This window comes from Lonchura striata, chromosome 2 (genome assembly GCF_050655825.1).
Source record: "Lonchura striata isolate lonStrDom1 chromosome 2, ASM5065582v1, whole genome shotgun sequence".
NCBI lineage: Eukaryota > Metazoa > Chordata > Aves > Passeriformes > Estrildidae > Lonchura > Lonchura striata.
Genome location: NC_140704.1, coordinates 43,602,288 through 43,890,645, shown reverse-complemented (window position 1 = coordinate 43,890,645; position 288,358 = coordinate 43,602,288). Strand labels below are relative to the sequence as shown.

At 37.5% G+C, this 288,358-nt stretch overlaps 8 protein-coding genes and 1 long non-coding RNA gene across 24 annotated transcripts in view; 3 read left to right on the top strand and 6 right to left on the bottom strand.

Annotated features, from left to right (window-relative positions):
* Nucleotides 1-22,576, bottom strand: part of TMEM108 (transmembrane protein 108) — a 162,709-nt gene extending 140,133 nt beyond the window's left edge. Inside the window, exons 1-2 of one of the 3 annotated variants that reach the window (XM_021531248.4) lie at nt 22,181-22,433; nt 14,668-14,798 (exon numbers count right to left, since the gene is read on the bottom strand). The gene's annotated coding sequence lies outside the window, so the exon portion shown is untranslated. The other 2 variants (XM_021531249.3, XM_085573271.1) reach the window with 2 other exon arrangements.
* Nucleotides 22,577-105,080: 82,504 nt separating this feature from the next.
* NPHP3 (nephrocystin 3) lies at nt 105,081-134,990 on the top strand. Of its 3 annotated transcripts, XM_077786862.2 has the most exons (28): nt 105,082-105,550; nt 106,149-106,274; nt 107,473-107,623; nt 108,383-108,535; nt 109,767-109,900; nt 110,151-110,311; nt 111,728-111,875; nt 112,397-112,471; nt 112,968-113,147; nt 114,487-114,590; nt 115,278-115,392; nt 116,449-116,592; nt 117,132-117,229; nt 117,704-117,806; nt 118,427-118,509; nt 119,528-119,666; nt 120,466-120,630; nt 121,110-121,207; nt 122,042-122,164; nt 122,505-122,694; nt 122,837-123,078; nt 123,479-123,554; nt 124,725-124,852; nt 126,484-126,724; nt 127,748-127,873; nt 128,193-128,308; nt 128,501-128,677; nt 134,833-134,990. In XM_077786862.2, exons 1-28 carry the CDS (start codon nt 105,197-105,199, stop codon nt 134,834-134,836), a joined length of 3,954 nt encoding a protein of 1,317 aa, XP_077642988.1. In that variant the 5' UTR covers nt 105,082-105,196; the 3' UTR covers nt 134,837-134,990. The 3 variants fall into 3 exon arrangements, with proteins under 3 accessions (XP_085429376.1, XP_077642988.1, XP_021386918.2); XM_085573250.1 differs by lacking the exon at nt 128,501-128,677 and having other exon boundaries at nt 105,081-105,550; XM_021531243.3 differs by lacking the exon at nt 134,833-134,990 and having other exon boundaries at nt 128,501-129,464.
* Nucleotides 130,894-140,159, bottom strand: UBA5 (ubiquitin like modifier activating enzyme 5). The gene is made up of 12 exons (XM_021531245.4): nt 139,930-140,159; nt 138,902-138,947; nt 138,718-138,807; nt 137,903-138,012; nt 137,405-137,491; nt 136,762-136,846; nt 135,821-135,925; nt 135,525-135,652; nt 135,001-135,136; nt 134,453-134,528; nt 133,531-133,637; nt 130,894-132,957 (listed from the first exon to the last, which is right to left on the bottom strand). The coding sequence occupies exons 1-12, from the start codon at nt 140,112-140,114 to the stop codon at nt 132,874-132,876; spliced, it is 1,239 nt and encodes a 412-aa protein (XP_021386920.3). The 5' UTR covers nt 140,115-140,159; the 3' UTR covers nt 130,894-132,873.
* Nucleotides 140,160-140,231: 72 nt separating this feature from the next.
* Nucleotides 140,232-168,637, top strand: ACAD11 (acyl-CoA dehydrogenase family member 11). Of its 2 annotated transcripts, XM_021531239.3 has the most exons (20): nt 140,232-140,469; nt 142,410-142,509; nt 142,733-142,858; nt 144,198-144,359; nt 144,812-144,976; nt 146,682-146,829; nt 147,388-147,509; nt 147,928-148,034; nt 148,172-148,295; nt 149,959-150,036; nt 150,434-150,572; nt 150,691-150,798; nt 151,531-151,629; nt 162,851-162,917; nt 164,431-164,516; nt 164,708-164,779; nt 165,324-165,478; nt 167,197-167,313; nt 167,729-167,838; nt 168,288-168,637. In XM_021531239.3, exons 1-20 carry the CDS (start codon nt 140,333-140,335, stop codon nt 168,400-168,402), a joined length of 2,337 nt encoding a protein of 778 aa, XP_021386914.3. In that variant the 5' UTR covers nt 140,232-140,332; the 3' UTR covers nt 168,403-168,637. The 2 variants fall into 2 exon arrangements, with proteins under 2 accessions (XP_021386914.3, XP_085429384.1); XM_085573258.1 differs by lacking the exons at nt 142,410-142,509; nt 142,733-142,858 and adding an exon at nt 142,554-142,697 and having other exon boundaries at nt 140,250-140,469.
* ACKR4 (atypical chemokine receptor 4) lies at nt 153,482-158,606 on the bottom strand. The gene is made up of 2 exons (XM_021531242.3): nt 158,195-158,606; nt 153,482-155,436 (listed from the first exon to the last, which is right to left on the bottom strand). Exon 2 carries the CDS (start codon nt 155,416-155,418, stop codon nt 154,357-154,359), a length of 1,062 nt encoding a protein of 353 aa, XP_021386917.2. The 5' UTR covers nt 155,419-155,436; nt 158,195-158,606; the 3' UTR covers nt 153,482-154,356.
* Nucleotides 168,638-169,569: 932 nt separating the features above from the next.
* On the bottom strand, nt 169,570-227,153 carry DNAJC13 (DnaJ heat shock protein family (Hsp40) member C13). Of its 4 annotated transcripts, XR_014953263.1 has the most exons (58): nt 226,940-227,131; nt 219,025-219,105; nt 214,666-214,741; nt 214,034-214,183; nt 213,647-213,688; nt 211,719-211,919; nt 210,458-210,664; nt 210,277-210,372; nt 210,045-210,136; nt 209,078-209,244; nt 208,899-208,978; nt 208,650-208,819; nt 207,727-207,826; nt 207,370-207,477; nt 206,701-206,856; nt 205,910-205,966; nt 204,578-204,699; nt 203,325-203,400; nt 202,190-202,285; nt 201,916-202,059; nt 200,735-200,749; nt 200,139-200,221; nt 198,860-199,013; nt 196,696-196,799; nt 196,458-196,617; nt 195,442-195,504; nt 195,000-195,101; nt 194,748-194,852; nt 194,161-194,363; nt 193,631-193,715; nt 193,014-193,168; nt 192,043-192,088; nt 191,711-191,865; nt 190,947-191,148; nt 190,172-190,287; nt 189,253-189,331; nt 188,541-188,676; nt 187,242-187,426; nt 185,766-185,840; nt 185,448-185,567; nt 183,987-184,166; nt 183,477-183,644; nt 182,740-182,853; nt 182,289-182,405; nt 181,577-181,754; nt 180,420-180,511; nt 179,970-180,069; nt 179,007-179,081; nt 178,731-178,843; nt 178,149-178,318; nt 177,759-177,801; nt 176,658-176,831; nt 175,510-175,689; nt 175,119-175,259; nt 174,536-174,679; nt 173,616-173,715; nt 171,805-171,916; nt 169,570-170,412 (listed from the first exon to the last, which is right to left on the bottom strand). XR_014953263.1 is itself a non-coding variant. In XM_021531237.4 (57 exons), exons 2-57 carry the CDS (start codon nt 219,090-219,092, stop codon nt 170,315-170,317), a joined length of 6,738 nt encoding a protein of 2,245 aa, XP_021386912.3. In that variant the 5' UTR covers nt 219,093-219,105; nt 227,033-227,153; the 3' UTR covers nt 169,570-170,314. The 4 variants fall into 4 exon arrangements, 3 of the variants coding, with proteins under 3 accessions (XP_021386912.3, XP_077642977.2, XP_085429373.1); XM_021531237.4 differs by lacking the exon at nt 171,805-171,916 and having other exon boundaries at nt 227,033-227,153; XM_077786851.2 differs by lacking the exon at nt 171,805-171,916.
* A 52-nt stretch (nt 227,154-227,205) lies between these two features.
* LOC146768211 (uncharacterized) lies at nt 227,206-253,006 on the top strand. 5 transcript variants are annotated; one of them, XR_014953271.1, is made up of 4 exons: nt 227,206-230,094; nt 235,346-235,469; nt 237,169-237,286; nt 237,862-253,006. It is a non-coding gene; the product is annotated as an uncharacterized LOC146768211 (long non-coding RNA). The 5 variants fall into 5 exon arrangements; XR_014953270.1 differs by having other exon boundaries at nt 235,346-237,286; XR_014953268.1 differs by having other exon boundaries at nt 227,206-235,469.
* LOC110471066 (prostatic acid phosphatase-like) lies at nt 236,715-264,431 on the bottom strand. 4 transcript variants are annotated; one of them, XM_085573277.1, is made up of 12 exons: nt 264,229-264,369; nt 258,788-258,892; nt 258,327-258,422; nt 256,294-256,380; nt 255,246-255,398; nt 252,756-252,854; nt 251,821-251,925; nt 250,700-250,832; nt 249,216-249,298; nt 247,425-247,531; nt 246,687-246,856; nt 236,715-245,896 (listed from the first exon to the last, which is right to left on the bottom strand). In XM_085573277.1, exons 4-12 carry the CDS (start codon nt 256,372-256,374, stop codon nt 245,778-245,780), a joined length of 1,050 nt encoding a protein of 349 aa, XP_085429403.1. In that variant the 5' UTR covers nt 256,375-256,380; nt 258,327-258,422; nt 258,788-258,892; nt 264,229-264,369; the 3' UTR covers nt 236,715-245,777. The 4 variants fall into 4 exon arrangements, with proteins under 4 accessions (XP_085429403.1, XP_085429402.1, XP_085429404.1 ...); XM_085573276.1 differs by lacking the exon at nt 258,788-258,892 and adding an exon at nt 261,719-261,891 and having other exon boundaries at nt 264,229-264,368; XM_085573278.1 differs by lacking the exon at nt 264,229-264,369 and adding an exon at nt 261,719-261,855.
* A 4,797-nt stretch (nt 264,432-269,228) lies between these two features.
* On the bottom strand, nt 269,229-287,343 carry LOC110471065 (prostatic acid phosphatase-like). Its single transcript, XM_085573279.1, has 11 exons — nt 287,028-287,343; nt 285,655-285,750; nt 283,017-283,103; nt 282,246-282,398; nt 279,980-280,078; nt 278,786-278,881; nt 276,266-276,398; nt 274,918-275,000; nt 273,933-274,039; nt 273,288-273,457; nt 269,229-270,921 (listed from the first exon to the last, which is right to left on the bottom strand). Exons 1-10 carry the CDS (start codon nt 287,139-287,141, stop codon nt 273,301-273,303), a joined length of 1,125 nt encoding a protein of 374 aa, XP_085429405.1. The 5' UTR covers nt 287,142-287,343; the 3' UTR covers nt 269,229-270,921; nt 273,288-273,300.
* Nucleotides 287,344-288,358: the final 1,015 nt, after the last annotated feature.

The following is a 288,358-nucleotide window of genomic DNA, read 5'->3' as shown; positions in this document are numbered from 1 at the left end:
TCACCACCCTCACAGTAAAGGATTTCTTCCTAATATTGAACCTAAATTTCCCCTTTTTCAGTTTATACCCATATACTCATGGCACAGGAGACTTTCAAGAAGAAACGTTAATCAAAGTACTTAAGAGGTCTGTTTGTCTTTTGATCTAAAAAGCAGGGTCTTTCAGCTCAGTGTGAAGAGTCTAAAGCTTACCCCCCAGTAGTCAGGAGGTCACCATGGGCCACTCATCCCACAAAATGCTCTATCTGGGAAGAATGGTGTTTGTCCACTTTCAAGCTCTGACCACCTTTACCTTAGGTCCCCAACTGTCTCCCTTCCCTGAACATTGCTTTGACATTACTTATCTTTCTTTGACAACTACTGTTCCCTTGTACCTTCATGGCTTCTTACCATTCCTTTCATGCCATCTGTTACCTCTTGCCTGCATCCCTGCTGACACACACCAATAGGCTTCTCTCTCGGTGTAGCAAAAATGCTTTCAGGGAGCTCTCCCTTCTTGCTTTTTACTCCATCTGAACACTACTGCCACAAGGACACCAGAAACTGAAGATGAATCTAAAGGAAAAATACGTGGAAGATACAAAGCAAGGAGAATGAATTCTATAGTGCTGTAGAAGAACAGGTTGGTGTTATTTTTGGCAGATCACTACAGCTTTAAATAGTTTTTAAGACAGAGTCTTAAAATGTGCTAACCAGTTAAATGGTTTAAAAACTGGGTGATTTGCAAATTGAACTGATGACCTACAGGAGAAGCAAATGTTCAGAGAAGAGCTGCTATAATCATGTAAAAATTGCCATACTAAAGCTGACCAGGGAACCATCTACCCAGTACCGTCTTCAAGAAAAGCATTTTTGAAAAAGCCTTTTTATTTCTCCTCAGGATATAATTTTTGGATATTGAAATTCTTTCATTTTAAATGCCAGTGACTTAACACTCTAGAGCTCTATGAAACGTAAACTTTAAGGAATTTAGAGATTTTGGAGGAGCTAAGATTTTAGTTAGAAATAAGCCTTACTAGAGTTAATTAAAATAATAATAATAAATGAGTAGGCCTTGATGAAGTTACAAGTTAGTAGTTAACTAATAACTGATTGCTTGTCAGCACAATGTTTAGTTAGCTGGGTTTATAATGAAGAATATAGAAACTGACAAATAGCGTTTAGGAACATAAGACAATTGTGGGCCTCCTCTATTCTGAAACCAATTGAAGACAAGAAATGGGAGTTCTACCAAGAGTTCATTTGTCATATTTGCATTGAAAAGGTAGAAAGGTCAGAATGAGGAACTCTTCATTTACTTCCTCATTTTGGGACCCCTCCCCATGAAAGGGACCACCAACCCATTTCAAGGGACAAACTACGCATGCTTAATAGCTTTTGGAGTGATTAGCATACGAAGCGGGAAATGGGATGTACCAAAATTATGAATATGTATTTTATTTTGGGTATTCAATACTTGTATGGATAAAAAGACTCTGTAATCACCTGGAAGGTGGGGTGTGTATTTGGGAGCTATACCGCACACTGCCCAGCATTGAATAAACATACACTTTCTAACTTTAAACTGTTAGAGTTTTTGTCCGTCACAGTTGGATATCGTTACTAGATCAATATCCATATTTTTTAATAAATCATCTAGAGGTGAGAAACAATGAATTTTGCTTCTAATGACAAGTTACAAAGGAATTAAAAAACCTCAACAAATGATCCTTTCTCCTCACACTTCTGTCTCTATCCATACAACTAAGTTGCATATCACCTCACATTTGTTGCTAGACAAAAGCAACATCTAGTGCATGTGTGACAAGATTCAAAGAATTCTTTAACTGCTTCCAGGGAATTTCTTTCAGTCCTTTCCACTGGTAGCAGTAATGCTGTGCTCTGTAACTGCAGTAGACTAAGATGCATTTATTTATTTTTACATCTGTATTTATTTCTGCATCTATACCTATCTAGCTATAAATCTTCTCATTCAATTTTCCCAAAGCATTATACAAAATAATCTGCAGAACCCTTTATTAAATCAGGTAACATAACCTTCTTATGGATGGGCATACTGAAGAGCCAAGGTACTCTGTCACAGAATAAATCAGTTAAACTGATAAAATCAGTCTATCAGCTGTGAAGTCAGAAACCCTGACCCCACCTCCTCCACTTGCTCAGTTTGCCAAGCCACATGCACATCCTTCAGTCCTATTAATGTTGCCTTGCCTCTCTCCTTCCATTCCACTTATTTCATGAGCAAAGTTCTTTTGTTAGCACAATTCCTTAATGATAAGAACATATGGGAATGAATATCTAACATCTGTTTTCAAAACCAAGCATAAACCATGCTTTTTGCATGTTTGCCTTCTTAGGTTTGTTTGCATTTAATCCTACAGAGATAATTAGCTGGCCAGAATTGAGAAGACCAGGCAAGCAGCTTTACTTTCTTAGTGAAGAAGGGAGAACAAAATTCAGTGGATGGATCTGCTAACCAAGCAAAATAAATGCTGGACTGTACATCCTTCAGCCATCACTTATGGTAGCTGGTTTAAGAGACAATAAAAGCCACAGAGGTTCAAGTTTTATAACTTCTTCAATGTTTTCCTCTGTTAAATAAAAGAGAGTGGAAAAACTTTTTGCTTGAGGAAAGGGCTCACTTGAAGCACTTTCACACTAGAAATTATTTCCGAAAGAGACTGAGTGTAATTTTGCAAAACGTAAAGGAAACATTTTTAAAGTAATCTTTTAAATACAACTAAAGGTTTAGTTGAGGAGTAAGTCTGGTGGGCTGTGGGATAAAAAAGAGAGGATAAAAAAGTTTTACCTGGATTAAGGTGACTTTGTATGAGTAGGAGGGACTGCCAATCCTATCACACAGATAGTTATGAAATAGGAAAAGACTCATACTACAGAGCCATGTCTCTCTAGATTACAAGGTTAGTAATTCTAGTTAAGAACTACAACCACATCCATAATGAGGGACTAAATTCATAACTTTTCCTGGCTAACCAGGAAATCTACTTACCACTGAATTCTCCCAAGAGGTTGGAATACAAATCCAAATGTTTACTGTAGTCTGTAAAACAATCACTTTAATAAACCACCTGAGAAGACCTTCAAGAAACTTCTACTTTTTCAGACCCTTAGAAGTCAAGGGGTCACATGCTTTCTCCTCCAGTTGCACCATCCAGTCATTAAAGTTTATAAACTGCTCCATTATTACACAAAACATGTGGATTAATCTCAGTAAATGTCATTTTATATTGATGAACTTCTGACTGCAACAAAAACTCATTAAGAGACTCAACCTTACCTAGACAGGAGGAGGAAATTAGGGGCAATCTGTCCTTCAAGTTACCAAAAAGTGTACTGGGCAACGCAATGGAAAATATGACACGAGGAACAATCCTGCTTTGGCACAGCAAGGAATCAAGTTATCTATGATCTTTTCATCATCTGCTGTTGAATTATGTGAATTGAAAGACAGTATAAATACACTGTAATTATTAAATTTAAAAATACATTATTAAATTACTGGTATTTGATTTCACATATCAGGACAGATAAATTATTTTGAAACCTGAATCTGTACTCCTGTTCATACCAGTGACCTTCTGTAATAACTGGGATAGAATATCTGAGAGAACAGTGGCTTAAGTATATAGCCTTGAAAGTAGATGGTCCAGAATCAAGAATAAGTACAGAAAGTTGCCTAATTTTTAAGGTAATTTGTTATCTTATTAGACTTCCATGGCACTTTGAAGTTAGCTATTAATACATTTTGAATTACATCTTCATGGAACAAAGAATAATAAAAATATTAATAGTTGAATTTTTCCTTCCTATGAAGGAAAAGGAGTAAAGAGAAAAGCTGTGGAGATTACTAACTAATACTCATTATTCATCCCTGATGTTCCTGGAGTGTTCTGATCTGAAGTAAACTATAATGTGTCAGCTTTTTAAATAAACAGAAATTATACTGGAATCAAGTGATGGTGTTCTTCAGACGATTATAAAAATATGGCAATGTAACATTGTTTTGCTGCAAAATGATAGAAGAAATTCTGAGTTTGAACAAAATATAATTTTCTAATGTGCTAAGTAATACTGTAGTATATAAAATAACAAAAATAAATTCTGAGAGGACTACAACTAAAAGCACTGCATAAAAACATTGCAGTTAAAACTATTATCATTAATAGCATAGGATCAAAAACCCTCACACTGACTCATGAGTAAATGGGAGGAAGAGTAACTGATTCATGTTTATTCAAATCATGCCAAAACAGAAACAAACAAAAAATAAACTTCTTTATCTTGATTAATGACACCTTCTGGAGAAACACATTTTACAACAGCTTTATCCACACTTTGAGGTCTAACTGTTTTGGAGAACAATAAACCAGTCTCATGTTCAACAAAAATCATGCCTACTTCAGTGATCTCTAGGGCCATTGCAGCATCCCACAGTTCCTAATTAACTGTTTTCTTGCTATTATGCTATTAAATCTTCATCATTCTCCTGTGATTAGTCCTGTCCAAATCATTGAAAACAACTGCACAAAAATACCAAAACTAATTTCAACCATTAAGTCAATAGAAAGTTTACTTTTAATTTCAGTAAGAGATCTCCCATAGTTTTCCAAAAATATACATGATGTATTCTGTAATCTGCAGCCAAGATACAGGCACAAATTACTAGAGATTGCCTCATACTAAGCGGGGACTTAATTATTCTCACAGTAGAAAATGCTGCATAAATGACAAAATGCCCCTATGGATTCTCTTGAGGTGGCATCTCCAATACCAAGTTAAAAAGCAAACTAAACCAAAATTAAAAAAAAAAAAAAAAAGAAACCTCCAAATCACACAAAACCAAAATGAAATTACAACTCAAAAATAAATAATTAAACTACAGCTGTAACAGCTGCTACCCTTCCCATGCAGCACTATGGTATCAGCTCCTATTACTGTTCCTGACCAGAATTTGTGGTCAGTGTGTTATTCTGGAGTAGTGAGTATGTTATTTTGAATGATGGTGATGTTAAAGCAAAGCAATGGGCAGCCTGGTCCTTAGTAAAAGGAATTGGGCAAGCCCTCTCAAAACACAAACCTAAGCTTTCATTGGCTCCTTTTCTCATCACACTGTGTATGCCAGGAGGGAGATCTGAACAGAACTCACCTCTGCAGCTAGATACTGTATTTAGAATGGGTCTGCAGTGCCAGAATGCAAAGAGATGGATTACATCTGACCTTTACCTAGTTACATGAATTCCCAGCTGTCAGCTACAGCTTGTAAACTCCAGTGATATGAAATCAGCTTTAACAGTCCTTTGGTCATCATGTTTTGCAAGTTTTGTTGCAATTAGAATGCAAAAAGTATTATACAGTATAGAAAAACCTGATTACATTTTACGTGATAATCCAAACAACAGCAGGATGAAGTTGAGCAGGCTCTCTAAAGACTGAGAATCTTAGCTTATAACAGCTACACAAAAAATTGAGGGCTGTGACACAGGGATGAGTGAAACAAAAAATGGTGTTGTGTTATGGTTGATTTTCAACAAAAAAAACTAACAGAACTCAACTGCCTTGCAACATCAGTAAGGGCATTCCATTCCAAAAAGGTGCTTGAATGTTTTCAATTTTCATGCAGTATTGACTACACAGCAAATAGTTCAGTATAATTCCTAGTATATCTAACTTCAAAAGAAAGACAATGCTAACCCTATGGAAGAGATGTATTATTGCAACTAACTTCATTTAAAATATTATTTAGAGTCAGGCTACTTCTTTGCAACAAAGGTAGAAAGCAGGTGGGTTAAAGCAAATACACAGAAGGTCCTAAGGGAAGAGACACTGCCCAACGATGAAATCATTCTCCTAGGAGTTGAGACTCATAGTTTCTATTTGTGTCATTCCTGTTATCATAGTGTTAAGACCTTGGGAGGAGGATATATGGTATGTGATGGGGCCAGCTTCCATGATTTCACCCAACACTCATACAGCTAAAATAATTAAAATATAACTACTCACTGAGCACTGCCTAACACAGGTCAGATGCTGCCTCAGAAGGGTATTGTAAAGTTTAATTATTGCACGCAAAACACTGGGAAAGCCTGAGGCTAGGTCATTGCATCACTGCAAGATTGTGTGCCACAGCCACTGAACAATATAACTGGAAGGTTGAAGAAAAATTGTTAATGATTCCATTGTTGCAATACAGGTCTGAGTATTTATCATAACCCACTAATGTATTCTATATCAAACAGGAATAATGAAGGCAATTCAGTAGGACAAAGGGTTAAACTGGAGATAAGAAGCACTGAAAAAAAGTGTGTGAAAAAAAATTTCACAGCTACCCTTCCTGCAATGTTTCAGTGAGCTCTCTTCTTGTCAAAGAACAACTTACAATTAGTCTGTGAACATCCCCCGAGGATAGCTATCCATGTCAGATTTCAGGATATTAGATTAAACACAGAGCTTATGTTACTTTTGCAGAGTGTGAAAATTATCTTCCCACCCCCTCAACGCCTTCCCCGACTGTCTCTCCCAGCTCCCACCTCGGCACCAAACTTCCACGGCTGTGCTATCAGACCGAGTGCCAGACTGGTTTTGTACTATTAGTTGCTCATACCTAAAATCACCTTTCCTCTTAAGAAGAAGTCACTTCTGGCAGCCATCTATCTAACCTAATTCTTAGGGAGCTCTGCTGGTACTCTGTACCCTATGGTGCTTGAAAACTAAACACACATTTGGGAAAGTAGCCAATTATTTCTTTTTTGCTCCACTGAAACAGATGCACACCTTAGAGATATTAGAGGCTGGCTCCTCTAATATCTGAGGTAGTTAGAATTTTCTGCAGTTTTGCAGGGAAAGATCTGCAGAATGGCTTCTTCTATGCCTGAATTGATCTACTGATCAGTCTAGACAGTCTCCATACTTGAAAGCAAACACTCTAGGGAAATTTTAAAGGGATATTTCCCTTGTATCAATTTTCTTTGCCTTTTCTACCTGTGCAGGAGAAAATCACAGCACTTCTGTCCCAGCAGCTGCTAATGTGAAGAGAGAAAGGATTGCTATTTCATTAGGACTGCTTTGCTCTGATCTGCCATGTGTACAGCATATGAATTTCGGTCTTTTATTTCTGAGCTTACTTTAAAATACATGGTACCAGTTACACCAGAGAGAAACCAAGCATTAAGTTTTCTCAAACTATTTCTGGCTGGGTTGTTGAAAATTACCACCTCCACTTCTTGCCAAAAATTTTTTAACAAGTTCCAGGTTTCCTTCGCTCTTCTAAGCCTGGAAGTCAGGTGTTCTGCAGCTTGAGTCATGAGACTGGCAACATTAAATTAGAAAAGATTCTTTATGGAACAAGACTGGAAACTCAGCAGATACCCAGCTGAAAGTCACTGGGAAGTTTTATACAAGTGTGTGAAGAGCACAAAGCACAGGTTTCATATACATATAAAATTGATGCTGCAAGAGACAGACATGATGTTAGCCATGCCTACTAAGTTTAACACAGGACTATAGCAATGCTAGAATTAGATTAAAAGACACCATGTGAATCTCTTTGATATGCATCTTTTGTCTTACCCAAGTAAGACACAAAAAAAGCTACCTACTAGCATGAAAATGTGTTTGATACTTTCGTGATCGAGAAGCAGAATATTTCTACTTTTTCAAAGAGCAAAAGTTCAAGGGATGAGACAGTCCCAGGAGGGAAACACAAAGAAGATTCCCACTTAGTGTAAAGCTGGATAAAAAAAGATTGATCACCTGTAAGTAGACAACTAAAATTAACCTGGAAAGGTGCAGGAAGCTCAAAGAAGAATTTCAACAGCCTAAGGGGAAGGAAGAAAGATGTCACATCCTCTAAAAGGGAAAAGTCAAGGCAAGACATAAATGATGCCTTGCTTTAATGAAAGATGAAGAAAGATGCAGACTACTACTGAGAAACAGAAAACTGAAGAATACAGTATTATTAAATTGCCAAAGAAAGTACAAAATTGAAGTGTGGTAGTGCCTGCCAATTGGTACCTGACAACTTCCGTTCTGAAATCTATTAGGTTGTGTGACAGAATGAGGAAATAAAATAAATGTTGTCTGCCTAAAACATCATGTTAAGAGAAACTGTACTCAAAGGCATGAAGATGACATTTCAACACAGAAAGAAACAATTGCAAATTAGTATATTTATAGTGATAGGTAAAATATCTTTCAGTTTAAAGAAAAGCTCTGAGAATAAGAATTTATATGCACAATTTTTGGAATTGACTTTACTGAAAGATAAGGCATGAGCAGCTATTAATACCAAATGAGAAAGAACAGAACAAGGTGACTCTCTGAAGTCATTCTTGGATTTGAAAATCTCTTCCGGACAATGGTGTGGAAAATTAAAAAAGGTTCAGCATAAAAGGCAGAGCAGCTGAACTACCTGAAGTTTTTAGACAGTATATCCTATCTTCAAAATTTGACTAAGCTGAGCAAGGAAAGTCAGCACTGGATGCAGCTAAATGAGCAAGAAGTACAATTCTTCAGAGTATTCCAAAAAAAGGATTAGGACAAAGAACATAACTTTAAAAAAAGGAGCAAAATTTTCTTTGAATAGCTATAAAAAAAGAACATGAGTTATGACATTGATGCATACAAAAGACAACCACAATACAGGATTTAGGGAATTAAATACTTATTTGGTAGTTCACTAGGATGCCTAGACAATGCTGCCTGCTGATCATATTGTTCAAATGAGACCGAAGTTGTATAACACCAGCAGTCTACATTTTTAACCATCTGGAGCTTCAGCAACTGCACATATATTTCCACCCCGTCATTTCATTCCCAAAATCAAGCTATTACTCTATTCAACCAAAGGAAATATTTAAGGTGGATAATTAGGAAATTAGCTAAAGCCACACAAAAATACCCCAATCAGATACTGCAGGTTAGATCATGTTCAGATCATCTTTCATCTCACTTTCTAGCAAAAACTCACCACTGTGGCTTCTTCTGATATAGTGTATGGTATTTATCAGTTTCCCATGTCTGTACACATTTAGAAAAAAGCCAACAGTTTAACTTTGAATCCTACACTGAAATGCATGCAAACAGACTTTTACAGAACATTTAGAAGTCAAAATCTTTCCCAACTTTTTAATCACTTTGATTTGACAACTCGGCAGTCAGCAAGCTTTTCACAGCCATAAACATCCCCAGCTAGTTGCAAAAGAGGATGCTGACTTCCACTTGTGAAATTTCACTTGAAGTGCTTCTCCCTTCCTACTTGCAGGCATTCCCTTGACTTCTTAGCACCACTGTTGGCGTGCTAAGTGCCGAAAGACAGGTTTTTAAAAAGAATGTTACTTTGCCATTTGCTTTTGCAAAAGCTTGTTTTTAAGCAGTTTAACATCTAACTAAATCTAAGCAATCACCACATGCATGTAAGGAGGAATGAAAAACCAGAGGAAAACAAACAAAACAAGAAAAGGTGAAATCACAAATAGAGGTTTAAAATTCAGTTCTAGTAATCTAACATGCAATTAATAGCACAGATACAAAAACAAATACACAAGTCACCCTGTATAGATTTTCTATACTGACTTAATTTCTTTTATGAGGATCTTCATTTATAGAGACCTCTTTAGCACAAAATTATGCTATCTCAGCTGCAATTTTGCCTTTGCAGACAGATTAGAGTTTAAAAATTGTGTGGCCTGCTTCTTGAAAACTGAGTCTCTTGAATTTCTGTAGCTCTCTGTAGTCCATTTACTATTTTCAGTTCTCTTCCTGAAGAGCAAAGAATTGAAGTGCGACCTTTTTACTCACTTTAAATCTGACCTAGAAATGCACAGCTGAAATTTAACAGACTGATCCTTAATCTGAGGACAGGTATGATACGACCCACTCATTCTGCAGAAAGATCAGTCCAAGCATGTAAAAGTATAGCCAGGTCTGGTGCTTAGTTTTAGAAGTGGAATTCAGTTCTCTGCTTTGCATGATCCTGAGCTAATCTCAGTGGCCATCTGTATGAGGGGTGGGATAAGGGCATTTCCCCACCCCACAGAGCTGATACAAGGCTGTCCTCAAAACTATGGCTCATTATGGATTGTGAGGAACCTGAGGCTAAATAATTAAATGCCTAAAAGTCTCCCAGCATTCATTTCTATGCTTGGTGAGAAACCAGAAGGAACACTATGACATCCTGCATAGCCAGGTTCCTACTTTCTTTCTGCCAGTACTGATGGACCTTCTTAGATTAGTCTCATAGCAAGTTATCTTTTTATCAGATTTCACAGTCTGATTTTACACAGTATACAAGTTTATTTTCCATACCAGATACTGAGCAAGAGACCATAATCCCAAACTTCCTCCACATAATGGTGAATTCCCCACTCCACTTGACAATATTTAACTGCACCCAAAAGACTTTTCATCCCCACTGTCTCCTACCATCCCAAAAGCAACACTATCACTTACTGTTAGAAATAGTAATCAAACTTGTCAGGGCCAGATCACAAAGTAGAGTGAATTATGTACATTCAGTGTCACCAACAGGAACAAAATGCTATCAAAACAACTTTATTTTCCACCTAATCATCAAGAAATAAATGCTGCATCTTACATGCAGCTTGACTAGATGAATAAGTAGCAACAAGTGTTTCGGTGTTCTTTACTAAAGAATACTGAATACTTTTCTTTTAGAAACAAATTGAAAACAAAAAAATGCTTTTTGCATGTTTCAGTGTGATGTTTTTCATACCATTTTCCTTTTGATGGATTTTGAATATAATATTCTGTGAATAGTGACCAGCGTTAGTAGTAATAGAGGTAAGAACAAACACACCTGATTATTGGGTGGCTCTGTTGTTACTTCTGTGTCTTAATGTCTGCTTTGGGAGGACTGACTTGTGAAGCTGACTCCTTCAGGATTTAGCTCATAAAGGATCAGTGACTTCTAGCATGCTCTTGAGTAGCAACAAGGGAAAAACCTGGCATTGCTAGCTGCTATCTCATCTTTTTACTTCAGGCAGCACTGGGAAACACTGCAAGGCAGCATTTATCACTGGGGACAAGGGATCAAGAGGGCTGAAATTAGAAAAGACATTTTGGCTGCTTTCAGTTCAAGTGGAAGTATTATGAAAAAGTGTTCCAAATTATGTCACACGGGGCAAATGTCACTGCAGTTAGTAAGAACTTACTGTGCCAGCAAGTGTCAGGACAAATTACACAGCAGGACAGGCAAGCTGTACGTCACATTCACTTCCAAAAGGAAAAGGCTTACCCCCATTGCCAAGAACCTACTTCCATTTCCAAGCTGATTTAAATCAAATTGCTCTTATTCAAATCAAAACAGCATAGATGGAGTACTACAGTGACTCGATGTGCAGTTTTTCGGATCCTTCCCCATTTCCATGGATGAAAGGCTTTGATTCTCCAACACCTTAAACACCATAACCTCAAGGCTACAGAGTTGTATATGTAAATGGCTGCCTGCAGGCTCCTGAAGGCACTGCTTACTATGCCAATGAAAAATGTCTCACTGTCCCTATGCTCCTGGGTCATACCCATCTAATCTTTCTTGCCTCTTTGATCATATATTCTTTGCAGAAAGATGCATTTGAAATTTACATGGGATCCAACACAGTATGCAGAACAACTGAAGCCACATCAAGGCCTGGGCATTACTAGAAAAGTGGAACATAAAATTCAGTGCATGAGAAAGGAGAAAGACAGGACTAAGTCATTAGAAAAATCTTTATTTCTTAAATTTAAGTATAAGAAAGTCTTTCACTGGATTGCAAACTCCTAGCAAAGTGAACTCATTTTGATTCAGCTATCCTTAGTTTAAAACCAAATGTTTCAATTAAAAATTACCAGTGCTTCAATATGGAGAAAAAACATGTTCCTTATGTTCTACAGAGGAAACAAGCAAACAAAAAACCCACAACAAAACTAGAGCTACAAAATAGTTGGATGAGTTAAAGAAAATATTTATTTCATTTTTGACTTTTCTAATCTAGGACTTTTCAGAGCTTTTCATGTTTTCATTTTCATGAAATTAATATTAAATTAGACTCACATAGCTTCTTGTAATATTGGAATATCTGTGTTGGGTATAAACCAGAAGGTCATTTGTTCCTTCAGTTTTCCTTCCTAAGTTCTGGTGTTTCAATCATTTCTTAGCCAAAGCCAGACAAACAAAGCCAAAAGGCTATCAAGAATAATGCCCACAAATAAATCACAATTTAAAAGCCCAAGAATTCAAAGTCTGGCTTCAATTTAAGCCACTATTACCTCCAGTTATTTTTTTCTATCCAACATCTCCACCCTACCATCAAGAATCACTATACAACATACACTATATAAAGTATACCATATATACTATACCAATACCAATAGTAAATCATCTCAGGTGCTTTAAAGCAGGGGGTGCACAGCACAGAAGAGCAATGAAGTTTTAGGTGAAGATCAAGATGGTTCACAGAGGTAGCTGAGTTGCAAACTCACATTTCCACACAGCAAGACTGCAGGGACAACAGCCTTTGGCAAATGAAAAGTAACAAAGCAGCTCTGGGGCTCTAACAACATTTCTGCTGTGAAGCAGCACCAATAAATCCAGTTAACTAAGACATTGCAGAATACTCTGACCCTGTACATTTTTCTTAGCCACTAGTACAAGTTCTTTTCAGATACTCAGATACTCAATTTGTGTGCAACTCTGTCATTGACTGGTGTTCTGAATGGCTGGGCTTGAGCTATGTCTGTGTAAGCACAATTTACCTCCATGTATTCAGCCTGTATCTCCAGAATGGCAGCTGCAAGAATGCAAATCCTATTTGGAAGGATTACTTGCCACGCAACAGCCAGAGGCCCTGTCCATGGCTGGGCTCCCTGCTGTGCCAAGAAGCACAAACTCAGGAAGCTCTGATCCAGAGAAGGACATGATTAAAGCAGGCAAGGTGGCACAGGAAATGGCATTGTCCCTCCACACAGGCAGAACCAAGCTGCCACTCCCCACCTCCTTCATACACTTGTGTAAACGTGTTCAAGCAAGAAAGCACAAACCAGCAGGCATTTGTGCTTGTGGGAGCTGGCAACAACTGGTGGCAATACAGATTCCACTGGGGCACTTGAGTGTGGACGCCAGGGGTTACACAACCATCTGGTAGAAGAAATAAAACTCTCTAGAGAAATGTCTGCTATCTAGACCAGATCCTACAGTTTTTTATGATCCATGTACATTCCTTCCTAACAAGAGTTGTGGAAAATTACCAGAATGTCTCAACTACTCAAGAGTTTGAATGTGTTTTTCCTTTTAAGTTGTATCTGCTATTGCTTACCTTTGCATTTTCTGAATACTTTATACATGTCAGTCCTGTTATTTCAGTATGCAAGGGAGGCCCCCCCTTCCCCCTGCCATATCTACAGGATGCAGTGCCACAGTCTGTTACATTCCCCACCTAAGGATCTCTTCAATTTAGTTCTTCCACAAAAGAAGGAGACTGGTTATCTCACACTTGTGGAAATGGCAGACTGATAACACTGGTGGTCATATTTCCATACAGAATAGAAGCAAAGGCAGAGGACTGCACAGGATTGTTCCCTTATCATTTAATACTGGCTGGGGAAAACAGAGAAATTAAGTGTTGCACTGACTTGAGCTGAAGGTATTCTCTTCAGCCTCTCCAGGTTAAAGCAGAGACCCAGTTGCAGCTGCCTCTTTTTCCAACTGCTCAGTTGCCTGATTTGAGCTCTTGAGTAACACAGAGCTGGTATGGTTTTGCATTTGCTTTGTAGCAAACTTGTTTTGATCCAAATTGGTAAAATACGAAGTCTCACATAGCCATTCCCCAGACATGCCAAACTACATCATCTCAAAAATGAGAAATGCTACTTTAAAACAACTTCAGTTCATGTATTTCTCAAGTGTATTTCTCAAGTGTTTCAAACAGTTTCAAGTAGCTTTTTGAAAGCTTTTTGTACCTTCCCTGAAAACAGCCCAGTAAAGGAAACATTCAGAGTAAGTGAGTACATCTGGGCATCAGGCAAAAGAAGCCCAGCAAATCTATCAAGATCTCCACCACCTTTAGCTTAGACCAGTAAGTAATTATTTTTACTGGTAGGGGAAAAAAAGGAAAATCAAGCAGTTTTGTAAACAATCCATATAAAAATCCCAAAAGTGAAACACTACAACTGTACAAAGAAAATGGCACAGCTTGCATCTCCAATCAGAGACATTTTCTGGCATATAGTTTAGAGAATTTTTCTCCTGATTAACTGCTACACTATGTACAAGTTTTAAGTCTACTTCAATCTGCAGCAATTAATAAGCACATAAAAAAGATGCCTAAGGTGAGCAGGAAGGTCTTCTGTTAGCACGTGCTAAAAATAGACAACCTATAGAGCTATCTGAACAGATACTTCATATAATAAAACTTTGAATTTTACAGGCTCCAAGGATCCAAATTTATCATTGGCTTTTGAAACTTTACGCTTTTTTGGGTCTGCATATCATCCATTTATGTTATTAATAACTGGCCACAGTTATTAGCAGTCAGCCACTAGGCTATATAAGTTTTGGAGAGCACCTCCACTGCCATCTTGGGCAGTGCCACGAAAGAGAGCTGCGCCACATTGAAGAGACACAACCAGCAGAGAAATCCATTTGTGCTTTACCTTGTAAGGGGAAGAGCAGATGCCTTCAAACATATCTATATCCATACAGTCCATTGGTTCAGATCTTCCTGGTGATCAAAACTCTTCCAGCTTCTTGCTTTCTTATTTTTTAATTTGCCAGCTAGTGCAACCTGTAAATTTACAGAAGTGGGTGTGTTATTCCAAGATGTTTATTCATCTCATTTTATAAGGCATTCACTTTAAATACATGTGGCTCTGTGCCATGTGGCTCCTATTGCTCTCCAGAGCTTTCAGTGTAATGGATTACAGACCACATTGTTTCTGTAGGTTATTGATTTTTGGGTGTATAAGTAGAAGACTCTTTAGGATTTCTTTGCAAGCTCAGATTCTCCAGACTGTCACATTCCATATGTGTATATCCTACAGATTTCACAACATGCTCCTAAATTTATGAAATTCCAACACTTAACAAAAAACATGACACAACTTGCATCTCTGAATTGTCTGAATTGTCAATTTCTTTGTTAATTTATCTGTTAAAGGCTGATTCTTGTAGAAAGATATGAAATTAAATTTAAATACTAGTTTCAGAATAAGAAGGCTACTAATCTGAGAAACTGGAGGTTGACAGAATGGCTGAGATTTATATTCAGCAATAAAGGTAATAAAAAAGAAAAAACCTTCCCAAAAAGTGACCCTAGCCACTGTTCAATGGATTTCAGGAACAAAATGAATTAGTGGGACAGTAGGGAAATTCAGTCAAATATTTTTTTTTAACTACTCAGGGAGTCACAGTGAGATTCCTCAAATGTATCTAGAGCTGCAGTGCCTTCCAGGTATCTAAATTTGGTCATCTGAATCAAAAGACCTCTGAAAACCAAGCAAGAAGTTCTCTGCTTATATAGTTTTTCTCCGTGAAAGCTATGAGGCAGTCACTTATATGTGCTTGACTCCCCACAACAGATTGTTCAGCATATAAAGTGTTACCTCTGCACCTGACACCCCTCCCCAGTATTTTGATCCCTATATGCACATTTTCATGGTGGATTTTACAAAAACATATTGCAGTTTTCATGAAAGTTCAATTAAACAATGGAGTGTAATTGTTTGTTTACTGGCAGACAGGCAGCCCATGTTAGTTCAAGAGTGGTTTTGCTGGGCTGTATTCAACTACTCAAACTGTTTCATTATGAGATTTCACCAGACACCCCTGGCTCCAGCACAATGGCACAGAAAATGGGATGCATATTTGCTGCTTTCCACATTTTGGCTCCTGCTGCCTCAAAGCCGTCCCTGGTCTCCACAGAAATTCCTTATGAGTATTTCAAAGGTTAATATAGTTTTGTGTATAAGGAGTTCGTAGTATACACATCCTCTGTAGGTTATTCTCCCCCTCCCCCCCTTTTTTTTATTATGGAAAATTGAAAATTAATTCACTTCATTCAGAATGTCTCAAAATCCTAAATGTTGACACTTTATACTATGTGAACTACTTGTAGTCTTACATCCTGATGTAAATTCTCACCATGAAGGGTGGCACTCAAAACCACCCCATTCCTGCATGTCACACACTGATGGCACATGTTACATCTGATTTGATTGCTATTCAAACCTGAAACTCTTGATGAAGCCAGAAAAAGCCTTGATCCTAGGATGTGTTTTAAGGCATGTGTGCCTCTGCCTTGATGCAGACAGATCTCAGACCTGAAAGGTCACACACAATTACTCAAGAAGCCTTGATTTTGAATCTCCGAAAAATAACATTACACAACATTTTACTCCCAACAAGTTTCAGGACTTGGTTTCTATGAAGTAAAAGGTTTGTCCTTCAGTAATACTGGATAAAATGACAGTCATGACCTTACATGGGGAAAAAATACAGCACACACTCTTGCAAATTAAGCACCACAATGCAAACTGCTAGGAAAAAAACCTGAAAATGCCACACTATGCAGGTTATCTGAACATTTGCAGGCTATATTTGTATTCAATTCATGATTTTGGACCTCTCTAATTAGAAGAAATCCACCTTCTTCATGACAGTGGAGCATGTGGAGACTGGCATGAGGAAGCAGCTTGCATTGCAATTCCACTATATATTACAATTGCTGCACCATGCTTGGGCTGGGATTTTGGCATAATACTGTATTACTCTTTCAGAATACAAATCCAACATAATGTCAAATACAATATAAGTGAATACTTGTACTTTATACTTATACTTTATACTTTACTTCACATAAGTAAATCTGGTCTTAGCACATTAAACCCTCCTGCAATTTCAGACCACTTGGATGGACCAGGGCCTGTAGGTCAGGAGAGGCAACCAGCAAGTCTTTCTGTAATCAGTCTCTATTTCCCTGTAACACCAAGGAGTCCTAAAGCAAGCAGGTGAGTGGCTGCTGTCCTTTGAATGGTGGGCCAGAGGAGCTTCACCAAAACATGGACTAGGACCACTTGACTTGGCAGAAAGAAGCAGCAAATCAAGAAAAGAGACATCGGAGACACAGGCTTTGGCATGTGCCTGAATGAAAGTAAAGAGAATTTTGATCACTGTTCTAACACCTTACCATGGATCACATCTCTGGTGACTTTGAAAAGGAAAACCATATTTTTTTTTTCTTGGGTGACTTTCAATCTTCTGGAAGAAAAAACCAAAAGTACAAAGGGTAGACAGATACTGCTCCATTGCCTTTGAGTGACCTATTTACAGTGGATGTGCATATGGACTAATGATAAGTCCAACCTGCAACTACTTCTGAGCTAGGAAAGACTCTCAGTTTGCCTGTGTGATTTCTAAACACCAAGAAATTCTATGCTCCGGTGTGTATGTGTTATGAAACACCAGAATCAGCCTTTTTGCACAACCTCCATTTTAAAACCACCATAAAGAACTCCTAAATGCAGTCCTGCAACATCTACTCTAGAGGACTATCACTGCATTAAAATATGAATGCCAGTGACCCTTTAAGTGACCACAGAAGGCTTCTCTCACCTGTGTCTTCCATAACTAAGATATCATACTGGTGGTTTGTCATAAAACTATTGTTGTTCCTTTAGGCATCATGATGTTTTACTGAAAGGCCATTCCTGGAAAAGGCTGCTTTAATAGGCTTGATAAGGCAAAGTGAGCTGCCCAGCCAAACTTTTTATTAAATCACACCAAAACTGCCTGAATTTATGCCATTGCAAAAAGACTGTTGGGAATTCCTGGCTGCCCTGAAAGCGTATGTATCAACCTCAGAGAAAAAACTCACACATCCTTGTTGATTCATACTAATGTCATTGTTTACAACGACAGGATGCATTAAATCCTGCTTCAATTACCAGGCATAAAAGCACTTGTGGATTGACATGTGGTCTTGCCTCAATAGCACCAGAATAGGGCTGAGGTAAACCAGCCTGCTGCAACCAGCATAACGTCTCCAGATGCCTGCATTCCTCTGCACACTCCCACTCAGCTCCTACTCTTTTCCCTTTGCCATTTTTCTCTTCTTCCCACCTTTCTATTTAGCCCTCCCTCTCCATGTGTATTAGCAGAGGTTGGAGGGCAACTGGCTAGCAAAATGGATTTGCAGAGCAAGACCTGGGACTCTCAGTGGACAAGCTGACCACAGACAAGGAGTATGCCCATGTGACAAAGAAGGGACAGCAAAGAAGAGGAAGCCAAGCTCTCCTCAGGGGCCCACTGAAAGAACAGGATGAAACAGGCACAACTGAAAACACAAGCAACTGCCTTTAAACAGAAGAAAACTCTCACTGTGAGGTTGGCCCAACACACATACGGGTGACCCAGAGAGGCAGCGGAGACTGCCTCAGAGACTGGAGACATTCAAAACTCAGCTGCACATAGTCCTGTGCAACCTGTTCTAGATGTTTTGAGCAAAGGGTTGCCTACACAACCTCCAGAGGTCCCTGCAACCTCAGCAGTTCTACAACCCTGTAAACAGAGCCTTGTTCCCAAATGTACTCAAATATTATATATATATATATTTTTTTTTTAATAGGTTCACCATAGTAAGTTACTGACCTGGCCAAATGAAACAGTTGATCCTGAACAGTGGTACAAGAATTTCAGTTGAGGTCTCCACATTTCACAGATGGAATGGACCAATGCAAAAATTACTTTGAAAATGCACCCAGATTTTAGAGATGCTTCTTACTCTAAGAATTGTGCAGCTGCTTTTATGCTTCTCTCAGAAGAAAAGCTCCAGTGGTCACTGCTGCCTGCAGCAAGATCAGTACTCCTACTTTCAGCATTTAATGCATTAGCCACTTGTAAAATTACATTTATGTCTTGCCCTTTATATCATGCTCCCAAATGGTGACTGCCAAGGCAATTTTCAGCAAATCTTTCCCTCAGTCTCCCAGCCCATTGAATAAGACCTGCTTTTCTGATGCAGAAGAATGAAGAGAAAGCATAGAGAATTCACTGCCATAATAAAGAACAAGTTAGACCCTTACCCAGCTCCAGAGAGTTTTTCAAAGGAAAACTGGCAAGCATGCCAGCTCATACACTTCTTTCAGGGAATGCTATCAGCAAACCAAAGGTCATAATGAGTGTTTTACCTATGGATTACATATATCATCATTAATGGCAAGGATTACTCAGTACCAAGAAGAGATGTATCATGTTCTTGCCCAAAGAGATGTCTAAGTGTTTTGCATAATTAATTTCTTCCATTAGCCAGGAGAAAGAGATAGGTCATTCTTTCCTATACCCACCACTCCTTATTTCAACAGTTACGACACTCCTGTTACTAATGATCTATTGGTAACACCTCTAACCTCACCATTCTGAGCCCTAGTATTTTAAACTCAAAGTCTGAAGAACTTTATTTAGAACAGATTACAAAGCAGATCCAAAGTTATAACCTGGGCTCACTCCTGTTTCTTTTTAAGAATAACTCAGACAAGAGAAGTCAGACAAGAGAGTTGACAATGAATCTTTCTCTTTATGGATGTTAAGTTAAAAACTTAACAGAGACTTTCATTCTTCCTATTTTGTATATTTACTGTGGCCAGCACATGCCTCCAGATGAGTCACTCGTAGTTACCCCACAGTAACTGGTCCTAATGGTTTCCTTGAAATAATTCAGGGAATAACAAGATTTTTGGTTCACTTTAATTTCTACTGATTTTAAGCTTTAAATATCTTCAGTATCATAGTCATAAAATTGCTTCCTATCACTCAAAGGAGATCTGTCATAGACACCAAATTGTCTTTAGTTGAGCTCCACAACACAAATGAGCTTTGGATGCAAAAACTTAGTACCTATTCATAAAAAAATCATAGGTTGCATATAGTTGTTTAGTAAGCACAGTTAGGCATACCAGTTCATATTTTGCTCAAGCAAGGATGTCATAGTCAGGGAAAGTTTTCTACACATATCCACTAACTCTGACAAGAATAAATAATTTGCAAACACATACACTAGAATTTATTCAATTAATTTCCCCTATTTACCTGGCAATCGATTAATCCAATTTATAGCATGGCCAGAATTTCTGGTCTACCTATAATCCAATGAGCTAGACTGGAGCATGTGTTGGTTGGTTTTCATTGATGCAACTGAGGTCTGTTGCATGGCCACCGAGAGGTTCAGCTTAGCAGAACTCTTGCTTTGGGGAAGCTGCAGACTGTGAAGAAATGTAATCTGTGCTGATTCAGCTTATCTGTTAAGGCAAAACTCAGTCCTGGCAAGACCTCCAGTGCAAGGCAGCACCAGAGGAGATGCTACAGCACAAGCACTTAGGAATATTGCCTGCTTTTGCCAGGAGAGGAAAGATTGCCCAGTGTTTTCAAACTTTTAAAGGCAGTGACAACACATAAAATCTCTTTAATGTATGCACAATATTGCAGATATGTCAGCAGTATATTGACACATACATTTTATTAGCAGAAATAAAAGATTTTGTGAATAATAACCTTGTGTTTTGTCTTATTCTGCACTAGGCTGTTGTAACTGCAGATCTTGGGTGCAATCACATAATTGCATCTCTACCATTGTAACACCTATAATTGGCTTCCCTCTTTCTTTAATCTCTCCAGTGGAAAGACGAAAGTTCAAACTATTCCATACCTGGCATTAGTCTAGAGAACATCAGTTTACAAGGGTAGAGCAAATTCCATCAGTTATAATAGGATTAAAGGTGTTTCTGAAGTTTTCAAATCCTCAGAAGTAACACATTTTTTTAAAAGGAATAACTGGTGTTCAAATAGTTGATTAACATGGTCCACCACAATCAGAATAGCTGGTAAGAAATTTAGCAGAATAATTTCACTGCATCTGCAGGAAGTATTACTTAATGATTCTGACTTATAGTAAGTCTGACATATATTAGAGGGGAATAGGTCACACTGGGACAACAGAATAGTAGGCAACAGCCTAGCTTGCATGTATAGCTTTAGATCTAGGTCTAGTTAAGTTTTTAGGTCTCTAGAATATCTTCAGATACAGGTAGTGTCACTGTTACTATCCTATTATCTATTCCTACAAATTATCTGGTTATAATCACTCTGCAAACATCAGAGCTCACTCTGATGAACTTAAGATAGATTGGAACAGTTGCATCTGTCTTCCAGGGATAGTGATGCAAAGCATTGGTAGAAAATGTTTCTTAAATTTTCTTTGTCTTTTGAATCGCATTCCTTAATCTACTGATTTGCACACATTCCCCTCTCCCCCTATCACCCCCCAAAAATAAAGGCCAAGTGTAAAATGACACCCTCATTCATCAAAAGCACATTCTTATTGCTGATTTACCTTCCCAGGCAGTCAAAGGGTCATTTTTAAACACGAAATTGTCAATAGGATAAAGATGAACTGAGTCTACTTGCTTTAATTAGTGGCTTTTTCCACAGCAGCCTCTCCATATAAAGGACTCCCTCCACAGACCTTGAATGCCTGACCGCTTTCTGCAGTTAAGAGAGGTGAATTTTCACTGATACAGTATATATTTTGTGGTACTGTTGCACAAGCATGATCATTTATTCATAGCACAGTTCAATTTCTTCCCCAGTTTCTCCCGTATAAGTCTGTTCAATCCTTAATTACTTATCCATAGTTGTTTTATGTCTGTTACAAGCATCTATGCAATCTGTGCTTTAAAATATTTTGCTGAAACAGTCGTCTGGCCCCTCCTACTACATGAGATAAATATGTGAAGGCTATCTCTAGTAAACTGCCTACCACTACTACAACAAGCTTTTTCTGTGGTCACACTTCTAGACATCTTTAAAAAATAATGCCGTCTTATGTGCAGTGTTCTACTTTAAATATAACATGCAAGGCACAGGCTCATAGTTCATTTTGATAAGGAGCAGTCGCGTGCCTTTGGCTAAATATTACCAGTACACATCTCTGCAAACTGGTCGTGATAAGCACCTGGTCGTTCCTGCTTGACAAACAAAAAAATGAAAAAAAATCTTGCCTTCTACCTGAGATAAAATGCTTTTCATGCAATGATAGATACTAATGTCACCTTCCCTCGCAGCTCCCACCCATTCGAAAAGAGTGGGAATAATCCAAACGCTATTTTCACTACGTACCTGCCCCTGAAACTGCTTATTCACATAGAACCGAGCCCACTACGCCGCAGAAGGACAGTTAAAACGCAATGCTCCTTAAACTACCGGCGGCACCAGGCTGCCGCCACTTCAGATCATCTCTCGTGAAGCAAGAAGAAGACAAACCGCGAAGCGAACGCGTCTCACAGGCGGAGCCCCATCCGTCTCGCACCCCTCACTCCGGAGCTGAACCGAGCCGCGCAGCCCCGGCGAGCAGGAGCCGGCCGCCGCTGCCGCTCACCTCCCCTTGCGCTGCGGAGCGACCGGCGCTGCTGCTGCTGCTGCTGCTGCTGCTGCTGCTGCTGCTGCTGCTGCTGCTGCTGCTGCTGCTGCTGCTGCTGTCGCCGCCGCCGCTGCTGCTGCCGGGCACCCTCCGCCGCCCGCCGCTGCTGTCGCCGCCGCCGCTGCTGCTGGCCCGGCGGCGGGCGGGGCTCCGCCGGCCCGGCCTCCCCGGGAAGGGTCCCTGGCTGCGGCAGGGCGGGGAGGCGGCGGCCCCGCCGCGGGGCGCGGAGCGGCGGCGGGCGAGGCGCGGGCGGCGAATGTCAATGAGGAGCCGCGGCTGCGGCAGCGGCCTCAGGGATGAGGGGCAGGGTCTGACCGGGGCTGGGAGGGGGCTTAGCCGTGACTGCGCCGAGAGGGAAGCCCGGGGTTTAGGGGGCCGGGCTGGAGAGGTTAAATGTACGGCAGAAGCTGTTGGCAGGAATATGTTACGGTGAAATTACAGGTGGCTGCCACAGCGGTTCGCTCCACGCAGTCCCTTCCGCTGCGAGCAGTGGGTTGTTTGACATTCTGGCAGTGTTTTACCACTCATTTACATCGGGGCTCGTGTGCTGTCGGGGCAACTCTTACAGGTTTGAGCCTGACTGGAAGAGACCTCCAGAGGAAATTTGCTACTGATGAGTTAGGATTTATCCCGTAGGCAAGGGAACGTTTTGTAGGGACATTGGTGTGGCTGCTCCAAGAGAACCTGAGCCTCGGAAGTGCAGATCTAGAAACAGCGGCAGCTCCCAGCCCAGGTCTGTTCCAGTTCAATGTCTTACCCAAAGCACTGCTGCTTCCTGAAAATTTCATGCCGTCCTTCCTCTCCGCTCATTAGCCACAATCATTATTGGTTGGTATTGTTCTGTATTAACCAATACAGGGGAAAATGCTACCTTTTTTGGTTAGCTCTTTTTGCCTGAGATTTGCTACTGCTATATAATTATTATCAACCAATACAAACCTGCTACATCTGTCTTCTGACAGTGTAGGCTATCTTACTTTTTATTTCTTATTACTTCAGTGGAAATGTTGAGTGTGTCAGGAATTTAAGACTTAAGAGTGCAAAGTAGTACACAGAGCTTCTGGTGTATAGAACAATCACAGAATGGTTTGGACTGGAAAGGACCTTTAAAGGTCGTTTAGTCCATCCTCCGTGCAATGAGCAGGGACAACTTCAAATAGATCAGGCTGTTCCAAGCTCTGTCCAACACGACCTTGAATGTTACCAGGAATGGGATGTCCAGCATCTCTCTGGGGAACTTGTGTCAGTGTTTTGCCACCCTCTGAACCTACCCTCTTTTAGATTAAAACCACTACACCTCATCCTATCACAACTGGCCCGATTAAAAACTTTGTTCTTATCTTTCTTATAAGCCCCCTTTTAGACACTGAAAGGCCAAAACAAGATCTCCCCGTCTGCCTGGTTGCTCAGCACTTCATTCAACAGGTTTAACAATCTTTGCTGACTTCCTTCCAATTAAAGAAAGAGTTGCTGATGGTGAAATATCACCAACATTGAAACTATGGATTATTCAGTGAGATTTTACTTTGTCAGTGCAAACCAAACTACTGCCATGTTTTTCTGGCTTTCCTTTCTTATTTCTTCTTTTGCCCAATATTTCCTTCAAGTTGCTGCATGAATGGCTGAGTCCATGTCATACACCATCAACTAACAACATTTGCAGTTAGTTGTTCTCAATCGCAGTACAAATATTAAATAAATAGGCTAAATAGGCTAAATATGATAATGAAGCGGTAATGGCAAAGTAACCTATTCTGACTAGGAAGTGTCACATTTTCACATTCCTGTATGATAAGCAAATAGATATGAGGAGAGTTTCCCAGGCTGGCAGCCTCAATTATGTCTGCCAGTCTGTGGAAAATCTGGTTCATAGTCAAAGAGAGGAGCATCAGTCTGCCTAATCTCCCTGCTGCTTTATAAGTATAAACCAACAGCCTGAAGTTAAATAGACCCCTTTGCTGCACACAGAGGGGGTTTGTTTGGCAGAATGTCCATCAACTCTGCCAAACTTTAAAAAAATTTTTTTTTCTGTAAAAGCCTTTTCTTCCATAGTTGCTTAGGAGGCATTTTTTTCTTTCAGGAAGAAATTTTGGCTGCTAAGAAAATATTATTCCAGAGTTCACACAAACCACATATGAAAATCATGTTTCAGAGAAATAACCTGTCTGCCTATGTTTTTGCATACTGAGCTTAACCATTTTAAGGCAGTTTATTTAACTAGCCAGCAATAGATATTTACAGGTTAAAAGATGTTTTTTGAAGAAGACTAAAGTTCAGCCACTTCAGAAATCGATGCTTTGAAGAGAGGTTATGGCTTGTCTCAAACACCAGCAAGCTTGGCTCCATTGAGGCACTGTAATTCATAAGTAATTATTAAGGACAAACAAAAAAGATTGGAGGTTCTTTCTCACAGAACAAAATTACTTTTGATGTTATAACTATAGTTATAAGAAATCTTCAAAATCTCATGGGACTGGTAGAAACATGTGTCATTATTCATCTTCTACCTAATGAAAATTTTTTTAAAAAATACTCATTTTCATTTTCAAACCAAAATGAATGTAAATCTTTAGTACATAGAGAATCCAAATTGAACTGGTTTAGATATAAAGTAAAATTTATCATTGCAAAATGAATGGAAGTTGTAAAATGGAATGAACAAGTTCTACACAACAATTCTTTGTCCTTGAAGAATTCCTTAGCACTCAAGGGAACTGAAGCCTGATAGATGCCCATCAGCTTCAAAGGATCAGGATGAGGTGCACAAGCAACACTGAGCTGCCAACTCTCAGAGCTGCAGCCACGAGGAGCCCCAGATGAGTCCTCTGACCGTATCCATTTCTTCTCTCTGTAGGTCAGTCGCATGGTGGGTAACCAACACCTAGCAGGAGCTGAGATATTTGCTGTTTTTAAAAATGAATCAGTCTGTAAATGAAAGGAAAAACTATACACAACTTATTACACAGTATTTTTCCACCCCCTTCTTATTCTAGAAGGGCTATAATTATTCCCAGTTGTAGAAGCTGTACAGTAGTAATCCCTCTCCTCCTACATGCTTCATTAACAACCTGAGAGCTAACAGCATAATAAATTTTTAATAAATTATACTAAAATATTGTGGCACTGCTCTAAAAATAAAACCTGGAGATGAGTTGTTAAGACTATGTTCCTTAAACGCATAAAACTATCCCTGAAATATGCAGGATTTTTTACAAAAATGTCTTGACTTACAAACATCTGTGATCATAAATACTTCTGAGAAAAGCACTGGCAGCGAATCTGTAGCATTTGAGTCACTTTTTTAAAGGAGAAAGCTTTTCCCTTTTTACTATTAATCTCTTTTCCTTTCATCTCAAATTTAATTCATCTCTAGGTCTTTACAAAGTCATGAAATTATGCATATGCTAAGAATGATGAGTTAGAATGAAAGAAGGAAGGATTTACAAAGATTCGATAAAAGTAATGATAAAAAATACTGGAAAGAGTAAGGAAAATATTATAGTTTCATTCATTCAGGACCACAACATTGGCCTGAGCCATTTTAGAAAGTTTTAAAAATAATGTTTCTAATTTTGCACCCACTGGATTAATTTTGATTGTGAATTCAGATAACAGCAGGCAGTAGAGTGTTCTTTTACTACTGTAATTTTGTATTTATGCTTATGCTTAACATTGGGTCCCTGAATGCATGGTAAAATATTTAATTACATAGTCTGGTTTTCAGGCATCCTAAATGTCTGCCTGCCTATAGAAGCCATAAATACCTAGCAGCTCAAGGATTGAACACTCTTTTATTAAATGTTTATATAAGGTCTTAGAAATCCAAGGTTAAGCCTACAGACTTCAAAACCCTTAAATTTCATATCTGGGGTTGTCTAACCTCTTTTGTTTCTCAGAAGCATCTCATACTTCCCCAGAATTTGTAAAGAGAAAGGAAAGGACTGAAGAAGGAAAAGTTGATCAGCTATGAATGCCAGTCATTTACACATAAGGCATTCTCATATATTGAATGGTTTTAGGAAAGTGCTCAGAGATTTCGTTTTGATGCATATTGATTAAGATGGGCTCTCAAAAAGGCAGCTGTTACTAGGGGAAAGTTGTTCTTGTGCTGCTTGCATGTACATAACAGAAGTCACCAAGCAGTAAATTAAGCAAGATGGAAAAGAAGAAATATATTAAAAATACAAAATCTTCAACAAAACAAAAAAGTCCTCCTAATGCTTTAAAGGTTCTCCTAGAGGGAAGGAAAAGCCTTAGGGTTTATAGGAGAATTCAAAAGACTTTGAGATTACTTTTCATTGGGTAGAATTGTAGCTGTTCAGGGATTTTTGCAGAAGATCATGGAGTATACCACTGAAAAGAGTAAACTAAAATATAACATTTTCAAAGCTTGCCACAATTAGTTTAGATCTGTATCTAAATATTACATATCAGGCTTTGGAATGGGGATGCTACTCTTATAAATGTGCTGAATAGAGTATTCACAACCAGATGTGTTGAGGATATGTGTATGCTTCACCCATACCTTAATGAAACATGGTTTTGAGGAAGAGCACTGGTAGCTGAAAGTAAATTTAGGATTATCTGGGGTTTTTTTGTACAGAGCAAAGTGAGTAATTCACAAAGAGAAAAGATTTTTTTTTTTTTAAAAGTCAACAAAAAGAAACCTAGTTTAAAGTAGCCCTCACCCATAAAGAATTCCTAGTACTGCTTGAGTGATCACTACTGGTGAGAACTGTGTTCCACACCAGAGCAGTGGAGGCTTAAGTTCCATTTTACCATGTGTCTATCAGAGTCAGAATTAACAACAAGGGCACAGCAGGGAAGAAGCTGAGGCAATCTGGACGGCAGGTGACCAATAAGACCTCCCCCCACAGCATATCTAAGTCTCTTCAACAAGCCACACATATCCCACAAACTGCAGGGAGTCATTGCTGTTTAGTTGTTGCTGTTGCTGTTGTTGCTGACTTTCCCTTCATTTCAGGTGTTTCCCTAGTTTATGTCTGTATGGTCAACAGAAATGTTCCACCACCAACTTTAGGCTGGGGTGTGATTGATATGTTCTTTCCAGCAAAGACCTCAGGTGATGTACATCTCATGGAAACTTGGTGTGGAAATTAAATTATTCTTCTTATGCCCAGCTCTTAGAAAGAGGAAAAAAAAATTTTAATGGTGCAAGTAAAAGGGTAAATAAAACTAAAAGCAAATGCAGGAAAAGATGAAAGAATATGAAAACTAAAAAAAAAAAAAATCTAAGATTATTTTCCTATCTGTTGCAAAATGCTCTTAACTAAGTACTTAATCCTGCTGTTGAGTTTTAAGAAACTGGTATTAAGGACGTTGCTATTGTGTTAGCATTGTGATAAAAAAAATTCAGGTGGCCTTTCCAGACATCATGAAAACACCAAAAAGATAAGGCTTGCTATTTTCTTAATGAACAGCAAATAAGATACAAACTTCTCATGTATTTAGAACCTCCCTCCTGTTCAGAAACTAAATTCATTGCTTCATTATAATTAGGACCTTTACAGATTTCTTTATGATTGCTAATTACTTTTTAATCTCCCTGGCAATTAATAGATGTTCTAAACTTAATTGATTTCACTCACTAGGACTAACAGATTACCCAAGATTATGCTCACCATCTGTCATGTAAACACAGGTGAAGTAAAATTTTCCTTGCTTTTTCTTCCTAAATTACATCTCATTTACTTTGGAGTTGTTGTGACCAGATTTATAGTATCACCAGCAGTTTTTGCTTGGATGCATCTATTTGTAAAATAACTTTCGAGAAGCAGAAAGTATATATACAGTGAGGACTTTCAGTAAGTTGCAAAGGGTTCTATTAAGCTAAAAGTTCCCCTGAAAAGACAGTGCAGTTCTTATTCCTAAATGTAAAAATCTCTAAAGCTACAATCATGTTCCAATTAGCAAGGTGTTGGATTAATTCATTATTACAGTTCTCCAAATTGAGAAGACTAAAATAAGGTGAGCTATTTGTCTTCTTCTGACATTCTTCTGTGCATTTAAGGAGAGAAGGACTGGATAAGGAATAGAAAAGTCATGTTTCCAACCTCAAGGGTTGGGGCACTTTATACTGAAAATTAATTGTCTCATAACTTACAAGTCTAGGAAATGAGACTTCAGAAACAGATGTTTGATTAAAGTTGTTTGCACTGCCCCGATTCAATTGCAAAACTACCCTTCTGCCATCATGGCACTGTTATTTCTGGGTTTTATGAAAATATAACTATGTAGAGACTACTGGATCTCTTCTTTATAGCTGGATGAAAGTATTTGAACTACGGCATTACTAAAACAGTTTTATAAGTCTTTCTCAGGGGCTATTAATTCAGCCATGTAAATATTGGCATTTTGTAGAGATTTTAAAGTGCATTTGGTCAAAAAACATACTGCTGGATTTTGATTCAGTGGTGCATTACTTGTCTGATGGTGTGGCTCCTTGAAATGCCTCAGTCAGTGCAGCTTTCCAGATGGGTTCCACAACAGCTTCCATGTTCTGACAACAGTATTTTTTTATCACTTTTTCAATAAAAAGAAAGAAAAGGTTTTTTGTCTAAATATGACTTCCAGTGAAAGTGTGAAAGTTTTTCAGCCAAATAAAAGATATGGCCAAGGTATGTGCCTTTTGTTTATTATTAAAATAAATGTGGAGCATTGACAAAGCAAATTAAATATGGCTGTTCTCTGTGAAAAAAAAAAAGAGTAAAAATATGTATTATGTGGAGAACTGGAAGGTGAATTCTGTTCTAGTATATTGATTTCTTTTGATTGTTTTTATTCAGATTGTGATTTTTTTTTATACTTGACAGGCAGGAAAATAAAATAATTTTCAGAGAATGCTCTCCTTTCTTTTAGTATATTCCTGGGAAAAAAACCCTCTTTTTTTGCCACCCACCTTGCCATCCTCCTTTTGCCTACCATTTCTACCATTTGTGCTTTTATCCCTGTTTGCAAAAGGTTCTCAGCCATTTTTACAGGGCCAACCTTCTAAACAATCTCTGCCCACCAGTTTCCTGTGGGTTCAGGTGTTCAACTCTTCCGAAATTCTGGAAAGACCAGTCTGTAGCTTTGCAATACAGATCTCCAAATTCTACATTTGCCACATCAGTTTTGATAATACTCTTTGGATATTTACCTCATAACGTGTATGAATTAGTTATATTAATCAACTTTGACATTAATTGTCAGACACAGAACTATTATCAGAGAGATGAGTCCTAAAGAGTTCCATTCCCTGTTTTCCTATTGGGGAGAGTGCTAGACTCAGGTGATGCACTGTCAGGACATTCCTCAGGGACTCATAATAACCCTCCCACTGTCAACCAAATGCAGCCACAAACTGACAGGTCTGCAGATGTCTGTCTGTAAGCAGGTCTTTAGTCTGTTGGCAAGCTCTATCACCTTTGAACATCCAATAAAGCAAGAACACCATCCACTTTTCTAGATTTTAAAGCAATTACAAGTTACTTAGTGCAGGTAGCACAATTGCTAATATTTGCATGGATCATGTAGGGATTTCCCTAGAAAGGAAGGGTCAGCAAATGCTTTGTCTTCTTACTTATGTTCAGTAAAAGTGAGGATCCCAAATATGGGTGGGTTTGTTCATAACGTGTCACACTTCAAGGTGTTTGGCTGAACACACTGAAATGAACAGTATCCAATGCATCAGTATGCCAACAGGCCAATCCTTGGAAAGAAAATAGGTGTATTTCAGCTGTGAATTTTGTAGTAATTCACCCAGCCCTGTGGTAGCAGTGTGAGGAATCAGTCTGGTAGCTGCTGAGCTAGGACTGAAAGCTAGGGCTTCTTTCACCTGAGACAACCTGCCCAAGGGATTCACAGCAAAGTATGTCTGAGTGTGAACGTGTATATGTGTGCAGTAGTAAATAAATGTTGTGATTTACAGCTCAATTCCAACAGAGAATCCATGTCCTCTTTCATCAGTGTTCCCAAATAAACCATTTTATCAGCATTAGCATCAAGCTTTCCAGCTCAAAAGCAAAGGAGTTTTCTTAAGCCATTGAAGAGTTTACATTTCTTCCATCTGTCCTGTAACTTCCTCACTGTACATGGAAAATGGAGGTTTCCAATCTATGTGTCTGGTTTTGTTTGTTTAATCCAACCTTGCTATTAACCCTCTAGCAACTCACAGTCCAACACACATCAATCAAGATGATCCTAATGGTTTTACAGGCCCGTGGCCATATTCTGAGACTTTGAAGTTAATCATTTTGCTTGAATAAGGAGTTCCAAAATGTTCAAGCTTTTGGTTAAGAACTGCAGACACAGGAACAAAAAATACAATGTTCCCTGCATACCCCTTTTTCTCTTGAAAACAAAGTGGAAATATTTCCCTCATTCTTTTCACTTGGTCTGCAAGTATCTGCAGTTTCACAACGTTTACATCATTAAAAATTCTCCTCTAAGGCAAAAGTTGTAGAGCCAAATGAACGGGGCTCATTTTCAAGTCAATGAGTTTCTATTTGAACAGTCAAGTCATACAACTTAAGATAGTGGAATAAGAAAGCAATAATCTAGTAATAATGAAGTGGGAAGAAGTGTGAGTACTTATTAAGCCTTGCTCCCTCAGGACTCAAAATTACGTCCGAGTTTTCAAATGTGCTGAGCTTCAACTTAAGTCATGTGCATGTAATGGAGCAGAGAAAATTGCAACAGATTTACAATATTAACAGTTTACTGAATTTTGCACTTGTGTGAGTGGTACCTCAGTGTATAATTTATTTTTCCTAAGCTGCCCTTCAAAGATAAAATTAATTAGAGAAAATGTAAAGGCAACTCTGTGTTCTGTCAAAAAGAATGAGTATGTTTTAGTGCTGTTCTTTTTTCAATTTGTTTTGTCTTAAAGGTGGACCATGGGGACCAATGGAGGACCATTCCACAACAGTTATTGTTGGAATGATGGAAGGAAAAAATGAAGAAATGAACAGAAAGAAAAGGGCATTTGTAAAACTAATAGAATTTGCCCATGGATTTTTAGGACTCATGCAACATATTTTTGAATTCAAATGAACATTTAAATTTCTCTTTCTTGGTCTGAAATTTTTTTGGGAGACACTGACCACAATTCAGCCTTGATATAACCATTTTTATCCTGGGTAACTTTAGTTCTGTCTAGTATACTAGACAGCTTTAATTATTTAGTACCTGTGTCAGACAGCTAAATCTTCATAGTTATCCTCCTTCAATAAGAAATCTCTATACTCATTCTTCCTCTACCTCTCCAGCCTCATCACAGACTCAAGTCAAACTTCAGCCAATCCATAATCAACTTCTTCTAGCTAGTGGTTTTATTTCTTTGGTGCCTTTTGATTTATAATGCCATTCAGTGTGGCATCTGCCTCATCCCAGCCCTATTCAACCTTCACCAATGTCTTGCTAGGCACTTGCTTATTTATCTCCTCAAGGAAATGCTTTACCTAATGGAGAGTTGTAATTCTCCATTTCTCTAAGTAAGCTGTGAAGGAACCTGTTTTTCTTTGTCAGATGCATGCATATAGTTATATGCCTATATATTTATTTTCATTGCTCACTACAGATTTTTCCAGTCACAAAAGTTTCTCTGTCTGTCAGGAAAAGTTTGAGTTCTTACATTATCTATATTAATATCAGGTTTGACTCCATCAGTATTAAAGCAAACTAGAACTGATTCTCCTCTTTCCTGTTGATTTTTATTTCTTTACTGTCCTAGGCATCTGTCCTAGGCATGGCAAGAAAGATCATATGGGAAACACAATACACTCAGGCAAAAGAAAATATAGTCTAAAGAAACAAACCTGGTTAAAAGTCTGCCAGAAAAACACCAGAAATTATTTTTTAAAAATTCAAAAATGAAATACAGAGTCATGGTTTACATAATGCTAGCCTAGCAGTATTTTTGTACTTCAATTGCTGCTACTGGCTCTCTCATCCTTTTTCACATTTGCAGAGGCATCACAAGACCTCTGGCAGTGGCACCATCCAGCTGACGTCAGTATAAGCCCTGCTGTTGACTCCAAGGATCAAGTCAGGATTTTGCTTTTGAAACAATGTGGTTTTTTCTAGCTTGAAAAGTGGTTTTACCTTCTCTTTACCTGTTACTTTCTTCCTATCTTGTTCAGTTGAATGACTAAAAATAATTACTAGGTTATAAATAACTAATATCCCGGAATGCAAGGGGAAATGAAAAGAAAATGGAGACATCTTTTGCATTAGTTTAAAACCTGTTCAGGATACTCTCCTCTGGAGTGCAATTGTAATTGGTCAACTTTGTGTCTGAAGGTTAGGAAAGACATAGGAATTAAAAGTAAGGGAAATAACCTACATCTCATTTTGAAATGAAATTTGTTTGCCTGACACAAACAGTCTTGGTTAATAACTTTATAGCAGACGTACAAACAGTAAGGGGATATTTTTGTCCATAATGCAAAAAAATTAAAGAGAACTGAGCAATGAAGGTGTAAGGAAATACTAAAAATAGCAGAAAACTGCGCCAGTCAGTCATGGGACCAACAAAAGTGCTAAATGTTGTACAGAAGGAGTAAGAAATAATTTCTTTAGAAGATGCAAATTCCCAAATGTTTTGTAAGTTATCGGACTTTTTTTTGTCTGGAAGGACATTATGCCTTTGCAAAAAACCCCTATGTGTTTATTACTGGCTTTGAAGCAGGCAGTTTCCTCTTGCAGAATTAATTTTTCTTGCATTTTGCTTAAAACGAAATTTTATGTTCAAGAATGTTTTCTAAAGCAGAAAATGATTGTGAAACATAAAGGACATGAATTTTGTGTAGAGTCAATTTTAATGAAAAAGAAGTTGCTTAAGAAAACACACTTGGAGTATGGTCTAGCAATGATTAATCATTCTTATCAAACACCCTTGATTACAACTGAAAATAGATAAGGCACAAGTCATACTAAGTTTCCCGGTCTTATCACTACTCTTTTTAGCAACTGGGATGATTCAAGGGGATGACCTAGGAGGAATTTCCTGTTCATCAAGTTACAGTGCCTGCTGGAAGAAGGATTCTGCTTCTTCATACTGAAAGAGCTGCCCAAGTTCACTAAAATATAAATGAGTACACTTGTAATTTTTTATACACTACTCTTGTTTGAATGGAAAATATGAGGGAAGACACAATTGAAAAACAGACCTAAGTTTGTTCAAAATGTGGAAACAAATTTACAAGTTTGATATGAATGAAGATAAATTTTGAAGGTTGTGTGTGGTACAGTAGAACAACACAGGGGAGTCTAGAAGCTCAGAGTTTCTTTGTGAGGTTCTGCCTAACTGAATGTACAGTAAATGCCACTGGAAATAGCAGCAACATGATGATAAGGTGAGGCATTCTTCATGCATTTCTTTAACAGAAATGTACAGGTAAGTTACCACTCCATTCACTAGCCAGAAGCAGTTCAATTCCATCTCTCTCATTTTAACTTTGTCAGCCTCTATATCTTGGTTGTTAAAACACAATTCTGCCCCTCCATTCTGCCTTGTTTACATTATTTTAAAAGCTGTTTCTCAGAAATCATTTGCCATGATTAAAATGCTTCTATGATTTGCTTCTGAGAATGCTTCCTATTTGTCATATCTTTAAAGGGTCTGGAGGAAAATGTTAATAATAGTATTGAGAAATGGGAATGAGTTATTCTACAAAAAGAATTTAATTTTTTAAAGGGAAATAATTTTCAGGAATTTGTGTTAAGAAGGAAGATAGTTATGTCAGTCATTACTTGTGATACTAGTTCTGAATTAATTAATGCATACACAGTGCTATTATCAATTTGCTAGCTATCCAGTATGAAAATAATAGTAGTGGATTTCAATGCAGAGAATTATGTAATCCTAGCTTTAATTTACATAATCCTTTATAAAAATTTAGATCAACTGTAATGACCTCCAACTGCACAAAATATTTCAGAGAGAAAGAGGTTGCTATAGTTCAATTCCTAATTTTTTATCCACTTTGCTAAAAATAAAAGATGACGATTCTGACACATTTATTCCCATTGCAAGTACCCATCTGCAGGTGCTGCTCTACTGAAGAATAGAAAGGCATGGTCCTGGTTCATGCTGCAATGAACATCTGATTGCAGGAAAAATTCCACTAAGTCTGCAGGAGCATGGTTACAAATAGGTTGTGCTCAGCATAAGTCAAGCATGCAGATTTTACCCCATCAGGCATAAAAAGAAGTATCGGTTCACTTTATATTCTCCATCTTTGTTTGGATGACTCACTTCTTAATCCAATACAGGCAACAAGCAATTAATATTTTTCCCATGCTCTTATTCCTGTCAGTCCCATTAACAGAGGGCTATGCCTTGTTGTTTCTTTGGATCATTATTGAAACGGATTTATTCATTGCTGTCTCAGGGTTGATGAACAGGTGTATCCTTAAATCTTCATTTAGTTTTCAGTGAACCATATGGATGTTTTAGTGTTTGATCCCTCACATCCATTCCTTCATGTCATTCAAATTTACCCTGTGCTGACAGTATTGCAGTGCCAGATTAATTACTGTATATGACTTTGAGTCATGAGTTGAGGAAACTACAATGCATAAAAATGTATTGTTACAGTTCTGATAAAGAAAGGTTTGTAGGATGGGCACAATCCTCTTACTAGTTCAAATGATTCTGTTAGGAAAAATGGACACATTTCAAAGCACAAGCATCTGGAGCCTGTGTGTCCCAACTGTAACAGCTGATTTAATGCCATTCTTCATAAACTTTGTCTCTCTGTCATGCACACACACACAAACATTACACACACAGACTACTTATTTGTGCCTTGCACATTAATTGCAAAGGAGGATTTATTGATAAGGCCTGATTTCCAGGTTTTGTCAAGGAAAAGGAGGGGAGGAAAATAGGTAAAAGAAACAGTTAAGAGAGAAGACTGAACTTCCCTGAAACGGAACAATAGATTTTGTTGCTTATGAAAATTATTATAGAGTAGGTATTGGTGCACACAATTGGCTGCAAATTTCTTTGTGAGATGACTGTGATTGAAGTTCAAGTCTATAGACCTCTGGGCTTCATAAATTTATATCATGCCAGATTTTGAGCCACTCTGTGTTAATTTACATTCTCTCGGGTTATTCTGTTTTTGAGATGTTTACTGCTTGAATTTATTGGTTTGGTGCAACAGCTGGGGAGAAATAAATGGGAAGTGTTGGAAATGTTAAGAAATTAGTCTGGGAAAAGAAAACACCTGTGAGAAGAGGACAACATCCAAGGTTCTTTCTGACAAAGAAAATGTCACATTGGAGAAACCAGCCAAGAAACAATATATAACTATGGAAAGACAAAATTCAATGCAGCATATCACATCTGAATGAAATCACACAAGTATTTGGGAACACAGAATAAAAATAAGTACTACAGATGCCCTCTGCAGACATTTCCCCACAGTTTTTTGCCCTGACTAGGATTTCAATCCCCATGTATACCAATGTCCTTAGGCTGTCATTCATCTGCCACTTTATCATCAGTGGGTAAGATTTAAAATATTTTTTTCTAAATCTTAAGTAAAAATACACCCTATTTCTGAATGTCACTAGAAAAAAAATCAAGAAATTTGTCTATTATGTCCTTACCCTGACAGTCAGCACAGAAGTTGTCACCACTAAAGACCTATTGCTTTTAATAATGATTTTTCTTGGTGAAATCAAGAAATACTTGATTTATTTGTAGAATAACTGGGGAAACAATTAAGTGACAAAATAGTGAAGTGGGGTTTTTTATGTGTCAGTCTGAGGCAGAGTGTGTGCTATATCAATATTATGTCTAACATGCAGATTAAAGCAGAGGTTCTACCAAAAGAAGAAAATAATTGGTATACAGCAGACTATGATTGACCATTAAGTTGCTGGACACTGAACTGGTGATTCTAAAGGAGGTCTCAGGCTGATGGTGTTATAGAACAGGAGACACTTATGCTGCTAATGGTAAAAACAAAACAAAACAAAACAAAAAACAACAATGAAAAACCACCAAACAACTTGGTAATTTTCATCATAGGATCAGGCAAAATTACCAACTGGAAAATTACTTCAAAGAAAAGTTACTCTGGGCTCTGGGGAAACCAGTCTGTCTCAACTGTTGCTGTTCCAAAAGGAAATGGCACATCTGAGAAACTCAATGCTTTTTGTAAACAAGGCTAATATTAGCAGGACTTATACCACACCACAATAATGCAGTTGACAGAGCCAAGATTAAAAGGATATGCAAAGCATAATTTACTCAATAGGACAATAGAAAATGCTATTTACTACTCACGTTTCTGACCCTATTATTCATTAGAGTAAAGCATGGTGGTTTGTTTGAAGCAGTGAGGGGGAAGAAAGCCTTGAACAGATTTAATCAAAATGTAAACTTCCTGCCTATGTTTCCATACATGCCAGTGTTGCTTTCAGATCACTCTTACAGGTTTTGAGCACGGCCTGAAAGGTTCTTCTTCCATTGTTTCCAAAGCATACTCAGGCTCTGCCTTCCTCCTTTTGCCTAAGATTCTGCTACATCATTAGAACCCTATGAGGAAGGAATGAGATTTGGGAGCGGTTGATCAGCCTGGAAAAGAGAAGACTCTAGGGTGACCATATTGCATCGTTCAGTACCTGAAGGATCTTACAGGAGAGCTAGTGTGAGACTTTTTACACAGGCATGTAGTGATAGGACAAAGAATGATGGCTTTAAATTGAAAGAGAGCAGGATTGGATATTAAGAAGAAATTCTTTGCTGTCTTGGTGGTGAGATACTGGCACAGAGATGTGAATGTCCCACCCCTGGGAGCATTAAAGGCCAGGCTGAATGGGACACTAAGCAACCTGGTCTAGTGAAATTGTCCCAGCTCATGGTGGGGAGAGTTGGAACTAGATGATCTTTAAAGTCTCTTTCCAACCCAACCCTGCGTCTCAACCCAATTTATGATTCCATGATTTTTCATTACTAAATTTATTTGCTAACTCTATGCATTAGCAACATTTACAAAGTTCTCCATATATCATTCCCACACAGCTGCTTCTTTTCCATGTGTTTCAAATACACAAAGAAAATTAAGAATGAAATTTATTATATATGACACAAAGTTCTAGTATTCTGATGTATTTATTAGACTGATCCTACACTGTTGTTTCTATTCTGACCATGAGGAACACAAATGCTGGTTTTTTATGTCCATTAGCCCTGTGCTTCTCAGAGCATTCATACTGAGCTGTCTGATCAGCATCCTCCTCTACTTTGGTTGGCCCATGTAGTGCTTACTGCAGATAAGGAATGACAAAATTGTTCCTAAATGCTATGTCCTCTGCCACACAGCAACAAGCTCTAGGGAGAGACTGCTGCCCCTTCATTCTCTAGCTCACTCTCCTGTGGAAAACATGAGGCTATGACTTTTGTTTCCACAAGCTAGGGAGGATCAGGCCAGCACCAGCCTGAAATCACAGGACTGTCAACAGTTACTGCACCAGATCAGCACCTACACAGTTCCTCATCACCATGGCAATGGGCATGATTGTCATCCAGATGATGAAACAAAACTAATCCTTTTGGCCTTTGCAAACCACTGGAATTCTCAATTGCTTTCATGAAATTGCTTTCATGTGGGTGAGGGTCTGTAGTGACACAGAGTCCCCAGGCAGGTGCAAAGGAGAGCCCCTTTATTGCAAAAACCAGGCCTTTTTAAGCAGTTAGGACTTTGTATCAGTTACACCATGATGTGAACATGTAATAGTTATTTAATTTGTTTTTCTACCTCTAATTCAGCTGAGTCACTTTCCCATAGTCCTCTTCTACTTAGCTGAAGTAGCAGGCCAGAGCCATGATTTTACAATGGGTAACAAGGCCCTTATTTTATAAAGTATTTATCTATATGCAACACTTGTGGTGTGATGGAGATCAGTGATGTGTGCTAAATTTGTTTAGCTATGGAGCTGGTGGCTTTGTGCACTGATAAACCTGAAATGCTGAATGGTACATGGCCTAAAAAGTTTAGGAATCCCTTTCTCAGAATCAGACCAATCTGGATAATTCTGTTCTGGAGATTTAAATTGCCAAAAAAAATTAAAATAGTTATTTGGGGTATATTCTGTCACTCTGTCTTCTAAGCCTCCATCTCTTTGGTATTTCCTATCAAATAGAAGGCCTCATATTTATGTAAGACATTACTCACACATGCTACTATGTTTGTATACCTTTTTGATGTGTTTTGAGATGAAAAACAGTATTTAATGTGAGATCACTATCTCTTCTTCAATAATAAATCAAAGGAAAAAGGGATCAAAATGTACTGATTTCATATAAAATCACAATGAAAAGTCTCTGCCTTAATGTTTTGTCTACCAAGTTATTTATAACCTGTAATTATCCCTGCCTTTTCCATGACATAAACAGGTTGCACATGGTAGATCATTAGAGTGATTATTCTGTATTGGTCAAGCCTTAAGGCCCTAATTAATTCCTAGTACAAATGAAATTATTAAACTCAGTCACAGATTTATCCTCAAATGGAGCAAAACCAGACTATTTTCTCAGCACCTGGCCTAGTGCTTTATTTTACAGTTCTATTATCTGTCTCTTCACTGCTTTATCCAACATGAAGCATTTCCACTGGCTTTGCATGAGAATAACATAGATGTGTCATCCCTTGGAGTAGCTTTGCCAGGACCACCTAAGAGAAACCAGCACAGCCTTTTGGTACTACACATCACTCTTTTTTTCCAGAAAAGGTTGCCTAGGTAAGGGTGAAAAATCAGAAGTGATTTGAGGTTCTTATCCAGCTTTTAGCAATCACCAGAGTTTAAGGAGTAAACTGAGAGAAACCATCAAGGGCAAAATGCACTGAAGTGAGACTACATGATTTCCCATGCTTTAAATTCAATATCTCAGTAGCAACAGACAAGTTTATCCCTTCATTAAATATCAAGGTCAGTTTGCATAGCAGATTTATTGAAAATGATGATGGGAAGCACAGCATGAAAAAATGGAATGCAGCTGGCAGGAGCTGCCTAGTTTCTGGGAATCTAACAACAGGGTACACAATGCCTACCTTTTTGAATTGAAAGCTGAAAGAGATAAAGGGAGCCTAACTTAAATCAAAATATCACATCTGAACTCTGAATCTAAATTTGACATCCATATCCATACGTGCCTTTTATTTACAGAGTTTGCTGTTCCAGAATTCATGATTTCAGTGCTGTCATATGTCTTTGACTCATAAGGAGAGTTGAATGTGAAACCAGATTCAGATTTTTTGACTCAGCCCAAACCCCAGTGCATGGCTGGTAAAAACTTAATTCATTTTACCTATTTTAGCTATCTATACAGACTAAGTCCCATATGCATTATAAGTAAAATAATAAAGATAAACAATCAAATAGAATCTCAGAATCTTCTTACACAGAAATACTTCAAAAAATAAATGTTTCGTCTGCAGAGTAGCAGTGAAAAAAAGAGATTGATTTTTACTGCTTTCTCAGTACATGACAAGTGTTTCATGTACTGCCTATAGGTTGCCAGTTTTCCCTTAGTCTACATGGTGAGTAAAATCTGATTACATTGAAGTCAAAAATGTATCACAGGATAGAAATAATAGCTGTAAACCAGAACAGACATCCTTCTGATGAAATTATGCTAAATTACACATCTATCATCTCATGGTCATGCAGACATCAGTGAAAATTGCAATGACCTCCACTACTGTACCCACTAAAAATTATGAGATCTGAACAGTCAGCAGTTAATTTTGAGCAATCCCAGTGCTGTTTTTTTATTATGTATCATGTTTCTAAATTTCTTGTTGTATCATTGTGCAGACATGACTGGCATTCTACAGAAGATACAAATTTATTCTGTATCTCCCTTAAGGATTAGTTTAGTTATGGAGAAAGGAGCAGAGTCTGTGCTGAGCAATTGTAACCCAATAATAAAACGTATTGAAAATGTGACTAACTGCCTTGAGTTTATATTCTCTTTGAAGGAGAATGATAAAAAAAGATAAAAAGTCTTAGTGCATTGCCCTCACAGAAGAAAGAATGAGTTTGGCAGTGAGACAAGAAGCAGAAGGAACAGTGGAAAGATTAGTTACGCTGGGGTGCTGAAGTCATGAGTATCATCCTGTATTGAACCACTTGAACGTCTATGCCATGGTGCATATTGCATATGTCACATAATTTACAGAAAATATTTCTATATGATCATTGCATTGTTTAGAAACCTTTTTTGGGAGTGAAGCATTTCTACCTAGATGGAGCAGTAACTATGAAGACAAGGCTCAGGTCTTATTCCCCAACAAACTGCAGGGTTTTTCACATTCTTAGAAGTACTGTGTAATTAAAGCCTATTGCCCTTACAACTGGTTGGAAAATGAGAATGCATTAAAAATTCTGAGATTTCAGTCATTGGCAGCTCTTTTTATAAGGAATTGCCAGTATTTTCTTAGGAATAAGAGAAACATGCTGAACAGAGATTATTTAAATCAAGGCAGCCAGATCCTAACACATGAGAAGCACAGATCCACTGTCCTGCCTTTCTTGAATCTCCCATATTCGAGGCAGGAGAGAGATCTAACCATCCATTACAAGGGTTAATATCTCTGCTGCCATGAGAGGTGGAGTTCTTACACAAAGCACAGGAACTATATCCAAAGAGTCTGAGAGACTTCCATCCTGGAAAAGCCAATAATTTTAGTGTAAGGCATTCATCAGGTACAATGGCACTTGCTTGAGCCCTTGCTCCATATTCAATATACTGATTTGACCAGATCTATTTTTAACCCAAATGAATGTCTTAGTTAGTGGCTATTAGCTACTCTGGGGATATTTCTTTTCCTCATATGGCCCTTTTGCAGCAGTCTGTTTCCTGAATCCAAAAAGCTTCTAAAATTTTTTCCATCGAATTTGGTACATTTCTATTTTATTGTTTCTTTCTCAAAAAGTCAGAATTTAAGATCATATTTGTGCCATATTTTCCTTAACAATCAGTTTGAAATAGTAGCAGAAATGTGAAGGAGATGCATTAGGGAGGAATACGTAGTACATTTGGCACCCTAAGGCCAGCAGCAAATGTATTTCTCACCTAGTGCACAGATTTGCTGGGCAGATTGTATTAGTAATCTTTGCAAACTTTCAAAGGTACTAGTCTACCATTAGTGAACACCACCCTAATTTTAAGAGGCTGCTTACATCTCTCTAATAGGTTCCAGAGGGTTCCTGTTTGTCAGAAACATAAATTTTTAAAAATGTGAATGACAGTATAACAGAAGTTAGAAAGGGAAGAGATCTATGAGGTTCCACAACACATTCTCCTACTGGGAATTCATCTCTTTATTCTGATTTATCTGACATGTTCAGATGTGTGCTAATTTTAGCATTTTTTAAGAATATTTGAAGAAATTGATTTGCTTTTACAACAGTGAGATATATTGGAGTGTTTTACCTTAGAGAGAGGGGAGTCTAAACCATCACCAATCTGTTCCTGTGTTTGGAAATCACTTACCTACCACCTGGGAACATCACAAACTGACATATGGTACTGTCATTGTCTGCCTCCTGGAAGCTAGCAGAGAGTATCTACATGAGAGGAAAGTTTAGCCTAGTTAGCACCAAAGAACACTATAAACAAGAGAACTGTATTTTTTCCTAAGTGAAAATTGCGCTCTTAAATAATTCTTAAAATATTGAAGCAATAATTAGAGACCAGGAGAAACTGAGCTTGCCACACTATTTTTAAATGCAGGGACATAAATAAGAAACAAAAGAGAAGAACAATTTAACAAAGGAAAATAATTCAGCAGCGGAACTGATGGCCACAGTAGAAAAAATGTATTAAGAGATTCAAAAGATTGCTAGACAAATTCAGGCAAGAACAACCCTTAAATGGAAATCAAATAGTATTATAGATTGCAATTATGGATGCAAACTCAAATCTAAGAGCTGCCTCTAATGTTTTAAATGACAGAATTTGGGAGGATATACTGATAGTAGTGTCACTGTGTGTTTCTGATTTTTCAGTATTCTCTCTAAAGCATCTGCTATTGGACATTGCCAAAAATATCAGGGAAGGTCACCTTCTTGTCTCACCTGCTGTAGCTCTTCTGTGTAAGAAATGTTATTTACAAAGCCATCGGTCATCATGTAAAAGCTGCAAGTCTAGAAATAGCAAGCCATGTACCTTTGTTATCAATTTAATCATGCACTTCTATTTATGTGCCTGAATATGTGTCAGATTTTAGGCTTTTGCTCTCAAAACCTTTATTTATACAACTTTATAAGCATGAAACTCAAGCTTGTTGTGTAAAAAATGGATGCATGGCACCTTATTTGAGATAGTTGTGACTTAATTTTATGCGTCCAAATTTATTTCAAGACCTTTTAACATCCTGCAGCCTGTCTTTTATGTTTATCTGCCAACACCTGTTCTAAAAGGACATTTCTAATCTACAGCAAAATATATTTGCTAAGCAGCAGATATAAGCAAAAGTTCAGCTAATATCCTCTGCGTCATCATCTGCAAATCTATGGTGGACACATAAAACCTGTTTTTTTTGTTATTATATTGATGGAACTAGTTAAATAAAGTAACTTGCATACATCTGGAGAAGGAATGACACTAACAACATATGTCTGATGCCCAAGTGCAAACCAAAGGTTCCTGTTGGTAACCTTGCAGCCAGTCCAAAATTATACAGATGAACCAAGAATTTCCTAACATTTCAAATGCAAATCTTTTCTTGATCCTGAAAGACTGGATAGAAGATGAATGTGACAATTATATTTCTGGAACTTCAGTGATTTTATTGGTGAAGAGCTCCAAGCCATGGGGCAAAAAAAAAAAAATTCCACTAGAATGGAGTCAAACAAATGTTCCTGCTGAGCAAGCAACCTTTTCTTCTGTATGGCACACCTAGTTGTCTTTAGAGGGAAGAATACTGCAAAGGATGCAGAAAAACTTAGTCCTAAGAAATCTGCATTATTTACTTTTAGTCTGTCCTTTGACTCCCATGTCTTTGAAGGACTAATGAAATCACCATTCTGTTATACGAGAAATTTATTTGCAGCTTGCCTTAAAAAAAACCCTCTTAGCAGGTATCTTTTCTTTGCTGCTTCAGAGCAGCAGTCAGATGACACCAGCAATGGTGACTCCCTCCTTGATATGCAATCCTTCACCATACTTAAATGCTAGCTAGCAGCAGAATAGATCTCAGCCATGTAAACTCCTATTTTGACTGTTTCCCACAACTCCAACTGGAATGGCAGTTCCATATGCTCCAGCCTCATGTGGAGATAGCAGCTGACTTCTGAATACACACAGCAGCATAACCTGGCCCTGTGCTATGTCTAAACTGATGCCCATGTGCAGTGAGGCTGTTCAAGCCCATATCAATGGTCTTGCAGCTCCGGTGTGCCCTGCTCTCTTTAGTGCTCCTCACAGAAAAGTCTCCATTTTGAACAGTGATGATAAACCATTACTGCTGTTGGTGTACTCTAATTGGAAGCCTCTCCTTGAGAAAAAGCATGGAAAAGTAGGATTAGGGGGCTAAGTCCTTAACTGTTTTTGATCCAAATAGCTCCAGTAATGTCAGTGGATCAATGTCCATTTCCATTACCAGAAGATAAGCCCTACTGCATGTGTGAGGAAGCTGTAAAATTATTTTCTCAAAAGAATATAGTGCTGAACATAAGGAATTTGTAGTTCCTGAGCAAAGACCCAATTTTCTCCTTCCTGATCTTACTGTGCTTCAGTACAGGCACAGCCTTAGCCTGCTCTTTCATGACCACACAGTATCAAGTTGGACTGGGATTTAAATGGAATGCTCATAGATAACATTACCAGCCACTGTGGGGAAAGAGATAGGAGTCAATCAGCTAATGAATTTGTCCATAATGCAAGGAGTGCATAGGGAAAAGCAGTCAATGGAGTAAAACAATATCTGCCTGATAGTAATACACTTTAACAGGCAACATCTTGCAAAGAAGAACTAAATGACTCCAGGCTACACTCCTGAGTGTAGCTTCCTTGAGGAAAGTAAAAAGGGAAAACACTGAGTTAAAAAGCTAATGGATCAAAAGTAAATATGGCAGGGCAGAAAAAAGCAAGGGGATTGGAGGGATGGCAGTAGGAAGGGGGTGGTGGAGGAAGAAGAAAAACAGCATTACTTACAAGAATTGAAGGCAAAGCTGGGCTTGTGCTATATCCCTCACATTAGGAAAACTGCATTTTCTCTTTGAATATACATCAGCAACCCCAGAAAGCACTTTGAGATAGGCAGGAAATGCTGTGATATGCAAGAAACTCTTTTGCTCTACACTTGTGTATCCAGCCCTTTTGCCTGTTTTTTTTTAAGCTTGATTTTCTGTGTAGACAAGTGAGAAGCCTCCAGGACAGAAGTTAAATGGAAATGCTATCTTATTTTTCTAGGGTCAGTGGCCTCCAACACATTCCAGAAGTTGTCTTTTGGGATTGTAGATACAGACTGTTTCATACCAAGTGGCTGCAGAGTGACAGCAACAAAGAAAGCAGCCTTGAGCAGAATTAAAATAAGTTGTCCTTATTTCTTTGCAAAAGGAATTATTTTTCCACCATCACTCAAGAAACAAGACCTTAAAAGTGACACCGGGTGAAGGAGGGAAAAACAATCACTATGAAGGAATGGGGAACAAATGTCTCTTCCTGTCAAATAAGAGCTCCTTAAAACTTGACCATGGCAAACAACAACTTTATTGTACTATTTTGTTTTCTGCTTTGTATCAAAGCACCAGATTTGCAATGACAAACAAGCAGCAAAATCTTATTGTAGCCTGATTTTCAGGTGTGGTCAGTGGAAAAGCGGATGCTGCCATTGTCCACAGTGAAAAACAAATCCATCAACTATCTTTTACTTTATTAGATTGATAGTAGAGGTAATATTGACATCAGAAGGTCTTGAGCCAAGGAAATGTAATGTAATTTCAATTAATTTTTTCCTTTACATTGGTGCAATTTAAAGGAGGCTTAGGGCCCATGCTTTCCTTATTCCATCTTGATAGTATACCCAAGCTTTACTTTGGTCTCTTGCAAAACAACAGAGTAAATGTATTGAGATGTAGGACCAAAAGGGGGAATTAATCAAACGGGATGCAGCAAATAAAACCACTTTTATGTCTTTAGAATCTGATGTGTTAAATTGGGAGAGCAGTAAGATTTATTTCTCTATGTCGTATCACTCAAAACATGCATATCTCTTTCCAAATTTGCAATATTATGCTAAAAAAGATTATTTACTTTCTACCCCTCCTCATAAATAAAGGACATGGTCTAATTTCCGGTTCAGATTGCTGATGTTAAGATTAACAGCAGTTTATTCACTTTGGCATGTGGATGGGAGAAAGCCAAAGGGCTGTTCATAAATAGAGATTGTATACAGTCTTTTTTTCTGTTCTTGCTGCTGTTGCTACAGCTTTGGATGCAGCCCTGAGAATGCCATTTTTTAGTCACAATGTCTCTAGCTGGACAGAAGATCAGGTTTTACCTAAATTGTTATGGAGGAGGCAGTGAAGCAGGAATACTGACATATCTGCACATCTGCTCCAGAAATCCACTGTACACAAGTTGCTCCGTGCAACTAATACTTTTTTTTGATTCCAAAAAATGCAAATAGTTCAAATCTTTTGCACAAAATTAACTGGTAGACAGGTGAAGAGCATGCTCACTTTACCTCATCTAGCAAGTAATCTATTGCCAGAGGAATTATTATTTCTTTCAGGAAAGAGTTGCTCGAACTCTCCCATCCTTCATGACACCAGAAAAGCACAGCTTAGAAACTTCAATATCAGCCTGTGACACAAGTATAGGTTTCCATTGAATTCTGCTAATTTATACAAGGAGGAAAAGGAGAATAGAGTCAAAGTGGTTGGAGGCTTATCAAGTATCTAATTACAAAAACAGAAAATCAGTCATGATACAAGGAAAATGTTCCATTTCGTGAAATGTACAGCATTTTGAACAGATAACTAGAGAAACATAAAGAACAGAATGGTGTTTCCTTTGTTGACAAGACTGAAGGAAAAATCATCATGTTTGACTATATTTGATGACAACCTGATTGACAGTCAGTATCAAGTACTCAAAAAACTGAAAAAAAAGTGTACCCTTTTCCCTCTCTTTTTTTAAAAAAGAGACCTCTCCCTGACAGGGTCTTGTTCTTGGCTGCTCCTTAGCACTGCTGGGTGTTATAACCATGAAACAATAATACTGTGAATTGAAAAAACAATTAAATTGATGAGACATTAATGAGTGGGCACTGATCTGGACCTCCTAGACAGCTATGTGTCACTTGCTTAATGAAATTCAGAGTATAAAATAGAGCCAGAAGCTTATGTTCTTACTGAAGAAGTTGCTCACATGAAAAAAAATTCAAAGAAAGGATGATAAATGTGACACAATTAAACAAGCATGCTCCAGGTGAATAGCATCTGTCTGCAAAAATGGAAAGATAAAATGAGGAAAAGGATATACATCTAATACCCCACATAATTTGTATTTATTTACTAGAGCTGTTGCTTAAACCATTTCTTGCAGACTTTGAAAAGGTAGAAAAAGACTGAGGTGTTTGGCAATAGCTTTCTTCACGTGTATCTATCTGATTGTACCCTGTCCTTTACAAGCATTTTTTGACATCTGAGTTAAGTTTATAACTACAAATATTTTGATTTGCTGGTATTTCGTCTGTAGCCATATATTTTTATGACAAACCAGGGCAGAGGTATTTGAATTTGCATTCTCTATTCCTTTCTCCAATCTAAAATCCTATTTTAAGGTTATTATGGCTTTTTATGGCCATAGAGAGGCCAGAAAGTTGTGCTTCAAAGGCTATTGAGTCAGGAAACCTTGGTATCATTGCAGTTAATAGTAAATCACCACTGGAATGGGTGCTGTCCTCATTTCAAGTTAAGCAGGTTCTCTAGTTCTCTCATAACAATGTTTTTTCCATGATAGCTCCCAGCCATGTAGGCTCACCATAATTGCTGTGCCTAAGATGTCCAATAAGCAAGGGAGGGAGTACATAATGAAGGTGTATTGCTGTTTCTTGGAGCAAATTACTGGCTTTTTTATGTCCTCTGAGGTGCTACGTTTAGAATAACAGAGTGGTTGGACCCAGAATATCTCTTCTTAAGCAACCTTTTTCCTGTTTGAAAACTGGTATAATCTTGCCTCTGATTACTCTTCTCTGGGCTATTTTTCACATCCTCCTTGTGTAGACTTCAAGGGGATTTTTCTGCTGTGTGTATATTTTTGGCAGGGAAGGAAGCCATTGCTTCCATTACTCATGCGGTATTATAGAAAATGCACATTTTAATATGGAAATTCTTTATACCATGATTCTCTGTGCCACTCAGTGAAAAGGACACTGTTAGTCTGCTTGTTTTACAGAGGAAAGAAGTTCAGTCCTATAGCAAATGCATTTATTAAGGCTAGGAAATAATATTTTAAAATCCTAGAGTGGATGTTGCTCACATAACCCCCCAAAACTGCAATAAAACATTTTTTTTTAAATGCAACATTACTAGGTTTAAATCTTTCATATTTAAGTTCTGTAATTATAATGATATGAATATTTTATCCTCCACCATATGATCACCCAAGGCTGTTTAATTTTAGACCATGAACCATATTTTAACTAATACATTAAAATGTAAGATATCATACAAAATTACTTGGGTTTTTAAATACATTGATATATGGGGTGTGAACCTTACAAGACACTTTCACTGTACCTCCATTTACTGTGAAATCCCTGTTCTCTTCAAGCTTATCACATTGTAAAACTGTATCAGAATTACATTACCACAGAGAAACCTGCAGAACTAAAAAGGTTTAATTGCTCAGACAGTATCTGCCTGTGTGCAAATCCTTCCTATTCTTGCTTTTTTTCTCCCAAAGCTGCTAGAATCCATGCCTCACTTTGGCAACCTCCATTACCCAAAGTAGGAAAGATAACGTCATTGAGCTGGTGCTCTTGCACCCAGATATTTCGATGCTTCAGAACACCTCCCACTGCTTTGTTTTCTTCCACCTATTGGCTTTTCATCTTCCCTCACTGTTACTTCTCTTTCTTCATTACAGAGGGTGCCGAAGGATTTGAGCCTCTTTGCTTATGCAGGCTACAACTCAAAATGTGTCCATCCCTAGGCATGGCAAACAGGGTCAAGCTCGATGAATGCAAGCCTTGCTTTGCCAGATTTTAGGATGCCAGGGAAGAAGATCATTTGTGTGCTGTGTTTCTGATTGGAATAATTGTTCCACACCTCTGCAGCCAATTGCTATTGACTGAGAAGACTCAACACTTTCTTAAGACCTTAACTAAAGTACCTCTGCAGAGCACTGGGCTCTGGATTAGTGCTCAGGGTCATCTCTGCATAGAGCCAGACCCTGCAGAGATGAAATTTCACTCTCCAACATTACAGTTACTTGTATGATCTTCTTGTTAGATCAATCCAGCCTCCTTCACCTCTGCACCTCCAGGCTCACCTGGATAATGGCAAAAAACTTTGCAACAACTGTACAGACTTAGAGATGGTCTTCTGTGTCTGTCTTGAATATTGCAGACCTTTTCCAACTCTGTTCATCATCCATGTCTGTGACCATTACAAGGAAAGAAAAAAATCTGCATTCTTGTATGTATATTCCCGTTGTTGAGGAACCTATAATGCAGACAGCCAGAGGACAAAATACTCTCACCAACATCAGCACTTGTGTGCTCCACTGTATTAAACTGTTTCACTGGATTATGTCATATAACCAACAGGAAATTCCTGCCTCGATGGTAATACAAATAAAATGTTATAAAATGATAATCAGCACAATTTAATGAACTTCCCTCCTTGGAGTCATGAGAAAATACTTTTCTAGACTCTTTTCAGAGCATCTCTGTACAACACAAATTATTCAAAAAGCCTAGACATGTTAGCATGCAAAGTAATTGCCCTCTAAGAGCTCTGCTGCTGGCTTCTGGTCAGATGGTCTCTCTTGGAGAAATACTCTTTGTGAGATCTCCTAATGGATTCTCAGAACTCTAAAGTGCTATGTAACACTTTTGTTACTGCCAGCCCACAGTCCCTAGGAGGGAAGTCATCTGATCTTTTACATTTAGGGTCACTTACTGGACAAGTGCAGCCCTCAGTCATGCCTGGGAATTCTGTACAGAGAATACCAGGGTATGAAAATTTGTGCAGGTAGGTTATGCACAACTTTGGGTCATCTCCAAGGCTAATCAATGTCCTATAACAAATAAAAAGTGAGTACTAGCTGTCCCAAGAATGTTATTTAGTCAGCCCTGAAAGCCTCCCAGAAAAAGCAAGTATGAGGATTTTAGGATAATATCCCTCAATTTCTGAAATACATCTTTCCGAAGTACACAGGGGTTTTTTAAAATCATTTCACTTAAAGAGTTCCTTATACATTTGGTGACAGTGAGAAGCAGATGTCCTCAGTGGTAGAATACATTTGGTGACAGTGAGGAGCAGATGTCCTCAGTGGTAGAAGGCATCCACATGCATGAAGTTTTCTCTCCACAGAGGTGCCCAATACTCCTGTGTACCTCAGAGCTGAAGCACACAAGAACATTGCTTTTTCTTTCATTTGTGTGAATCAGAAACAGATAGTACTAACCAGAGAGAAAGACAAAATGTTCAGCCTTTGAAGTGTTCCTCCTTGCAATTAATTACTTCTTCCCTTTTGTGTTGTGGTTTGATTGTTGGTTTTGTTTTGTTTTGTTTTGTAAATCATAATCTCTTGGATCAAAATAGGAAAATAGTGACATACAGTATCCCCCTCCTTTGAAGTTCTTTTTAGAATACAACTCTGGTGGGAAACAAAAGCATAATTCAAAATCTGACTGTGTTCTGCTGTCATATACTTTAAAAGTATCTTTTAAAATGCCATTACAATTTAATTAAAATGAGGCTCTAAAAATTACTAATATCTTGCCTTGTCAAAGTACTTAGAGGAAAAATCTCCTTGCAGAAAACCCAAGAAAAATAAAGCCAGACAATTATTTGGTTGAATTTACAGACTTATTTTAGCACATACAGTGACTCAGCTGCTACCTAGACTCCATATTTTCAATTGCTGTTATTTTGAATGACTTCCTCTCCATTCTTAGCTCATTTTCCTAGAATGTCGCCTTTGTATTTCCAGAGAGCATTTCATTGTATGCTCCCCAGTATTAACATCTGTGTTAGGAAATACAGTGTATTGAATGCAACTATTCCCAAATGATAAAAGTTAAATTTTTCTTATAATGATTTTAAAAGACAGGGTAGGAATCAATTGTTCTTCATGACAACAAATATTATCTCTTAAAAATCCAACTCTATTGAAACAAATATTAAGTGATACACAACTGATGTCCTGTGGTTGTGCTGCAGTTTCTACAGAAAATTTCAAGAATTACACTTCCAAAATAACCACTAAACTTATTCAATATCCATCTTTAGAAATATAAAAAATCCATCACTGCAAATTATTTAATAAATAATAATATGAGGAGAGTCTCAGAATAAGAAAGCAATATATAAGAAAGAGCCTTTAGATGCCTGTGGAAATGGAATAATTAATGGGGAAGAGTATTATTGCATCTTCCTTAAGTCTACCCTTACCCCACAGTTATTTCATAAGTTTAGTAGCAGTAGTATGTACATTGTCATTAGTATTTTCTTCTCCAGAAAAAAAAAATGGGTTGGTATCAAACTTTTAATCTGGAAGTCTTTTTTAATCTACTAAATGTACAGTATGGATAAATACCACCTAATTGCAACTATATATCATTTTCAGGAAATCCACAGAGATCATCCCTCAAAGTTGTGTCCCAAAACTCACTTAATGATTTCCTCTCAGGTTCTGGGAAAAAAAAAAAAAAAACAAGTTATTTTACCACCATGTTTTATATTGAAATTAATGAATCTCTTTGCCACAAAAAGCACACTTTACTGGGTTTGTGTTTGCTCAGATATTATTACCCATTGTCACCAATATGTACTTGTAAAAAAAGCCAATAATCTGAAAGAGAATTTGACAGTACATAATTGGAAATGCAGGTAACAATACAACTATTTTACAGAAAATGTCCCTTGCCCCTCCTTAAGAAATGGATAATATAAAATTTAGAGTCCAATTGCACCAGTTAAATTGGTGACTTTATAATCTCTGTTTACAATGGAAAATTACATTCCCTTGAAAAAAGAATAATTATCATTTCCAAGCATTTCCCCTAGCTCCTAAGACTTACATCAAACCCTAGCGAAAGATGGAATTGCCATAGCAACTGCCAATCTGTTTTCTTTTTATTGCTGTTTTTGTTTTCTCACTCAGAAACCCACATAATAAACCTGTTTCATCAAATGACCAGCCATGGGAGACTGAAGTCAATGCTTTCAGAGAAGACAATGCTTTTCTAGCAGAGCAAGATGTTGAAAGATGAGAAAACAGCAAATGCAGATGGCAATTACAATCCAACTGCATTTGGAAACTTTCAACAGAGTGAATCTTTGGCCAGAAAGATTGAAGATCTGGTCATTGAAGTATCCAAAAACACACTTGTGCTGCAGAAACATTTCTGTGTATTGCTTTATAAGCTGTACTCTGCATCAGGACATTTCCATTGGACTACTGGCCTCTGGTATATTCCAACACTGGGACTCAACAAAACCAGAGATTATTTTTATATTCCAATTCAAACTATTCTAGGATTCTATGATTAAAAAGCAGATTATTGGCATGGAAGAAGGACATTTTTTCTTCACTTAGGCAAGTTATGCCCATAGAACACAATAAGTTCTCATCCTCAAACACAATGTGTTTTAGGCAAAACCATGGGTAATTTCTGAAAGGAATAATAATGTAGAAAACAACAAAGTGTTAAAAGCAGGCTTTTAGGATTCCTGACATACACTCTTCTATAACAATAGCTCTGAGAAGGCTATTATATGATTGAGCACTATGGTATGTAAATCTTACTCTGCCTTGCCACTATGAGTACTTTTGATAGAAATATATTCTTAAGTTGTACATGTGTTGATCAAACAAAACTGCAAATTCTGAAGGTTCTGACATTTCCCTAGTGAAAAATCATATTCTTGCTTTGCATCTGAGACAAAGATTTACTGGTCATTTATTCAAAGGCTGTCACTCAACACTCATAATGAATGAAACAATTAAACACTATTAATGTATTCCCCTGTCTAAAATTCGGTGTAATTTTTCCATGTAGGATACTTTGCAAACTTATCTAGTTTATTTTCAGCTCCCCTTATTGTCTCCATTTATTTATATCATGTCCAAGAGCATGGGAGTTATAAGTTGGTTCTTGAAAACAGGACAAATGTGGGACTGCAGAGAAATATTTCAAAAATATCAGCTGCATATAACATGCTATGATTTAATTTGCCATATCAATCATTCCTGCGAGGCAGCACAGTGTCAGTTTAACTGACAACCTATAAAAAATTTCTGTGACCTATTTCTGAGGTTTTGGGCTCATGATAGTAGAATAAGGAGTTAAAAGTGAAGTGCTTAATGGCATATTCATCCTTTACCTGTGACCAAACTCATCCAGCACCATCTTCACAACACATTGGGTTTGGATCCTTCTCAAGCATGGTCATCCAACCAAGCTTTTGCTATTTATATTCTTAAATAACCACCAGGATGGTAAGAAAACATCAAATTAAATACAACAAAATTGTTTTAATGACTGTGAAATCCAATTAAAAAATAGAATAGACTTACAAACAAGTCCTAGTTTTACAAGTAAAGAAGGAGAAAAAAGCATCAGCATATGCCTGAACCACCAAACATCAGTGGCTGATTTAATAATATCGAGGAGACATGACTCCTACAGATACTGAAAAACTTTACAAAGTAGAAATGGTGTTATAATTGTGCTTCTAATTGCTAATTTGCATTTTTGTGTATATGCTGGAATTATCAGAGATTAATTTATGTGGTTGGGACAGTGCTATCTAATAGAGTTTTGGGGTTTTTTTTTAATGTTGAACATATATTAAAAATTAAGAATTAAACAAGATCCCTTTGACTCCATAAGGGTCTTAGCTTCATACTTCATCCATTTTGGTTTTAAAACGCATCAAACTTTAGTGCCTTCTCTTCCAAAAACAGCTGCAAACAACCTTTTTCATCACCTCTTCTTTCTGTGGGAAAAAGAAAAGCCAGTCTCTCAATTCACCTTTTTTCAGAAAACAGGTAAAAAAATATCTAGGGAACAAAACAGTGACCTGACTGCATCCCCAGTAGCACTGGTGATTATCAGCTGGATTATTTTGCATTCAGGATGCATCAATCTTTTGTTTGACTTGGGGTCCTATTTGCTGACAGTTGCCTCATGATTCTGGACTCCTACACAAGTCGCAAATATCTCTATTTATCTGGAAACATGGAAAAGCTGAATCAAAAAATGATACATCTGCATATGGATATCTGATTTCTCTTTTTATGTATATTGTGTATATTTTTAAGATATCTGTATGTTGATCAAAAATATCTTTGCAGTTTCTACTGTAACTACTTAGAACACCATTTTTATAAAATATATCATGTTCTATGACTTTTTGCCAATGAGTAGAAATTCTAGTCGTTAGGGGAAAATCCAGAACTTTAATAACATTTGCGTTTAAAAATAAATATCCTAATTCTCTAGTTCCTAAAAGTCACTTGGGAAATAGATGCACAATTTGTTTCACTATGATCAAATACTCTTTGCTGAATCACCTTATTGGAAAATGATGTCTACTAGGTACTTTTTTTTCCTAATTAAGTAGTATTTATGGTAACTTTGTAAATCACACTTGTAGTTGTATTTCAGTTAAGAATGTAAATATTTTAGATCAGAGATTAATACTTTGCATTATACTTCATTCCTAATTTACATGTAAAAGTACTTGCTAGCTATCAGTGAGGTATTATTACTCTAGGTAGTACATACACTACTCAATACACCAAGTAACACAGTGTTGGGGTTGTTTTCATTCAATCTGCTCTTTTTCTAAGTGGATGGCACACTTCATGTACCTCAGTAAATGCAGAAACAGGACCAAAGTCCATTTCTGTTACATACAGTAGAAAAAAAGACCCCAAACTATCTGGAATAAGTAACAGGATGAAGACTACAGTGTACACTATATATAGTTCAAGAGTAGTCTGATATTTGGTAATGGAGAAAGATACACAGTAACCTTTAAAATCCCTGTTTCTACAGAAGAGATGCAATATCCCCTGACGCACTGCGCTGTCTCCAGCAAATGCACCTGTCTCTGAAGACCTTGGTGATGGTTTACAATTCCCAAAATGCCAACTGTCTTGCACCTTGTTCTCACTGAACATACATTGCTATTCTGGACTGGCACTGCTCAATTAAGTTTGTCCCATGTGTTCTCCACAGAGTCTTTAATGAATGCGGGCTGCCTGGAAGAAAAGCCTTTGGGAGCACAAAGCAAACGAAGGAACAAACTTTTAATCAAAGAATCTAAGTAGGCTCAGAGCTTGGCTGTGTAGAAGGTAGAGAGAGCTGAGGATTCTCAGCATCCCACAGGAATGTGCAAACACAGTGGAAGGTGAAAAGATTGCAGCCAGAAAGTCAAGATCACCCATTCTCAAAAATTGGGATTTACAATGCATACCATGTCAAGAATTATTCACTAATAATAGCTAATTTGAAAAAAGAAAGTATGTGTTTTATGAAAATAAAACCCTAATTAGAACTACATTAAATGTTGAGATGTATAGAGCTGTAGTCTGAAAAATAGGTTTTAAATGCTAGTTAATGACTTTCTGATATCATTCCCTTAAAATTATATCAGAAGTCGCTTTTTGCTCTTCATGTATAGACTTTAAAAGAAATTACACTTTGCAAATTCAGGCAGAAAGATTATCAACCTAAGGCCAACTGTGGAATTTTCAGAAATGTCTGACAATTTTTCTGGAATCAATCATCTAGAGTTGCAGTCAAGCACGTTTTGAATCCCTATTGCTTAACCAATGTTTTGCAGTAATTTTCTTAGGCTTAAAATATTCATGTGAGGGCATTTCTTACATCCAAACCCCATTTTATGATAGTTTTTACCAAGGAGAAAAGAAAGAGAATTTCTTTCTTATCTGAATATGTAATTTAGACAGACAGGATTGCACACAATGGTGAAAACCTCATCACCCACCTAGAATAAAATGTATTATCCCCAGGTGATCTTCATATCTGCAGAACAGTACCAAAAGGTGAGATTTCTGCATCTTTACAGAAGACATTTCACAATAACACTCTGCTGGATAAGATCTGTTCAGGGAAGAACATGTTCCCGGATACGGCACCCAGAAAGGGATATAAATCCTCAGCACTATTAATCAAAATATGTAATTACCCTCAAAATCAAAGGCACGTGTTCAACTCTCCCTACTCCAAAGCCAGTCCCCTCTGCAGTACAGAATGAGCCAAGTGTTGGGGCAGATAATTCCTGGGAAGCCCTATGGCATGATTCTAGGTTATATCTAGGTCTCTGCACCATCTCATCAACCCAGCAAAGTAAGCTCTGTGCGAAGCAGAAAGACACATCTGTACTGCGATGACAGTGATGATAGCTTAGGTATGTAATTAAATTATAGTTTAATCAGTTTTTTAGAATTAAGATGCATAGGAAATTTCAAAATGCAAAGCTGTAATGACATGGAACTTGGTGTGTGCCACAAAAAACTCCCAGGATATGAAATGAAGACGTAAAGGGTATTTCTGTGTTGAGCCTCGAATCAATAGCCAGACTATCTAATTTATAACTAATTTCATTGTGTTCACAAGACCAGCACTGCTGCAACAAAACCCACATAACTGCTGCAGGATAAATATCCACCTGAGCTGGCAAGCAGAATGGTATGGACAGTGCAAGTTCTGTGTGCATTTAGCAAAGGTTTATGCTGGTAAGAAACCTGTGTCTGGGCAAGCACTCCCTTCTAGGGGACCAACTACTTCTATAGCCAAAATTTTAACTTCAACTTAGTTATTTAAGCTATCCCAAGATCCATGCTGTCACAAAGAAGGGGAGGAAAATAGTTTTATTCTTGGCTGCCTAATTTAAGATATAATCTGAGAGTAAAATAGACATTGTACAGGTTTTCCTTATAAACAAGTTTATGATTTTTAAACAACTCAATCTCTTCCAATTCTAATGAAAATGTGAACTCCCATTCTGCTCATGTGATAATACCATGCATAGTCTTTGCATTCCACTTTTAATCAACTTGTTGGTTTGGGGCCATTATCGAGTTTTCTGAGCGTCTAGAAATGGGAACTGGAATCTATTTTAAAACATTTTTAAAAATTAACAGCATAAAGGTTTAATGAACTAATAGCAAAGTACTGATATCTTGCTGAGAATTGCAGTGTTTTACAGCAGCAATTTCTGCATCTTCGATAATTTTAATAAACACATCAAACAGAGAAAATTAAATAGCTAGTGTTTTGATGCTGGATAATTGTTCTTGTTCATATTTATATTATATTTAATTAATCTGTAGCTCAGAAAATTTGCTGATACACCATTTTTTAAATATATCATGACAGGTTAAAAAATTAGGAATCACTCTCATGTGTACTCAAAAGATGTGCTTGACTACTAGACTTACTGATTTATTTTTATAATACTTATTTGAAACCCAGCACCATACAATGACTGAAAACAATGAAATTTTGAATGTAAGTGCAAAGTCACTTTCATTGGGATACTGTGAGCATGTGCACCTGAAATAAATTTCACTTTCTGTAACAATTCTAGATCCAAAGGTATAAAATGCTGAGCATAGATTTTTTCTTGAAGACTGTACCCAAAAATTGTGTATATAAACTGTTTTCAACCCAAGGTCTTTTCTGTTAGCAATCACCTCTAGCTTTAAGAAAGCTGTTGGTGTGGAATGTGCTGCACCAGATGCCCTCCCAGAGTCTTCTAACATTAAATATTTTAGTATTTTATTTTAAGGCCAGCAAAATTCTGACAGAAAACAGCATACTACTAAATACAATGGCACATAAAATATTCCAGGATATCAACAATTAATGCTTGGAAGGTAAATTTCTAAGCACTCAGAAAGGCAACTGAGAGGTGCAGGTCTGCACTAGAAATGGGCTCAGCTGTAGAATTCAGATACAGAATCCCTAAGTCTCAGAAATTGAAAGTCTATGTTTGGAACTCATTTGGACATACTTGGATTTCAGAATTATGTACTTAAAAAGAAGAAAACCTATATGTCTAATCACAAATAATCAATTTGAAACCTTTTGTCTACACCTATTTTCCATTGGGATTTTGAGCCCAATTATACTCAGCTGTCAGTTGTCTGTAGTACCTACTCTGCAACTAAATCTCAAAGCATCAATTATCATCACAGTGTTCTGAGAACTGTATGATTACAAGGTACCATCCAAAGGGGAAGGAAAAAGTTCTTCATAGATTCTTTTACTCTCTGGATTAGTGATGACAGATCTGTCTTTCTGGCTCCTGCTTGAATATATAAATTCAGAAATACAAAGTACCTGGCTTTAAGCCAATTATGATCAACAGGACAAAGCCTATTAATTCATGTGTCTGGAAAGACTCAGAGATGACAGTGGAAGATTACACCTCACTCTGACTAACCCAGCCAAAGAGCAGCAACTAATGATGAGAAGCCAGGAGGCCTGAATGTAAATATTTTGTGCATCCTCAGCTACTTCTGTCGTAACTTTCTGTGAATGTTCTAGCTTGGACACTGCTTCCATCTTGAATCCCTTATTCTGCTCTTGCTCTTCCCAATGGAGCACACAAAGACTTTTGGAAAGTCACTATGAATTTTATAACTGGAACTGAATTCGTAGCTCAGAGTGCAGACTAGCTCTCCAGGAAGTCATGAGTATATTCACGGATTTTGAGTTTAGGGGATAAGGGCACTGGGCATATTTGCAAATTCTACTCTTCATGAGAAAACCCTAACTTCATTTTACCTATGGAATAAGGCATTATAATTTAGCTCATTGAGGGCTTTGCTGAAAGTCTGCATATTTAAATGTGGTATGTGCTATGGAGACAAATAACTTAACATGCTACTTTCCAGTTAGTTATTTGCAGTACTTTCTTTTTTCTAGCAATAAAATAGGAAATTCTAATAAAATTTATTAGTTAGACTGTGAATTTTTATCCCTTGAGAACAAAATGACCTAGCTTCAGGTTGTCTTTATTTTATTGTGACTTTATTCTCTGACCTCATTCTTAAATAAAAATTTAGTTATAACTAGAATATATAAAGAATTCTATTCCATAATTAAACTACCACAGAGAAGTTGCTGATGTCTAGGAAACAACTTCACAAAGAGTAATTTCTGTAAATGAAGCCTGCATTTTATAAACAAATTGTCCCCATTTCAGAAGGACTTAGCAAGCTAGATACTTTAAAATTGCAGTATGGATGTTCCCAGTTAATGCAATTGTGCCATAACACACTATTCTTAAAATGAAATATTCCATCATTTTGAGCACTGCACTCTGAGCTATAAATTTGGTTCTGGTTAGAAAAGTCATAGTGACTTTCCCAAACTCTTTGTGTGCCCCACTGGGAACATCATCATCAGAATCAGGGGTTCAAGATGAAAGCAGTCTCTGACCTAGAACATTTGGGGAAATTACTACAGAAGCAGCTAAGGAACTACAAAGGACTTGAAATCAGAGCTCCTGGCTTTTACGCTCACTGTTGCCACTGGGGGCAACACTAGTCAGAAGGGCGCTTGCTGAATTAATGTGGAATAAAATTACCTATTTAGAACCATTTGGTCTCTTCCTTGAAGATGTTGCAGAATTTTAATTCTTAATTATGAATAGCATAATTTATGTTGTTTTGAGCTTTTTGTCATCTTTCCAGCTCATCTCAGCCTCTAACAGGTTTCAGAATTAAAGAGTTTTGCAAGAAAACATTCTTTTTATGCCCTTTTGTTTCCATTTATTTATGACCGTATTTACTACAGTTTTATTACCAACTCTTGAAGAATATTCTGAACTATCAGATACTGAGTAGCTGGGCTCTGTCCTATGTCCAAAATCTATTGTGGAACTTATTACACATTCTAAAATTCACCTTGATTTTTATTTCTGCATCTACAAACACCTAGAAGTTTACTGGTCTGAATGACCTCCTCTTTATAATTTGTCTATATATGAGCTCTACCTGGGCCCAGATATTAACAATTTAAAAATCTATTTTAAAACTCCCCTTTTTTACTCTTTTTTTGTTATCTTTTAATTCTCTATTTTCCTTTTTTTTCCCTGTTCTTTTCCTCTTCTTCATTGTCATGAATACCTAGTAACTCCATTCAGTTCAGTGAATTAAAATTTTTCTACATCCATATCAAAATCATACTGTCACAAATCTTACTTCGATGCAACTTAAAATTAATAATATCCTGCTATGAGTCCAGGTTTGTTTGCCCTGCAGTGAACATACCTTTAGTTCATGGGCTCTTCCACAGTATGGAATAATTTATCCAGCAAAAAGATAAAATTCAAATTCAAATACTGGTTGGAGCCATTATATATCGTAAGAAATTGTTGTGTCTGTAAAGGAGTGAACTGACTGATCCAATAAGATATTTTCAACTCTGACTCATGTCAGAGAATACTCCAAGTAAATTATTCTCCTTTTCTGAAGTATAATTTATATTATTTGAGAAAGAATAAAAAACATGGTGAAATTAAAATAAACAATGCTATAAAATATAGTGCTAGAAAATACTGAAGTAAAAAGTATGATTTCTATGGCACAAAAAGATGTACAGTGAAAGAATAGACCTCTTTATTATCTTTCAGACTGCCTTGTACTGTTTTGTCTTATGAAGAAACAGATTGTCAATTTGTGTAATTACTGATCAATTCCAGGAACTTACTAGTTACCATAGAAAGGGGACTCTGGCTGTTAATGGCAGGTTCCTGGCTAGATTGATTTTGCAGCAGTTTTGACATTTTTATTGGCCTTATGCTAGAGATGTGTTCTCAGCAATGTCAATTAGCACAGCTCTTCTTTTAGGTAAACACAACTATATAATTTCTAGTGCAGATATCCCTGCACAGCATTGTTTTATGCTGGATAGCTGCAGCCTTCTGGCCTGGAGAAATGCTGCATCTTTTTATCACACTCTACAGTTTTCAGATGACTCTGAAATTTATTACTTATGTGAGACTGTAATAAGCATAAAAGCATGCAGAGCAGGATGGATGTATACTAAAAGAAAAGAATCTCCTGTCTGTAAAGCTTTGAAAAATACCACAGAAGAGAAATGAAATTGTAATATATGGATTAATAATGATCCATCATATGCTCCCCTATATAAACACATGCACAAAGACATATACACACTCACACATGAAAAGCTTTTCAAAATAATTTCACAGTGATCTTTCTTACCACACCTAAAAATAAAAGCAAATAAATATATCTTATCAGCTCCAGGAGGTAAAGCCTCTTATTGTGTCCTTGAAAATCTGAAGCTTTTAAAAAGTAACTGTTCAAAAATAGCATTGAAATAATTTTTTTTCTACAAGTGTCTAGAGGAGGGTTACAAAGATGCTGAAGGGCCTTGAGGGGAAGCCACATGAGGAGCTGCTGAGGTCACTTGGTCTGTTCAGCCTGGAGAAGAGGACACTAAGGCAAGACCTCACTGCAGTTACAGCTTCCTCCTGAGAGGAGGAGGAGGGGCAGGCACTGGTCTCTTCTCTCTGTTGACCAGTGACAGGACCCAGGAGAATGGCCTAAAGCTGTCAGGGGAGGTTTAAGCTGGGTATCAGGAAAGGTTCCTCACCCAGACAGTGGCTGGGCATTGGAACAGGCTCCCCAGGGAAGTGGTCACAGCACAAACCTGACAGAGTTCAAGCAGCATCTGGACAATGCTCTCAGGCACATGGTGTGACCCTTGGTGTCACAGGGCCAGAGCTGAACAATATTTTAAAGCAATAGATTGAAATAGAACAAATAAAACCAATATAAAATTGCAGCACCTGCTTGGACAAGGCAGCTGTGTTAACACAGCTAAGAATTATGTATTTGCCATGTATTAAGGTTACATCAGTACCTCTTTTAGTACACTGAGTAGTTTCAGGGAATTTTTGTCTTTTACTAGTTCTGCATAGACAGCTGTCTGCTATCAGAAAATCCCTTCTATCTGACAGGATTCACAAGTATACTGATACTCAAGTTAAAGTGCATTATAATGGTCAAAACACCTTATGCTGGTTCTGGACACAAAAGATTTCCAGTTCTTTTCTTCTCTAAGTTCTAAGGTTACAGTATAAGAAAAAAAGATCCACAAAAAAACCCAAGAAACTTCCAGATAAAAAAAAATAAAAGCTATATTTCTGGATTTTGTCATGTTAGAAATAGAAAGAAAAATCCATCACTTTCCCCTTGAAAAAAAAGTGGGCTTTTCACCCAGTGGGTCACAGGTCTACATTTGACCTTTTTACAGGGCAATCAAATACAAAATAAACCACATTTTTATCTCTTTTTCCCCTTGGATGTTTTTGCAATGTTCAGTTGCTGTATCTTCCAGCAAAATTACTGTTAAACAGATGACAGTTTTAAATGTCTCTCGATAAAAAGCCAGAAAAGCCCATCATCACATCTCCATAGGTTTTAAATTATTTGGAGTTTATCGTCAAAATTGCATTTTCCAGTTCAGTGAATCTTTTTGATGACTATTGCTCCAACATCCTTGTTTGCCATTACCAAATGGAAAGTCAACATATGACTCATAATAAATTGGATTTAATTGCAAAGATATGACTTTGGTCCAAATGGATAGTATGGGAGGATGGGGCAGGGATATTATTCCATATCTCTAAAGCAATGATAAGATTTCTTTTAAATATTTTCAAATCATGTTCCCCCAGTTCTGAAAGTCCTTATTAGATTTCCTCCAATCTAAAATATTCCTGGGGGTTCTCTCTTGTGATGTTATTGCTTAATAAATGGTGTGGAAACTTGGAATCCTTCATAAAAGATCCAACAACATGAAAACAGTTTCCATAATGAATAGATTTTAAACTCTAACTCCCTCTGTAGAAATGTTTTAATCATGAAAGACAGAATGGAGTTCTCGTGGGGCTGTTATTTAAAATACTAAAGAAAAATAATTCCATCTATTATGCAATTGTGAAATATGGCTTGGTGCTTTGTTTATAACAGGCAAGCAGATGTTTTTTTTATTGAAAGAGTTGACTGGCATCTTTCATGGTATTTTGGGAGGGAGTGTATTTGTGCCCTGTGAAATCCTCATATTTATGATAATCTGAAAAATTATATTGTTCTGAGTCTATAGCTTGATATTATTTGAAAGGAAATATTTAGTATTTGGAGTAAGAAAGAACCTTTCCATATAATATTCCTCACATGTAATGGAAGCAATGAATAGCTCATATAAACAGCAATATTCTATCAAATACAGTATTCTCCCATATGTTTATGTTATTGTTGTCTCCAGAGTGAGGATAGGGAGGATTGGGCATGAGTGTGGATTTCTCATTTTCCAAGTTCACATTTTGAAACACTGAAAATAGAAAGAATATAAAAAGGAGACCAAGTTTGCAGATAATACTAAACATCTAAATAACATGAATCTTGACTCTACCTACAACAACAAAATTTCATTCCAGCTGTGCATCCTGCATTTATTAGCAATTAACACCATTTTGATTTAATTTCTAGCTTCTTCTATTCCTTCTTACATATGCAACATGCACCACACTAGCATTTGAACTTAATCTTCTCATGAAAGTGATTAATATGGATGTGATGGGAGGTTCATGACTCCATAGACAAAAAAATCCTCTGAGATTTGATTTTATGTATAATTAGGTTGTGAAAATATGACTAAAATTGAGCATAAAATTTCATTACTAATCTAATGTTAGATGCATAAGAAGGGAAAGAGTAACAATAGCCTTATTGATACATGGAGGTCCCTGTGACCACAAAATCCCAGAAAGTTCATTAATACCAACCAGTTTACTTGGAGATAATTTTATTAAACTATAGTTGGCTTTGCATGGAAAGAATTAGATTTACTGGAATCTTTACTTAAAACTGGTATTTCAATATAACCTTTAGTTTTGGTGAATTTTATTTTTCATGTCAGAATAATTTACACTGAATATAGTGACGTATTTTATTTTGAGAAATTGTTTAAAAAGTTCTCAAGATCCTCCTGAATTAATCAATAAACAGATTGAAACCTGGGATAAGCAAGAACAACAAAAGGGGACAGATTCAATCTACAATAAAAATCAAACATTTGCCTGGGGGAAAAAAAACTCAATACCTTAGAGAATTGTTTTATTCAAAACTTCAAAATAGAATATATTTGTATCATTAATTAAAAGCTTAGTGAGAGCAAAAGCTCTGCCAAGTAAGTGCAAATAAGTAAAATTTTAAAAGGTCAGGTTTCCTAACTTTCATTTTCCAATTTTAGTTAGAAAACCATCAAATGCCAAGAGCAATAAAGGATTTGGTACAGTACTAAAGATATTTCAAATCTAGGGGTACACATATACTGCAAATTATTCAAGATTGAAGTGGCATCCACTAAGACAGAAATTGTGCTATACTATCATATTTTAGGAATGTTTTCCATCTGTTTCTCTCTATTTATAGGGTCTATTTAAAGGGGATTTCTAAAATTTATGAACATTTTCTCATTTATTTTCTCCTTGAAAGTACATTTTGTTATTAAAATACATCATTATATTTTAGTGCCCCCGTTATGGAAGGGATTTTTACAATGCCATTTAGAAAAACATCAATTTTCCATGGTGTCTTATCCTCTTGATTTGGCAACTAAAGTTCATCTAAAAATAAAGGGTTACATTAGGCGTAATTTAAAAGCCCACAGGGGATAAAAAAAGGTCAATTTTTAATAAGAGAAACACGGTTTTAATAATAATGTATGTGGAGGTTTTATTTCTGTTAGCTTGCACAAGGCTTTGCCGTTGGGGTATCATATTGATCTCCTAACTCCTGCCAAAGTGCTGCATGCTACCGTACTGCCAAAGAAGGCAGCAGGATAAAATGCTCAGGAACCTTTGAGCCAGCCATTCTGAAGAGCTCCACCAGGACCTATTATACCAAAGCAATTGGATGTTATGATGATCATATTAAATTGAAGGTAGAAAAAGTGCACGGCAGTGCACCTTGGAAAGAACAATTTAAACTACTCATATGCACTGATAACTTCTGAATTAGTCATAAGATCCCGGTGGAAAAAAAAAGGAAAAGGAGTCGCCAAGGAGAACTGAATAAAGAGATTTATTCAGTATTCAGTCAGTACCTAAAAATCAGGCTGTCACACTTGGTTTCATTAAGGAAATACAGCGTTAAATACATCACTGGTATATCCTCACTTCCAATATTACATGCAGGTGTAGAATTTCATCCCCAGAAACCCCAGTACAATACAAAGAGAACTAAAAAAAAAATTACTATTGCCTCATGAACAGGTAAAGGCTGTCACATAATCTTTCTCAACATGAAGAACCTCAAAAGAAAATAAAAGTAGAGGTAGAGAAAAATAAGACTCCAAAGTGTTTCCCACCATTCAAATGGAAGTGTCTGATTCTGACCAGGGCAGGGTTAATTTTTGCAGTAGCCAGGAGTGGGCTATGACTGGGACACTGAAACTATTCTATACCACCTCATGCCATTGCCAGGGGTGGGGGAAAGGTACTTTCTTCCAGATGGAAGGGGTTTCTTCCAGTCAAGAAAGTTGTGGATAGATGGGAGGATCAGGTTAGCAGGGTGCTGGTCCCAAACTGGAGAGAGCAGTGGAGTGGCTGTGGATGCACCTGGGTCAGATTGGGCTCAATGAGCATTTTGCATGTGAACCACTTTCTCTTCTGTACAGTTTTGTTATTAATATCGTGATTCTTACTGTACATTTTCTTATCTCATTGCCATTTCCAGTAAATTCAACCCATGATCTTTGTATTTTGTGCCTCCAATTCTCAACTGCATCTCACTGCAATGGGAATGGGACAGGAAACATGGGAGTGAGAAAGCAGCAATGTGGTTTTGAAAAGTCTCAGTGGGGGACTAAATTGTGGAGTTCCATTCCTAACAAATAACAAAAACAGGTTTTCATTGTGTGTAACGAACTTTTGGGGGAAGGAGGAAAAAGAAAAAACTATGCCAGAAAAACAGAAGACACGAAGGAACACCGTCAGACCTCCTAAGCTACCTCTCATATTTTAGATATCAAAAAATACTGAACCCGTTCCTCAGCCTCTAAAATGAAGGTCTATATTTCATCCTTGCCTGAGACTTCTACTGTACTGCCATCCCAGTGGCATTAACACGATAGCCAATGGTGGTTTAGGCCAGAGATGTTCAACCCTCCCACCAAAGCCAACAAAGCAAGAAGATTACATTGCTCCTAGTTCTGTAGAATCCAGCACCTTTGGGTAAGGCCATGGTTTGGACATTCAAAATCCATGACATTCAGATAAAATTTGACCACAGCTGTCTATTAAGTTATCAAATCTTCAAAAAGGTCCAGTTAATATACTGCACAATGTCCAAATAAATAGCATACACTTCCCAATATTTTAAATACTTATATACACACATTGTTAACTAGCACTACAAGATATTGCAAAAGCAGAGTCCCACAAAGCTTTAGAAAACAACTATGGTTAACCAATTAGTAATCAGGAACTGCAACTTCTGCACTATCTTGGATCAGCCCATCCTGTCCCACAGGCCATTTCTCACACAACTGGTATCTTTTTCCCAGGCAAAGCAACACATTACAGGAAATAAAAGTTTCAGTATGCACCATAGCATGCTTCTGAGCCAGTAAGAAACTTCTACCCAAGTGTGAAATTTCCTTAGTCACTTTTAGAGGCACTCTTAAAAAACCACAGTGCCAGGTACACCATAAAAGCCTCAGAAGATTAGGTTAACCAAAAAAGGTCCTTTTCTATCATTAATTATTTTCACAATCACCTAAAGAAAGCTATAAAAATAATTTCTACTCAATCCCTTCCAAAGAAAACAACCTCACAACCAGTACAATCTTTAAATAAAACTAAGATTTGAAAATAAAGGTTGATACAGCTAGTTATTCTCATCTTGATTTCTTTACTATGGTTCTTAGTTTCTATTACTCGTCATTTCTGGAGTAACATCTTGGAAGTAACAGTGTTCCATGTTATTTTGAGCTGAATGGGAGAACATGAGTGTCTTGATTGTAATTCCCTTCTGGAATTTATTTGTGTTGACTGCTGACCAAGCTGTCTGAATCCTAACAATAGAAAGGCAGGAATTACTTATTCACTGTCTCTTTTCTTCTGTGCCTGTTTCAACTCCAGACATCTCTGCATACACTGAAGATGAAAGGATGTGATTATTTCCCTGTCTGGATACAGCCTCACAGTTGGTAAAATATTTCTTTCCTAAGTAGACAGATGGGTAATTGATCTGTTTTATAAGGAAAAATGAGCAGCAAATGTCAGACTCATGCAAATTTTATCAATATTGGATTTTAAAAACTCCAAACACAACAATCAAAATGAGAAATGTTTGCTGGAAAAATTATGCACAACCTCTCCTCTGTTGCAATTATGGTCTTGCATCAATGGATTTCTAAGAATTGCAGCTTGAGGCTCCAGCCACTTCTATATTTCTACTACTACTACTACAACTACTACTTTATAGTTATTTTTCCAGGATTCTTCATTCTTTCCTTTCCTTTTTTTGCAGGTTTCATGTTCAAGAGGATTTACTTCACTGAAGTAAATATGAACAAATGAGGGAACATAAAAATTGAAGTTCATACGAGCAAAAGAGACCATAAACAAAGAAAATATTAACTGTCATGGCACTGTCCTTATTCTATTGCTAGGGCAGAAACAGCATCTACAGGAAGCTGCCCTTGAAAGACATAGATGCCACATACTTAACATCTGTTGATTTCTTTCTACTTTGCAAACATTTACTTTTGAGAACCTTTCATCAAGTAACTTTATCTCAAGTTTTTCTGAAATTGTAACTTGAAGAGGTAAAGAAAGTAAAATAGTAGTTTGTGGAGAAGTGAAAATATCACTGAAGTTTGAATTTTGGTTTATATCTCATACATTTTGACAAATCAGCCTATTGGTATTTAATATTACAGCTTTCAATATTTCCCAAAAAAGTATCTTAATTCTTATTTACTTTGCTGGCAACCTGGCTGACAAATCATTTGTGCTTGCCTCTAGGCTAGTATAATGCTGAGAATGCTCTCCTCAACTTCTATTATGTCAAAACTTACAGAGTATATTTGATCTATATGAAGCCAAAGAGAACTTTCTGTAGCTCTACTACTTGGCTGACCAGGGAAAGAAACATCAGGATTAGCTCAGAAAGCAGACAGTCATCTGTGTTGACAGGAAAGCTGACTTGAAAGGCTAAGCTGGACCATATTTTCAAAACCACTCTCCCTTTGTTTCTGTGGGAAACTGATACTATTGTGACCATGTTTTTACTATCAATCAAACTGCCTCAATCTTCAAATATTGTTACTTTTCAAGTTATTAAAAATCTGAGCATTAGCTAGTGTAGGATAAAAAAAAGACTGCACTCAACTTTAACTAGTTTAACTACAACAAGCTTTCCTCAAGCCAGTATATTACCATCTTAGCTGTACAAACATTTTTGTAGACAGATTCAGTTGCAGCTATAGGAATGAGGTGGCAAAAAGCTGCGAGAGATGCAAATAAAAGCGATCGTGCACATGAACCCAATGGTAATATATTTCTGAACTGCATATCAAAACCTTATGAGTAAAATGGTACTTTCAGGCAAATTCAATGGCACTTTATTAATTTCAATGGAATTGTACCCACTTACAGGAATACCAAATCTTATCCATCCATTTCTATTGTCAGCATTTTTCAGTTTGTAGGAAAAAACTATAACTTCTTCTGGTAGCTGAAAAACAAGGCTAAAAGGTTAAGACTGGGTTGATTTCCCCACCCCTTGCTTGCTGAATAAATGCAGAGAAGCCCAAAGAGATGGGAAATTCCCTGCCATTACAAGTTTTAACTACAAAATATCTGGCTTCCTAAATGTATTTAGTGAGTGAATTACTGATTACAGATTTATTATCTGTGCTCTGCACTAGGAATTATTAGATCATCCAAATGCCCATTTTGATTCTGCACTCTAAGCAGCTAATCCTGGAAGCAAGCCAATGTAGTTACATATACTTCCAATACACCTAACATGTAATTTTAAAATGTCTTCTTATGCTTTACTATTCTTAATACTCTTCTTATTTTTAAGCTTTACTATTCTTGATGACCATATTAGCTGAGCTACTAATAGGAGACTGTCTTGGAATACCTACTTGGTCACCAGAATTTGGCAGCTTTCAAATTAGTTCCTTGGGGAGGAATAACTGATAATGGAAGCACAAGTAGCTTTAGTGCTATTCTTATATGTATCCAAAGGAGTGTAAACTCCTGTTTCCCTGAAGCCCAGGGAGTAATTCCATGCCTTACTGCAGTCAGTGCTCAGCCCAAGACTGTGTCTCCCTTAATTTTTTAAAGGTCATTGTGACTTCGGCTTCTTTGGTTTTAGTTTGTCTGCATTTCCTTTTCCGTCTCTCCTTTCTCCAGTCAATCCTAGTTCCTGCATGTTTTATCATTTCCCAAGAAAAGGCGTTAGCCAAAATGATTTCTGCTCATTCTTACCTGGGCCTGTGTTCTGCTTTTCCCATTTTTGCTATGGCTGAACAAAAGTGAATAATTTGTTCCTTCATTTACACTGAATTGAAAGGAAGCTGTTTCTATAACACCTTCAACCCAAACTATAATAAGAATTATTTTTTACACATACATGCATTTCCTTTAAAGTTTTCTTTTTAAAAATCCTTTATAACATGTACTTTTCACACACTATATTTTGGAACTGATTGATGTCTGATGGAATAAAGCAGTCACTAGAATTTATATGAGTATGCTGTCTTATTTATAATAATTCTATCAAAGCCTTACTTCTAGCATTGGGATGCTGTATAACACTTTAGCAATGTAGGACACATGGCTTCTACTAATTAAATTTTTCTGTATTAAGAGGCAGAGTTATAAAAAGTCAATATACAGAGCAACATACAAGTATGAATTTACACTGTGTGATCCATTCTGCACAATATGTATTTCACCAGAGACCAATCCTACATGTCAGAAGAGCCAGGCAGAATGACAATTATCAACACCAATATGACTCTAAAAATTGATTTGTAGACATGGACAAGAGAATTACCATCCTTATTAGTTAGTGTGCACCCCTTTTTCTCCCAAAACAACTGTGGGCAAATGCTACTTCAAAAATAATTCTAATAGGACTTTTCAGTGAAGGCAGAATGGAAAAACTATTTTCTTGGTTGCTAATTTAATTCAAGTAGGTTACACATCGTTGTTAGATGGGGTTCAAACCAAAAGCACTTTGAAATTTCTTCAAAGCTTGTCTATTTAAACTTCTAAATACATCCACCACCAAACCTCTAGAATGACTGTACTTAAAAAGAATGTAAGAGGTTTATAATGCATTCATTGTTAATGCAAATTAACACCACCACATAACAGCATGTAGCATTTCCATACACTGTGATGTTTCTCAACAGAATAGCTTCCGCTAAAATTATTACTATCTTCAAAGTGTCATCTTCTTTACACAATAGTAATGAGAGGCAAATCTGCTGTTATTTCAGGTACATAGATTGCACTTTTCACATTTCAAAAACATTCACAGAAAAAGATTGTGTTCTGAATATAGTCATACAGTTATTATTTTTAAAACCTTAACATCAATAAAATTTATAGAAAATATAGGCCTAAATCTTCAGGTCCCTTACAGAAATTTAAAAAAAACTGATAATACTTTGTGTGTCATACATTTGGCTGGTTCCTAAGCGTTCATAAAGACATATATCAATAGCTATGTCTTTGATTTTGGAAAGAATATATAACCAGCTGGCCAGCTGAATTGGAAAAGCATGCAAACATTGAATGTTTCACAATTAAAATACAGCTAATGTTTTCAGCATTCAAGCAGATATAGTTTTCTTACTGAATACCAGTTCTGTGATGGCTATTATAAATCAATCTCTTTAAGTATACTTCTACCCCTTGATCATATCTCAGAATGATAATATATATCAGTGACAACAGCTACTATAATTTTCAGTATTTTGGAAAACATCTCTGCATTTGAAGGCAAGCAGGAACTGCAGAAATCAAGTAAAGAACTTCAGCAGTCTGTTACATCAATTCTAAGTATATAGCAATCATAAATCTACGTTCATAAATTTTATTTTTGGAAAACAGATACTGGGATGATACAACAGAAACTATAAAAAGCAAAACACCTTTTGGATTAGTCCAACATCAGAAAATGAAAATTACAGTCTTACACAGCAGACAGAAACTGAAAATACCCTCAAGCCAATTGCGCAAGAACTAAAAAACAACTTGTCTGGCTCAAAGAAAACTGATTTCCCCAAAGGAAATTGCAATGCAGAAGCAAGGAGAGCTGGAAAATACAAAACCTCAAACAAGCTTCATTGTCAAACTTTTCAAGAAATCTCAAATACCTCTTCACCTGGTAAGGTCTTTAGCTTAACCAGTCAAAAGTGATCTCATCTAACTAAAGGTTAAATAAAAAGATACACAGGCTTTCCCCCGACAATGTTTTTCAGTAAAGACTGCTAAATAAAATACTTATGAATCACTGAAAAAGAATTACAGCCAAATTCATCTAGAAATAAAATTATACCTTCAGGCTTACAAAAATATAGATGGCAGGATGATGCACAAGATATTTTAAATATCTGACTTTTCTGAAACAAAGAGTGGGGAAACTCAAAATTATCTTGTTTTCCAGCCAAGATAGAGACTACTTGGAGAAAAAAAGCACAGAAATTAAAATTAACACTATGATGGCAGTATATTCATGTCTGGTTTCCTACAGAATCTTTGAGAGTTATATGAGTAACTGGCATTCTTCAGTCACTGTTCAACCCCCCAGTTGACATTACTTCATTATGACTTGGGTATGTCTTGCACCTACTTATCAAATGTTTAGAAAGGAACATCTGTGGACCCTGCAATACTTTTATGTTTCTGTGTGATGTGAGTTGGTTGTGTCTCTCATAAAAAATCCCTGACTGGGGCAATTAGAAAGCGATCAGACATAGATCTCCTGTATCTTGGAATAGAAAGTTCTGAGTAGGATCATAGAATCATATATGCTGGAAAAGACCTTTCTGATCATCAAATCAGTTGTTACAAAAATCTTCCTTCCCCCCATCTCTCTCTAATATCCATATGCTGAATTTTCAGCACAAAACATACAAAGAAGGAAAGTCTTTTAGCTTGAGAAACAAAGAAGGAAAATCTTTTAGCTTTGGGAGCTGGAATCTAAGAAAGAGCAGGCTTTCTAGTTGCCTTGCATTTAAAATAGTCAGTTATATCAGAGCAGAGACTTGAAGACTGAATAAAAAAAAAAGTATCTTTTGTAAAGACATGACTAAACAGGACAGTGGCACACAAAGAAAAAAATAGGCAAAAAGAAAGCTAGACCAAAATAATCTTGAACTAAATGCATTGAACTAAATGTATTGAACAAAAATAGATTCTGTTTATTCTTTAAGCAATCATGTTCATATGCTAAGAAAACTAAGAAAATGGATGAGAGAAAATGGACCTTAGGTGATTTAAATGCAGCACCTAACAAGAAGAAAGTGAAATGTGTGTCCAAGAAATAAAGATGTTTTGACATTTGAAAAATTTGTTTCTATTAACAGTCATGCTATGATCAAAGTGTGAAAGCTAAAGACTAAGTATTTGTATCCATAAAGATTTAAAATACTTCTTTATGTTTCAAGTACTATGATTGAAAAGCAATAACAAAGTTCTCTCAGTTTAAAGATACACTTTAAACAGAGGTTTCCATTTGCATGTATCTCTGCAGAAGAATCTTCAGATTCTCCACTGAAGTAGGTAAATCATTGTAGATTATGGAAAAAACTTAAACCTAATATTCTATCAGGCCTCAGAAGATCTTCCCAAAAAAAGTCTTTTGGACAGCCTGAACAAATTATACCAAGCATCTTTTGATATTTTGCTATGCTATTTAAATTGTTCATAACAAGCCTCTTCCCTCAAAACATACACAGGCTCTGACCTTCCCTCTATGAGTATTTCAGTTGTAATGGCACTATTTCAACAGAATCATGGTAACTTTGAGGAGTTAGTTACTTTCTGGACACCAAATAGACTAATTTACTTCCAGCCCCTATTCTTCTCCTTCTTTTCTATAGCTTTTGATGAAGTTTTCAGAAAATGGAGATACAGTTGTAGCAAGTTTTGTCAAAGCTCATATTGTAATTCTTAATTTATCATATAGAGTGCCCAGAGCACTCAGTGAATGGCTGCAGATGGATTTTAAAAAAACCTAGACAGATTACAAAAAATCAGATATATTCTGTACTCATTCTACATACAGAATATGCCTTTTCTATTCTTTTTGTGCTGAACTGCTGTTAAACTGGATTAAGTATGATTTTTGGAAATAATTTCCACCTTGAGCATAAATGTAGTATGCATCAGACCCTTCAAGGTCTTTCCAGAGTCAGACTATATCATCATTTGCTAAATGCACTAGGAGCTAATGTGATTTACCATGGCATTTTTATTATATTTCAAGACATGTTACTTGAATATGAAATAGATCTGCTACCAATGCAATGAAATCATTACAGCAATTCACAAAAATATAGTTGTATAAAATCCTGAAAAGCTGAGTGGGACAGTGTCTAAGACAAAACAGAGAGAACATTTCCGTCCAAGCAGACACGGGCACAAACGCCATGTAGCAAAAAAATGGTACCAGGCTTAAGGAACTTGGCACTGTCCCAGGGTGCTACAGAGCTTACTATGTCACAAACCTAGTCCTACATAACTCATTTAAAATTGCCTTCCTGGGAAAAAAACTTTCAGGCATTTAGCAATCCATATATTTTATATGCTGCTCTATCCTCAGCATGTTCCAAATTCCTAAACTATCCCAATCATGTGGAAGCAGCAAGAACAGGAAGAGAGAGAAATGTGATCATTGACATAACTAAACCATCCTTGGTTAGAGATTTGCTAATAAGCAAGGGAATGGCATATTGCTGTACATGGAATATACTACCGCAAGGAGTTTTACATGATTGAAGGGAAATGTCCTGACCTACCACAACACTTTTAAGAAGCTTTTTTCCTCTAAAAATCTTGCACTCTTTGTCTAGAGTCATAAGTAAGCCACTGCTCTGGATATTTTGTCCACATCATCGTTATGTAAAGTAATTGCACAAATTCTTTTAGGCACTACCTCTGTCCTTGATTGCTTTGAGTCAGTTTGTTCTGGATTTGTGAACTGGTTGACTGGTTGACTTTTTCACTCATGTCATCCATTCCCATTAAAATGCAGTCTGCTGTAGATTTGACCTAAGCAATGCCTTCTTCCTGTGTATTCAGCAAACACAGAACACTCTTCTCAAAGAGATGTTGAAGATTTTGATGATGCAGGTGCACAAACCAATAAATCAAATAAAGATGTTTTAATATTAAACTCAGTTTGAGATGCAAGGGAGGCGATAATGAAAAAAAAAGAGGAATCTCTGATAAATCTAAAATAATTAGTGAATTAATTTTTTCAGGCTCAGAAATTATTTCCATAAATTATCAATCAATAAAAAAACCTCAAATATCCTTAAAAATTTCTCTAGCTGTACCCTTTTTGATGCTTCCAACACACTTTAAAAATATTCTGACAAAAAAAAGAAGAAAAGCATAGTCAGGGCCTTGCAGATGCCACGGTTCCTGTACAGTTTAAGACCAGCTTCCTGCAGAGTAAACAGGTCTTGCATATTCATAACTGATTAAAGCCAGAAGCTCCTTTAAAAATTAAATGCCTTTTTTACTCTAAATAATAACTAAGCATCTGAAAACTAGAGGCAGTGAATGCACTGAACCTTGTCTGCATTACTCTCGGAGTGTACCTAAAATGCTGTCACTGTGCCTGCACATTTGGGAACTAATTCAGACACCAACAGTGGCTGCATGTGCAGAGGTACATATTTGGACTTCTAGACAAAAATAGAAACTGTGCTATCAATACCAAAATGAGTAAGTACAAAGCTGGTGCATATATGCCTCTGTGTGCTATAGCTGTCTGAGTACTGCTGGCACTGCATCAGACAGCGTTGTTTTTGATGGGAATGGAACTGGTAGGAGGAAACGGAAGATGAAGAGAGACCAGAGGAAGAGGCAGAAATAAACTAAGAGTTGTAAAGACAAAAAGGGAAGAAGGTAAGAGAGATCAAAGAAAGTAAAGAGGGAGCAACTGAACAATTTTTGTCAGATTTCATATGCAAATGATTTGTGTGGGATGAGGAATAACACAGTGTGATGGAGAAATTATTTACAAAGGCTCTGCTACCCTAAACCTATAGTCCTCTAAGAGCAGAAACTACAGAAGGGAACTCCCAAGTGGCGAAGAGCTGGCTCTACCACAGCTTCATGTGATAGTGAGTGGCTAAAGAAGAGACATCGGTGTATGCATTTTTGGCAACTGAATCATTAGCTTTGATATTTAGCACAAAAAATAGTGCTAAATAGTGCAGTTTAGTTTTTTTTAGCGGCTGATAAGTTTTTTTACTGTCAAAGGCCCAGCAGAACATTGTTTCTGACACACTGCCAGCAAAATGAAGCAGAAGTAATGAAATAAAGACAGAGCAGTTCTAAAGAATGTTTTGAAAGTTGTAGTTTTGATTTCTGCACATAAAAACCACCCACATATGTACACCAAGCTGTAGCCATATTAATAGTGTTACTATTTTTAGCAGCAAGGCTACAACAGGACATTCTCACACGCAGAATTCTATTTTATTTGAGCTAAGGGAATTAGCTCTGAAAAAACAACAATTATGAAGCTTCCAGTTCCTAAGGGGATTAATATCAACCCATAGTATTATGGATAAATAATACTAAATAAATTGATCTATCCTGCCACAAATTAAGGTACCTTATTCCTGAAGATAACCATTGTTTACATCAACTGTTTGCATGACTGAAGAGGTGTAAAAAGCAACAGGACTCTTTAGGCTCTACTGTCATGGTACACAAACTTGAGTTTGGACAGTATGCCAGGCTCCTGTGCTTTATTGTATGTGACAATCTTTAAATAATAAGATGGATAAAATGAGAGATATACATATGATCTTATGTTTACTGCTGAATAAAAGTATCCTTTGAAAGTACTAGAGTTCTTGTTTAGAAACACAATGAGATATCTATTTCAGTGTTTGTGTGAAAAAATGCCAAATTTCTTCCTAATTAACGAGCATATTCAAGCCTGAAATGCTCAGATAAATTCCAAATTGTTGTACACTGTCGAATAATTCAAGATTAATGAAACTCTTAATTTTTAATTTTTTTCTGTAAGGAACAATTTTCAATGTTGAAAGAAGGCAAAAAAAAAGGCCCAGCTTGGTCGGATAAAAAACATCTTTAAACATACCACTTTCTGAATTCATAAATTAAGCACTGAAAATAAATATGGGCTAGATGGAAAAAATACCTTTTTCCATGCATAAACACTTTTATAATTCAATAATTAAATTGCAAAAATAGCTAACAGATGGATGCAAATATTTTGCAATGCATCATGGCACAAGTTTCTACCACATACAAAAATTTGTAACTGCAAGAATCTATGAATGTGAAGCGCAGTATATAGAAATATAAACAAGGAGCTTTAATTCCTGATCTCAAAACCATTTCTTGGATGAGACAGAGAAATACTAAGGTTTTTATAAAGCTATGCAAGCAGAGCTTGCATAAAAATACCTTTTTACAATGTGTATCTCACCTCCACCTTGTCCATCTGTGAAACTGAGATCTATGCAATGCTTGAAGAGAAACAGCTAAGTGACTAGTCATAAACTAGGATATTTTCCTTATTTTGCTATTTTTCCCATTCTACTGCCCCAGTAAAGATTTATTCAGGCAGTACTTTCACTGGAAATATAAGTATCTACCCTGACTCTGTCCAAAAGGTCCCACTGAGTTCTGGAAGTGGAGATGTACATAAGAGATCTTTCATGTAGCTACAACTTGGATACAACTATGAGTTACACTGCCAGTCACCTCTATAACATGGAGAAGACTAATAAGATAATGCTATTTATTCAAAAGCTATGAAAGGGTTTAAAGAAGAATTTCTGCTTTCATTCTTAGATTGCATCACAAGTATTTTCTAAAACTGCAACATTTTCCCTTACACACTGTCATATAATATTTATCAGGCACCTCCACCTCCACCCCTGGAGTGCTTCATGTGCAATTAAAATGCAATCATCATAATAAAAAAATAAATAACCTTAATTAAAACATTGCACAGGAACCTTTCTCAGATGCAGCGCCAGTGGGGAGCTGTCTGTCTTCATGAGATTTTACATATGTGTCAGTCAGACTGGAACCCAGATGCAACATCTGGTTTCATGGAAAACATCTAGATTTATTAAATCCCCTGAGAGTCATGGATTAATCTCCCCAGTGAACAGAGGATACTCAATGCAGATTACTTTTTTTTTTAGATAAGATTTTTTAATTGTTTAACTTAATTAATGTTTTTAAAGACTTCTGGATTTGTGGGCCACACACGATCTCCCCTACTCACCTACCACCATTCGTATCCTCTCTGTTTTGAAACAGCACCATCTCTTCACCCTCTTAAATTTTGTTTTTCCATCCAAGCATGTTAGATAATAAGTTTTGGTACTTCCTTCTATCATTCCCTCTTCAATGCTGTGTTTACCAGCCCTTCATTATTCCAGGCAAGGAACATGCAAAATATTCTCCCCCTACCCATCACCTACCAGGAGGTCTGGACTGTTCTCCATGAAGTTGTTTTAATCCTCAGTTTTTCAGTGTAATATTCCCCAAAAGAAGCAGAATACCACAGCAAAAAAATACTGCTCTAAAGTTTGGTTACTTTCAAAAGCACTACACTGGCCTTTTCTGTGTATTAAAACTCCAACACCAACGGAAATATAGAAAAAAGCAATTGATTTACTTAAGTGCTTGGGCACAGAATCATAGTTCTTCCTGGGTCAAAAATCCCATTTAATAATACAGTTTGGTCTCCAACTCCCAAAACAATTTTTTGTGCTTTACTTGGCATTTTGCTTACAATCTTGATACAAAATTAGCCACTCCTTTTAAATACTTTGATACATACTAAGGAAATTCTTAACAGGTTCTAAACCAAAATGTCAACTTTGTGACTTGCGCTTTTAATGCTCTAACCTAACTACCACAGAACATGTGTCTAACTCTGTCCTTCTAGCCTAACACCAGAACATGTAAATCTTCTGATAATTTTTTAGAGCAGTTGGTAACAACCATGGTCCTAGAATGGCCCTGCCTGAGGTACTGACCTTGGTGCCAGGGTCCAGGCCCATTGAGGATGGTGATGTGCTCTGTTACAGCTGTAGCTGTGATAAAGTCTACTTTCAATGTAAGTGTAGTTCTTCCATCCAGGTCCCTTTCCCATGCAGCTACAAGTTCCATGCAAATAGGCAGCAAAGTTTTCATGAAACCAAGGGAGAAAGGGCATGACTGAAAGGAAGATATCCCTCAGTGAACACAGAGGCACAGAAATTAGTACAAATGGCTCTTGCCTGGAGTACATTGTTTCCACAGGTATGTGGAAAGACATGTATCTCACTTCTGTATCTTCCAAGTCTTGCAAACTTTCTTTTTCTTTGAATGAAGATAATTCCACTCAGATTGAAAATCACACTGCTGAGTTCAGCTAATGTTTACAATTAAAAATTGCTCTATATATTATACATTGCACCTTTCTTATGCTTTGATTATTATATTTTCTAATTTTATCTGTACCTATTGGTATTCACTAAGGACCACATAGACTCATGGCTCTCAAGCTTAATATTGAAGCATTTGGGTTCTAACTGATGCATTTTAATTTCAGGAGCTCTCTCAAGTTCTACAGAGGTTTCAGAAGAGTGAAATACAACCGAGTAACATAATTTTCTTTTTTTCCAGGAGGAATTCAAGGTATCTCCTTGCCTAAGGCATTTGCTAATTATTTTATATTAATTACTGGGATTTTATGGACCAGGCTTCTTCCTGTTATAACTATGTTTAGAGCATATTCTCCTTTTCTGAGAAGTCCTTTTATATTTTAGCATCTCCTCTGAACTAAAGGGGAAAAAAAGAAAAATAGCTAAGAAGTAGCAACATCCATAAGGGCAACATGAACACAGGCAGAGTTATTGTATCACATTGAAACAAAGCAGCTTTGTGTGCTGTGATCTGGTGTACAAACAGCTCCTTTTGCAGATCTTCCTACAAGATTGCAATTGTGCTTCGGTAAATACAGCTAAAACTGCATTTCCTTTTCTGAATAGAGCTGTATTTGTTAACTCCTGACATTGCCCTTCAGTCAGTTTTATAAATTAAAGTAATGGGCTGATGAATAGAAGGTGCTGTAGACAAGAGGATGTCACATACTGCTGCATTTTACTTTGTATGTTCATGAGTGTGGGCTACTGCTTCCCCTCTGAAACAGCAAGGCAAACTCCCACCAAAATTCATGTCACCATCACTGTTCTCTGTGAGCCCTCCTGTCATCTCAACCTGAAGCAGCTGCAAAGGCTGCAAGAAGTAGCGAATCCTCCATTCCTTATCTTTGTTGCAAACAGATAAAAATATTCTCTTTCCTAAAAAAAAGCAAAGCAAAAAGTTTTACTCTTGCCTTTTATCTTTTCTTTCTGAAAGAGTACATGAAGATCAAACTCAAAACAGTAAGAGTGATGGACTGCAATTGTTCTACACCATTTCATAGCACACTCATTCTTGATCACTTATAAAAGAAATAATCAAGATATGGGTGCAAGAGGAAAAAATAGAAATTCTGTATTGTGTAGAATCTACATAGCAGAGATTGATGGTTTTATGCTCTAGATATTCAGTCTGTCAGTAAAGAGAAGACCTTAAAGCCCACAGCTTTTTCTTCAAAAAACAAAGTTTTTCCAATAATATTTTCAGGTGTGTACAAGAGACACACATTTATGAGAGACTTCCCATTTGTCTATTATCAACTGAATAAACATTTCTGCAGAAAATTTTGTTATGGATTACTGAAAACTGTAATCCAGATCATACTAGAAATCAGATTAGATTGAAGAGGCATGATGCATTTAAAAATCCTACTGGATTTTTAAACAGCTAGACACTGATAGTTGTTTAGACCAGCCTGTTCTTGCAACCATCTTGTGAGAGCATGAAGTGAAGTTAGTTTTGAAATTAAAATATCACTAAAAATTTGGTAACAGATATGTATGCATGCAGAGCACAATGAATTTCATAATAATGAGTAGGCAGAAGGTCTTTTTACATCTTGAAATGCAGCAGCAAATATAAAGTTTGAAATTAGATCTTCTTGTTATAGATTGTATCTTAGGTACATATAAGGGCATTTATATGCCCTATAGATATGATGTTGGTGTATATTGTATGCAATGTATGTGAAATGGTCAGAATTTTTGTAATAAAGCATTTGCATGAACAGAGGTGATTTAATGGGAGTATCCACCCTTGTCTTTATTTATGTGAAAATTCATGGAATTACAGGAAGGAAATGCAAGACTCTATTGACTAGTAAATTCTATTTTAAAGTGAGCCTGAATATGGGTGTTTTGTTCCTCTGTAGCCCTGTTTAGATGAGGAAGTCAACGGATGAATTTGAAATTCAATAGCTAATACACACTAATTTCCTCTGTTAAAACTATTTCCTGTATTCTGTACACAGAATAAGTAGAATAAGTATGCAAAATAATGTTTCACACAAAGTAAAGAGATACCCAGAGTAGGAGACAGAGTAGAATTACAATTTAAAATTACAGTTACTGGTACAAGTGAGTGGGATACAAAGAAAATTACCTTATATAATGTAATAGCATTCAAGCAAGTTCCAACAGAATTATTTCAAGATTTCCAACTTAAAAGGATTTATTTCACAGTAGACATAAGAAGAGTTAATCTAAAAGAGAGAGAAGCTAAAGGCTCTAATCTAATAAGCAAGATCTAAATAATTTTAGAGACAGAGCTCTTAAATATCTAAATATTTTGTGTCGGTTTATATTACAAAAAATTTAAATGAAGTCTATTGTTAATCTAATTTAAAAGTAATTACATGGTGATTAGATTTATCTCATACTTTCAAGTCTCTGAGTTTTTAACAGCCATTAATTAATAAAAATATTGCAAAAACATTTCTCTGTGTGAATCTAATAATTTTTTCAGTTAAAATTAAGTGAAGTAATAATTTCTACATTCCCCATTATTTGAATTGTGGAAGCCTCCAGGTGCACCAATTGATTTGAAAATATGAAAACAAATGGTTCTTTATACCATCTAATTTTACTCATGGCAGTTTCTTCTTGCCTTAGCTTTTCTTCAAGCAAAGAAGCATCTTACCATTAGTATTAAATCACTCTAGGTTAAAAATAATTGCTCCTTAGATCCATGCACAGTTAAAGCTTTTAACTTGCTTTTCAAAAATTATATGAGTCAAAATATTACTGAAAATAAGGTTATTAGCTGTTGTTGTCCTGCCTAACATCTACCTACAAATGAGAAGTGAAAAAAGATTTTGTATTTCATCCCATGGCCTGTTGTAAGTAATTTATTTCCATAAGCTGGGAGAATTGCAAAGACTCATGTAAAGATCATCAGAAAAATTACAGGTTTAATTTATTCTGTAATTGAATTACTGCAGCTATAAAGTATATAATGAGTGAAATAGGAATTCAAAATTAAAGTTTTAGTTCATGTTAATGTCTTAAATTTTGCAGTGCAATACTTGAGCTGTAGCTATAGTCCATATCCAGATGACTATATTTCCCAGGTCACTGTGAAATACGCTTGGTTATTTTTCTCATCTCGCCTGCAAATGATCAGAATTTGTTTCACTGAATTTGTCTCCATTGTCTTCAAAGTTGCACTGACTTCCAAAATATATTCTTGCTTAGAAGAATAGCTTGTTTATTCAGACTACAACTAGACAATTTTGGTTTTAGTGCTCAATAATAAAGTCTGTTTAAGAGCACTCATTGAAGGAAAGTAGAAAGAAAATTTTCCTATTCTGTTTTCTTTCTGAGAGATTTGATTTTAAAATCTCAAAGTGTTAAAATTAGAAAGTCACAAGCCTCTGGAAAATTATTTTTGTGTCTGCTTCCTTTCAAGAAACAAAATGGTGATGAACATGGTTGGGTTTGCATAATGGGTTTGCATAATGGGTTTGCACTCACAATATTTAAAGGTGCAAATAGCAGTCAGCCAAGAAAAATAATATAAACCAAAGTGACATAGAGGATCTATTTTTCCATGCTTGTAAGAAATGAGAAGTGACATTGACCTCTCCACTCCACAAGAGGAAACTAACAAAGTTGAGCGGGTTTTCCATTGTAATTAATAGACTATTTTAATTTAACTGTTGTCATTAAGGTCTAATTTTTCTCCTTTACATTGTTGCTGCAGGTTGGTAAGCAGGGAAGCAGCTGACATGGATGGCAGTACCCACCATAAATTTACAATCCTGTGATGATTTGCCACGCTCCCTGAAAAAACAATGCCTTGCATCCGCTGCATTTGTAAAGCTGCAGACTGCCTGAACACAATTACTCTGTAAATAAAAATTGCCATTCCATGAGACAATTAAATCAAGTCTATAGCTGGACCAGGAACCAGAACACCAGGATTCTGCCTGTAAACAGTGTAATTTTTTAAATTGCCTTTGGGAGGCCTGGACTTAAACTGAGGAATAAACTGACCTAACATAGAAAATTTTCTATAAATAATCAAGCATACAGCAGTTATGGATCACTGTCAGACACGAGATCAGTTTCAGTAGCATTGCAACTTCCCAAGTCAATGCAGTTACAGTCTCTTACTTATATCCAATTATAGTAATCAATAAGAAGAGTGAAGCATCTAACATCAAATGATGCATTTTGTAGTAAAACTGAAATGACCATACAATTTATTTCCTGACAGTTTACAGAAAAAGGGAAACTCTCCTATCTCTTACCAATATAACTCTGCAACTAGGAACAAAGCAATCCATTCCCTTGCTCTCAGGACACATAAAGGGGTCAAATATATTAATATGTGTGTGAAAAATGAACAGCTGTGTGAGGAACTACATCCTTCCAAGCTACTGCCTTGTAGATACAATCTTTCAAGACAACATACTGCCTTAGGCTAAAAAGACAAAATATGGCTCCAAACCGGAAAGAAAAGGTGGAAGAGGGAGAACAGAAGTAAAACCGAAATATAAAACACTTCAAAAATCCAAGCCATGATGCAAACCTGGCATTTCCTTTATTCCATTAGTTTCTGTGTATGAATATACTGGAATTACAGAAGATAAATAGTTTGCCAAAAGTCAATAAACTCCTTTTATGACACAGGGACATCACATTAAATTTCTAATCTGTGGAGCCTTCCCGTTCTGAGGAGGCGGTAATCTGATTTTAAGACTCCTCCCATGGGACGCCTGATAAAACCCCACGGCACTGGGTCTGAGTTCTCTGGGCTTTGCTCAGGCTCCCGGGCCTCTGTCCCCCTGCTCCCCCCAGCACAGAGCGGGGCAGGGGGGGATAAAATGGACTCCCCTGCTAAACAGCAGAGACTTGTCTCATCTATTTTCCCTGTCACCCTTGTGGACCCCTGGATCATGATTGTCACTGTAGCTATGCGCTGCTACACCAATCCATTTGCTTTTTCCCTACATTTGAACTACATCTCATATCTATAAATACACAGGGGGAAAAAGAATATATATAATGAATATCTAAAAGGAGATTTGTTGCACACAAATAAGGTAATGGAATACCAATTACAGAAAAAGTATGATACATTTATATATCTCTTAGAACTTACTGTCAGTTACAGTTAAATGAGCAATCAGGATGTCAGATCAAAAGAGATACAATATGTAAGCTACAACAAAAAGAACATTTGGTAGGTGTTGTAGACACTGAAAGACATGGACAGTTTCTTTATAGGAAATATTATAGTATTATAATAGGATCTGATCCTAGAAATCCACTGAATTCTTCAGGAAATAATTTGGTGGTGCTGCTGCAAAATTCTGTTCATCATTAACTTGAGGAAAAACAACAGCAGAGAGCCTGAAGGACTGACTGTAAGGGAGCAATGCTCTCACAAGGCATGCATTCTGCACAGATAGACAACAAGCCACAACTCATGCCTACACATCTAAATTAGAAGACTCATAGATCTGTGATTCATGAGTATTGGTATCTGAAAAAAAGATGTGTGACTAAACTAGAAAAATTCAGAAAATATTTCTAGAAAGTCAAATAAGAAGCTAGAAGTAAAAAGACTACTTCTGCAGTTAAAGAAGAATAAATTGTCTTTCTTAAACTCTTAAAATAAGAAAGTGATTTTCCATTGTGAAGCCTAATTAAGGGTGTATATATATATATATATATACATACACACACACACACACACACATATACGTAAGTTGCCCTATACAGGAACACAGGATAGTCAAATTCAGAAGAAGACCATCAGGGAAAGCAGTAGGAATATTAAGGTCAAGGGGAGTAACAAGGATAGAAGTTGCCTTGAGCCATTTTATTAGTATCATTAGTATACACCAAGGTCCCTGAATACACCAAATAACATTAACTACAAGGGCATTATTTATCTATAATACTGTTATTATAGATTTGAATTAAAGCAACAATGAAGGTTAATCTGAAATCTGGTCTGAAGAACACTTTGTTTGCAGAAGCAAAGGTGAGTCGGAAAACAGACACCTTGTGCTGCAATGGCCTAAAAACACTTACTAAATAATTTGTCTTGAGTTTCTTAGTCATGATAAGAACAAAGCCTGAAGTAGATTAATCTAGACTGTCCAATCTTTTTTTTATTTTTTGCTCCTACTGAACTTCAACAAGAGGAGAGACAGCTCTGCAACCTGTTCATTACATCCTCAGGGATTTGTTTCCCAGCAAACTCCATGTAACTCTAACAACTAGGAGTCATATGACTTAATCAGCAGTGAACCCAGATGCAATAAGAAGGGTTAAATTTCTTAAAGCTGTTTAGGTTTCTCATACTCTATAAGTACAGAAAGTGCTGTCTTAAACGGAGAATGTCCAGGAGCTATTAAAAATAGCCTTATAACAAACTCAGTATAATTGTCTTTGGATAGCATGAAATTGAATACACTAAGGTCATTAACCTTCAATACTCAAATTCTGTTTTTCTATAATTATGTTTTCTGATCACAGGAACCTTGCATATCAAAGCCAACAAAGCCTACATTATACTACAAAACAAAAGCTGAAACCACACGGTCCATTGACCTTCACATTTAACATTCATAGAAAAGAATACTTCATAAAGTAAGCTTTTTTTCATTTAGACCACTTCCCCTGCTGCTAGAAGTAATTTTATTCTTAAGAATTATGCTGCTTTCCTTCCTTTGGCATGTTTTTTGCCCTTAACTATGTAATAAAAATGCTAGTGCAATTCTTACTGCATGGCACATATTAACTGTTTTACTGCTTATGTTATGTTTGGAAATAAATATATATAAACTCAATTTATCCATCCTATATGTTGCAATCTCACAGGATTATAGCACTTCATTTAAAATTCTGTGTGTAGTTTATAGAGTAATAAGTTCATGAAACTGCTGTATTCTTTGTGATCATCATTTCAGAACATGAGATATCAGTTTTCACCATGACTTTCCATTCACTTACACTTAACTTATTTTTTAATTTTTCTTTACATTACACAGTCAGCACTTGATATGCTTACCGGTCATTTCAGAAGAAAACCCACTCCATGGGGACAGTTTGTTTCCTACACATTATTTTGAGAAAAGTGTTGCTTTCTTTCAATTTTTAAAATTCAATTTAATCCAGTTTTACTAATAGTAATCAAATATTATGGGCCAAAGAAATATTGTCTGAGTAAATGGCTGAAGATGACACGAGAAGGACAAAAGGAAGAATTATTGCAAATCACTGATCAATTTAGATGTCTATATAGTAGACAAAAAAACCACAAGGTGGTAGAAATCAGGTGGCAGATGACCAGGGGTGTGAAATAAGAGATGCAAATGTATAACTCAGCTGCTTCACATTTAACCCAGTTTGTTTCAGGAAGATAGGGGAGAGCAAAGAGGGACACTGACATTAGCTTGCACAGGAAGAATTTGTTCTGAAGCCTGAAATGTGGATGAACTCACTGAAATAATACAAATGAACAGGAAAAAGAAGAAAAAAAGGGGGATCTGTTCTGGAAAGGTTACTTATGAAGCCAAATCATCAAAATCAGATAAATCAAGATTTCTGCAGGTCTTTTGCAAAATCAATCAAATCAAACTTGAGTGGTGGGAAAGAGGGATTTTAGCTTGTTCAGATATCTCTTGGGGAAGGAACATCTTTTGTCTAGTCAATTCTTGAAATGCATTTGTCAAAAAAAACTATGCACAAATATTCCTCAATATTTGTGTCTGATAATAGAAAGCAACTACTGGAGAACTCTGAAGTAGAGACATCTTGGTCTTCAATGACTTTATAGGAGTATATAGACAAAAAAAATTGTTCCCATGAAGGCAGTCAGCTACTAAAAGATGTTCAAAGAGGCTGCAAGATCGCTCTTTTTTTTTTTTTTTTTTTTTTTTTTTATTAAAGACTGGACAAAGCTGCTAGCAACCTGATCTTGGTTGGCATTGTTTTGAACTGGGGTTTGAACCAGGGACGTCATCCAAAAGTTCCATACAAGTTTTATAATTTACTTAGTTCTAGGATCCTACATTAAATGGCAGTGTTCTTGGTCCTCAGAAGGAAGAAATGTGAATATACACTGAAACTGAACCTCAGTAACTTATGAACCAATCCAATATATACCTAGCTCAAAATCCTACCTTCACCAGTGACTGAACAATTAAGTGAAGTGACTATGTTATCTTTGCATGAGCGGTATGAAAGATAGCTAATATGGCAAAACAGGGCTGAAGGAGACATAAAACCTGCAGCAAAATCAATTCAGATTAGGCTTTAGAAACAATACTTTATTGATAAAGGTAGTGAATCAATAATAGATAGGTAAGTAGCAGAAGTAGATAAGCTGCAGAAACCAAAATTTAGGAGCTTGTTTAAGAATACATTGGACAACCATGTATTCATCCAGTAAGATTCACTAATATGAGTTAAACTGAATAACTCAACTGTCTCCTTCTGTCTCACAGATTCATCAACATGAGTAAAACTAAGACATTCTTTCATTTTCTTTTAATCTCTCCCTTCTATTTCCTTTGCCAATCACCAAATCTCTCTCACCAGTATTCATTACAGCGGCTGATCACTACTTTGGAGTTAGAGTTCCCTCTAAAATCCTCACACTCACATTGCATCTGAATCTCAATAAAGTTAGAAATTTCCACCCTGCCTCTAAAATTCTGTGCATGCTATTAAACCATAGGATCTGCATCTCATTGCCTTGCAGTACTGCAACCTCCTTTCTGTTGGGCCTGATCAGTGCAAGCTGGCTCTGCTCATACATATCCAGAAAGATGTTAAAAAAGTAATTTTCCTAGTTAATATTTTAGCTGCTGTGCCTTTGCATCCTTTCACTGGCTCTCTTATTACAAGAAATCAAAAAAGGCTGGTACGCATTTTCAGAGTGTGCACATGTATCTCTACCTATCAAACAAATTTACTAACATGGTGATCTGTTAATGCTGAATTCATTTTAGGCTTACTAAATGAACAGGCAAGAAAGCAAACAGCAACATCATTTATGCTTTCCTTCCTCTTGTCTATGATACTATGGGCATATGTTAACCTTAACATCTGCATAGCTGCCCTGTTATTCTCCTGACATCTCTCTTTGCTATACTGGAAGGCTAACACAGTGGGCTATCAGATTGAGAAAAACCAGCCCACTGAAACCTTGTCCTTTTTGGTCTTTATTTACACCCCTTCTATAATCCATAGACTTGTATTTAAAAATTAATTTATAGGCTAAACGCACAATTTTTCTTCTCTGTGTGCACAGTTTTTAACAAAATGAGACTCATAGTATAACAACACTCTTGCTATTAGAACCTGTTTTCTCAAACATATTTTTCTACCTGAGGATGTGGATCTGAAAATCTATAGTTGCTTTTCTTAGCATTTAATGTCACACAATAAATACAAGGCAAGTTATTTCTTAAATTCTGCTTTCTAAATGAGGAAACTTTGGGCTTTCCATCTACCTGTTGCAAATAATTACAATCTTCTGTACATGCTACGGCGTTTAGGTATTGTAGCTCACTGATGAGTTACTTACACTATTTGAAGATCTGTTTTCATAAAGACATAAAAAACAAGTATAGATAAACAAGACACCTTCAGAGCACGGTAAAGCCAAAAGAAACCATTTTTGTAGGCATACAGTAAGTGCTCAATGTCCTCCTTCAAAGAAGAGGTGCAACTCTGGTCTTACCAGTTACAGCTGGTAGGTTTCATCTGCCTGCAACTTCAATTGCCCATTTATCATGATGAAGAGATTTCTTCCCCCTCTCTCTCTGCAAGGAGAAAAAGCCATGTTATGAATGGTGAGCCAGAAATTAAGAACAGCATTTTTTTCATTTCATTATTTTCTGAAACAAGATTAAAAACTCTGTTTGACACTGACCTTATTTTGTTAAAAGGGCAATTTTTGTGGTATCAACCTTTTCTTTAGCTTCTCCTATATTTGTCAATTGTATTAAGCCTAGTTTTATATAGTTAGATACTTGTGGTCTTCTAAAACAAATAGAACAGATTATAAACTGTGATATAAAACCACTCAGGTGTACACCAATGATTTAAAAAGGATTCTTCATAGATACATAAATCTGAGCTATCACATCCCAGTCAAGGGTCAAGGCTTTACTGTTGGAATTCCATAGGGATGCTAAACAAACTCTGCATTAGCAGCACTTGACTTACAGGAAAGGCACTGAAAAGGGTTTCGTTTTCTCTCTCCTGTACTATACGTGTACTGAGGCTCCCTCCTGAAGTCAGCTTATTCTTAAGAAAACTGAAGGCACCACAATGAAATGGTTGCCACTCCATCTAACTTATACCACTATTGAAAAGAACTCAGAACTTGGAAATATTTTAAAGATTATATTTCTCTTTTATTTAATTAAAAAGGTACTTTATTAAAATACTTCATATCCATATTTTAAGAAGACATATATAACATGGTGGTCTTTTCCATATTTAGAAAATTTCTTTCATAAGTATTAGATTATTCTGTTTATTTAAGTATTAAATTATACTATATTAACTAAAATACTGTGTACTGAAATATCACAGCTATTATATCCTAGCACACTGCTTCAGTACATGCAGCACAATAATTTAAAAATGTGCAAAAAGATTTAGCATGATGGAATGTGTAAGAATTTTTATTTCAGTAAACATTATCTGGCATTCACATCTTTCTTGCTATACAGTGCCACAACTTTCACAGCAAAGTACTCAAACTGAAGATGCCTCATTGTAAGAGTTGTGAACATTCTCCAAAGTTTTCAACATTCTCTGATAAACAACACTACAAGTTTGATGTTCTGTGAACCACTCAAATTCACTTTTTTTTTTCCATTTGAAGATAGCATCAGCGAAGATCATTGCATCTTAGAACATACAGAGGGCTGCAGAACAGTTCATAGGGCACAGCTTTCTTTGATTTTTGCCTTTAAACAAAACTGCTTTTAATTTTGCATTATCCACTGATGTATGACATTTAAGGAGGTGACAGCTGTCTAAAACATTAGGTTGGGTTCTTCTTCACTGACATTAAAAACCAGCAAAATTAGACCTTGTTCATTCAAAGGCTTACTACATATGTTTCGTTTTAAACACTGTGAACAGTCTGTGCTTCAACTATTTCTGCCTGCTGGGGAGTTATGAGCCTGTATAAGCCCAAAGTATAACAGTCCCCTTATACCTTCTGTTAAATGCTTACTATTGAATATGTTCACTGAGTGACTTTGCTTTGGAAAGCTTTATGTAGCTGGACTCTTTCTTTTCACCCAGTTTAAAATTATGGAAATAAAGCACCATGAAAATCAGCCCCAGAGATTATTTTTGTTCCATACAGATGATGGAGGGAAACAGTTTTCAAAAGGCATAAAATCAGCAGGGGAAAAATGCAACAGTCAAAACTCTGATATGGTTAACCAGAAATATAAATTACAATCTATGGAAGTATTTCAGTACTTCTTTAAGTAAAATCAGAAAGGTTTGAAAATCACACTGTACTTGACTGTGGTCAAACACAATAATCTTAAATTAGAAAAGAGGAAACCTCAAACATGCGTGGGGTTTTGGGCTTGGGTTTGCTTTTTTTTTAATTGCTAGCACTTGGCTCTGTAGAACTACCATTAATTTTAAGAGTCAATGCAAATCAGGAAACTGCATTTTTATCTACTTCATCAGCAAAGAAAAGCTCTAATCATTCATGCAATTTTAGGACCTTAAGCCATTCTTCTTAGCCAATGTAGTAACCCAGGGCACTCATTGCAAGTCTAATATACTTTGTAGCAGTTTAACTCATTTCAGTCTGTTAATTCTTTTATGATCAGTGATAGTTCATAGATCCTCTCCAAGGAGAATTTACTTCAAACCTCAGAAATATCTGGAGAAATTAATATTTGCTGCACAAATACTCAAAAGCCTTTTAATACTACCTAGAAATCATACAAACACTGGATTCCAATTTACTAGAAACTTTGAGAAAAAACAAATTGGTATGGATCCAAAATAATAAGTTCAAATAAGGTATCTCTATTAAATTAATACATCCTTTTACTAAAGGATGGGAAATGGAGTAATTGAACATTGTAAAATTATCAATTTTACAAAACAAGCCAGCAGATTGTTGTTCTAATTCGCTGGGCAATTAAATTCATTGCCATTCCTTGATGTAAAGCAAAGCAAATGAGTATGTGAAGGTTTTTTCCCTTGGTAGAATTAAGGTATGCAGTCATGTGCTCTGTTTACAGGACCCATGGTCAGCATACATAAAAGTAAATAAGGTGCTCAGTAAGATGGGAGTGTGCACTTATCATTTCATTACTTTTTCAGTCAGAAATCAGATAAGCTTTTTTGTAAAATGAAGATCTCTCATCACTCTTTTTTTTTTTTTTTTTTTTTTTTTTTTTTTGTTCTGGTGCATTACTGTTACCCTTCTTGGCATCAGCTATCAGGTACTCAGGTACTTTGTCCAAACACCCAAGCTAAACTGAGACTTGGATGGATTTAAGTCAGTGGAATGATGATATTTTATATCAGCTAGAAATCCCTTTATAAAAATCAATCTGGCACTATGATGTAGCAGTGTTTGCCATCAGAAGAAGCAAAGTAAATCATATCAAATATACAGCTGTTGTTTTATCTCATGACAATATCTATAGCTAATTGGCTTAGTAACTAAGCTGATAAATTTAATTTGGTATTGTAGAAGTAGCTGCATTATTCAAAATGCATTTCATAGCTTGCTGGGCCCTAGGCATTTCTTCATTTTCTTGTCTTTTGATTGATATCAGGCAAAAGAAAGATGGGATCAATTCAGCTCCATTTGATGGAACCAGTGTACCTGAGAAGTTGAAGGCTTGGGCAGCTAAGTGCAAAGCTTGGTTCTGATGAAAATGTGCAATGTAGCAAATTCTTTTTCAATCAACTCTGCCCCTTGCACTTGCTTTTGTGATCTGTCAGATACATTCTTCTGACTTTCTGAAACTGAATGCTCATCTATATCCTTCTTAATCTCATTTATTTTATAATTTTCTCCTTTCATGCCATTTTGTCCTCTGCCTTCATTTAGTGGTTTCTAACTTCCCAGTCCCCTCCCGATTTTCAAGATCCAGTATCCATGAAGAGAAAAGAATTTACAATCATGTCATCGGATGCCAAGATTTAAAAAAAATAATAATTATTCTAGATATTACAGAGCAGTCCTTGAATCTAGCGCAACATTATAGTTGAAGGAAATTAGTTGACTAAAAGAAATCTAATGCTGACTGAAAAATTCAGAGTGATGCAGAATTGCTACCCTAGAAAAGTTCTGATTAATTTACATCTGTATTTGCAAGAATTTTATTATTAGTCAGTCTAAAGGAGATATGCTCAAAGTGATGAAAAAAAGAAAGACATATTAAAAGACTGAGCTTCTGCAAACACAAAAAAAAAGAACCCAACTGATGTATGAAAATTGCAAAATCTCTTTTTGGAAGACTTTAAAAAAATGGTAGAATCTCACTCTTCTTCCAGAGTATTCAGAAAAATACTACAACTCCTGAAGAGGTTTTTGGGTTCAAACACGACCTTGTACAGTCAAGTTAAAGAAGCTGCATTAACACAGGATTACGTTTTCTGTAGAAAATTTATGACATGAACTGTGCAGTTGAAATAATGCTGCTTTTTCTTTCTGAAGGTTTTCTTAGGAGAGAATTTTTCACTTCTCTTTTTAAGGAAAAGCAGTTTTCTGTTTATATCTTTTATTATATTCAGTGATGTTGCTAGTGATTCTTTATGTTTTTGTGAAAAGTTCTAGAGTTTTCCACAAGCCTCTTTAAGTTTTTAATCTGTTTTGTTAAGAAACACACACTTGCTTCCATAGTGGGTATGTATTTGAGTGGAACACTTGGGAGTCACTTCTTTAAGAGTCAACTTCTTTTGGATATCGGCTCCATGAATAGGTGGTTTAAAAATGGAATGCAGTGCATATTTTTCCATAATGTTCAGGAGGTTTGAGTCAAAATAAGAATAAGCAATATGAATGTTGAGCTATAACAATTCAAGTATTTTAACAAAATTTTTCTTGAAAGAAGTGGATAAATAAAGTAGGCGGTTTTCTACAAAATTATGAAATGTGATGAAAATGGTGCTATGTGTGATACTACACTACAATTTTCATCCAGCCCACAGAATATGTAAAAGAGTTATTTACATCAAGTCTGAGCTTTCCCTTTGCAGAAGTAGAAACATAAACTGTAGCAAGTCCTTTTCTGTCACAGCCTCACTTCAAGGTGACATGTCACTTATGGAACTGTTTGGGTTCTGTTCTGTCTTCACTGATTTTAGGCTAATTTGGGTCTGCAGGAATTACTTCTACAGGAAGAAGAAGGAAGGTCTAAAGAGCAAAGGCTGTGAATTGCCAGCCCTGTTAACTGCACCAGCTTTGCAGAAAAGACATGGATGAGTGACTCTTACCTATGTCTGTTCCCAGATGCTTCAGCAATATTTGCACTACTTAAAAATGGAGAAAAACAAAGGCTGTTGAAACTATATCTGAAGTGGATGTATTTTATCTCAGGACCAAAATCCCAGAAGAATAACTCAAATCCAAATATTATGTAATCTTGCCATTCTTTATAGCTTTGTTATACAGTATTTTTTTGTCACAACAATGTGTCAGTAAATATCATAACTGCATTTAAGATTTTGCTACCTTCCTAGAATCTTCCAAATTTATTCCATATTTAATTTCTCTTTAATATGTACTATTTAAAATACTTACCTAAAGGATTATAACAAAGTTAAGCAAGAGGGATTGAAGAAAAAGATTAGCTCCCCCCACAGAAAATGTCTTTCATCAGTGCAAACATGGTATTTACAACAGACATTAGTGAATATTTAAAATGCAAGGTTCCACAGTCTGAGTAAATTATAATGTTGACTTTTAAGATATAAAAATTAAGAATAGAATAATCTGTTCAGAGGTTTTTTTTTTTGGGTCTAGGAAAGAATCATATAATAAGAAAAATGATTCTTCACGGAACTCAGTTTCTTTGTTCTGCCAATATCACTTCTTACTTTTCATTCTTACAATCCAGCCTAAATTTTTTAAAGGAAAAGTGTAAAAATAATATTTCTCATTTTCTACATTTCCTAACAAACACTAAGATTCTTAAAATAAATAATTATGCCTGCAGAGGAGACACTAGTATTTAGGCCCCATTTTTGCACTGGCTCAAACAAGGTTTGAGACCAATTCAACATTGTTCTAAGAAATCTAATGAAAAAGTAAGTTAGATTTATAAGTCACCTAGAGGTCTTTTTAATATTTTACCTGGTATTTAATGAAATATCATAAGCCAGATAGAAAGCAAGTCTCTGCTTCATTATGCCATGGTCTGGAGTGCATCTCTGAATGAATCAGCTCCAAGCTGTAATAGGAAAACATGATTCTGAGAGCAGCAAGCACACAGCTGTTTAACCATATGGAAGTGTAGCTGCTTGAAGCTCTGTTAATATCCAGTTCTCACCTCCTCACTTACATCCAAATGCGTTGCTCTGGGGCAGGCTCCTGCTTCCACCTTTGCTCCCCTGCAGCTTCCTCCTCTTCCCATCCTTTTGTCCTGCTCTAATGCCTCAGCCATTCCAAGAGCTCCTGCAGGTCACCCAGCCATATAACCTTGAACACTGCCAATCACCCTACCAAATACTACAAATCCCGCACAACTTGTTTTAGATGAACATTAGATGTCTCAGGTAACCAAATATACATGCATCACTTACTGGAAAAATCAATCCAACAATTTCATGTCCTTTCCATGTAGCTTGAGCCCTGCAAAGAGACAATATCAATTCACAGGGGATATATGCTGCTTCTTTCAGTCACTTGAACACGTTTACACATTAATATGATATGATCCTCTTAGTTTTTAAGTTTACAACAGCAAAACTTTACAAGAAGATATACAGGAACCAATGTACAGAAATCTATGCTTTGAAAAATAGATCATAAATTATGCGTGTGACAACTAATGAGGAGCAAATATATAAAAGGAGAAAAACAGCTGAATTAACATCAGAAGCACAAAGATACACAGAACAATTGTCTTTACCTGAAAAACTTACTGATAGGTTTCAAGTTGACAATTTATTTACCACATAGAAAGACTGATTGCTTTCTCAGTTGAATTTGTCACAGATTTAAGTTAATTCCTCATTAATTAGCACAGGATTGTGGAAGGAACTTTTTAGTACTGACCTGATTCCTTACTACACTTGTTTTTCACCAGTTTGTTTTAAATAACTGACAAAAGAAGACTCCAATTCTTCTCCCCCAACCACAACTATGCTATAAGAGAGCAAGATACTCATACATTCAACAAAATTTCCCTACAGTATGACTAACTGAATAGGTATCTTCTTGAATCTCATGAAAATTCATAACTCCACTGAAATACAAAATCAGAACCCACTATTCAACACAGTCTCTACCCAACTATCACAGAAGAAAACACATGCTCAACTCTGTTGCTCATTCCCTGTGGGCTTCAGGCACTGCAACCCATCTGTGCTCTCAACATTTGTCTGTGAGCTGTGTTCTTAGGCTGGAATTCTGCTTTCACACCGTTCTGAAAGTGCCTGGTGCCTAAGGAGACACTTCATATGGAATACGTATTTGCCTGTGCTCTGAAAAACAAACCATAACCACGTAAACACCATTCTATGTTTCAGGCTAACCAAAGGCACATATTGGCCTTTGAAAAGATGTATCCAAACACTGCACTATCCTCTCCAGGGTAGGTCCTGGTTGATGACAACTTGAACATGAGTCAGCATTGCCCTGGCAGCCAGGAGGGCCAAGTGTGTCCTGGGGTGCCTCAGGGACAGCATCACCAGCGGGCAAGGGAGGGGATTGTCCTGCTCTGCTTTGCACAGGGGCAGCCTCACCTCAAGTGCTGGGGGCAGTTTTGGGAGCCACAACATAAAGACATTATGAGAGAGTGTCCAGAGGAAGGCAAAAAGGAACATGAAGGGTCTGGACTGGAAGCCTGGTGAGAAGTGGCTGAGGTAATTTGGTTTGTTCAGCCTGGAGTAGAGGAGACTCAGGGGAGACCTCACTGCAGTTAGAACTTCTTCATTAGGGGAGAAGGAGGGGCAGGCAGTGATCTCTTCTCTGTACTGATCAGTGACAGGACCCAAGGGAATGGCCTGAAGCTGATTCAGGGGAGATTTAGATTAAATGGTAGAAAAAGGTTCTTCACCCAGAGGGTTGCTGGGCACTGGAACAGGCTCCTCAAGAAAGTGGTCACAACATCAAGCTTGACAGAGTTCAAGCAGCATTTGGACAATCCTCTCAGGCACAAGGTATGACTCTTGGGGATGGTCCTGTGCAGAACCAGGACTTGGACTCAATGATCCTTGTGGTTTTGTTCCAACTCAGTGTATTCTGTAATTCTGTGACATCACTCTGTGTTAATGTCATGCATCAAGGAGACAACAGAGACATGGCCTTATTTTCATAGCACATTCTGCAGGGAATGGACTCTGGAATGCAATTCTGAAAAGGCATTGCAACACTGCCAGCATAAGGAATTGGGAGATGTTTGGTTCAGAAATCTAGCACATGAGTTTGCTATTTACTAGATATGAATGCCCCACACTGGCACTCCTGATTCCCTGAGGAAGTACTACCATGATACCTCAAAGCAAAGGTACTTCACTTGTGCTCAGTTAATTTCCAAACTATTAAGGTGTTGTGGGGGAAAAAAAACCTCATTGCTACCTGACTTCCTGACACAAGATGGCCCTTAACCCAAAAATTACAGTTATTTTCTTCCACCACCTGTGTAGCAGGAAGAAAGTTGCTTTTGCTCTCAATTTCCTTTCCATGCAGCTTAAATTTCAAAGAAATCTCTGAATATTTCAAGCATCCTTGGGCATTTCTTTAGCAGGTACACAAGAATGAAGTGACAGGCTTTAGGGAGGATGGGGAAATAAAGTAGTATTTTGAATGTTTCCTTTACTGTTAGCTATCAGTACTGTTTATTCTAATGCATCCTCTAATCTAAAGGCATGTCGATTGAAAGGCTTCACCAGAGACTGCAACAAATTGTTTACTCAATAAAGGTCATTCAATTGGTGCTGTTCATCATTTAGTTCCATTGTGAACATAAGCTCAGCTATGACATTTAACAGTTTAAAGCTAGGTAGAGTTACTGTTTTGAAGACTAGTCTCATTGCCAGACAGAATTTTAAAATTATTTTGAAGATGTAGTGGGAAATACTTCTTCTGATTCAAAGGCAGTATGCTTTTGACAGGTTTGAGCTATGTATTTCATGGCTTTATTAACTTTGCTTAAGACTGAAGTGTTATTTTACGGTTTATAAATACATTGGAAAGATATTTTATAGCCTGGTTTCCCTTTCAATTAATTAAGGTCTTTAAAAGGACTTTAAGAGGTCTTTAAAAGACTTAGAAAAAGCCAGCTTTCTTTGTTCTTAGAAACTGCCCTGGGGAGTTAGGTCTTTCTTCTCATTACTGCTTGCTTTATTTGTGCAGAGCAGAAACTTTCAAAAAGAAGTTAGGCCCTCATTATTGCAGACTCTTTTCTAAAGCACTTGAGATACCAGGAAGTATTAAAGATTGTACCTCACATCAACCACTTCACCTTGTCTTTTCCATGATTTTAAACACCTGTGCTCTGCTTCCTACCACAGAGATATTGATGGAAAAGACTGCAGTCTCCCAGTTGCCAGAACGTGCTTTCATCTATGTTATCTATGTTGACCATAAGGCAAAATGATACCTCTCATATTTTTCTGTTTTCTTTATCATATGTGATGTTTCTTCAAACAGCAGTTGTTGGATGTCTTTTTTGGGTTTTTTTTTTCTTCTTCTTCTTCTTCTTCTTCTTCTTTTTTTTTTTTTTTTTTTTAAGAGAGAGAAGAATAAATTAGGACCTGAGGGGATGAAGTCAGACTTGTGGTGCAGAGCAAGACCTAAGAGAGTGAAGTGTCTGACCATTGCAGCACTCATACTTCAGTATCAGGAGTGAAGAGGCCCTGCTAGTGTCAGACTATTCCTTTGGCATGTACTGAAAGATGGTGAAAGGTGACATGGGAATTAAGAGATGGAAGAAAAATAAATTTGTATAGGACAACTGGGCAAATAACTTGTCAGAAATGAAGTAAGAATTATGTGGTATGTCCTTTCTTTTGAAGTCTTCAAGGCATAAGCTGTAAATTAATTTATTATATATCTGATCCCGAAATCCTTCTTCATTTGAGTCACATTTTAAAAATTCTATATATTAAACAGAGTATTTGCAGCTCCAGTGTTCTCCAGCCACTCCTATTATGCAATGGTTATCTAAGCTTTCTGTATGCCAGTCAGGTATAGCCTCAGGATATTCAGAATCTCCTACAGTTATAAAAAGAGAAATGTAATTTGGTTTCAATACATGTCTCATATAGAGAATTTAAACACAATAGAAAATGAAGTACTAAAAAGAACTGCTACCAGTAGCATGAGAAAATTTTTAGGAAACTACATAGACCTACTCAAAAATATGCCACATAATGGTTTAGAGATAAAATTCTCCATCATGAGGTTGCCAGTTTCAGCTCATAAATGCAGAACTAATGTAGCACACAAGTAACTACATTTTCCATGGAAAATAGCTAACATTCTTTATTCATTTCAGCAATTTCCACACTATCCAATTAATTTCTTAAAATTGTATCCTGTTTAGCAGTACACATAATAAAATATAGCAGCACCCCTGTAATAAGCACTTCAAGCTACATAATTAAAACTGGGAGGATCAATAAAAATTTAAAGGAACTTAGTATTTAATTTTCAGCTAGATGAAAAGGACCTGGCTCTGAAAGTTCAGAGCATATAATCCTTTGACGGGTCTCATTCAGATCTGAAATCAAAGTTTCAAACTAAGAACTTCTGGGAAGGTTTCTAGTATTTATTTTCTTAAAGATGGGATCCAACATCCCACACACCATGCCTCTTCTGGCACTTCCACCCTAACCTAACAATGCAGGGATTTCTGAATAAACTTCTCACAGAACTTCAACATAATTTCTTCTGCATTTGATCAAGTTGGAAAAAAAAAAATCTCTGTGGCTGTACTTATGACTCCTAAAAACAAAATTGCTTGTGTTGAAGATAAGGATGGCACCAACTGCAAGAAAAAATGTCAGGAAGGAATTAGCCCCTTGGATTTCATAGCAAATACTGACATGATTACAGATTAGGCATGATTAAGGACACTGCTAAATTGGTACCTTAGAAAGAGAGTTAAATATAACATCTTCTAGTACTGTAAGACCAAATTTTAAGCCTCTTGCCCTGACAATGCACTCTGTGGCATTAAATGTCTGACTTCTATAGAGACTACAAGAGCAGAGTACACTTGACCACAGACAGAATACAGAATGACAAAGACAATAGTTATCTAAAGGAATGATGAAGAATTACTATGGCTTATACTAGATCACTCTTGAGATCTCTGGTGCTTTCCAGAATCAGGCATCTAAAATGAAGTAAGAGTTCATTTCATCCTCATCTGGGTATAGCTGAATACATCTGGAGACAGAATACATTTTATTTTAGCTTGCAGGAAGAGAAGAGGACTCTAGAGAATCATGACTCCTATAGTTCATTATGGTCCCATAAAACATGCACTCTGCTGTATGACATACTAGTTCTCCCCACACAGCTGCTGAAAGTCTGAGCCCAGTCCTGGCTATAGCCCCTTAGTCAAGGCAATCTTCTGGGAAACAAAAGATGCAGGATTTAATTGCTCTAGGATTAAAAAAAAAGCTAAAAAACTCACTCAGGTACCAAACTTTCCCAGTGGCAGTGCCATTTCTATGTGTTTTCAAAAAAAAATTTGTTGAGATTTAGGATGGCTAATTTGCAAATCCAAAACAGGATAAGTTATTGGGACATTCAGCTCTGCCAAGAAGGCAGATGTTCTGGGGATGAACGATGCAGCATGGAAGTATCCATGAAATTTCACTTGGGTCCTATTGAATTTCACATTCCCACTAACACAAGAAGTTTTTTTAAAGAGCATTTGTAAGTGATCATCAAAATTATTAGGTGCAAGTTTCAGCAAATTTCTCTATATTCATTCCTTGCTATGCACCATTGTTATTTTCTGGCTCTAGGCAGAAGCAATAAATAGCATGGCAACAGCAATTGCTTGTCATTAGTGTGTCTCTGGTTTGCTGTTTGTTTGGATATTTCCTTCACTTTCACCCCATCTTTTTGGTGAACAAAATTAGTTGTTCTTCAGCCTTGTGATCATATATATTAATCCAACTGGCCTGGAATAACATGACCATGAAACTGCAAAATCTGATATGCCCTTCTCAGTTCAGTGATGATTCAGTGATGATTCAGTGATGATAAAATAGATGCTCAAGAGCTTTTCTTTCTAGGATTATAACTCATTGTGTAATTTTCAGTTAAAACTCAATTCAGATTTATGACAAACAAAGGCCACTTCAAGGAGGCTTTTGAGCCCTTAATGGAGAAATATCACCAAGTGACTTACCATAAGGATTAGAAGAGTTTTCTTGTCTGACATTCTAAAGCCATGAAGGTGAAAATTTTGACTTTGGTCATGAATTGCACTGTTCTGAATGCATTTCCTATAGTTTATGTTGAAACCTTCAATGAGTCCTTGCATAAGAAGTAACAGACATAAATAAGATAAATAGGCGTAGATGCAGAATATTCCTTTTCAATATGTTCAGTCTATTATTTCTATTCTAAATAACAGATTGTCAGAACCTTTCTACATAAGGGTATCTAATTTATTCATCAAAAATCAGGACACCTACAAGTTATTTAAGATTTCAAAGCAAAGCTCTATTCTGGCTGAAATCAATACAAAACTATATATGAATTAAATGGAAAGAGCATATAGCTCTCAAAGCTAATTAGTATTGTACTTTTCAAATAACATCTATAACTGATAGACAAAGCACTACATTAAAACTTCAGCTTTTATTTATCTGCCTCCTTCGTATTTTGTCTTGAAATATCTTCTAAAACTGACTCAAACTTTAAGAAGATTGATTATACCTAGAAGGATGTAACTTCTGAACTAAGGGTTTCTTAACTCTTGTGTAAGCAATTTCTCTCCTTTTCTCTCACCACCTCACACAACCACATTTTCCTGAGATCTTGCTGTCCTCTAGTGGTAAAGGGCTATGACTTGTAAAAGTTGTGGGAGCATTTGAAAGCAGATGTCCTCTCCTTCATTATGATTTTCATCATGTCTGCTCCTTGTAATTTTCAGGCCTCTCAGCAAATGAATTCTTGAAAGAAGCACATGATTTCAACTTGCCAGACTGTAACAAAGTTACTGAGTGAAACATAGCAAGTTCAGTAGCTATTTGAACTTAGAGCAATGCCCCAAGGTTGCATTTGTTAAGCAGTCTACAATTAACCACTAGTATTTTAAATTACTTTTAGCTTGAAAATAAAAAGCAGATGCACTAAATATTGTATTAGATACTGTATTAGATGTATTAGAGACTCTCATTGATATGCCTATTGAAATAAAAAATTATCTTATCACTTTAGATGGGATTTTCAGCACATTTCTTCAGACTTCAATAGTACGGTCCTACTTCTAAAAAAATTTATGACTAAGTCATTCTTACGAATGGTAATTTCTAACTTGCTGAGCTAATGATGAACTGTTCTCAATTTCTTAGTTACCCTGCCTCCTATATTCACAACACCTCAAATGACTCAAATCCCAGTTATACAATTTCATGTTGGGTCACAGAAAGATTGCAAAGTGTAAGCCAGTCATAACAACGGACCTAGCTACATCCATGATGCAACACATGAAAAAGGGAAGAAGACATCTACCTCTCCAGCATCCAGCAGCCATCACCTCAGCTACACATGGCTCCAGAACCCTACATCCCAGCCAGAGTGGCTGGTGAATCATGGAACTGCAGATGCTTAGCAATAGAGGTCTCTGAGGAGGACAGAGGCAGATGTCCAGTTGTCTTTCATGCAGATGAGCAAAATGCAGATGTCACAACAGGCCAAAAAAGCAACAAAGTAATTCCAAGATTTGGCAGTTTCAGGAACAACTAGTGTACCAGATTCAAAACAGATTCTCTCAATTAAAAATCATCAGGCCTCGTTATATATAACAAAGAAGCTGAGTAAGTAAGTATTCAGATTTGCACTCTGTGCTCAATGTACAGCACTAGGGAAAGACATCAAGTTAATAAAGAACAGCACAATTGCAAGTCTCCTTTTAGAGCTTATACCATAGAACCACAGACTCATGAAAAGGTTTGGGTTGGAAGGGACCTTAGAAATTATCTAGTTCCAACCCCCTTGCCATGGGCAGGGACACTTTCCATGAAATCTGGTTGCTCAAAGCCCCATCCATCTTGGCCTCAAACACTGCCAGGGATGGGCTATCCACAGCTTCTCTGGGCAACCTGTTCCAGTGCCTCACCACCCTCACAGTAAAGAACTTCTTTGTAGTATCTAATCTAAATATACCCTCTTTAGGTTTAAAGTTATTACCCCATGTGCTATCACTCCATGCCCTTGTAAAACGCCTGTACAATCCAGGACAACAGCACTTTTTTAAGAATTACATTCTACATATTTTAACTCTACATCCTCCCTAGAATTCCCTTATCATGTTTCATCAGACAAAGACATTTTTGAATAATGAGATAATAAAATGTTTTCAACTCCCTTCAGTATAGGCAAAAACAATTTAATATTTATTTGTGAAGGATTTTTAACACACTTTGCTTGTGCCTGCAGTATACAACCTTAAAAGTCACTCCAGCCTCTGAGTTAACAGAAAGAATGTTGTGCAGAAGTTTGGTCACCTGTCTTTCATTTAAAGCACCTTCTGTTTTCAGGTCATGATCACCATTCATTCTAAACAAAGCAACTCTCATTTTTACTGGTTAATAAATCTGTGACAACTTATCATCTTCAGCCTTCCTAAGCTTCCCCTTATCTTGCCATATCTTGACCTTATACACTAAATTTTACTGGAATGCATAGGTATCAGATACATTCTTTTATAAAATGAACATCTGCTAACTCAGAGCTGAACTTAATAATGCATGTATAAAACCAAACCTTCTTGCAAAGGTCTAATTCCTGCAGTTGTACTTTTCACTATGGGACAGATCCTTAGATCCACAGAACTTGTTTGTCAACAGTCACCAAAAACTCCTAAAAGGAAATAAAGGCAGGAATAAGAAACTTCAACAATACATCATGTAGTAATAAGAGCTGGCCAAGGTTAGCCCAGCACATTTCACTCCTAGAATGTTTTAATAAACTGTCTAAATTATGTAAATAATGGAAATGGCAAATAGGAAGCTGCTCAACTACCCCAAATATCTTCACTGACCAGTGAAGAACTTTGTAACACAATACAACCAGCATCAATATGCTCAAAGGACTAAGGATTTGGCTGGTCCAATTGACACTTAAAAAAGCTGCAAAAACATGAAGAGAAATTTTTAAAGAACTTGATAAGGTGCTTTCTCCAGCAAATGATTTTGTATGGCAATTCATTTCTGAAAGCTAAGATAGCTCAGATTCACACACTGTTTCCAATATTTGTGCAATGAACAGTTGGATTGCTTTTTGAATAGTCCTAATCAGTGACTTAAAGCACACTTTGTTAGTTTACAAATTAGATATTGAAGTAAATGTCTCTAATCTCTAAACATTAGGAAAACCAACCCAGGAAGCAATAGGGAAGTAGTGTATTTTTTCTGTTTAGAAAGGGCTGTGTTAATATGATCTTTATTATCCATAAAAATTCCATAATGCACCCAGGGGCAACATTAGAGAAACAGCATTTACACTTCTTCCAATCTATTTGTTAATGTCAAGTGGAGTATTAGAAGGAATACAAAAGCTCTTACAATACTACACTTTTTATTCTAGGCTTAAAGCTTGCAGATTTTGATATTCAAAAACTCAGAATATGAAAATAATTCCGTTCAAGCACCAGCATGACTGTATTTTCAATTGTTCCCAGAGCTCAGTCAGCGGTGAAGTGGAAAAACTGCCTGATACCAACACACAAATGAAACCAAGAGCCTTGCTTGTTACAGAATGGCAGACTTACTCACTGAATCATCTAATACTGTGCAAGCTATGTTACTGTCAATATTAGAGAAAACATAGAAGCACCCTTCTCCTTCCCTCTATTGTCAGATATTCTGTATCTGTCTTTTTCAGTGAAGCAGGGCTTAAATGGAATACATCATGAATGTAACTTATCAATAAATTATATCCAGAAAATGAGTTGGTTTTTCCTCATGCAAATAATGGGGTAAAATTTGGAGAGGAAAAAAGCACATATTTTCCAAACCCAAAGTTTTAACTCAGGGGGAAAAAAGAGACATATTTTGTTCTATTTCTACTAGTGTACACAAAAGTAACTTCCCCCTCCAGTAGATTCTGAAACTCAGGAATGTCTCATTGAAAAGACATCTCTAAGATCATTGTTAAGAAGAAATGGCACCCTTGGTCATGGCTAACAAACCTGGCACATACATGAGGCAAAATCTTTTTTAAAGTTTTTGTGAATGACATTTTTGTCATTCACACTAAAGGTAGGGCAGATTCTGAGATTTGGGAACAAGTGGATGTTCTCTTCAGCCACGGGGATTTGCTGCACTGAATTCCCTATGATAGGTGAAGGAACCAAACAGCGTTTTTTGAGAGACAGGGATGGAAATGCCATTAGGACAATTTAAGGGATTGTTAACCCACAGTTTTCTTATTCTTGGCAGGGAAGGTCTTTGAACAGGGAGTTCACAAATTTCATAGGAGGCACACAAGGTGCAAGCGCCGACCTCGATCACGACATGGCACCATTTCCCAGCGCTCACTTCTAGCTGGTGCCACTACCAGCTCTTAGCAGCTCTCCTTGGAGAGTGCCAGCTGGTCTCAGAAGTCACAACTTCTGACCAGTGAGGGGTAATTCCCCCTCCAAGGTCTCTTCAAAACCAAAGTTAGTGGCAAAACCTGAGTGTCCCTGTCTGCCAAGGAGAACAGTTTGATGTAATCGTGTAGATCAGCTAGGGATGCGGCGCATCCTGAGGGCTCCGCGGCAGGTGACAGAGAGATTAGAAATAGACACTTGAGAAATAGACGCGGTGAAGAGAAAATGGGAACTTTTTCTTTCTTTTTGATAAATCCTCCCCGACGAGGCTGAGATGGTGTCAGCGGGAATGGGAAAGTTGCTGGGACCCCGCATTAGCTCGTTTTTAGCAGCAAAACCCTAAAACGTCGTCACTTTTAGCTGAGAGCAGCAGAATCCCGCCGCCAGCCCCTCCGGCTCTCCCTCTCTGCTTTTCCCCCGGCTGCAGCGGCGGCTGGCGCTCCCCCATCCCGGGCTGCTCCAGCCCGGGAGAGCCGGGAGCCGCCGCGGGACGGGACGGGGCGGGAGCGGCCGGGAGAGGGAGGGAGGGAGGGGGAGAGGCGGCCCGCGGCGCAGCTTCCTCCCGCTCTCCCTTCCCCGTCCGGCGGCCGCAGGGAGCGGACCATGGCCCGCGGCCGCCGCCGGGGAGGCTCCGCGCCGGGCACGGCCCCGCCGCCCGGTCCCCGCGGGGGCTCCGAGCCCCGGGCTCGGTGTTAGAGCCTCGCCCGGGCGGACGCGGGCCATGGGCACGGCGTCGTCCCTGGTGAGCCCGGCGGGCGCGGTGGGCGAGGTGATCGAGGACACGTACGGCGGCGGCGGCGGCGAGGCCTGCGAGATCCCGGTGGAGGTGAAGCCCAAGGCGCGGCTGCTGCGCGGGTCCCTGCGCCGCGTCGGCGGCTCCCGGCCCGGCGGCCTCATCGGCGCCAGCTTCAAGTCGACGGCCTCGGTGCAGGAGCTGGAGTGCGTGGCCGAGTACGAGCGCCTGAGGAAGGAGTACGAGATCTTCCGCGTCAGCAAGAACAACGAGGTGGCCTCCATGGTGAAGAAGGAGGCCAAGCTGGACAGGGAGAACAAGCGGCTGCGCGCCGAGCTGCAGGTAGCGCCCGCTGCCCCGCGGGTGCGGGCACTGACAGCCAAGTGGGGCTCCTCCCGCTTCCTGGGGAAAGCCAGGGCACGGAGGTGACGGGTGCGAGGGAAGGCGAGGTGCTGGGGAAGTGGTGCCCCGGTGCTGTCCTGCTGTGCCATCGGGATGCTGTCAAAGTGCTCTTCTGGGCATGGGGACCGCACCCTGCGCGGCCGTGGCAACCTGAGACGGGAGCGGCCTGAAGTTGTGCCAGGGGAGGCTTAAGCAGGATGCTAAAAAAAGGTTCCTCACCCAGAGGGTGGTTGGGCACTGGAACAGACTCCTCAGGGAAGTGGTCACAGCAGCAGCCTGACAGAGTTCAAGAGGTGTTTCGACAATGCTGTCGGGCAGGTGCTGGGACTGTTGGAGTGTCCTGTGCAGGACCATGAGTTGGACGCGATGGTCCTTGTGGTTCCCTTGCAACTCAGAATATTCTCTTATTCTGGCTGCCCTACAAGTAAGGAGAGATGTAGGGCACTGAGATAATATTGTAGTCAGACCCGAAAAGTAATTTAAAACCTCTTATCGGTAATAAAACTCTGAAAAAAAATGAAATACTAAATGTTTTCAGGCACTTCAGAAAACATACCAGAAAATACTTAGAGAGAAAGAAAGTGCATTAGAAGCTAAATACCAAGCCATGGAGAGAGCTGCTACTTTTGAACATGATCGAGACAAGGTCAAAAGGCAATTCAAGGTATGGTTTGACTTTTCTATTCCTGGGAAAATGACCAAAAAAAGATGGATGTCACTTGTTCACATTCCCCAAATGAACCCTTCTCCAATAGCTTTCATGAGGGCCTTTCCTTCTTAAAGACACCTTAGAGTGTCATAGCTGTAGCTGCCCATTTCCATTAAAATAATCCTACTGAAATCTCTCTGTAATACTAAGAGGAAAAAAATATGAAATAACTTTATAATTTTTGAAAGAAGAATATTAAGTCATACATCATAAATTAAATTTCTGCATTGAATTTGAACACAGAAGTATATTCATATTTGAGAGTGACAAGAAAACGAGCTGCAAATTGATACATGCCTAATGAATGTATAAACACAGAGTTCCATTATTTCTGAATAATTTTGTATCTTGTATTGTAAGGTGCAATGCCTCTAGCTTACATTCCTCTAAAAAATGTGTATTGGTGCATCTCTTTTGACTGCAAAAATATGATAGAGACAGTTTGCACTCTCTGCAGGGATGACTTGAAAGGCCAGGCAGATGTTTATGCTTTTCCTTTGCTGCAGATGATACTTTTGCCACTCAAAACAGGGCAGTAGGTCCTAGTTTTTCACCATTTTCAAGATTCTTTATGTCCTTCATTTTAGTTGTCGGTAGCTACATGTAGTTCATGTTTGTCAGATATATAAAAAGAGGATTGATTCCGATCTTATTTAAGAAAATGAGACTTGAAGACTACTTCATTTCTTTGAATTTAAAACTATATTCATGTTTTCTTTCCCACATGATGGTAATAAGTTACAAACAGGACAGCTGGAGATGCTTGATCAATTTCTGACACGAGAAATTTAAATTTCTGCAACAATAAAATGTAAATTCAAGATCATATGTAATTGTAAATAAATACATGGAAGAATAAAAGGGAACCTTTGAAAGGTTATATGTAGCAATAGAGTCTAAAAAGTAAAAAGTTGTTTTAATTTTTAATGAACATGCTAATGGAGGCTTCTTTAGCAATGGTATGCTAAGGTTTACAATGGTAAAATTTTAAAAATAGATAATTTTAAATTATGGTTTCCTGCTCATTCCTGATTCATGATGGCTTCAGATTGACATTTTCATGCCTTTGTCTGGTAAATTAATTACTTTTCCTAATGAAAGTAGATAACATGAGCTCAGGAATATACTGATTTTTTTTCCTTCCTGCTGATAGATTTTTAGAGAAACTAAGGAAAATGAGATTCAGGACTTACTGAGGGCCAAACGAGAGCTAGAAGCAAAACTCCAGAGACTGCAGGCCCAGGGGATCCAAGTGTTTGATCCTGAAGAGTCTGATTCTGACGATAATTGTACAGATGTTACAGGTGAGAATTTCATTCCCAACATTTTATGTTGGACCATGACTGAAGTCTCCAAATAGTAAAGCAGAAGACAGATATTTATGTTGTTTTGAAAAAAAAGTTTTATTAATCCAGATGAAAAGCAACTTAAAGTAGTTTGAAGGGTAAAAGTAACAAACCTGGCAAACTTGGTTTAGATTGTGGGAACCTCACATTTCTAGTATTAAAAATGAATAAATTAAGACAGAGTACTATGTAGACACAGTTACTTGAACACTTTTTAATAGTTGTTCCATGAACTGTTCTGAGTTTTCTAGTCTTTTCTGGGTTTTCTAATTCTGTATCTGAGAGATGATTCTCCAGCATATCCAAAAATCACACCTGAATCTAGAGGGAATCTTAGACACCTTGGATGATGACATATGCCAGTGTCTGCTGCTGTGTGTTCCAGAACAGCAGAATTAGATGTTTAATAAAGAACAAGTAGATACAAATTCTTATATATGCTGTATGAGGAATTTAATAACATGGAAATGATTCAGATGGGTATATGAGCAATCTCTGTAATAGCAAATATTAGGCTATACCCTCAATCTTTGGTGTCATGGATTCTCATTAACTTTGGACAAGCAACCATTTAGAGCTACACACACAAAGGTGTGAGAAAATCTGCTGAAAGAAAAAAATTATGGTCAATGGCATATGGCTGGAGTATTTAGCACTGACAATTTACCTTGTGTAGTGACAGTGAAGAGGGTTGTTTGTCCTTTTTCCAATTCTTAGCTACAGGGGCACAATCCGAATACTGGAATGGAGGAGTGTTGGGAAGTGAGCCATCCATGGGTAGTATGATGCAACTTCAGCAGTCTTTCAGAGGTCCTGAATTTGCTCATAGCTCCATAGATGTCGAGGGACCATTTGCAAATATAAACAGAGGTAAGTAATGGTAATTTATCTTGCAGGAATTGTAGGTGTCTGTGGAATTTTTTCAACTATGCTTAAGTAACTCTGTTCCTTCTTAGATCCTTTTCTGTCCATTCTTGGGTAATTTAGCCAAAGGATTATTTGGAATTCTTTGTTAAAAATAAAATAAAATGTAGCGAAGTTATGTTTAATATATGAATGACTATGGTATGTGCAGCAGTGATTTTAGCAAACAGTTACAAGTGCTTTGTGTTCCTGGGTATGAACATCATATTTGTACCAGAATAAAATATACTCCTGTTTTGTTCATTGATTTTGCATGGACTTTGACTTTGCTTAGGAGGCCACTTATGGAAATCTGATTGTAAGACCAGGATGTACAGTTGTTATGCAAATCAATCCTTGATATTTTCTTGTCAATAATTACTGCTTTTGAACTTTGTTTCCCAAGTGGCCTCTTGTAAATCGGCTTCTGATGCTCTGGTTTCCTTCACTGTTGTCCTGGCTCTGGAACCTCTTCTGCATATAGCTGATTTTGGTGGCAGTTTTCCCCTTTTTAGTTCAGTCCTTCAGGCTCTGTCTGATTCAGAATTCTGTGCCTGCAAAGTGGGAGGGGTGGGTCTTCCCTGTGATGGATCCAACTTCATATACTAAGACTTTCATCAACCTGTGTGGTCCTGAGAAGAGGACCTATTCCTATCTTGAAAGAATGACCAGTCACAAAATGAAGAACCTAAGAAAGTTTTAAAACTCATTGCTTCTGTAGGGAATAAACATACAATGCTACAGGAAGCAATGGATTTTTTTCTCCAGAAGAGGAAGTTCCCACAGTTTTTTGCTGTCATTTGTTCACATGGTCTAATTGAAATATACATAGATCTGAAGGAAAAGAAATGTTTGGTTATGAGTGAATTTATTACTCCTGCATATTGGTACTTCTTTTACAATAATGCTATCAGTTTAATTTTGTGGAAACATTTCATCAATCCTTTTTAAAGGAAATAACATTGTGATGATAATATAATTAACACTTTTATTTTGCCACATTATCAAATTGTGTGACATTACCAAATGATATGAGTTCTGAAAATTTGTAAAATTTAAATAATTGAGTAAAAACACTACTACTATTTTAAATAAAATGTAGTATTCTTGATGTTAAGAGGTGATGACAGCTGTTATGCAGTATGATGACATGTGAAGATGTCTTAAGACTTCATTTTGGGGCTTTTTCCATTGGCAGATGATTGGGATGCTGCTGTTGCCAGTTTATTGCAGGTTACTCCTCTGTTTTCCCACTCACTGTGGAGTAACACAGTAAGATGTTACATTATCAGTACTGATGAGACTCAGCCAGAAGTGACCATCTTCATTAGAGTGAGTACCCCTAAACCTGTGCTCACTTATATGCTGTCTTGTTTCCAGTGTGATGCTGGTTCAGAAATTTGTCTAATACTTTGTGAAAGCCTTAGTAGGTATAGTCTGATTTCAGTGAAATCAGTGAAAGTATTGTCGAGGGCTTCAGGGGAACAAGCTTCTTAGATAAAAGAAACTGAGATTTGTTTGGTAGATCCTTAGTGCTATGCATGGTTAGTAATAGAGCACTGTTGCTCACATTTGCTTTCAGAACTACTCCCCAAAACTTCAGAGAGTCTGTGAAAAAATGGGGTACTTCTTTCAAGTTGTTAATTTTTCAACAGAGAATGAAAGGCCTCTTCAGGATGTAAGAAAATGGGAAATTGAAAAAAGTTCTTTAGTCATTTTGCTCCTGCATTTAACTTTGCCAAGGTGAGTATTTTCCAGACTGGTGAAACAAATGGCAACTTGTAATTTATGCAGACTGCATAGCTTATTAAAATGTATGGGATGCTATGCTCAGTATGTTTCCTAAGCTAGTTACTTCAAAGTGATACTACTTCAAACTTCAGGTTTGCTAGTGCAGACACTTAAAAGAATATATCAGCTTTGTACCATTTTATTTTTCTTGTAGCTACAAATTCTCTTAAAATACAGCTTGAACAATGTCTTAGTAACATACAGAAATGTTTGGTTTCCAAGAGGATCTCTCTGTTGTGCATGTGGCTATGTCTTAGGAATTCAAGATGGCTGATGTCAGTGTCCTCCTTGTTTTTCTTTTGCTTATCTAGCCTTACACCTGTCCATAGTATTTGGGGTTTATTCTATCACATAGTTCCTGGTCTTGGCTGTCTTTCAGACTAATGTCATGGCTCTCCTGTGTGTTACCTTATGCTATCTTTTGACAGTTTTGATTTACTGAAGTCATGATGTTTCATGACAAATAGTGATGGAATGTGGTCTGTTTGTTCAGTGAGTAATTTCTTAACCTTCTAGAAGAAAAAGCATGATTCACTAAAGAAAATACACCAAAGGAAGGATATTTTTAAATTGTGTTAGGAATGTTACTGTTATGCATTATATGCTGTTGCCAAATAACCCAGTTCTATGTATATGGAGCACAAATGTGTAAGAACAAAATATGCAGGGAAAAAAAATCCCAGAAGTATTAATTTAGAGAATTTATCTTACAATAACTCTGATGAAAATTGTGGTGCTTGTGTAAAGATGATAATATTTGAACAATCCTGTCTGCTATTGTCAGCATCCCCAAGTAATATAGTTCCTTCTGTGGAATAGCAATAAATAACCATGGATATCATTCACATATATAAATACAAAGTGCTTTTGAATTCGGAGGTGTCAGATTTGCCTTTTAAAGTACTATAAATTGAAAGACTGTCACCCAAGACATCTGACAAATACTAAAGGACTCTTCCTAAAAAGATCAAAAATAGAACAGAACCTTCAGATAACTGATAGCAAAGCATATCTATGATGCTTATTAATTGTATGTGAAACCATGTTCTTTCCATGCAAGGCAATTCCTTTCACTCTGTGTATTGGTATGATGGGAAAAACAGCTTTACATTTACAAATCAGTAATCATAAAAATTAATACATGGTTTTGCTGCGTTTGGTACAAGTAGCATAAATCTCTCTTTTAGCTTTATCTTGCTTCAGAATTTTTCTCAAATTCTCTGTTGAAGTATTTGATTGCTTTTTGCTATAAATAGATATGACTTTTGAATTAGATTTTGCAGTGAAACTCGTCTTCGGAGCTTGTGTTGATTGAACTGTTTACTACAGCAGTGTAATATAGCACAAGAATGCTGATTTCCAATCTAGTTGTTTGTTGGAGGACTGTGAAGAAGCCTTCTTGAGAAATCCAGAAGAAAAGCCCCGGTTAATTTACCACAGAAGGGAGGATGGCAAAGTCAGTTCAGTCTCAGTGCAACAGTTAATTGAGCAAATTTCTTGCATGAACAAAGCAAAGGTATGGCATTTAAAAATTGCTATAAACAACACTACATGCTAATAGTCCCAGATTTTAGAAGAAATTGTATTGCACTCGTTGCTCTGGCTGCTCATTCTTTGAGCAGATTGATGAAGCTGAAATTTATGAATGTTATGAAATTTTTATTAGCAGGGGAGAAAAAAAAGCCACTGCATTTTCACTGAAAAAAATGGCTATGCTTTAAGGTTAGAACTTCCTACCTGTATTTAGACATTCAAATGGCAAAGTGCCTCTGTAGCCACGAAAGGGAATGAAGTATACATGTAGAGAGAATCCTGCTGCCTAAATATAGATCAGTTATGATCTATTTTCCTCTACAGAGACAAATGTTGAGAATAGCTGAAACTAGATGCTCAAAGTTCTTAAGCAAAGTGAATCTTACCTAAGGAAGGCAAGAGAATGGAATTTAAATGTGTTCCAGAATGTTTTTGTTGGAAGTCCTAAATATTGTTCTCAGTTGGATTCAGAGTTTTGTCATGCTTTTCCATTTACTTTTTCAGATGATTGACCATATTGGAGGTATGGAGGAAGGAGCATATGAAATCTATAATTGTGTGGAAAAAATAATTAAACAGGTAAAATACATCATGCATTTTAGCTTTTTATGTCTATGTTGATTTATGATTTTGAATTACATCAGTGTGATTACTATGTGGTACTTAGGTGTGATACAAAGTATCGCTCCATTTTATTGTTAATATCTGCCAAGCAAGGAAATGTGCAAGTGGAAAATAAAACCCCAAACTGAACAGTGCTTTTATGGACAGAAGCACTGGACCATGGGAAAAGGTTCTATTTATGGGCCTAACTTAGTTTTTAATTTCTGTTTATCCATATCATAGATATGTTCTCTCCTTGTGGTTTCTACTGTGAGATATTTAAAATCATTGTCTTGAGACCTGTGCATTCAGAGTTGACTTAGTTTCATTTAATTGTTTATTTATTTATGTTCTATGCTACCCTGCAAGGCAATGAGCATATTGGTGTTAGAGCCACACTCATACTGACACTGACAGCAAATGTGCTTGCTATATAGTTGCAGTTTTCTCCATGCAATTTTTTTTTACTTAGGATATATTGGGGTGTGAAATGACAGACCTAGAAGGCAAGGATTTGGGTAATAAGGAAGACTCCACTGCTCCTGAAGAAGAAGTTTTTGGTGATGTATTGTGGGATGCACACGATGAACAAGAACAGATGGAAGCTTTTCAGCAGGCCTCTAATTCAACATGTGAGCTGGGATTTGAGAAAGTGAGTACATTGTAAAGGTATATGGATGAAGAGAAAGTAATCACTCACTTTTATCCCTTGTTAGGCAAGATGCATTTCTACAGAAGCTGTGTCTGAGACCATCCTTAAGGCTATCACTCCCTGTGCTTGAAGAAGCCATATGTCTGATATAGATGGCATATTTCTTTTCTGGGAGAGATGCCAGTTGGTGTGTTGTTGAATGACATTGATGAAGAAGTAGTTGTGCCTGCACTGGAGAAAAGCACTAAAACAGCGTGCCAGAAGCAGAGCATCCTCTTAGATGTTGGTCATCAATAGGAAACACTCTGTCTATTTTTTCTTCTTCTATTTTTTTATTTCTCTTTTATTTTTCCCCGAGGAAATCCAATCTCTTTCTTGACACCTGGAGTTAGGTCTTTTGGAGATAGTTAATGAAAAGATTTCATCTCATCATACAGCTGTAAAAGAATAAAGGAAACTTTATAGGGAAAGCTGCTGAATACCTCAGTACTTACTCATTACTGGAAATAATTTTCTTATACTTTGCAAGTTGTGAGTATCAGGAATAGTTACATGTTGGGAAGATATGAATGTAGGAGGATAAATGTTAAAGTTATCACATAGTGTGGTGTAGTAGTTTATTTTGGCAATGTAACAAAAGCATGCATTTAAATTCTTAGTACCCTTATTTTACTAGCACAATATATTCTTTTACTTCACCATTCCTATATTGATAATGGTTTGGAGGATTGTACCATCTTTAGTACGTTCTAGAGCAATCGAATAACAGAACATTAAAAAAAAATATCAATGTATATCTAAATACACCTTTTACTTTGAAGACATATTTCTCCCATGCAGGTGAAAGGTGTTTTGCTTTGGTCCATTTTTGTCATCTGCTGCAATATTTTTGGACATTAATATGCCGTAAGAATGACTTCTTTTGTATGCTCAAAATAGTCATTCATGGCAGATGCCAGCTTTTTCCTGGCAACCATATCCAGTATAGTGGAGTAGTTTGGGGAAAGGGAGGGCAAGGAAGCCTGAACAAAACCAGAACACTGTTGCTTTACTATAATAACACTAATTCAGTTTATTAACACTGAAGATTACATTTTAAATAGAGTTTTGAATAAAGTGTTAATTAATTATACACTTTTTTAAAAAGAGAGAATAAATTCTGTGGTTTAAGTGTTTCCTTGCAACATCTGTTTACACTTGTATTATATTGCATTTCAGTAGTTGCTCCTTTACCTTGATAAACTGGTACATGCATTTTGAATTGAAATGGTTTACAATACCAGGCAATATTTCTTCCTTAAACACTGGACTATTTATAATGATTGCTTCTTTTTTATAGTATTTTGAACGTCTGAATGACCTAGTAGCAGCACCAGCACCAATTCCACCACTGCTTGTATCAGGAGGACCAGGCTCTGGGAAATCTCTCCTTCTGTCAAAATGGTAGTTTAAATGTATTTTTCTTTATATGAATGAAATTTAAGAAAAAAGTTTCCATTACATTTCAAGCATTGTGTCAGTAATAAGAGGTAAAATGGGAGCATTTACAAAGTGCTGATGTTATTTAAGCATGCTGGAATGATTTGTGTTATTTGAGTTGCTAATTTCATCTGGACTGCCTTTTAACAGCTCCCTGACACCAGCTGCAACACCTTATGATAAGACATCACTTACACATCTGTCTTTGCACAGCATTACAATGTGGTTTTGATAGCTTAATAGCATTGCCCTTCTGTAATACACAAGAAGAATCTGAAATAAAGAAAGAATCCTCATAATTTATCATAGACCATAGAATTTTATGGTCACTTGTATGCTATGACAAAATTTGCTGTCATAAAAATAAATTGATGGTGTCTTTGCTTTTTAAAAGCTTAGTGGCACATGACTATTCAGTGCCAGGAAGGACACTTGCTACTTGCTATCAGTAATGGTGAGAGCAAAAATGGAATCTGGCATTAGAAGTTCAATTATTCCTCAGGAAATGTCTATCCTGTTTTGTAAGATAAACATGGAACATGTGTAGCTAAGATACTCTATCTACTTTAGCAAAAATGATGCTTTTTGTTGGAGATCTATTTGCAAAATTACAGTCTGTGAGTCTTATTTTTTCTTCTCTTCTTTCATTAGGATTCAATTACAGCAGAAGCATTCACCAAACACTCTCATTCTTTACCACTTTGTTGGAAGGCCCATGTCTACCAGTTCAGAATCTGCATTGATAATTAAGCGCCTTACTCTGAAGGTAATGCTAAATACATGCCCTGAATTGCATCTTTCTTTGTGTGTCTGTGTGTGTGTTTGTGTGTGCAAAGATAACATTTTCTGCAAATTTTTCAGCATCAGTGAAAAGTAATACAAATGTAGTGGAAAAATATTCAGGTTCAGATCAGTCTGGGCTCTGGGAAACCTGGTCTGGTTGAAGATGCCTCTGCTCATTGCAGGGAATTTGACTAGGTGGACTTTTCAAGCTTCTTCTAATCCAAACTCTTCTGTGAGTCTATAAAATGTAAGGCATTATAGAATGAGGGGAATCTGATCCTGTACACTTAATGTAGCTCAACTAAATAGCATCTCTGGGATATTCATAATAGATCAGCATTAGCAGTTAGGTTTTCAGTGACCTATATCGATGACTTACAAAACCATATAATCATACTCTTTCCAAAATTCCCTGCCATCTGGTCAATGAGAGAGGCAGGTCGTATGTCTTGTGTCTGTGTGCTTAGAAACCTGAGGCTGTATTGGCCACTTGGCACCATCTTGTTCCTAGATTGGGCTTTCTCCTATATTGGTTTATTTTTAATTGTGTGCTGAGTATATGGGGAATAAGAAGGATCATTTTTGTGCCAGGGTCTGAACTTACTTTTTCCATCACAAGAGTGGCACTAGGGCCTCACAGTGCTAAAACCTGTAGAAAAATGAATTCAGTTCTGCTATCCATGCAGTTTTCTCATGTATTAGATGTTTGCCTGTTTAATCTGTGCAACTTCAAGTCCTTTAAATCTTCATATTTCTTGTCTGTTGTGTAAAGGTTATCTCTCTAGAATTTACACACTGGTTTCAAGAAATATTCTTTGTTCTGCATATGCCATCTTTCTACATAAACTAGAAGAAAATAATTCTGTGTAAACTTGACTAGAAAAATTGCCCCCAAATCACATAGAGTTTTTTTGGGGGGGAGGTTAGTTATGGGGAGAGAACTGCTTTTTTCCCCCCTTTTGGGTATTCTAAGACTTCTTTCAACTATCCTAGCTGATTTTTAAAGTATAATTTCGTGTACATGTTTATAATTCTGCAGCTTATGCAACACTCTTGGTTAGTGTCACCTCTGACTTTCGATCCAGCTAAACTTCTGGAAGAGTTTCCCCGTTGGCTGGAAAAACTTTCTGCACGCCATCAAGGCAGCATTATTATAATTATTGACTCTATTGACCAAATACAGGTATGTTTTCAATATCTTTGCCATTTCTCAGTCTAACAGGAGTCTTGACTATTATAATAGGTTCAGTCATAGCTATGTAAAAAAAATATTAGTGTTTGCTTTGCTCTGGAGAGAACATAGAGAAAATAGTTTTGTAAAAAGAACAGTTGAGTTATTTTTGTAGATAATTTTTTTAGGGTTGTTTTGGTATTTTTCTTCTAAATTTTATCTTTAAACCTTTGTTTTTGAGCAGTCTGGTTACATTACTTATCCAAAGATTCAAGGCTGTGAACTGACTTATTGGGCATATAAATAGCCTCATTTTTATGAGGTGAACATTTCAACAATAGCATTCTATCTGCTTTATTTAGTGTACAGTTATGCTGATATGTATAAGTGGGTCATTTAGTATTGCCTAGAGGATCAGATCATGGAAGATTTTAAGGGACACTGGAGAATTTAAGACTCCTTTCATTGGATTGCACAGTTAATGAAACATAGCAACTTCTGGCATTGTTTTGAACAACCTCTGTGTTAACAAATGAAAATTTGCTTTTAAGCAAGCTGAGAAGCATATGAAGTGGTTGATAGATCCACTGCCAGTGAACGTGAGAGTGATTGTATCAGTGAATGTAGAAACCTGTCCGCAGGCGTGGAGGTATGTTATATTTCTGTGATGTGTCAAAGTATCCTGGCTTAGAATTATTATTTCAAATTGCAGTTACTCATTGAAGAGCAGATAGATTTGTCAAGATGTGAAGATTTAATAGGATAAGATTTTGCAATCTATGAGGAAAATGAAAGCTTCTCTATTTTAGCTGCAATGACAGATTTTAGCTGTTGAAAAACCAGATTTTTTTTTTTTACTGTGATGGATCTATCCACATAACTGTATGAAAAATTATACTAAATGCAGTCAGATGCACATCAAGAACTGCAATAGCATGATGTAGATTCAGGATAAGGCTAAAAGTGTAAATTCTACTTCAGATGAATTTAATAGTAGAAGGGAACAGCTTCAATTACTGCTTTGATATAAATCTTTAAAAAGCCCTGGAACTCTGATGTCTTTTTTTACTTTTTTGTGCTATCTAATAAGGTTCAAATATGACTTTGTTCTCTCTTACCAAAGGTTATGGCCCACTCTTCATCTTGATCCACTGAATTCCAAAGATGTTAAATCTCTCATTAGTGCAGAATGTAACTCTGCAAATGTTAAATTGACTAAAGAACAGGTATGTCTGTTGCAGTTTTTCTAAAATACCCTACTCTAGTATAACTTTTAATGAAAACACGGAAAGATTAAATAAGCCCAGCTGCCAGAGTAAAACATTATATTTAACTAACTAAATACGATTGTTCAAGATAGCATGAAGTTTGAGTATTTTCACCCCATGGCTCATAGCCCTGAAACACAGATGGAACAACACAACTTTTTAACAGAAAAACTGTGCAGTTGCACATACTGCTGTAAATGTGATATTTTATTTTAGAACACCAGAAGGTTTAATTATGTTTTAATGAATTCTTTTTGCATAATACTGTAACAATCACTGAGAGATTGGGAAAGTCAGTATTTTACCTTTGCCTTTGAGACTGATTCTGTAAGGTAACCTTCATGTTGAGATATAATGTTAGACCCTAACTCTTCATCTTAAATTCAGAGACTTTCACTCATATGCTCCTATAGCTGGAAATGTGTGCAGTATTTTGTGTACTACTTACTATGGTATAATCTTCAGAAGTTGCAGATAAAAGAATATCTAGAACTTTTGTTTTCTTCTCAAACAGTGAGTGTTTTATTTGTATAGTTAGTTTCATCTCAGTTCACAGATAATTATTTAAAATGTTGTAGGAGAAGAAGCTTGAGAGACACTGTCGTTCTGCCACGACTTGCAATGCTTTGTATGTTACTCTCTTGGGCAAAACCATTGCTTGGTAAGTTGAGGTGTTTTGGAAATTACTATGGTCATCACTAGATTAGAAGGCTTCAAGTAGGTTAGCCTTTTGAAATGCTTTCATTTAACACAGGATGAATACTGTTAAGAAGAAATGATGGAGAAATTTTGCTCTTCAGTGACTGAATAGAACAGGAACAGAAATCAAAGATTATGAAGTCACCAGCTTGATACTAAGTGAATCCAAGTAGTTATATGTATTTGTTTTCAGCTCTTCTATTTCTATTTTATCTTAATTTGTTCTTCTTTATGTGTGTATCAGTTGCTTCAGTGGTTTTTAAAGGTACTTGGAGAATGTTGGTATTGTGTTGTTAAACAGTTAAATTCAGGTGTGTTGTATGTACTGATGTACACAGAGTTTGCCCCATAGATTTTTAACGCTACAAGGAAGTTCAACAGCTGCTTAGTTTAACTTCCTGCATATGCTCCTTAGCCTTGTAATTCCTGCTGTGGAGAAAATTAATCTTCCCTGTTGTGCAAGAGAATACCTAATAAGTGCATTGGCTTCTTATTAACCTAGACTTCATCTTGTTGAGAAAGATGCATTTTTAGTTAAGAGACTCCCAGAAGATGATACACTAATTGGTAATTTACTCCGGGTGACTGATTTCATTATTTTTGTTCACGTTTTGTGTTCTAGAAGACTTAATTTCTCCTGAAAGCTTGCTTTGTAAATTCATTAAATGAAATAGCAGCATGTGGTTTTATCTCTATCCATCCTGATGTTCTTTCTTGTACTCCTGCTGAAGAAAAGAACACTGCATCCTAGGTTTTTTAATAAAACTGTTGCAGCTATTTAGAAAAATTAGACATATGACAGAAATTGGCTTGCAAGAACTCACCTCTTCTGTGTTTAAATCTCGCCGGGTGCTGTGCACCTTTTGAACCCTGTAGGAATCCAGAGAATATTTGAGATAGAGCTCTTCTGTAGTTTCAAGTCAATCTAACTCAGCCAATTTTAATATGTTAAACTTTACCCTTTTTGTCCTTCTGCTCAGTGTTGGAAATACAGGAAATATTGATGAGATTCTTCAGCAGTGTTGCCAGTGTCAAGACACGGTGTCACTGTACAGGCTTGTTCTGAGATCAATTCAGGAATCATTGCAGAGTGATAAAGAGAAAGATCTTTTGAGAGAGGTAAGCAGAAAATGCATCATGGTTTCTATGGGTAATGAATAGCCCTGTAAAGATCTTTTCTTAACTTAAAAGTAAATACAAATTTATCTTAGTTCATATGTATGATTCAGAGATTATTGTATATTATTAGTATAGAAGGGACAATTTAATTAATGTGATTACATCTGTTGCATAACTATAGAATGTATGACTGCTTTGTGTTAAATATCAAGTGAGCTGTTGTCTCACAGAATAAAGCAGGATTTTTTCACTATGATGTGATACAGAATTAGCACTTCCTTGCTGATTACTACCATGATCTAGTGATGAATTACAATGAGCATAGTAAATGCAATCAAAACATGGTGGCTTGTGAATACAGACATTGCTTATTACATTTCTGACTCCTCTTCCTACCTTTGCAGAATTTCCCTCTTGTGCAAAACATTTTTTTTAATTAGGACACAATACTCTTACTTGCTACTTTTTTGGTTCTGGCTGCATAAAGACCCTCAGCATATTTTACTTAGATGAAAGTTCCTCATGATAATGGAGTTACTCTCTCCCAGTGTGATAGAGGAAAGTCTGAGGAGCCATTTTTTTGTCCCAGAGTGTCCCATTTGGTTCTTTATCTATTAGAATATTAAACTATTAACACTGAAGTCTCTTCTTTGTGTAGAGGGAAAGGGTGTGTATAGGCAGGGTTTTGGCTATAAAATTATCTCAGTGATAAACAGTCGTTTTCTTGATATTTCAGTGTAACTAAGCTCTACAGGAAATATTGCTAACTGTATGAAATCTTGTTTACTGCTTCATGCAGATACTGTGTGTCATTGGTGTCAGTCACAATGGGGTGAGTGAATCAGAGCTGATGGAGCTTTATCCTGAGCTGACTTCTGCAGTGCTGGCCTCGCTCCTTCATAGCCTGCACAAAATGTGTCTGCTGACATATGGCTGTGGTTTGCTGAAGTTCCAGCACCTCCAGGTAAAGTTTGTAATGCTAAACATGTGCAAGTGAAGCTCCAACACTTGACTCCAAGCCCTGTTTTTTTAGATAAGTTCTGTTGTTAGGTACTTAGGCCTTGAAATGTATGTTTGCTCATCCATTCTCCTTAACATCTGGTCAGCTATAGAAACATCTTAAAAACTACCAGAGCTATGATAAACCAGTATTGCTGAAAATCTGGCCTTTCAAACCTTTTGTAAATTTCTAATCTATTAATTGTTAACTCCATGCATCCTAGAAAACATTAGCTTCCCAAAAAAAACAATAATCGAAGGAGAAAGGAATATTGCTTGAATAACCACACCAGAGCTGTGGTATAATGTAAGACTGTTTGTAGTGCTTTTGTCATTGAAAGATTTTTAGTTCTACAGCATGAGATATGTTTCATCACCCTGTTTATCATCAGCACTTAAACAAATTAAGTGCATTCACTTTCTTTTACTTATACTCTCTTTCAGGCATGGGAGATGGTAAAACTAGAGTATATGGAAGCAGGTGAAAATGTTATTTCTGCCTATAGACAAAGACTAGTGGACTATTTCACCATGCAGTTAAGGTAGGTCAGAATTCTTCAAGAAGTGGTAAATTGCAGATTTCATACCTCACAGATATTTTGGTTTCTTCATATATTTTCTTTGAGTTTAGTAAATTATTATGGCAAAATAACTATGCAAAATTGTCAGTTTAAAAGTTTACTTATTGATAGCTTTTAGTCTTGGAAAAGAATGAGGTCTGTGAAAGGGAATGGGTGTATGATGATGAAGTGATCATGGGGAAATGTAGGGCATGAATTAATACCATATCAGTTATTTTGTGGTTTCCAACCCCCTATGGATTTTTAACTCCCAGTAAATGCTAGGAAATTTGAGTTTGTTTGGGACTTGAAGCAGAAAACCACTGTCTTCAGCAAGCAATTAGTACATAGATAAGAGGAGATCTGGTAGAACAGCTGAACATCTGCAAGTTCATATCCAGTTTGAAAACTGATTTGCATTTACATCCTGTGTTACCTGAGTCCCAGCTGTGGGCTGCTGTTTATTGCTCCTCCAAGCATCTATTGTTGCATAGCAGGAAGCCAAGAGGGCCACAGTGTGCCAGACAAAGGAGGCACAAAGGGACCGTGGGCTCCTGCAGGGCTGCAGTCCTGCTGGCAGGCACAGATTAGTCCATATGGGATGGAGAAGTAGCTTTCTGTGGAGTGCCTGGGGGTTCCAGTGCCTTCTGAAGTGAAATTAAAATGAACATATAAGAAAATGGAGTACACAGGTCTTACAGTAATAGGTTCTGATATTCAGGTGTGGAAATTGTATGCTTGCCTAGTTTTCACAGCAAATTGACAAGATGTTAGGCCTGTTGGAATTTTAATTTTCATTTGTTTTTCTTTCAATAGTCAAGACCGAGTGACTTGGAGAAGTGCAGATGAACTTCCCTGGCTCTTCCAACAGCAGGGAGATAAGCAAAAGCTACACAAGTGTCTTTTGAATCTCTTTGTATCCCAAAACCTTTACAAAAGGTACAAAGGTAGAAACTGCTTTGGCCATTATAAACATTTCTTTTTTTTTTTTCAATATAAATCAGAAAGTGACAGATTCAAATAAATAGTAGAGCTGAAGTAATAGTAGAGGCTGAAGTGCTAAATGCTGTTTCCATATAAATAATGTATTTTTTCTATTCTGTTACACCCTGGGGCTGGTAAAGGAATAAATATTGCTGTTGAATAGTGTTATTCTTCATGGATTGTCTCTGTAGATGCTGTAACATAACAACAACATTTGTGCATGTAGACCTTTTTTCCTAGCATTGGTCTGAATAGAGGGGTATCAGAGATAAGATTCTTTTCCTTGTTAAAACAGGGGACATTTTGCAGAATTGCTGAGTTACTGGCAGCTGGTTGGGAAAGATAAGAGCTCTATGGCAGCTGAGTATTTCGACTCTCTGAAAGAATATGAAAAAAGCAGTGAGGGAGAGGAAAGTATGATCTGCCTGGCTGATCTTTATGAGACCCTGGGACGGTTTCTTAAGGACCTAGGTCTTCTCAGTCAGGTAAGTACATTTAGAGATTGTTGTAACAGCAAAAAGGCAAATGAAGCAGAGCTCAGTGTGTGCTTTCTAAGGCAGTAGTTCAGTTATTGCAGCATAGAGGATGCTGCCTGCTCCCCTCATGCTCTGGCCTTGGCTATTACAGGCTGTAGCTCCTCTGCAGCGCTCTCTGGAGATTCGAGAGACGGCGCTGGATCCAGACCACCCCAGGGTGGCACAGTCACTCCACCAGCTGGCAGGAGTGTATGTTCAGTGGAAGAAGTTTGGAAATGCTGAGCAGCTGTATAAACAGGCATTGGAAATCTCTGAAAATGCCTATGGAGCTGAACACCCTCAGGTGGCCCGTGAACTTGATGCACTTGCAACCTTGTACCAAAAGCAGAACAAGTAAGCTTAATTACACTGCTGGTTTTGTTTTATGTGGAGATAGTACAGAAAAAAATTAACAGCAAAAATTTTCATCCTGAAGCCAGAATTTTTCTGGTTTTTTTTCTTTTCAAGTTTAATATGTTCAAATGCAACCACAAGCATCCCCTCTCTATTTTTGTAGCAGGTCACATAGGAGGGGCCAACTTTTGTGTTTAGTTTAACAAAAAACTTGTAGAGATAAAGGAGAAACATTGTCTGTCCCTAATAATTTTGTAAATTTTGTATTTGAAAAAAAGTGCATTTATTCTCAAGAATCTTGAATTTTCAAATCTGTATGCTTAAGTAACTCAGAATCTTTCCAGGATGCTTATTGACATTACATTTGATATTCTTCTCACATCCAAATAACTACTTTCAGATATGAACAAGCTGAGCAACTGAGGAAAAAGTCCTTCAAAATACGCCAAAAAGCAGCAAAGCAGAAAGGCAGTCTGGTAAGGCAGTGCTTGATATTTAAAAAGGTGTACAAGGGATGTTGCAGTTGTGCTAAACAGATGATAAATTGTGTCCTCAGAGCTGACAATGCACCAGGGTTTTTGATAATTGTGGGCATATGTAGTGAAGTACCTTAGTAGCAGCTTTGGTAACTGTACTTTCAACTCTGCTGGAAGTGAAGATGTATCAGTACAACTGGAATGGAGTTGAAAGTAGTGGAAAAGAAACAAGTGGATATGTACATTTCAGATGTGCAGAATTACAGCCGATGCAATTGTGTGTCAAAGTCACAATGGAAAAAGGTGATCTCCAGAGTAGTTGAGGCATTTGTCCTACAAGTGAATGCAGTGCTTACTGCAGTGGAAAATCCCAGTAAAAGTATTAGGTGACATACAGAGTTTTCCCTGTTTTCTTCTCCTGTGTTGTTTTTCAGCTACAGGGTTTCTGTTGTCATTTTTGAGCTAAGAGTTTATCATGTAATGCCTGTACTGTAAGAGTCCAGCTAATAACTCCAGAGTTCAAGTTGTAGCTCTAATGAAAGTAGTAAAAAACCACAAACATGTTGCTATTTCCATAGTGATTAAATAAGAATTAATTTGGTTCATGAAGATTTGATCTATTTCTATATTGAGTTCTTCTGCAAAATTATTTTTATCAAGACTGCAAAGATCAAAAATAAGCAGAGTGCACTTTTTACTTTATTTTGTTTTTACTTTATTTTGTTTTACTTTATTTTGTTTTTAAGTATTAACTTAATTTTAAACAGATTGATGTGAAGCCTGGAGTAATATTTTATATGTGTTTGTATGTGGTGTTTAGGATTGGAGGTTAAATTGATTTTAAATTTTGAGGTTCTAAACCTAAGAATTTGATCTGAACTGGTTATTTGAACTGTGGAGTTTAAGCAAATTAGCATGTCTGATACAGGGAGAGAGGTGTGACTGCACAATTAACTTGTATTGCCAGGAAATTTTCACCAAAATTTCACTTTTTTGGTGAAATTTGCTGATATATTTTAAGAAAGCATTTGCCATGTAGCTTAAGAATAGAACTTAAGGAGGATTATTGTGCTACTTTGGCACCAAACTTAAGTATTTTGGTTTTCTGTCTTTAGTGTTAAACTTCAAAGGTACTGGTTACTGGCTTACATTTCCTTCTTTTTGCTGTAGTGTGGCTTTGCTCTCCTGCGTCAAAGAGCCCTGCAACTGGAAGAGCTCACGTTAGGCAAGGATACATCAGATAATGCTCGAACCCTGAATGAGCTTGGAGTTCTCTATTACCTGCAGAATAATCTTGAGTAAGTTGTACTGATTGTGACACATCCACTGAGAGTTCTCAGATGTCTGAATGGAGGCAGAGCAGTGAGATGTAGCACTAAATGCAGACAAGTAATCAAATACTTATCCCTTGTTCATACTACTGGCTTTTGTTCACTGTGAAATTCACTCTTATTTTCTACTTGGTGCTGTTGGCATGTGGGTATTTACCAAGTTAGTGCACTTCCTGCATTCAGAATTGATGTCCCACAGTTAATTAGCCTTTGTTGTAAATTCCAGTTTTCTCTCAAACTTCTGCCTTCTCTGCTCATCTCCACTATTTTGTGACTCTCCTTTGCAGTGTTCATCTTTTACCAGCAGGATTGTTGTTTTTCTATGACAGTATTACAAGTCATGTCCTAAATATTCGTTGTGCTTGTGATCCATCAGCTTTTACCCTGACGTCCTGCTAAAAGCCAGAAAGGCCAGAACAGCATGAAGGTGTTCTAAAAGCAGTCAGAGATAAACAAGGGTGTTGAAGAAGGGTAACAAAAGGTGCAAGATAGTTCTGATTGTATGTTCAACCACTCTTCACATCAACTTCTTTAGCTGACAGAAGAATCTAAGCTATGTGTTATGAGGGAGTTGTAAAGTCACCTAAATCCCATTCTAGTGAACTGAGTCTTTTCAGAGAAGAACAGAAGTGCCCAGCAAAAAAGTACAGAGTGAGTTCTGGAAGTATTTTTACTTCCAGTTCTTCCTGTACCTGATGTTTTAAGGCCCCTTTTGGATAGCTTTTGGATAATTACAGAAGTATATAATTATTTAGGATCTAATTACAGATTCATGATCTCTGCAGTGAAAAATTGATTTTGGACATGGGGCGTTGTTGGACATGGGGAGTTTTCATCAGTTTACCCTCATGAAATGACTGATTATCGAGGGGTAATATTTTATCTAATCTCATACAAGATTGTTTAATATTCTATGTTATTCATATGTAGTTCCTGTTAAATGCAACCTACTTCAAGAGTAGCTGTATCTCTGCTACTGCATAGGTGAGAAAAGGTATAAACTTTCTAGTACAGTTTTAAGGAATTTCTAAAAATATATATCCCTGCTCTGAACCAGCAAGTCCAAGACTTCATGTAGTTAAGATGAAATCAGTGGCAGAAGGGTATGTCACTTAATGAGTAATTATTTGCCACACATGATCCTCCAGCCTTGCATAGAGTGAACACCTTTTGACACTTGTCTAAGAGCTTCAGAATTGTACCTACAGTTCTGTGTATAAATGGTCTTTTTTTTCCTCTAACGTAAAATAGATTTTCCCGATTTACTAAGCTGACCTTTTGAGAATAGTATGGCAGGGTTTGTGTGGATATCATGATAAGAAGCTGCCTAGTAGTAATGGATGTTATCAGTCTTATGGGGGTATCACCTGTAGTTTTGATAGAGGAGCTGCTGTAAAGCTGAAATGAAAGCTGAAATAGTAGCACCTGACTGTAGTGAGATAAAACATGCTCTTTGCTTCAGTGTCTTTTCTACTTTGTCAGTTCTGAACAGATTCTACTTTGAGTTTCCAAGGTTGAGTTTGTTGTTTCAAACAGGCACTTCAGCCTGTACCGATGTTACCAGCTTTAAAATATTGATGAACAAATATGTTGTGTAGGACAGCAGAGCTTTTCCTGAAGCGCTCCTTGGAAATGCGGGAGCGAGTCCTGGGATCTGACCACCCAGACTGTGCGCAGTCCCTGAACAACCTGGCAGCCCTGTATAATGAGAAGAAGCACTATGACAAGGCTGAGGAGCTCTATGAGAAAGCTTTGGACATCAGGAGGAGAGCCTTAGCTCCAGATCATCCCTCTTTGGCTTACACTGTGAAACACCTAGCAGTGCTGTACAAAAAGATGGTAAGCACGCACCTGTTACCTCTTCTGATCACTTAAATTAACTGTAATGTCTTTGTCTTAATGGAAAAAATCATGTTTTAGGGGGTAGGAATAGTTCTTTTTACACAATGACCTTGAACTTTACAGTCAGTTTAAGGGAAACTTTTAGAATTATGAGGGAGATAGCAGTTTACAAATAAACTGTCTGACTGAACCACCTTCAGCTTCTGTTGACTCAGTGAAAGATGAGCATTACTGGTGTGCAAAATGCACTATGAGGAGTAAAATTAACAAAAGTAAAATTAACTTCTGCATTTCATAACTTCAAAATGTGCTATGAATATCTGTGTTTTTAGGTGTTGTTCTAACTGTTAGGTATTATTAGTTTAATAGTGATATATTGTTTCCAGCAGTTGAACCAAGATTAAGTTCAGTGGACTATAAGAATTTTATTTATTTTATATTTTCACATTTTACTATTCTTCAAAGAGAAAAAAATACCTTGAAGATAATCTCTTAGATCAAATTTGCTCATGTTTTTGTGAAATTCTTCCCTGCTATTGTCTGCATTAAATGGTTTTGGGTCACATTATTTTCTGCTCACATCAGCTTCTAATTTTCATGCTGCTGGAAGCTGCAAAGCCACTCAATATTTGCATCAAAAACCTCTTTGCTAGTTTGATTGAGCGCAAATTAAAAGTCGGCAGAGACAATTATTTTGATAAAAAATACAACTTAAAATTCTTTTTACAGCCTTCTTAATGAGACACTCATGGGGGAAAAAAAAAAATAAGAAAGGAAGAAATAGACCTAGCTGAGAAACACATTAACTGGAAGTTGAATATGCCCAGTATTTTGGAAAATTAGGTTCTAATAAATAGTCAGGATAAATAATCTATGCAGAATATATGTATTACTTAGCAAAGTTTATCCCCTTATTCTAGAAACAATTAGATCTTCTCCAAGGCTTTTGTTTAAAATAGTTTTTCCTGTTACCATCTTGATACCAGAAAAATGAATCATTTTTTTCCCTGTTATTTCTAGGGAAAACTTGACAAGGCTGTTCCTCTGTATGAGCTAGCAGTTGAAATTCGACAGAAGTCATTTGGCCCAAAACACCCAAGTGTAGCAACTGCTCTGGTAAACCTGGCTGTCCTTTACTGTCAGATGGTAAGTTTTTCATGCCTAACACTTATATTTCCTGTCTTAGGCTTTTTAGTGACCTATACTTAAATGAAACAAAAGAAACTTGTTTGTATTGAAAAGGGAAATTCCTTATAGTTTTTGCAAATGCTTGGGTTCCATTTTAAGTATTGAAAGCGTATTTGGCAATAAAAACGCAGGCAAGAGATAACTGGTGTGAATGGTAGGCATGATACTGCGTCTAGGATGCATTGATACTATATTGGCAAAAAAAAAAGCCCATGTAATATACATCTGTATGAAAGAAATACACATCTATAACAAAGAAACTTTCTGCTACCCAAAGAAAAAACAGATTGAAGCTTTGCCTCTCTATGAACGTGCACTAAAGATTTATGAAGACAGCTTTGGTCAAATGCATCCTCGTGTGGGGGAAACACTGAAAAACTTGGCTGTGCTAAGGTAAGATTATATGCTTCAACATTATAAATGCAAATTACTGCATGAAACAAAACATCTGGGCTTGTGTACTTTCTAGGAAAGTAGGGACTTTTAAGTACATTATTTTGATAGTATGGTGTATATTTCAATTTAAATAAATAGAGAAACTTGTTTTACTTGCTTGTTACAACTTTGTTTTGCTCTTTTCCAAAGCTATGAAAGGGGAGACTTTGAGAAGGCAGCTGAACTTTACAAGAGAGCTATGGAAATAAAAGAAGCAGAGACTTTGTTGATAGGTGGAAAAGCAACTTCCCGACACTCATCAAGTGGAGACACATTCAGCTTAAAAAGTGCATTATCCCCAAATGCTTTGTTGGAACATGGACAAAGGTGATACAAACTGGCTCCAAGAAAAGGCAGTCTCTATTGATATTAGTAGACAGAAATGTACTAAGACAAATCCATTTTTCTAAGGATTATGTACTGTTTTGGGACTGATGCCTGTCTGCATGAATTCTGCCTTAACTTTGCCAACTGTATGGGGCAAAGTGAGCTTCTTTCATTGTACATGGGTACACACATTAGTTACTAGCTCAAGTTGTAGCTAATAGCAAAAACTTGATGCCTCCTAGCCTAAGTGCCAGGACTGTAACAAATTAAGTTGAATCACTTGTATAAGCTCTAAGAGGCATTTCTTATTTCTGTGTTGTAACAGCATGGCTTAGAGGATTTGTGTATTTTTTAATCATCAATCATTCCTGCCTTTTTACAAGCCTTTAAAGTTGTTTCTGAAGAAATGGTAATTTTGAAAAAAACTTTGAAAATACTGTTTAACCTGAAGTTTTACCTGCAGGGTTATTTCAGCTTAAGCAAACTTTCATTCAAGGGAGTTATGCAAAATTAAGTGGTTTCCTTGGGAAACTGGGGTATCTAAATATATCATCATCATGTACAGATAAAGCTGTTGTAAGATTCCACTCTGTTCAATAAAAATACTTCCAATGAGGAATCAGAATGAGGATGATTATGGCCAATTTCCTGTTCTTAAAACTTTAGCAATACTTTCACTGTGATTCTTACTGAATCCTTTAAAATATAAGAATGTTTGTATTAGCTGGGGAAAAACTAGTGATGCACAATAGTTTGCCATCAGATAAAGAAATATTAATCAACTCTACCTGCCTGTTGTATTTCTTACTGTCTGAGTCATTGGAAGAATCAGTCTGAGTTCTATTCTCATTCAGTCCATAAATGTATGCATCAATTTAAATACATACTAAAAAAAGACTTTTTTATAAAAAAAAGAAATGTAAGTAGAAAATTATTTGAAACCCTACTATAATATTTCAGAGGCAACTAATGTTAATTTGATCCAGTTTCAGAAATGCAAATGGCCTTCACTTCAAAGAAGTACTTGCCTTCCAAGTGTTTTTTTCTCTTTTATAGTAGAATTAAATATTACTCATTCCAGCCCTTGTTCTAATTAGGAGGAATTTAATATTTTGGTAATGCAGTAACTTTGCAAAAGAAAAGGTATATAAAACCGACACCACAAATATAAAATCCAAATGTGATTTTTGAGGTTAAGGTTTAATTGAAAACAAAAATCAAAAATAGTTATTGAAGGTGTTATGATAGAGCACTAAGAGTTGAGACTTTGTAATAGCTCTCTGAATATTCTCCTCTTATTAAGAAAATAGGTTTGTAAGCAAAGTAAGGGTTTGCCACTCTATTTTAGCCACCTTGAAAAGTTTTGAAAATTGGAAAGTTCTTTGCAGGATTGTCACCAGCTAAGAATAGAGGCAAAAGGAAAGACACACAAATACACACACAAAAAACCCCAAACAAAAATACCCAACCCTCTTCCTCTCCAAAACCTCAACCTACTGTAATTCTCTCCTCTAAACAATTATCAGATGTCTGGTCTAGCTTGTCCTGTCTGATTTTATCATCAACAGTGGTACATCTTCCTTCCTAAATAGTTTCCCTTATTGTTGCTAGTTTAAATAAGAAGTTACTTTCTTGATCCTCAGTGTTACTGTTGCTGAACTGTTACTCTTCTTGCATTGGGTAACTTCTCTCCAACTTCCTCACAGGCTGCAGGGTTGGTTTTGGAATAAGAAAAAATTAAAATAAAAAATTGGTAGCAGGTCCAAACCATCCATTTTCCATTAGCAAAGAGGGTGAGGAACCATGTGACTATCTGGTGAACCCAAAAAAAGCTTATGAGACAGCTGCCATGGAGCTGTACCTCACGGACAGCAAGGAAAAGTCATTTCGATGTATGTGATATGCCAGCTAAAACTTCTGTGTAGGACAACTCCACCTCAAAGCAGAGGGTCACCAGTTTCAATGGAGATTTAATTACACTGTCAGAACATCAACATCTTCATAATGTTCATGCGACACTGTAAAAACTGAACATTTTTACAAGATTGCCCAATAAACAAAGCTGGACTTAATCATGGCAATGTATTTGTTACTTCATAACCAAAGAAACAGTAAATATTCTATTCTGTTTTACAGTTAAAAGTAAATGTACTTACTTAAAGTACATTATACTTGTAAACATCTTTTAAATTAAAAAAAAAAAGAAGCCTTAATGCTGCTTTTTTGGATGCTGTTTATTTTTAAATAATTTTAACCATTGACACATAAATAATCTTTTATTTATTTTGTGATTATTTCAAATTCTTCTTGTATATACAAGTTCAAAGTCTAAAGTAACACAGGAAGCATTTTCTGTACTCTCTAACAGGGCATACAAAAATGTATTAATTCCCTCATAAAAGTGTACTTGAATTTGCCTCTCATAAAGCTGTCAATCCTGTGATAGCAGCCAAATAGTTTAGAGTCAGGATGAACTGAGCTGTTGTAGAAATGATTCGGCCATTTGCCTCAGGATCTCCAGATCCACACAGCTGTGTGCGTGACCTCTATTGTTCCCAACAGAAAGGTGAAAGTCCCACAGAAATGTAACACATAAATTGACAGTGGATCAAGCTAATGTAGACTTAGTGACACAGATTCAAGTATCTACCTTTCTAATGGTCTCATGAATCTATTTCCTGTTTCTTTGCAGTTCATTTCTAAAACCTGGTTTCTCCAAAAGAGAACTCAATCTGAAAAAGCCACTTTAATTTTACAGTATAATGCCCCACACTCAAAACCACCCAAAATCTCCCTCACTGGTTTTAAAAATTATTGTCCTGTGTATAATATAATTTGATGTCAGCTGTGAAGGAAACTGATTTTGAATTTTGTAACCATTACTTAGAAATGAAACATTTTTTTAAACTAATTATTAGTATAACTAACAGGTATTCATTCAGCTGCCCTAAGAAACAGAAGCACCACCATGGTATTGCTGTCTCTTTTCATTTTAGTGGAATACAACTATTACTGCCATTACTAGCTGGCTCTGTGTTGGCTGCATCAAACTGTGGAAAAGTTTTTTAAAGAGCCCAATTTGGAAGTATTTGTATTATACTTCCAAGGCTGAAATAATTACCAAGTTCTGGATCAGATGCCCAGATGCCCAGTAGTTAAAATATTTGAAACTGATCCTTCCAGTTCTGCAGGGTACTGGTGCCCCAGGACGCAAATATTTACAGGTCAGTTTAACATGTGTCCATTTAAAAGGTTTTCTGACTGTACTTATGTCATTTACAAGACAAATACAACAGGTGAGCTACTCCAACGAAAATATTTGCAAAACTAAACATTTATAGCATCTTACTTTAGAAGACTTTCTATGCAAACTCAGACTTAATATAGCCCATGTGAAGGGGAGTGAGAATTATAGTTAGACTTCCAAAATAATATTTAGATTTCTGAAACTGAAGTCTTTTCTCTCCCTTTTTTTTTCAAATATTAATCATAATTTTGTCATGAAAAGTATCTGTCAGACAAAATAGTGGCATGCTGCTAATGTAATAATAACAAAAGACTTCACCTTCTTACAGTATACTCAAAAACATCACATAGAAAACCTAGGCAGCTGTTTAAGGACAAGCAGGAGTAAAGTTGCATTGACAAAGAAAATTCCATCTCAGGGATATTTAAGGCAGATGAAAAGGCTTGTATGTTCTCATTACTCAGAAAAAGTAGCCACAGCATGATCCATGCCAAGACTTTAGACCAGTGAATGACAACCAAGTAAAAGTGCCTGGAAACTCAGGAGCAGCAACATGAGAGAGGCATTATCATCTGCCCTTCACCCACTCAGTCCACTCCAGCAGATTTCATCTTTCCCTTGGCCTGTTCTATGTGCTATTCACATTACATGATAATGTGCTGTGCCTGCTTTTTTTAGTTTATCCAGGTCCACTGAATATCTGGACACTAGCAATGCTGAGAAACTAAAATTTACAGTAGCACAGCTCTATCTGTTAATAAAGACATGATGAGAAAACAGAATATGAACATGTAACTCTGTGTCCTTCCTGCCCCTGTAACCGTTCTGTTTCATCAGAAAACGTAAGCTTCAATGGAGGAAAAAAAAAGGAAAAAAAGTAAGAAGTCTGGTCTTCCCAAAATCCAATGTCCATCCAAACTCATGAAAGTTGCACTTAATATTTGTTTTTCTACATGTTTCTCATTTTGGCCATGAGTTCTTCTAGGCTTTCTTCAGACTCTGCTACTGTCTCCCCAGTTATTAAATTCTCTTCCTGTTAGGAACAGGAAGAAAAAGTTGTCAACAAAAAAAGTAAACAAGAAACCCCCACAAATCAGCTTTATTGCTGTTACACCACACATTTTCCTAGAAGCAGGCACTCAGTTGTGAGATTAGGCCTAAGTGATTAAAAGCTTCAATTGTAAACTATTTTGACTAGGAGTTAGAATGTTCTTACTGCAGGACATTCAGATTTTATGTTCCCCAGGTATATTCATTGCTCTTTGACTACATACAGTTTTTACAAGATATGTATAGTAAAAAATAACTAGTCACCAAAATATCAACTGAGAAAGTGGTATCTGCTGTCCTTCACCCAGCACCCAAATGCATTCATTCCTATCATCTCAGCAGTACATTCAAACTAGCATCCCCACTTAAAGAAGTATCTTTCCCAGGAACACAAAAATGGACAATAAAAAAGAATAATCAAATGAACTGAGGTGACATTTCACTGGAATTGTTCAAGATGGAATGCTGTTTTAGGTTTAAAGGGTAACCAAGCTGGTTATTATAAATTTAATCTACAATGCGTTTTTCAAAAATTCATAAAGAATAAATACATTACCTTGTCTGGGATAGTATATGCTACACTAATTCCATCAGGAAGCTCAGGTACTGGGCCAGATGCAGCCTTCAGTTCATCTTCTGAAATTTCTGATACTAATTCTATGCCTTTGCATTAAAAGGAAACAAAAACTCCATTAAAGTTCTTTAATCACCAGGTCATCACAGTAATAGGAAAAATGCAGCTACTTTGCCAAGTAAGAAAGAGGAAAAATGCAACTACTTTCCCAACTATTTTCTAGTTCCCTTTGTGAACTAAAAACACCTTTGATTTCAACAACTTCATTCCATTATCAATAGAAAATATTTTCCCTTTACAATATACAAAATAATTCTATATAGACAACTTATGAACCAGAATGGCATCTCTTCCTTGTCCTTGCCATTTAAACTTTACCATAAGAACACTTCTCCCAGCTGTAAGATAAGATGATTTTCTATAGCATGTAATAAACAGAACATATATTTCCATTCTTAAAATGGCTATATAAAACACATTTACCATTCCTTAAGATAATTCCTTCTAATTTAAAACCCTTTGAGGAATGTAAAAATCCATGGGATGCCTCAGCACAGTACTTATGGAAATGACAACTGCCCTTTAGTATATTTAAAAAGAATATGCAGTTAATACATCTTCTTATATCTCTCTCATCTACAGAACCATCCTCTGAGGAAGTTTTGTATTCAAGCATCAGTTACATTTTGAGCCTAAAACACCATACTGCACTCAAAACATTGCACTCAAGTTGTAGTAAAATTACTTTAAAAACTTGTGAAAAGCCAACAGTAAAGATATAAAAAAGCCACAGTGTAAGTTATGAAAAACAGGAACTAGAAGAATTATATCTACCTTAAACTGTGTTCACCCAAATTGAATCTCAGTGTTGGGAAAATAATTTAGTCTCCAGGTGACAACTTACCCCAGTCATTGTCTTCATGTACTATTTCTTCTTCCTTTTCAGTTACTTCTTCTTTTGGTCTTGCAGCTTCTTTTTTCTGGAGGGAAAACACAAAAAAAGAAACCCCTCACTAACCAAAATTTAATAGTCCAATTTCCAAAAACAGCAAAGAAGTTGAAGCCTAATATTCACATTTCTTCCAATATGTAAGATAAAAAGGTTCTAAATGGTTCTAAATGGTGACTGCTTAGGAACAAAAAGGGAGAATACCTGCAAGTTCAAAAAAACACCAAACCCATTAACACTCAGAAACATATGACTGCTAGAGAAGTTTGTATTCAGTTAAGTAATATTTTCTTCTACATAATTGCTCAACATTTCTTCCTACCCTTTACTTTCAGGTAACTGTAAGTACTGCATATTTAGAAACACGTGCAACGATCTGAAGATGACTGCAGCAAACTGGAGGAGCAACGAACATTTTCTTTTACTATAGATTTGCAACTTGCTTTGTTTGCTAAGAAAAGGGAAATAAAAAAAATCAACACACAAACACAAACCATTTTTACCTTATAATTTTCTTGTTGTTTTCTGCAATTGTGGTCGCTACATTGGGGGTTCGGCTTCATAGACATAGTTGGGAAGAAATCCTGCATTGCATTGTAACCAAGATAATAACTCACAGTACCAAAATTTAACAGGTATCTAGAAACACAAAGAAGGAGCTTGTAATACAGGTGTAAACCTAAAACTTCAGTTGTTCAATGAATAATTTTTCCTCAAAGAACTTTTAGAATACACTTTCAGACTCATGGAGTTGTAGAGTTACTGTAATTGCCCTAAATCCAGTTATGCTGTAGTCAGCTGACAACAGAATAACTGGATCAATACAGAATCCCATCTTCTCATGGTGTGTGAGAATAACTCAGCTACAGGCAAGAGAATTAATTTATTCTTTGTCCATGTGCAAAATTCCAAAGACCAGTCAGCACTGTAGCATTTTTTATGTATAACTTAATGGTGCCAATCATAGCATGTTTAAATATTTAAATATTTTGTTGTACACATCAATAGCAACAACTCAGTCACTTACTTGAGAACATTCTGCACAAGCATTCCTGCCACAACACCCATGGTTGTAGGAAGACTGGCTGCACAAACTCCTTCTCTTTTCAATGTCTTCTCATCAATATTTGCAGCTACTACCAGGGGAGGAGCACACTGAGGGGCAATAGAGAAATTAAGCTGTAAAATGCATTCAAGAAATCCCACAGAATTTTAAAGTACTGCATCAGCTGAGCCAGGATCACACTCACAAGGCCCGCTAATCTTCACATTCCCAGTCCTGCTCTAAAAGGCAAGTGAGCAATTCAGCAGAGCACCACATACCGCAAAACAAGCGGATTCACCAGGGATGATCAGCTGGATGTGTCCTGACACTGCATTTTCACTCACTCCAGACTCCATCCAGATTTGTCCGAGTTCATTGCAGGCCTTATAAACACAGAAACACACATCAGCACTGCAGAAGTTTAATGAAAAGAATAGGAACCCAAAAAAATGGGAGTCACAAATTCATCCCTCTGCTTTCAGGCAAAGGGGCTATGGTCAGAAAAAGGTACACGAAGAGATAGAAGATAAATAATTTATCAAAGGACAAATCAAACAGCAAATTAAAGTTGCCCTTATGAAGCCAGCCATTTGTGTTTTCCTGAGGACCTGTGATGTTCTAACACATACAGACATTAGTGACCCAGTCACAGCACACTACAGAATATAATTCCACAAACTATTTTTAGAGGCTTGGGTACAGTGTTATCTATGTGCCTTCCCTGCCTGCAATTTATGGATCAAGTCAGCTGAACAGAAAATATACATTTGGCATATACCCTACATTGGCTGCTACTATAAAGAAAATCAGTTTGATTAAATAAACAGCATTTTTAGTATACAAAAAGTCATGTGAATTACAATTAGCTATAGAAAATCTTTAAAAGTTTGTAAGATTTAACATACCAGCCTTTGAAAATGCTGTTATATAAACTCCATATAATTACTGTTAGAGTAATTAGAAAAGACAGAGTTTATGATGCTTCCATCTTTTACTAACCATAAGTTGATAGTAACTTTCAAGTCTTTAGTGATATTTATATTTATACACATAAAATGGGTTTATAAATACTGGGGAAAAGCTCAGATTCCTCAGGCCAAGGGGGACATTTCTTAGGAAATTGTTTTTAGCTTCCTGTCTTTTCTACAGTTCCACAATTCCTGACATTATTTATAGGAGAAAGCAGACTTCCACAAGCTTGTGCCTTGGGTGGCCTTACCGTGTTAATGGCCATGCGAGCTTCAAAGTTGTCCACACAACTCAGAACCAGATCCACAGGCTTCCCTTCCTCCAGTGCACCATTACTGAAACAAGCATCAGAAATTTACAGGAAATTTCCATCAGAACAAAACACCAACATGGCAACCAACATGATGCTTTAGAGTACAGAAGGCCAAGAAAAGTGAATTTCTAACAAAGCTTGTGCAAATGCAGTAGAGGACACAATCAGCATCTTAGATATGCAGTAGAAACAACACCATGCTGAAGCTGGGATTTAAATATATGAGCATTTTAGACTGTTTTATATAGTATGCACTCACAATACAAAGTACTGGAGAATTTTATCTTTGTACAACAGAACTGCAAATGGTGCAAGTCATTTCAGATCTCTGTGAGATACACTACTTTCTCCTTTCATTTTATAAATCATACCTGAAAACTACTACAGAGCACTCAAGATATGATCTGATCTGTTTTTCATAACACATCTAGACAGGAATGTCTTCACATACATGTATTTCCCAAAGGTTTTCAATTGGAAGATATTAAATTGAAAAAGAGCCCCAACAAGAAATACATGAGGCTGTGTAGAACCACACATCAGCAGAATTTAGCAATATACTAAAGTTGGGGGATTTTACCTTATTCTATCCATGAAGTGCTCAAAGTTGTCCAGTGTGGTGATGTTGTAGTTATGTACTTCAAACTGAACATCAGGATTAATATCCCTTATGGAGGAAATAACAGGAATCAGTGGTAAACAATACAATGATAATTTGCATTCTTCTCCCTAACTTCACAAGTGTTGCTACAGTCTTAAATTTCCACTCTGAACTCTAGAATTCATCCATATTTGTAAAAATTCAGATTAGGTAAGAAAAAAAACCATAAAATATGGAAGTGACTTTGTTTATACCAAACTTCTGAGCAAAACTGGCTATACTTAAAAAGTATACTCACATTAATGTTTTGGCCAATACAAAAATGTCTTTGAAGTATCAGTAATCCCCACAAATATTTCATACTCAAATTCCCAAATTAGATCATTCTCCTTTGCAAATTATTAAGAGTGAAACATTGGTTTTCTGGAGCAGCATCCTGGCTAAATACATTTTGATACCCACTTCTCCAAGTTATACCTCAAAGTATGTTCTGCTGCTTGCACTTTACTTAATCCAGCTTGATGAGGTTGGAAGAAGAGTCTATTCATGTTTGCCAGTTCCACTTTGTCATAATCAAACAGAAGCAGCTACAACAAAGATTGTTTTAACATGTGTAAATCTCCAGAGATTCTGCAAACAGAGCACTGTGGCAATTTTGAAAAACAAAACTTAGACCAAAGCCATAGAAAACTCTCCCAACCAAACTCCGTCCCTTCAGAAGCCCATTCAGTTCACATACAATAGGTACTAACATCATAAGGGTGTGAAAAACTGAACCAATCTTTTAAGTCATTAAAACTAAGAATATTCAACAGATAAACCCATATGAACAGTATCACCTCTATTATCACCTTCCTACTTGCTGCCAGACAACAAACTAATGTTTGTGATAAAGTTTTCTGTTTGTCATCTACTGCATTTCAATTGCATGTTATAAACTTGGTTCTTATAAGACTTTATCTGAAATACCCCCTCGTTTTTCTTTATTTTGTTTTCCTTTGGCAGTAATCCTTTTGCAGCATCAAGATTAGAGAGATGGGTTCATAGGAATATGGATATGATAAACATCCAAACAAGAATCACCCACATGATACAGAATCAAGACCTAAATAAATCAATTTTACCAGTGTAATAAAAATACAGACTCTTTATGTGAAATGCTTACACAAGTGCTGTTCTTGAGTGCTTTCTTCACAACATTTTTTTATTTGGGTAATATCAAATCAAATTATTTACAAAGAGGACTGGTCCATCTACTATAAAGATAAAGAAGAATAAAAAACTCTCATTACCTTACCAATGCCACACCTTGTCAGCATTTCAGCAGTCACACTGCCAACGCCCCCTACACCTACTACTGCAACTGTGAAGGTACGGATTTTCTGTGGAAAGAAATAATATACAGATGTGTATCTCAAAAGTGATCCTCCCAGGGAAAAAAATTCAAGTAATGTTTCATTACACATAGAATCCTACCTCATAGTCTTTGACAATTCCCATTCTTTTTAATGCCATCAAGCGACTACAAAGAAAAAATAAATGCAACGTTACACAGAAAACGTTCTTTATGTTTCTAAGAACAACTTTGCTTTTCAGGTATTTAAAATCACTTTTGCTTTTGAAATAACCTCACCAAGCAATAAACTCAAGCCTGCTGTTTCCATTACAGTTCTGATTGCCAGCTAGGTACAGTCTGAGTGACAGAGTAGATGCTTTCCTATTTGCACCAGAGTCCTAACCCTGCAGAAACTCAAGCAACTATTCCTCTAGTAATATTGATGAACTCAGGAAGACACAGATATTTTTTGTAAATGAATCCCTGACTTACAGAATGAAAGGTGACACTTTATTTTTTTTTTTTTGGTAATGAACCATATGGCAGCAAACTAGTGAAGACTTGCACTGTTTTCGATCATTTTGATTAGATTAACATAATATAAAAAAAATAAACAGAGGCTATCAAGTTTTGAGGATAACTGAAAGGATTTTAAAGTAACATTTTGTCCCTTTATGGCATTTTTCATGAAAGTACGAGTATCAACACGTATTAAGGAAAAATAAAACCAAACCCAAACCAACAAAACAAAAACCAAAAAATCATCAGATTTCTAGAAGGGAAGGGGTCTCTAAGGCTCGAGAATTCTATAAACCAACCTCTAAAATAGGCAGTTTGGAAGAATGAGAATAAAACCTCATATAATACCAACAGCTGTCCCCTTTACTACCAACCTAGCTGAAAACTCACAAGGTTTCCTCTCCCTCTCAGCCTGTATTGTAAAGCAAGATAATACAAAGTAACCCTGCCAGCCCAGCCAGGTGGGAAATCCGAGAGCATCCCTCCCGGAGCAACTGCCTCCTGCAGCGCCCGACACCCTCCTGAGCACACCCAGCCCCATCCCCGGGACTCCCACCCGTCCGAGCCTCCTCCCGCTCCACCCCGGCCCGCCGCGGGGGACGGGGAAGAGCCTCCCCCTTCCCATCCTCCGCTCGCTGACAGAGCGCACCTGTAGGGGTTGGAGTCGGTCACCTCGGCGCTCATGGTGTCGATGCGGGCCCGCGCCGCGGCCCGCCCGCGCCGCTCCCGGGCCAGCTCCTCCTCCAGCTCCCGCCCGCGCCGCTCCCGGGCCAGCTCCTCCTCCAGCTCCCGCACGCGCCGCTCCAGCCGCTCCAGCCGCGCGGGCTCCGCCATGGCAGCGCCACGTCCGCGCCCGCCCGGGAGCTGCCGGCAGCTTCCGGGAAGCGCCGGGGCCGCCTCCTCACGGCGGGCGGGGCTGAGGGGCGGTGCCCGCCTCCCGGGAAACGTCGCGTCCCGGGAGGAGCCGCCGGGCCCGGCAGCCGGGGGGCTGCGGAGCGCTTTGCGGCGGGCCCAGGCGCCTCCGGGTGACCCGGCCGGGGCGGCCTGCGAGCATGGCGGCGGAGCCGGGCACGAGCGAGGTGCGGCGGCAGCACCGCTTCGACCAGGGCAGCCTGGAGCGGTACCTGAGCGGCCGCTTGCCCGGCTGCCCGCGGCTGCCCGCGGGCGCGCTGGCCGTCAGGCAGTACAGGTAACACAGGTGGCACTGGTCAGGCAGCACAGGTGGCACTGGTGACACTGGTCAGACAGCACAGGTGGCACTGGTGGCACTGGTCAGGCAGTACAGGTGACACTGGTGGCACTGGTCAGGCAGCACAGGTGACACAGGTGGCACTGGTCAGGCAGTACAGGTGACACAGGTGACACAGGTGACACCAGTGACAGGGCACGGACACGGGTGGCAGGCCCCGCTCCCCTGCCCCGGAGCGCCCGGGGCGCCGAGCAGAGCAGCCGCCCGCCGCCTGCCAGGGAGAGTGGTCAGAGGTGGAGCTCTTTGCCGTCGGGACGGCGGGCAGCAGCCATCCATGGATTTTTTATGTGCATTCTGACTTAGTCCAGTTGAAGACGTGTCCTAGCTCACCCCTTGAGCTCCTGGAGAAGACAAAGTTGGCGGTGGCGGCCAAAGTGACCTTTGTCACGCTCAGTCTGTGGGCGGGCTGTGTGTTGGGTGGACTGCCCGCTGTCCTCAGAGTACACCCGCGATTGTGTTTTTGCTTACGCGTAAATCGCAATTGACCTGCTCCATCTTTAATTGCACAGCAAATAGTAATGTTCATAAGCACACACGCGGCTTAGGAAATCAATGGTAAAAGCGTTAGGCTGTCACCAGGTAAGCAAATGCACGAGAACAGGGCAAGGATGTGCCGAGATTCCCATTACTGGAGCATTATGCGGTGTGCCAGGGAGGTGCCACACCCGGGCTCCAAAGCCTCTCTAGTCCATAGAGCCCTGATTTCGTTTGCATTCAGCAAATCAGTGGTGTCGCTGCACGACTTCATGTCGGGAAATATTAGAAGTAACGTTATTCCAAAAATAAGCATGAATTCCTTTGCAAGCATGACCTTGACTAACTTATCTGCAGCTATTGCTAAGGAACAGGGAACAATTTTTCATTGTCTTCTGATGTAAATAGAAAACATTAACTCATTCAATCTGTCCTAATCTTCCTATGTACCTCAGTTGAGAAGATTTTAGGAGGGGCCTTAGGAGAGTAGCTAATAGTAAAGTCTGCTAAAATTTTATTAGTATTTATGCTTTTACTTCTTTGTCTTGTAATTACAGTTCAAGGCTTCAGCTGGCCTAAATTAATTTTGCTCCAAGCAGAGTATTTGTCAGTTAAACTTTTCAAACTTTTACAAACTAAGCCCTAACTGATTAGGGGAGAAAGGAAATGTAATGGGAGGAATGATGGCAAAAGTTAATTTGATTTTTATTTTCCAATAGTTGTCTAATCACTTATTGGATTAGGTCAGAATACATCTTAAAAATTAACCAGAATAAGGAGAGAAAAGCATACAGATTAACACAGAGCTTTGAGGAAAATAAGGACCAATGGTTTTGATTGGAATATGATAGACAAGCTGTTATGAAGTGTTTAACTGCTTGTCCTTCTCTTTTACACGTGATTGCAATGGCTAATTTTCTTTGTGCCTTCAACATACATTCTTTAAAATTTTACAGTTCCTATAGGCTGTACCTTAAGCATAATCTTTGTGTGTGATAATCAGGCTGGCAAACAGTGGGGCTTGGTACTACAATCATCAGTACTTTAATCATAGAGCAGAATCACAAAGTGGTTTGGGCTGGAAGGGACCTTAAGAATCATTTAGTTCCAATCCCCTTGTCATGGGCAGGGTAACCTTTCTCTAGACCAGGTTGTTCAGAGCCCCATCCAGCCTGGGCTTGAACACTTTCGGAGATGGGACATCCTCAGCTTCTCTGGGCAGCCTGTTCCAGTCCAGATTTGAAAAAACCCACAACACAAAACAGCTCTGGAGAAGATGCTTTCCTCCATCCTGCCATTTTGTTCAGATCAAGTCACAATGCATTTTGCAAGTATCATTTCTGTTAGAAGTTTACAGATTTATAAGTACTTGAATTTTTGAATAATTATAATCTTTCTCTCTGCAGCTCAGGCCAGTCAAACCCAACCTTTTACCTTCAGAAGGGTGGGAAGGCTTTTGTGCTCAGGAAGAAGCCCCATGGTCCCCTTTTACCTGGAGCACACAAGGTAAGTAACATTCTTCACTAAGCTCCAAACACTTTGTTTTGCAGGTGACCAGGGTCTATACATGATAGTCCAACACGCTGATGAATGTGTCCAGAAATGCAGTGAGTTGCTGGATTACTTCCCATGTTCACATTCTGCATATAATTAAACGTTCAAGAGGATTCACTGTGCTCATTTATGTTTTGGAGGTATAATTGAACCTAAGTTTCTTTGTCTTCTTCAGGTCCATAGAGAATATCGTGTGCAGAAAGCCTTATTTTCAGCTGGGTTTCCAGTGCCTGAGCCCCTTTTGTATTGCAGTGATGTTTCTATCATTGGAACAGAGTTTTATGTAATGCAGCATGTGCAGGTTGGTCCTCCTTTGTGAGAGATTCTTTCCTTCTCCCTACTGCAAACTGCTTTTAAATTGTCTAAAGCCTTTGTGTTAGAGCCTTGCTCTGCACAATTTTGTGATACGAGAGTAAATAATCTCCTGATGTTTTGAAGAAGTGCTAGCTATCAGTGATTCTCATAGATTTCAGCTTCTCTAGAGCTTATTTCACACTTTGTTGAATTTTTTAGCACAATATTTAACCCCTTGTTCTTGTTTGAGCCCTTGGAAAGATATCTTGAAATGAGGCAATATTGCTTCTCTGAAAAACATACAGAAGTTAGAGGGAAAAAATCAGTCTGTAAAAGGAATCTTTGGATATCTTGGAGGCTTTTTAGTATTGAAGATAGGAGCTGACATACAATCACCTATTCTTGAAAACAAAGCAGAATTCCAGTTCAAGCACTACTTTCAGAAAGAACACAGCATATCTCCATCTGGGGGTGCTGTAGCTGAATTAAAACACTCTTTATTAGATTTTAGTGATTTTGAGCATGAGTCTGCTGTATTGTGTCTTTTTCTTTTTTTTTTTTTTATCCTCTGGGAGGAGGAGTTGAATTCAGGCCTTTTCTTTTTCATTGCATCCTGTTCTGTCATTAGTTTCACTGGGAAATTAGAAATGTAAGTTTGTGGGTCAGTTTCTGTAGATTAGGTGAACCAGGTTAACTTTCCTACAAAAGCTGTAAATCAAGGGTAATAGAATGTAAGGGCTGTGAAAAATTTGAAACCAATTTCATACATCAAAGATGGAGAAATTTTCTGGTTTTGATTACAACAAAGTGATTCCTTAAAAATAAACCTTGTTATATTTCTAAGTAAGAAAAAGTACGATCTGTCCATTCTATGATGGTCAGCACTACTCTGTTTTTAACAATTGTGAAAATGGACCAGCAAGCCCATCTTCTAAATGTATCCAATTGCTTTTAAGGAGAAAAACAAGTGAATTTCTTTGGACTGTTGGAGTTTTTGTACCCACAACCCACCCATTACCATTTCCCCAGGGGTCTTCATTGGTATTTTTTCTGCAATTTAGCTTTTGAACAATATAGTAACATTGTTTTTCTGGTGCTTTCAAGCTTGAGGATACCTGGATTGAGTGCTTCAATTCAGAATTTCCTCTGGAGATGAAATATATATACTATGGCCTGGGTTAACTTCATTGGCCCTGGCTGAGGAATAAAATAAATAAGGAAGCAATTTTTGATTGCAAAGGGAGTGTTGGTGCACTACATTTGGTTTTGGATGTGGAATGTATAGCTATACTTCTTTTCATCTGATGTGTACGTCCCACCAAATACCTGATTTATGGTATTTCTAGGGTCGCATTTTCCGAGACATCTCTCTGCCTGAGGTGGGCCCAGCAGAGCGTTCTGCTCTGTATCTTGCAATGATAGAAACTCTGGCCCTGCTACACTCCTTTGATTTACAGTCATTGGGCCTCCAAGGATATGGTAGAGGACCAGGATACTGCAAAAGACAGGTACAGCTCTTAACATTCTCTTGTTTTGTCTGGTCTTTGAATGTTTATTTGATTTGCAAGCTAAATTGGTAATTATAAATGATCATATTTTATTAAGCTATAGCTATGAAGCTATTAAACCTTCACTTAGTTCAATGAATTGTGCACAATCTGAAGATACTACTACATTCAGACTGATCCTGTAATGCTGTACTTAGGGAATGATATGCGTTTGCTTTTGGAATAACATTAGATTTAGGCTGTGTAAATAGGATTAAAATAGATGTAGTTTTCATTTCATCTGTTGATATCTCAGTTCACATTTGCAAGTGCAGAAGTACTGGGTTTTACTGAATTTTACTGAATGCAATGTGGTGATAACCAAAGCCCAGAAGCATGTGCTTCAAAGTTTTGTACTCCTGAAAAACTTGTGAATCAACTGAAAAATCTGTTGGCGTGTTTGTATTTTTAAGGTATCAACTTGGAAAAAACAGTATGACGCAGCTGCTCATACAGATATTCCTGCCATGAACAAGCTGGCTGAGTGGTTAGCAAACAACTTGCCACCTGATGATAATGAAGAAAGCCTGATTCATGGGGACTTCAGAATAGATAACATCATTTTCCATCCAACAGAGGTACTTGAAATGTATTTGTACGTTTAGTAGATTTTGGCCTTCCATTGGTTTGTACTCCTATCATGTAATGGGACACTTATATGTGGATTATTTTAGTGCATGAAACATCTTTGAAAGAAACAGTAGAAAACTGAACTCTTCTCTGTACTCTGTGTGAGGTGTTCAGGTACCTAATACAGTCCTGGATTTCTGGAGCGAGATAGAATCAGTGGAACCACAGAATCGTGGAATGGTTTGGAATGGAAGAGACATTAAAGATCATTTATTTCCAACTCCTTGGCCATGGGCAGGGACACCTTTTACTAGACCAGATTGCCCATCCAACCTGTCTTTGAGGGATACTCTATTTATTAATTAGTTTTAGCCCCTGCTTCAAAGTTCGGGAAGAAATAATTTTATATGCATAGATCCTATTGGATTCAGTGCAGCTGAGGACTCACATCATTGAACTACATAAGCATCTGATCTGAAGCCCACTGATGTCTGTTTTATGGCTTCAGTTAACAACAAGGGCTTTTGGAGCAGGAGCTGAATGTATGATACATGAGACTAATGGAAGCAAAGGAAAATCTGCCAAAGCTGTTTAGTTATGGAGCACATGTAGATCACAGAGACCCTGAAAGTTCTCCATTCATCTTTAGGGGAAAAAAAGAGATTTTTGTTTGTTTGTTTCTAGTTTAGGGAAATAAATTTCTGCTACCTATATCAACACAGTTGCGTTTTCACTACTTTTTTTCTGTGCTACCTGCTGAGTTGTGACCGGAAGACATGCCTGGAACTTGTGACCATGGCTGCAATGCCTGCTTCATGACAGAGCAACAGATCCCAAAGATTCCTAGAGATTTTGTGCATAGATTAGTTGAAAGACATGATTTCTAGGCTTCAATGTGCTGATTGATTCCCTGAGCAGGGAATTTGACTGTCTTGGGGACTATTGCAACTGTTCCTGATGGAACTGAAGGAATTGACCAAGTTGTACATAGGTTATTTTAAGGCATCTGTGGAAACTGTTCCTGAATGTGCAGGATTGACTATGTAGGAAGGACTTTTCCATGTATTTCAAGTAGCCATGGATCATGAGTAGGCTGGAGGGGTCATTCAGGTTGACAGGACTTCTGGATTATAGGAATTTATCAGAATGACACTGCAGGGAGTCTCAGAACACCCTGATGAAGACACTAGGATGCTTGCAGGAGAGGCTCACTCTGAATAGTAATTGACTTTCTGTTTAAGAAATTCAGTTCCCCATGTAAGTGTTAATCTATGGACAATGTTGTGATAAATTAGATTTTCTGATGCATGGTCTGTCTGTTAATTTCTGTGCCAAAGGACTGTGCAATAGGACTGGGAAAGAAACACGACAACTGTCAGTACTGCTGTTCTTTAGGATATTTTAATTCAATCATCTTTTATACTAGAAGAGTCTGGAAGTTTCTGACAGGAAGGACAGTACTCAAAAATGTAGATTTAAATTAGATTTTCTTTGGAAAAATGCCTGGCTTTCTGTCCCTATGTGAGTGTTAATTTTCTGCAGATCCTACATAGTGCCAAAAGGAATTCTTTTTGCTGTTGACAGCTAGTGTGTGTTTTAATTTTAAACACAAAGTAGCCAAATAAAACACTTGGATATTGAGTGGGTTGTGCATTTATGCATAGAGAGAACATGTCTTCTAGCACTCACTTGAGGTTTTTATTTTTATTTAAGGCTCGTGTTTTGGCAGTGCTGGACTGGGAGCTTTCAACTACTGGTCATCCTTTAGCAGATTTAGCATATGCCATTCAATTCTACTTTTTGCCTACATCTATTAAGGACTTCGGTCAAGGCACTGTCTTGGGTTTCAAAGGCACCATAGGTATGAAACTAATCTTTTTTTTGAAACAAATCCTAGGTTTGATTTCTATTTGAAATGTTGTAGGAATTAAGTGGTAAATTCACAAGCATGTAGTTTTGCATTTGTAATGAACTTTTCCTTTTTTTTTTTTTTTTTGTTGTAGCAAACATGCTGATTGTGAGACTTTAGATAATTCTATCAAGCTTTGTCTTAGCAACAACATGCTACTGTAAAACCTTATTTTGATCCTTTCTAAGAGATAATGGGAGAAAAAGGATATGGAAATGTAAATATATAATTTTTTTTTAAAGCCTTTTTTCCCCCAGGTCAAATTATTTGCCTGACTGGAGTGGAGACAAAGGGCAGCAGGAAATGTTATGGTGATCTGAAATTCTGGCAATTCGTACTTCCTTTGGTCACTCCATATCACAGTTACGTCATGACAAATGATAAATTGTGGTGTTTACTATGTAAAATAAATACCTCATAAAGTTCAAAAATGCTCAAATATTTGAAGAATAAGGTGGGAAGAAATTATGGAAAATGTTGAGCATTCTAAACAATTTTTTTTTTTTGTAGAAACTCCTTCCTGTGAAGAACTGGTTTCCATTTACTGCCGCTGCCGACGTATTTCCACTACTTTACCCAACTTGAACTTTTTTCTTGCTTTGTCCTGTTTTAAAATGGCAGGGATAGCCCAGGTAATACCCTCACATTTGCTGAAATGCCACATACCTTTGTGTGTTTGTGGGTAGTTCATTTAGTCATGGGTAATAATCGTATATCTATGCTATTGTCAGTTGGTTTGAGGGACAGGCTGAGCTCATTTTCCATATCACATGCAGACAGTTATCTTTTTTTTTTTATTTTTTACTTTTCCACTACTACTTTTTTGTGATTTGCCTTTTGTTTGCTTTAGTTGGGATATGGTTTTAACTCTTGTGCAGCAAGCATCTCCATTATATCAGATATGTACCAAAATCAATATTAGCATATCCCAGTGAGTTTTTTCCTTTTAAGACCATGTGCTTACTTTTATATCTGAAGAAATCACCAGTGTGTTAAAAAGACAATTTGAAGTGCATAATTATACCTTTTATGGCTTTGTTTTGGTTTTAGGGTGTATATGCCAGGTATCTTATTGGAAATGCTTCTGCAGAGAACAGTCATGAATTTGCAAAGCTTGTGGAGCCTTTGGCAGAAAGAGGATTAGAGCTCTCAAAAAGGTAAGAGTGGTCTAGACTACTGGTCAAAGGCAAGGCAAAGCTTTTCCAATATCTTCATTTATTTAAATGCCTAAGGCAGCTTATATTATTATGAGGGAAAATCTGGTCTTGTTACTGCATTGAATGTTCTTCTGTAGGTCATCCTTCAGCAGCACACAGCACAGCATTTCTGGAGAGCTCTTCCATCAAAGTAGGAAAGGCCAAGAAATTTTGCTGAAGGTTAAGCAGTTCATGAAGCAACACATTTATCCAGCTGAGAAGGTAAAAGCTTTTCATTAACCTGTTTATAAAGGAACATTTTCTGACTAGACTATATAAAAATGTAAAAATACATATAGAAGTCATGTCTTCCTGTTTGTTTTTCTTCCAAAACAGTCTGTTTTTCATGCAGTAATGATTGTGGCATTACAAAATATTAGCAGAAATAATTATAAGACTGCATTATTTCTTTTCAGGATTAAAATGTTGTATGCATTGTTAATGAAAGAGTTATTTTTTAAACTTTTGAAGTGTAAAACCCTCTATTTTTAGAAAGTGTTGCTTTTTAAAGAAAGTTACCAAAATACTTGTTAGACTAAGAACAACCTGGAACTCTTAGATACTGAACTGAAAGACACCTATTTAAAAATAGAAACTGATGATTTTAACTATATTAAGCTGAATTTTTCTGTTTCTTGCTTTTTAGGCTGTGACAAAAATGGGATCACATAATGTATCATTCCTGAATATATCTAATACCAATAAATGTTTGAGATATACATGAAGTCCATAGTTAGTGGAAGGGAAAATTAGATGAAGTAGTTTACTTCATATCCTAGGAAGGTTAGGAATTTCCACTTAGAAAGTTGGTTCAGCTTTTAGCCTCATGGAAGTACAGATGGCTTTTGATGCAGTATTTGTTGTTTTGACTTTCTGATTTTTTTTCCATGTCAGGCAGAAATGCAGAAAACATCTTAATTTAAAAGTTTAATGCTTACATCTACCTATCACAAGGAGGGGTCAAGAGTAGTAACTCTTGATATGCAAAGTTTCTTTAAAAGTATGTCTGTCACTAAGTTGGGATTGTAGTTTCATATTCTCCAAGAAAGCCTTGCAATAATTGAAGTATTTGCTTTAAAAACCAAACAAACCACAAATAGCCTTGCAAGTTTTTCAGATGAGTTGTGTTGTGCTTGGATGTTATTTCTGGTTACAGGGATTGTGAATCAGGACTTGTAAATTCTACTTGGCCGCTTGTCTTTATTGTGTCATTTTCATAATGGGGCACTACTTTTATTCATTTTATAACTAGGTCTGGGCCAGGTTTGAAGTTCTGTGTCTCACTAAAACATGTTTATGAAAATACTAAGATTACTGAATGTAAAGGTTCACTTAAAACTAAGGACTGGTGTTTGGAATGACTGCTTATGTTATCTGTTAAGGAATTATTTTGATAGGAAGAGAAAATGCTTTTTTTGTTGTTTGTTTTTGTTTTTTTTTTCTCACAGTTCACAAAAGATTAGCTGGGTTATCTGAAAGATTAGCTGGGTTATCTTATTCTTAACTGTCAGTACATCAGGCTTTTATTTGTTGTTTTACTTTTGAGTTTGTGCCTCTTGTGTATACTGTTGGCAATAGGTACTTTTATCTCCCGAAAATACTGATCTCCTAGGCAAGCATCACATACTTTAAACCATCCCAAATAGTAGTTCATATACTGATTGGAGTCATCTGATATTTAAAGTCTTGCAAAATGAATAGAACTTCAACTTGCAGTTAAACTGTCAATTATATATTTATTTTTATAATGAAGCCAACTATATAATGTAAATTTGTGTTCAATATTTTTTACTTGGTTCCTTGGGTCATAGATCTGGAAGAGATGTATTATTATTTATGTGTTACATATGTTCTTAATTTAAACAGCACCTTTTGTTTCTCTAAGGAAATAATAAAATATTATACTGAACATAGACATGCTGAGGACAAATGGAAGAAACCACCACTGCTGGAGAGGCTGAAGGTATGGGATAACAAATATTTCTAGCACTCTAGCAGTAAAAGAGCACAGACACAGAGGATAAGAGTGATTGGTGTATCCTGTTGGAGAAGTTACTTTACGTGAAAGAAACAATGTGAGGAACATGAAAGAAACAATTGTGAGGAGCAGTGAAAAGAAAGGAAGAGAGAAGTATGGAAAAAGTGAGAAAACAAATGAGAGAGAAGAAATACAAAATGAGGTCTGAGAGGGGTATATCTGAACTTTAAATCAAAGGCTGAACTTACAATTTCAGAATAGCTATTGAAAAAAGCATCATATGTATTGGACAGTAAGGTAGGCAGGAGCGTGTTGCAAAACAGAATTTAATTTTTTTTTTATTACTTATTGCTGATGTTTTTTCTGTTGATTCTTGTGATAGGAATTGGCCAAAGCAGAAGGTCTGTGGAACCTTTTCCTCCCAGATGTCAGTGGTCTCAGCCAGCTTGACTATGCCCTAATAGCTGAGGAGACAGGGAGATGCCTTATTGCTCCTGAGGTTTTCAACTGCCATGCACCAGGTTAGCAACCCTGGTTTAGTCCCAAAACTATGGCACTGGAGCATTAAAAAGTTGGGTGTCTTACACTTTACAGGCTGTGTGTCTCGAGCAGTAAGCATGACAGCTGATTTTCTTACAGACACAGGAAACATGGAGGTCCTCCACATGTATGGCACTGAAGAGCAAAAGAAAGAGTGGCTGGAGCCTCTCCTTGAAGGGAAAATTAGTTCTTGCTTCTGCATGACAGGTAAGTTTTTCTCCAGAAGAAAGATAGAGCCAATTGGTTGAAACTTCATGTGGTGTATGCAGGGAAAAGTAGAAAACTGCAAGTTGTGTGTTACAGTGGACATTTCTGTGCTAATTCAGTATCAGTGAAAGTGCTTGAATATAAAATCATCTCTGAGGTGTGAATGCAAACTGGAGCAGCCTTGCTGCTTTTCCTGGTAGTTGCCAATTTTCATGGTTACAATAATTAGTATTTGCTTTCTATATATTTTTAGTTTAATTTTTGTACTATACAAATAAATAAGTAAATACATTTTACTTATTTACTATACAAATAAATAAATAAAATTTTAGTTTTTAGTACCAAACAGCTTTACATTAGAGCTTAACCTTCCACAAAATTATTTTCAGTTTCTATTTTTGCTTGGGAAGAACTCAGGAGGAGAAAACAGGCTGAGGAGGTATATAACTAACTGTTACCTGTAAGTACAATGGAAGGATAAAGGATTTTAAAAGAGAAGGAAAGGAAGAATGATGATTGCAAAGGGTGGTCCAAGCCAAAGAACAAATATATTTAAACTGGCTATAAATAATAGATTGTTGGAAAACAGCAGCCAGCAAGGGTCTTCAAAGTGTTTTTCTATTGGTAGCAAAGCAGTGTACTTTTAATAGAGTATATCTAGAGCCCTATATTTGTGGACGTTGTATTAGCTTTATATTTAATCTAGTGGTTTGTTTTTTCCTTTTAACACAGAACCCGATGTGGCTTCCAGTGATGCCACCAATATGCAATGCACCATTGAGCGAGATGGGAACAGCTACGTGATCAATGGCAAGAAGTGGTGGAGCAGTGGTAAGTGTGGAAACCTAAATAAGAATGGTTAAGGCTAGAATTTTTTCCAAGAACTATTTGTGCTCCATTTCTGAGATGAAAATTTGTCTTCTCTTGAGTAAAGGCAATAGAATGTAAAACAACAGCAGGAGCTGAATTAAGCTTTTTTTTATGAACCAAGGATTTAAAGATTCAAATCAAGTTGGGGATTTGGCCCCTTTTTATAACTTCTGAATTTTCTTCACAGAGTGAATGCTGCTCTTTTCTTAAAACATTACCTCTTTCTATCAGTGAAATTACACATTATGACTTTTTTTTCATGAAGCTGTCTTTGGCAGTTTGTGTGAGAAGTTTGAGAGTACCGTGTAGCTACAGTAAAACGTGGTTGCTTTTAAAGTAGCCTGTGATGCTGTTGGACTGACTATTAAAGGAGATTTTCTTATGTTATAATTCCCAGTAAAATCAATGGATTGTACTGTAAGTGGCAACTGTCCCTGATATTGTGGTATTGTTACTTTTTTGGCAAAACATGTGACAGCAACTTGGAATCCAAGTAAATAAACAGAGTTGTTAAACTTGAATGTTTCATTTATGTACAGGATTGTCACAGCTAGCTGCTGATACATGCTTGTGCAATACTTGGAGTCACCAGAAGATAGATCTCTCTCTCTGTTCTATTCCTGTAAAACTGGCAGCAAAAAGAAGCATGGAATCTTGTCTCCTGACCCAAGAGTGTTGCTTAACTGCTGGCTTTTTAGCCTTTGCTCTGGGTCAGTGTCTTCCAGCCATGCATTGCAGTCCCTGAAGAAATAATGAGAAAGTTTTAGGGGGGTCACACACAGAGAATAATATTCATTAAGTTAGTTATGTGAATTATAAAAAGGAGAGTAAACATAAGACAGCATGATTTATTTCTAAGAAATACAATTAGGGCAATCAGATTTGCATAAAGACAGATGCATAAAAAGCACTGCAATTCCAAGAAGTTTGAGAAACGTGTTCATTTGGCTCTGTATTAGTCTCTTTTTCTGACTGGCTGGGAAGGTTTATTTTTTTGTTGTTGGTCTTGGTTTTGGTTGGGGTTTTTTAACTTTTGGGACAAAAGTTGGGACATTAAAACCTTGAATGTGTGGGAATTCCAGAAGCCTGGCAGACTGGTCAGAATGTCACTCTGTATTTGTGAAGACAAGTCATAAATCACACATGTAAGGAGTTAGTTACTTCATGAAAAAAGTGGGATTTCTTATTATGCTCTGCATGTGTACAGTAAATCTAGTATGACTTAAATAGGTCAGATTTATGGTGTACGTGTAGAAAATCGGTCATGCCCTAGTATTTCTTAAAACATGCTGGGCAGACATTCTGTATGCTTTTGTCTTCCAAACAGGGAGAAGAGGCTCATGTCTTGTTTATGCTACTGCTGTTTCTTGTCTTTCATTTTAGAGCTTTTTGTTCCAGTCCATAATTGTGTAATTAGGAATGGTATCTAGCAATGAGAGATTCTTGTTGGCTTTCCTAATCTGTAGATGAGACATTTTGTCAGAGCCCACAGGATGTTTGAAGACAAGGGCAGTATTCTGTAACACCACTTCTTCATTTTGAAAGTTAATCTAGCATGTCAATATGTTTGAAATGCTTCTAGTGACTCATGGAAAACTGCTGTTTTCCTGGAATCCTTGCCAACACTGTGGCAGGGGATGGCCTTGGTACCTCTCTGTGTAAGATCTGTAAATCCATAAGCTCCATATGGAATGAAACTTCTCTCTTTTGTCAAGCAAGGCCTCTCCCATTTGCTGGTTGGTAAATGCCTATGGTAAGAGATGTCAGTACCTACTAAAACAAAACAAAAACAAAGAAAAAAGAAAAGCCAGTGCACTTTTTCTATTATTTGATTTTATTGTATTTTCATCTATTTTAGCAGATACAGTTATTGCAGTGCTTGATTAATTTTAACAATTCTAAATAAAAAATAAAGGCCTTGTATCTGAAGATAACCTGAACTATTTATTACATTTATAAAAATCTAGAATAAGCCAGCCACCCTTGGAGCACTGGTCTTGTTGAAGTTTAGAGTGAGCAGAAGAGAAGAGATGAAAAGTAATTTTTTCTGTAGTTATAGAAAAGGAGTTGCTGGGGTGTTTTTGTGGAGGAAGTTGTTGTTGCTATACATTTGTAGAAACACAAGGCTTTTCCCTCCTCTTTCTCCCTCTCAATTCTCAGCCATAAGCTTGTACTAAATTTCAATCTGCAAGGATATCTATGGAATGATAGTTGAGTTGAGAAATGGAGCTGAACTGTTAGGCAAAAGTTCTAAAGTTTTACAAAATAGTTGGAGAAATACAATACTATTAACCTCTGGTACAAAGGTTCCTGTTGTTTGGTGATGGGTTTTTTCCTCTGTTTTAATCACATGTGTACAGGTTGTTCATTACACAGTTACTTAATTGCCTAGTACTGTGACACTTTGAAATTTGGGTTTTGTTGTGGTGGGTTTTTTTGTTTGAGTTTGTTGATATTGTTTTTTAGCAAATATCTCAGGTTGTTTCTAGGGGTTTCAGTATTCAGTTCTTCTTTGATTCTGATAAACACATTCCATTTTGAAGTGCTTTGTGGTGTATTGGCAGGTTCAAGCAGGTTCAGAAATTCATCTGAAAGCTGACTTGCAGAGAAACAGCTGTAGAAGCAATACCCCCTGGAATTATTTAACAGTTTCCTTGGTTATATAAGATGATGGAAGCAATAGAGGGCCTATATAGTGAAACTGATTGTTTCTTCAGTAGGGTCTTCATAATTCATAGAAATTTCTTCAGGTCTTCCATTCTGCTGTTGTCTTCTCCAGTACCCATAATTTTTTGCGATTTTCATGATGTGCATTTTGAAAGAGGCGCCCAGGAAGGCGTAGAGGAGAGGGTTGAGGCAGGCATGGGACAAAGCAATGCTCTTGGTGACCTGGAGTGCCACATCCATGGTTTTACTGGTGTGGCAGTCTGTAACCAACATGTAGATGATGTCTATGGCTCGCCACAGCTTCACGATGTTGTAGGGTAGCTGGGTGACAATGAAAGTAGCCACTACTGCCAGCAGAACCTTGAAAGGCCTGGACTTCTTAACATTTGCAGACCTAAAGATTGCCCGAGCAGTAGCAGAATAGCAGATCAGCATTACTAGGAAAGGAAGCAGAAATTCCAAGATAATTTCCAGGATTTGAATGGTTGATTTTAAGAGTGTTTCCATGTTCATCGGAAATACGGGAAGGCATTCGTTCCTCTCATTGTGTTTCTTGACTTGATTAAATATCAGCTCTGGGATACTGAGGAAGGTGGCAGCCAGCCAGACACAGATGCAGGTGATACTGCAGTGTTTGCCAACTCTTCTGTGGCCCTGGGAGTCAGAAGTGGCCCTGTACCTATCCACGCTGATACAGGCCAGGAACAGCATGCTGGAGCTGAAATTCATGGTGTACAGAGAAGAAGTGAGCTTGCACATCATGTTTCCAAGTTCCCATCCCTGCACTGCATTTGCAGCCCAAAAAGGGAGGGTGAAGAGCAGGAGCAGATCAGCAATGGCAAGGTGCATGATGTACACGTCTGTCTTGGTCTTGGGTTTCTTGCAGTAGGCGTAAATTGCAACCACTAATGAGTTTCCAGCCACTCCAACCGTGAAAGCGAGTGCATAGAACACTGGGAGGAATAATTTCCTGAAATTTCTCACATCACCTTTTTCACAGAGAAGCTCATAGCTATTGTAATCTATAAAAGGGTTGAGATCATCCTCCTCATCTTCAATCCAGTAATCTGTTGAGTTATTCATATCTCAGACAGTGCAAAGCTACAAGACACAAAAATGTGGGGAAAAGGAAACATTAAAGAAGTAATACCAGGTTTAAAATTTCTAGAATTTCTTTTGAAACCTAAAACCCTTCTTCAGGGCTGGTTATACATCTCAAATTTAAGGAACTTAGATATTCAGAATACATTTGTGAATAATCAAAGGGAAGCTAGACAGTAACAGAAGCAGAGCAGACCATCTCAAGTTCTCACATGAATTGGGTAACTGAGGACATCAGTGTTGGCAATACCTGTAAAATGGATTAAATAGAAATACTTTCCTTACCCTTAGCATTTCAGATTGTAAAATGCTTGGAGTGCCCCTCACTGATTTCCGTATTTGAGTCGAGGAGCCATCATTGCTTTAACTGCTCTGACTGTATTATGTTTGACAATATTCCATTGCACATAACTCTGTCTCTACCTTTATGGGGTTGGAATTGCACCTTCCCCTCTCCAGCCTCTGCAAAGCAAAGGAATACCAGCTGAATGCTGTAAATGCTGTTACAATCAGGTGTAAGAGGAATATGAACAGATTACAGCTGAGACAAGCAGCTGCCTCCTGTCATAAATCTTGACAAATTTTGGATATGAATATAGTTCAAGGAAAGTGTTTTTGTTTGTTTCTCAAGTATACTGTATAAGCCCATTACAAAAAGCACAGCAGGGGGTTAGTTGCTGAACAGCAGCAGAACAAGCTTAATTTAGTCTCCATCCCACACAGCAAGCCGTGCCCAGGTGGAATTTCTTACAGAAGCAGATTGCTGTGGGTACACTGCATCTTCCAGCTGGAGCTTCTCAGGATGTTAAAACAGAAAGGAAATTTATCACATACAAAGTGCCCACAAGTACCCAAACAGCTCCAAACTCTGCTGGTTTTTCAAATACAATCTCATGATAGATTTACTCTGTAAACACTGGGGCTGGCTTCCCACTGCCAGTTTAAGGTTGAAGATTTAAGTATTTGTATCTTCAGATTGCATCTGAAGCAAGTTCATGTCCTGCATTATTTTTTTCTTTTCCTGCAACTGTGTTCAGTGACTAACGTGCTGAAATTCTGTCTGTTGTAAAATACAGTTCTGCAGTACTCTGTTCCCTTGTAATAAATGGGATTAAGGTTTCTTAGAAGCAGTAGCAAAAATCAGGTGAGAATGAAAAATGTATCCCCATTTTGTCATCATATGCAGTGTTCAGAATTTGAGGTCAATATTGCTGAAAGCAGATCATTATCTGATATTCTGCTCCAGAGCTACGATTTGGTTGTTTCAAGCCTGAAAGAAAAATGCAACTACCATTTCTGTTTCTAAGACAATTGTTTAAATGAAGGGCTGCCAAATGTCTCTTAAAGTTTTTTTAGGAAAAAGTAAGTTGATGATTGATCTCATAATAAGGAATGCAGAATAATTAAATAGAGAGAAAATAATAATTTTAATTTTTGTTCATTTCTTCCGTGATTTTTCTAGCCAAGTTTTTTTCGAAAGTGTATTAGTTTGAAATTAACTATCTGGTTTGGCTCCATCTTTAATGACTTTGTTGTATTATTCTGTTAACATTTCAAAACACTCCCCATCAAACTTTAAAAAATGATTACTCCTTTTTAAGTCTTGCAATTTGTTCTTTATTGTTGCCTTAATGAGATGTGCAGAATGGAAAAGTACAGTCGCTCTACTTCATGCTTTGGCAAAGGGATGTCTGTTCTATGCCTCAAAAGCTGTTTTAGCAGGATTCTCCAGCAGCAGTAATCTTTTGCAGCTTTATAGTACTTTGAGGAGAGATTTAATTATCAACAGCAAAATAATTTTTATTATTTTTTTTTTTAGTAGAAGGAAAACTGCAGCATGAAGAGTTTAATCCATTTAGCTGAGATTTGAGGAAAAATAGAAGTTAAATGAAAAGATTTCGTTGTGGTCTTAAAAGACTTAATACAGAACATTTAATCAAATTGGATCACTGGCAAATTTACTTGAAAGCAAACCAGTAAACAATTCAGGGAAAACTTTAAAAGTCTGTGTATGACAAAGCAGTTTGGCTGTGACTGTGCTCTGCTGCCTGATAAGCTTTTGTCTGCCCTGAGTTTACAACAGAAACAAAATTATCTGAAATGTTTTGGCTCCCATACCTGTTCGCATTTGTTTTTCCTGGTAGGGCTGTTTCTCAGGCATACGTGCATATGCCCATTGCAAACAGCCAAGCAATCCCATGAGCACTGAAGAGTGGTGGAAAAACTTTGTTTAGTCTCCATCCCACACAGTGAGCCATGCCCATGTGGGATTTCTTACAGAAGCAGATTGCTGTGGGTACGCTGCATCTTCCAGCTGGAGCTTCTCAGAATGTTATGATAGAAAGGAATTTTATCATGTACAAAGTGCCCACAAGTACACAAATAGCTCAGAAGCTGCTGGTTTTTCAAACAGTGTTTTCTAGAAGGTATGCTAATAAATATATTAAATCTGCAACTGCATGTTTTCTTGCAGAATTATTTCAGCCTTCCAGTCAGATAGAAATTCAGTGTTTCTGTGTGTTTAAACTTGATGTGGGATTGTATGAGTGATGGTGAATTAAATCAATATCCCTAGTTTGAACAGACAGTTTTTTTCCTCTGATAAATTAAGCAGTATTCTGTCCTGCTCCTGAGCAAATCTAACTTTGATTCTGGAAAGGAGACATGCCTTTGTGAAATTATACTTAACTAAGAGTAAATGTATGCAAAGAAGATATCATCAAATATGCAGAACAGTAAGGATTAAAACAAAACTAACCTTTTGTCGTCAGACGAGTAGCAGGTACTGCAACTGAGACACGCCTCAGTGAAGTGATCTAAATTGCTCTGACACATTGTATTTTGTCTTCAAACACCACACCCTCATGTGGAAGTCCGTTGCACTTTCATTTTGACTTGACAGTTTAAAAAAAATACTTTTAAAAGCTGTGCTTTCCTGGAGACTCTTCTTGTGTTGAGCATGTACACTTCCTACATTCCTTCCTGTTCCAACAGACTATGACTGCTCTTTGGAAGGTCAGGACACTCTAACTGCTTCTCTTTATTGTTTGTGGTTTTATTCCTGGAAGTCCAAATTTTTTAGACATCATCAAGAGGCTTTTATCAAACAACACATTAAAAAGGAGAAAAGGCTAGAAAGGAGGTGCATCTGGGGCTGAGTTACTGCCCCAGACACCACAGGGTCTTTCCTCAGGGCAGTACTGTGCTTTTGATGTTGACTGTATAAAATTTTAATGGATCCTTACATCCCCTCCTTATATAACTTTTTAGGGGATACAATAGAAATATGAGTTGCTTTTTGTGAGGTTGGGGAAAGAGCTTTTTTCAGTATGTGAAACTAGAAAGATGGTAAGGAAAATATGTGAAGGCAAGTGGCAGATTGTCAGCCAGAGTACAAGCAGATAGTCCTGCATCCTGGGGGAGAGTTCTCAGGGGTTTGAATGTTGCCAGTCAATCTCATAATCAAATTAGTGACCTGTTTGAATTATCCTGGATTGCGTAACAACCTAATGAGCTTCAGTAAATGCAATATCGAAGCCCAGCAACAGAGAGACCTATTAAGAAGACCAGAGGTAGATTTTGGGGGTTTTTGGCGCTCTGGTACACCTGTCATGACTGGATTAACCTTCTGTCTGTGAAAGGAAAGATTTTTAAAAATGGGCAGCTAAGAATGTAATGGGCAGATGTTTTCCACATGCTGTATTTTGTTTCAGAATGACAAAGTGGGCTGGGAGAGGAATTGCAGGCTAAAGGAAGAGTGCCACAATATTTGTGCATATTTTTGCAATGCTTTCATCTTGAGTCATCACAGTACTTCAGTAGTGCTCTTCACAGTGGCAGATAAGATGCTTGAGCTCCTTCCCAGCCCTCTCCTCATAGATCATGTCATGGCTTTGAGGCCTGAGCTATATCTCTTTAAAACAAATGAAACTTTCAGTTTTGGATAGGCTTTGTATCAATAGGGTCTCCAACAAGATGGAATAATCAGACTAGAGCTGAGAATGCTCCCAGGGAATTGTGTGTTGCCTGCAAAAGTGCCCAAGAGGTTCTGTGGGCAGGCTGTAGGAAGGCCATTCATGTGAATCCTGCCTTGCTTATTGCAGTTCCTCAGCTCCTTGTAATTTCTCAGGGGTGCACGGACAACCAGTCAGAGTAAAGAATAATATTGTCATGTGTGTATTTCAGTAGGGTCAAAAATAACAAAACTTATTTAGTAAGTAAGAGTGAGTACAAAATAAGTACAAAAAACACTTATGGCTGTGTGAAAGTGGCATAAAGGCAAGGAAAAAAAACATTCCTAAGCAGATCAGCTTCTCTCACTGTCACCATCAGAGCCTGTGAGCTCCAGCTGGGAGTGACCAGCAGCCACATTCAGTGGAAGGACTGCAAAGCCCTTGCAGCTGCACAGCCCCAGCATTGCGTGTTTGCTTGCAGCTACAGCTTAGTCTTTGCTCTCCATGAACCAGCTGCCTGCACTGTTATCTGGAGAACGTTGAGATAAAACTTTGGAATACAATATGCTAGTGGGTAGAAATGACTGTGGGCTCTTGGTGGGATGTGCCTGTGTGTGTCCCTTTTCTCCATCAAGAGACTCCCACATTCCAACAATCATTACCACGCTGCCATCTACCCTACTAAGGGTGTTGGTCCTACAAGACCAGTTTCTTCTTGTAGAGGAGTCCAGAACATGTGTTTGTCAGTGCCAGTCTTGGAAGGTCTGTAAGCCACCACAGACCCCTGACCTTTAGCAGAGAGAAGTAACCGGCTGGGCTGAGGGGTACAGCAGCTAATGTAGCAAAAATCACAGGTATTCAGCATTCAGGCAGTAGTTTGTCTGGCCTTAGTCATCTTAGACTAGAAATTGAAGGCTGAACAGTGAAAAATAAATACATTGTAAGAATTAAAGTGCTGCTGACTTCTGAGAGCAGACTTTATGGCAGATTCCTCAAGTACAGGTGGTACTCAAAGGTGGCCACATTTAGTAGTCTCTCCACCAGAAAGAACCTGTATAAGTTGATTGTGTGAATATCAGTAAACTTAAGCATGTTATACCTCTGATAGCAAAGATTAGGCTTCTAATGGGATTGTGATCAACACTAAGCATATTTTAAAATACTATATTTGCCTCACTATGTGAGGGATTGCTATGAAGAGTTCAAAAGTATAAGAAGTTAGTTAAACTGAAGATGTTTACCAGTGTAGTGGCATTATGGTCTAAAAGTTTTGGTTTGTGCAGTCATATACATTGAAAACTTTATTGAAAGCTCATCAATATGGGAATATGATTAAAACTGACCTTCTGAATTATCTAGTGTTTCTTCAATCTTGCGTTTTCTTTCTAAAACTACTTCTAACTCCTACCAAAATAATAGGCTTCTCTGACTCTTCCTCTCCATCCTCCAGCAATATCTTTGAATTCTGTAAGTGATGTGAAAATGTCATTTACAAAAGGGATGTTTATTCCATTCAGGCTGTTTGCATTCCATCCAAAGCACTGGAGCTTTTCAGAGTCTTGCATTACACCAGAACTTTTTTCTGTCTTTTATGGGTTGAAGTGACATAAAGTTTATTTTAGTTTTTCAGGACTTTAGACTCTAAGGAGTAGAAGGGCCAGGAATCTGTGCTTAGATTGGAACAAGCACATATAAGATGGAGGTATTCATTTGCCTTCCAGAAATGTGTACAAATGATTTAGAACATCTAACCAGATGTCCAGCTCTCAGTGAATTCCTTGCTGAGTTCAACATGAAGGCTTCTTCTGAGGTTTTGTGAGTGTTTTGGGGTTTTTTTTTCATACAACATGGTTAAGTTTGCTCTTTGTTTTGAAGCAGAGATTGAGGATTGTTTACAAAACAGTTTTTCAGGAGTTTCCAGAAAGTTAAAATATATTTTGTTGTAAACCTCACTTGAACATAGGTCTATTTAAGAAAATAGCAGTTGTGCAATTCTTTACCTTCCATGGAAAAGGAGAAGAGTCAAATACCCCTTGTGCAGGGGTGACATTTCCCTGTGCAAGATAGTACCTGGCAAAGAATATGTTGAGGTCATTTGGGGTTGATCAGCTGCTTGTTGCAGTTGCCCAAGTGAGCCAATTGTTTGGGATCCAGTTTGTTTTGGTGGTTTTTTTTTTCCCCCAAGTTGATTTATGCCCCTGCCCAAAGCTTTTCACTGGGATTTTTAGCTTGTTGGCATTGTATAGCTCATGGGCCACTCTGTAAGCCCCCTCTGGAGACAGTGGCTGAATACCATATTGCAAAAGAGGAAAGTAAACATCTGGCAGTCTGGCCCTCCAAACAGACAGTGTTCATCACAATTAAATACATCTCTCTCCCACTTCCCATCACAGTTGGCTGTAGGAGGAAGTGGCTCAGCTCAAAGCCAGGTGGTTGTATTGTCCAGAGTCTCCCAAGCCTTGTAAGAACAGCTGCCAGCAAAGTCATAAAGTTGTATTTGCTTCTAACATCAGATAAGCTGCTACAGATCAAGCCTTGAACTGAATCTCTACAAAGCTTGTCATCTGCACTAAAAAATTACTGATTGCTATATCCATAAGGTATTTTCCCTAGCTTTATTGTTTGTGGGAGGCTTTGAAAGGAATGACAGCATGATTTGGTACTAAGAAACATTTAAAGAAAAAGACAGGGAGGATTAAAGATCATAGAAATGTTATTTTAATCAATGGTAGAATCTTCTTCAGAACTAGTACATTAAAGTGCTGTCTTTATGCTACAAAGGCTTAATAAATATGTCCATAAGAAGAAACATCTTAAGTAATGTTATGAATGGCTTGAAGTGCTAGCAGGCTATTTTCAGGTAACAATTTTCACTCAGATCTTTCTTCAAAGTGAAATCTAAAATCATTTTTGTAAAGAGGGAGAAATTCTGCATTCCAGAGAAGCTCTGCTGAAGTAGTAGCAAAGTTATCATAGTAACCATTTGATAGCTTTCTCTGCATAATTAAAGTGTGATTGGTGTTTCATTCCCACATAGACCCTCCAGTCTTTATAAGTTGAAGAAGTTTTTTGAAAATTTTACTTTTGAAATGGCAGCATGTCACCTTGATAGATGTGCTGTTGTATCACACTTATTTGCTCAGCTGTAATGGAGACTGAAGTAATCAGATTCCATTTCAAGTACCTTCTTGTTCCCTTTTCACAGGAATAGGTGATGAACCTGGAGGGTTTGGATGTTTAGCTTTTCATGTTCCCCTTCCCACAAGTCAGATCCCTTTTACATGTTAAGTATTAATATGTATTTTCTTTCAGTGTGATATTCAGAAGATAAACACAGGGGTAGATTGCATTTTCTGCCTCACAAAAGGAAGGGAGTAGGGTTTCTTCTTATGAAACTTCATTTGATTTGACATTGAGATTTTATGCTAAAAACAGTTTTTGTGTTTGCCACTTTTTTTAAGGTGCTGGAAACCCGAATTGCAAAGTGGCAATTGTAATGGGCAAAACCAAAAACTCATCAGCATCCAGGTAGGAATTCCTAGGAGATTCAGAATTTCCAAAAACTTGTTCCCTGGAGAAGTCACTGCTTGCAAAAATTTTATAAAGTGAAATGCCATTAATTGCCTTGACCAGTTGGATGTGCTCCTAAATTAGAGGGATGTTTTAAACCTCAGCACTTCTCTGTTGTAGCCTGAGTTCCTGTTTTGCTGTCAGAATCTGTTGACTGAGTCCTCCAAACCTTTCCACTGTTACCATCTTTCATTGGCATGCTTCCCACCTCTCTCCATTGCACCAGCAATGCACCAGTATTTCTGCAGCTGTGTGATGAATTGGATCAGGATATTTTGGGGGCTTCACTTGCTTTATCTTGGTCACATGGATTTTAGTCTGCATCAGTTGTTTAGTCTGCATCAACAACCAACAACTCTGGCTTACATAAATTTTTTAAGTGTAGTGTATAAAACAATTAACACCAGGAAGAATGAAATAATAAATAATAATGCTTAAATAATAAAACCAAAAATTTCAGCGCTTCCCTGAGCAGAATGGGTACAAGTGGCACATCAGAGACCTGAAGTTACTGATTAAGTTTTCCACAAAGTTATCTGTAGATACAGAAAGTTAAATCTGAAACATGGGGAATTGGTAAGGTGAAGCTGTGTAAGCAGAGAGCATTGCACATCTTAAATCAGACCTACTCATTTTATTTCTATATGTGTAAATATAAGCTTTACCTCTTCTTCTTTGACAAAAACACGTTCAATTTGTTACTAGATTAGAATTGCAAGCTTTGCAAAAATTTATACAAGTAATGAATAAAATGCTACATGCCTGGTGCTATTAACATCACACAGCTTGTAATGCAAAAGAATTGTGACATTTATATCTAAGAGGGATTTTAGCCCAAATCCCATGGATAATCTGAAGTTTTTAGGTTTGGCTAGGTTCCACCAAGAAGCAATTGGTAACTTGCACACAGCACCCAGGAAGGTTTGCCTGGAAATTTGTACAGACAGTGGCATATGTTGAGCTCTTAGAAGCTGAAGAGAAGTTAATGGGGGGGATTATGTGACACTCCACTTGCTAGAACTGGAGACTAAATTCAGAGACCTGGGGCATCACCTCCAGTTCTGTGTGACTAAAAGCTGACCTTAAATGTTTTGAAGGAATGTAAACATGGGGACGGATTTCTCTTTCCTAAACTCTAGGCAAGCCAAGATTCTGATAAACTGGTTTTGAGAACAAAACAGAAAGGTAGAGGGGGAGGAACTGACTGGGTGATACAGAACTGTGTACACAGAAGTGACAGCAGCAGGAGTTTCTCAGTCATGGTGCATTAGGTGCCACTAATACATACTAATACACTTGTTGACTGGTGGGTCAAGAAGCCAAACTGTGTGGGCAGGATGGTGCAGGTGGTACAGGTAAATCTCAGCACTGGCTTTATGCAAGTCCTAAATTGAGGATGGAAAATAAAAAAAACCAGAAGGGGCAGACAAAAGGGAGGCTCAGATTTAACTGTGCTTTTTGTCTTGATCAGGTACAATCAGCACAGTATGATTATTGTTCCCATGGACACCCCAGGGCTGAAGCTGATAAGACCTCTCTCAGTGTTTGGCTACATGGGTAGGTGATCATATTTATCAGCTATACATGTATTAATTTTTTAGCAGGTCAGAAGCTGCAGTTATACTAATAAATATTGTGTATGAAATAAATCAGTAAAAATGGATCTATAGAAGGAGGGCTAGGAACTGGAGGCCTGTATTTTTATCCTCCTTCATTTTACCCTGCTGTTGTGTTTTCTATCTTTGTAGATGAGATCCATGGAGGACATTTTGAGATACACTTCAATGACGTGCGAGTACCTGTCTCCAATATAATACTGGGTGAGTTTCAGCACTGATTAATTTTTAATACATACAACAATGAACCAAGCTTTATGAGACAGTGGTTTGTGTTATGAATCACCTTAAGTTATTTTAAACATCTCAGGTCAGTTGAGAGAGCCCACTCTTCCTTTTGGCAGCCTACCTGTTGCTTGAATGTCCCTTATTTAGAGTAGAAGGAGGCAGGGCAGCTTTGGCTGTCACACAAGTATCATTGCCCTGAAGTAGAGCAAAGCAAAGTCTGTGTGTGCTGTTCTTCCCCCAAAAGCAGGTCTTGTAGACTTAACAGACTTTTAGAAAGAATGTCCTGATGCACTCCATGGTCCATACGTGGCAGAACTGAAAAAGAAGTAACAAGCAAGCAAGCACTGTGATCCCCTGCAGGGAGAACTCTGCTCTATTTCTCTCACTTAGTGTAGATATTGATTTCTTCTATTTCTCCTCTAGTTCTTTTATTTTGCTATGGGACCAGTTCTGCTTGGGTCTTGGACCCTTTCAAGAGGGAATCACAGAGTCTGCAGCGCCTGTTTTTCTTTCCAACCAGGAGAGGGCAGGGGGTTTGAGATAGCCCAGGGCCGGCTGGGGCCAGGCCGGATCCATCACTGCATGCGGTCCCTCGGTGCGGCCGAGGCCGCTCTGGAGATCCTGTGCCAGCGCGCGGCCCAGCGCGAGACCTTCGGCAAGAAACTCTATCAGCACGTAAGCACCGTCCCTCTTTGGCTCTGTTCACACACTCCACACGCTGACCCTTGTTTTGCCCACACAGCCTTGTGTGGGCAAATAATGGGCAGGGCAGCAGCTGTGCCCTAATCTTGAATTCCTATTCATAAAATTTGGGGTGGCAAAGGGAAAAAAGAAACAAACCATAATGCAAGGCTTTTCCTGATCGATTTGGACAGGTATTTCTTCAGGCATGTAGTTTGTGTTTCTGTAGTTACTATCTGAATTCACCATTTTTGTGTGTCCATTCTGTCACCTGGCTGTCTCCATTCACAATCACGGGAGACACTGAGGGGTCTAATTTTCAAATAAAATTTTACTTTGATTAAATATTTATAGTTGCTTTTGAAAGTACAGACCACATCAAGGGCAGATTGGAGATCCTTGCTCTTACCTTGCTCAGGATTGACATACTGTTTCATGAGCAAGAGCTTGATAAATAATAAAAAATATGACAGTGTGTTTTATATAAGAACCATCAGAGTTTGCTAGCTGGCCTGTCACATTTCAAACATTCCTTAATCTCACCCAACAGCTAGGATGCCTTTATTGAAAAAAACTAGTAAAAGCAATGGAAAGAACAAACTGAATCAGTATCCTGGCACAGATTGTATTGAATTGTTTGTGCAAATCCAGAGGGAGCAATTTTACATATCTATATTTCCAGCCATGTAATTTCCCAACTTCCTTTCACCAACATAACCTAGAATGAGTAAGAGGTGCATGAGCCACACTCTGGCTCGCAGAAGCTTGTTGAAGTAACAGTGATGTTTGATGAAGCCACAGGCCTGACCTGGAGGCAGCTGCCAAGCCCATGCAGGTTCTTCACAGTGAGGATGGGTAACAAGGTGAGGCTGGTGGCTTCCTTGAGTACCAGTGTGCCTGTCCCCACCCAGGCCATCATTTATGACCCCAGGAGCTGTTAACTGAGAAGAACTCAACACCCCACCCAGGTTCAGATCACCTTTGCTGGCACCAGCCAAGGTGGGCTTCCAGACTGCACTGCAGCAAGTGTTGCACATTTGCTTGTGTGTCCTACAAAACCAGCCCTAGAATTGTGTCCCTGAGGCTGGCTCAGGCTCCAAACAGCTTTTGCACTGACAAGCATCACACATTTGTTTCTCCTGTGGTATGTTGGCTGCAGGGGGGAATTAGCCAAGAAGAGCAGGGCTGCCAAGATCATAACTTTATTTTGGATACAGAGAATTTATCTAATTTACCATCAGAGGCAACAGGCACCACCCTGCAGCTGTTTGCTTCTATGTGTCACGCACCACACACCACCAGTTTAAGCAGAACAAGGAATTCCTCTCCCCTTTCACCCCCCTATTTCTGTATACTGGGGTTTATTATATGGCAAGAAGGCTGTGAGGGACGGTAAGGGGTAAAGGAAAGCAGGGAGGGAAAAAGCAGCTATGGATGAGCTTCAGGAAAATGGCCAGCACACAGTAGGGTCTAATCACATGCCAGAATCCACAAGTTTTCCCTTTTCCTTGTTTCCTGGCAGGAGAAGAATTGCTCTATCTTTAATATTTCTGTTAGTCTAATGTTTTATTGTGCCTGATATTAGATATGCTTTAATTTGCACATGAGTGGCTGTAGGTTGACTGAATGTGCTCATGCTGAGGAAGAGGGGCAGTTCCATGTGTGCTCAGAGGCATTAACTGATGTCCTGATGTTGGCTTTGGGCTCTGCAGGAAGTTGTTGCCCACTGGATTGCCGAATGCCGTCTTAGCATAGAACAGGCTCGCCTGCTCACACTACATACAGCCCGCAAGATCGACATGTTGGGCAACAGAAGAGCAAGGAGAGAGGTAAATGTTATTTTTTGATAGCTAGGACTTAGTGGATGCGATGCCTGTGCATTTAGCTGGTTAAAAGACAAGGTAAAACATATTGTTAAATATTATTATTCTAAGTGTAGAGAATAACTCCATGTTGAAAACAGCCTTAAGATATGCTTTTAATTGTCAGAAGATTGGTGAGTGATCTCGGCTGGAAACAGATGAATCTGTTCAAGCATTGCTTGCTTGTCTCAACATAGTAATATAGTTTTGAGTGACTGGAAACAGTTTTACCATACCCTGGGAACGGGAACAGCAGAGCTCTCATCCAACCCCAAGAGGAAGGAATGTACTAAGAGATACCAATATTCAATAGAAATGTTGGGTAAATATTTCCACTTGCTTATGAAACTATTACTGATAATGTGAGTTCTTCTAATTACAGGTAGCCATGACCAAAGTGGTTGTTCCACGAGCTGTACTTAAAGTGATTGACTGTGCAGTTCAAGTGTGTGGTGGAGCTGGAGTTTCCCAGGATTTTCCTTTGGCATTCATGTGAGTAAAAGAAGATTTCCTGTAGATTCTAAGCATTTCTTTTACGTTTCTGTTACAATTTGTAACACCAGTACATGGTGTTTCACCTCAGCATGAAATAATAGTGTGTGTCCCTTTAAGCTATAGAATTTAAAACAATTGTTTTTCTAGTGCAATTAGCCTTACAGAAAGTAAAAGCTGGCACTGAACCTAACATAGTTCTTGTCAGCAGTAAAGAGGATGTGCTTCTAAAATGTAATGTTACCTCTTATGGCCTTGAGGAGAAGCGAAACTTCTGAATTCCCAGCCCATCCATCTCAATCCTGTCAGAAAGATTTTGCTGCAGTATCTCCCATGTGATAGCACTTTCCAAAGCAAGGAGTGTCAAAAGGGCTGAGAGCTCCCGTGTGAGCCTGTGTGGCTGCTGTGGCAGGTCAGGAATGCAGCCCTAACTCAGCTCTCCCCCACAGGTTCGCGTCCATACGCACCTTGCGCCTAGCAGATGGGCCCGATGAAGTTCATCTCTCAACAATTGCAAGGTGGGAACTCCTTGATCAGTCCAAGAAACTCACTGCAAAAATCTAATGTCAGCATAAAGCCTTCTTAAATGGAGGGAAGATAAGGGAAAAGTTTCAGTGTAATATGGTCTCTAAGGTAAAATTGAATACAAAAACTTGATTCTAACTGGAAGCAATTATCTCACTATTTTCACTTAATACACTTAATAATTACGGGCTTGCTTTTAAGAATTTGTAGAATGCCATGCAATAATTTATCTGGGTTTCTTTATAATGCTAAATAAAATCTATTTTCTAACAGGCTTAAAGTGCTTTCTTTGTTCTGAATCTCAAAGCATTTCATCCTTTTATTGTAGACAAAGCAGTTTTGAGTCAGAAGTTCCACAAAATTTAATTTCTTGCAAGCTAGGCTAAACTTTTAAATTTGTTAACTTGAGAAACACTGAGGTAGTACCATGCTTTTTCTTTTCCAAAGCTCAGCTGCAGTCCAACTCTCTACTCCCCAGTTTCTGCTCTCAGCTGCCTTCCTTGTCACTGAGACTACACTCAGTCCTGCCAGGCTCAGGGCAGCACGGAATGTTGGAGCCTGGAGTTAGGATAATCACTTCTCAACTTACACAGGGCTGGTAACTTAAGGGCAGTGAAGTTAAGGACACAAGGGTTTACTGTCTGCATGAACAAATAACCCCCCCTCCTCCAAGCTACTTCCTGTTGGAGCCTGGGGAGAACACACTCTCTTTGGCTCAGTCTTCAGGATGAGGCTGTGCCAGTTCTGTCCTTGAGCCCAGAGCCAAGTGCTCACCTGAAGGGTGTCCAGCTACAGCGGCAGTGGTTACTCAGGGGGTACAGTAGCAGAGTACCTATAACTAGAAGTATTCCATGAAGTTCCTTACCTCATTATACTTAAAACCAAGATTATAACCTCTTTTGAGAAAGCAGTAATTCTTGTTTACCTTTCCATCCAACTTAGTTTCCTCTTGCTTCCTGCCAAGAATGTTTTCTAGGAAGTTGAGAGTGTCAGCAGGTCAGTGGCTGAAATGCACTTCAAATACAAAACCACCTGCAGTATACTACTACATGTGGTTCAGGAGTTCTGCTCTAGGCTGTCAAAACCTGCACAAAGTGTCTTTTCAACCAAGAATGCCCAGGATCATATTTACCCATGTTCCAATTAGGATCTCTGACCTCCCTCATTTCTCTCACTTTCAATGAACAGCTAGACAAGAATACCACCTTTATCTCATTAACAAGGCTCTTAATTCCCTTTATTTTAAAATTCTATGTACATATGAATGATCTGTATAATGTACACTCAATATAGAAAGTTTTTATATACTGGATAATGTATAGAACATTTCACAATTACACTAATTTCTTACATAACATGTCAACTTTTTAAGGTTTTTTTGCTGAAGCTTCATCAATTTGGTCAAGCCAGTTATACATACAAATGTCTAATGCTGTTTGATCTGAGGAAAAAGATAATGTTAATGATTAAGGACATGAGTGAACTGGTGCAGGAACAAACCTTTTCAGGTCATGTTCAATGGAAGTGATCACATCAGACTGAGAAATGAAGGGATGCCCTTTTAGTGGGGTCGGTGAGGTCAAAGTTATTTTAGCCCAATTCCTCTAGACTGTAGCTCAACTCCAGTCATGCTAATCCATAAAATATAAAAACTAGGAAAGTTTGATTCACAGTCTTGTAAACAAATATAAAGGAACAAAATGTGCTTATGTACAACAAGAAAAAAATTCTTGTGTACCCATTTCAGCTGATCCACGGAGTGCTTTCTTGTGTTACAGTGTGGTAGTTAGAATCACTGACTTTTCCTAGAAAAAAAAGTCATAGAAAAAAGGAATAACACTGTCATAAACACCTGGCAAGGCAGTAAGTTCACTTCAATGTATTGGAGGAAAGTGCTGTTCCTCATCACTGGCCAGTCTGCCTTTGTCTCTTCCACAAGGATTTCCAGTCCTTAGCTGACATCTCCTACTTCGTTGTCTACCGGGGGTGGTACGTTGGGCATTACAGATGATGTCGTCCCTGCAGTAAGGTAACCAGCAACTCCAGGGCCTTTGGGGAAGAAAACAAATACTGGGGATTATTTTTCCTTCTATTGGGTGACTGAACAGCTTTATTCCCTCTGGTAACATTCAGATACATCATCTAAGTCAACCAGACACCTTACACAAGAACATTTAAGAGTTTTTTTTTAAATTCTTGAAAATCTAGGAACACTAGAAATTAAGACTTCTTAGTCTACCTAGTGGAATAGCTTATGGGGACCATTTCTGGGCTTGCTCATTTTGTTTTTTATTCTGAAATGCCAAATAAGTGAAGAAGAGCCCCAACCACCTGCATTACCCATCTCACCTCCCATCACAGAAGCAGCAGTAAAGCGGGGATGGCCTTCCTTTGCTAAAGAAAGGCCCTGCCAAGGAATTAAAGTGAGTTCAGGCATGTGTTGCACTACTCGGCTCCTTGTATATCTTTTCAGTGTTGTAAAGGTCTTTCCCAGCTGCATAGTTCCAGGAAGCCCAATGGACTGCCCCATGAAGAAGCAGAACTGTCTAAAGCTTGTCTAGCCATCCTTTTGTGCCTTCAGTTGGAATAAAGTGACAGCATTCTTGGGATACACAAATTCTATACTGGAGATGCAGGACTCACACCATTACTAAGTTTCCATGTTGATTATGATAGAGGCAATCAATTTTGCCCTGCAGGCAAAGTCCCTCTCCCTGGAATTAAAAATTTAGTCATATAGAAACTTTCAATAAATGCAATAAAAACTTAGGCTTTAACAGTAATTTTTATCATATTAATGACTAGAAAACTGATCACACACAAAACGTTCCTGCACCAATATAGCAATCGACTTGGTCTTAGACCTCCAGCCTACACTGCCAATATTCAACGTACTAAGTTCTGCTGGGTCCTGTACTCTTCCCCTTTAAGCCATCCTCACTGATTTCTCCCAAATTTATTATTCTTTCCTGCCCCACTCTCCTTTCTCACACTTCAGCCAGAACATCAGAGCATGGTTTGTCTCCCTGTGAACAGCCCCACACTACTACTGCAAGGTAGAGAGCAAAGCAAGCAGTGCCTCTGGCAATAAAAAGCTCTCTGACTGCACAAGGGGACCTCTCTTTGCCAACCCATCAGTGGAACCTGCCAAGTGTCACACCTGCTGCTACCCATCCTAGTGCAAAAATTCCCCATAGTTATCTGTTGCCTGAAGCTTTTCCATTATGGAGGATTCCTAACATGGTGCCAAAGTTGAATTCCTGTGTAGTACCAGCAAGTACCAGCCAGAGCAGTTGTCAGTGTAGTGCTCCTGTGTGCTCGAGGAAGGCAAGTGTGTCGGTGTTGGGCAGTCTGGGACCATGCATTTGTACAGCTCTAGGACATGCATCTGTTACTTGGAATGCAGCGAGCGCAGCGTGCGTTCTGCGAGGTGGTATCTACCTGCTTTAGAGAGCTACACAGAAGTTAGCAAGCTGCCTGACACAGCAGATCTAAAGCCCACTTCTCAGGTGAAGGGGACTGCTGCCAGTTAGAAGGGAAGGAGAAGAGACACCTGAGGGAAGAGAAATAAGCAAGGGAAGTTTCAAGGGAAGTGCAAATGGCAAAGCAATTTGAAGCAAGACATAAGGCAGAATACAAGATAAGAGAGGTTAAAAATAAAGCTTGGTTTCCATCTACAATTTGCATTTTTACAGCACCTTCATTCTACATTGGCAAGCACTTAAACATTAGGCAATTAAAAGCAGCACAGGCCTTAAGGCAATTGGAAAACTGTATTGCCTCCAGTCTCAAGCCTGACCACATCTGATATAGTTTCAGTTCTTGGCCAATAATAGTCAGGTTTTCTTCCTATTCCTAAATTTATAATGATTATGCAATAGCAAGGAAATTCAGTACAAACTGATCTGTTCCAGTGTTCTTTGTCAAACTGGCATTAAACAATACAAAAGCAGAAAACTCCTGTTCAGAGCTAAAGTGCAGAGTCCTGTGTGAAAAAAAATGCATCAAGTGTTGCAATACCTACTCTCAAAATACAAGCAACTACTTCTAGAAGTTGTAGTTACTGACTTGAAAGGCTCTTGCTTCATTTTCTCAAAATACATACTAGTATCTTGCAAGAAAAACTTTGGCCATCTAATTTATACCTCATTAGTTCAGTTATGCTCAAAAGCTTTACCAGGATTCCTATATTGGGTTAGATGAGAAAGTTCCATGTGGCATGTGGCTGTGTCCACACTAGCTTGTCAAAAAGGACTTTAAAACCTCACCTGTGAGGCAAAGCTTTTAAAGACCAGGTGTTTGTTCAGCTGATGGCTACAGAGGAGTCAGAAGTATGCATCATGTGTTGCTTTTGATAGTTTGCTGAAATGTCATTATTTGCTATATCTGAAAATATTTTATGTGATAGTGTTGTTTTGGACTGTAATACTGTGTCTGTCAAGTGCTGCTCAAGTGAAGGAAGAACAGGAGTTGATTTGCAGTGACATAGCTGATCTGGGATTATGTCTGCACCCTGCAAGAAAGTTCCCTCAGTAGCTAAACCTTATTGTGCACACAGTGCACAGCACACACAGCTAAAATGCTCTTCTTCACTGCCAGTGGGACTGGGGTGCATCTGGGGTGCCATTTCAATCTTGGTGGCACCAGCAGCGAACCCACCCAAATGTGGGTGAAGCTGCAGTGAAGCATATGCTGCAAGCTCTGTGTACAGGCACAAGGCCACCCTGGCAGACCACTGATTCTGGCTGGAACATAGCCTCATACGCCTATCTATTTAGTATTCCAAGTTTTCCAACAGTACAGCTACCTGCCTAGCACTAAAGTTGTGTTAATTCACACAGCCAACTAATAGAGACAGTCTGAGTGATTCTGAAAACAGTTTACACATCCCTCCAACTGTAGACAAACTGGTGTTCTAGAACTGAAGTAGACTGGTCCTGACGAAGCATAGAAAGCTACTGTTATTCATCAGTTTTAATTACATCTCTGCTCTATCACTACAGAGTACTTGCAAGTCTTGCCAGTGTCCAGTGCCAGATTCTAAGTATGGACAGTAAAGACTATGCAGAGAAATACACTCACAACTAGAAAGAAGTTTACTGTTTAAAAAAACTTACTGTATTTGTACAGCATTGAATGTTCAGACCATGTGATGGCACTAGATCCTGGGGATAAACAGTAACTCTAGAGTCCAGTGTGACAATTAAATAACAGTTCAGTATAACTAGGACATAAACAGGAGAGTTGCTAACCTGTGAGGTATCCTGATGTTTGTGTATCAGAAATGAACAAGTCGTGTTTCTGATCCTTGAAGGCACTCCACACAGAAGAACGAGACAGAATTTCATTTACCTGCAGTATTTGAAGAGGTAACACAGTGAGCAAGTGCCATTTGTCATGTTCTAGGGGAACAAACCCCTGTTTTCTATTGCCAAACCATTCTGAAGGGATTATACTGAAGAACACGGCAGTAGTTCAGGCTGCGGTATGTAATTTTTGCACATTTCCAAAGACACTTGCTTTTGCATGTGAATTGTGCAGCTGAACACAATGCTCAAAAGAAGGTATTCAGTAGCTTGACTTTATCCTTTATTCCCCAAAAGGGTGACAAGGAAAAGCAACCCTAGAAGCAGCACTTGCCACTCACTGAGAGCTGAGGGAGAATAGGACTTTTCCTGTAATAGAGCAAGATAGGGACTACTTTGAAGAAAGACCTATTCCAAGTTTCTTCCCCTTTAGAAAGCTTTCAGCAAAAGGGTAAGAGAAAGGCATTAAGTGCCTTTCTAACTAGTGCAGTTACTGGGACAAATTTCCTTAGATATACATCCATAAAGCTGCTGCAGTTATGCATATATTCAGAAAACAGAAGAGAAATTTACCTTTATAACATAAGTTCTGAAGAGCTGTCAGTTAAAGATAACCAGCTCATAGAACATTTCTGCACTTTCGATTTGTCTTTTTTATTAGTGGTCTTCACATGCATTGAACCAATGACTTTTCCACAAGTAAGAGGTGAAGAAATTCCAAACCATAATCATTTGGCAGTTGCGGTGTGTTAACACTTTAGGTGGAATGATGCACGTGACAGCCAGAAGATTAAACAAGGGATGTTCAGAGTTTGGTACACATCTACCAAGTGTCAAAGCCCAGATAAGGACTTTTGAGTACTCACCTGTTCCCCATACTGCAGGCTACGAGACATGGATTTCAGAGTCTTAACAATCTGAGCTTTTGTTGCAGATGGGCTTTCCAGGTTCTCAAGACCAACACCTTCAAGCAGCTTCAGAAGATAAGGGACCAAATCTGCTTTCAAAGCCTGCAAACATACCCAAATGAGCTATCTTAAAATGGACAGGAAGTTCCATACAGAATTTTTATATCACTAGCATTAGTGTGAACCAAAAGTGCCAACAGCTATTACTACAAATGCCAAAATGAGCCCATTTTTCCTGAGCTGTATGAATACAAACAAGAGAAAGTAAAGATGCTGCCCAGCAATTCTGCTCTGTCTAGATGTAAACTCAGTTGGATTTAGTTGGCATTACACTACACTTTCTCAGTGGACACAACACTATCCTGTGCATTAAGCTTCAATGCTTGGGTAACATCCTTGAACAGGTTTGCATTTTAGATAAAAAAAACTTTTCCAGCAAAAAAAACACATTAGTTAAGTGTCCAGGAGGCTTCCCAGATGCCATTTAAGTTGAACAGTTTAAATATACCACATTTTTACAGTCTGAGAATGTACTACTTACTTGGGCTACTAAGTCAGTTTGTTCCTTCTGAAACATTCGATTCAGTGTTTCACAGGCTATCCCAACTACATCTGATCTCTTTTTCATTCCATTCATGAGAGGGCCAATGGTCTCCAGCGATGCCATCGCTCGAACACAAAGCTGTAGAGAGATAAACATCCTGAGGACTTTATTTTATGCCAAGATTAATGGTTCTTGCAGATATGGTCAGCCAACACCACACATTCCTTAATGTTTAATCTAGCAATTCTCCATTAATTAGCTATAGGTCCCCACTCACTTGCTACACAGTGTTTACAGTTAGAATAATGCCCTTTTAGGAATGTTACTAAAAATACAAATAACTCCAGCTACGCTTTTCTCCCCTCAAGCACTTAAAATGATTCAGTACCTCATTGTCTGACAATATGTGCATGACACGAATGGCACTTTTAGGAATGGCATTGTTCTTGTGATTCATAGCCTGGATTATCTTGTGAAGATGACCAAGAGGAGGAACTTGATCAGCCAGCTGAGGCTGGGCACTGAACAGGCACACAGTTGCTGTGGTAATGGTTTCTAAAGTTTCCCCCTGCAGAAAATTAAAAATCAATAGAAAGTGTAACTCAGTAAAGCCTTATGTATCATCATAATAACATTTCTAACTTGCTTTCCATTATAGATTTTTTCCCCTATGCTTTTGTATCACTTTGCTCTCAAACTGTTAAAACAACAAGTTAAGAACATGATTATCAGCTCCAATATTGGCAAACATTCAAGAGTCCCACAAAGACAGATCACACGGGAATTCCTAGGCACTATTTCCAACATATTGAGAATGCAATATCTGGCTAAGTTGCTTGGTGGAAACATTGATAGCATGGATGTTTGGCTGATCACCTGAATTCCTAAAGGATTCTGCAGTCTGTGCAGAAGCATTCATCACACCTTGTGTATTCTGCATGCCTCTACAAACTGCTATTAAACCTTTGTAACAAAGATGCTAATTTTATTCAGCATGCTAGTTAGTTTCCATGCTGCAAGTCTAACACAGAATCTGTCCGAACACTGTTTAAAAATTAATTTTTAAACTGTAACACATTTGCTGTACTCATTACACTAAGTGTAAGGTGGCAGCCTTCTGTAAGTCACATAATTTATACTAGAGTGAGAAACTAGTGTTGCAGAAGAACAACAGAAGTCGCAAGAGCAGAAAATTTTTAGGTGGTGTAGAACAAGTGTCATTTTTTTAGGTTGGTCAGTCACGGAATAATTAAAAGACACTTCATTTGTTAAGCCTCATCCCTAGCACAAAATAAGTCCCTAAGACTTAATTGAAGCTAATTCTATGGCTTCAGGGACTTTAAAAACCTTGACTCCTGTTCAGAAGTTGCCCAAACATATCAACACACTTTTACAGAGAGTCAGAAAGCAGACAGAAAACCCCATTTATGATGGGAAGAAAGTGTGAGAATCTAAGCTAATCAGAAACTAAAAGACTAAAAACTCAAGAATGCTAAACAGATTCAAAGCATAGAACCAGAAAAAAAGTCATCTTACATGGGGGTTATTTTTCTCCAGTAGTTCAGTAAACTTTTCCAACAGTGCAATGAGAAATTCTCTTGGTTTCCGTAAAACCCAGGCCGGCTGGGCAATAAAAATCCTGAGGAAGACTCCCCCCACTGAAAGTTCACCTTCTGCCTCACCATACACCACAGCAAAGTCTTCAGGCAGCTGTTGAATTGTAAAGCAGAAGTTATTGACAATGGTATTGGGAGGTCTGAAACTGTTTCTCTAAGTGGTCAGGGTCAATAACAGTATTTTCCGACCAATAAACCCTTCATCTTGAAAGAATATGAGGTAAGAAGTGACAGTAGGAAGAACAGAGCAGTGCAGGCAGTACCGCTACAGTGAACTTTTCTTTCAAAGAACACAAATAACTGAACCTACAGCTTCAATAGTGGCAAACCCCAGCTGAAGAGAAACACCAGCAACAAGGCTGATGATACAACAGCCCTTTCCTTCCTTGCACACTTCAAGGAAAGTTTTCTCACTATCAGTCTAGGGAAGTTTCCAGCTTTCATCTGGATCAAATTAGACATAATGATGTGTTTAGAAACTGGTTTAATGTTGAACTAGAGCACTGCTAGGAGGAAGTCATGTCTAGCTTTTCACAGATACGGGGAATCACTACATACTGAAACACCTCACTGATGGGCCTGATGCGAGGGAATGGCTTAAGGACTGGAATATTTTTTGAGACCCAGTGACTTCCTAAAGTTACTTCACATTTACCAAGAGCAAGTTTACTATGGCTGTGTAGTGACAAGCCTTTTTCCAGCAAGCCAGTATTCTCCTTTGTTGCTGACTTTTGATGAGACTAAGAATGACCTGAACTATCAGAATATTAAGAATATGCTGACAGTGGTTTTACCCATAAGTGTCTAATTTCAAGCTGCAAGCAGTAACAATAGCATCAGTTCAACATTAAACCAGTTATGTTTTCAGTTATGAACACAGCATAGCATGTTCACAGCATAGTAGTGAATTCGTGTTAGTACTTTAAAGAGAAAAGCCTATTAGAGTCTAATACAAGCATCTATTGTCATGTGGTTTACAGCCTCCCTGGACACACTCAAAGCTGAAACAGTATACTTTTACCTTCCAGTTAGTGTCAGGGTTGTCCCTCTGAAGTTTAAAGTGCCTTTAAAAAGAAAGTAAGTTTTAATGAGCAGTAAAAGAAGCAGTTGTCTTCTCTACTTGACACCTTAAGTCTACCCCCATCACTGTGAAGCAGCTCCAGTTTCTAAGCTCCATTGTACCCCCATTGTATCCCTCCAAATCCTATGGCAGCTAGCAAATAACTGGACTATGTACAAACTGCACCTGTTATTACTGACTTACTAGTACAGTACACAAACAGTGAACAAGTTTATTTCACTGAAGTCTGGCTTGCAGGAATTCTACTTTTCACAGGCAGAGCTCTCTGGTTTACTGCCACTAAGAGAGTGTCTCAGTTGAAGATAACTGAGTCAGAAGGCTTCCACATACTCAAGCATCATTTCTCGAACTGTTGTTGATACTCTCTCTCTGGAGCTGTCATTCCAAATTAATTCTGGATTTTCATGGGTTCCTTCAAAGATATGAACAGCAGCTTCAGGGTTGTCTCTCATGGCATCCATGAAGACTCCAGGTAAAAATTTCATTAGTATGATTCTAACCTAGAAGGGATGAACATAAATGACACTTAGTGTATCATATGACAAACTAACTGACAGAAATAGAAAACTCCACAATGTCCAACTGTCTTTAATGCTAGAACTGTCAAGAACTAGACCACAACACCACAAAATAAAACAGTGCCATCATTTTAAATAGCAATAGCCAGTGACTCTGAAATCTAGGTGTCTAATGTTAAAGTCATTACAAATGGAAACCAAACTGCTTATACAAGTTACTGTACATACCACAGCTTCCAGAAGTCTGCTCACAGATTAAAAGTTAAATTATTTTGAAAAAGTCTGACTGCTCCTTACATGAGTATTTCAGATACAGAAGATTTTTTTGCTCACCTTTAGAGAAATGCAGGTAATATCAAGAAAGAGTTCCAACATGACCTGTTGCGATTCTTACCTTTGGACCCACCAGCTTATCTGCAGTCATTTTAGCAAAAAGCTCTGCTGTTTGGGCTCGGACCTGTGGATGAGTTGAGTTGCAAAACATATCTAGTAAGTAGATTAAAGCACCTGTAACAGAAAGATAGAAAGCATTCAATTTAATATATTTTTATGATCACAAGTAATAGAAATGGTCCAATTACACACTGATTATTTTAAAGGGAAGAGTGGCCACTCTATTCACTTTAAGCCCATTGTTGCAGAAACATTTGCTTTCAGTGTAGTACTGTACCTTTTGCCATGGCCTCTTTAATTATTTTTGTGCTAGATGTCAGAGCATACAAAGTTTCAAGGACAAGCTGCCGACCTGTCAAAATATAGAGCATTAAGAACTTTGTGTCACAGAGAATGAATAAGTGAAGATAAATGTAACTGATCTTAACAGAAAACTTTCAAAACTGCCATAAAGCTTCAGACAATTACAAGCTTAGGGATTTCTGCCTACACTACGTTTGTTAAGGAATGTCAAATCAATCCCACATTCTAATACAGCATAACTTCTTAATTAGATGCTAATTAGCTAAATCTGCAGGAATATTTTGTTAACGGAACACTACACAATTCAGAAGTAATCAGAGTACCTGTATTTCGTACATTTCAGGTCACACATTTAAGACAAAAAACTGGTCACACACAACATTTTTGTAAACCATCCTTGTTAGCTTTGGATATGATAGTCACTAATGTTTAAATCAGTAGACAGAAGTGACATACCAGCATATCATAGGGCCTGTGTGATGACAGATGGTCTAAATTTTCCATTTCTTTAAAAAACTATCTATTTCTATTCCTGCTTCCTGTCATCTCCTTTAAAAAAATGGTGATTCCTACTTGGTAGCTCTGCTTTTCTTATGTAGCAGAGGAATAACTGATAGCTGAAGAATGTTATTAGGACTGGGCATAGGAACATCATGCTTCACTGAGGATGTATCGCAGTACTGTCCTTATTGCTCTCGTTAATAGCTGAGCAACTGGAATGGAGAACAGCAACAGCTGGGAAGCCTGAGGAAAGCTTTGTTCCAATGTATAGGTTTTCTTACTGTAGCTTCTCTTCATAACCCAGATCTCTGTCCTATACAGCTAACAAGACCATTGTAACCTAAAACTCAGAACTAATTTCAGCCAGCTGCATTCTTATAAATTCCTGAGTTCGAAACCCTTTGCTTTGCAAGATGGAGAATCCTACGGTACCTACTTGAAGGTAAGGAATGCAAGAGTGCCAGTAAGTTAGCAAGGACCATTGCCTCAGCAATGTTGTTAACACATTCTTGATTACTTGTTACTATGTTCACTACCTGCAAAAGATCAGAAACAGCACTTGATTATACTTTAGCTATTCAGACACTTTTCAGAAAACCCAGTGTATGAAGTCAGCCAATTCACTGGCCACCAGAACTGATATTTACAACATTTATTCCTGCCACCAAATTATTTTGTCTCTTCAGGCAAGAAGGATGCAAAGACACAGCATGACACATGTTCCTCCAAGGAGGAACTGACACCTTGGAATCCTAATCTTAGCATTTTTTAGAATCTACTCTAACAGCTACACAATCAGGTTTGTTTATGGTGATTATGTAAAGCATCCAGATAGGGAGGTTAGGAGTTTTTGGGGATTGATTTGTTTTTTTGTTGGTTGTTTTACCTCCAGAGCCAACTGCTGCACCAGGCCAGCTCCATGAACACGCAGAAGGGAGAATATCAACTTAAAGTGCCCTATGCATTCACACTCAGAACCTGCAAGAGACCAAGTAAGTTACTCTCCATGCTAGGCAAAGCATTCACTAAAGGCCAATTCTCATGACTGTATTTCACTATACAGAAAGGCATCAAAGACTGCACAGCTGTATGTAGTCTGCCACAGAAGTTTTAATAGATCATACAGGACAGCACCTGCTACAGTCAGAAAATTATGAACTCCTCTCTGTTAATCTAGCTTCCACAGAATTTCAGGTCAACAATATTTCAGCAACAGAGGGTAACTCCCCACTCCAAGGAAAGTAACCGATGTAGTTCTTGGACTACCTCGTCACTTGTATTCTTACAAAAACACTAAACAGATTATGTAATTTTATTTATCATTGACCATCAAAGCCTATTGTTTTCAAATCTACTTGCCCTTTTAGAATGTCCCAGCTCAGAGCAGGGTTGCTGTCTCCAGCAGGAGCAGCTGCTTTCAGGTTTATAATTGCAAACATAGAGAACATCCTAACCAGCTATTATTAGATAGTAGTAATATGGTTTGCTTTTAGAAGCAGCATATAAAATAGCAGGAAAACATCTTAATAATTTGTCTCAGGCTTTCCCAGTCTGTACATTGATGTCTGCTCATTAATCTTTGCTGCCCACTCTCAAGAGCATCTTCTCCTCTTGCTTTACTACAGCCCTAATGCAGGTGTCATTTGGGTGTTTACTAGCACGAAGTACTCAGTTCAAGGAGGATTTTTTTGATGCAAGGAAGTTTAAAAATCAATTGAAGATTCTTTGAAGGATTACAGCAAGTTTCTTTCAAGAGGTTTAAGTCTTCCTAGCAACAGTAGGATTGAATTACATTTAAAACCTAATGATTCAGACATGAAAACAGATAAGGCTTGAATATAACCCAAACTTTTGCTACATTTACTCACAATGTTCTCCAGGCAAAAAAAAACCAGCAAGCTTATATGGCTTACCAACAATGTTAAAGTCAGTCAGCAAGAAAAAAAACCTTCTTTCTCACTGGAAGATACAGACTACAGACGTTCAGAGTTTTTAAGGCTATCCACAGAAGAGTATACTGGGAATGTTCAGTTTTAAGCCTACCTGGGTTGTGTTTTATGACATTTCTCAGAGCCTCCAGGGCCATTTCAACTCTCCGTAAGCGATCTCCATGTTGATTGGACTCTACTTTCCCAGTCTGAGTTATTGCCATGAGTGTATGAAGGTACTGTGCTTGTGAGCCTACATAATCCAAGAGGCTTGCAGCAAATGCTTTAGGAAGCTATGAAGTAGAGATGACAGCATTTTTAGCTGTGTGATGCAACAGTACCCACAGTAAAAGAACCTGTATCCAAGTACCTTGTACATTTCACATATTCCCTTCTTCCAGACAGGCAGATATTCTCTATGATCACTATAATGGCTGGATCACATTAAACCCTATTTCTATCTAAACATACACTTAAAAAGCTGCCATTACTCCAACAAGTGTGTGTTTGCCCATACAGAGACACTGACTGTAAAGCCAATAGGCAGAACCACCACCTCCTGGAATTATTGAATCAACCCAAGTGCCTGCATCACAAGCTTGTAGAGAAAAGTCATTAAGACATCTGAAGAACACATCTTATGACAGACTTGGTCTTTTAATTTATTCTGCTCCAGTAAAGAGCTTTCTCATAACGTGGATCTTGAAGAAATTTTTCCATGATATTTTGTATTTCTTCTATTCTGTTTGCACTCACAGATAGATAAATAGGAAGAAGCAGCATTCCAAACACTAGTTTTAACAGGAAAATTTTTAGCTACATCATACCTCTAGTTGGAAGGTAGGAACCTCATTGTAGACTCTAACAAAAACCTCTCCCACAATAAGTTCCTTTGCATGGTCACTAAAGACAAAGTCAGATCCATAGCTCTTGTCACAATCACCCTTTAAGCAGAGAGAAGCACACAAGCTCAGACAAAAAATAATCTTGTAGAAAGTGTAAAGCTATAATCTGATCATGAAATAGACAATACTTGAACAGAAAATTTAATGCTTCAGTAAGTCAAAAGCTCAGACTGAAACATAACATGAAATAAACAAGCAAAATCTTAGGGTTTTTGTTATCTTTCAAAAACTACAGAATGAAAAAAGTGATCTTGAGGTAGATAACCATGGATACTTGCATTAACCACACAATTGCATCCCAAGAGAATACGGGACAACACAAGACAGTTTTTTAAAAAAACAGTACTGGGATTTAAAGTAAAGAGTATCTTACTCTCTTAATCATGCTTTCCTGTTGAGATTCCAAAAACTCAAGTAATTCAGCTCGTGTCCCATTGTTCCAGATCAAGTAGGGGTTCTCTGTGTTACTGTTAAGCATCTTCAGAGTCTAAGAAAAGGAATTTACATGATGTAACACATTTACACATTTTGGACCACTATGCACAGTAATCAGCATGTTTCATGGTATCAGTAAATCCAATCTCAATAACAACTAGACTAATCACATGAGCAAGTTTAAAGTAGGAAACTTCCCATATTGGAAAAACATAGAGGAAAAACAGTATGTGCAAGCTATGTACTAAAGTACAATCTAAATTTTAATTCTCTTTTTTCTGCTCTGAGACACACTTCAGATTCTCCATCCATTTTTGACAGTGAGCAACAACTACCTGCAATATCTCTTTATAGATTACTTCCTTGGCACCACTTTTAAAGAGTTAAGTTTAATCTTTGCTCTCTATCATCATTATGTCCTTAATCCTTGAACAATTAACTTCGCCTTTTTGTTCTTGTACTTGTTTTGCAAATACTAGCCTATAAAGCTGTTCCTGTCCATACGGTTTGAGGCTGAACCAGTCTCTTTTCCCTGCAGTTAATAACTGCAACTAAAAAAAAAATCACACTGCTGTTCTCAGTATAAAGTTGGTCTACGAGAGTTCAGTGGTTCAGAAGTGACCAGCTACTTCTTTTATAAATCACTAGAGAAAGTTTTGGCCAACAGATGCTCACCTCAGTAGGACTAACCACAGCAAGTTTTCTTGCAATGTAGGGTGTCAACATTCCAGCCAAGCTTTTCCTGATCACTGGGTTTTCAGGGGTAGCTTGTTCATCAGAAAGATACCCTCCAAGGCGACTCAGGGCCAGGAGACTGAGTTTAGCCAGGCTATTTGCTACCTCCTGAAAAATAGACAGTTTGAGAAAACCTAGAGCTTTCTTCTCTTAGCAAAAATTTACTTTTATACTGTTTGATATAGATTAAAAGTGTCTTGCATGAAGTTCATTAGAAATCATGGACTTTGGCAGCTTTAACAGTTGAATCCTTTAAGAAACCAAAAAAACCCCCAACAAACTCAAAGAGCATTCATCACTATACAAAAATCCCCTTACAAAACTCTGTTAACTTTACTCTTCATGCTATTCAATGATTCTAACAAATATTTGAATACATTTGGTCTCTTAGGAAGAAAAAGCAAACAACAGCCAGTGATTGCAGTGTTGGCAGCACCTCAGCAACATTACCTGGTGGTTTGAATCTTCACTTTTCTGAATCCCGCTCTCCTCCAGTGTATAGTCATAGTTGAAGAGGTAACCCAGTAAGTACCACAGAACTCCAGCTTGGAACAAATGTGTTTGTAGCCAGTAATCTAAGGCAAAGGAGCTAACACACTCTACACCTAAAGCAGCTACTCGTGGTATGGTCTGGGGGGAGAAAAAAGAAGCTTGCCTTAATGCCTGTAACCAGAGAATGCCAACTGGCTTCTGTACCAAAGTTGTAAAACCCAAAACTTGCTAATTCTGCAGTATTATCTAAGCAGCCCAGAGATAAAAATGAAATAGAGATAATTTCTGCAGCTGTAGTATTGGTAACCAACAACATGGCTAATTAGTCTGCATCTTTCAAATGGAAGAGTATTTGAATACTTATTTTATATGATTAGAAAGAAGCACTGATGAACTACTGGAAAAGCAACTCAAAACTGCGGCAGAGATTGCCAGGTGAGTTTTTGATGGCAATACCTGTGTCCTGCAGGGACTACAGAACACATAAGCATATGCAGTCAATTCCTAGAATGTGGTTTTAGTCTCATGTTTTCACACACCCCCCAATGAAAAGTTAAAGACAAGATTTCCTTTCTTAATTCAGACAAAACCCAACATTTTTATAATGTGAGGCAAGTTCAAAAGAGCTAAAAGGCAAGGAAACTTTTTGAATATTGTTTCCAGAGTTTATGCTGACTTTAGAGTCTATCTTCTTATGCAAGGCCTAGTTGTAGTACTTTTATCTGCTGATTTAGTACAGTAAGCCAAGCTGTCTGATGTGTAAGTTAAAAGGCAAAAGTAGCTGAATCTTTAGAGTGGCTACAGTTTAAATCTACAGTTTAAATAGATTCAAATATACGTGTTGAAACAAGGCAGTCAAGTTCTCTTGTAAGAGCCCAGCAAATCTCATGATTTGCTGGGATCTTACAAAAGGGTTTGTCCAGGCACTACAACTACGAGGAAAGGCTGAGAGAATTGGGTTTGTTAAGCCTAGAAAAGAGGTGACTTTCAAGGTGACCTAACTCCCTCAAGTACCTGAAGGGAGCCTGCACAAAAGACGGAGAAGGATTATCCACAACTGTATGGAGTGAGAGGACAAGGGGAAAAGCCTTCAAACAGAGAGCAAAGGTTTAGATCAGATATAGGAAGTATTCTTTACTGTGAGAGTGGCAAGGCACTGAAACAGGTTACCCAGAGAAACTGTGGATGCCCCATCCCTGGCAGTGTTCAAGGCCAGCTTGGATGCAGGTCTAGGCAACCTGGTCTAGTGAAAGGTGTCCCTGCCCATGGCAGAGGGTTTGGAATTAGATAAACTTAAGGGCTCTTCCAACACAAACCATTCTATGATTCTATGACTGTCTTATCTGCCCAAAACCCAGAATATTCCCCATAACATTTAACAGTTAAACACCCATTTGGACAAACGAAAGCAGCACTCACCTTGCCATAGTACAGTAGCCTACAGAGGTCCTTAATTATGTTAGGCATTTCTGTAATCTTCTCTCTACATTCCTCAAACTGGGCTGCTACACTATAACACTTACTAATGTATCCACATACCTACAAAACACAATATTTTATTGGTTCCAAGAGGAGGAAAAATGCATATTTACAACTGTATTTTTTATACGTACAATACTAGATCAATATTTTTATTATCTATACACACACATTTGTGTTTATCATCATATTATACATATACCATGTAGTCTTCTGAGAAGACCATATGCTCAGTTAAAGCTGCTGCTTTAAACTCACCTGTACAGACATATCATCTGGCTTGCTAGAACGAGTCAAGACTGCTACACAACGATTAAATGCTTCTTGCAATACCTGTGAGGATTGGATGATATACAAATTCAGTCACAGCAAAAAGAGGTAAAAGCCAGCAAAACCAAAACATTAGCTGGTAATTTTCAATGGCTAAAGGGAAACACTTGACAAAAATCTGCTGTTTGCATAAATGGTTTGTAGTGCAAAATTCCTTGCAAGAGCTAATAATAACCTTTGATTCTGTAAGAGCTGACAGTCTTTTCACCTGTGAGCTAATACCTTAGTCAGTGTGCAGATGACACTAAGTTGTATGGGAGTGTGGATCTCCTGGAGGGCAGGAAGGCTCTACAGAGGGAACTGTGTGAGGTTCAACAAGACAAAGTGCTGGGTCTGGCACTTGGGTCACAAGAATCCCGTGCAGTAGTACTATAGGCTGGAGGCAGAGTGGCTGGAAAACTGCCTGGCAGAAAAGGACCTGGGGGTGTTGCTCAATAGCTATTGAACATGAGCCAGGGTGTGCCCAGGAGGTTGAGAAGGCCAACGGCATCCTGGCCTAGATCAGCAACAGTGTGGCCAGCAGGACCATAGCAGTGATTGTCTCCCTGTACTCAGCACTAGTGAGGCTGCACCTTGAATTCTCTGTTCATTTTTGGGCCCCTATCTACAAGAAAGACATTGAAAGGCTGGAGAAGGGCAACAGAGCTGGGGAAGGGTCTGGAGTACAAATCTGATAAGGAGCAGCTGAGGCAGCAGGGGTTGTTTAGCCTTGAGAAAAGAAGGCTAAGGAGAGACCTTACCACTCTCTACAAGCACCTGGAAGGAGGCTGTAGCAAGGTGGGGATTGGTATCTTTTCCCAAGAAACAAGAGACAGGACAAGAGGAAATGGCCTCATGTTGTGCCAGGGAAGGTTTAGATTGGCTATTAGAAGAAATTTTTTCTCTGAAAGAGTGGTCAAGCACTGGAACAGGCTGCCAAGGGAAGTGGCTGAGTTGCCATTCCTGAAGGTATTTAAGAAGTCATGAGGACATGATTTAGTGGGACTTGTCAGTGTGGGGATTAACAGTTGGACTCAATGATCTTCAATATATTTTCCAATTTATATGGTTCTAATATTGTAATATATACAATGAAGAGGCCTTCTGCTCAAGTGACTTGTTCACATTTATCTATTCTTTCACATAAAAAAATGCGGCAGTCCTGTAAAGGAGTAGAGAAACTTCATATGTAGCATGTTTATCCACAGCTCAATAGACAAGCCTAGGTCCAGAAAAGGGTATACTCTGCAAGATGTTTCTCCTAATGTATCCAGAATATCTTAGATGTTAAGAATAACAGGTGTCTCAGGACCAAAAGTGGTTCTAAATTACATCTGATTTCCCAGGCACTGAGGATCTAGTATTTCTAGCTATGGAAAAGTTAAGACTAAAAGCATGCATTTCAACACATCTCTTTACATTTACCTCAATTCCACTTTCTCTCCTCAGTTCTTCTGCATTTAATGCTGAACAATTGACAGTATGAAAAGCAAGTTCTGTAGCAGCAGGCAACAGTGGAGATTCCTTGGAAAACAAAAGGTCATCTGATGTTTCAATGGTAATGGTCTTTATCAGCATAGGATAGCCTGCATACTTGTAAGGTTTCAAATCTGAAAGAGGAAAAATAGTCCAAGTTTACATATATGCACAGTCTAAACAATTTAAGCCACCACAAAATTATTGGTGGATGATAGATACATAAGAACGAGGAAAGGAAGCCAAATACCTGGGGAATCTCGGACAAGACTAAGCCGTCCACACAATCTAACTCCTCATTACACAGAAATATTCATGCTAGAAGCTAGGAGAGCTTCACACGAAGAACTCATTTAAGATCAAAAAGGCTTATCTCCAGCTCAGTAAGCCCCCAAGTTCAAAGCCTTCCCAACGATGCTTGTCTTTCTCCAGAGAAACTCAAGTATAGCTTGGTCTGTATCTTAGGCCAGGACTGACTAACAATAAACCTATAAGAACCTAGTTCAGTTTGACATAACAATTTTAAGTTTTAAATTGCATTTTTCATTCCTTTAGAGTTCAGCAGTGCTAAAACATAATTTCATTTTTTATATGGAGCCAAACGCAAGCCAACACATTTAAGTCTATACCAATGCTGCCCCTAGCTCCACATAACTGACAGGACTATGACTGCACGTAAGGCTCTTAGTTTACCATTATAATGTAACACTTAAACAGCAAAACACTGTTGGCTCTGCAAGACTTGGACATGGCAGCAGCTACCAGCCTGGGACTGTAGCTGGAGCCAAGTGTTAGGGTGCTCCAGCTATTCCTCTTTCCCAACTGAGCAATGAGATAGGTTGTGTCACAGCACACTCACCCAAGGACTCTTAACACTGGCCAGAATTCCTGCAAGAATGGCTCATTGTTAATAGCCAGATTATGTAAACTCATGTATAACCAGCAACTGGGTGACTGAGTACTAGTGAGAATTTTTCTGCATAAATAATTGTAATTCTCTCTACAGAGGAAGATTCAAATTGATTAGTATTGGAGCAGAGCACTTCAAAGAGCTATTCATGCTGTTTTGAATTAAGTTTTACTACAGATTAATTTATTTCATGGAAGAAAATGTCATATTTTGAAGCCCTATAATGCTGTGGCAAGTCAGAAACCAGATCAACAGAGCACAGACTAAAGAAGAGAGGAGATTAAAGCTGACTGAAATGACCATTAAATAAACATAAAACACTGAGGCACCATGCTTACCTTCCTTATGCCTGTTGAAGAGGATGCTTTGAGTTTTCAAGATCAAAATTATGTTTTCTGGATCTGGCCCATCTATCACCTTGGCAGACTTTGTGCATAGAAACTCATATGCTTTATTAACTTTTTCAAACATATCCTGCCAATAAGGAGAAACAGCTCTAAGTGTTGTTAAGAACATTCTAAATTACTGAAGCAACAGTTTAAGTGCAAGTAAAATAAAGCATTTCAGGTAACTAGCAACAGCACTAGCTTTGCTGCCTCACTGCACAGGAAAAACTGCAAACACTGGTTCATAGATTAGTTTTCTTTTGTCTCCCAAACTCTGCCCTAGGCAAGAGACTTAAAGTCAATCATACTATGACAAAAGCAATAAGTACAGTTGGATTGTGAGAATGGGCAAAGGCTGCAGTCAGTCACTGAAAAAGAACAAACAGCTTGTTTAGTTTAGGTCCTGTGTAACTCTCTAAACAAGAAAATTTCTGATATGTGAGTCTGATCTGACTACACCAGTTTACTGTGGAAATCCTAAATCTGTGAATGGTATTAGTTAAATTAGTAATCTGTACCATTAATTTGTATTTTATCATTCACCTAGGGCATAGCTTTTAAAAGGAAGAAATACAATTTAAGTGTGCATTTCAAAATCCTTAATATACGTAATAGCTGAATACATCCCCATTTTATTAACACCATAAATTTGTGCTGTACATACCCTGCCTTCTGGATTCTTGTCAGGATGATATTTTTGAGCCAGCCTGAAATAAGCTTTCCTGATCTTACTTTCATCATTTCTGCAATAAAATTAGTTCCATCAATTACACTTAATAACAAAAAACCTAAAACAAGCACAGCAAAACCAGCCTGAGGTTCTGACAACAGCACTAACAGTTACTGCAACTGAGTGAAAACTACAAAGCTCTCCTACTTCCTTTTTAAAACCCTGCTTCATCATCTTACACTGAATGGGGGGTAATCGTGTGGTCACAATAGGAAGACCTTTAAAAGACTGAAAGCATTTTAATACCTATTGTACCTAATATACTAACCAGAAGGTGCTCAAAGTCCCTCAATATTTTAAATGAAGTATCCAAATGAGCTACAAGTGTGGAAAGTTAGTATTTCATCATTTGCAGTAAGTGCACTGTTCTGGAAGGATAAACACAAACTGCTGTTGGTTCACTCCCAGAGACCTGAAGTCAGAAACCAGTGGCAAGACGGGATGCAAAAAATTCTGAGGGTATAATCCCCAAGAAAAAAGGCAATGTGGGGGAGGGAGAAGGATGATTACAGAAAAAAAAGCTCCTTTGAACATATTCAAGCTCTGCTATATTATTTGCTCACTATGGTTAAAGTTTGTCCTTTAAAAGAGCAAAGCTCAGAGCATTCTTTTTCCCATTTTCAGCTTATCTAAACATCTCAACAATTGTTTTCTCAAACATTAGAATTGTACTTCCAAGCTTTGTTTCTTTTTAGTAAAGCAATCCTCCGCTGTGAAAGAAGCAGCTGCTACATGTGACTGAGCTGGTACCACTAACTTGTTCCAAGTACCAAGATAAGAAACTTCAGTTTGTTCAGTGCATGGAGTTTATATAAAAGTATTTATACAACTTTAAATCCTGAAGACAACTTACTGGCCTTGTCCTCTGGGTAGGTTAAGAACTTCATAAGCATCATCTATTGACATGGTAGGTGGCTTCTTCTCCACCTCCTTCTTCCAAGCTTCTAGGGTATCTTTCAACAGTTTAACCTCAAGAATTACAATTTATTAGTGTTAAATTTATGCTGACACTAGTATACATAATTTTTAATAAAATGCTGTTTTACTAATGAATCCTGTATTTTATTCAAGATAAAAGCACCTTGCTATTAAAATGACTATGTAAGAGTTAAATTAGAAGACGGAGAATCACTTAAATAAGAAACAGCTCAAATCATGATACTATATAAACTGAAAAGCTGCATGAATAAATAAAGCTGCTTAGACAGATCTAGTCCATGGACTTGAACCAAAAAGATTTCTTCAGTTAATGTACTGACATGTTAGCTTGGTTTCTTTTGCAGCATGGACAAATAAGAACCCCAAAGTCATTATTTCCATTCCCTCTCCCCACCTCCAAAATACAATTCAGTGAAACACTCTCTGAAGTTTCTTGGATGCTTAATTTTGCTATTTAAGCAGTCACCGCAAGAAGGATACACTTATGGGGGTTGCTATGTGGAAAGAACACTATGCTGCTTCAAGTTAAAGTAGGGTTTGATGTATTTACTTGTGGTCCAAAATTCACTATAAAGGAGTTACTTGCAACAAATCTAGCAATTGATTTTGTTAATACTTTAGGACTTTTTGTTAACTTTTAGGACTGAAAGATCAAGAACTAAATGAATCCTAAAATACTTCTTACTTACTGGATCTTTAATTGGCCAGTCTGGAAATCTGAGTGTATCACAAAGATGCTTGAGGTAATAAATGTTACAAAACAGCTCATTTTCCAGTTGGGGATAGTTGATAACAGGGATGGGACAGTATTGGTAGAGGGCTCTTGTATTGCTTTGAAGACGAGGAGTGAAGTCAGCAAGATGAGCAGCAATCTTCTCAATCATTAGACGCCTAAAAGGTACAAAGTTTAGTTTAACATTTGCCCTGAAGGCCTCAGCCCTCACTCATTGTACAAATGTGTTCAATGATTTCTTCTGAAAAGGTTTTCTTTAAAAGTTTCCCACATTTCAGTTGGGTTTTAGAGAGATCTATTTAAACACAATGTAAATTAATGTATTAAAATAAATTAAAAACAATATTTTCCTTTACTCAACATCTCTTTACTTTCTGGAAGACCCCAATATGTATTGGAATATTAGAGGTATATCACTCACAGAGTACATATAAATGAGTAAAGTATTAAGCTATTCACTTACAGAGTCAAGTCTCGAGTCACAAAAGTAACTTACTCAAGATGTTCAGAGAAATATTCACCTTCTCACTACCAATTCTGCTCTCCCCTGCCCTGGTTATTTTTGGTTGAAGTAGAGTTCAATGCAAGACATTGCCCTTGCAAAAGGCAAACAAGAGGAAGCTATGGAATCCAGGTATTTTCAGCTTTAAGAATGTCAAATACCTCTTCAAGATAACCTGTAGTTCAGATTTATTTGTCCCTCTGATAGAAAACAGTTACCTCATTTCGTTGCTCCAAATTGCTTCCGGAGTGTCAAATTCTCCAAGGAATATCTCAGAAAATTTTTCTGGTTCATAGTTTTCTAAATAACACACCATTGCTTCAGGAAGAATATGTCCAAGTATACTTCTTTGAACTATATCTTGACTTTTTGTCTACAGAAGAGATCACATGGTCATCTCAAAGGTAATTCTGCTTTGCTAACTAATTTGAGACCTAAAACCTCTCCCCCTTTTCCCTTATAATAGCTAAATTCTACTTAAAACATCTACAGGTAGTCTGCAAAACTATTTGGAAACAGAGGTAGTTAGCTACTGTTGCAATCTACTCACTTCTTCAGACTTGAAAGCTTGTTTTGTATGTGTGTATTTCAAAAACCTAGAAGAGAAACAGCAGTTATTTTCTTTTTATTTGATACTTAGGTATCCTTGAATAGTAGCAGACCAACAAAGTCCAGCTGGCAGGTATTACACATTTACTTTGAGATAAAAAGAGTAACTGCAACAGTTGCATGAATTTATGTACTAAGTTCATGAAATCCCTGGGAACTCCACAAAGCTAAGCACTCCCGTGTTATAAATGTTGCCTAATGTTCATCATTTCAGCTTGAAAGTCTTCCTCCTGAAACCTGGTTTTCTTCCCACACAAAAAAAGATGCTGATAGAGACACAGACAACCTCTGCACAGTTAGATCATCACTGCAGGGATGAAATAGGATAACTTTAGACTAAGTGCTGACAGTGCTATTACACCAGAGTCATCATGGAAGCATGCAATCATTTCCCAATGCATTTCACTGTACCAGAGACTTAACTGGAATTGCAGGATAGCTTTTTATGAACTATTGCATTTAGAAGAAAAGTACTGACAAGAACAGCAATAGCCACCTGCATATGTAGTGCATTATCAGGCAGTACAGACTGATTCAACTGTTTTAGGCTTTAATATTGAAAGAGGCTATTAGATTTTTTAAATCCCTTCAACAGCTGCCTACTATCAAAAGCTACATCAGCATATATGTAGCCTGTGTTACTGCTTTTTAGTGCTTGTAAATGGCTTATTCTACAGTAAGGCATGCCCAGTTTACTGTTAGAACTGTATCATCAGACACGCTCTCATTTCCTCTCTGGAAAGATAAGAAATTCACTTTTTAGTGACTGACTAGATCATATGGAGGCAACTCTTATAGAAGAATTTAATGTTGGTTCTACCAAGCCACACTCCCCAGAGCATGTAGAGACATAGAGCAGCAGTCCTGTGCGTGACTGGTCAAGAGGTACTTTTGGCTGTTCTTATTCCTCACCTTGCAATAGGAAGTACATTGGAACCTGTGTACATCATGATGAAGAAGAATACTCCACTCAGATAAAAACGAGGTAACTGAGGGTTGTCTTGCATGACATGAGAGAGCAATACAGCAACTTTTTCCACCAGGATAGGATCAAAAGTCAGTAACAGCTAAAATCAAACACAAGCATTTATATTAGCTGCAAGCAGTACAAGTTATCTAGCCAAAAGTGAAGTTTTAACTAATTATTGGGACAACACAGAAATTTACAGCTATTACAGTTAAAGAATACTTCAGCTTAAAAACAAGTCTCAAAAAACATTTAAAGTTGAAAGGGAACTTGTCAAACCCCCCTGCTAAAGTGTGATCTTTTAGACCTGGTTGATAAAGACCATGTCCAGGTGGCTTTTCAGTTTCTCCAAGGATGGAAATATTTAAGAGATATTGGCTAAAAAGCATGAAATTGTCAACAACACCCTATGAAATGAACAATTGCTTGTTCAGAGATTTGCACATTGTTACAATTGCTCTTTGATGCATTTACCCCATCTAAAGTATTCACAAGGGGAAGACAGTGGAGTAAGTGAAACCTTCACTCATTCAGGTGAGTGAATTTTTGAAGAGTTACTTACCTGAGTGATATGAGGAAGGCAAGTACTATCTGACAACAGCCTTTTCACTCTAGGCAGAGGTCTTATAATAGCATTATCTTGATCCCTAAAAAAATCAAGTAGTACAGCAGTAAGCACACATGTGCCTTTTCTCTTTCAAGAACAAACAATTTTATTAAGCACAAGGATTAGACTATTGAAGCCATATTCTTTGTCTTTTTTTATTAACTTCAAAGTTTGTTGTTACACTTGGTAAGTGTGTTTTAGTGTCCTGCATTAAAGCAGTTTTGTTTAAGTTAAACAAGAGCCTGTCTATGGCATTAGAAATGCACATAGCTTGTGCATTCATTCTTGCAGTCCCTTTCACAATATTAGTATTGTCTCATTTACAAACTCTCTATTTGCCCACAGAATTAATTACTACCATGTAAAAGGCTCTTTAATAGAGTTCTTTAATGTACTACTTTCTAAGAAAAGCTTTAAGACAGAATTTATTCATTCATGCATCTGCCAGATAAAGTTAACCCCTTCTGCTGAAAATCACTGTTTACCTGCTGGGAAAATATCCACACATGGTGATGAGCATGTTGAGGACAAGTGTGGCAAGGTCAGTCTCATTCAACACAGGCTGGCCACTGGCAAGCAAGCACCACTTCAGCTGAGGGATGACCTGTAAGGGTCGCCAGCCATCCATACCCTGAGCCCAGCAACGAGTTTTTGAAGTCACCTTCCCATTGTTCCATAGTTCCTGCATCTATGGCAAGATTAGAGATTCATTTAGTTTATTTAGCATTCAGAGCCACCTTTGCTATTAAACACTCATGCTCACGACAAGCTTTTAAGTGCTATATGGCAGACTATTACAGTTGCATGAAGTTTCAATGTGCTTATAACTCTGTCATAAAATCACAAAGAATAAGGTGTTGATTATGTTGAAACTAACTGAGGCATGGAGGGGTAGGCAGTCTTACCAAAAAGGCTGTAGTTCAGCACTACATCAAGTCTCTTTTCTAGCTTTAATCCTTATTTAAATAGTTAGTTGGAGAACATTCTTTAGCATTGTTTATGGTCCCTCTCACACTCAAGTCACCAGGACAGAAATAATTTGTCAAGTTGTGAGTCTGAAGCTGAGATGTACCTCTTGAAAGCTGTAAGGACCACTCCTTTCTTTGTCAGCATTGCCGAAGTACCACTCTTTCTCGCTCTCCCTCTTTGCATCAGGTGCTGCCTCAATCACGTTGCTCTAAAAGTTGATGTTTACAAGAACAGCTTTAGCTTCACAGTGCAAATATCACACTTCTACAGGAAATGTGAAAATACATTGATTTCTTTTAAGAATTGTCTCTTTCACAGAGCAACATATGAGTAGTAAGAAACAAAGGCCCTGTACCTGCAAAGGGACTGTAGCTCTGCTTGTATGAAGATGTGCCAGAGTAAGAAGATCTACAAGGATTCTGATACCATTTGAATCCATAAGGTCCTTCACATTTCTCTGTTAAAAAATGAACTGAGTTACCAAAAGCATTTTCTAGATAAACGTTGCTGCAATTAAGCATTGCACAGTTTTATTCAAATAAGAAGTGACCACAAAAAAAGTAAAATAATTCTCTAAAGTGACTGGATCTGGTGCAATCACCCCATTATCTACATGTTTCCTTCAGTTTTTTCACCAGTAAATAACAGCTATCATATTCCAGAAAGGTGTATCAAACATTGTTCTAAAACTTCAATACTTGAATTTTTATTCAAGTTAACCCTGAAAGACTACTTCAGACTGTTTTATACAAGCAACAGACTGATAAATTGCTGTAAAGTGTACATATCCACCTTACCTTATTGAGGATCAGCTTGTTGAGGAACAGGATCAATCTGTCGCGCTCAAGCCTGTCAGTGCACTATTGCAGCAGAAAAGAACAACTTAGCATTTCATAGTACATACTAGAAGTTCTCCTCAAAAATCAACATAGTTGCAGTTACAAAGCCCCATATTGTTTTTTCACGCCCAGAAAACCTACTAACTATTAAATGTTAAGTTTCATGCACAGATAACAGTGGTAGTTTTCTGCCACTGAGGAGCAAATGCCTTGCTGCCCTCAACACTGTTGTTGTCCTGGATCAAACCCACTATTATGCCAAGTCCATTGTTCTGTCAGGACTATCTTTGGATTCCCAGTGAACCAGTTAAAACAAACACAAGACAAAAAGAGAATGCTTTTAGCCAGCAGACAGAGAGGGTCTTTGATATTTCATCCCTGGTGAGATTATCAAGGCTCAAGGCAAAGTAACAAGGGAATACCCTGGTTCAGTTTCACTTGCAACAGCCAAAACCCATGCTGATGTGAGGAAAGAACTCCTCCTTCAGAGTGCATGGAAATTTATTTTTTCAAGCTGAATCAGTTGTCAGACATAACTTAGTTGACACTTAATAAGGAAAGCAGCTACTACTACAAATCTAATCCACCACATGTGCTCATCTAAAGCTATCATTTCATTAGGTCTGGGGCTACAGCTCAAAGTCAGTACTTTGAAATAATGTGATATGGAACAAGATTCTCCTCTTACTGAGCTTCTGCATTTTTCAAAAGCAAACTAAAGTTATATCTCCATTTTGTTGGCCTTAAAGAGACTAGTTTGAAATATCTCTATGATCAGCAGGTTTTTTTGGTTAAACTTTAATGAAACTGAAACAAAGAGAGATACTAAGAAATAAGCTGTTGACAGCATGGAAAAAAGTATTCACAATCTGTAAACCCAAAACGTGGGTTTCACAGTAACTTGAAGGATCTGAACATATGTCGGACTAGTAGTATGTTAACTACTAAACCCAGTAATTTAAAATAATTCTTACCCTTTCTAACATTCCAACAATGTACTTAGTATCAGAAAATGGTCCTATTTCTTCATGACACCTTCCATAAACAATGGCCAATGCTTGCAGACATAAGCATTTCATATTCACTTTTGGGGTAAGCAAGAAGCGATGGTAGAGTTCATTGAAGAACTCATATCTAAAAAAGAAATGAGATTTTAGAAAAGAAAACAAACATAGACCTTAGGAATGAGATAAGGTTTTAATAATTTCTCACGATCTTTTGATTGCTCCACTCTCTTCAGTTTCATCTTCTTCCAGCAGCAATCTTAGATAATAATCCCCTATTTTTATTTCCTCAGAAAGGCACTCATATTTTACCTGTAACACAGAACACCTTACTTAACAATATATATTGTTTCTCCTTCTGTAAGTTTTTGCTTGTATAACAATACTGAGCTCAATCGCATTTAAAAACTCAGCAAGGTTAGCAACCTCTCCTAAGTTGTAGGAAAACTGAAATCTGCAAGTTTTCTGTTAAAGAAACACACATCTACAAAATAAAACCACTGGCTATTGCTATCCCCCTGAATAAATGAAGCTTCTCATCATACTGAAATCTCCACTTCCAGCCTTTAACTAACTTGTTTCTAATACCAGCTGGTTTTATTGACTAAACTTGGATAACACATGATGCATTCAGTGACTCAAGTTTAATAAGTACTTATTGCACTGCAAGGTGTTTCACTTAATGTTACTGCAAGTATGAAACACAAGCATGAGCTAATTACTAGTTATACTTGCTATTGTGCTGGATAATAAAAGCCTAGAGGCAACAGTTCACAAAACAAGAAGCTGAAGAAAAATTGCACAATAAAAGCAATCATTAACTTCAGAGCAACTACATTAAATTTAACAAATGCCTCAATGTTCAGTGGTAACAAGCATTTAGAAGCACTTCAATGAGGTACCTCTAACATACAACAAAAGCAACTCTACAGTGTTTTTTTCTTATCTACAGTTTGCAGATTACTGTCATGAGGCCACAAAGTTATCTACAGATTTGATCACAGCATATTATATAAAGATATCCCACTAACTGGTATGTTTTCAGAGGAGTCTCAAGCCACCATCCCCTTTGGCAAAGTGACAGGTCCCACAGCTGATAGAAGAGCTTTTGTCAGCACTATCTAGTTCAAATAATTACAGTGTAGTCTAGTAACATATTCATTACTATTTAAGAGCAAATCTCTGAGACAGCAGCTGTTCAATCCAGTCCCAAAGTATCCTGGGTTGTAGCTGCAAGAATGCTACTGCTACATTCCAGCAGGATAAAGCCACACAGGAGCGCAGAGTACATAGGGGAAGTCTGTATTACTAAATTTCAAATCTGTACTTCTGATTCTGTTCTAGTTTGCAGCGCTAAAAAGTTGGGATAGCAGACACTGTGACACCCACAAGTCCTGTGCCTGACCTATACCTGAAGGAAGCTTTGAAAGACAAATGCCAGTGCAAGAAGTATCAATCTAAACCAAGTCTCAGCTATTTACTGCATAAATGTAAGAAGCAGCCTGTAGTTGTGCGATAGGGATAAATTGCACACATAAAATTGCTCTCTCATAAAACATTAGCTTGCAGTTCTTCCTCATTTGCAGAGTAGTCAGATGAGAATTCCCCAAACCAAATTTCTTCTCATTTCACTAGAAGTTCTCAGCTCAAATGTCACTAGAAAGCCATACTCTAACAAGGATGGCAATGGGAATATCTTAGGAATATCTTGCAGCTGAATTCAAGGGTGGCCTTGCTTTGCTTAAGCATTACGTGTTAATTAAAACCATATTGTCATGTAGAACCACAATACTGGAGATAAGAGAACAGTACAAGAAGTGTTTATTAACAAATTACTTGAAAACACCTTGCAAGATGTTTTGAGAAAGCCAATCAGGACCATACTGATTGCTTTGCAGAAGCATCCAAGTTCATATTTTTGTTTTAGGTACTGCTGTTCCTAGAATGGGATGACAGTGACCTTCATCTATATTTTACAATGCAGCAAGTTTTAGCCCCATAACCTACTGATGATTTGGCAAACCAGTATTTAACAGACACAGGATTACTGAAACATGAATGAAATAAAGACCATAAACAACAGTGTAAGGACCAACTCTTGTCTTAATGCAAGAATACACCACAGGTTCTGATAAATGCTTCATCTCTACTGCATCATTTGGTAGGTAGAAGAGGCTGTTTTGTCCAGTGACACTGCACAGTAGTACCTGTTCACTGATTCAAGCCTTAGCAGCTGATTCCATAGCCCCCAAAAAATTCTAGCTTGCAGTCAGAGATCATCAACAGAAGATTCACTTGCAGAATAAGAGAGAAGTGACATTTCCAGTAGACATATTTTACAAATGCAGTTTGTCCTATGATAGGTCATTTACCTCAAACTCCTGGTGGTTCCATGAGATAACATTAGCACTACCAAGTTCTCTGTCAATATTAAATGCTCTCATCTCAGACTCAAGAGTATCTCTCAGTTCTTCCCGTGTTTTGAAGTTCCAAATCAAGTTTGATCTCGCATGATCCTGAACAAATCTAAGAAAGAAGTTACATAGTTTAAACCCCTCAAAACGTTATCTGAAAAGCAGACAATATTCAGCTGGCAAGCTAGGGGAGATCATGAGCATTAATGGACCTTAATTAGAAGGTAGAGAGCAGTGGTCTCCAGTTTGCTATAGTAATTACAGTTGTTCACTTGTATACTGTTTTGATAGCCATGGAGGCCAGCCTAGACTAAAGCATGCCTGTGTCATCCCTTAGGGCTCAGTTTGCTATTTCAGTTGATGACCAGGAGACATGCAAATTATTCACTGTAAGCCAGAAAGGGCTACAGGTAAACAATCCAGAGCAGCAACATACCAGCTTTGTTTTAAACCAAAACCAACATTAAAAAGTAGCTTATGCAATAAAACAGAAGTTGATGTCCTAAATGTCACAAAATAGTCAGTGGACACTGAGAATGGACTTTAATACCAAAGGTTTAGGAGCACAAGAATCTTCCTTGCATTGAATTGTATTTGACTCTTAGAAACATCAAGCGGTTAAGGTTATGAAATTTCCCCAAGCTTGCTTACCTAGTTTGCTAGCCAAGTTTTATCAGTCTAACACAATGGCTCTAGCCAAAGAGATGTATCTTTTTCAGATGGAAGCCCCTCCCTTGTACATTTTGACAGCTTTAAGAACTCATAGGTAAGCAAGTTGCATTTAGGACCTGTAACACTATTTGAAATCCAGTATCCATGTACCTTCTCTTGCCCTGCTTTAAGCTCATGTTCTAATTCAAGTTACAACATCTTGAGTAGCTTACAGGTACCATCAAACTACATTTAATACTTTCCAGTGCTACTTCACTTGGTCTTCAATATCATGCAGATTTGCACCTGCAGTTTGTTAGTTACTCTTCTTTTTGGTTAAAGGGGAAAACATTATGTAGTTTGATGGTATTTCAGAAGCTTTCTAAATTCCTCCTTTGCCTAAACTCAAGTGAAATCCTTAAGTATAGCTTAGGGGGTTTTTAGTAAGTAGCTGTTACAAAACACTTGCACTGTTTCAAGGCAGGCAGAAATTGAAAGTCACAGAAACTCAGAAGACATTAACAAAAATATCCAACCAGATAAAAATGTGGTTGTCTCAGGTACAAGTTAAGTTTAGTATTTTCACCTGTAATAGAAGAGATCCCAGTTTGCTTCTATTTTTATCCTTTGGCGCCGTTTCCTTAATATCACTGGTTTTTGAATCATGTTCTGCAAAAGAACCAAATTTCATAAGTCAGTAGAGGCAGATACCTCCCCTTTTTCCCTTTTAAAATAAAAGGCTGTATTTTTTACACTCCTTCAGAAACCATACTATTATTAAACCACACTCATTAATGCCTCCTTTTCTAGTGAGTAGCAGCAACAGACTTTCACAAGTGTTATTTACACCAAGTTAAATCATGACAGAGAAACTTTCAGCTGTTTGACACACCATCTGTTTAGGAGCAAGTTATATCCCTGAGAAAAGTTTAATTCCCACCACCACAGGTAGTCATCAGCTCCAAAGCTGATGGAGGTGAAAACTTGCATGAAAAATGTTTGCCCTTGAAAGGAACGAACTAGAGGAAGTCACAAAAATATAAACAAGCCTGACTTGGTCACTGAAAGATTCCCTGTTTTGATGAAGCATGAAATCACTGTTATCATCTACATGAGGTATCACATGCAAGCAGAAGTCTGAGCAAAGAGTCCACACAAGCGACAAGAGATATACAGACTCACCATATTGTTTCTGTCCTGATTATGAAGAAAAATTGGAAGAAAAAGAAAAATACATTTAACACTCCAGAGTCACTGAAGTAATTTAAAGTGGTAACACCAATCTTGCTACACTTGTACACATTTACTGTGAAATTATATAGCTCAGAAATCCACAGAGAAAAAATACCCTTCAAACTCAGTAACTAGACAAGTTGTTTAAAGTGCAGTGACCTTCCACTGTTTTTCACATTTCTTCATTTCCCCTGTTTTGAACCTAATTCACCATTATTTCACAAATATCACTGTCAAACTTCTGCACCACACTCTACATCAAACTTGAGCTAGATTTTCATAAACTAAAGCTTATTACTACATCAGAACAAGTATACAAAGACAGGTATTTTCAATACTCTGCATTGTGCTTTGCATCCTTCCTTACAAGTACAACAGATTGTTTCACTTCCACAATGCATAAAAACAAGCTTAGTCAATATATCAAAGAAAGTTAAGGGAAACACCTCACAATTGAAAGAGTTTGTAATTTCAAACATGGCAATAAAACTAAACGAAAAAGGAGACCAACAGTAAGAATTCAAGCAGTGCTTAAGCTCTCTTCTTGCAATATCAGATCAAAACAGTTATTTATGACTTCAGCCTCAATCATGACCTTAAGTACAGTCTTGTGTTGCCCTTTAAGAACTGGGATACCTACATTCAAGTGAATTCTAAGGTGGTGTCCATGACAGGGGGAATAGAACTAGATGATGATTAAGGTCCTTTCCAACCTAGGCTATTCTAGGATTCTTCAAGCAGGTTCCGTAACTGAAATATCACTGGTGTGAAGTATATAATTTTGAATGCAAAGACTATTCCATTTCTTTTAAATAAACTTCAAAAACTGGTTTTGCCACATTTCAAGGCATTTTCTCCTGCACAATCAGCTTACAAGAAATGCATGTAAGCTGCACTGCAGCTCAATATGGTTGGCTAAAGCTTAATATATATGCTGAAGGAATTAATTTGCCTGATTCACATTCTCCCTGGAACCTCTTTCTAACCCAAGAATAGTAAGAAGTAGAGAGTTTGCTAAAAGGAAGGAGAGCTCTCACATCACAACACTTTTTTACTATTTGAGTGTGTGTTCTGACACTCAACTGTGACTTAGTCAAGTTACTCTAACAAAGACTTTCAAATACTTTTACCTCTTTTTGAGCTATGCCCATTCGATCTCTCCAGTGCATCAAGACTAGATCCACCTTCTCTTTGGCAAATTTTTCAACTTCTTTTGCAGCTTTTCCAGCCAGTCTCTGCCACTCTGGCACTTTATTAAACTTGCCATACTGATCCTGCAGAATAAAACCAATTGTGGGTTATCTTTGCTGCAGGTCAATGCAGCAGTCAAGTGTTTGTATTAGAAAAGTCTCTAAGACTGTACATCTATATAATGGAATAGGAAAGACAATTACAATTACTTACAGTTGCAATTTTTAAATTGTCTCTAACATGCATTCTATCAGCATCTTTTTCAGGAACAGGATCAGCACTGTCAAGGTATGCCAGCAAACCTGGTGGCTGAAAACATTTAAAACCAATTTAAACACACATATGATTAATGAACAGAAACCATAATGTTAGGTAATAACATAATTTCTTTAAATCAGAGATTTCAAAACAGAATTTATATTCTAGTCAAAAGTAAATATATAAAGCTACAGCATTTTTTGTTGCTGTGAGTAGTAAAATGCCACCATCCTCAATAGAATTGCTCAACAGAGATATATTATTGGGTTCAGTGCAGCAGAACTCTTGGCTATATCCCAGTTCTTAAAGAAGCACTTAATGTACCTAAAGAATGCAGGAAGAAAAGAGTTGATCTCAGGGCAACACACAGAGATGAATAATACTAGAATCCATCCATATTCTCTGATATGTGACATTACATGTGACATTAGAGTTGAGACAGTCTTTTGTGAGTAAGCTTTCCTTAAGATAGTGTTCAAGATCAGGACAGTTGCTCTGCCAAAAATGAAGGAACTGCTATTTTGAAATTAAAAGCTAGTAATTTCCCAGATAGTGTTGTAAGAAATTATTCTATTTATTGAACTAACTTCACTGAAGTAACTTAAGAAAGAAGAATTCAGGAGGCTGTGTGAAAGAACATATGAACGATCAGCATATGAACTAACAACATACAGATTTAAACAAGTTACAAGCAAACAAAGTTGAACAGGCAAGGCATGAAAACATGGACAGAACTCTTAACACTTTAATTTTTTATTGGCACAAAAAAGCATTAGAGACATGCTTATAATGTCTCCCACATTTTTGTCCTTTTAATCAAGAAAAATAACTCAAGACACCTTATTTTTAAGTTTTATGTCATAAAGTATCTTAAAAGTGTCAGGGAAGTAACAAAATGTTTAAAGTACAAGATGCTTTGAACCTCATCAATATCCTTTAATTAGCAGATGCTAGACTGCTAATCTCTCAGGCAAGACCTTCCCCTTGAAGGGAAAAGGGAATATGTTTACTATATAGACTGTCCCAACTTTGATACTGCAAGCTTTCATATTTTATATTTTTTGCTACTCCATATTCCATTTTTACTTACCAAAATACGTTTCAACAAATTCATAGCAGTTTTGTTCTCAGCTGTCCAGAGGCCAACCAAATGTCTACTTAACTGCCTGAAAAAGCCATTGAAATTAACAAACTGCAAGTTAGTATTTTAAACAGATTTTTAAACCACTAAACTGCCACCTTTACCATGCTGATGAAATGAAGATGAGCAAGAGCTTCGTGCTCTTGAGTGATTAAGAGCACAAAGCATTACATTGTTCAAGGATATGCTTAGCATGCTTTAAAGTGTTGCCTTTAAGAAGTTCCAGTGAAGTTAGTGGAACAGTAGCAGCACATGCTTTTTGATCTAGACCTCAAAGAACACTTGAGCAATAGAGCAGAAACGTCTAATAAACAAGTGTATGTTTATCCAGCCAACCTTAAGTTACAGCTAAAGATAACAGGCTAGAAGTCATCAAGAACTGCTACATGCTCTACTTGAAGTTCTTAATACCAGTTGACTAGAAAATCCTTTCTGGGAGCCTGCCTTCTATGCCAACTGATGCTTTCTGCCAACATTTGTCACTAGAATTCTACTGCACTGAACTGAAGCATTGCTACAAGCACATTGTAAGTAGTAGCACCAAACAGAACTGGCATGACAGATGGTTTCATATCCGCTCTCTCCTGGATGACACACAGCGGCAACAAGCTCCACTTGTCCCTACATTCCTTAGCAACTCTAAGCACTTCAGGAATTCACAGCTAAAGCTTCTATAATCTTGTACTTGGGTGGAATTAATTGAATCATTGCTCATCCTCCACAGCATACTCTCAGAGATCACAAGTTCTACTGACTGTTGATTCAGGGAATAACTTCTGTAAGGAAACTTCTCTCTCACATAGGATGGGTGATCCTAAATGCATGCAAGATGTCTGAGATATGCACACCCATTTTTAAACAGTTGTACACCACAAGTTGAAACTTTTTACAAGTTCTAAACATTCTACTTGCCTTTTCTCTCCCTGAAGTAAAAGAAATAAAAATCAAAACTTGAGTCATTAATGAGTAACAAACCCAAGCCCACCTTAACAAAAAAATAATCAAGGGTTTATTAAGTGGCTGCAGTCTCAGCTGAAGCTTGTCCTACTAAAACATACCAGCTGCTAAAGAAAATACTCTCCTGAAGAACTGCACTTTTTTTCCTTGACCTCCCAGTGTTCACTAGGCCATTACTTAGATTTTTTTAAAACATGATCTTTTTAAACATGATTTTTTAAACATATCAAGTGAGATGGACATACCTATTTGTAAGCATCCTCTGATCTGTGCTTATTGTAAACATAGCAGTGTGCAAGTGACGAGGTAAGGCACCTTCACTGAGGGCAAGATCTTGCATTTTGGTAGCAACCTCTTTGTCTCCTTCCTTTGGAAACAGGGCAAGATTACCAAGAAAAGAATCTTAGTTAAGCTGCTTTTATCTCAGCCTAAAGTTCCAAGGCCTTCCTGACTATCAATTATACCAACTAATATTCAAAAAGCAGAAGCTAAAGTATGATAGTTTTTAACTGAAAGTTCTCAACAGCAACTGCTCAATGCTGTAGTAAAGCCATGGACCAGATAACTGGTAGTTACATCTATGAGGACAGTTAACTGAAGAGGGCAGGATGCCTGCCATCATACATCAGGTTGTAGTAGCAGTACCATTTTCACACTGCAATTATACATTAGGATGAAACAAAGAATGGCAGCACATATGATTTCTTGTTGCTTGACTTTTGCTGACTGTAACCACTTAAGATGAATAGCTGCTGTTCAGTTTAGACAGCCAGGTGGGTAAGACTGCCACTCACTCAAAATGCATTAGTTGCAATGAATAAGAAAAAGCTTTTGCAGCACCTTTACTTGTCTAAATGATAGGACTTTTAATAAACAACATAGTAACTTTTAGCTAACATTATCAGCTACATCAATGGATACATGAAGATTTGGAATACCTCTATTTCAAGTGTTCATTCACTTCCATTCCAAGAAAGTACTAGATGGATTTCAGATGCATAAGCCATTGTGATACAATGAGGCACTAACTTAAGCCCTGAATTTCAACCCAGGAAGTGTCAAGAGTCAGTTAGCAACAATCATAAGCAGCCCTTGAAAAGTATGGACTTGGCCCATACATTATGTGGTATGGAAACTTAAAGCCAAAGCAAGGAGGCTGACATCACTAGTCTGCTCTGGGACACTACTGCTTGCTAATCCCAGTCCCATTCCATCCAGGAAATATGGCCTTTCCTCCTTGAGATACTGTCTAACATGCAGAAGTCTGGTGGCTCTGAGGTATGTGGCTGAGCTACAAACAACATTTACAGCCAAATCTTGACTGCAGTATGAAGACATGCAAGGCGCTATCTAATGTCCCAACTCACATGCTTTCCAAACACCCAAGTGTAAGATAAAGCAAGTTGCTATATTAAACCACTCACAATTAAGCAGGTGCTCGGTTCCTCACCTTCCAACTTCCCCCTCCCCACTTTGAGAAGCTAATATAACAAACTTCTCTTGCTAAGCAATTGCAATTCCAAAACAGACAATACATATTTTGCATGCTATCCCAGCTAACATTTATAAAATCTCACCTCTATTATTGCCTTCATCACCAAACCTGCTCCTTTCACAATTGCCATGGAAGGGTGCTAGAACAGAATGTTAACCAAAAAATTATCCAAGTGCAAAAACTGAACATGAGATCACCTATGATTCAGTTTCCTTAACTAATGTACATGGCTGTTCTATCTCCTATTCAGTTTTGTGAAAGCTAGCTTAAAGAAAATTTCCTACCCTGTATCTTTGAACAAGCATCTCTTATGCAACTCCCAGACATAATTCCTGGCACTGAACAGCAGTATCTATCAGAGAAATTGGAATAATGCTCAGCAAACTGGCTGACACAGCTGACACTAATCAAAAGCAGAAGAAAATACTATTTTTACAGTAAGAAGGCATTGACATTTTAGCTAAAAATCTCTACAATCTCTACAGGTTTACCACTGAAGAGGATGTTACTCTTGTTTTCTAACTCTTAATTCCCATTTATTGAGAAAGAAAAAAAAGGCAGAAAACTTTCCAGTCAAGGGAAGATCTGTGCATCTGTTGAATCTATCCTAAAGTCCAAGTAGTATTTTACTGTGTTTCTGGAAACAGGTGTTAAGCAGTCTAATCTACAATGATTTGGCATATCATTCACCATAGAATAACCACCTCAATCTGATATCTGAAGCCAAAATAACAGGCCACTAAAACATTCATCAAAATAGAAAAGATTGAGGCACATTAACCAGCTGAAGACAAATCTGTCTTCCAGTAAAAGAAACGTTTCATGTTCACCGAGTACATGAAACCTCTAATAATAGTGAAAAGTAAGTCTTACCTGAAACAGCTTAAATAGTGTTCTTCCGTTAGATGCCACCATTTCCAACAACATGTCAAACTGCTGCCCCTCAGTAGTCTCACTATATGGAGCACATAGGGCAAATGTCAGGAAGTCCAGAAGTGAACTAATTACTAGGGCACCTGTCCCATGATCCTGAAATTAGGAAGACAGGTATGTAAATCAGATACAATGGTCCACACGTATTCACAATGCTGAAGGCGCTTTTCCCTGTCATAGCATTAAAATAGTCTGTAAACAAAAACTACAAGTTTAGAATACTACATTCGCCTGAGTATGTCACTACCCTGGTAAATAATTGGTTTCTAAAGCATAATGACTCAATATGCTTTAGACTCAAACTACTCTTCTCTAGTTTAATCCCACAAATCTGAGTTCACACTATTCTTTTACTTAAAAGAAACATGCAATTTCCATATTAAACATGCAAACATTTGTTGCAGGACATTCAAATTCTGCAGTATTGACAGCTATGTCCTAACCTGTCAAGATCCAAGCTTAATTAGAACAAACTTCAGTGCCAGATAGAGCTGTATTTTCAATTGTAGGTACAAATGCATTCAAAGATAATCTAAGTATGACAAAAGCATTTTCATTGCAATTAGGAAAGGCAATTAAGCTTAAATCTGTTTCCAAAATTTGACTTACCACATGGGAATTGAATTTCTCTAGTAGATTTTCTAGAAACTTCTTTGAAGAAAGAAGGGAAGCTTTGTTCAACTGCTCCTGCCTCAAATCATAGTCATCATGCATGGGCTACAAAAAAAGAAGTATTCACTATGTAGCCACATTTCAACCCTCAGTTCCTAACAGCTGTAATCCAAAAGGCACTCTCTCTACACACAAAAAGCACATCCCCTTCAAGTTCAGCAAGAAATCACTGAATAACAAGTTAATCCACATCTGAACGTACTGCAAGTTGAATGGCAGTCCCTATTTCTACATCTTTCAGTACCCTGAAGTTCACATATTCCAAAGTGAAAGAACCTGAAATTTAATACTTACACACATAAGAGCACACAGCATGTCAATAGAGGCATGGGTTACTCCATCATTGTTCCTTTTGAGGGCTTTCACAACCTTCACTCCTAATCGTTCTCGAAATCTTTTGAAAGGGAAGCAAAACCACCAAGATGAGAGAAGAAACTAAAATCCTAAAATTAAGATGACATCTAGGCAGTGGCCAAGGGGAGTCTGCTCCCACTGGATTTAGCAAGCCAGTACCTTGATAGTTTCATAAATTTGAGATTCCTGGTAGGAAAATATTGACTTCACTGTTAGCATTCCAAGCACAATCATCAAAATAAAGAAAATGTATCCATGCAGTTACAGGATATTATTTACAGAAAAACCTAAATTTATAAAGGTCTCAGACTAAGTGCTTTTGTTACACTTCTCATCACTCTCTATATTATAGTTGCTCTATATTTCCTAGTCAGAAATATTTCAAATAATTTTTCATTTTCAGAACAATAGACAGTTTTTCTGATTCCTAATGTTAAAACAAACTCCAAGCACTCTGGACATACTACAGAAGTACAATCTCCTAACACCATTTTATCTTGTGTTGAACTGAAGACAGCAATGACATCAGCGTACTTTGAGAATGAAGAACTGCCCACTTCAAGGACAGATGAAGGTACATGTTAAAAATTTTTCCACTAGGAAAATCATTAAACCATATTTGCCTCAAGACAGAGTATTTAGCAGAGGAAGAATCAGCTTTACTTGCAGATGATTACCTGGGATTCTCAATTTGCCTGAAAGCCTGGTGACAGCCTCATACTACTGAAAACAATAATGTACAGAGACTTACAGTCCTTTTCAGAAGGGAATTCCATTTCTCAGTTTTAGACACAAGTTACTAACAGAAGTTTGAGGCCTATTTTCATTTACTACTTCCAAGCTTGAAGAGACTTTGCACTTACTTTGGAAGCTGAGTAAAGGCAAGGAATCCCGCTTTTGAAGCCACTAGTCGTCTTACTGCTTGGAATTGGCTTTCAAGCTCTGCATTAGATGCTGCAATATCTCCCTCTTGGGAAAGCAATGCTGTTATGGCATTATTAATGAGCTTCTCCTTGTTTTCTGAGAAGAGACCCTGGTTAAAAAATAACAGTGATTAATTTCTTTCTGCATTAGCAACATCTTAAAAGGATGGGTAAAAGCTCTATTCTTACATCTTGTGTAACTGCATGTAGGACTCCACTGTAGGAAATGTTAGCATTGAACCTGAACACAGCATCTGCAAAGTTACCATCTGGAAAAAGACATATCAATAGTTAAGTGTACAGCATCTGACTCAATATCTGGATGCTTTAAAGAGCACTATAAATGCACAAAGGAAGCATTAGCTTACTTGGAGGAGCAGCCAAAAACTTCAGATGAAGACTCTCTACTTCTTCATCCACAGGCATACTGAGTAATCCCCAACGCTGGCCTTTGTGTGTGGAGGTCATTTTCACACAGACATCTCTATTACCAGAGGCTCTCACTCCATCCAACAAGCTAGCCAGGAGAGAATCTCTGGGTTGGGACAATGACACACAAATACAACTTATATCAGAAAAGTGGTGCCAAAGAAACAAATTATAAGAGAAAATGAGGGAAAAAATCATGTCATAAAAGGCAGCAATACCTGGAATCTCTTACTAACACTACTGCCAACAGCTACACCTCTGGAAGAAGTCACTAACTTTCAGTGTTCCTTTATGCACTGTAAGGAGAGAGCTGACTTACACTCAGTATAGCCAGCTGCAGCCTTTCACTAATGCGATCAATTCTAGATTATCTGTTAATGAGTGACACATGTTGTTAGCCAATTCATCCCTGTGCTTTCTGCAAAACCTCACTTAGCAGGATTAGACTGTATTACAACTGCAAGTGCACTCAGGGACTGTTCTGTTGGCTGTTTTAAATAGAATCAACTAAGACTGTCTCAAGCAGAGAGCTCAAAGGGTTCACAGCCTTCACATTTCCATACTACTTAAGACGGTGCTTTCTTCCCTTGTTTTGGATATACTACTTAGCCAAGTACAGAATACATAAAACTATATTGCTTAGGAGAAACAGGCTGTATCTAACTGTCCAACACCCTTTCATGTGCATCAGAAAACTTCTGGGGAGATTTGCTCGAAGTTGGGATGAAAGTAAATGGCAGAGATTTAGTTCCTTTAACATATCTTGATTTGAAAGTGGCAGACTGCTAGAACAGTAAGGCTTTGAATCTACTCCTTCAAGGGTCAGAGTTTATAGAAACTGAGGAACTCCAAGTGCCACAGTAGCAAATTCCATTTTAATTTGTAATGCACAGAAGCTCCAGTTACCTTTCTGTTGAAGAGTATTTCCGAATTTGTCCTTTGATGAATTCAATGGTGAAAAGCTGGGGGTTTTCAGTGTCACACACTATTGCAAATACCTGAGAATAAGGGACAAGGATCACATTAATGAAGCAGTGTTATTTAGCTACTCTACAAATTAAGGCTTACATATACTATCAATTCCTCTCTTTTAAAGCCTTTATTTGAAGAAGTGGTAGTGAGAAAGAATGGCCCTTACCTCACCTAAAGGTTTCAAAGTTGCAATGTTGTAGGTAGCTGGATCCCTCTCAACTAAGCAAGCTTCTGTAAGAGCTAGTACTCTTTTCACAGGTTCCTTGTAAAACAAGAGAGAGGCAAGCTAGGAAAGAGAATACTTAGTACTTAATAGGAACCAAGTATGTTCAGTCTGACAGCCTTACCAAGTGCCTAGGTGTTATTTTTTGAACAACAAACTCTGCTAAAGATGTTATAGATTCATCATTGCTGTACTTTCCAAAGCGAAGGTTCAAGTATTGCTCAAATTCTAGGGATTCTTTCCTTATCCGCAGAGAGATGCCTATGAAGTTGCCAGCATGCTCTATTGCACTCTTGATAATTTCATCCCTCTGCTCAGAGGCAAACAGGTGCTGCAAATTTTGTCAAGAAAAGAAATAGGTGAAAAATATGGCACAGCCAAAGAAAATTACAAATAATATAAAATAATAAATAATCCTCCACTATAGACCTAACAGCAGGGAAGGTTCACAGCAGCTGGACTGGCCTTTGCTAAATGCATGGTATAGACAGGTATTTATTACACAAGAGATCCACTATTAACTTTACATTAGCCTTTAAAAAGAAAATCTATAGCAGCTATTCCTAAAGGATACCCTGCTACACATTAGTGTGCCACTAAAGTTATTGTCTGCCTGTCCACCTTTGGCAACAGACCCTGACAGCCTGGCAGGAGTGAGGACTCAGAGAAAGCAATTGGAGCTACCACTAGTGATCTTTAAGGTTAGGGCAGCTCTAGAGGATCAATTATATATTGCTAATTTTATGCCAGAGAAAAGCATGCTGCAATACAAAAGACAAGGAAACCCTCACTGAGTCGTATTTTGTTAGTAGAGACTGAAGTAGCTATACCTAGAAGTTAATTTATGGTTAATAATGTAAAGATCTTTTTCCACTGTTTGAACTGTAGTACACAGAAACCCTGTTAAGATTTTAGTACCAACATTACACTGCAGTATTTCCCAAGCAAAGCTGCCAAGTAATCAGATCACAGGTCTAAAGAGGCAATGGCATCACTGATCACTCTATTTCTAAACTGAATCCCTACATCAGTTAGGTATATTTGTAACACACTACTATAAATTTGAGAAATGACAGGAAATTCCACATCCACATTACATTCATATTTACTACCTAGATATCTCATCCTTTTCAGTTCTTAAACATGCAATACACACACAAAAGCCCCCACACCAAAAACTGTAACCAAACCCATATCAATACCCTCTCAAATGTTTTAATTAATATCCTTTCCTTTTAGGATCTGTCCATAAGCCTTGAGGCTCCACAACCAAGACCCAAAGATGCAGATACTTTTATGCTCCAACTGTGTTTAAGATTCATTATTAAATATGCAGCTATAAATATCCTAAGAACCATACCAAGATATTTTGATTTAATACTCACCAATCTACTAAATCCTCCATAGAGGATACAGAAGCCTCCCTGATAGCCAGTAATATCAACAAAGCCTTCAATATTTCTGTAGTCATAGGAGCACAGGACCTTATTTGTTGCAGGATCAATTTGGTCAATACCTCCAGGAGTCACTTCCAGAATAACAGGTTTCCTCGTATCACTCCAGTGATGCTTATAGCAATTATACCTCTGCAGAGAGAGCTACTTTTAGACATCTATGCACACTCCTTTACTACACAACAGTAGTTCTCTACTTATCTAGTAAGTTTAAAAAATTATTTAATTTCCCTTAATACTCTTATCTATATTAAGAACACTATGAAGCAAAGGATAGCAGCTGTAGCTGTCAATTGACAAGGAGATCATAGCTTAAACAATGCATGGTGAAGCAAGAACAGAATCCCAAAAGAGCCACTCCCAAAGGAAGTAAGTTGTCTTGTTGCAGAAGGTGGTCTACTCTGTCGGAACCCTGGCTTGGTTCAGGGGCTCCGTGTGGTGGAAAAGTCTCTCCTCCAACCCATGCTTACAAAGAAAACTCTGCAGCCTCTTGTTGTTCAGTCTCAAGGCAGTTTATTGTAAGCTATCTAAAAGATCGTCTTCTCTGGCTACTGCAGTTTGGTCAGCAGCTCAGGCAGAGACACACACACCCCTGACACCCTCTCTGTCTGCTGTCTTCTTCTCTCTCCCCGCCCCTGGCTGTAGCTATCTGTTACATGATACATTATGTGATACATGTTTACAGTTTTTCCCCAACACCTACTACCTATATTAAATGGTGTTTTTCTATTCTAAACCAATCCATGAGTGCCAACATCAAGAACATGGAGGAAAGGAAGAAGAAAGAGGAGAAACAGGACCGGCCTACATTCCTCCATCTTAAAACCTCTGACCCCCACGTACAAAGTAAAAACCCCCCTGTACAGGTGTTAAAACCTCCTTATAGAATACTAAAAAATTCTTCCCTCTACTTTGTAACTACTTCTACTATAAAATCTAAACTTTTGTGACTTCTTGTTCCACCTGCAAAGTTGGTAAATCATTCCATGGCTCAAACTCAAAAATCACAGCTGTTTCCAGCTGCCTGCCAGGGTCTCAAATGCCTCCAGCCAGGGCCTGGTCAGACTTCTGAACACTGTGGTTAGATGAGGAAATAGCATTTATATCAAATGCTATTATTCAGTTAATTAAATCAAGTTCAGCTAAGTTTGTCACTGTAGTGACAATTTTTCATCTCCTGCAGTCACATTCCATTACAAATACAAACTTACTTTAACCTGCAAAAGTCAGAAGTCTGCTGTAAACTATGGTAAGACAAAGGGGATCCCCTCATTCCAGCAGTGTTACTATGCTCATGACTGAAGATTTATTCCATGCAATACTTTAAATTACTTAAACTAACTTTAAGCACTTGAAGTGCTATTTTCTGTGACCAAAAGACAAATATAAACTCCAGCTCTGTAGACTGCATTGCTTATTTACTCTATTACAATTCAGTAAATGTCAATCTTGTCTGTAATCTGACCTACAGAAATCCTAAGAAGCATCAAATGTTCAGGATGTTATGCAGAAAATATTTAATTAGGAAGCAAAGCAAACATTGACTAATGAATCAATGTTTTTCACCTCTCCAGATAAGAACTCCACATAGCACAGCCTATATTTCAACATTCATAACCCATGTACAAGTACAAGGATCAGGCCAATCAAAGAGAGCTCAAATATTCTACTGGTAAAGAGGTTCCCACTACTTTTGAACAAACTCCATTTTCTCTTCTCAACGACTTCCAATCCAAATACACAAAGGTATTTTAGGTAGCACATATAGCACAAGCATAAAACACATGAACAAAGTAGAAATCTGAGTCTTTAGATCATTTCCTTAAACTGCACATGATGCAGGTAAGCCAGACACTCACCCGTCCTGTGATTTTTCCTTCTGAGAAGTCTGTCCTGAATCTCTGTTTTTAAAAACAAAGTTAACAGACAATGAATGCAAATATGACAACCTATCTATCCAGAAAGTCTACATTTAAGCTGACTCCATTTTATGGGCCTCATATTAAGCCTCCTCAGAAGGCTCACCATTCTACTGCAGTTTAATATATTAAATATTTGTAGCTTTATTCACTCTTTACAAATCAAAGTACTTACTCCAACTGACACTAGATCAAGATCATTAAGATAACAGCTCAAAAAACTTGGATTTCTACTTTTTATGGAGGGAAAGAAAGCATAATACACTACCACAAATAGTAACTAAGTACTTACTGCTTGATTCAAGAAAATAAGAATAAAAATCTTACCAGTGCCTCTGTAAGGAGTTCTGTTCTGTGCTCTGTGGAAAACTTAAGTGTCTCAGATTTTTTCCCGCTCCCTTTGCGAAAAGTGAGACTAAATTCTGTTCCTTGTCCTTTTCCAACAGGAGAAATACTACAGATGTCTCCATAAGGCCACTATACAATTGAAAATAATTAGGTAATACTGTTAGTAATTTTAAAGCTACATCACTCCCTTCCAAAACCCCTTAGAACCTTTAATAACCCTGTAACAAAGTGACATAATGAGCTTGAGCTTCCTATTTGATACTGTGCAAAGTAACTAAGTGTCCTGATTCCCTTCAGGGACATAGCTTAGCAGTGATCAAACTTAGCCTAGTTCCTTCAGAACAGCACAGCAAAGGCAAACTACTACTTGTTGGCTATTAAAGAGAAATTGCCTAAAAAGTACAAACGCCAGTATTTGTAGAGTTAGTGAAGGCAACACAGACCTTCTGTTATGTGTGGTTTTGTACACAGCTGCCACATCTTCTGGCTTTTCTGAGATCTTGTCAGACTAGATGGTTTCTTAAGCCTGAATGCCACTATTCACTCTGAACATGTGACAATGTTCATGATACAGAACATAAGTCAAAACCAACTTCAAAAATGACAGTTACCTGATTTGTAACTTCCAGCGTGTTGGGGTTGTATGTGGTGATGGCATGGGTTCCAACTGAAAAGACTCGTTTATATCTAGAATAGAAGAGAGTATTAAGTTTCTTTAGAAGCCACAGGAAAACCCATGCTGAATTGCAAAAATGATGTTAAGATGATATACAGAGGTTTTTGTTAGGAAATGAATATGGAATTTTCTTTGTTGTTACTTGCAGTTTACTCTTATAATATGTTAAGCTCTTCTGTTCCATATATCTATAAAGAGGACCTACAAGTTAAATACTATTAAATAGATTTATTTATGCATACCTTTTCCTAAGTTAGTGGTTAAGTCAGTATCAAAGGCTCATGGAACTTGCACTGAAAGGTACTATCAGACCAGAATAAATTTTAAGAAGGTTACACAGGTAGGGGAAAAAAATATCTAACCATTCCTGCAATAATCTGAAGCATCTGTCTGAAGGTGTCTCAGCCAACTGCTTTAACACAAAACCCAACTTACACAGCTGGCCGCAATACAGTACCAAGTCAAAGCACTATTATGGTCAAGCCTAATTTTTTCTTCATCTTGAGGGAAGCCAAAGCTACCTAACTCTAGAAAGACTCAGATCACCAAAGCTACAGCCATTGCACATTGATACCACAGATACGTTAGCTGTCACAAGGCTTAAAGAATAGCAAGGTAGTTGCTTGTGTTTCAGACGGATCAGACACAAGAAGCAGTGAGCTAAAGCTACAGAATTCAGATGCATCAAGTGCAAAATCAAAGCCTTAACATGGTTTAATTTCCTAGATAATCCTCAAAATGTACCCTGAATAAATAAAGACTCTCTACATATTTCTGAATCTGAAAGCTTTGACACATAACTAAGCGGAGATTGAAACAATAGATAATTAATAATACCTTATTACTTGCACAAACCATGTTCTAGGGTACTTCCATCTGGAAGCCATCCAGCCCAAAAAGTAAAGCCAAACCTGAGCCAGAGCCAGTACTAGCAAGTATTCTCTGACTAAAGCAACATCATCTGAACATGGATGCCTTTCTTGAACTTGAATAAAATAAAAATACTTTGGCTGGTTGTCCATATTAAAACTGATTAAATGTAAAAATTTAAGGTTCAGTTCTGGGTAAACTGTGGGTTTGCTTGGAAAAGATATTAACAACAGATGCTTAATTAATCTGAATCTGCGCCATGTTAGACTGCATCAGGAACCAGCAGGTCATTTCTTCTATCCTTCTCTGCATTCTTGTGTTGCAGTCCTTTCTCGTTTCTCACTTGACAGGTCTGTAGCACAAGCCATTATTTCTGTAGAAAGTCAAACTTTGTATGGGCTTCAAATATATTCAGAGCAGCTCTAACATATTCCTTATGACAGGAAGGTCAAGAGCACCTATCTGACAGTCAGGCAATCAGACAAACTTAATACCCTTCCAACTTCCATTATTATTAAAATAGACCAGTGTGAGTTGAAGCCTTTACCAGCACAGAGTTTACTTAGAAATTAAAACAAGTACTTATTTTCTTTAAAGCTTAGGAACATCTGCATGGAACTGATCTGCCACCTTAAGGATGTTTACACGTTTGCAAAACCTATTTGTTTTTCCACATAGCTGAAATTTCCTTATTTAAGATGCAGGTCAAGGAAGTCATGAAGTAATGAAGCAGAATGTTTGAAGCTACTCTAGCTGCTAATAATTCCACTATATTCAGCCTGTTAAAGAATGCTCCAGTTCTTAGTTTATAAGAAGAAACCAACCGTTCCCTCTCTTCTTGTTGCACAATTTAGGCAGGTTTTCTGTCTTTTATATGACTTATTTATAAGATTCATTTAAGTTCTTTAGAACAGCATGTCACAAGTAATAAAGCTCTTTATTACTTGCTCAAGGTTTTATTTACTTACTTAGCCTACTATGAGCTGCACAGAGTTTTGTGACAGAGTAAGGATTTGCAACCATTACACATAACGAAAGACTAGCATGCAAACATTATAGCCCATTCTTTTTCTCCCCTTATGCTCAAGCCTACATTTCAAGATCCAGGAAGCATTTATTATCCAGCATTCTTAATATGTGATAGGACAAGGAACACATGACAGAACAGCAGTTTTGCTGGGTTGCCATTTCCCTTGTTTCCTCTCCCTAGGTAAACTCAGAAGAACCAAGTCTTATTTCATGAACCAAGGAGATTCAGAAGTCAACTCTTACATGTGGCCTACTCTTGTTCATAACTTCACCTATAAATATTTAAGAAAGGTATTCATACCTCTAGGACTTGAAAGGTTTACTATTAATTATCTCTCAAACTACTCTGCAGTACTGTCTAATCCCAGGCTGTTTTGAGAAAAGTTGAAGCAAATGTCCTCTTCTCCATAAAAGGCTACAGCCTGTTCCTTATTTATTTCAAAGCACTGGTGAGATTTTTTCAGTCACAATGAAACTGGCAGATAAATTTTATACCACCACACCCAACTAAAAAAGCAATCTTCATTAACTTTACAGATTGACAGAACACTGGAAGATCATCATTTGCACTACTGGAAAATATTTTATGGACACACAGAGCATTAGTCACATTCAAAGTGACTACCTCTACAAGTAGTCAAAATTATTCAGGCTCATTTAGCACCACACATTAAGTTACTGGCTTTTTTAATGTTATACATAGATTATACTGCGAATGTATAACTATGAACTGAGTGGAATAAATAATTCAAATAGAAAATTACTAAAGTCCAAATAAACTTCTGCTGCAACAAACAAGAGGCAACTAATTACTAAATACTTCTTTCCCCCTCACTATAAAAGAATTAAGCACAGCACTGAATTTTTACACTAAATCTGTTCTAGACATCAGACTTAGCCTGAAGTTCTATAAGAATTCTCTAAGTATACCAGAGCATTACCATCAAGGTTCAAAATCATAACTTCAAGAGCTTGCCTCAGGCTCTTTAATGAGAGGAGTTGGGCAAAAGAAGAAATATGAGGTTTATGTATTTAATTTTCACCAACTGGCTCAAATCCCATGCACACTAAACTTGCACATATGCTGTAGAAAATTCTGAGGAAGAGACCAGACATTTTTGGTTGGGGAACAGAAAGATTAGGAGGAACAAACTGCTCTAATATTCTTCTGCAATATAGTATCTTATTAAGGGAAGTAGTTTATTCATCCATGCTCACACAATTCCAAATGCATGGATCATAACTCACAAAAGACTCAATTTACACAAGTACTGGATACAATTCTACTGAGAAAAACTAAATACTACACAATTTCTGTCAAGTCTATTGAAACTCTGACTTGTAGAGGAAAGATTTTGTACTCAGACAGCTGCTCAATGTAGTCTGGACTCAGAACTACCCAGGATTTTAATTTTTGCTGACAAAAAAAGCAGGGAGCTCTTTGATTAGACATTGAAGCAATCTCATGTTTCTTCAAAGCACAGCTGTGACAGATCTGTGACTGCTTCTCCTTGCAAGCCCATTCTCCTTTCCTTTTCAGTATTCACAGTCTTTGATAGGATGAATGTGTCAGACAAAAAAATCAACCAGTTTCAATTTACTGGTCAAACAAGAGATTTGGACAATACCTCTTCATAAAACCATTAGAATCAAGCAGTTCTCATCTTCCCCAGGTGCAGATAACCCACTCTTTGTTATGTTGATGTTTGTATAGCAAGGAAAAACCTCATTTTGCAGAGATACTATGCATGTGAAAAGGAACAGTGGATAAGAACACCAAATAAAGTCCTGTAACACCCAATTCAGACACAACATAACAGATACAAGTTATTATAACATAGTGGATAATTTTATTAGACATTCCCAAGCTTATGAAGACAGAAGCATCATCAAAAATTCATTTTTAGATCCAAGACCCCCATTAAGATCAGGTTAATTTCTATTAGCAGAATTCTCCAAGTTATCTCAGTTAGTAGTCTAACGGATAATCTGATATACAACTTCTTAAGTGTATATGTGGACTAGTGATCCTCATCAATTAAAATACTACTCCTCCATAAACCTGTTCTGAGAATAAACATTTCCATCTTAAATTTAGTGCTTAGTAAGTTGAAAAGACTCAGAAACTGGTGAGGTCAGGTGGTCCATTTCAGAGCTACACTGCAGTGTGGGAACATAAGCAGAGGAAAGCTAAATCACAATGTTTAAAATCCAAACTGATTCTAGTGAAGATACATTCAGTTCAGACACTGAGCAGCAGAAGCCTTTAGTTCAATTTTCATTCATCAATTGGATGAAGTTAAAACTACGCAGTTAAATCCAATAAAAGAGAGAAAAATGTCACACAAAACTTTAAAAACAAAAATCCAGAATTAACAAACTTCAAACTACTTACTTTCCCCTCCATGAATGTTTTGTTGTGTAGAAACAAGCCAGGTCTCTGTTTTCTCTAATTATATTCATTCTGCGCCAAGATCTGAAAACAAAGGAGACATCCTGTTAGTACTCAGGACTCTTACTTAAAAAGTTCACAAATCATCAATATACTTCAAGACAAAAAGACTTTGTTTTTAAATTTAAGTTTATCAAACAATACATGGACCAAGTTGCAAAATTATTATTCGTTTCTTCACTGCATTTGTTACACTATTCCTTAATAGTACCAGGTTCCAGTAAGTTATGCCACATTTGCCACATTACCAGCACTCTACTTTCACTGCATCTTTGTACATTCAAATTCAAGTATATTTTATGTCATCTCCAAAATACTTTGCTCTCAAAAATCATATTATATAAAATTATTTGAGTATCTTCTACCTGTAACGCCAGATAAACCAAAGTACTACTGCAATTCTGAAATAAATAGTAAGGAGATATCTGGATCCATAGAACAGTTTGTTTTCCAGTCTGAATCAGAACTTGAGGTTGAAAAACTTACTTTACTAGCTAAGCATTAGGATTGAAGAGCTGACTGAGTACCATTCCTGTGCTGTAAAAGTTTAAGCAATCTCACCACTAACATCCTGACATGCTTATTTCACAGAGTGAATATCTATTCCCTAAACACACACACAGAGAATTTAGTGAACCTTGCCCACAATTGCTTGAGTAGATAGGAGCTGGCAAGTTCTAAAGAATGCTTCTAAACACTACTATTTTCAATGCCTGAAACAAATGCATATTGAGTAGTTAGGAAATTAATCTCCCTTTTACTTCACTATGTTGTATTGCATATACAAGGAACTTAAGCAGATATTCCCTGATTAAGTACAAAAGTGAAGTTGTTACTCTCCATATACTGCTACAGCATTAGTTTTATTTTCAAATGTGTTAAATCAGGATTCCCTGTAACTGATTGAAAACTGGTACTACTCTCAGATTCACACCAATAACACAGCAGCCCCCCCACAAAATATCACATACTAATACTGGTCTGCAAGAACACAGCTTGCCTGAAGCAACTCCCAAGCAACCCAATCCCAGTCAGTACCCCACTGAAAGTTAAATAACAATCCATTATCTTTTTACATTCAGCTAACTCTGCTTGACTTATCAAAAGAAGATTTCTTATTTTGAGATGGATGACCTGCAACATTAGCTCATTGCTAATTTCTACCCTCTGTGACTTCAGGTTATTTTCTTTCTGAGCAAAGGCTGTAGCAGTTATGGAGTCATAAGCATGAAGAATGGATAACCTGCTCAGAAATGAACTCTAGAATTCCTTCCCTCAGGTGAAGAGCCAGCACAATTATCGCTACCTACTGAAGGAAACTTGAAGTACTGCCTCTGGGAAGAGAGAATAGTATTTACGTGTTTCAATGACTCAGTCTTTGAGTCAAATCTTCAGAGTTAATATTCCAATGACCTGTGGCAAGTTAAAATTCTCTAAAGCCAGTTTTTGGAAACAAAGTTTTATGAGGGGCAGGATATTCAACAGCATTATTGCTACTGACTGCTGACATCTACCTGGACCCATGCATTTGACACTGTCCCGCCTGACATCCCTGCCCCTAAACTGAAATAACACAGATTTGACAGAAGGACCACTCAGTGGATAGGGAATTGTCTGGAGGGTTGCACTCAAGCAGATGCAGTCAATGGTTCACTTTTAAAGTGGAGATAGTGACAAGTGGCATTCCTCAGGGGTAAAGACTGAGACTGCCACTGGGTTAACATCTTTGTCAGCGATATGGACAGTGGATTCTCTGCAAGTTTGTTGACAATACCAAGCAGTGTGGTGCAATCGACAGGCAGGAGGGAAGGGATGACATCTAAAGGGACTCTGACAGGTGGGAGAGGCGAGTCTGTGCCAACCTCACAAAGTTCAACAAGGCCACATGCAAGACTCTGCAGCTGGGCTGGGCCATCCCAAGCACAAGCCTGGTAGAGAATGGCTTGAAAGCAGTCCTGAGGAGGATTTGGGTGTGTTGGTTGATGAGAAATTCGACACAACTCAGCAGTGTGTGCTCAAAGCCCAGAACCACATTCTGGGCTGCATCAAATGAAAACTGGCCAGCAGGCCAAGGGAGGCAATTCTTCTCCTCTGCTCCACGCTTGTGAGACCTCACCTGCAGTACTGTGTTGAGCTCTGGAGCTCCCAACATAAGAAGGGCCTGGTCCACACCTTTTGGACTCAATTTACAGAGAGACACAAAGATGGCCAGGGAGGGAGCTGGAACACCTCTTCTATGGAGACACACTGAGATCTGGGGTTGTGCAGCCTGGAGAAAAAGCAGTTCCAGGGCAGCCTGCTTAGAGCAGCCTTTCAGTACCTAATGGGACCTACAAGAAAGCCAGAGAGGGGCTTTGGGCATAGAGTAACAGCTTTAAACTGAAAGAGGGGAGGGTTAGGTTAGCTGTTAGGATTAAATTCTTTGTTGTGAGGATGGTGAGGCACTGGAACAGGTTGCCAAGAGAAGTTCTGGACACTCCATTACACCAGCCCTGGAAGTGCTCCAGGCCAGGTTGGATGGGGCTTAGAGCAATTTGGTCAAGTGAAAAGTGTTCCTGCCCATGGCAGTAAGGTCGGAACTAAATGACCTTCAAGGTCCTTCCCAACCCAAAGCATTCTATGATTACTCCTGAAGTTCTCCATTTCGCTTGGTTTCAGAACTATTATTATTATTACCATGGATAAGAATCAAAAGAGCACGCTCTATACAAACGACACAGATCTTACTGTATAGTAGCACACTTTAGATCTAATAATTTTGTTTTAAACTTATCTTTCAGAACAACATTCCATCTACTCAATCTTCATGCCTCTCTTTCAAAGCCATTTTCTTGACATTGACTAAAGTATTAGTAAAAATAAAATAAGAGGCTTATAACAAGACTAGCTCTACTAAGTACAGGATTAAAAGAGCTATTTATCTGTAATTCCAGTTTCACCAATACCAGACTCCTCTGACCAGCTCTATTAGGACTCTCACACCTGAACACTGCTTGCTCTAGAGTTCTCAAGGTTGCAAATATCTGCTCCTATAATACAGAACTAAGAAACATTCATTTATCAGCTGCCAGCAGCTTCCAGAAATTTTAACACCAACATCTAACTAGAATCAGGATACTGATACATTAAGTATTGTACCTGAAGTGCAAGTGACAAATTCACCAGAGTGCTCTTTTGTTTAGATGAAAACCACTAAAATCATTTAGCCTTGATGCTTTACTCACTGTGCTTCTGGACAGTGATTGCAACCACCCCTCCCACTGAGGAGACTACCACAGGGGTAACAAATTTAGTAACAATTAATTCTTGTACACATTTTCCGGCAGTTTAACAGACAGAAAAGGCTAACAATAGCCTAGTGTTCTGAGCTGCTGTGGTAAAGCCCAGCAATTATTTACTGGTTATCTTTGATTCCACAATAAGAGCATGAAAAAAAAAAAAATTGTTCATACCAAAGACAAAGATACTTTAGAAAAAAACAAGAATTTCCTCTTCCTTCACTCATTCCAGCAGAACCAGTGTGGCATCCCTCTTGTACTATCCACATTGTGATGCACTGTAATTTTAGCACCTAAGACAGTATAACCATTGACTTTGCAGAACACATAAGGCTTTACCATTAATCAAGTTTAGCCATATTGCCAGTGTAAGCTGTAGTGGCCTGCTTAGTTACATATTAATTTCCTAAAATAAGACAACATTCTTGTTACTTCTGCCACTTCTTCCTGCATTCAATAAACATTTAAAAAGTTGCCTCACTTAACACAAAAATTGGTTGAAATTTAGCTCACTCCAAGAGCATCCAGGGCAATAAGGCACTAACTTGAGCAATCACCTTTATATTCTGGAATACCTAGGAGTAGAGAAGTCACAACTTCAAAGGTTATTTTGAATATTTCTTAGCACAGCTATTGCATATCCCGTACTGATGGTTTTCAAAGGTTTGATGCTAGAGAAACACCCAGTTGTTCTATTTCCGCTGGAATAGAGGCAAAATCTACTTTGAGAGTAGCAGCTTGTAAACATGGTTTTCTTGGCTGAGAGTGGGCATGTTGAATACAGACTGTAGTCAAATAATCCAAGGATTCTGCAGGCAAAGTATTGTCTACAACTTGCAACTTCTTTTGGGAGTATAACTAAAGCACTCTCCAAAATATCCCCTGGATATTTTAAACAGCTTTTTTACAGGACTGAAGTTCAACAATACTTTCCTATTTGGTTCCTGTAGTACTGTAAATAGTAGTGAAACAGCTTTAGGGGAAGAGCTGAAACCACATTTTTGAGTGTCTCATGTACCAGAAATAGCAATCCCTTAAACTAAGGGCCTGAACTGCTTCCAGGACTCCCCCTGCCTCAGAGTTTAAGCTACGCAGTATCATAGAACAGTTTGAGTTGAAAGGGATCTTTTACACAATTTATATTCAACTTGCATGCAACTTCCACTTTTCCAGGATTTCACATTCTTTAGACAAAACTACCATCTGGGAAAACAATCTATTTCAGGAAACTGAGACAAGTCAGTCTCAAACCAGCACTTGTGGAGTCAGAAGAAAAGCTGTGACCTTGCATTCATCAAAGCAGTAGGCACAGCTGTAATTACACGTAAGTTTCCTTCAATTTATTAAATAAAGGGAGAAGTTTGGACAGGGGTTCAAAGTTTAGTTTTTTTCTGATTATATTATCTCTCTTTTATTACAAAGTCTCAGTATCTTTCTTAAACAAAGGTTTAACAAGGTAGGATTCAGAGCCCCACATAGAATTATTATTCTGTTCCACTGCAGGGAGGAGTAAAATAAATGCTGATAAGAAACTGAAGTTTCTTGGGCAAAAGAGGAAGAGAAATGCAGATAAGAAACTGTGATTTTGTTTTAAAAATTTATTCCAGCATAGCTGAATACTATTTAGAGTTCCTGGAAAGTCTTTACTACACCAGGACAGTTACTCATAGCAAGCTCAAGTGTGACTTTTCTGAGAGAGAGAAGACATACTATGAGCACAAAAAAAGGAACCAACTGGAAAGCAATGAGAGCAAAGCACTTAAAAAAACCCTAAGGTTCTGTTATTCTGTGGTTCTACATACCTGCCTGCTACCTTAAAGGTCTGAAGCCTGATTTCCAGTCATCTACACCTCTGTAGCTTTAAAATCATTATTTAAATAAGTGAGTTTTCCTGCACTGGAATGTTTTAGCTGTCTACATTTCAACCTCCTCTTTCATTGCTGTGGTCACTAAGTAGCAGCATTTTGCCTTCAGACAGATTTTTTCTAACAAGCATTAACTTTTCCTTTTCCTTGAACAGTACTCTTCTAAAGTACTACAGCCTAATTAGTTGTAGAAACAGGTTTCATCTATAGTGTAGGAACTCCCAGTCCTTTTTGTAAGAAGGGGAAGAGATAATCCACCAGATCCTACATGCAACCTGCATGTAGCAGCAATCCCACCTTCTGCAGCCCAGAACAGAAATAGGCTGAGAATTTCAGCCTTACTACTGCCAAAATGATGGTGACATTAGAGCCCATCCTCCAGGTGACCCATTCCCTCACTGAGGATCAGTGTTAAGGATAAGAATATGGGTGGAAGATTCTGGTTTTCTTTTAAATTTATATTAGCATTCTGCTTTACCAGTGAACCAATCTGATCCACCAGCTAGACAGGTGAGTATCAGAACAAAAGTATATACTCACTAAGGGAAGGAAGAAAAAAAAAATAATGTTCCTTTCAGTCATAGTTTAGCAATCCTGTCATATTTCTTCAGAATAATGTTCTGTTTTATTAGTGAGGCAAGAGAGCTGTTATTTTTTTTTGACACAAGAATAGTTTTTTGGAAGCAAATAAGGAAGCTAAGCAGTTGAAGGTTAACACTTCAAGATACAGTTGAATGCCATCAGAAGAATTAAGTCAGTGAGTTTCACTTACTGATCTTCAAACAAGTTAAAAGCAAAGTCACCTCCACAGTATAAAAAACAGATGTGGCTTTAAAGACCAAGCCTCAACATATCACTTAAAATCTGGAAATACAAAGTGATTCAGTCCCTCAGGACAAGTATGTGTTTGGAAACTATGAAAAATACCACATGACACCCAGAGGAGCAAGCAATACATACAAAAGAAATTTTCTAAAAAATGTGTTCCAACAAAGCCAAAAGACAAGGTTAAAGTTCCTGGAAAATCTATGCCACACAGGGACAGGAATGCAACTCTGTCTCCAAATACTGAGGTATTTGCTGCAAGTGGAAAAAACTGTCAGTAATAATAGAAAGGCACCAGTAACTTCTAGTTAAGTGTTCTGGCACTTGGCTGCCTGTAGTAGGCTAGAATTAGACCAAGCTGCACATCTATGAATTGAAGCAGGCTAAAGCCAAGCATAATTTTCACAACTGTAATACTGGTCCTGTTATTTTGATTTAATTCATCAGACTGTTCATAAAGTATCTTCCTAACTCAATCCTAAAATGAATCTCAACTCACTAGTAGTCCCTTCAACAGCCTCCTCCTTTTCAACAGATGTCACTACATGCAAGTAGCCTATGCAGATGAATCTAGTAATGAACAAAAAAGTCTTCAGCTTCAGAGAACTTAAATTCTAAAACAAGGACCATTTTCTGAAATGCAGTGTTATCTAACGAGTGCTACATAACATGAAACAAAGCAGTTATCTACTCAATTGCGTCTACTCCAACCACCACTAATCTTATTCCAAAAGAGCACAAGAGAGAAAGAGAAAATACATTTCAGACTACATTAACGTCAAAAGCAGCCACACAGCAGAGATTAAGTGCATCACAGGAAGTCCCTGAATAAACTTCTAGGCCTGTGTTTCCCCCCAAGTAGAAGAGTCAAACACTACCTCAGCTTGAGAGCACCAAGCCAAAAAGAGAAAAAAGACCTCTTCATCCCAAACTGAAGTGCTAAGACAACATTTTCATGGCCCAGGACTCAGCCCTCAGTAGAGGCACAGGTATGAAGACACAAGCTTCACACCACTCAACAGGAAAATCTATCCCAAAAACTTCTGGCAGCTCACCGCAGACAGAAAACCATCCAATGTGACTACTTGTTTTGACTTTCAGAAAACAAAAAGCAAGCTAAAAGCATGCATGGAAAAAACCCAAATGCTCGTGGCAAAATAAGAGCTTTAAGGGTAGATTTTCTGGAAAGTGCATCTAGTTATTTTCATGTACTTCAGGCATACTGTCAGCACTCAAAAAAGAAATAAAATCTCATCTCCGTGAGAGCATATCTCTGCCACATCTCTCACACCCTTCATAAATTATTTCCCAAAGCATCTCCTGACGCATATATTTTGATCTGAGGGTAGGAGGAGGAAAATAACGTGTCTTTTCTTAATGGACATGTCAATACTGCTCTAAGAAAGAGGACAAATTCTGCCCGCAGGCTACAGAAGCCGCATCAGGTGCGGGGCATGCCGAGCGAAGCACCGGGCGGGCTGAGGCTGGAGAACAGCCCCAGCCCTCTCCTCGGCTCGGATACAGGAAGCGAAGGGCTGCGAGCGGCTGGCGGCAGGTTCCACGCTGGGGCAAGGCACGCACAGCCCCAAGCCCCTCACGGCTGGGGCAGGAGCGGGGCCGTGCCGGCAGCATCAGCCCCCGGGCGGCAGAGCGAGCGCTGCCCCAGCCCCGACCCCGCTCCGCCCCGCGGCCCGGGCGCGCCCCCGCCCGCCACCCCGGCCCGAGCAGCGCCCCAAACCGTGCAAGGAGGCGGGGGCTGCCGCCGGCCCGAGCAGCGCCCGGGACCGTGCAAGGAGGCGGGGGCTGCCGCCGGCCCCGAGCAGCGCCCGGGACCGTGCAAGGAGGCGGGGGCTGCCGCCGCCCCCTCACGTTCCCCGCCGCTGGGATTACCTGACCGGGGAGCCCGCGCTGCCCGGACCTGCCCCCACCAGCAATGCGCCTTCACGGCGATAAGGGCGAAGGGGCACTGAGCGGAGCTCTCACCCCTCACCCTCCGGCCGGGCGGGCGGGCGGGCGGCAGCCGCTACACCGCTCCCGCTGCCTCAGAGCCTGGCGCTGGAGGCCGCCATCTTAGCACGGGCAGCGAGACCGCCCCCTCGGCGCAGCCGCCGTGCGGCCCGGGGCCGTCATGGGGCACGGTCACCTGATGTGCTCCGCGCTGCCTCCCCCTTCCCGCAGCGCTCCCTCCCTCCTTCCTTCCTACCCTCGCCCCTTGCCCTGCCCTGCCTTGTTCTGCCGGGAACCGGCATGGCTCCGTGCGCAGGCGCCGCGCCGCCGGGGCAAAGTCCCCGCCGCGCTCCCCTTGCGCGTCCCCTCAGGAGCGTCGGTGACCGGTGCGCTCCCGCCCGAGCGTCTCCGGGCCGTGAAAAGCGCGCTGGACAGTTAAAAAGCCGGAGCACGCTGCTTAATTATGCACATTACTTACGTGACTGTAAAAGCGATGTTAAAATGCCACATTAAGGCTGCGGAAAGTGAATCACTGATTTATGTGGTTGGCGAACCACCCTCCAGATTTGTTACGGGACTCTTGAGCTCCCCGTCAACTTCCCCATATTCTGAACCAGATACAAGGTTTCCCAAAAATGTTGTAACCTACGGCAGCATTATAACACAAGCTCCTACTGATTGACATAAATACTAAGAATATTTTTAAATATTACTTGCATTAGAATACTGTGGCCTTTCCTTTCAAGCAGTGTCATTAAAGTCTACAGATGAAGAGAGGAAAAATGAGGAAAAAACTGTAAGTGGAACTAACTATCTTGGCAAGAAAATACCAAAACCACAGGTATTAAATTTTTTTAATATCCTTTAATATCCTTTCATCATCTTGTAGACTCTAGGAAACAGCATGAAGGTGAGTCAGAGGAGGTTCAGGATGGGTATCAGGAGAAAAATTCTCACCGGCAGGGTGGCTGGGGGCTGGAACAGGCTGCCCAGGGCAGTGGTCACAGCACCAAACCTGACCGAGTTCAAACAGCATTTGGACAACTTCTCAGGCACAAAGTGTGACTCTTGGGGTGTCCTGTGCAGGGCTGGGAGCTGGAGTCGATGATCCTTGTGGTTCCCTTCCAACTCAGCATATTCTGTGATTATGTGATAAAATATCTCTCTTATATTTTACTTCAGATATTTAAATACTAGTCAGACACTCTTCTGATAAATCTAGTCCTCTGAATCTGGGGCACTGTGATAAAATAGCACTGATGGGAAAATAACATTACTTCGGGGAAGCTGATAAATTGCTTTTGGTTACAGAACTTCATGGGAGGAAAAAGAAAAGACTTAATGATTTATTAACGTACTAGGAATTGTAGGAATCTAATTTCAGAGGGAGGTCATATGATTCGGAAGAGTTTCTTGGAGCGCATGGAAGAGTTTTTGGACAGGTTTGGAGTGGTTTCTGGTTTTGTTGATTAGTTGGCTCAGGGGTGTTGATTTTGTCTCTGTACTTATTTTGCATTATACACCAAGTAAACCAACAGCTTGTTAGCTGTTTATTACTCGGGAACAAAGATACCACTTGCATAATGAAATCGATGTAACAAACTAGTAATCAATGTTTTCATGGATGGATGTTAATCAGAAAGCACAGATTATATTTCAGTATATTTATGCAGCTCAAGCTAGTATTTCAGTAACTGTGTTATCCTGTATTTTTGGACGTGCTTTTGCGTAAGTAGTAGTATTAACTTTGGATCTAATGCAAACAACTGATAAAAGGAAAGGAGGATAGAGATTAAGAAAGAGAAAATTTGAGAGATAGTGAAATAATAATTTTGAAATTATTCAGAGAAAAAACTAACAAGAAAGATGTGTTGAGCAGTCCTGACAGGAAATTATGGTAATTATATTGTACAACATGGTACAGTGTCTTTCAGAAATTAAAGTAGACCAGGATTTCATTACTGTCTAACTGTAAAGTATGTGTGAAGTTACCTTGTATGCAGAAAAAACATTCTGGATTGCTTGGTCATTTTTTCTTGTGGAATAATACTGTTGAATATTTTTAGATATAGGGTCTCATTTTTCTGTTTAACCAAAGGTTTGTGAAAATGCTGGAATATAAAAATTGTACTTTTACCACCTCAAATTTAAAAGTTTGCTGTTTTAATTTAAAAAGAAAGTGAACAAAATCCTTGCTCCATTAATGGCAGTTTTGTTGTTACCTGTGTGTGACCCAGGTAGTGTTTTGCCCATAGTTTTCCCAGTCACTTACAGAGTCAGAAATCATATCAGAGCCATTCTCATTATCAAAACAATAACAGCAAAACACAGATTTTATGCCTTCTTGAAAGATAAAATGTTAAATTGCTTCAGTCCACTTTGGAGAAGCAGACCCAAGTTCAGTTCTTCCAGATCTTTCACCTGAAGTACTGCAAATGTCAATACGACCTTGTCCATTTAAATACTTCCATTTGCAAAAGAGTTCAGGTCATATCCATTCTAGAGAGCAAGGTCTCCTTACCATTCAATTATGGAAATCTGGAAGGAATGAGGAGTTCTAGTCCACCCCTAAATAATTAATAATCCACTGGCTATTTCTGTGATCAGCACCTATTCTGAAAGACTGAGGTTTAGGATGGCTGAATTCTTCAAGCAAGCTACAGTAGAGATACTGTAGAGCCAATGCTAAGATTCTCTACAGCAACAGCAAATATTATGATTGCAAATACAACCTATAACAGCAGAAATCCTATTACTTTTAAGACAGATTTATTATGGTTTATTGCAATAAAAGAAATAACAAGTTTTTACCTAGCCTGCAAGCAGCAAACAATGGACAAATTAACTTCCCTTCCTAGTACTGTTTATAATGGTAGGGCAGAATTTTGGGTCTGTTTGGACAAATGAGAGATTTTTTCCACCCTTCCTTGTCTTAGAAGAAAATAAGTTCCTGCTAGAACTGGGAATAGTTATTTTACTCTCTTACTTAACTTTCAGCATTGGAGGATGCAGGACCATCTACTCTAAGGTCAACTACTGTTGTTCTGCCATGAAGTGATGGGGATCTATCCAGTCCTCTTAAAGACTGGATCTAAAAGGTACACCACAGCTTAGAATGAATTTAGGATAACTAACAGAAAATATGCTTAATAATTGTAATTTTTAGATGGCTAAATAGCAATAACAGTAATCCCGTGATGACTATAGTACTTGACTGAGAAGGGATAACAAAGATTTTGAAAGGGGGAAGTAAATGTAAAAGTCCCACATCAATCTAATTAACTAACATGCCTTTTGAAACCTCTGTCCTGGATCTTGTCTCTTTTACTGCAAAACTGTTGTAAATGCCATTTTGTTTTAAGTGCCATTTTGTAAATAGCAAAATGCAGGTTACACAGAGGGCCTTCTGGAAATCAGACCCACATTCCTGCATCAGTCTTTGTTCTATTCTTTGTTATCCCAAAGATGCATTAAGACTATGCTGACAATCTGCCAGCTGTTGAAAGCTCACATCAAATTTTTATGTATCTTGACATATTTTGTATAAAAATAAATGCAGAGAGTAATGATAATTTGTCTTTTCTGTGACATTAATTAACAGGTAACTTTTGGATGCTCTCCATTAATAATTCTATATTTCCTGATAGACTTGTTAAATGATGACTTGTTGGTTATCTTAGCTAATGGCTTAATAATAACTGTAGCCTAAGCTAATTAACTTTGTGATACATTTTGGTAAATAATTAATATGTATTTTCAATACAGCAATGCATGCCAATCTGTATTCATGTTCATAGCATTCCTCCAATAATTCCTCTTCTGTTTGGATAATCCTTTCATTTTGTCATTGGCCCATGTGCAGTAAATACATATTAACTTTTGAGCTCTTGATCCATCTATATCCTTGTATTACCTGGTCTCTCTGGTGTGTCTTTTGAAGATAATCTACAAATTATCTTTTAACACTTTTACCTCCAATAGATAAGTTCCAATATTAGTTGCAATATTTTGCAATTAGTTACATCTGGTGTAGGAGAAGTGAATATATCAGATTCGCTTAAAATCTCAGATGTCATTCACAGTAAAAAGAATATTTTAAAGAATATTAAAGAATATTAAAAGAATATTAAAGAACTTAATAGTAATGCACAATGATGTAACAGTTCATAATGAAATTACTCTGTTTAAAGAAATGTGTAGGTGTATTTTTTCAAAGGAAAATGTAAAGGAGAAATGTATTGTTTATTGCATGTAAAACAAAATAGCAACCAATTCATAGAATAAGTCTTTAACTACCTTTTCTTTTGACTGCATTTAGTCAGGTTGTTGAAAAAAATCTATACACATATGTTCAGTGGAAACCTTGATAAAATAACAATGAAAATTCCCATATACTTAGTTCATCTTGGGAATGTTTCACCTTAGCATTGCAAGCTTGCTTAAGGTAAACTGTTCTTTGAAATATCTGACTCCTGGGGACCATTTTGGGATAAAAGGTACTGTGGATGTCCCAGGTGATGTTTCTTCCCACTGTTGACACACAGCCCATGCAGGGAAGTGCCCTGAAACACAAAGAAGCATTGCAGGCTGTGATAAAGGTGAGGGCCTATGCAAAGAAGAAATTGGAGTTCTGGAGGAGCACACCTGGCCAGCAGGGTAGGAGTGGGTTTTGCACATGGGACTCATAGGACGGAGAAATATCTTGAACAACTGAGAGAGAAGAGTAATCAGTCAGCTTCTGCAGGTTAGACTTGAGAACTGGGAAGACAGGAAGAGTTGTGAGGCTGTGATTTTTGAAAATTATACTGTGAACAGAAGAAGTGCTTATGTAGGGAGGACTTTTTCTCAAGAAAACTGATACAGACAAGTGACACGAGGGAAAGTAAGGGAGAAGATGTAGCTAGATATGGCCTACCAAAACACTGTTAATGATACAAATATCATTATTATTAATTCCCAGAATGACTGGGAATGTCTGGGAAGGAGATAGGGGTTGATCTGAGAGTAGAATAGGATGATAGGAAGATTCAAATGTAGAAGCAAGGAGTGGGAGAAACGGCTTAGAGAGCAACAGGTTGCAAAAGACAGGACAAGAGGCAGTACCCACACCAGTCTGCTAAACTGGAAACCACAGTTTTTCCAGGATAACAGGCTGGGAAACCTAATGCCCATTGGGATCTGATATCCTCTCTAGTGGATCTCAACTTAGTTCTGTTATTAGTTATTCTTAATACCAATCAGAGATCTGTGTTGCAGATCTAGATGTGGTATATGATATAATCCCACATCATAACTATGTGGATTTAAAAAATAAACCTAGAGAATTATGCATTTACATACATAAATAACTATGCAGTATTGACATTGTAAACTCAAAGTCTTTTAGAGTTAATAAATTCCAGACTATTTGGATTGCCTTTGCAAATAATTGCATGCTTGTGTATAATTTTTATCCATGGGAAATTTACTTTATTCACTCCACCAGATGAAAGGACTCATTGAATCCACATGGATGCTATGCTGTGTTCTATTCACATTGCCCAGTTTGTTGGCCCAGGATTTATTTAGTGTACACTATACCAGCTCTATTATTCAAGCTTCAGAATATTCAAGCTTACTAATTTCCATATTGACATTTCTGTGACATTGTTCAGTACACTGAGTGCTCTAGAAATATGAATTAATTATTTTCTCAACATCCTTCTGCATCTAATATTTGACTAGTTGAAAGTACATTAATGTTTCTTTTTCTGTGTATTCCTGTGTATAATTTTCAAGTTTCCTAACATAACCTTTAAAGATCAAGTGTTTTTTAGCAAAAGTACATTTCTCCTATAAAAAATAAAATTACTATTTGATCTCTCCCTGTCTCTTTTAATAGACATGAGAACAAAAACAGATGACAGTACCTTGCAGGCTTATTCAATGTATTGATCTGTGTGACAGTGTGACATGTCAACTTTTCTATATCTTATGTATTCTAATACATGCTCCTATCTTATAAAATTCACGTACTTAAGACATTACATTGTCAAATTCATTATCAGTTTATTTATTGAAAGTTGATTTTTATGGAAACTTAAATTTAAATGCTAGTCCAGGAGTGGGAATGCTATTAATTTGAGAAACTGGATATTGACAGAGTGGCTGAAATTTATATTCAGAAACTAGAGTAACAAAAAATAAAATTTTTTTACAAGTTTAAAAAAGTTATTTTGAACACTGAAATATTTCAGGAGCACAGTGAATTAGTGGGACAGTAGGAAAATTGAGTCATTGGAATTTTTTGGTTGAACTCGGAATCACTGCAGATTCCTGCAGTGCAGGTATTTAAATTTGGTCATCCAAACCAAAAGGGCCTTTGAAAACCAAGCAAAAGGTTCCTGTTGTTTACACAATTCAGTTTTCATAAGCAAGAGTTATGAAGGGGTCACTTATATATTCTTGATTCATCACTACAGCCTGTAGAGCAATAGGGGAAAAGTAAGTACTAATTCTCTGATTCCCCAACCTGGGGTCAATTCCCAAAAGTAGAAATAAGTGAGATTATAATGCCCAATAGAACTAATTGTGGACAAAAAAAACAAACAGGAATTATTAACCTTGCTCACAGTGTCTCAGATGATTCTAGAAGTCTTACTATTTTCAGAGAGCAAGAATGTTCTTGAGCATATCCAGTTTCATCAAAATTTCTTTGTGAAGCACAGAGAAGAACAGAGGAAATTATGATCTCATAACTTGCAAGGCCAAGTCATTGAAATTATAGCCTTGTGAGAAAGAATGTAAATCAGAAAGAATATTTAATTTTTGGTTTTTCTTGTTTTTTTTTAAAGCTTCCCATAGTAGAGTAGTATGCTCTTTACCATTTAGAATGACTGTTAGCTGAGAAATGCGCACTAACCATTTATCAATGATACAGCTGCAAGGTATTATCACTAAAACAAAAGAACATTTTATTGCCTAATAACATTCCTCAACACTAATTCATCTGTGAACAGATCACTACCAATAGTAGCAGCAATGAAAAGGCTTCTGGCTGAAAGATCTAAGTTGCATAATATGTGAAAGCTGTGTTGCTTTTATAATAATTTAATCTCAAGTATTATCTGTATACCTGTTAGAAACCCCCCCACCCCAATAATTGCTTAATGCCCTATATGCATGATTCACAACTGGATACATATTTTCATGGTGGATTTTACAAAAATGTATTTTGGTTTTATAAACATTCTAAAGTACGACAGAAGACAATTATCTGATTGCTGGACAACAAAAAATTCCATGTTAGTTCAAGAGCTGTTTTATTGAGCTCTGTTCAAAGCATTCAGAAGTTTCATTATGAGATTACACCAGACACCCCTAGCTCCAGCACCATAGCACTGAAAATGGGATGTCCATCACCTGCTGCTTTCCACATTTTCGATGCTATCCAAACCACTATCCAATCGCTATCTAATCCTGCTCGCCAAAGAAACTGTTTACAACTATTTCAGAAGTTAGTGTAGCTTTGTGTGTATGTGGTTGTAGTATTCACATCTTACTAGGCTACTTAAGCTGCTCTCTCCCATCCCCTGTCCCTTTTTTGCTAAGAAAAGCTGGAAATTAACTATAGTGACTTTCCTTTCAGCTCACTTCAGTCAGAATGCCTAAAAGTCATCAGTGATGGTATTTCAGGCTATATTCCTATGTGTAGCTTTACACCTTGGTGTAACTTGCCTCAGGAAAGCATGGCACGCAAAGCCATCCTGTCCCTGCATAGCAGAGCTGGCACGTCACACACTGACACATGATGCATCTGATCTAATTGACATTTGGACCTGAAACTCCTGATGGAGCCAGGAAAAGCCGTGATTCTGGGAGGTGTGCCTCCTCCTCGATGCAAACAGATCTCAGATCTGAGAGGTCACACGCAATTACCCTGCAGTCCTTGACTCTGAATGTCCAAATAACATTGTGGAGTTTGTGAAGAAACATAAAGTGATTGAACCCACAGAGGTGGTTGGCATTCCCTATAGGCATAATCTCACCTTTATTGTTCATAGGCAAGAGGTCTCCTCATTTATATGAGAGATGTTTTAAGCTCTCTCTTTAACATCAGTGATCGCTAGTGGTGGTCTGAAGGAGGGTGGGGAATATTCCAGGCAACACACCCTCTCCTTGGAAGAAGGCTCTGAAGAGATGGGCACAGGTGTTTATAAAGCTTTTGTTATGAGCTATTTAGAGTGATAATCAGATTATATTAACAACAGAAGGAAGGTGTAACATACACTGCAGTAATGCTAAACTGCATTGCAAGCCGTGGACATTGAGAAGCTGATACTTTGTCTTTCCCCCATTATTCAATGACAGCTACAATGTAAGATTGCTGGACACAGTGAGTCATAAAAAGAGCATCTGTCAGCATGATTTTCAGCTCTTTCCCATTTCCTGTAATAAGCAGAAGCAGTACTTTGGAAATTTCTCTTTTGAGTTGGTAGGTATTTTTTCTTAGATCGTTACAGTTTCACCTTCATTTCCCTCATGCTGTTGCTGGTTTCATTTTTCTCATTATGACCAAATCATTGAGTCCCTTACCAATTTCTCAGTCTTGCAGGGATACTGGTATTTTAGATTCTGGTGATGAAAAGGTATTTCACCCTTAATATCCAGATCACTGGGTTTTTTGGCTGAATTAATGGAAACAGAAGTAGATGAAAGTGAGAAAGCACAAGCAGCAAGGCAGAAAGTTAACAGCAGTAAGTTAATGCCCCTTCTAGCATCCATTTCAGGCAGTATGCTATCCATATTATCTTCCCACTCCTTTTGCTTTGCTTTGACACAGATCGTGACCATCAAGTAGTATATAAGGCATATGCTGTTGTTTTTAAGCATAAGCATATGGACAGTTATGTAATCTTATTTAGTGCTAGTTTGGTTTTTTTGGCCAAATTCCTCTGAACTTCTGCTGTCCTATTTTTAGTGTATGGCGGGGAGGCATGTAACAAAAGAAGCTCAAATACATTCTTATTTATACATTTTAATTTGTGGAAAATACAAATTATTGTACTATACTAATAACCAGTTTTGCATTATATGAATTAATCAGCTTTTTTACTTAACAGTGAAGTGAAATTTATTGAATTACTTGGTCAGCAAGTAAGTGCTATCCACTCGAGAAGAGGTTAGACTAAGTTTAAAAATGCTTGAACTGTCCTTCAATAGGGGTGATGTTATAACAGCTGTGAAAAGAGCCATGTTCACTATTATAAAATCACAGAATTATTTTATTTTTCTTCTGGTCCAAGTTGCATTTTGAGAGGAAGAATATCTTCCACTATAGGAAAGTCAAGAATAAAATTCATGAATATATAAGCCAATTTCATAATTGCTCAAGCTTTTTACTGATGTTTTTCACCCACAATCTGCAAAACAAGTGGTTTGTTAGCAAAAAAGGCACTGCAGCTTTTTTTTTTTTTTAACTACTAATCATGTTCAAACTGAATCTTTTTATGAAGAGTTAATTATTTTCATAACACCAGATATGCTGATTAATTATTTCAGTGTAAATCTTATCATCTGAAATTATCTGACTCTTAAAAGAAAACTTTTCTCTGCACAAATAAGATGGCAGTGAAGTAAGGTATAGAATACTCTTATATAGAAATAGACTAAAAGTGAATTGTTAGTATATTGTATTTGAATAAACTAACATTTTGGTAGTCATTAAGAGAAAATAAAGTGTTTAATTAATTTATTTGCTGCTATTTTCTTATGTAAAAGTGACTAGCAATTATGTCTTTGAATAAAATTTGGTTTTCTCTCTGACCAGTGCTGAGAGAGCTGGCACACCCTGTTTTTTAAGAAAACTAATGTAACTTTTGACAGAAGCATTAAGTGATGAGTTGGCACATGGCAGAAAAAGGACAAACTGTTCAGTTGTGGCCCTAAATTTATTTTAGTTCAACCAGTAAACAGGGACACAGCATGGACTTTGCTGATTAAAAGCAAAATTAAAAAGCCTGAAGCTGCATTTGACAGTGTTCCAATTTGTAACCAGCTCAACACATGGGATTCTGTTTCCTTTTACTTTGTGGCTTCCGGCATCCCTATGCAGACTATTACTGTTTCATAGTGGGTTTGTGTTATTTTCTTCCCTCTAGGATAATTAATTTCTTCCTCTCGATTTCCTACAGAGACTTAATACCCCTCTGCCCAACATACGAGATATTTGCAGCTTACCATATTGTTCTTTGTTTCACTGCTCCTGCCTTTATCATCTAGAAGGACCTACCTCTTCCAGCCTTTGCTTGGGTGAGTGTTCTCAGTGTGAGGGATCAGAGTCAGTGGAACTATGCATGTGTGATGAGTAATCCCACAGGTAAGGATTTCCAGGAGGTGCTTTCCAGGCAAGTGTTTTGCATATCTTCACATTTTCTTTGCTATTTTTATCTCATACATACCCTTGTGTACCTCTTCTTTGTGTCTTGTCTGAATGGGCTACAAGCTGCATTGGTCTGTACTGCAGGAGGCAACACAAAGTTAATTAATTTCTGATCATTTACTTCATCTACCTCAAGAAGTACCTTTTAAAATGTGAATACTGCTATTAAAAGCAATACAAATCTGTTACAACAATGTTTGCTTACAGTGTATCACTATATTTTATATTTATATTAGTACAAGGTCTTGAAGGAGAATTTGGAAGTGGGAATGTCCTTGCCATTAATTATTTCTCAAATTACTAGAGTCTTAGTCATTAATAGCTTGAGGTTTTAAAATTTTTATGTTGTAGATTTTCCCAGAATTAAAAATATACAAAGTTTCAAATGTGCTAGGCCTTGAACATCTGTTTCTAGAACAAACATGTCTTTCCTTTGTTTTGATAGAAGGCTTATATCTCTATGTGGCAACAGCATTGGACTTCAGATAACAAAGTATTGAAAAATGCCCAGCTGAAATTCCCAGTGTTAGATGAAGTGGCCAAATACAATGGGTTGGATTCATCCCTCAACAAGATTCATACCTCAACAAGAGGTAAGAAAATGCAGGTGGAAAGTCTGTGGTCAGCATGCTAAGCCTGTAATCAACAGCAAACTGATCAAAGATGTTTTTCCTCTGTTCTTCCATTTAAGGTGTCTGTTGTATTAGCTGGTATGGGAATTAAGAACAGATCAAGATGAACACAGGCTAACAGAGGTCAGAAAAACAATCATCCCCTGAAGTTTTGCCATTGATTATGACTGAGTAGAAGTTTTTGTCTGTGAAAAAGACCACCACAGGTTAATCCCTGAGTGTAGTAGTGAAGTCTGGTATTTTCTGAGTCAGCAAGATATGTTCATTTGACACTAACTTACCTATCAACTTTCTTCATGTTGTTTAGAAGAAAATTGTTAATAGTCTTTTCAACTCCTTTAAAACAGAAATTAGTTCTGGAACGGCAGAACTGACCTTTTACCATCCAAGATTACTTTAGCTTTAGATTCAGAAGCATCAGAGTGGTCTAGATCCCTTTTAAAACAAACTTTCTTATGATTTCTTACGATTATGAAAACAGGATTTCTTATGGTAAGTAGGAAGCTGCAAACACCAAGATCCTGTCTAAGCAGTAGGTGGCAGACTGCTCCCAGTAATCCTTAGGAAGCTGTGACTCAGCCCTTCTTCATGCTCACGGGGCTGCAATTAAAGGTGATGAGAAGAATTGTAAAGGTGGGGAGACTCCTAGGGTTCAAGCAGTCTGCCTAATTTCACAGAGCATGCCAGGGATACTCAGGTCAGCACTTGCCAGGCGAAGGGATGTTGCTCCCACACGCCCTGTGTTATCAGTTCCTAGAGTAACTGTGGCTGTTACCCTGCCCTGCGGCAGCTGGGTGACCTCGATCTTGTTTTGGAAGATTTGCTGCTGTTGACAGAAAGCCAGCGCTGTCATGGCTATGACACCTCTACACAGTATGCCTGTAGATTTGTCACTATTTGGAAATCCCTTTAAACTCCCGAGACCCGAGGAGTTTTTTAACCAAAATAGAGTTTAACACATGGAATTATATATCTGAGGATGTCTGTGGATACACCACAGCCTCTACTGATTTCTACATACACAAAGCAGTTTCTGAACAGTACTCAAAAGCTGAGATCCAGTCTTCTGACAAAACATTTTTTTAATTTTTTTTTGCTTACCCCTTACCTAAGTGATGTTAAGGTGGCACAAATCTCTTCTCTTTATAGCAGATTTTATTTTGAATTTAGATTCACCTTGAGGAGTTTTCCCAATGCCCTGCTGCTAGTAATTAATGTACTTAAGGATGCACCTTATGCCTTGCCTTTTGTGTCATATGTTTCATTTCAAGAGAAGCATGTGGTGCTTACACAGACTGCCTTCCCCATCACACTTGTTTTTCATGCCATTATTTTGCTGATTGTCAGATTGTATCTAGTGTATACCAAGACATTTCATTACCTACCTAGAACTAGGCTCTTGTATCAAAATAGAGGACTGTCCACAGACTGCTGGAAATCATATAATCCAATGGTTGGCAGCTTGGGGGAGCTGCCCATCCACTATGCAAAAATGTTGGATCTGATTTATGGAATGATTTATTTAGCATTCACCAAATTATTTAAAACTTGTTTTGTCACCAGACAAGATTTGAAAGCAAAAGAATTTTTTAAAAATAGATTTTCATACTAGGAAATGAATTATAAAAGTACAAAATAACCAAACATTATGGAATTTATATTTTATTAAGATTATGCTAATTTTAGCTGCCTCTATATTTAAGATAACTCTTGAGATTGATCCTTTAGGCTCTGCTGATGGTTAGTGGGACATCCCATGGATATGCAGAATCATAGTTCTTTTGGGTCTACTTTCCTGCTCAGGCTATGTTACATTTTGACTGCATTATTTGGCTAGACTAAGATTATGACATTTGTATTCAAGATGATTTCTCTTGCTTTTATCTCCCTTAAAATTTCTTTAGAAATCATGCATGATGAAACATGATGAAACATTTTTTTTGAAACATTTCCTTACCATGTGTCATGTTAGCTTGCTGTGTTTTATATTAGTTGCTTAGTGTATATATAAAAGATTGATTTGAGAATGTGGTGTTATCCAGCTATGCACAGTTTCCCTGCTTCCTCCCTCCTATGTGCTCTTTCAGGCTCAGAGGAAATTGGGAGTGATCTTGTCACAGTAACATTTACAAGGGCTCAGTGAACATGTAAACACATGGTGGAAAACAAAAACATCTCTGAGAAGAACAGAAAGAGTAACTTCAGGACTTCTTGACAGAAGAGCCCATTTTCAAAATTTTTATATTTGATTATTAGAAATCTCCCAAACCCATACCTATGACCATTCCTATAGTATTTCCAATTTTCTTAGAATTTATTTTAAACAGATAACAATTTATAACATTCTTCTGTTCTGCAATGCAGTCCTTTTAAAGTTTGTCATTTTTATTTCAGGATACACAGCTCTTTCTTGAATAGTCAAGACCTATCATCATCAAGACCCTCATATTAGACTTTGTGTTTCATCTGATGACAAATATAGACTAGATTTTAAGAATGCATCCTAAACCAGAGAGCTACTGTATTATAAATAATGCACTTAAGAAGAGTCAGACAATGTCTGCACTCTCCAAAGTGGCACTTACTTCATTGAAGTAAATAAGGAAGTTTGTTTTGCATGTTCAGTCTGCTTTGGTTATTAAAGCAAGCTATGGTTATGAAAATCTCCTAAAATCTCTGAATTTTGTTCAGAGTTATTTTTTGAAGCATCAGGTGAATAAATATTAAGTAATTGTACTCTGGCTGGCAATGCTTCAGAATATAGGATTCTTCTTAGGGCTCAAGTCAGGGAGTCACTAATGACAACAGCACTTCATAATGAAGAGTGGTCTTTACAGAGGGTTGGCATTCAAACCATAGTGAAACCTCAACCAGACAACAGTCCAAGCAGCCCAGCTAGTGGGTTTTTTTTATAATATTTATATTACTGAATGTATGGTCAGAAAGGAAGAGAGATAAATCAACAGAGATTATGCTTGGTGCATACACTCAGGTTCAGTGTGGTAGTTAGAACAAGGAATTCAAGGGAATTAATGGCTCATTCAGTTCACATATATGGCCAAATATTTTGGTCATCACAATATGTAAAATTATGCTTATAGTACTCACTCTATTGTTGTCCTTCACCTATATCCTATCAGTAACTCAGAGGTGAAAGCAAATAGCTTTACAAGAGAAGACAACTCAGTAACTGTGCTGCAGATGAGCTAACCACAGCATGCATGGTTTAGTATTGCCTGTCTTTTTGAGATCCTTCTTTCCAAACATTTAACTGAATGAAGTGAAAAATTAGGCCTTCATTTAGCAAAAGGAGACTTCTATGTCTTTATTTGAAGAGTATTTCAGATTACTGTGCTTTTTCATCTACATCTTCTTGTACCAAGAAAAGAAGAGTCTGTTTGTTGTGGGTAATGGATTGATAAAGCTCTCTTCCACCACCATATTACAGAGGATACAGAAGATTCTCATGTAGTGCTGCTTGTATCAGTAGCAAATTATCTCATCTATATGCATGTAACATGCTATGTCTGAATTGTTCATTTGACTGCCCTGGAGGAGTCAGTCCATGCTGTAAATGTATCTCTGTATATAGATTCTAATAAAACAAGTGAAGAAAACTGTTGTACAACAAGTAAAATAGTAATTCACTAATTACATCTATTTTAATCTTAAATGCATGTGTTTCAAAAATTCTGAATAAGGTGTAGGCTTCAAATATGTTTCAGTTCTTGCTGCTTCCTGAAGAGCAGCCAGGAGAAACTGTGAGAATGCCTTAGAATGGAAAGAATTAAGGAGCTCCACTTCTAAGAAGTACTGGCACTGTCCTCAGACAGCTCAAAATAGTTGTGGGTATTATGGAATTTTGGTAGTCTGCCTGTAATTACTGATCCAAAAGCTGTCAACACTTGTATATTGAGGATGGAAAGCTTACCTGTTTGGACCTTAAATTACAGTCCACTTTTTTTCTCATCTTTCTAAAGAAAAGACTTTATGATCAGACTGCCCTTTACAACTTTTTAGCTTATAGGGTAGATGAGCTAGGAGAATTGTGTCCTCTGAAGTCAAGGGCTCACTGTAGGAGGAGAGCAAGAGATTTAGCTGCTGTAAACAGAGCACAAAGAAATTACCTTTTTTTGGACATGCACATGACTGCAGCTATATATATACAGAGATGAAGCCAAGACAATTTTTTTTTGTCTCTATCTACTTTGAGCTGATAAATGGCATTATCCTGCTTTTTACAGGTTTTTTAAAAGACGACTGGAACCTTCGTCTGCAGGATGGAAAGAATTGATAATGCACTGACTCTCAGGAGAAGAAGTAGCTTTCTACAAGAGATGTTAACAGACATTAGCAAAACAGGATTTAGTCTTTTAAACTGTTTTTCCATCTGACCTCATGTCCTACACGTGATCTTGCAGGTCGGTCTTTCCAGTGCTCCAATCCCTTTGAAGGTGAAGTTGCCTAGTCATAAAAGAGACCATGTAATGTAATAGTTCAAGTCATATGCTCTTATTTCAATATCAACTCATGTTTATCAATCTGAGTATTAATACTTGGCAATTTCTGATGAAGAAGCATTAGTGTCTAATTAGTGTCCCAAATAAAATCAATTCAGTGAGAGGAGGTTGTTGCTGACTGAGGTGAAAAGTGCTGTGTGTGCACTACTGTCTACCATAGGCACCAGAAAACCCTGCTGCAGTGTCTAGTTGCTACTGTAATTACTGTAGAGACAGATGATGTCACTGCTAGAGGGCAAATTGAAGAGCTTCATGCCATCAACTTTATTCATATCAAAGCAGAAGTGTTTTAAAATCTGTTCTTATTGAAGCAACAAATATGAACGTTTACTATTGTTTGGAAATTCTAGAGGTACAGAAAGCTCCATTGTTTTTCAATAAGAAAAAATGGCAAATGTTGAATTGTTTCTTTAAAGTACTTTATTGCAGTGCCACAAGTTGCTTGGAGACAAAATATTTTCTAATCACAAACAGTCTGCAGATTATACTAAGCAAACTGTAAATATGGCTGAAAAAATAAAAAAAAAAAAGCTTTAAACTTGTCTACATGTACAACCTTTTACTCCACTGGAGAAATTTTACTTGATTTAAACACAGCAAGACAAAACATCTTTCCTATAAGTGAGATTCAGGGCCTACGTTACTAAGTTATTACATCTTTTATGTACCCTCATTAATTCTGAAGTTACATCATCTGAACCTGTCATTACATTCTCTGTGACTTGTGTTCACTGGATCCTTCCTAAAAGTGCATATGCATTTTCAAGTATGACTATCTAATAACAGAAAGGTGTTCCTACAATAAAACTCCTTCCTGCCAGCTCCTGCTTGCAATAAGAATTGCCTTATATTTTGAAATTCTTTGTTACAACTTAGGCTTGGGCAGTATAAACCATACAAGATGTCTCAGACACTTCACATTTTACTTTCTGTCTGAATCTACTTCTTTTTGTAAGAAGCAATCTTACAAAAACATGTCCCATTCTGCTTCTTGAGGAGTGCAATCAACTGATTTTCTAATATTTCAAAACTGGTTCTTACTGCACTTTATCAGTCGATACATCTTCATTTGTCAAGCATCTGACTTCCTCTAATAAAAAACCATAATTTATCCTTAAGTGGGTTCCAGCATTATGGCTGTGGTAATCTAGAGCTCAGTATCAGGTAACCACTGACTATGTATATATATATGTATATATATATATATATATATATATATATACACACATACAGGAGCATGGGTTTTGCAGTTTGTTCTGAACTTTTCTCCACCTTGAGTACACTTCTAATAGTAACCAAGCCAACTCAGGTTTGTCTCCTAGAGCTGCTTTAATACTTTTTACTGCAATATAGATATTCCTTCAAGTTTTTGCATGAGGATCAAAATGACTACTTACAATCTGAAGCTTGTACATCTAAACCATCTAATTTAGGGACAGTCTTTCATCTTTTTGACTGCTTTGCAACCTGTTATACAATAAAAATCCTGAACATGTAAGACTCAAATTGATTATGATTATTCAGTTGATTATGATATTTCCTAAAATAGATAAAATGGAAATGTCGTGGATACTACTAAAAGTATTTTACTGAGTGAGAAATAATTTTCAAAAGCTGGACACTTCAGTAGCTAAAGTTATTACAAGAAATGCAATATTTGGGAAGTGCTATATTCCCACAAGCATTTGTTACTCTGACTTATGCTATTTTATATATGATATTTAATATCACTATATATAATTATATCACTTTTCAGCTGCAATATTGAGGGCTGATCTCTAGATCACTCTCTCAGTGATAGCTTACTGAGGCTTCTGGGCTACATGTTGCAACCTACAGAATGTGAGTGAAAGTCAGTTCAGAAGCAATGTATTCACATTGCTGTGATGCTATGTCTGAGTTAAGCAGCTCCATCCCTCAGCTTTCTCTCTTTCTGAATCTCAGCAGGATACCTTAGCTTCAGCACATTATGGGCTGACCCTGCTGCTGCCAGCTGTTTGTATGGTTGTCTTGATTTTTCAAGAGACTTCTCCAAGGTATTGTAATTCACAGTATCCTCTGCAGGACTACAGGATGAAAGTCTTGATTCAGTCTTGAAACATATGACAATAAGTAGCATTTTATACAGCAATATTAGTGCTTATTATGCATATAATTTGTGACATTCAAGAGCAGTTACAGAAACACATTTGCTGACATTAGAAGCTCACAATATAAACAAAATATGTTGCACAGAAGAGATCAGCATACAAAAAGCAGAATCATTGTTTTTTTACATTTACTGTAGATCTTGCTAACATAGAGGATTGTGAACAGAGCAAGGAGTTAAAGGAGTTATTGTGATTTAAAATAAAAGATAATGAGGAGAGTGATAGCTTGAGGACTTATTCTAAGAGTGGCTCAAAGAAACACAGAACAAAGGATCATTCATGACTGGGAGCTCAGAAAAATAGGAAAACAATGTAGCAACAGAAAATAAATTTTGATATATTTACTAATTCATATTATTGAAGTTACAGACATTGACCAAGATCCTGTTGCACTAAACTTCTTGCTTGATGTCTGGATATGTGACAGAGATCATCCCAGTTCTACTAATTTCAGTTAGAGCTATAGAGATGTAAAAGAAAAGATGTAAAGAGCAGGCTAAAGACTTTTATTAGCTGAAAGCCAAGGTCAAAACTCATGCATAAATTTGCATTAATACGTGCAGGAACAATATGTCCAAATGTTGGTATGAGTCTTTTTCATACATTAATTGCAACTTCTGCTCACTAAAACTGTTTTCCCGTGCATCAACAAAATAGCCATTTATAGGAAGTAAGGTAAATGTTACAGAATGCAGTTTTGAAGCAAGACCTGTTGAGCAGCAGAGGGCTAAATGGTAATTGGCAGTGTGAAAAAAAAACATAGGCATTCCTTCACCCCACTGGTTAATGTAAAAATGATTAATAGTAGTAGTAGTAGAATAAAGATATAAATTGGAATAATTCCATCCATCCAGTAATTCCTAAAATAGTGTATTTCTACAGTATTTCTCGCTGCAGATGCGTAGAATTTTAGGAGCTGGGCCACAGATAACCTCAGCTGTTCAGGTTTATTGAATATGCTTTGGAGATTATTTTAACCAGAGCAAACTGATGGATATCAACCACTTCAAGTATTCCTTGATGTCTAGCTGCTCTCACTTTTACTTCTTTACCTCTGCTTTAAATGTCTTGGTAGTTGTTTCTGCTCCTGCAGCGTCCATAATGATAAAGGAGGTAGAGCAGTACAAGGTTAAAAATGGACAACAAGCCAACAGCAACATTAAATCCAATAAAAATATCTGTGAAGAACAAAAAGTAAATTAAAAGGGAGTTAATGAAAGACATATATGTATGCCATTTTCTATGCAAAGCTAACAGTCTAATTATATATACATACAATGGAAATATTTCTGGCAAGATTACACTTACTGACATGCAAGATAAGAACATATACTTCAATCCTAGAAATTTATAGATTGCTTTCTGTGTATAGGTAAATCTTACTCCAATGTTTCCATAGGGCAGGAGGGCCTATGTGTAGTTAATGAAAAAAGAAAAATAGTTTCATCAGGGATCAGCAAAATGATGAATATATGCAGGATAGGGGAAATAATGGGACTATTGAAAAGTAACATATATTGCCTTGCTTTTCTCCTCCCTCCCAGAAATAATATTCAGGCAGGAAGAGGTTATCAGCTCTCAGCTGTTAGTAGATCATGGATCAGCTGCACTCAGTACAACTGCAGAAATACAGATGCACAAATCTTTCCATGCATTTGCAGGCCATTTTTGCTTTGCATTTGCAGAAAGTCTGATGTATCCAACATGAACAGGACCCTTGTATAACACCCACATCCACACTACTCTTAGACATCTTCAACAAGTGGAGATCTAGTTTTGACCATGGCCTTTAGGCAGCACCTTTTGTGAATATGCTAATTTAACTTCTACTGACATTCCCTGTCCATAGTATATCTGGCCCAGTCTTAAAGGGAAATCTATAGATTGTGTGAAAGGTACAAAGTTTGAAGCCACTGATAAAATATCTGCCTCCATGTCTTAGTGGAAAATACAGAACTGTTACACTACCTTTCATTTTGTCTTTCTTCCCACATTCTTTTGACCAGTTTTCTGTAATCACAGGAGAAACTAGTTCAGCAAACTTCTTAAGTGGACAAGAAGAGGTGCACCCTGGCAAAGTGAGGAGATAAGGATCCTTGGAAGTGTCGTTCCGATAATGCATTTCGATGCTATATTGCCTGATGAACAATATTGAAAAGTTTTTTAAATAGAAGGTTTCTTAAATAGAAGGTTTCCTACTTTGACACAGCACGTTGGAAATAGGCTCTAACATTCTACTCTAGAACCTGTTCTCCAAGAGTGGAGGCTTTGTGAAAGACATCTGCAAAGCCCACTTTGCCAAAGCTGGTTATTTAACTGCACAGATCAACAGCTGAAAAAGTCTTCTTGCAGGCTCCTTGAATGAAACCAGCACTGGGCTTTTCTAAGCCAACTGGCTTAATGTGGGAGTTATGTCTTGGAAATGTTTGTGCTATCATCTGAAGAATCAGAAAAATTTATTTTACCATTTTCTTCCCTCTCATAAGGCTTGTTTTACCTCTTTTTCCTGTCTTTCAAAGCATACATGCACATACAGAAAATGTAATTTTCCCTAGTTTTAATATGACTTTGTGTCTATAGGCTATTAGTGAAGTATCTATTTAAATCAAAATTGTATCATCTCACAATATTTGAGAGAAAATGGTTTTGGGGAAGAGAATAGCAAAGTCTAAACACTCTTTCTTGCATCAGTAAGACAATACTTGCCCATTGCTTTCTTGGTAGAGTTCAAAAAACTGGCAAGCAGCATATGGTGGCAGTTTTCCATTGAAAATATTGAGAGCAATCTGGAGGGCCCCAACTGTGGTGTCGTGCTATTAGAGAAAAAAAAAAAAATCCATCCTTTACAGTCAATTAATTCAACTACCATTCATCCAGAGTTACGAGACAAGAGTAGAGAGGGAGTGGAAATCGAGATAAACAAAAAATCTGTGACCATAAAAATGTGTTCAGTATATTCACCATTGGAAAAACATGTTAACTGATTACTACAGACAGCAGGAGGCATTTCCAAAGAGTTACTGCAGTATGTGTCTTACACCATCTGGCAGGATTTTGGAGACAGATACTGAGGAAAAGCAAGAAATGGTTTGAGTAATAAATCTAATTTTCCAGTCCATTTTCTCGTTTTCTTCCTTTGGCAGTGTCTTTTGCTCCAAGGTCAGATTAAGGCAGTGTACAGTAGTATCATCTAGGGCATTTCAAGTGAAGGTACAAGTATGTTTTTTCAGGTAATATACCAAACAAATAGTTGTGTGCAAAGACTATTCTCCTTTCTTCCACTTCAGAATTTTTTCTATTGTTCCTTCTACTTGGACTCATACAACAAAATCCCAGTTTGGCTTCTATTTTTATGGGATCTATTACCCACCCACATATAGGATCTCTGTCTACCCATTATCCCTGTTTTTGCAGGGATCATAGCAAGAGAATCTGAAGGCAGAAGTCCAAACACTTTGGAGCATAAATTTTGCAAGCATCTTTAGGTATATATATCTGCTAAGCCTATTTATATTATAGTCTAGCAGCTATGGCTTAATTATTATTCAGGTTCTGGAATTTTCTAGGCTGATCAGTTTCAAAAATAACAGTATACTTGAACTCACAGTATTAAAGTAGAAGTGAAAAATCTGGATGTACTGCTCTTTCCTCTTCAAAAAGAACATGATAGTACTAGAAGGAAAGATATCATGTAGGAAGGACAGTGACAAAGATTTGAAATATTAAGTAGTTTCTATAGGAGAAAAGATTAAATAGGGTAGGACTCTGTCTTGGAAAAGGAAATATGGAAAAGAAGTGAGAGAAAATAGTGAAAATAGTAAATTCATTAGACCCAGAAAATGTGACTAAAAGAGGGAATACTTTTTTTCTTTAACACACCAATCATTTTCACAGGATGTTGCAGATTCCAAAAGAATAAATGTAATTAGGCAAAAAAGTAATTAGGCAAGTTGATAGAAGACAGTCTGTCAAGAGATACTAAACACAGGGACAAAGTCTATTCCAGGATGTTCCTAAGACACAGATTGCTGGAAGGTTTTATCACTCTCTGCTGGCTTTATTCTCATATTCATCCCTGCCTTTTGCCCTTGTTAGAGACAGAATAATGAATGAGCTAAGCAGACCTTGGCCTGATGAAAGTGGCCTCTTCACCTTCTAAAATAAATAAAATAATAATAGTTGTAATAAAAAAGAACCCACAGTGAGGTTTGGAGGCACAGCGGAAGTTCTGCTATGTAATTTTGGAACACTTCAGGAAAATGCAACTAATAGAAACTGCACCATTATGTTGTAGGAATAATGAATGATAAAATATATAATTTTCTTTGCCAAATATAGTTTAACTAAAACTGAGGTGAGATCCATGCCTGTACTTTGTTCTTGTACTCATTGGTGTTTAGTTTGTTAGCTTAATTAAACTGTAGTATATTATTCTTTCATTTAACTTACTTTACTGGTAAAATCAAAGCAAGATTTATGAAAGATGAAAATACTCACTGCAGAGTAGACCTCCATTTTTGTTGGTTTTGAAGAATTTGCAGCTTGTTTAATACTGTTTAAAATAATATTCACAAGGACACCTTAAAAATATAGGAAAAAAGGAATTGGAAAATGAAGGTGTAATATTTGAATAGAAACAAAAAAAGACAAAATATTGTGAGTATCAAATATAAGACATCTACTCAGGCCTCATACTAATTTTTTAGTTTACTACAATTTTGTAACTACAAAGAAGGTATTACAGAGGAGAAATATATGATTCATCATCCAGGTCCAGTGAAGAGGCAGGATTCACAGGAAATCGTCTAGAACCATCCTGAGAACTGGTGGTAATGACACTTCCAGTTCTGTTATGCTGAGATCTGTCCATTAATTTTTGGGGTTTTTTTGTAGTGTTGGAATAATAACAACTGTGCTGGTCTCTTCCTCTCTACAAGCCAAAGAAAAAATATTTTAACTATTTACTTCCAACATGTTACACATTATTGATTCTTTGTTTTTTCCAAAGCTCTTTTGTACTTCTTCTTCAGCCCAAAGGTGTTCTAAAGCTAATGGGTAAGGGCACCAGAATTTCTCTGAAGCACAGTTTCTATCATTCTTAGGAAAGAGGATGTAACTGGTATGCCAGTGAATATTAAATAGTCCTGACCATGCGATATGGCATCTGCCAGCTAATAGGATTTTCTGGAGATTGGAGCCTGTAATTACTATATATTTGATCCAGTGATGTGTATGCCTAGATGATGGATCTGCTAATAATTCTTTACCTAGATCTAGGCTGCACAGTAGGTGCATTAGAAAGCCTAGCCTCAAATGCTCCAGCCTGCAAATAATCAACCTCAATTGTTTGGATTTCCTGCTCATGGATACCTGGGGATCATATGATAAATTCCAGGTTTGTATCCTAAGTAGTGTCAGAATGTGCAGCACAGTCTATGTGTGCACAGTTTTGGAGCTAAACAGTAGTTCCCAGTTCTTGTAGTTCTTGCATTATAGACATAACTGGAATCTCTCAGATTCTGTTCTGATCAGACTATTTTGGAGCAGCTTTATATCACTAACAGAGCTACAAATGTGTTGCCAGTATTTTGACACAATGTATAACCAGTACATCAAAGGGAAAAAAAAACAACAGTAAACAATTAGAAGAAATGTTGGAGAAACAACTTAATCTATCCTACTACAAGATAAGTATGATCATAACCATGAAGGCCTGATTTATTCCCTTCATTTTCTATAATATATCTAAAAAGTCCTAATCCCTTAAAAAATCTGGAAAACCTGAAGATATTGATTTTTACACCTTGTTGCAGTATTTTATCCATGCAAGTGCCAATGTTCAGAACATATTTGAATACTTAATATGGCATCCAATGTCAATAGCTCAAATCAAAGGTTTATTTGAATAATTTTGCATCAGAAAAGTGACAGGATGTTGACGTATCTCCTGCTTTCCTAGTGCTATGCATTTTTTGATTTACCTCCTTGTAGTCGTGATTTCTCTTCTGTTTTATAAACCCCAAATAATGAAAGTAAGGACAATTCTGCCAGTTTTTCCATCTTGTTGATTACATCTGCAGTGGCCCATACAGGGAGAGTGTAATTGTGAATACCCTAGTGATAAAGGAAAACAAAAGAATGTTTATAATTCACTGGTTTCCATCATCCTATTAACTATCCTCACACTACTTAGTTTAGACTTTCTGAGGCTGTCCTGCAATTCTCTGCACAGTATGGTTTTACTCCAGAGCAGGCCCTGAAATACATTTTGTGGGAATGGGGATTGGCCTGAAGTGAGTGAATGGGCAGAGCAGAAGCACCTGAATGAAGGAGATTCCTTGTAGGTATAATATGTTCTTGCTGTACATGTTTTTGGTGGGAAGTATTGCAGACATATGTCTTCTTCTCTTCATTTCTCTGGGTGTCTTCAGGTTATAAATATCTATTTTTTTCTGCCTTCTATACAGTTGTCCACATACCAGTTCTTCCACTGGGAAGTTAGAGACAAGTGTCATTCTCCAGTCATGTAAGAGTGACAATGTCTTATCATTACCTCAGTTTGTAGAGGAGATGTTCAAAATCCTTCATTCATTGCTGGTAGTCTGACTGGGGCCAAGTTATCCCATACTTGGAGTCAGTTTGGGCTTTTTTTTAACTGTTAGCTCTGTCTCAAAATTTTTTAACTGATAGATCTTTCGTGATCTCTCGTGTTCAAAATCTTAAGTATTTTGATGTTTACCTGTTAATAGTTTAAAGCTAGTAATTTCATTTTCTGTTAAAAATCAAAAATCTATTATAGCCATCATGATGAATAATTCTATTGGGAATACCATATTGGGAAGGGGAAAAAGGGAATAGTGGGAATGGTAACATTTCTTCAAACGCAAAATGGAAGTGACAGTCTCCCAAGCTTATAGACTGTTTTTCAGTTATCTTTTACCAAAGCACTAAAATGTAACTTAGATCCAAATTAAAAAAAAAAAAAAAGAAAAAAATGTAGGAGACAATACAACTCATTCCTGTGAAAACACATTGCCATGGTTTGATTAAAACCCAAAGCTGGAATTATATTCCTCCCCAGCATCTATTGATTTATTATTACCTCACAATGTAGAGTATCATATGTATTCCAGAGCTGGAAATTATCCAGTATTTTAAGGTGATTTAGTTCAAGCCCTGTGTTAACTGCCATTGTTTGTAAAAAATCCTGTGGGGGAAAAAATGAAGAGTATACCACAAATGCTCAATACATATGGAGCATACATACAGATAGATTCACTAACATCCAGCCTTTTCCACAGAATTTTCACAGTGTCACATAATAAACTGAGTTTGAAGGGACCCGTAAGGATCATTGAGTCCAACTCCTATCCCTGCACATCATATTCCTAAAAATCGTACCTTGTGCCTGAGATCATTGTCCAAATGTTTCCTGAACTCTGTCAGGCTGGTGCTGTGACCACTTCCCTGGGGAGCCTGTTCAATGGCTGATCACCCTCTAGGTGAAGAATCTTTCTCTAATATCTGCCTCCAATATCTATTGCATCCACAATATTGCCTTGTGGATGCAATAGTCTGGTCAGAGAGAGAGGAAGCAAGATAAGCTTTCCCATAAATCAGTCTGGGAAACTTTAGGGAGCTGGAGAGAAAGAATTCTAAACAATCTCCACCTGGTGTTTTCTAATAAGCTGTTTTGCTCATAAGGTTGTTTACAAATGGGTGTCTTGTTAATTAGCCAATTATGTGAAATGTGTTGATTAAATGACCAATCAGGTCCATCTATATCAGACTAGTGTATAAAAGGAACAGTTTCAGTAAAGTTGGGGCTTTTGCTACTTTGCCTTCTGATCTGACTCTGTGTCATCTCTGACCCAATAGTGACATAACCTAAACAGGGATTTAATTTTTTTCAATTTGTTTTTCCATTTTAACAAAAGGAAAAAATGCAATTCTAAAACTTCTACAACTTAGTTACCTTCCTTTTTCTCACATCTTGGGTTTGTTTGGATTTTTGTTTGTTTGGGTTTTTTCTCTTACCATATATGGTTGTATTCTACTTTGAAATTCTTTTGATGTTTGTGTTTCATGCTGAAGCTCATCAAAACGAGGACAGTTGGGCAGAGGAAAGTTCAGCCTCTGAAACATGAAAAGAAAAAGTTAGAATAGTTCTAAAATTATCAACACCCCTCTGCTTTTTCTTTTGCTGAATTAACAGTGTAATATTTTTTAGGCAGATTCATGGTTGTGCTAGACCTACTCAATAATTTTTTCTTTGGGTACCTTACTCATGAATTCAGTTAAAATAGGTGATAGACTGTGATAACTTGACTTTTCAATGGATGCTTGTTTTTGTGATAGATTGATTTCCCTCAATTTAACTGATTTTGGCAAAAAGAAATGGCACATGTCTGTCAAGGGATTGCTCTGAGCAATGGGTCAGGGTCCATGATCAGAAATTTTAAAAAGCTACAATTTCCCTCTCATTTTCTGCATTTCCCCAGATGTAACTTAACTCCACCTTAAGTAGTGCTTAATAGACAGAACTTGAAACAAGAGTGACAACTTGTTCTCCTGAAATATCAAAAAACTATGGGCCTAAGGGCTCTGCTCTTCTTTAGGTAAATGGTTCACTATTAATTACTCCAAGTGTGTGCATTATGAGGTCACATGATAGTACATATTTGATCAGAGCAACACGTAAAAATCCTTCAAACCCTGAGCTCTGGCAAATATGGTTTATATCAATTGCAGAATGACAAATGATCCCTGATATAGCATAAAATGTCAGTGAAAAGCCATGGTGAAGAAAAAACCTTGTGCTGGTTCAGCACTTTATGTGACATCACTAGAGCATTTTTGACTCACTACGAATATTATCCTATAACATTAACAGATTGCATTTCCAGTATGTTTCTAGTGGGACATTGGCAGCAACCACCAACTAACCCTAGCCCACTTTCACTTGGTTAGGTTTCCAAGGGTGCAATTTTTCTGTAATAGCAGCACACTGGAAGAAGAAAGCTCAGAGTTGCAATATGAAACTGGGGAATGTTGTTTAATTACACAATAACAAATGTTTCTCTTGCTCTATGTCTTAATTATGTCTCTCTAGGTATTATTAATAAAGCCACTCCCTTTGGCTTCATTAAGCAGTACTCAGTACTGTTGCCTGTCAAGTCTGATAGACTCAGTGGCTTAAAAATAAACTGTGATTATGTTTTTTTTACAGCACTGTACCTGGCTTCAGTTTCCCACTTTGTGTTGCTTGGGGCTTGAAAATGCCTTCAAACATCTGCTTGGTTTAACAAAGGAACAGTTTTTTTTTCCAGTTGGTTTGCATTATAAAAGGCATTTTTTGTTGCTGCAGAGGTGTGTTCGAGAGAAACATTAATACGCACTCCTGAAGCAGCCACAGAAGTGATGAGGCACTAGAGACTCTTACAAATGAGCTTGCCTTCCTCAAACAGGTAATTTCATTGCATTGTGGTTCTCCTAAGGGCTTTGAGGTATTATGTGGCCAAAACTCTTACCACTTTGATGTTTTTCTTGTCTTCTGGTGAAAGGACTTCCTCTGGTGTCTCGTATTTAAATAACAATGACTGTTCTTTTCTGTTTAGGAACAGGGTTAAGTTTCTGGCTGAATCACACTTGCATAATCCAGTTTGTGGGAACCCCTTCTCTCTGTACCTGTTTTCAAGCATGGTCTCCAAGAATGGAGCAACATCAAAGAGAGAGAGGTGTGGCAGCCCCCGATGAGTGAACCCATCCTCTGATGTTGGTGACAGGCAGTTATGTAATAGGGGGTTTGTACAAATTTTCTTGAAGTCTGTCCTCAAAGTCAGAAGTAAATAAGGCTTTCTGTTATTACACTCACAAGCTTTTTATCCTTGTTGGCCACACTGTTCCTTACACAGTCCTTGTCACAAGAGTAAGTGAAATGAAAATCTAAACCTGAGTCAGCCACAGAGAGCTACATGAAGTAAAACTTCTACAGGTCCTATTATGCAGGTAGGTCTATTCTGCAAGAGAAGTGCTAGAGTTTCATTAAATGTTTCTATAGCACTGAGTGTAAAAGAGCTCCTGTCTGTAATTAGAATGCCTAACTGCTACCAGAATAGGAAGGTAATAATTTTGAGGTCATTACAGTGGCTGGTAGAAATTCAATTCCTTGCATAAACTATGGAAAAAACTTGCCAAAGAGTTGAGGGGTGATTTGCCTAATTGGGTGGTGTTTAGAAAAGCACTTGTTTCCTGTAAAGATTTAGGGCAACTTCCCTGGAATACTGTCCAAAAGTGTTCTGGTCAGAGGAAATAACCTTGTAGTGTTCATGTATTCTGCAGCTATGGAAGGAAGATTTTCATGTAGCTATTACAGTTGACTTATGATATACTTGTCAGCCAGTAGCTGCATTTGATATTTTCTATTATACTGAACTCAAAAAGCTTAAAAAATGCTTTTTAGCTATTTTTCTTTTTTATTTTCTTTTGCTTCTGTGAGATTATAGAATGCATCTAGCCAATACTCACCTGCTCTGCTGTTTTTTGAAAAATGTGGACTGGAATGGGTTGCCAGAGAAGCTCAGGGTTCCAAATTTGGCTGCTAGTTGGTGGAAAGAGTCCAGAAAGATATGACTGGGCACTCATAATGGTGCGATCATAATCTGTACTTTGGATATAAAACTGAAAATAGAATGGCAAAGAATTAAAGATAAAATGGAAACTCTAAAATATTGGAGAAATTTTACCTGACTTATCAATACTGACTTTTTGGTTTCAGTTTTATATTTTTGCATAAAGACAAAACTGTGAAACCATAACTCAGCTTTCCTGGGCCCTACTTCAGTTTCACAAATGGAATTTCCAAGGCATCTTTTAATTTGTAATCTAACCCTCAGACTGAACTGAAAGAATAAGAAAGCATGATTTCAAAGAAGGATGTTTTCTATCTTTTGAAATTCAGAGGGACATTGTTGCATGTAAACATGGGGTGGTGGAAAGGTTAACATTTGGACTTGAAATTCATAAAGGTCTTTTCCCATCTAGATGATTCTATCAGTGATACCTCAGGAATATTAAAGCACTCAAAAACATAAACTTCTCTTGGAAGCATAGCAAAGGTCTTCCATACCTTCCCATAATGCATGCCTCCTAAACAGACCAAAATGGTAGAGGTATTTTCCCCACAATGGATCTATACTGTATGATAAGCACAGCCAAACAGTTCTTAGACCTCTCTGTTACAAGAGGAAGTATGTAAGCATGGCCCATCACATAACAGGATAGGCATTTATCTTTCAACAGACCAAAACAATAATGGTCACTGTATAAATTCCCAACTCATTCATCATGGAGCTGTTCAGTTTGGGAAAATTAGGTTGTGAAAGACTCAAACAAAATGTAAGAGCTTAAAATTAGACTTTATTCTGGTTTTTTACCTTGACGTAAGTCTGACTTTCAAAAATGTTCTTCTATTGCCTAATTTCTCCATTAATGAAATGAGTATGAAAATGTGCTTTTATAAGTCCATATTTCTGCTATGCCAGAGAAACCTGCTGCTGATAGATCTGCTCAATACCTCTTTCCGGTTGTATGTGCTGTTCAAGAAGATGGAATATCGTTTCCTCATGTACTGTCCAAGTTCAAATAGCTGCTGCATTCCAGTCTGTAAGGCAAGCATATGGGTGACTACTAGATTAAGATGACTCAAGATTTTTAATGTAAATGTGTCTTTTTTTATTTTTTTCTTCAGCAATCAACTTTTAAGTGATCATTAACTCTTTGTATAATGTACTGTTATTGTGGTTTAAACCCAGCTGGCAACTGAACACCACACAACTGTTCTCTCACTCATGCCTGGTGAAATGGGAGAAAATCAGAAAAGTAAAAGTGGGAAAACTCCAGGGCTTGAAGACAGTTTGATATGGAAAGCAAAAGCCACACATGCCACCAGAGCATAACAAGAAATTTATTCACCACTTCCTATGAACAGGAAGGTGTTAAACCTCCAGGAAAGCAGGGCTCCATCCAAATTTCTTGGGAAAACAAACAACATCAAGCTGAATGTCTGCACCTTCCTCTTTCTCCACCCATTTTTGTATGCTGAGCATGGCATCATATGTTACAGTAAGCCTCTTTGGTCAGTGGAGACTTGCTGTCCCAGCTGTGTCCCCTCCCTACTTCTTGTGCAGCCTCAGACAAACTACCCTACTCAGGCTAGTACAAGAAGCAGAAAAGCCTTTGAATCTGTTAGCCTTGCTCAGGAGTAACAAAAACCTCCCTGCATTATCAGCACCATTTTCAGTGCAAATCTGAAACAGCCTCATACCAGCTCTCAGCCAAAACCAGAACAACTGTGTATGTTGCAGGTGATCTATAATTTTTAATAGAAGTGTTCACTTATATCTATGAAGAAAATATATGTTCTGAAATGGCTAAGATTGCAACATCTGCTACAGAAAGGCAATGCTCCTGATTCTGTACAAATATTATTTCCACAGAGCTGTAGATCTGTAGACAGCAATCAACATTGTCCTTTATAATATGTGTCATTTAGTGACAGCTGAGAGAGGATGACTGACAGCCTAGTATTTATCATTGTCATTGCTGTTATTTCTTCAGCCTTATAAATTTGTAGCCTATATTTCATGCCTTAAGTAGCATTTTTCCCTCTTTGCCTTCATGTGCCTGCAGTTGTCTTACGTTGCACACCATCTTTTCTGTTATTTATTTCTAAAGCCTGAACTGAGCTTTTTAGCTTCTACCTGTCAGAGAAATACATTCCTACTACTGTTGCTAAAAAGATAGCAAAATAGCAAAAAGCTCTCAAAAAAGTCAATGCCAAAGCAGGAACATCCTAGTACATAAGCTAGTAATAAGATAGTAATAAAATAGCAATGCATTGTTTCAGTGTGTAAATTTTACAGATCTTTCAAGCCCCCTTCAAACATTAAACACTAAACTATCTCCATTTCATACTTCTGCACCATAACAAAATGTTATTAGGAAATGCATTGGCTTCCTTTTGCTCCAGAGCTTCATATATCAAATACAGTCAAAGAGCTTAGGCTTGATGTTAAAATACCCGAGCAACAAGTATGCTCCATGCATCCTAGTGAAACTGTGAACTGCAAGTAGCATTGTTACAAGACACATTGTCCCCAGAAGCAACCTTCTCCTGCAAGTCTTCTCTTGTTTTGTGAATTGGTGGTTGTCAGTCCAATGATGAGATATGGACTCGTCACTTGACTTGGTGGGCAGGTGTCATGTCTTTGCCCTGTCACAGGACTCAGTACTTAATGGTCATTAGACCTTCATCAGTGTTAACAGTACAGTGTTTAAACTTGCCATTTCTTTGAAAGCAGACACATTATCAAGAAGTTGTTGCTTTTAGGAAGGTAATTATAAAGCTATGATGAACAAGATTTCAATTTAATAATAGCTAAACAAATAACATTGCAAAAATGTTTATGAATTACTGGTATTGGTGTTTGCTAATAGCAACTATCAGCACCTGGGATTTGCTTATGCTTTGAGAGACACACACACAAAATATCTTACCACTTCCTCTTTTAATAGCATTTTTAAGTTCTTCTAAGAAAGTTAACATACCTTGGTGAGCTGTCCAAATCCCTGGGGCCATTCGCTTTCTTTGTGTAGATCAGTTGGAAAGTTCACAATTGGTGTTCGGTCACCGTGTCGGAAAAGCTGGACAATGTAAGCAATAAAAACCCCTTTAGTTAATTGTTTTTTATCTAACTAGAAGTCAAGCATGCATTATACTTCCAGCATCATTTTTCAAATGAGAGTATTGGAGAGTCTGCAGAAACCTGATCAAGTAGGATCTGAATACATTCTTTAAAATCAAGATTATGTATAATTATATAGAAATTAAGTGGGCATAAACCTGATGATTCTTACTTCTCGGACATTAAATTAATCACCCAAGATGTTAATGCTGGGATTGTGTTCACAGCTAGGCATCTAGACAGGAAATATGACTGAATTTTGGAAACCCGGTGTTTCTGGATATTAAACCAGTTACTGATGTGCTTAGATTAGGATTTAATTACCTTGTCATAGACACTTGAAATTTTTTGGTAACTGTTTTTTCATAGCAGTATCTTTTAAAGTAATTCAATATACATATGGATCTTATGCTCAGATTCTCAATCATCCTAAAATATAAAGATAGAAGAATATAAATTTTTACATTGTTAGCTTAATTAATACTTACTTTATTAATACTTTTACATCAAATTCAGTGAGAGTGAAGTTTGATTACTTTCGTATCCTGGACACTCCAGCATAGTAAGTATTAGTGTGATGCATTCAATCATATTATTTTTAATCAGGAAAATTAAACCTTTTTGTATTTTTATTCCAGCAGTCAAAGGAAATTACAGCCCTAGACTAAATGGTTCTAAAAAACTGAATTATCCCCTCCAAACATATGCTGTGTGAGCTTAGAAAAATTAAACCCACAGAAGTTTCACATGAAAGGAAATGCTGGAATACAAATTCACAGGGCTTCAGACAACCTTCCAGGATGCTGACCCAAATTATCAGAAAAGTTACCTTTGCTTATCTGTGTTCCCATCACCAACTTCATTCCTGATTTAGCACAAGAAAATGACTATGCAGCATCCTGGTATATTTGTTAATAAAATGACGTTTATGCCCTAATACCTCAGTGGTACATAACTTGTTTATAATTAATACTCTCCTTTGCCTCATTAAGCCACATCATTCTTGTCCAGACATCAGAGAGGGTTGTACACACCAGTTATCCACTCCCACTGGGAGGTGTTTCACGTTTATATTTTTCAAAGTAAACACCAGTGATGTGACTTAATGTTTTAATTACAACACACACCCTTTCCATCAGCCTAATGCACACAAACCTCTGCTAGAGCAGGTACTTCAGAGATGGAAAATGCTGTCCATTAAAGGCAAATATAATTGGATTTCTGCCTCTGTTCACTTTCTACAATAGACAACAAAGTTTGCTAGAATATAAGTTACCATTAGAACATGTAGAAGACTGCTTATTATGTTTTTTGGTTTGCTAGTTGAATTTCACTATGTGGCCAACCGAAAATGAATATTTTGCAGCAAATCAAGGAGGGTTTTCACCTTCATCATCAAATTTGTTGTTTGGGTTTTCTTTTCATTATCTGTGCATTTTTTTAAATCCTATTTTAATCTCTTTTCTTATAATTTGGAATCTCAGTTGGTTCTTTATAACAATTTCTCCGTGCACCTCTAGTGAACAGGAGACTAAGTAAAGAGCTTGATTGTCTAGTGGCTGATTCAGTTGAGTGCAAGAAAAACCAGTGAGAAGGACTTTTGTACTACTGCTCATTTCCCTATACTGATGTATATAGGTGTCAGATAGGATTAATTAGTTTTTCTGGACAAGCTGGTACTTGTGTCAAGAATTAAGGTTAAATTCCCAATTACAACATAGCTCCATCCTCTCTTGTTAAATTATCCAGCTTCACAGAAAAGCATTTTTCTGGATTGTTCAAACTGACTGACATGTTTAAATGACTAATTTTTATGTATATTTTAGGTAATACTTAACACTAGATCAACACTTGGTCATAAATATGCCTTTTTAATTAGAGAAAAATTACTGACAGCATGTCAGATTTTAAATACTGGTTTGTGATGTTTTATGTTCAGTGTGCAACATAACCCTGAGCATGTCACAATGGCCACTGTCTCAACAGTCAACCCCTAACAGCTTTCAGTAAGCCAGAACAGAGTAGCATTTTATCTGAATAGAGGTTAGTGTGCAAAAATATCAACATCAAAAGATATAATGAATATAGGAGATACAAATAAAAATATTTTATTTCTTTGTAACTTTAAAAAATTGAAGGGGTGAAGATGTTCTCTTCTAAAAAGAAGTCTAATTTCTTTAAGTCCACACAAAATAGGAAATAATAATTAAGCTCCTTGTTCATATTTCTGCACCTTCATTGCACAGTGTCACATAAATATGATATGAACACTAAGCTGGAAGCAGCAAGAAGGAAACAAACATATTAAAAAGCAGAACCCCACTTTTAGGAATTGAAGGACAAAGCTTCTTAGCCAACTGTTTTTGTATGTGCTCAAACCTCCTTGCTACTTCTGAAAATGCCCTTGCTTCAGCTGCAAATGAAGCAATGACCGTATGAACAACCACTTAACCTGAAAGACTTACTTGTTCACTCACAGCTACATCTTAGGAGATTTTTTTTCTAAAATTTCAAACTATGTTTTTCATTAGAACATCTGATAGGAAAAGAAAGTGTATCCCTACAGACCTTACTCATCAGTATGTGTTCCTCAACACTCATAATTCCTACTTTGTTAAAAATGAGTTGATTCTTCAAATTAATTTTTAAAAATGTGTGCTGCAGCATTTATTACTTCTGGCCTACAAATTGCCTTCCTGACCTTTCAGAGACACAGAACGTGGCAGAATGAGAAAAGAGCAAGGAAGCATCATAAAAAGTGAAAAAGACACCAGAAATCAAGAAGGAAGGGATGGTAAGGGGTATGTACAGAAGACGAGCAAAGCAGATCTGTTTGGTGTATTAATTTTGGCACTCCTTTTGAAGTGCTTCACCTCAGTTCTCAAAAGCAGTAGATGAATAATTACAAAGTTCATTGCTCTTTCCTTCCACTCTGATACAGCTTGAATCTGATTTCAGATTGAGTCTGGGTTCATTCATCCACTCTTGGTAACTTTGTGAGCACGATCACTTCATATGAAAATTGTCACATGACTGAGACTTTGGCCAGCATTTGCTTCCATTGTTGACAGGTGAAAAATCGTATTGGACACAAACTGGTGCAGGGGAGAGGGTGCACTGAAAATATGGCATGTGTAGCATACACACACATATATATCATTTTCATTTAGAAATGTCATGAATTACAGTGAAGTAGTGAGTCTCTTGCAGACACTTTTATTGACAGATTTCACTTTAAACAAAAAGATTTCTTACTTTGAAGCCAGCAGTAGGAAGGAAGAAACAAAAGTGAAGTGAAACCATCATGCTGCCAGTTCAGGGAAATCAGATGTAGAAATACCCAGCATGTTTAGTCAAGGTTTCTGATGGCTTGGCTTGATTAGAAAAATCATGCTCAGAGATAACATGCCCAGTCGATGTTTCCTATCCTGAGTTAGAAGAAGAAAAACATGATGAATCCGCAATGCCTCAGAAACCACACCTCTTTGTATATATGACAGGTGAAATGTGTGTGTGTGTAGAGGCAGAAGGTCCAGGTCAGAATTTCTTTAAACAGAGGCAATAAATAAGTACTTCATTTCTACTTGAGTGCCTGATTGTCCTACGTAATTCCTATTTTCTTCTTTCGTTAAAGTTTGTGTTTTTAAATTTAAATTCTGCCTTTAATCTTAATTAATTGCACAAGAATTATAGTAAAAGCTAATGTTTACATGTAAGCAAAGAAATTTAAAAAGCATTTTGACAAATAGGCTTGAATTAGAGCTTTTCAGAGAACAGGGCTTGTGGCCAATAATCATAACACAGGGAATCAGCACAAAGTTGGAAGTTGTGAGGAGAGAGAGACACCTTCCCAGACACAGCACAATTCTAGAAGTGAGAAAAGGCAAACATTTATCTGTGTTTCTTCACCCCTGCAGATGTATTTTATATTGTGCAGTTCCGCTAAGGAAGTTTTAAAAAGTCATTATGACATTTTTCACACTGCAGTAATACTCTCAGGTGAAAACATAGTAACTTACAGGATAGCTGGACAATGGCTATTGAAGTATGTCAGAAAGGTGCCTTTCAGATTTACCTTGACTGCAGCAATGCCCTCATTATATCCCATTATATCAGCGATATATTCTGGGGTCTATTTCTATGCTATACATTTATACTAGCAACTCTGTTTCTGTGAAAATTCAATCAGTTCAGAAGGCACAATTCAATAGAGGATATATAAACCAGGCCTTGAGAAAAAAAATGTATATTGTAATAAGATTAAATCCATTGTGACATTTTATGTGATTGGTCAGCCTAAGCAAAAGTAACAGGATTAAAAGGAAGACATCTTAAATGAAATTTGCCTAATATTTAATATATTTAATGTTTGTTGTGACAAGCTACCCTAGTGGGTTTTGGGGTTTTTTGTTTGGTTGGTTGGGTTTTTTTTTGTTTTGTTTTTGTTTTTTTTTTTTTTGTTTTGTTTTTTTTTTTTTTTTTTGTTTTGTTTTATTTTTGTTTTTGTTAGGTGGCTGCACAGTTACGGTAAGCAAATGACTTTTGGACACGAAGCCTCTCTCTCCATAATGGTAAACATTTCCAGTAACTTTCTGCAAAATCATTGCTTGTCAAAACACAATAACAGCAATTCAATAAAAATCTCATTCCTTTTAAGGAGTTAATGCTCCAAGGCTTGATGTCTACCTGTTTTCATCCAGTTGTCCCTGTTGCCATTGAAAAAAGCATGTAAGTATATTTCTGTATACAGAATGGTACTGGAATTAGTGTCAGGTCCCTGCTATGTGTGGTGTCTCAGCAGGAGTAGGAACTGGTTTTTCCTGTGCACTCTGGCCTTCCTCCAAGCTGTGCATGCACAATGCACCCAATGTAGCTATACATGAAGTACTTTAGAGTCAGAAAATATGTTTTGGACACAGTACTTCTGCCTCATACCTGGAGACAAAGGCTGAAGAAGAAGATCTTCAATTGCCTGTTTATAAGAGTTCATTCTAATCCCCTCAACTTTGTACAGAAAATATTCCTTTGGACTAACTATTCTTTATCATTATACCTTTTATTAAAAAAAGAATGAAAAGGACAATAGCTCAACCTTCATAATCCAAAATGCTACATTGAATTAATATCTTTTTCTAGAGGTATTTGGGAAAGTGGCATTGAAATACTGTTTAGCTACTATAAAATAAGAAATGGTCCAGCAAAAGAATCATTACAGTCTGTTTTCAGCCTAACTGAATAAAACATCTCTCAAATCTCCACTTAAAAATGCCTGTCTATTTAGTTTCTCAGTCTACTGCTGTGACAATTCAGTTATTGTGAAATGGAAAATATTTTGTGTGTTCTGTAACATGATAAACTTCATCTTCCAAGCATAGAAGAGGTAGTCCACAATCACCAGCTCTCACACTATGCATTGGAGTGTCAGCTAAACTAAGGAAGAGTAGGTAACTGTGGACTTTGCATCTCTTAACTGCCTTGCACTATGCATCTACCACAAAGTAGGTTATCTTGAAATAACAATTAAGAGATTAGGAGATGAAATTAGGAGATGAAATAATTAGGAGTTTAGGAGATGAAAATTGTAATAACTAGAGACATTTTTATCTTTCTTTAGGTGAGGTCTTTAAATTCAGTCAGCAAAAGGGCAGCAGTACTTATTTCTAGGTTTGAAGACAAGCAAAGAAACTGTAACATTGTTTGATTCAACAGACATGTAATTCTGTCCCTGAATTCCCCACAACAAAACAGAGGACAAATATACTTACTACAACCACAAACTTCAGTTCTCGTGCTGTAATAGTCTGTTGAAGCAGAATGAGAATCATGTGAAAAGTAAAACACAGGATCCTAGACAAGCTGGGAAGCCGTATCACACCCATCCTGACAGAAGAGGAAAGAAAGACTTTGTAGCTCCAGCAGCTGCTCAGGCTGAACTGCAAGACGTCAGGCTGTACCTTCAGAAGGGGTGGAACTGCCGCTGGTGTATTTCAAATCCAAGAGGAATGTTGTGTGACTACGCAACAAATTGCATCGCCCTTTGTTTTCAAATTACTGTTTACATTCTTTTTAATCAAATCATAATTCAGTTCCTTTTTTTCCCTATAATATTTTTCTCTTTTGGAGTGTGAGGATGAAGTTAAAATACAAAGGAATTTCTAAGCATTGCTAATGTTTCAACCTACCTGTTGCGTTTTGACTTTTCTTTGCTTGGAATTTTTCCAAACTATACCCACAAGAATGAACCACGAGCCAGGCAATACTGTTTCTCTGCTGCTCAACTAGCCCACTTTTCAGCTTCCTTCTCCTCCCTTTTTCTTCCCCTCTTCCACATTATCATTGTAAAATCAGAAAAATTATTTAAAACAACATTTCATGTGGGTTGAAATTGTCAGTCCCTCAGATAAAATACCCAAATAAATTTTGTGACGAGTATCTTCTTTAAGATCCTTGCTGGGCAGTTATTTGCTCTTCAATTTGTGTGTGTTATTTTTCTTTTCCCTTAGAGTATTCCTATACTTCCCCTTTGGAACTGCTCATGTTGAGATCTTTTTTGTCCTGAAGTCTTTAAGGAATTTCTTGTGAACAAGTCCTGGATCTCACATTTTTATTATTACTGATTAAAAACACTCTTTCTTACAGTAGCTTAGTGGCTTTGAGATTCCTCAGCTTGTCTCTGCTGACTTTCTCTCTATAAAATAATGAAGAACAATACCTGTAGACTTGATTTCATAAGCACTCTTTGAGTAATGAATTAGTTCACAGAGATCTATTAGTAGAGTTCTTTAAATGCTAAAACTTTAGGTCCTTTGTGATTGTCATTCCATTCCTACTGTACCCAAACTTGTCTCAGGGTTTTCTGCTGAGCTCTCTTCAGCAGCATTTTCTACAACAGGTGCTTCACCATTTACCAGCCATTTCATCTTTAAGGCCCTAGAGCCCACTAAGCCTCGGTATCTTCTCCTTTGAGTTGTGTGCATGTCCTTATGTATCCACATTTTCTGATGGATGGGACCGGATGGGAGGAGTATTACAACTCCCAAACTTTCCTGTCTGTCTTCTCAGTCTATTCCCAGTTTCCAGCAGTTGGACTTCTTTCTTCCTCCACTGTTATGTCCCCACCCTCCTTTTTGATCTCTCCTGGTGTGACTTTTGCCTATGCAAAAGTGTATGTGACTTATCTAAATATAAATATATAATATGTAGTCTTTCTGAAAACAAACTTAAGCTGATCAGCTTCATTATTTAAGAGTGTAAATCATAAAACAGACTGTCAGAATACTTTAACATGTCTCAAAACTCAAGAATGGATCCCCTACTTTTTTAATCAATGTAATGAGTGGTTCCAAAGTTATTTGATCAAGAATCACAATTGGCTCTTGGAATCTTTTCTTATCCTTCTTATGACCTTACCACAAAATTCATAACTGATTAGTTTTTATAAGATTCTCTGGTTTATTGTGTTTAATTGATGAGTGACTATGACCACTGTAGTCTCACTATTATGGAACCATTCTAATGACCTCACTTTAGGACCTGAACTCAATTTTATTGTCATGAAGAGGGGGATTCTGGATGGCATCATTCAAGAATGTTAAAAAATATTCGACAATGATATTTTATAGAAAATATTTGTTAATGTCTTTTAAAAATGATACTCTTCAACACAAGACCAAGGATATGGTAAGTATTTCTGTGGTTTCACTCTTCCCTTGGCATGTATACATTGTTAGGGAAAGTATTTTGTGCTCAAAATAATAGGTACCACAATAACTTAAGTAAATGTTTACACATTCCAAAATGGAAAAATATCTCCATTTATGTGCCATACTGATTAAGATAGAGTCATGTAGGAATCCTCTATGCAATCTGTAAGTATGTTAGAAATTTCTGTGCATTTCTGGAATTATCTCCATTTCTACTGAGCATTTGGCAGGTATAAACTCAGCATATTCTGCAGTAACTAAATCCTGGCACTTTTCAGGAAAAATGGCTTCAAAATTATAATAATTTTAAAAGTCCTTCTTAATCTATTTATGGTTGCTGAAGCATTATAATGCAAGCAAACCTAAACAATTTAAATCACGTTTATGTTAATTTGGCTTATTGTCATAAGTTCTAATTATGAAATTATGGCATCAAGTAGAATTAAACACAATTATAAATTTTAAGTGCACGTACCTATGTTAAAGGCTTGCTGAAGCCTTGATTTCCTTTGAAGTGTCTGGTTGCAAAAGAGCCTGTGCTTTATTGTGCATGAGGGTTACCTGAGGTAACCACTGCTGCTGGTGGAGCACAACCTACACCCTGAAAGGGTGGAAGTCACTGCAGTCAAAGCACGAGGTATGAAACTGCTGACAGCACTCATGTACCAGGCTGCTCACGTAGGGAAACAGATCAGGTCCTGCTACTGACTGCATGTGCAGATCAGCACTTAGGAGAGTTTGGATTTATCTCAAATCTTTCTTTCCAAGCTTTTTTTTTTTTTTTTTTTTTTTTTTTTTTTTTTTTTTTTTTTTTAGCTGAAAGAGGGAGAGAAAAGATTTGGTTTCAGTAAACAAAGTGAAACGTTTTCCAAGCACCATTCTGAAACACATTAAATGAGACTGTCTCACAGCCCTATGTAGGGGTGGGGATTGAGAAGGGACAAGGGAGTTAATTTGTGACACAGAAGGAATTAACTTATTTGTACTGCTGACAGAACATGAACCTATATATTAGACTACAAAGAAAAATGTCCTAAGCCCAAAGTTACTAATCTAAGGCAGGTGGGGGGAAGAAAAAATCTACTCACTGTCTATTCACTGTCTTCTAATAATTTCTTAGTTGTCCTAAGTTTGTAATATGCACCTGGTTACAGGGCACTCAGAGAATTTCCTCTTGATCTTATGAGATTAAGATGTTTGCCTGAGACAAGGGAATTTGCAGGTTTTGCAAAAAGCAAAGTGAACAGCAAATAACTAAGAGACAGAAAACACAATTCCTTTTCTCTTTTCCCTCTGAAACTCTAAAGTTTGGTGGTGATTTTATTTTCTGGAAGAGGTGGAGACAAATCCTTTTGCAAAAGGAGGGATTTGAACTTATGTCTGCCACATCTTGGGTAAGTACTATGAATATTAAATAAAAAGAAGAAAAACCTACTTCTAGTACTACTAGGAAACAAATCTAAATTAATTTATTAATTTGATCAGAGTGTGGGTTGGTTTGGGTTTTTCTTCTTGCATTCATTTTTGATAGTCAGCTCAGTAAATAACCCAAAGAGAAACAAAGATGATGAAATTAATGAAAATGATAGTTCAGGCTGTCCAGTACCACCTTTCCCACGCAGCACAAAATTACTGTTGCTTTTCTGTTGTTCATTCCCCATTTTGCTGACACTGCTTCCGCACATGAAAGGAAAAATAGTGATCACAAGTTATATCCAGCTATATTACAGAATCTATGTCTATTCAGGCTATTGAAGCAAGTCTTCTCTAAAATATGACAATCTGTCTAGACATTGTTTGTGAAAGAAGAGAGGGAGTTGCATATCCAGGTGATCCTGCTTTTGCAACATATTTAAAAAATAAATTATCTAAATAATTCCAAAGCTAAACTGCATGGGGTTTTTACTCATTTTGACTCACTTCTTCTTTAAGAGGAACTGAAATGAACCTGTGTATGACTTCATGCCTGCAAAAGAACTAAGACAAATTTTTCAAATTAAATCAGCTGGTGAAGTTGTAGGAAAACATAATTTAGAGCAGTTTATTATTCATTCACTGACATCCCAATTTATATTCCTACAACAGATCTGGGCTTTATGTTCCAGCCTTTATAAACACTGATGCCTATTTTCCCTCAGAGTTAGCAAGGTATAAAGGAAATCTTCCTTTCTGTGTTTCTACAGTGATAGTCTTAAGAACAAAAAACATTACAAAGAATGTGTGTGATGGGGTTTATGTTCCAAAGGGCTAGGGGTAATAAAATTATTTAGAAATTTCTTAATTTGAAATTAAATTTGAAATTTATTTTTGCTCAGCAGAAATTAGATTATTCAAGGTATATACACTGGGGCATGTAGCATGGAAGAAGACATTGTCTGAACATGTGACAGAAAAGGGGGAACTTACATTGTTGTACTGTAAGCAGTGACCTCACATAGGATGCACTTCTATAACTGAACTGAAGTGCTGAGGCCAGGGTCTATCCAGGTCCATGATTCCTCAGACCAGACAAATCCCTGGGGTAAAGGGTCTTCATGCAGTTTTGAAAGTTTTTGGGACATGGATTTGGGTTAGGAAGTAGAGGAGGAACTGGGAACTGGAGACTAAAAAGAATAATGAAGAATGTCTCAGGTCTCTGTCACATTTTCTATGTAAGCATTGTCCAGTTCAGGAAACTAACAGAAAAGTTACCCTACCTTTGTTGGGAGAAGCATGAAACTTGCCCTTTACAGCTCTTGAGCTTTCACTTCTAAACATCTGGCAAACAAAATGTTAAAAGTAACTCGAGCACCACAATTTGGCACAAGTTCAAAAAAGGAAGAAAAAGGAACAGGCTGAGAAGAGAAAGTGCCTAGAAATTTGGTTTTGACAGCCACGGCTACAATCTGTTAGAAGTCTAACACTGGTAAAGATGGAGTCTTGGTTTTTCCTTTCTGTTTGCTTTCGTCTAGCAGATTTTTTTTTTAATCACTTCTTAGGAAGGGAGGTGTGATGATCAGCATGGTTTTGAGATGAATAACTTAAAGAGCTTGCACTAACTTTCCTGTGAGGGCTGCCAGACCTGGGAAGACTTTCTTCTGGTGTCTATTATGGGACATTAAGGTAATACAGAATAAACAAGCTTGCTCTTCTTTGCATTAAGAAGCAGGTAGAACTGGTTATCTCATGTTGTCAGAAAACATTTTTACCATTGTTTGGATGCTATGGTAAAAGGGGTTGCATTTTTTGACTGGAAATCTAACTACAGCTTTCCTGGAGAACTGTATTTCCTATGGTGGCTTAAGATGAACAGAAATTGGGACCTGCTGAGAAGAGAATAGGGCATTTACAGTGAGTATTCTGAAATTTAGATTATTTTTGGACAGAAAAGGGATATTTTTATTATTTTGATTCATTTTTATCTTGTAGAGTGGCAGTTATCTGCTTATGCTGTATAGAATATACATTTTAGGTTTAGCATCCATTTAAAAAGCCTGATTTGGGGAAAAGAAACCAGAATGGTGAAATCTTCTGCACCTCAGATGTTTGTCTAGTTCTCTTTGAAATTATCTGTGTACAATAAGACTGTTGACAAAAGGTCCTGTCCACTGTGAGAAAACAAACAAATAAAGAGATCCTAGTTCTCCAAGCAAAGACATATCCACTGTTTTTAGAAATTAGTTGCATCTGATTGTTCTGATCCAGCTTCTGGAGTAAGGAAACAAGCTGGTTTTGCAATAGCAATATTAGAAAACATAAATAGTGAAGGATTGCCCAACATGTTCTGTATGTTTTACTAAACATGCAGCTCTGATTTTTTTTTTTTTTATTTTGCATTGCCATTTTTTGTTCATGTCAAGAACAGTGTCTACATACAATTTCCCAGAAGAACAGACTTTATATGATCAGATCAGAATATACAATCAAGGTTACATAACCAAAAGAAGATGTTAAAAAAGCTATTTGAAACCAAAAATTATTTTTCTTCCAAAATTAATTCTTGGCTTCACTGTCTTTTTGGAAATAATATCTGAAGTCCTTGTTAGGTCAACCAGTTGTTGCTAGGTGTTTCATGGTAGATAGTCTGGCTGGTTTTAGGCCCCTTTTAGGTCTAGATTTACAGTTCAAGTTTTCCACAAGTCTCATCTTCCTTCTGTGTAGAGATGGTATATTTGTGCATGTAGAAGGCAGAGAAAAGAAGAAATAAATCTCTTTGATAAGTAAGCAGGCATTATCCTAATTCTTGTGGCTTCCGAGATCTGTTTGTGTAAAATGATTCATTGCTTCTTAATTAAAATAAATTCTAAGGACAGTGGAATGATTCCTCCTTTTAGGGTCTCCGTTTGAAGCATTGCTTCTGTCACCAATTCTGGAGGTTCTTGTCTCATTCTTCAAAAGAGGGCAACACTCCTTTAGACATATTTTCCAATTTTGCTATAAATCAAGGCTGTAGACCTTCAAAACACTCTAACTATCATTGCATAGTTACATTAGTTCTGACAAAGTCCCATTGGAATGAATAGGTCTTGAAAAATTCCACTGGTTTCATATTGCACTTGGGTTTTGCCAGGTGACAAAGTAAAGCAAATATTCATGAAGAATAAGTCCTTGCTTTCTATAACTTTTGTAGTATTAAGGAGTGTTTTCTTTTAGTAGAGATGAGGAGACTCAGTTGGTCATGCTGATGGAATTTAAAGAGAAATGTTGGACCACAGTCATATCACAGTGTGGGAAGAGTTCTTTCATAAAGTGAACCACACTGAAGATAGTGAACACCTAAAGATAAGACAAAAAGAGAGATGCATTCTTAGCATATGGCATTCTCCAAAAGCATGGCAAACCTGTTGATAGTACCTCAACAAGTAAGCAGTTCAGACTAAGTGGAGAGGAGTTAACACATTTGTTCCTGTTTTAATGGAATTAGGAAAAATCTGTTGAAATGTTGTGTCAATCCATGCTGAAAACTTCCTGAGCACCAAAAAGAGCACAGGAAGAGCTCACAGTTTCACCTACTTCCCAAATATGCTGAGCTTTAGTAATTGCCTGTTTCACCCTAGGGTTATTGAGATGTGGAGTAATTTAAGTCTGATTTAAACCATTCTTAAATACTGCTATTGTATTGTATGACCTATAATAACAATACTTGCTTAACTCCTTTATTTCCTTGTAGTGGGGGCATAAATCCTCTCCATAAAACTTCAATTAAGCTTTTTATAGAAACATCTGTATGTTCGTGAACTGGAGTCTCCCTGTAGAATAGTTATCTATATAAATTGCACTTTTGCACTCAGTCACACTCCTGAATTTTATTTTTTTAATAACGTTTATGAGCTTCATAAAATGCTTTCATGCATGTATAATCAAATTAATAACATATGCATTAGCAAACAAAAATTGTTGAGATGATTTTTGACAGAGCTGGAAACAGCTGAAATCAGGGATTTTGCAGCTGTCTGTGTCAAGTGTAATTGTGACCTGTAAACTGTGCATCACTCTTCTCCTTTATTTAGCTTTCTGGTGTTAAAAATCAACTGTTCCAGGCTGTCTGCATTCATTGAGAATTGTTAATGTACAGTGGTTTAGCACAGGGTAGTCTGTCAGTGTGCTGCACTGTGCAGCCTGTGGATCAGTGTGCCTTGGCCTTTTCCCAAGTGCCACTCATGCACAGCAGAGAACTTAAAATTGCCTGCAGGAAAAGTGAAATTAATGTTTCCTCAATTAATAACAACAACAACAAAAAAATAGGATATGGCTACAACAGGTCCATTCTGAACCAGGATAAAACAGTGTAAAATGCCAAATTTTTATATGACGACATTTTTATTGGAGTATCAGGTTTGGTTATAACCTCTTTTGTGGTCCTTCTGTGTTTTCAGCACTCAGGGTTGCTAATAAAAGCAGTGATGCTGGATGCTGGTGTAAAATACCTGAACATCATCTAACTTCTACTTCAGCAAAATGTGACGATTGAAGCAAAGTACAGCCTTTGTGTTAAACTTAAAGGCTAAATATTTGTACCTTTATAATTGTAAAATGTTGATATACTACCATTTTTTTCATTTATTGTTCTGATCAGTTACACAGTTTGCTTTGTGAAGGAGGGGGATTAATTTCCACAAATCTTAGATTATTAAGCACCACAATATAAATACGAAGTATTTATCATTATCCTCCGTGACTGTGTTATTAGTGTGGCTGGAAAAAAACTCATCAGAAAAAACCTTCCCCTTCCTCTGCCAAATTACTTTTTGCAATTAAATGTGGTAATTTCCTGAGAATTTGTGAGCAATGACTGTAGTAAAGAAATTTGTTTAGTGAATCATTACTTGCTAATTTTTTGTGTATTCTGGCCAGACTATCTCCACTCTATTAATGGATTCAAGATATTTAACAGGAAATTATTTTCAAGGAGATGAATTGGCTGGTCTGTATTCTTATAATCTACAACGATTCAAATTCTTCTTGAGATCAGTGATTCAGAAAGCCATATGGGATTTTTTAATGTTGGGTACAATATTTGAACATTAGAAAAGTGAGGTTTCTTAAGTTTTCATTTCCCTTAAGTAATATAGAGCTAGATAAAAGACAGACAATGTCATTTTCTGCTTGCCTATGTGGGAATGCGTTAGTATACCAATGTGTGTCTGTATACTTTTGAAATCTGGTAAGTACCAATCTGGTGTACTATTCAATATTCATCTATTTTGATCTCTGAATGCCTGCTAAAATCAAGAGAATTCATAATTGCTGACTATTGTTAATCAACTTGGACAAACATTCTACAGTTAGAGAAGAAAAGGTGACTGTTTTAACTCAGTGCCTTTATATGTAGTTCTTCAGTAACTGAAGGTCTTTTTGACTGTACTAAACCAAACCAAAACAAAAAACCACACATGAAAAACAGCACCCTAAAGTCAGATCAGCTTTGATTTCATTTTACTAGAAAGTTGGTCTAGAATAGATAAGTGTATTGATGGAGTAGGAATGACAGCCATGGGTACAATTCTCTTTTCCTGGATCTGCATATTTTTCATTTCAGAGCAGACCCTTATGAAAATGATTGTCACTTCAAATGAGCTGTTGGCTCAAGTTGTAATCCTGACTTTGCTTTTGGGTACATGTGCCCAGAACACTTAACTTACCTCTTTTGATGTTCTAAATTCTACATTCTCTTGTCCAATAGTGTATGAGGATGGGAGAGACCAGATGAGTAAATCTCTCCAGGGGACAGCGAAATTTGCAGCCAGGGAGGGTGAGGGGGTGAGGCTCCCTCAAGGAATTATTCCGGTAGTACATTTCTATGGTGTATTGCCTGTTTCAAAATACAGAGGGGTCAAAATAAAGTGAGGTGTGCAAAACCACACAGCCTTTCCATGCTGCAGTTATTGTACTTGGGGACAAACTTTTAGCCAGCTCTTTTGTCTGGTTGCTAATATGTTTATGATTTACTAATATAATTAATACTCTGAAAAGAAGTTTTTAAGCAACAGTCAACACCAATTTGCATGTAGTTTGTCATCTTTGCTAAAGAGTTAAATAAAAAGGATGGAGTAAACTCTTTCATAATTGTAATATATATATATATATATATATATATATATATATATATGGTTTTCTGGCTTGTTCTGCTACTGAATACTAAACTGAATACAATTACATTAATTAAAATCAATGTGTAATGTTTTCCTGAATAGTGAACCTCAGTATCTAGTTTAATTAGCCTTGGATATCAGAAAATTACGTTTTAAAAAAGGTACATGTTAGCAGTACAGCTTGCAGATACTTGCCCATTTTTCTCCTGGTAAAGTTCAAAAAAATGGCAGGCACTGTGAGGAGGCAATTTCCCATTGAAGACATTGAGTGCCATCTGTAAGGCAGCAATGGTGGCTGCATGCTGTGAACAGAGGAAACCTTTAATTAAATGTCTGTTGAAAATGATTACATGAACCTATTATTTAGCAATATTTCCTGCACATTATCTGTCCACTCAACATTAACCTCATTACATCCTCATTAGTACTTGCCCTCTGCACTGTTGAGCAAATATTGTCCCTTTATGGCTATAGAAACTGAAGTCCTGCATGTATAAAGTATACACATATGTAAATATTTAAGAAGTCTTAGTTACTTGCAGCTCTTACAAAATTAATAGGAGCTGTTAAAACTTCTTTGAAAAGAACTAGTGGTTTTGCCTGTTAAGTAAACAGCATTTGAGATCAAATCAGTAAGCTCTTTAGCTGATATATACCCAATAGATCATGATATAAATGCAGTTTAGAAACAGAAGCTTTTTTGTGAGAGCAATCCAAAAATTTCCTCCTCCAATGACAGCATTTGTACATTCTAAACAAAAATAAACTATCACAATTGAGTAAGTACCTTCATAAGGCCTTCTAAAATAACTGTAACTTAATTTCTTTTCTTTTTTTTTTCCCATATGCACTTGAAAAAGATGACTTGCAGGAAGGAGATTTTCTTTTAAATTAACTTTGTGATCCAGGTTTAATAAAACATGAGGCATGATTTTTCCAGTTCCCTGCTCAATCAAAACATTATTACAATGAAAAAACCATGACATTCAGTGGAAAGTGGAATGTTTCAGGTTTCAAAGTGTATCTGTTCATTAAATTTTTTTTAAATCTGAGGATGTTTAAGGTTAACCAAATTAAAAAATGCTTGTAGCTGTATTTCATGAAGGAAATAAAATTTCATGGCTTTCACTGCATTTAATAACTGCAGACAGGAAACACAAGATTAAGAGAAAGCACTCACCGTGGAATACATAACCATTTTTTGATGGTATGAAGGCTTTCTAGCATCTAATATATGCTTTAGAAGAGTTTTTAAAAGAATTCCTGAAAGAAAATGGGGAAGCAGTGACAATGAAAGAGATGCTTGTGTTAACATCTGTATCGATTGTTGCCATTTGAGCAATCTGTCACTAAGTGCACCAGATTTATTCAATTGACTTAACAGGTAATCTGTGTGGAGAGCCTTGAGTAATAGTGACAGTATCTTTCAAATGAACAGTGGGCCTATTTTACTTCTGTGTAAAATATTTTGGGGATCCCTAATAGCCTCAACAGCTTCAAACAGTGCAATCACAGTTACTTTGTGCTAGCAGAACAGTGCAAAAAGAGCACAGTAATGAATGCTACCTTGTTGTCTGTATAGCTCGAGTGATTTCCTGCTTTCCAGAGAAAAAAGAAAGAACATATCCTCTTGACTCTGAGGCTTTATAAATTGTGTGGTTGCCTGCATTTTGTTAATGTTAACTGCTGAAAAATTGTAAGACAAACTACTTGATTTAAATCAATGGCTGCGCTAATATGTTAATATAAGGTTGGCATGTCGACAAGTTAAAATCCTAAAAGTAGATAGAACTGCACCAGCTAGCAAATTAGACAGAATTAATCTTTAGCTTCTGGCACATTTTTAATAGCAACTGTTAGTAAAGCAAGGTCAGAGGTTTAAACTTTGTGCCAGGTTTTGCAAATTGGAGCTTTGAAAAATGCAATAAATTAATTCATGCTTATATGTTCATTTGTCTTCCTAGCTCACAGATCCTGCCTGTACATATAAAACACAAAGGAGGCTCAAAAGATGACAGTGGGTGAATGGAGGAGAATAAATGATAAAAAAGGTGTAAAATTCTTTCAAACTTCTGCCATTGTTTTCTGGGCAGAGTAAGGTTAAAAGCAGTTTAATAATCTAATTTTAGGACTCTCAGTAATGGAATATGAAGACTTAGGCAACAAAGTCACCATTCTAGACATCACTACAAATAATATTTTTTAAGTAAGGTACACATGGAGACTTTCTCTAAGTTCAGACTTGATTCAATTCAACAAGAATCTGTATGTTATTTCTTACACAGTGTAATCTAAATGATACCTCAATTACAATGTTAGATTAGGAATTCATGATTCATATGCCCACCATTTCCCTCCCCATTAATCAAAACCTTTCAGTGCTGCCCACCAATATTCCCATAATGTCATCTTTCACTGTTCTACCATAGAATCAGCAGCATTGTTTGTCATATACCCTTTTATCTTTCCCACCCTACTTTTGATTTTAAATGGGGTAAGAATTTAAATGGGGTAAGAATTCAGCTTACCTCCCTGCAAACGTGATTTTTGTATTTGTTTGTGGAACCCAAATTCCGCCTGCAATAACAATTCTGACAGCTTTATCAGCTTGGTCCTGACACCATGAGTAGCCCAAACAGGTAAAGTGTAATTGTTAATATCCTACAGTTAAGAAAGAAAACATGGTGATTTTCTTACCGATTCCTACTACTAACTGCTATTTAATCTGGCACAAAATATTTCTCAGAACAATTCTGAATGTTTCACTCCAGTAACATTTTCTCATTGTAATAAATTGATGACTGTCTTTTGCATTTATACAGCTGTAGCATTCCTATTAATAGAAATTTGAAGGTTATTTCTTCAAATATAAGAAATATATTTTAAACAAGAAGAGGAATACTTATTAATAATACTAAAATTATGCAAAAAGCAACTGGTATTGTCAGGTGAAAAAAAAATCACTATGTGGATTTTTCAGTCACGTACTGGGATATATTTTTACTGAAACAAATCCCATCTAAATATCAGGATTTTAAGGGCTGGTAGCTTTCAGGTGTAACAGGAATACAGAGATCAAATAGCAATATGTATAGCAGTAGTATGGATGTACCAAAGTATGGGGTAGATATATAAGGATGAGATATAAATGAAATTTGTACCTATTATGGTCTATTAGATACTGTCACAGTCCTCAAGCTAAAGTGGAATGGATTTGTCTTTCCTTGGGGATGCAGTCCAAGGTGTATTAGTGATCACAATTGTGAGAAGGGAAGATATGCACAGCTCTCCTGGTTTGCACTACTCTGAATTCCTGTTTAAACAAGGTTGGTAACTTTCCCTTAGAGCAATGTAACCTTTGGATTGAGCTCACCAAAAGGAGTGTTCTTGTAACAACTGAGCTCAAAGGAAAATGTCAACTACTTCAAGGGTTTGTTTAAACAAGAAAACAATAGAACGTGCTGGGTTAAACCAGCTCAGATCACAATGTTATCAATTTCTCTTTTAATAGGTGTGATTTATGTCTTAGGGAAAGAATTGGATGGTTGCACGCTATTTAAGACAGGCAAACACCTCAGTCTCCAAGTTACCTCAAAGTTAGATAACATTTAGCTGAAAGTAACAAACACAGAGAGCTGTGTGCTACTGTGATTTCATGAATTGTACTAAAAAACTGTGTAAGCACTCTCTCTCTGTATGCTTGAAAAATGAGAGAGGCTTTTCTGGCAGATGTCTTAACTGATACCCTCAGAGTCCTCAGTTGGTAGTATCAAAGACCAAGGCTCATCAAATGTAACACTAGAAGGAAAACCACAATTTAATTTTTTTTTTTTTTTTTTTTTTCAATTCCAGCATTTAGCTAGATTCTTGATGGGAGCTGTGGGTTTTGCATATTTGTCTGATGACAAATTAGACAGACTCTCGGTATGATTTAACAATTGAAATAGAAAGTTGTGGTCCTGCATTTGGAAAACATGGAAGGGTGACCTCACTGAAATTAGAGTGAGATGGCCCAACATGTTAACATATCATTTAACTTAAGGCCCTGGATAACCTTCTGATCAAGTCTGCTTTGATCAAAGTTGGAGTTTTGCAAAAACTGCAGGAGTTAAGGTAAATTCATTAATATCACACTGTGTAAATTATTACATGTTGCTTCTGAAATCCACCTTAAAACTCCCTCACTAATATCCCAACACTGGTGACCAATTTATCATTAATATTTAAGTTTAGAAATAGTTATGCAGTAAGGTAGCAAAAGATGCCTTAAAAAATGACCTTTTTAAAACAAAATTCTGCAATTTTGTGTCAGCTGAGATAAGTCTAGACTTTGAAGTGGGACTTCTTGTTAAATTAAAAGCAGTTAGGATTTTTTCAAATCACGATATTTCCAGACTGTGGAACCCAGATACCCATGCCAGTTTGGCACCATAATGCCACTTTTGATATACAATCCATGCTCTTTTGCGATACCTTTGCTTAGAACAAGCACCCAAACTTGCAAAAATAGCAATTTGTGTCATTCCAATGGCTGCTTAATTCCTGAAAATACTCTGTCCACTACTGGCCATGTACAAATAATGGCTTCTGCTGCTTTTACAGTTTGCATGAAATCTTTGTGGAAGGATGCTTATGTTTCTTTGCCAGCAACATATTTTTATCCCTGTGGGGTCTAGGGCAATTACAATACAATTTTATCCAAAGGTATGCTTTTGCCTAATTCTCTATATGCAGTACTGACTGGATCTTGAATATGAAAGTCCACTAGTTTGTGTTCCTTATAGTGGTGGATGACCCAGAGCAGCCTCAGACACAGAGTGTTTACAGGATTTTCAGTTGTAAGTTTGACATTGAGTGTTTCTGAGAAAAGCTGAAAATAGTCTATGTTTAAAAGAATTTTGAAGAATAGATCTATGATCTTTTTATGACTTACAGTAAAAAATTAAACCAAATAAAAATACCAGGTTGAAGGAAGTGTAGGAATTTCTATTGGACTCAAAGATCTTAAGGGACTTTTTCAACCTAAATGACTCTTTGATTCTATTTACCTCATACTGTAAAGTGTCAGAGAGCTTCCAAATCCTTTCACTAGTCAACTTCTTCAATGGATATCCCGTATGAGTGGCTAGAAACTTCAGAAATTGCTGGAATACAAATAAAACACCAAACCTGTAGTACTGAGGGCATTTTTACATGATTGCTACACACTGCCATACTAGTATGTAGGAATTTTTAGAAAGAAGACAGTCTTTGCACTTTGCACTAAAGCAATGAACCATTGCCTAGATGTAAGAGAATTTGGCCTATTCATTTAGACAAGGTTGGTGATTCCAGTCCAGATTTGAAATATGGTGATTGTTTATGAAAGGTGGAAATGTTTAGAAGGGAGTAGAGGGAGCACAGATATATGAAGAAGTCTGGCAGAAATCCAAGAAGTACTTAAAGGAAGTGTGATAATTATTCTGATAGTGGTACTCAGGAGGAGAGGTAATGATGTAAATTTGATGAAATGGGAATTGTGATTACTTGCATATAATACCCAGATGCAGAGCCACAAATGGATGATTGAGGTCAGTGGTGAAAGATAATAGAAAAACAGGTGAGGTTCATAGTGTCCTTTTGAAAACACTTGTGAAGAAGAAGGTTGCAGCAGAATAAACATGTGACTATATAGTCATGCAAAGGTTTTGATGGTGGAGAAAGAAAGGAAAGGATACCATATGAACACTGACACAAAACATAAGAGAACACCTAAATTAAGATTTTGGGTGGGAAACGTGAATAGGTAGTTGAAAAAAACACTGAGACTGTTATAGAAATTCTGGAAAATTGAGCTGAGAAAATTAATCTGAACTCGCAGATTTATATAGGCAGAGATGTCAGAGAAGTTGCTATACTTGGGTGTAAACAGAAAGAGCTATTGGAATAATTTAAAATTCATTGACACTGATTTTATCTGAGTTTTTGTTTTGTCTAGTCTCCTAGAAACTAAGTTGTTGCAAGTAGGTCAATATTTTATCTTTTCTGTGACTTGCCATTTTCAATTGTCGGGAATAGCCCAGTCCAGCTGGGTCTGTAATGTTGTAATTGTTTTTTAGGTATGTTGTCTACACCCACTCTGAAGATTAGAGATCTGAAAGGAGCATATTATCTGATATTTTTAAAACCTGTATGTTTTAAAAATAATAATGTTGAAAAAGTGGTACACTTTAACTGGATTTCCAGAACTGAAAATACTTTACCTTGTAGTGCTTGAATTGCCTTTGGAAATCTCTAGTTGCAAAGGTTTCTCTCAGAAGCTCCTTGTATTTTGGGCAGTGTGAGAAAGGCAGGTATAGCAACTGGAAAGAAAATTGCAAAATCCTATTTAGGCAAGGTGCATCTTGTTCTGCAATTCAATATACCCTTGCAGAATTGCTGTTCTGATTGGCTGCACTAGTTAGGACAAGCTGGAAAATAATTTAGCAACGTAGTTTCAAGGATATTCATCTTCAGGACTCTAGGAGTAATACTGATGACTACATACAAAATAATCTTTAAATGTTCAGAGGAGTAATAGCTGCAGTAGTTCAAAGTTAAAGGATTCATTTGCACAAGATGAAATTTGTCCTTTGACAGAAGACTAAGACAAGCCCTCATGAACTCCTTTGTTCTTAGCTTCTCCAGGGATGATTTAATTCATTGTGTTCAGTCTTTCTTTAAACACACCATCACATTTTTACAACAAATTACAAAGCAGCAGCTGGACTGAAATAGGACACTTTGTGCATACTCAGCTGTATGGATTCAGCTGTATTGAGTCTATTTAACACAGCTTCATTTAGTTCAGCTAAATTGTAGAAACTTGTGAACTTTCTGTAACTCGGTTTTGTCTTTTATTAATCTGAGATATATGAAGGTTACATATGACTAGAATAATTTAAGAACTTGTTATTTAATTTATATGTATTTATATATGCTAGCTAAATTGAGTTTGTTCTCATTTTCTGTGTTAAATTTTAAACAAATTTTTAAATTTGACACTGATATTAGTGCTTTTCCCTAATGTGTTTTTTCGTCCTTTTCCCAGTAATGTAGCTCCATCTATATAGCCCCAATATTAAAAGAACTTTGGAAATAACTGGGGAGATTTGAAGGGAAGTTAGCTTGGAATGCTTCACAGCAGTTCCTCAATCTTTTTAGAAATACAATCTATGTATTCCACCAGATAGGAAGGTATTTGTGAATCATAGCCATAGGTTCATGAACAGGCATGATTTCACCAATTAATGATGGGCACTTTTTTGTGTTGTGGGATACATATGGTCTAAGTTTCAGCCTGTATAATTAGTAAGGTTAAATAAAGTTAAAACACAAATAGTTGAAAAAAGTATGAAAATTGTGCATGTGTTAATGACTTTATGATTTGTTTGAATAAATGTACTTGCTCCCCTAGATGTGAATGAGGTGCAGCACCTGCTTGCTGAGTTTGCCATCTGTGTTGATATTGGCCAGGTATTCTTGACTGTCTGCTGGGATATGTCACAGGTGGGGACCTGTGACAGTGTCAGAAGCAGCTCCTGACTGTGCTTGGCTGTGTGTGTGAAGAGGAAGACATGTCTCCACACCTTCCATCTTCATGCTCTCATCACCCCGAGGTGAGAACCATTGCTCCATGACCTATCTGACGTGATTCCCTTGTCATCACAGAGTGTGATATCTAGACTTGTAAAGCCCACACAATTTATCTTGCATCACATGAGCAAACCTGCTCTCAGAAACCAAGACTCCTGCTGCACACTCCTGATCTTAACATTTATCATAGATTTTCCACACACAGAGGATTTCAGCTCCAGTCAGCTGTACAGCTTTCCCATATAGGACAAGTATATGCAGGCTACAGAGCTGCCATCCACAGGATTCCTTACAACTCCAAAGTGAGGAGCTGAAGGAAGGAATATGAAAAAATACATTGCCCTGTGAACTCATGCTTAAAGCTCTGAGTCCTCCTTTCTTTCCCCTTTTACTTTTCTCACCAATCCTTGGAGTATGTGCGTTGACCTGCAAAGTGCATGAAAAACAACCCTGTAACTCAATTCTCACCATAATGTAAGTCTCAGAATGACTCTTTTGTCTTTTCTGTTGGCTGTGGACTAAGCAATACTGAAGCACTAGTGAGATTAAGTAAGTTTTCTTTTCTCACACAAAGAAAGTCATGTTTGCATTAAATTTAGGACTGATCTACTTCTACAGTGATTTACGCACCTTATAAATGAACTCTTTTTCTCTATACCCAGTACTCCCATTTTCCTTCCTATTTTGTTAAGATCATGTTTCTCATATGCAAGTCCATTCCTGTGGAAATACTTGCCAACACTTCTATTCAGCTTATTAGGCCTTTCCACACAATGCTTGTAGCAATGATCTTTTCATTGCCTTTACCATGCACCTTTTGCTGCACCTTCATCTCATATCCTATGCACTTTAGTAATGATCAAGGGGAAGCAGATGCCCCTAGTTTATACTCACATTATCCTGTGACAGTGGCATTGTGTGAACTGGAATTGGCTGCCAAAGGATTCTGGGGTTCCAAATCTGATCCTGTGTTGGTGGGTACAGTCCAGCAAGACTTGCCTGAGCACTCATAAGTGTGTGATCACAGTCAGTGCTTTGAACAAAAATCTGAAGGAAAAAAAAAAAGAAAAAGAAAAAGAGACATTTTGGATGGTAATTTCTTTCATTAAGTTTAGTTTATTGTCTTCTTGGTAGGAAAAAAAGGGGCTGGTACTGGGGAAGTTGTCATTAAAACAGAGTGGCATGAAGGACTATGAGAAAGAAGGAGGAGGGAGAAAGACTACAGCTGGAATAAAACTCTGCTGGGCAACTGAGCTGCAGCAGGGTCACATCTTAGAAATCCTAGTAGACAGCATGAGATTGACTCTATTTGATCCTCTAGGCTTTGGGACATCATATGTGTACTGAAAAGCTGAAACCTAAATGAGAACTGAGTTGTATCTGCATTCCATGTGGAAGTGTAGCATTGGAGGTATTTGGCACAGATGATTTCCCATACAGCAGTGAGGGAGCTGAACCTGGTGGGCAGCCTAAAGGCCTTTCATGTGGTTTTAAGTTAACCATCAGGAAAAAAGCTGAACTACAGTTTCAGGGATACTTTGGAATGACATTAACTTCAATTGATATTAAATTTTCTCCGACTGTACCAGGTTTAGACTCTTACACATCCAGGAAGTCTCATTAACAACCATGAAAGACATCTTCCTGCCCAGATCCAGTACTTGCCTCACATTGCTTGTATACAACGCTCAGGAAATGAGAGTATCTCCTCCGCATGTACTGGCCAAGCTCATACTGTTGTTGTATGCCAAGCTGTAGAAGTAACACAAGAGCATAAGAGGCTAAAGAAATGTGCTATGCATCCATTTCTACAACCAAAAAATAATGCAATATTATTTGATATTATTTTAATAAAGACTTTTTTTTTTCTTTTTCAAATTGAATTAGGAAAGAAGACACGACAAAAAAAGTATTGAAGTTGCTGCATGTATGGTATTGGATAATGTTAGATATGACTCCTGGTGGATGCAGTTTTGTATTTTGCTTGATGGAAAGCTATGTGTATGTTTATCTGAGCTAGTGAGACTTAAAGCAGGCATAGAGATGTTCCAACACCATCTGTCTACTTTCTACTCTATTGCTGTCTCAGAGCTGATTAACTGGGAGTGCAGACAGAACAGCCACCTGTCCATGGAGACACATCCAGGATATGAATCTCATGGAGTATTACCAGTGACTCCTTATGGGGGCTACAGTTTTAGCCTGGGAAAGATCTAGTTTTTTTCAGAACAGAAGTCTCGAAGTAAAAGTCCTCCAAGCCTTAGGGCATTTTGCTGCAATAGCTGATTTTTATCAATAGTCTGAAAGATTTGATTTTTGATTCACGCCTGACTATGTTCTCAACTTTCAGTCACTGAATTTTGTTACACTTTCGAATAACATTCACCATCGCAGATCTTATTAATGGTTAAATAATAATCCATAAAATGGAATCAATTCATATTAGCTCTGTGTTAAACTGATGACAATTTTCTACTCTCAAAGCAAAATAAGTTTTCCCACTCCCAACATTTTAGTAGCTTGTAGCTGAAGATCTTTCAACTTACCTACATAATTTTGTGAATACTCACATTGTCAGTGACATGTGAATCACTGAATCACTAAATCAGTTAGGTTGAAAATGACCTCTGAGATCATTGAGTCCAACTTATTACCTAATGCTACCATGTCAAAGAGGCCATGGAATTAGGTACCATTTCCACTCTTTCCTTAAACACCCCTCGGGATAGTGACTCCATTTCAATCACATGCAGTGTCCCTGTAATAGTCTGTATATTGACATCTTTTAACTTGTACAGGGTGTTTCCTGGCCTGTATTTAAACATATTCCACTTTGTTCATGTAACCATTACTGTACACTGGGATCTCAAGTACAGTGATTACTCATTGTTCCTAAAGCAATTTTCTAAGTTGTGGGATCAGGGGATAATTCAGGCTGGAAGGGGCCTCAGGAAGTCTCTAGTCCAACTCCTGCTCAAAGCCAAGTCAGCTAGGAGTTACTCAGGACCCACTGTGTGTGCATATGATCACCTCTTCCCCTTGCTGGAATTGTGCATCCAGTTTCCTAGGGTATATGTGTGGTTTAGGCTTCTGCCCCAACTTGCCTACCATGCATGTTGTTGAGTCCTGACTCCTGGGTCTTGAAGTCTTCTATGCCTCGGAGCAAACTGGCATGGATTGCTGAACTTGCATAGCATTTATATGGAGTGATTGACTCATAGCTGAGTTGGGAAGCTGCTCTGTTACTCCTATTTCTTCAAGGGAATTGACATAAGCATAAACAGGCCTGATTTTGCTTTGGAGACCAGTTTTGCCTCCTAAGAACAGTGGGGAAGAGGAACCTCTCAGGCAGTTTATTCTATTCTGATTTTGGTGGAGACCTGGCGAGTTCTTTTAAGAGAGAGACCCACTGGACATAAGGTGTGTGTTCCTAACGGAGAGACACACTTCACAGTCTGCCTCCATGTGGACTGTAACCATTTGTCTGGGACAACCAGACTTCTGGCACTTCTAAACTACTTCAGAGTCACTGCCTGGTTCTGAATGCTGGGCAAATAACTGGAAGCTTTTTCCATCCAAGTAACGTATCTGGGGAAAAAGGAGTGAAGCACAATCACACAGACATAGTTGGTCCTGCCAGTGCAGGGGGAAAAACCACCCAGTGTCCAAATATTGCCTTACAGTCTGATAGTACAGTTCACTGTGGCTTCATTTGTGAGAGGTGGCAGCTAATAGAAGTTACAGTCAAGGCAGGAACAGCATCTGTCAGATACAGTATCTGTGGTTGCTTCAGCTGCTTCTGGTTACTACCAACAGCTGAGTCCACAGATGCCTGCACTAAAATAGCTTAGTTTTAAGTCAACTTTCTTGGAAACATAAGAAAAATTTCTGCTTGTACTGATCTTAACAGCTTATGAGTAAGGAAGCACTCCTATTCAGCAGAGATTGACAGAGGATTGTGTCTGTAAGCACTTCCATCACTTTCTGCTACTGATGGTTAAAGCTTCCTGTATGGTTTCAGGTGAACTGAGATGGTCACCAGTGCCTGGCTCCTCCCAGACTGGAAGATCCTAGTCTGCAGTCAAAAAGCTCTGCATATGCTGACACTGGACCAGAACAGGCTGACTCAGTTTCATCAAAATTTAGTGAGTGCTGTTGCTATAGTTTCCTCATAAGTTCCTTGGCTGTCCTTAAGTGGCAACTTAATAAAGGTTTTCTTCAAGCAAAAGCAAAGAGCCAACCCCCAAACATCAACAAAACATCTTCCAATATTTCAGTTCTTGGCCCAGGTTAACAAACTCACCTTGGTAAGTTGGCCATATCCCTGTTGTCTTGCAATTTCTTTGTGCTTATCAGTTGGGAAAAACTCCTGTGGGGTATGATCACCATGGCGAAATACCTGATAAAACATATGAAATTGCTTTTGTGTTGCTGGTAATTTTTGTGGTAATTATAATTAATTAGTGTAGTCACAAGCAATATGCTATGACAGTGAGTACTGTATCTGACAGATGCTAAGTATATTAATAATGCTTACCTTAAATCTAGATAGCAACATTTCCTGTTTAATTTATTTAGACAAATATAACTGGGTTTGGTTTTTTTTTGGCATTTGAGAATAAATTAGCTCAAATAAATTTTTGCAAGTTATAAAAACTACAGGATACCCTATTATATTTTAAAGAGATTTTATGTATCTTAGAAGGTATAGACCATAAAATTAAGTAAACAGAAAACAAACAGAAGCATGTAAGTAATTTTGCAGATATATTTGAATATAAGTATTTTGGTACGACTAAATTGGAATTCAAAGGGGAAAAACCAAAAGTATTACACAAAGTAACAGTTCTGTGGACTGCTGTGACGTTCTCTTACTTGGCAGAAATTAGCCTTAAAAAGTCATATGTTGGCTTTTTCATCACAAAAGGTGATAGAAGTGTTATCTAATATGTAAATACAGGCTAAAGTGTTACTCCGAAAACATTGAACTTCCTTACATAAAAGAATTATTTATAGAGATATACTGGATTTTTTCATTCATCTGATGAATTCTTTGCTTTGTATGCTTTGCAGCATAACTCCTGTAGATATGAGCCATATGATTCTAAATTTTAACACTAGAAATTAAGAAATTGTAATTTCTTAATCCAAGCAGGGAGAAATTAAATCATAAACTGCAGGGGAAAATTATATAAATGATTTATTTGTGTGCGTAATGTTCAGAATAAGATTCAAACTTCCTGCAAAGAAATAGTACATCATAATCATTGCAAATAACATTAGCTTCACAGTGCTGATTTCTATGCTGCTTGTTCAGTGTCACTGTACACTTGTTTGAGTTTCACATACTGAAATTTACTTTGCATGTTAGTCCATTGAAACCACTGGAAAGTGCAAACTCTTCAGTGGTAAAAAAAGTTTATAAAATAAGTATTCTGTATCCATTCAGAAAGTAACTTCATCTAGGAGTGCACAAAGGAGACAAAATTATAAAATCTTACTTAAAATTGAGTTGGTTTTGGTTTTTTTTTTTTTTTTTTGGACAATGCAATAATGAATTTTGAATATGGAGGAAACATTTAAATATTTGAAAAGGTTCCCCCTCCTCCCTACCCTACAGTACAAAAAGAGTAGTAAGTGACAGGTTTTGAAGAAATTTAATTTTCCCATACTTACTAGGGACACAAACTTCAGTTTTCTCTTAGCTGTTGTTTGGTGAAGAAAGATGCAGAAAAGACAGAACAGGAAGCACAGACTCCAAATTCCACAGACCAGCTGCCTTGCTCTCATCCTGAGGGTAGCTTTCAGCTATTTTGCACACCAAGGTCCCTGGCTGGATGTGGTGATACAGTAGATATATGGCTAAGAGGGGTGGAGTCAGTTGTGCTTAGTGAAATCTGAGAGTGGGCTGTGAAGTTGCCTCTCTCCCCTTCTGGGGTTAGTGCTTTTTCAGGAACTCATGAAATGAAAAGTGTGTTTCTCATTTGTACTCCATTTCCATGTTCCATGTATAGCATGGAGTGAAATCTCTGAGCCTTCTAATTCCTGCCCCTGGCAAGGCAGGTGAATATAAAGAGCTAGAGGTTTCCTTCTATTATTTAACTAGGATTTAGTATGGATCAGTCAGCCTTCCCAAATGTGAAAATGCTGTGGGTATCTTACTGCATGCAAAAGAGTTATTAAACCATCTGCATTCCTAGTGCTCACAGTCTTCTCTGAACACTTTGTACTAGAAGGCAAGAAGGAGCAGTACTAACAAATGATCTCTGGATTTTCTCTGGATTTGGCTGTGGTTTGTAGGAGGAATAAGCAACAGAAGGTTTTGTTGCAAAGGAACAGGAATAAGCCTATATTCATTGCAAAAAATATAAAGATATATGAATGAACTTTTAATCTCTTTAGTAACTTGACTATCTCTAGTGGCAAAGTATGTGACACTGTTTTCTAGAAGTATCCCCCAGAATTTCATACAGTTAGTTAAATTTTAAATTTTCAAATTTCTCTTGTTGCAAACACTCTCATTGTTATAGTGTGCATATATCAAGAGTTGTGCCTGTCATTTCCCCAGTATATTTTAAATAAGAAAATAAAAATCTACCTCAGAGACATCGTTGCGAGAGACGGGATTGATCTTGCAAGTGATTGATTTATGTTCAGTCCCATTAATGTGTTAATGAAAGTCCTGTTAGTGTGTTAGAATTGAGGGTGATTTCTTAGTCATCAAAAGCTCTCTGGAAGAATTTGAAAGAAATTACTGAAAAAAATATTATGTTGCTACCCAAAAAGGTTATACAAACTAGTTTAAGGTATATAAAACTTTTCATGTGATTATTAGATATTGACTTCTCTAGGGGGATCAGTTCTCCTTCCTGAGGTAACAATATTGTATCTTTCACATCTGTCAGAGCTAAAGAATATTTTTGTGAAACATCCTAAGGTCATACTTTCATTATACTTTCATTTCTGCTTTTATCTCTGACAATTTTAAGAGATTCATAAATAGAAAA

What these genes read in the sequence shown, in the direction of transcription:
- ACKR4 (XM_021531242.3), bottom strand. Translation starts at nt 155,418, where the DNA reads ATGAATAACTCAACAGATTACTGGATTGAAGATGAGGAGGATGATCTC.
- UBA5 (XM_021531245.4), bottom strand. Translation starts at nt 140,114, where the DNA reads ATGGCGGAGCCCGCGCGGCTGGAGCGGCTGGAGCGGCGCGTGCGGGAG. An exon ending in CAAGGTGTGGCATTGGTAAG is followed by an intron (nt 138,013 to 138,717) that starts GTAATGAGAGTT and finishes TCTTTGTTGTAG; the next exon opens with CTGCTTCTGTTTGATTATGA. An exon ending in ACATGAAGACAATGACTGGG is followed by an intron (nt 133,638 to 134,452) that starts GTAAGTTGTCAC and finishes TTTAATGCAAAG; the next exon opens with GCATAGAATTAGTATCAGAA.
- LOC110471065 (XM_085573279.1), bottom strand. Translation starts at nt 287,141, where the DNA reads ATGAGAGCAAGGCAGCTGGTCTGTGGAATTTGGAGTCTGTGCTTCCTG. An exon ending in GATATGGCCAACTTACCAAG is followed by an intron (nt 283,104 to 285,654) that starts GTGAGTTTGTTA and finishes TTACTTCTACAG; the next exon opens with CTTGGCATACAACAACAGTA. An exon ending in TTGTATACAAGCAATGTGAG is followed by an intron (nt 282,399 to 283,016) that starts GCAAGTACTGGA and finishes TTTTTCCTTCAG; the next exon opens with ATTTTTGTTCAAAGCACTGA.
- NPHP3 (XM_077786862.2), top strand. Translation starts at nt 105,197, where the DNA reads ATGGGCACGGCGTCGTCCCTGGTGAGCCCGGCGGGCGCGGTGGGCGAG. An exon ending in TCTCTCCTTCTGTCAAAATG is followed by an intron (nt 114,591 to 115,277) that starts GTAGTTTAAATG and finishes TTCTTTCATTAG; the next exon opens with GATTCAATTACAGCAGAAGC. An exon ending in TTAAATTGACTAAAGAACAG is followed by an intron (nt 117,807 to 118,426) that starts GTATGTCTGTTG and finishes AAAATGTTGTAG; the next exon opens with GAGAAGAAGCTTGAGAGACA.
- DNAJC13 (XM_021531237.4), bottom strand. Translation starts at nt 219,092, where the DNA reads ATGAATATAATTAGAGAAAACAGAGACCTGGCTTGTTTCTACACAACA. An exon ending in TGGGATCTCTTCTATTACAG is followed by an intron (nt 199,014 to 200,138) that starts GTGAAAATACTA and finishes CTTCTTTCTTAG; the next exon opens with ATTTGTTCAGGATCATGCGA. An exon ending in ACATATTGTCAGACAATGAG is followed by an intron (nt 175,260 to 175,509) that starts GTACTGAATCAT and finishes ATCTCTCTACAG; the next exon opens with CTTTGTGTTCGAGCGATGGC.
- ACAD11 (XM_021531239.3), top strand. Translation starts at nt 140,333, where the DNA reads ATGGCGGCGGAGCCGGGCACGAGCGAGGTGCGGCGGCAGCACCGCTTC. An exon ending in ATGTAATGCAGCATGTGCAG is followed by an intron (nt 142,859 to 144,197) that starts GTTGGTCCTCCT and finishes TGGTATTTCTAG; the next exon opens with GGTCGCATTTTCCGAGACAT. An exon ending in GGGTTTCAAAGGCACCATAG is followed by an intron (nt 146,830 to 147,387) that starts GTATGAAACTAA and finishes TTTTTTTTGTAG; the next exon opens with AAACTCCTTCCTGTGAAGAA.
- LOC110471066 (XM_031504169.3), bottom strand. Translation starts at nt 264,342, where the DNA reads ATGGGTGTGATACGGCTTCCCAGCTTGTCTAGGATCCTGTGTTTTACT. An exon ending in GCACATACAACCGGAAAGAG is followed by an intron (nt 255,399 to 256,293) that starts GTATTGAGCAGA and finishes TTCTATTTTCAG; the next exon opens with TTTTATATCCAAAGTACAGA. An exon ending in ATGATACTCTACATTGTGAG is followed by an intron (nt 250,833 to 251,820) that starts GTAATAATAAAT and finishes CTTTATCACTAG; the next exon opens with GGTATTCACAATTACACTCT.